We start from the raw sequence: 258754 nt of genomic DNA, 5'->3' as shown, positions 1-258754 counted from the left end.
TCTGACACATTGTTAAATGATCATTTTAAGATAACTCACTACATATGTGTTTATGAGTTCACTGTTCATTTTAGATCACAAATAAAAAAGGCTGGGTGGCACGGAAAGTAGAACTGGGGTCTGAGGTTGGTACTCTGTCTTCTTCTCATCTCCCAAAAACAGGCAGTAGGTTAACTGGCTTTGGTAAATTGTCTCCTATGAGTGATTGGATGGGTGTATTGCCCTACAATGGACTGGCAACCAAGGGGCATTCCTGCTTGATTCCCAGAATGCTCCAGACCCATCATGGGCCAGACCAAAAATAAGCAGATTAGAAGAGAAATGAATAAAGAGGCTACATTTGTGTTGTAGGCGTTGTGATGCCTGGTTTCCATCACTGTGAAGAAATCAGTAATTCAGTAAAGAGTCAGTCATTTTCTGAACAATGCACAAACTCACATTAAACCACTGAATTACTGTGCTTACATCACAGTGGTTGAATTTTGGGTAGAAGTAGAAACTAAAAAAGGGTTATCACATTGTCGGATTGTCAGTCCTAGATAAGGGCCTATTTTGTGAGACTTGCTGGCTTTTATAGCTAAATTATTCATGGGCTGCATTTAATAGTAGGATGAAATTTTCCTTTCTCCTTTGCTTTATTTTGCCTAATCTGTTATCCATGTGGATCCACATACCAGACAGTCCTGTTCATATATTTAGTGAGTCCATGGGTTACAGATTAGGTAAAATCAAGGCAAAGGCTTGTCTCTCTTTTTACCTCTTACATCATTTATCTATTGTATCTATCTTATTACACACTAAGGCATATTACTCTGTAACCACAGGGACTTATATACAAACTGGTGGGGGCTATTCATTGGTAATAGACATTTTGTAATAACACTTGGTTAATAGGTTATTTAAGGGGTTAATGGTGATTGAATATTTAAGACTTAGTAATCATGTGCCTTGTAAATCCTTTTCAGCACTGAGTTCACTTGATTTAAATGTAGTGTGCATTGTTTCCACATGAATAAAACACCACATCGACTCACTTGCGAACTGGAAGGCATAGCTGTGTTGATGTAATGTACTGTACACGTGGAAATGATGCACACCTTAAATGCATCCCTTTTTTCAGTGCAAAGCATCACCTGACCAGCTACCTAGAGGAATCTACGTTCCCAGCGGGTCACCATGGATACCGGTGGAGGTTCAAGGAGCATCTCCAGGGTGTTGGGGTGGGAGAGCCAACACTCTTGAGGCTGGCAGTACAGAATATCATGTGTTAGCAGGCCTGCCATGGGACTACTCAGGATCCCTCAGGTCAATCATCTCCAGGAGCAGTAACCAAGAGAGCTCCTGCAAAGACTTCCTCTCAGTGCATGCTCAAGGTGCTCCAAATCTTATTCACTGTTTAACCTCATCTCCTAACTGTCATTAATATACCTCTGCCTTGCTCTTAAAGACCTTTCCCACATTTTCTTATACATCATTTGTGATAGTATTTCAATGTCTTGATGAGTTTGTATCCGTAGTGAATGCATGAATGGGCTTTGACTGTGTGTGTGGGAAGTAAAAATCCACAGTTTTAAAAATAAAACTACCAGATGGGGTTATGAGTTATGCCATAGAAGAATGAAGTAAGAAACTTTTATTTGTCCCTAAAGAACCACATTGGTCAATCAGACATACAAGTTTAAAGAACCTCTGAATAAAGTAAAGCTTCTATACGGATGTTTATGCCTATAGGGTTCTCTATTGTACCAAAAAAGGTTTACTGACTTGTAACAATAGTGAACTATATAGATTCTTTAAGGAACCGCATACAAGAATATGTCCATCACAGAGAAGAACCACTTAACCAGATTAAAAAAAACATGGTTCTTCAAACATTTATTTATTTTATTTTATTTTTTTGAGTTATGGTGGTTTTAGATACAGTCAAATCCATTAATATTTGGACAGCGACACATGTTTGGTACATTTGCACCTGTACATCAACACAGTGTGTTTATTTAAACGAAGCAATCAAAAAAGGGTTTATCAAAAATCTTACATTTTATTAAATAATTGCAGTCATTGTTTTACATAGTCCCTCAAAGTCAAATGTAATTGGAGATAAACTGACATGTAGATCAGTGGCCAGGTGTGGCCGGTCCCCTCCTTATTTTATGAGAAATAAAGCAGATAAAATATCTTGAGATATCTAAGGATATGAATAAGCATTTGATATCTGTTCATGCCAGCTCTCAAAATGTGACCCAAAGAGGTGTCAATTCAAGTGAAAAACAAATCTCAGATTCTACTTTAGAGGTGGCTAAAATCAACAATTTGGTGCAATCAGAAAAAGAAGGGATGCACTGATGAGCTGCTGATCATAACCCCCTTCATAATCTCTAGTCAAGTCAGGAACACTCTGAAGAAGGTAGGCGTATCATTGTCTAGATCTACAATCAAGAGACAACTTTATGAATGTAAATACAGGAAGTTTACTTCAAGATGCAAACCGCTGGTAACACTCAAAACCAGAAAGGTCAGACAAGAAAACATTAAGAAAAGCTCTGGGACAAAATTCTTTGGATAAAGGAAACCAAGAGGAAAGGATGAGTTCATGATCTGAAGCCTACCACGTGTCCTGTCAAACATGGTGGAGTTGGTGCCATGGCATGAATGGCTGGCAGTAAACTGGATCACTGGTATTTACTGATAATGTGATCAAAGTATCAGGGTGAATTCTGATGTGTATAGAGTAACAATTTCTGCTCATATTGAGTCAAATGCAGCAAAGTGAAAGCAACCCAAAGCAACCTCTTTGGGTTCTTTGGGTTGTCTCTAGTGCAAAAAACTTCTGCACTAAAGGCCTGGCAAAGCATCTCAACCTTCATTTAATGATGTCAGTGGGTTCCAGACTGCAGGCTGTCATTGACTGCAAAGGATTTGCTTCCAAGGATTGAAAATAATCCTTATATTTATCATTGCTAGTTTGTCCAATTACTTTTGAACCTGTAAAATGGAGGGATTATGATAAAAATGGCTGCCCTAAAGTCGCAAATGGTCAATGAGAATTTTGGTTAAACCCCTTAACTCTGTAAATTCATTGTCTTTAATAAGGAACTACTAAAGAGCCCATCATAGAAGATCCACTCAGGATACAAAAACGGCTTCTGATTCAAACGTGTGAAAGACTGAACATGTTACATCAACACAAACACTGTCTTTCTGTTTGCTCCTTTTGTCAAAGACTGTGTGTTGAAAACACATTTGTAACACATTTGATTGATGTGCAACCGCTTGACACATTTTAATCAAGTATTATTTTTTCCAGTTCTTGTAACAACCTTCATTTTCGAGACTGTAGTCCTTTGCTTGTGTGATATAATGCAGTGCGTGTGTGTGTATGGTCATTTGTAAAAAGCCACTGAGAGGGTGTGAGCATTGTTATTGATTTTTAGCACTACTTTATGACTGCTCCTCTCTCCTGATTTATCATAATGCAGTCAGCATGTGCTCTACTTCTGCACCCTCATGTGTAGGAGATCTAATAATACCATAACTCAGAATCACCAACTGACTTCCATAAACAAATACACTTATAAACCTGCATGCACCATTAAACACAACACTAACACAGCGACAGGGGCTTGATGTAGTCTCTCTGGTGTGAATGTGTCACCCTGCAAACTCGCTTTGCATTCAAATAAGCTTCTTTACTCGCGTTGCAACACTATTTGGATATTCTTATGGTCTCTCTGAGAGCATTCTCTCTCTCTCTCTCTCTCTTTCTCTCTCGTTCTTACTCCCCTCCTTCTCTCTCTGTTTTTATCTCCAATCAGTCTTGACCACAGTTTCTTAGTTTCGGTATGTGATTATTTTTTCCCCAGGTGTAGTCCCCCCCACCGTTCAGTAGCATAAGTAGTGCCTGAGAGGTCAAAAACAGCACATGCTCTATTTGAACGGATGTTTCAATTATGAAACCCTGACAAATAAAGTGGAGGATGCAAAGACTAGCTTTACATCTGTGCAAATAGTTTGGAGAAGGACTTGGCCACTTGTGTGAGCAAGCCTACAGTCTCTTAGTCAATAGAAAGCATTAAACCTCCCAGAATTTCATAATTATGACCTAAAATGTGGCTTTATAGAATGTTTTTAAATAAGGATTTAATGATTTGATTATTGATACTGTTGTATTTTCATTAAATACTTTACATATTATTTTTACATATTTGTAATAAATCTGGGCAGTAAAGGAATAGCTGCAGTACTGATTAAGCACACCTTTTACTTCTTCTTCTTCGTATTATTATCATTAGTGTTTACATGTACACAGATCAGCCATAACATTAGCACAGGTGAAGTAAAATAAAACCATTAATTATTTTCATGTACAATGGCATCCGTCAAAGGGGTTGATATGTTAGGCAGTAAGTAAACAGACAGACTGGGTCAGAAGATCTTCCAAACATGAGGCAAGTCATGCAAGTGTTTTTTCTGGTATGCAGTGGTCAGTACCCCAAACGTGGTCCAACAAAGGACAGCCAGTGAACTGGCGACGGGGTTATGGGCACCTAATGCTCATTATTGCAATTCATGGAGGCCCCACCCACAATTTACAGGACTTAAAGGATCTGCTGTTAATGTCTTGGTGCCAAACATGGGCTCTGCCAGGGATTTAGGGCCCCATAAAGAAAATATTACATTAGGTCTCACAACTCTAACAATTCTGCCAAAATACTCACCTAATAACTTGGGCTCTGGGCGGTCATAGGCCCTTAGAATGATTCTACCTCCCCTCACACACATGCCACCTTCAGTGGTCTTACAGAGTCAAATGCTCAGATCTGGGAGCGATAATGTTATGGCTGATGAGTGTATTTCTAATGGTGAATCATCAGCATAAACAGGTCAATACACCAGGGCTTGTTCCAATGGTCAATAATCAAGATCATCAATAGCAATAATTATGCAAACCGAACCTTTTGCTAATAGCTTGGAGATGCTAAAGTGGAGACAAGTTTAGCAGAAAGGGTACATTTAGGATCAGTTGTTCATTTTGAAATCCTGAGAGTTGTTATACTGACATGTTTCCCAACCCTCCCAGAAACCCACTGATCTCACACTGTCCCGCTGCTCCTACAGCTTCACTGTGAGTCAGTGGAAAATCAATAAGCAGACAAGCAAGTTGTGTCTCAGACAGTATCTCTGTAAATCTTCTCCTGCTCCACCTGACGCATTTATGTGCTCCAGGCATTAGTATTCTGTCCGCTGCTCATTTGTCTTTTTCATTTGGCTTACAGCATATATAAAGTATTAATGTCCAACAACATCCCCTAGATCAGAAGACTTTACAAGTACTTTATTAATAAACATCATATATCCTAATATTTGTGGACACCTGGTATTAATAGAGAGTTTGGCCCTCTTTGCTATAGAGTAACAGTCTACTTCTTCGGAAAAGCTCTACAGTAGATGTTGGAACATTGCTGTGAGGATTTGATGGTATTTAGCCATAAGAGCATTTTTTAACTCAGATACTGATGATGGATGTTTAGTTCTGGATTACAAAATCCACTCAAATGCATCCTAAAGATTGCATGATGCTCCAGAGAAAGCTGATCAATGCAAAAGACTTTATACCCCTAACGCTGATACTTGACTTTGGGCATTGTGACCTTAGGCTTATGTGTGGTTCCTACCAGCACAGTTTCTAAGCAATGTTTGATAATCTAAATAGCTTTCTAAATGCCCCCTGACTTCACTGACGTCTTGTATGTAGTTCTTCATAAGCTTGTCTTTACTTACTTTTATTATCGGACACTCTTCTCTTATTTATGATGAGAGTTGAGGGGTGAAAGGGGGGTTTAAATGGATTCTGTGGCAAGAAGAACCCCTTTTGGTTTCATAAGGAATCATACCTGTAATAGAGATGTGTAAAGAAACTCTTACAGGTGTAAATGTCTTCTTTACCAATTTGGAGGTTCTTCACACACACATCTTTACTACAAACATGGATCTTCATGGAACCAAAAGTGGTTCTTCTAAAGCATCGCCCATTTTATCAATGACTTTTATTTTTAAGAGTGAACATTTTATTCATATTAAAATTCTGATAAATTAAATGCTTTATTGTCAACTTATTCTTATTAGAACATATTTCTAGACTTGTGCAAATACACTATATGGACAAAAGTATTGGGACATCTTCTCATTCAATGGTGTTAAAAAGGAGTTCATCCTGCTTTTGTTGGAATAACTATTTCTACTTGCAAGGGAAAGCTTTCTGCTGGATTTTGGAGCATTGCTGTGGGGGTTTGATTGCATTCAGTGACAAGAGCGTTAGTGAAGTCAGGGTGTTGGATGATCACCGCACCACCTCATCCCCAACTTCCCAACTCATCCCAAAACTGCTACCGTCATTCCAGAGAACACAGTTCCACTGCTCCACAGCTTAAAGCTGGGGGTTTTATACCCCTCTAGCCCACGACTGTACAGGAACGTTGTGTGTGTTTGTGCATTTGCACATCAGTTTTAGCAATGGGTGCTTTTACATTCATGAGATAAGGTGTTCACAAATATTTGGACATATAGTGTGAGTGTAAATATTCCCTCTGGCTAAGACACTATAAGAACCATATTCAGTGCTGATTCCTCAGACACAACACCACTGAAGGTTCTTCTTCTCTGTGCTTATGTCATCATGCTTATGTGCTCCATTATAGTATCTACGCATCATACGTAGATATTGGCTCCACTGCTTGTACTTTGTCTTGGTCTTAATAAAAACATGGGGGAGGGGGGGGGGGTCTTGCCCAGATCCCAGTGACTCGCCCTTGCCTCCTCCCCTTCAGCCTCATTTGCTAGAGGCATGAAGCTCTGACAGTGAAGAGTGGAGAGCATTTCTCTCAGGGCTGGAGATAGGAGGAGCTGATAGAGGCTGTGGGAAGTGAGGAGCAAACGGGAGGTGGCTGGAGTTGATTGGAGTTAATAGGAGGTGCCCCCGCCCGCCTCTCGTGCGCCCGTGCTCTCGTGCGCTCTTGTGCTGCTCTTTCCCCTGCAAAGCCCTGGAGTGGAGCTTGTTAACGCATCGTGATGGAGAAGTAAACAGACAAACAGGCGACCACAGCATCATGCCTGCTGCTCCTGGAAGAAAGGGAAAAGCTCTTGGCACCGTTTTCCATGTTTTTAGGCGCAAACCAGGTAAGAGCAGAACTTATGTGACTTGACTTTAGGTCGTTAAGCTTTTTTTTGGCTAATGTCTTCTGTGTCTTATAAGAAGTGGTCTTAAGGTCATTGCTTGATCTTGTACTGTTTAGATTTAGCGTTAAATAGTGCTGACAGCTGAATACTGATGTAACACGCACTCCCTCTGCAGTTGCTGCGGTTGCTTCGTTTTGGAACTTGCGTAAAGTCCGCCGGCAGCGCTTCAGGTCCTTCAGTTTTTAAATTGCCTGACTGCCGAGAGTTGAATGGGCTGTGTGTGAGTGGTTGAGGGCTGCTGGTTTTGTCAGTTGAACCGTTTTCCGGTCCCAGCAGCCTCGATCTTTTCGGTTTTGCTTTTGTGGCCATGCGCAACGCTCGCTGCGCCATATATTCAAATCACAATATTCAAACTGCGACTTCCTCTGCTGTGCTGTGCTGTGCTGTGCGCAGGGCTGCTTCAGTGTGCGCCGTTATGAGCCCCAGCTCGAGGGGTTACATCATGAGCAGCAGAACATCTCTCTAGCGGCCAGGCCAGGGCCCAGTCTGGACCTTCCCATACAGAGCCCGGACTGCAGAGCAGAACTTTCAGCACTGAGAGCAGAGAGAAGTTTGCTCAGGCTGATGTGGACAGCTGGACATGCAGGCAGGCTCTGGCTGGAGTGAGAAGAACCTGAGGAAGAGTGGAAAAGGTCCTGAATCACATCATCCACGCTGAGGAGGACCTGCTTGAATGAGTAAGTGGTCTGCAGGCTAATGCAGCGAACTTGTTTGATTGAAGTCTGCATTATTTCTACAGGAGTGTCTTCTATTACAGCCTCTCTCTCTCTCTCTTAATTCTCACACTCTCTTTCTCTCCCAGACGCACGCATACACACACATGCACTGTTCTAGTAACAGCACAGCACAACACAGATGAGTCATTCTTTCAGACAGGAAAAGAGACAGTGAGAAGGATAAAGACAGCTGTTGGAGGTGTGTTAGAAAGAGGGAATGGGATGAGTGTGTGTCACATAGACAGTTGGTGGTGGTGAGATGCGGCAAGAGACACTGCTATGACTGAAAATGTTATGAATAACTTCCTCATTGTGAGCTTCATCATCTGTTGTTATTGCTTGAATAGCAGTCAGCGTGCTCGCTTGAAACCCACTCCCGCAGCTCCACTGTGTGTGATTTACTGAAGCATGTTTGTAGTAGATAAGCACAGATTGCCCGAATGAACAGATGATTGTGGTAGATATGGGCTATTTATACAGTGTAGCAAGACATCGTAGTCTTCGTGCTTTTAGAGTTAAAAGTGAGGACATCAGGTCAAACTTAAACATGGAACAGTACCAAAGTACCAGATCATCACAAACATCTATTTATTTACAGTAGCTGATCTTGACAGACACTTGAGACCTGAGTGAGAGACTTGAGTGTTTCATGCTGAATTTACTTCAGCAGTGTCTTCAGAAATAGTAGAGGGCGGCGTGTTTGTTAAATGATGAGTGACAGTCACTAAATTTCTCACTTATCGAAGTTGTCTGCCAGTGCATATTGATAGTTATGCAAATGCTAAGGCTGTAGTTCATCAAATCAGTGCTAGATTTGCAAGCAGGGTTGCACCACTCAGGGAACTGTGGCCCAGTGCCAGTGTCTGATATTTAAATGCGCAAATCTCCTAATACCAATATCGGTACATGAACATGTAGAAATTGGAGCTGCGGGCTGTGTGTCTAAATTAGCAGTACAGATAAATGTAACAATCTTTAACACAAAGGGACAGCACCATATCCCAGATTCACTTAGACATTCTGCTCTTCTGGAGTACAATAAATACGTCATCAAATATCAGTTTGAAACATCAACAATATCTAACCATGGTCTGATGCTGGTATCTGTCAATGAAGGCTAATACATGCATCGCGGAAATGTGACAGTAGCTGCATTTCCATCCAAAGGATTTTCACACGCCCTAGTAAAAAAGGGGGAATTCCTGTCTCGCGGTCAGCGGTTCCAGGAAGGCTCCAGACCCACCATGATCCTGACCAAGAAAAAAATTATTTTTACAACAAATCAATGCTTTAAAAAGTTTATCTCACTCTTTAAAACATATCTCAGTGCCTCCCCCAGAGATTCCCCAAACCGCACACTAGCACACCAAATATGTATGTAAAAATAGTGCATTGCTTAGTGCAGTAAGTAAAGTGTAGAAGTGTGCAGTTTGGAATGTAGGGGAGAGGACAGGTGAAATTCTGAGGTACTGAGGAGGAGATGAAAGTTTTTTGTTTTTTTTTAAAGGAACACAGCCACTTTGCAGCTCCTACAGAGAAAGAAGTCTAGAAAGACCACAGCTGCACAAAATGGGAAGTTTCCAAAGAGCTCTATATGGCAGAGAAACAGGATCTAACTGTTCTGATGGAGAATAATAATATCTGTTCACAATAAGAAGAACAGAATGTCCTTATCTAAAGATTATGTGGACATTGTGAAAGCCAACTGTACAGAATTAATGATGTATGTGAAATTAGAGATTGAAACTTCATTGAAACTCTCATGTTAAACATTTTAACAATAAAATAAAAGTTACGCGACAACAGACTTTTGCAGGAAATTATGTCATGTAAAAAACTTATCTTACCATTTTAATTAAAATGGGCTTACAAATCACTGACTTTTTTAAACCCATTTTTATTGAATTGTTTGTAGTTAGCTCAGAATGCAAATGGAAACGCAGCTACTTGAGAACAGATGTTCTATTAATAGGATAAGTATCTAATGCAGTTGCATTGTTTGAAAAGTTTGCAAACAACCAACATCAATCAACAACCCACTCCAGCTCAGTCATGTCCTTCAACACTCTCCTCATATCTCTCAGTTTACGTCTCATTAGTAGATTATGTAACAACTTTTTTGCCAGTGTTGTTGTGTGTCGTTCAACTCTTAGTTAAATGTGTTTATATAGCCCACACATTTTGAGCTCTGGGTTAAAAAAACAAAACAAAAACACTTGCTCATAGAAATCAATGAATTTGACTGTGAAGTAATTAGAATCCAAGTCAACCATAAACAATGTATGAACATACACCAATTGTGGGACCTGTATACTCTTGTGTATGTCCTATTCTATATATCATATGTACTTATATATAAACGCTCCTAGTGTGTTTCAACAAGATAATTATGTCATCACTGTCACACCAAAACCTAATATCTCCAAAATTGCAACTTTACAGACTAAGAAAGAGACATTTTCTATGGAAGGGTTTATTTCTATTGGTCCATTCATTCTGATATTTGGCACAATGTAGAGAACAACAACAAGATTCACATTATCTAAAAAAAGTTAGAAGTGGCAAAATTAAAGATACAAGTCTGTGAGGACAGAGACGATATGCTTGTGTTTGTATTTATGAAGCAAAATAACCGTGGCATCATAACATATCTATTTCTATCTCTATATATAGACCATAATATATATATATATATATATATATATATATATATATGCTAACCCTCAGTGAGGACTGTGAATTTCAGCAGGGAAAACTCTCTCAGGCCTTTTAAGCTGAGAAAGAGAGAGAGTTGTGTGGTGGCAAGGTGCTGAGCTGTAAGTGTGCGGGATGTGGTTCAGGTTGCGTGGGTGCTGCAGTGGTACTGTATACAAATGCTTATCACCTCTCTCAAACACTCAACACACACACACACACACACTCACACACACACTTTGCTACAGCTAACCGGCACTCACCTTGCACACACAAAGCCATGCCTTTTTCATGTGCATGTTGCGCTGTGGTTTTTGTTCAAATTTTGTGTATCTGTTTGTGTGTGTGTGTGTGTGTGTCAGTGTTTTCTAAATAAGGCTCTACTCTGTTGTTCCCTCCCTCACAGGTAAAGCAAGAACATTTCCTCTCTGCTCAAAATATTCTGGGGGTAAGAGCAAAACTTATTTCATGGTGAGTGTGTGTGTGAGTTTGTGTGTGTGAGTGTGTGTGTTAGGTAAGTTGAGTGATATTATATTGGGGTTTTTTTTAAAGCACCTTCATTTTTTTAAAGAGTTTAAGTGGTTAAGCATGGTGGGTTACAACATCACATTCGACATGGTAGACTTGATTCCCAAGAACAGATTTTGCCTGCAGTGTAGTACCCAAAAGCCAGATTCTGTTCATTCTGGGGGAAAGGAGGATATAATTGAAGTATAAATAAATAAAGTATAAATAATAATCATTTTGTTTATATTATGAAACAATATAAAATTACATAAGTAAGAATATCAATAATAATAATAATAATAATAATAATTATTATTATTATTATTATTATGATTTCTATTATATTCTAATATATTAACTATATTATTTATATCTGTTAAATACATTGCACATGAGTCACGTTACTTTTGTGGAGTGATTTTACAGAAGGCTCTTTGTCAAATTGATGGTTCAGGTTTCGACTGCTGATGCTTTTTCCCACGCTGGTGCCGGGATGGAGTCCACAAAGATGTTCTTTGAACTTATTCGTTAACACTCGAAGAACTGACTGCTTTTTCTCACGCTCTTAATGACTTTGTTTCTTACCAAGAGTGATAGTTTTCAGGAACCTCACCCCTGTTTGTTTAACCATTTCCTAAGCTCTGAAAGCCAAATCATCCAAATCAGTTAACAGTAAATTTAAGATGTGCTGCTGGAGGAACTGAACAGATCTAGTTAGTGGCTGGGCTCAGTTGTGTCTAGAGGATTTTTGTCATTGCACTGTAACTTTATTAATGGGGAAGATATTTACACTGATACCGTGATATTGATTTTTGATCCGTATCCATCAGTACCTTGCACTGTGCTGCAGTTTTCTAATCCTACCGTGTCCAGTAGGGGTGTGACAATACACTCAGCCCACAATGTTCACAATTCACAATACATGGATTTAGGATTCAGTATTCTTATGATATTTTGATCATTTAATGAAAATTGGTTGCGTTTTCCATGGTGCTGAATTTTCGACATAATATGGTTGTGCTGGTTTGGGTTGTTTTTTGGCACTGATCACTTTGATGTTCAAACAATGCAGTTGCATTTGATATTATAGTTAATAAAAGGGTCACACACTGAATTTTTATGTCCACGATGCAAATTAGCAGGTTTTCTATCCACCAAGTTTTTGCAAAGTTAGAAAATGTGTAAAAACTGATTGAAAAAAGCATAAACAAACACCAAATATCACAAGAAAATGTTTTATGCTGTCGTCTGCTGGCACAGAAATTGACTGCATTGAATCACAAAAAAATACGTTGGGGTGGCATGGAAATGTCTGCCTTAAGTTGACCACTGCTCAAGTCTGAACTGAAAACATCTCCAACATGGGTAGATTGTAGACGGCTGTAAAGATGATTCTGCTAAAAGCAAAGACAGAGTTAAATCTCTCCATTTTGCTTGTTTTAATGTCACTCCTATTCACAGGTTACCATCTTTATAATCTAAAGTTTCTTCCATATGTAGTGGATGGAAACACGACTTATTTCACATTTTCCATGATTTCATAAATGTTCATAATATTTGTGAAAGGTTTTAATGGAAACCCAGCAATTGTCACATTTTTGAATGGCAAAATCTCTATGTTCTATGCTTTACACCCCAATTATCACATACAAATGTAGCTACTGGACTATTAAATTTTGTTTATTTAATAGAGAGATGTACATGACCATAGAAGATGACAGAGACTAAACTAAGGATGTATGTTGTAACATTTATATCTATACACTAATTTGCAGACTCATCCCCTGGTTTAAATCACTGAAATATATTAGGTGAGTGTGAAAGGATGGACAATAACTAGGTCATGCAGATGGGCTAGGCTGTGAAGTGTTGTTTGTGTAAGCAAGGCAGAGAGAGCTGTGAAGAATGAGAGAGAGAGATAGAGAGAGAGAAGAAGAGAGAGTATTAGACACAGCAGATAGCAGCAGGCTCACCTGGGAAGCCTTGTTGTTGGAGGAGAGGGTTGAGCCCAAGTCCTTAGTGACTGTGAAGGGAGAGAGATATAATGAAGCTAGAGGACAAGTGGAAAGAGGGAAGCTTACACTCCATAGGGAGAAGTGTGTTTGTATGAGAAATCGATGGCCGGAGGATACTGAGAGATGAAGGTGGAGGGTATAAGCCAGAGATTGTGAAAGGGGTGAAATGAATTGTCGTAACTATGAGTAACGTTGAAAGAGGTGTTTATTGTCTATCTATCCTGGGAGGGATCATCCAACTCCTCATCTCTTGATGCTGATTCTGATAAAGATCTAAATCTTTGCCAAAAAACATATTAGCTTTAGAAACTTATTGAAAATAAAACCTATCAGTATATAAAATCAACCAATGTTATAGATGGCCATGTTTTTTCTGACATTTCAGCTAATTTAAGTTGCACCCATTCCTGACAAAGATGTGCAAATGCACACAACAAGCTTGTCTAGTCCCTGTAGAGAAGTATTGGCAATAAAATAGGACTCTCTGGAACAGATAAATACGAACCTATTGGCACCATGCCTAATCCAGGCGTGGGTTAGAGGGGTATAAAGCCCCCCTAGAATTGAGCTGTGGAGCAGTGGAACTGTGTTCTCTGGAATGATGCTGCTTATTGAGTTAAGTTTGATGAGTTAGAGAGTTGGGGATGAGGTAGAGTGGTGATTATTCAACATTCTGACCTCTTTTAACTTGCCATGGCCTTCTAACTTCCTGATGGTGATCATGATTGACTACAGCTGGTAGTGCAGAGCTGAGAAGAATGGTTCTGTTTAAACATCTGTATGTCAGTACAAGTCACCTGGGAGGTGTAGCTACCTTGCCTGGAAGTCTGGAAGAAGATCCAAATTGACCTGTTCTGCTGAGAGGAAAGTGGTTTAAATGGTCAGAAAAAAGCTAAGAACAACCCAGGAACCACAAAGGCGTAGGCATGCTATTACTGGGAAGCTAAAACACCAGTGTCAGGAAACTTTTGCATCAGCATGGACTGAGAGGCTGCGAAACAACACCTTCAAGCTTGACTAGTTTTCAGCTGACCGCATTAACATCGAAAGACATTTGTATTTCTGAAGGATCAACAAACAGAACAATGCATATATGCTTATGTGTGCATGAGCGTTGGATTTACGTGTATGCCTGTAGCGTTGCGCTGGCCTGCTGCTCGTCATAGTGCCTGTCCCTTGTGTACTTGGTGATTAGATTTCAGGCATGTGCCACAGCCAGAATTCCATCCCAGTCTGCCCTATCACACATCCTCATCTGTTCCTCTGACAGCCTACAACCGTCACAGCAGATAACATGTGACCTTTACTGCAGACTGCTTCCTGTTCATTACACACACACACACATATATATATACACATGCACCCACAGAGCATCAGTCACAGATGACACAGTAAACTCTTTTAGGCTAATCTGCTTAGACACATAATCACACGCATACCGGAACACACAGACACACACTTCCATACAATACCTGGTAAGCCTCTCGTAATGAGTCTCTCCTGTTATTATTCTACTTATTGTGTTAATGTCATTGCCAGGCATAAGGCAGAGCATGACACGGATGTCTATGTCAGAGCTGGAAATGATGCCACAACCAAGTTGACCGTGTTTGAGAAACATTTTGATAATTGTACAGTTAGTTATTCAGAATTTACCACAACTAGTTTCATAATCTTTTATAGTGAATCTGAAAAAACCAAAATATGTCACCCTTTCAGTGTCCCAGGTTAGCATTGTTAGCATACCATACCACAACATACCAGTTGATAATTATACAGAATTTTGCGCATCCAAACACCACAGAAACACCTCCACACATAGAAGTTGGACAGTACTGCATGTACGACCGATTTAGTGAGAGACAAATAGATGTACAGAAGTGTGTATAGAATTATATAATACTACTGCCTGTAGTCCTGTTGATGTGTGGTGCGGCTATATTAGATTTTTAACTTGGGGTTGCTGAGGCCCGGGACTTTCTGAGTGGGGAATCCGACTTGCAGGCATTCCAGTTGGAACATCCTGCTTCCAATATCCCAGTTCAAATAGAACGCAGCATCAGTATATAAGCTTTATATTTATACAGCAGTTATCAATTTTATTAGAGCAATATTCATGAGCAATATTCAAATTGCCTGTAGCTGTAAATAATCTAATAGTCTAATATCATCACGATTGTAGTGGTCAAACGAAGTATCTATTAAAATCAACTTGATGTTGCTCTTTTCCAAAACCTTGCTCTTACTTTAACTTTAACCTCAAACCAAATCCTACCCTTAAACCAGGTCTTAACCTTAACCCCAGCCTTGCTTATAAACAACCGAGTTTCAGATTTATCATTACGTCAAGAGAAAACAGTGGATCGTTAAGGTTGGTAACATACACAAGAATCACTGGCTATTTTAGAAGAGCTGTTTCTGTGAATCCCAACACTACTGCTCTTTTCTGCATTTGCATTTGCCATTAACAATACATAAACATCTCGCAAACAAAATCAGCATGAATAAACCTGAAGCTAAATATCCCGCTATATACCAAAAGCCAAAGCATGCACAAACCTCACGACAGTGTGCAGGACCAGGGTTAACCAATGATGTTGGTCAACACTGCTCTGAGGCACTGATTAAGACAAGTATCCCTGTAATTTAAACCTCATCACGATCACTCTGCTCAGGACAAGCCTGTGAAAAACTCCGGACTATAATTCAAACCACCTGGTGTGGCCTCTAGCGGCCAACAACCACAATGGCACGGTGTGAGTGAACACGGCCTGAGACAAGCAAACCGTAAAAGAAACATGCAATGTCAGAGGGCATTTCTGTCCCTCGCCTTAAACAGTGAAACTCCTGCATTTCCACTCTGCGTGTATCCCAAACAGTGTCTTTAAATCTTTTTGACCTTCCACCCTTAACCTTCGACCTTTTCTCTCACTCCCTTCAGAACATGACCCACTCCTGGCCTTCCCAGCAGCCCCCAGGGGGAGGGGGCACTGAGCGATTCCTGTATTCGGATTCCAAGGTGAGTACAAGGGACAAGACGGCCTGTCACAAACACAACAAATGAGCCGGCACCAGAGGGTGCAAAACTCAGCTCGTTTTTTAGAGACCTGAAGAAATGGTGTTTATTTAGCTGCCTGGCGAGTGATTGATGGGTTTGATTCTGTGTGTCTGCTGCAGGAGGGGAAACGACACAGCTCTCAGCATAAACATGGTAATGCTGCACTCAGATTTGTGTAAGAATGTGTGCTTTCGGTTTGTTCTTGTGTTTGTGTGTCTCTGTGGGTGTGCATGCGCATGTTCCTGGAGAGAGTGGTGTTTTCAACGTGCCACTTGTGAGAAACCAATCGCTTCAGATGTTCCTTTCTGGTTCTAATTCTCTTGTTCTTTCTCTCTCTTTTTCTGGTTTTCAGTGAGAGATGATGCATCTATTAGGATGCCCCGTGTGGCCCCTCACAAATCGTAAGTGGAACACATGACCCCTGATCTGCTTGTGGTAACCAGGCACCAGCAGTACGTGCCTGAACTGCCTCTGGCTGTGAGCTTTATTACAGAGTAGCTTAGACAGATGCACATGGATGCACACACATATGCACATACACTCACACACACCGTTGCTTAGATCTGTGTTGGATTACCACTATTTGACAAAGAAATTTAGTCAAATTGACAATTGCATTGACAGTGCAGTTTTTTCACTTTTTGAGTAAACAGCGAAGCACTTTTGTAAGTCACTCTGGATAAGAGTGTCTGCTAAATGCTGTAAATGTAAATGTAAAAATGGAAATTTCAGTTTATTACAGTCTTCCAGTACATATTTAATTATGCAGGATTAAAGCAACATTATGTAACATTTTTTACCTTAAAATAACATCCTCATAATCATTTTAATGCACTACATGCCTTTGGTGAAGCAGACAGGACAATGCTCACAAGAACTGTATAAAGCTGTGAGTCATATTTGTAAAAGATGCGGTAAAGTAATATTACTTTATAAGCCATAAAGTATGTTATACTTATATAAGCCATATGCTGATTTAATAATTTAATGTCATGGTAGTTATAATAGTTTATAATAACATGATGTTGAATTTAAAAAAATAAAATTTAAAAGCCAAAATTTAGGCTATACAAGCAGTGCTCTGAATCTGTCTTTTTTAATAGCAAAAACATGTAAATGTTGATACGTTTTAGGGATGTTTATTTATGAAATCCTTTTCTTCACTTTGTGTAATGTGACAACAGCCTTTTTTGTGGCAAGGCTACTTTAAAATAATGTTGATGCTCGACTGGCACGTCTCTCTGGGGCCAGAACGTCAGCTACTGCACTATAAACCTTTAGTGGAGTGAGCGCAAGACCTCATGCATGGTCATATTTGTTCAAAACCCTATAAGATTATTCTACCTTACTCTACCTTATACTCTACCTACTCTATCTTAGTTCAGAGGGTTCTTTCACTTCAGACAGCCATTTTGTATTTCTCAGTTTGACAACCAACGCATGTGTAAACTGTCTATAAGACGAACTTATAGGGCAATTTGTATTTAAGGCAGTAAATGGTACTCCACAACTGTAGGGGGCTTTAATGTTCATCATGACCCAAGACCCTTTTCAGGAAAGGTAGTAGACCCTTGGTACTCTAACAAGCACATGAAGTATTAAAGACAAGCACTGCAAGCTTTACAGAGTACGCTAACACAGCTGTACAGACATCAAATAAAGCATGGGATCTCAATGCTACTGTGTAGTGGGAGATATTATATAGGTGTTTGACTAAAATGCAATGACATTATTTCACAGTGTCCATGATAACAACGCCATGTGTAACGATTTTGTGGTCCGTTAAATAAATACTAAATACTGCACTAATCTACTTTAAATATGCTTTTGATTTATTGTTTGAGAGTCACTTGTTGCTTAATTCAGCTCCATAGCATGCTGAACAGTCAAACCCACCGCTGTTACACCTAACCTTGGATATTTCTGGACAGAAAACAGTTGGAGTATAAAAGAACGAACTTGAGTAAGGAAGTGGAAGAGACATACATGGGAGGAGTGGGGAGGGGAGCTAGAATTTTACAGCTTCAGCCCTACTGCTGTTTTAAGGCTGGCTTGATGTGGAAGGTTGGGATATTCTCTCTGGCTCTGTCCTCCCACCCTCCATACACACTTCATTAAACTCATAAACTTCATGGAGTTACCATCCAATTAAAAAGGAAATTAACGCAGCCAGAGAGAGAGAGCCTGGCTCCGCACAACAATCAAACCACGGTGCCTTTACATATCTGAAGGGTGTGTTTATGAGTGTGTTTTGGTATGGAACTGACCAAGTGCACACTTTTGACTTCACCATCTCAGACTCGTACACACACACCAATATGATGATTGTGTGCTGTTTGAGTGAGCGTGACACAGTTTCATATTTAGAAGTTCTTACCTTTGCTTTCCATTTTGCTTTCCCAGCATGCTTGCTGATGACCTGAAGCTCAGCAGTGATGAGGACGACGGTGACAAGGTACAAACGCTGTTCAGAACCTCCTTCAGAACCTTCCAGTTCACCTTAGTATTAAGTTTCTGGCAAAATAGGGCCTTATAGTTGTTAATTGTAAATGATGGAGGGGCTAGTTTTACCAGTCTCTAAGTCTAAAATTAGTTTGAACTAAATGAGCTGTAACATCTTAAACTCTTTTTCCCCACTGTTATAACTTAGGAACAAGTCAGCAACAAGTTTGCATTGCTTTGCATGTAGTTACAGATTACTAATGCTTAAGGTGTTATAAAGGTGACAAAACATAAGGGATTAAAACTTAGATTAAACTAAACCATTAAATATATTCTAATGTATTCTTAACCACATTCTTAGTCCCTGTAGAGAAGTACTGCCAATAGAATAAGACTCTATGAAGCAAAAGACATGAACCAACTGGCACCATGCCTAATGCCAGGCATGGGGTAGGGGGTATAAATCCCCCCAGCATTGATGGTGATGGTGCTCCATCCAGTACTTTTGGGATGAGTTGGGGAGTTGGGGATGAGGTGGGGTGGTGAACATCCAACATCCTGACCTCACTAGCGCTCTTGTCGCTGAATGTAATCAAATCCTCAATCCTAAACTCTTTTTAATACCCTTAATTTTGGAAGAAAGAGGGAAGGTCCCAATCCTTTTGTCCATATAGAGTATATCATAGTTGTCTAATGAAAAACATGTATCACCAAAATGGTGACTTTACAGGAGACGGCAAAATGTTCTTAACTTTGAATGGACGTCAGGGTAAAATACGTTTAGTCCAAGTAATGTAGGGCATTTCTATTGGTCTATTCCTCCAGAATTATTTACACCGTGTACAGAGTAGCTTTCAAACAATGGAGAAAACTAAAAAAGACAAAAATGGAGATACGTTTTTCATTGGATAGCATGGACCCTTGTTTATTGAACACTGCGTTAAAACTAACCCAACCATGCAGAGACTGTCTTTTTGCTTGACTAACTTTCACTAGTTGTTTACGTGCTTCAAAATGACATATGACAACTGCTAAGACAGTGATTAAACTAACAGCAGTGTGAATTCAGTGAACTCAGTAATCAAAACTGGTTATGATTAAAATAGTTGACTAAAATAGTTTGTAGAATATCTGTTTTAATGTTTTATCCTGCGTTAGTTTATGCTCCACATTGTTGTACACAATATCAGAGTTCAGAGACTGGAATCAGTACTGATAAATAAAAAGTTGGTTGGCTTTCTTTTTTAGAAGCATTACATTAAAATATACAACAAAAGTGTTAACAAAACCTCCAAAAATCTCCAAAACGTCACAGGTGAGGGAAAAAAACTTTCTAAACTTTAATAAAGATTGTAGATAAATGATTGAGTAATTTTGGAGGAAGTCTATTGGTCACCTGATAATAAATATTTGACATACTGTAAAGCATTGTTGCTGTTTTCAAATAAGTAAAAAAAAAATACAAATGGCAAAAATTGAGCTACACAGCAACAATATACAGACAGAATCCACAGGGCCCAAGTCAAGTATTATTTATGTGTGTGGCTGGCCACCTCTTCTGTCCCGCTGTTTAGTGCACGGTTATTTGTGATAGCCCGCGCTTCAGTCAATCTTCTACTCGCAAAGGTTAACTGTGGCGTGTGCAAGTGTGTGAGTGAGAAAGACATGAACAGGGCATTCCTCCCCTCAGTCTCCGTGAGGTCAGTAGAAGTTCAGCTGCGGGACTGTGTGTGAGACACAAACGGCGTCTTTAGTGCAGACGTGCATATGATCTGGCTCACACGTGCAATTTGCACACACACGTTCATATCTCTTGTTTGACCCAGTTCTTGGAGAGTGCCTACATGGCTTCCTCTCATTTCTCATTAAAGGCTCTTTTCAGTTTGTACTGACAGCGCTGATTCGTCTTAAAGTAGAGCTATTACCTCCACTGCACTTCTCGGGTGTGTGATATTCATTATATGGGTGTGTGTGTATATGTGTGTGTCAACTGGCCATCTTGAGGTAATTAGACAAGTCTAATGGTTGAGTCAGCCTGCTGAAGCAGTAGGAAGAAAAACAGTTGTGGGTGAAGCATATGTGTGTGTGTGTGTGTCTGTGTTTTGTTTGTGTTTATGTGTATGTGGAGGCTATGTGTGTCTTTTACTGACCGTCTAGCTTTGTGTGAGTCATAGCAGGTTGACTCACTGCAGTATTATGCTTCATGCTCATGACCTTTCTGCATCACTGTTTCTGAACTCTTTGTGCTGCTGTGATCAGCACTCGTCTCATTTGGAGTTTTTCATGGACGTCTGGTTGAAAACCTGGGAAACTCACAGTTATTTATTTATATCTTCTCAAAAGGGGCATCAGCAAATTGCGTCCTGGGCTGATCATCACAAGTAAGTAGGCATTTTTATGTGTGTGTATGTGTTTGTGTGAATGTGATAGCATTGCACAGTATTACTATAGAGCCTATAGTGTGTTCTTTTGTGCGACTACTCCATTAGCTTAAGCAAACTCACCCACCTACACAGAGTATGTGCAACAGAGAAATTCCTGGTTTACATGTAGAACGGTAACTGGACTACAGGAAATTGTTTTGAGATGGAGATGCTGAAATACACATAATGTAAACAGTGACTACAGCAGTGGCTACAGTGCGGCCAGTAGGTGGTGAGGGAAGGGCTTTGGCTCACAGATAAACAAAAAAGCAGCATTGATATGAAACATGAGCTTAGTTACTAGAGCTTTTGAAAAAAATAAAAAACAAAATAGAAATGTGGTTCCACTTGAAACAAGGATGCTTGGGTCTTAATTAAAAAGTGTAATTTTAAATGTAAATAAAAATAATAATTTGAACTTTAGCAGTTTGATGTCACCAGTATCAAAACACTGAACCTAGTTTCTGTAGTTAGATGTGTAGAACACACACTTTCATTATTCTTACCATCACTACTATGATTATACTATAACTATTACTACACCTAAGTAGAGGAACAGTCTTATGTGGTGGTACAGTGACTGTGGTGATACAGTGACTTTTATTTTATTTATTATAAGACGTTTTGACCAGAGGAGGATGAGTGCCCCCTTGTAAGTCTTTTATTTTTTTTTTATTATTATTTATTTTGTCCTTTTACTGGATTCCTGTTAAGCTTCGTTACGTCAGTTGTAAAATGAGCTATACAAATTCATTTCATTTGAAATACATATTGGAAACATGAGTCCAATCTTTGCATATGAACGTTTTTCAGAATTTTCACATGAACTGGCTTGGCCTCCACCAGTTTGTTTAAAAGCCTCTCAATCCAATCAAATGAATAGATCCAGTACCGAAGTCTGTTCTTCCTTTTAATATGTCATACCTTTTCTTTTTTTTAAAAAAATCAGTTTTTCGAATTGTTTATTTTCAGCTTTAAAATAAAAAAAAGTAAAAAATAGGCTCAGACTTTTGGACCCCAGTTTATTGTAGTTTTGTACAGCCCTGTGTATCATTTAATGTGTGTGTGTGTGCATTTTCTTTACTTCACATCATGTTGTTTTTAGACACATTACTGCATATCCTTCACACATGTATGTATGAAGCTTGTATACATGCATCCTTGTGTATGTTGATCTATAACTAATGTGTGTATATGTTTCTGTATATGTGTGTGTGTGTATGCGGGCGTTGACTGACAGTCTGTCTGGGCAGCGCACACACACACATGGCGGGAGGGCGAGACATTCCAGCTCAGGCTCCTCAGGATCTGATTCTTCCAGTGAGTCGGAGAGCAGTAGCCAGCGGTCGCTCAGCCCGAGCCCACGAACGCACACCCAGCCTGGAGCAGTCAGCCAAGCACAGCCCGGCACCTGCAGCAAAGAGGTACATCTTCACCTGTACACATCGGTTTCTCCTCATCTCCTGCTCGCGCCTGTCTGTTTTCCTCTTGCTTGTTCTGGGAACTCCTCAGCAGTACTTCTTGTTGTTCAGGAGGAGGTGTAGAGGTTTGGTGGAGAGTGGTGGAGGAAGCACCAGGAGGAGGAGTGTGTGGGGGATGAGGAATGTGGGTGAAGGGGGGTGGGGAGCTGCAAGCCACTGAGAATTTAGAGTTTCAGTGTCACGTCAACATGCAGACTCCCTGCAGACCAAATAGATAGGAAACAGTAGTAGGCCTCATTGATTTCAATGCATAAAACAAGATGCTCTCAGGAAGATCAAACCTTTCAAAACCTTGAAATATTAGGATTGCCCCCTAATTCATCTGTCTCGTAACTATATACAATAGATCATGATTGTTTAGTTAATAATTAATAGTACTTACTTTTACGTTTAATATCGGATACGAATAGGGTGAAAGGGTTGCTTGTATGCTTAAAGGGGCCATATCCTACATTTGTTCTTGTATTTGATTTGCTTCCCTGACATACACTTGTTCTGATTGGCTGATCTGTATTGTGCTCATTCCAGGCTGAAACACTCCCTATACCTTCAGCATCAAAGAACTGGTTAAGCGTCTGCAGGCTGAATATGCAGATATATGCGAATGCAGTTTTTGTGACATTACAAAAAACAAATGTTAGTTTCCATAAATAAATGTATGAGCTGTGGAGTGATTTTTATGTTGAAACAACAATTATATAGTACATCAAATTCTTTTATTTCAGTTTAATTTTTTATTAATTTTGTATGGTATGGGCCCTTTAAGCTGTGTAGGGTTGTAATGTGGAATGTAATTGGAGGTAATTGTCAGGGAAAGTGGGATGTGGATGGGGGGGGCTTCCGCATGCTGTGGTTGCACAGACCTGCTCTACTGTATGAATGAAGGTGCCTTTGTGACATAGCAGGCTTTACTACTGAATGTGCAGTATATGGCAGCCTGTGGAGCAGGGAGGAGGGAACACCATGTGTTTTTCATCTGTGCAGCCGTGGAGTGTCTCTGAGGAGTAAGGCTTGGAAACGCACAGTTCCAGGTAGAGGGGGGGTGTTAGAGACGAGGGGAGGGAGCGAGAGAGGGCACAAGAGATGCAGTGTCTTCTCTGGAAAGGGAGAGAGGGATGAGGAAGAGGGGGGTGTGTTTGAGTAGAGGAGTAGGAGTTTAAATTAGCACCGGTCAGCTACCAGAGGGAAAGCAGGGAAAAGTAGACTGCCCTCATTCCTATGTATGCCTGAAAGTGAGTATTCTCTCATTATATTCTCCCATTATCTTCTGTTTAGTTCAGGTATTTGTGTTATTATTGTTTACAAAGTTTTAGATATAAAACCATTTAAAAAAGAAATATTATTTAATATTATTAAAGAGATGTTGTTTGTATAGTGTGTGTATAGACTCTGGAATCTGCTGGGCTGTTGTGTTAGTTTAAAGGCCTTGGTTTTGATGTGTTACTTAAAGAGGGGGATGAGTGATGTTTATGTCATGGTGGATTCCCAAGGCTCCTTCTTTTCCTCTCTCGCTCTCTCTACCATACCAACTGTTTACTCAGTTCTCTGGAATGCCTCACAATTATCACAATCTTTTCTGCGCTAGCTTATGACCATATTGCTGTCTTTAACTCTGCTTCTGTTGAGTTCCACAGTCTGTGGGGTTTTGTCAGTAGTCCCATCTAACAAATGTATTAATTTTATAAAATGTTTTGCAATTTTTATCACTATTATATATTTTAAAGACCCTGCAAAGACCCTATAAATACTCATGGTCCAGTTATTTGTAATCAACTTCATTATAGTCTCTGCTGAAAAAAAAATATTTGTGACACAAAGTCATGCCATATCTGAACTTTAACTAAAGACAATGTTAGGATGTGCCAGTTTCCTCATTTCTCTGCATCTCACTGGTTACAATATGTGTCACTCCACAACCAGGATCCATCCTTCACACACTGGCAGCTGGACACTTGGCTTGAGAAAGTTCGTAGGAACCGACACTCAGTTGACCACGACCTGGGAGGAGGTCAGAGCTCTGGTGTGACTTTTGACTCTGGCCGAGGACCGTCTCCAGGAAGATACTGGGAGAGAGATTCCAACCCTGTGACAAGACGGGACCGCAGCCCAAGCCAAAGCCCTGTCCCCAGCCCTAGGTTTGACTACAGCCCAAGGCACAGTCCTCGGTCCAGTCCTGGATATAGCCCTTGTCCAAGCCCAGGAATCAGTCCAGTGCCAAGCCCAGTTCCAAGTGTTTGCCCCAGCCCAGGTGCCAGCTTAAGAGTAAGCCGAAGCCCAAGCCCTTTACCTCCTCACCCACCGAAAAGCCCTAGCCCTACAGTTGCCCATGCTTCTGCCCCTCAAAGACTCACTTATCCTCAGGTTTCTGCTCACCACCAGGAAAGCCCCAGGCGTCCTCCACAACCGACGCATACCTCCAGTCCTGTGCGTCAGCCTAAAGTCAGGCCATGGGTGCCTCCAGACCATAACACTGAACGTATTACTGACTCTAGACAGCCTGGTCTCCAGCAACATTTTTCCAAACACAAAGAGACTCCACACAAGCCCAAAGCCCAGAGCACTGACTCTAGAACCAAATCCAGGTCCAGTCCCGCTCCAAACACAGATCCACGGCATCACTCTCAGGCCAGCTCCAGGTCAAACCTTAGTCCTAAAGTGAAACATAGACACTTATCTTCCACTGACCCCAGTACTGAGCGTAGCCACAGGCCTGGTGAACACAGGAGCAAATTCAACCAGAGTTTGAACTCCAAGCCAAAACACAGCCCCACATCCAAATCCAAGCACTTAGCCCACTCTGAGTCAAGCAGTGGCTCCATCCACAGTTCCAGCTCCAGGCCTCCACCTAGACCTGACCCACAGAATTCAGCTAGGCCACTCTCAAAGCCTAGCTCTAGGCTCAGCCCCAGTCCGAAGCCCAAACCAAAATCCAGAGATTTACCAGCACCCAGCACCAGGCCGTCTCAGAAGGAGCAGAAACCTAGAGAGAGAGAACAGGAGGGTCACAGTCACGGTAAGGCACAGGGAGGACCCCAGGTCCAGGCAGCAGAAGCTCAGAGACAGGGTAGGCTGGCGGAGGAGCAGTTGATCAGGCGCCGCTGGGTCCGCAGCTCTGAGGAAGAGGAGGAGGAAGAGGAAAGGAGAAGAAGGAGAGAAGGAGAGGAGAGAGAGAGGAAGAGGAGGAGGAGGAAGGAGCCAAATGCTGAATGGCAGGAGGTACAGCCCAAGCAGAGACCCCACACCAACAGCCAGCATCAGCAGCAAAGCGAACGCAACGGACCGCAGCGTGAGGAGCAGAGGAAAAAGAAGAGGAGGAGGAGCAGTGAGGAGTCCTCCCAGGCAGGGGTCATAGACTCCAACCCTTCTCCTCCACTTTCTCCACCCTCTCCCACGCAAGTCGTCCGCCCTGCACGGCCACCACCTTCCTCTTCGTCCTCTTCTTCTTCGTCCTCTTCTTCTTCATCCTCTTCGTCAGAATCAGACTCAGAGCCAAGTCCGCTCCAGAACGTTGCCAAAGTCCCTGCAGACTCTACATCCAACCAGCGGCCTGCAGGAAAACGGAGACATCATGAAAGACCCACAGAGTCAAAGTCCAGCGTAACAGACCCCAGTAGGGCAAGTGCGTCTCCAGACGAAGGGCAACAGCGTCGGAAAAAGCACAAACTCTACACCTTGGTGCCATTTGGCCGCACAGAGAAGTCCACTGCTGTCTCACACCGAGGACTGAGAAATCTAGTGGTGAAGATAGACCTCTCTCTTCTAGCCAGGGTCCCGAGCGCAAGTGAGGTCTCGGAAAGACGGTCTTCATCTTCATCCTCTTCTTCACTGCCAGCAAAAACGAAGGAAAAAACGTCCATGAGACATCAGTACCAGCAGGAGCAAGAGGCTGGAGATGGCAGGAGTAAACGGAAGGTGAGAATATACAAAATAAGAAGACGTTTGCACAGTAGCGAATTTGTATCAGCTCTCTGATGTGTGGAAGTGTGGACTTTGTGTTCCTTCAGGCTGAGAATGGCGAGGCTCAAAGAGACAGTAAGAGAAGCCATTTTCACACAGATAAACTCCCAGCTCACTCACACTCAGCCAGCAGTGAAAATCAAGAGAGCCGCTCCAGCAACAAGCAAAATGGGTATGATTAAACGCAAACCATGACTTTATGCGTGACACACATTATCATCATTTACTGTTGAAATTCCAGCATTTCAGCCAACATTTTTTATGTTTATGTGCTGCTATCAGTAAATACGAGGGCATGTTTTCTGTGTCTTGCTGTTTTTTCACCACACAGTTGTAAACACTGACTGTTTGAACTGTAAATCGGTGGCCTGGCCTGTTTACCGATCACCCCATATATCTCAATTAGAAAAGCAGCTGTTACTTTCGTTTAGCGTTTGCTGGCACATTCACTAGTTCTAGTTACAGTTCACCTGTCATTCTACACTAAATACATAAAACAATGTATTTAGCATAGATATCTGCACTGTGTTTATTGGCAGAGTTACTGTATTTGTGGTATCTGTTTGTAACGGGGTTGACAGATGTTTTTGGCATACTTTCTATACAGACATCATGAGGACTATTTTTACACCAAGAGGCCATTGTCGCCACTCTCCCCTCCATCTGCTGTGAAGATGCAGCATGCAGATCAGCAGCACACACACCCACAGAGAGACTCTGCAGTGAAAAAAACACAGGTACACAAAGCACCCTATACTATTAAGCACCACAACCCAAGAAACAGACAGGAATCTCTGTGTACATGGAAAACAGGACACAACATTCTAAGCTGAAACAATAAATGACCAGGCGTGAAGATGGACTTAGAAGGCCACTCTCAATGTAATAACCACACAGTCCACTAAAGTTTCATTTCATTAGTTTGAGGTTTTGGGTTTTACTGACTTGACCACTGTCCACCCTCTGAACTGGATTTATGTTTGTTTTAAAGTTGTCTCATAGCTGGTGTGGTTTTATAGACATAGAAATCATTGTTCCACACTCCGTTTTTTGTTCAGGTCGACATAATAGATAAAATAACAAGGAAGCAATGTTCTGTAGCTTGGACATGATGGTCAACCTGTGTGGTCAGCTAAACCATCAAATTTAAACAAAAAAAAAACATATCCTATCAACATTTAAGCTGCTCAACTATGTAGTACTTTAGTAGTAAGTACATAAGGTACATGGCAACTAGTAGTGTAACAGATCACAAAACTCAGATCATGGTTTTTCAATCAAGGATCAGATATTTTATTCTTTCAGTATAGAAGTATTTTGTGTTACTGTTTTGTTTGTATTAGTGACTTTTATTTTGACATGGTCTTGTTATTTTTTGTGACTTTTATGTTGACACGGTCTGTATTATGTTTGTATTATTATCGTTTGTATTAGTGACTCTTATTTTAATTTATTTTGCCGGTTTCTTTTTTTCCTGTCATTGTGTTTCACATGTGAAGTCTATCGTTCTAAGGTTGACTAACTTGAAGATTTCTCCTTTTTACAGCATATGAAACTCCCACGCCTCACATTAATAGAACTCAGCTCTCCACTCACACACCAGAGTGATGTAGCTGCAGAAGTGCTGGATGTGTTGCTATATTACTCTTGTTGCACAATGTTTACAAAGTGTACCAGTTTTATTCTTGTGTGCCATTCACGTGACAGACAGCTGCTCAGTCTGTATGTTTTCACTGCAGCTTTGCGTCCGGATTCAAGGAATTATTACTGTACAGCAGTAAAACTCTATTCTACACTGTTAACTTTTTTGGCAATCTGTACTGATCATTATATGTGATTATAAGTGATGTGTTACACCACTAATAGCATCTATATAAAGTACACAGCAACAATGGCATTCTTATTTAAGAATTTATTTATTTGATCAATTAATTATTTTTTACAAATTAATAGATTACAAATTTATTTTAATTTCTTTTAGACCTGCTAACATTGAATAAAAAAATGATTCTAGTTTTTTAAGTTTTCATTAATTTCCTGTGAGAGAAAAACAAAATATGCTACATTGCCAGAAGTATGTGGATACCTGACCTGTAGGAGATTGTTGGACACTGCATTCTAACTATGAATATAAATATAAAGACATTACACATTGTGATTTTAGGCTTGTGTGCCGCTGTATGGCCATGGAAACCAATTTCGTGAAGGTTTCTGACAGTGATGTTAACAGTTGTTGACATCAGGGGCAGGTTATTATATGCCTCAGCACTTTAAAAGCACTGACAATTGGGCAGATCTAGCAAGACATAAACTTCATAAATTGACTTGTGGCAAAGGTGGCATCCTACAGTGACAGTGCCTAATTTAAAGTCCCTAAATATGACCTATCTACTGCCTTATCTATGTTTGTCTATTGAGATGATATGGCTGTTTGTTTTACTTTATACACTTGGTAGAGAGGGGTGTGGCTGAAACACCTGAACTCAATCATTAGGAGGGGTGTCCACATATTTTTAGCCATATAATGTATTTTGTGAAAAAGTATCATGATATTATTTTCACCATATCGGCCACCCATATCTCTAATAGATGCAGAGAGCTCAGCCGAAGATAGAGGCGGAGTGTCCTGGAGCACTGGGGAACATGCAGCCTCCTTCTGGGTCTTGGGTGCCATCTACAAACCAGACAGCTTACTACAGAGGAACCGTGCCTTACACTGATGTGTGAGTTATCTGTGATAGCTTTTGTATTCACACTACTGTCTATATCTGTATTTATCTGAGTAGTAAATACTCAGGCTTTTAAATCACACATATGGAACAGCTAACCCACAGCCTCCTCCCTTTCTCACTTCAGTTCACACCATGCTGAATACTACATGCATGAGGCGAAGAGGCTGAAACATCGTGCAGATGCCATGGTATGTCAGCAGTGAAAATGCAGTCACAGTGATGTGAGGGTATATTTAAGGATTATAGTATATCTAAAATGTCTAATAAAATATCTAAATGAGTTAGGTGTGAAAAGCACCCAAAAGGGACTATTTAAAGGACCCATATTTATCTTGTCATTTTTATTTTTCCTTGAGGTCCACTTGCAATTTTTGTATAACCCTGCTGTACATTGAAAACCATATTGCTTTAAGTTGTCTCCATGGTTTGAACCCTGTAGCTGCTTTGTACACTATGTAATAATTATGGATGAATAGACCAATAGAAATGCTCTAAAATTGCGAATAAGTCTTATTCTAAATGATAAATTATTGTTTCTTCTCCTGTAAAATCATTATTTTGGAGATTCACATTTTGCTTGTATATTATTTATATTAATAGCTTTATTTAATACAAGATACTTCCTGGTGGTTAATGGTTAGTAGCATAAAGCACTAAAGACTGAGAAATGTTCATGACTCATGAACAAAAAAAAATTGCTTTCTTACTTCTTACCTTGGTCATGAATTCTCAGTGTACTCGAAGCACATCAGGGAGCGTTATCCAGCCGGAAGTAAGTTTGTTATTGTTGTGATGTAACATGAATTTGTAACGTACCTCATCCTACAAACACTAAACTGAAAAATATATATATTATAATATATTATAATATAATATATATAATATAATCACTCAAAAAACACTTGAACTCAAAGAAACTACAGTGGTTCCATACTTCCATTCCTGCATCTTATTACTAATAATATCATTATGCGTTGCTTTCCTTGTGGTTCCTGAATAATAAACCTTAGGGTTTGGACATTCCCAAGAGTTTTAAAATCCTTTTAAAATTGGTTCTATGTTTCCCTGAAAAAGGGTTCCACTAAGGATGCATATCATAGTAAATAAACCCTTTTTGTTAGGATTGTGGACGAGCATTTTAAGGAGAATATACAGCAAATAAACCTTCCAATTTACACCACACAGCTTCACACCACTCAGAGTTTGTGTTTTATCTCACTCTCCCTGCCTGGTCTCAGGTGGATAAACTAGGGAAAGCTGTGAATTACGTGGATGCTGCTCTGTCATTTATGGAGTGTGGCAAAGCCATGGAGGAAGGACCTCTGGAGGCCAAGTCCCCTTATACCATGTATGCAGAAACTGTGGAGCTAATAAGGTGTGTATGTGTTCTTGGTCTGTCTGTTATCTCTTTTGTAGTATATGTCGTTCAGACACACCCACCCACAATACACAGGACACACAATACACAGATACTGCTCTGTCATTGATATAGTCTTGTTTTTGATAGATACGCCATGAGGCTAAAGAGTCACACGGGCCCTGGAGCCAGGCTGGAGGACAAGCAGCTCGCTGTACTTTGGTAAATAGCACTTTTCAACCCTCTGTATTAATGAAAATTATTAGTTAACAGAAAGGTTCATTAATGTCTTTCACCAGTCGACTGATAAGACATGCCTCTTTAGTTTAGCCTATGTTGGCTGATCTACTATAATTGGGGTAACAGGGAAAATTAATCATTCCTTAAGCTAAATATCAATTATACACCTTTTTTAACTTTGTAGTTCATCATATGTCCCAGTGTTGTTAATCTGCTACACAACAGCACCACCTATCTAACAATAAAGACTCACACACTCCTTTGTCTGAAGTGCATGCTGCCTGCTGCTTGTTTTTTCATAGCCAACCATTATTGACCCCCCTGTCCCACTTACACTTGGAACCTAGCAACACCTAACTTCATTAGCTACTCAGGGCACATGTACATTAATCAAATGCCAATCCAGTTTATATGTAATAAATGTATTTGTGTCTGTGTCTGTATTGTAGTTTCCGTTGTCTTGCTCTTCTGTACTGGCAAATGTTCCGGCTGAAAAAAGACAATGCCCTGAAATACTCCAAAGCCTTGCTGGACTACTTCAAGGTATGGCCTTATATCTGAAAAGATTCAAAGTTGGGAGAGAAATTCATGAAAAGTAGCACATGGCTGTCACAGTTACATTACTAAACTAGATTTACTAATTTTCTTTTTATTTCATTGATTAAAAGGAATAAAAAATAACTTCTTTATGAATCATCAATGAAAGATTAGTTTGAAATTTGCATGGTGATGCATATTTTTTAATTCTCCTATTATTTCTGTTCAAAAAGGAACAGTCTAATGGACATGCCCATTCATAAGCATGTTTGTCCCATTTCCACATGGTGTTTTTTCTACACTTGGAATGGTTTCTAAAGCCTTCCATAATATATTCTGTACATTTTGAAAGACTGTACATAATATGGCTGCATAAGTCCGTTTTTATTTGTTGATCTAGTTTAAAGCTTTAATTACTTAATTAATTGTCAAAAGTGGTCAGCTAATTACCTCATTACTAATATTTAATTAAAGGATAATGACAGCTCCATTATTTGCCCTTTTTGTTGTGGCATCAAATGGGGGCTCTGTCTGTCATTTGCTGAGTAAGTAACTGCGAGCTAAATATCTTATTTATCATTTATGTCATTTAGCCTTTCCGCCTTTCACTAGAGTGCGCCATTAAAGAGAAAAAATCTGATGGTCTTCTTTTCTGCATCGCAGTGACCTACTGGAGATTTTGGTTATTTGGTACATTTTTACATAGAAAAGAAACATTTACAGTTCTAGATGTCATATTTTAATAGTATTAAACATGTACACTAATGTGGGACACACATCTTAACAATCACAAAAGAGGGATGTTCAATCGTATTTTAAATCCACAGCAACTAGCAATTGGGGCAAAACGCAGAAAATGGTCCTGCTATTTTTGCATTGTCATTTACTTTACTATGTGTTTCTGCAGAGTTCTCCCAAAGGGCCTCACGCAGCACCTTCTTGGAATGATGTCACAAAGTAAGGCCTAAATGCATCTGGACACTGTATAAGTGCTTATTTCATAGATCAAGCTGATGTTAAATACACTGTGTGTGTGTTTTGTGTGTATTTCTACAGGGGACTTGTGCCTCCTACTTGCAAATCCCCTATTGGTTTTTTGGGGTCCCAACCTGGCAGCTCCCCCACCTCCCCTTTTATTAACATCCCCCACCGTATCCACCAGATGGCAGCAAACCACCTTAATATTACCAACAGTGTGCTTTACAGTTACGAGTACTGGGAGGTGGCTGACACCTTGGCCAAAGAAAACAAAGGTGAGTCAATCAGGGGGGTCAAATCCAGGGTCCGAGTCTGCTCTCTCTAAAGACCAGAGCACAATGAGCCAGCATTCTCCAAACACAGGTCATATTTGATCCCATACCTGTGTGAGAATGTAGGGAAACCTGTTGATTAATCATTGATCATCATTTTCATGAAGGTTCATGCTCATTCACACTGTTCTATACGTTCCCCTCCTCCTCTAACTGGGGAGTGGTCAGTTTCTTTCACACTGTTCAGAAAGGTTCCTCTTCATGAACTGGTTGTGAACGGTCCATTTACACTACTCATGAATAGTCTCTGCATTCACATTGTTCTAGAACGTTTCCCAAATTCTTCTAGAATATTCTACCTATTAGCACTGTTGTGGAATTCCCATGCATTCACATCGTTCTAAAATGTTCTCCTTGAGAACACTGATTTGGAGTTTCTTCAGGTTTGTTTTACAGTGTTCAGTAAGTGTTCTAGAATGTTCTCCCTACCGGTACTGTAATAGAATCTTCACTTCCTTTTACACCTTTCTATTGGTTCATCTGTTTTCTCACATGTAGGAGAGCGTTCTCCTTGTTCCGTGTTCTAGAACGCTCTTCAGCTTCCAGCTCCTTTCACACTGTTCTCAGATATTTACCTTCTTTCAAATGTTCTAGAATGTTCTACATCACCCACTGTTCTAGAATGTTTTTCCATTCAAACTGTCACCCTCCCCTGTGTCCTGCGTTCACATCGGTTCTTCTGACTCGTCCGTTCTTCTTCTGGAACCGTATTAGGCTAACTGCCAGCTCGTGTTTGTTGGCTAAACTAAACCAAAAAGCATTATTTGACTCGTTACAGTAGTGGTTGCTTTATATAGTTGATTATGAAGAGATTTGTAATGGGTTCTGTACCTCTTTTCCCCACCAATCCAAAGAACCCCTTAGTTCTATATGGCACCAATGCCTGTACCAAAGAACTCTTTTAAAGAGTGTACTCAAGTGTGGTTGGTTGTGGAAGTTGGACCACTGGCTATATATGTTTGACTTTGTGCTTGATTACCACATTTGTACTGAATACATCAACTGAAACCTCCCTCTCTCTCTTTCTCTCTCTCTCTCTAGAGTTCTTTAACTACTTAAACACACTGACTGGACCATTGACTCTACACAGCAGCATGGCCCATATCGTCCAGTACACCAGGCAGGGACTGCAGTGGATAAGGATCAGTGCCAATTTGTCCTAACTTTCACATTCAGCCTCTGCCTCGACGTGGTTTCTCAGGACTCGACTATACTACATGCTGTAACCTGGATATTCCCCTGCGGTCAAATAACTCTTCCAGTCCCCACTGCAATGTCAGTTCAGTTTCCTATGCATCCCGTTGTAGGATCCACGCTGTCATCTGTTTTGACGAAACATGTTCACAGTATGATGGAGCAGTGCTTCCAAGCTCCAGTCCTGGAGGCCCATGAGCAAAGTTTTGTATTTTGCCTGCGTGAACTGATTCAGCCCACGAAGGACTTTCTAATTAACCATTAATGTGACGCAGATGCAGATAAAACACAAAGCTAATGGATGGATCTGGGAAACACTTGAGGAGTGGGTAAAAGAGCTGCTGGTCTTGCTAACTTTTCCTCACCACAGGTAGGAGGCATTAGGGAATCTTTTCACGTGTGCAAGCCCTTCCACAGATTTCATTCTCCGTATTTAATATGAGAAGGCATTAAGAAAGTAAAGGTGTCTGAATGTTTTTTTTTTCACACAGTTGTACTTCTGTACAAAAGGTACTTTGCCAAATGTGCCATATTGTTGTTCTAAATAATTCATCGTTTTATACTTCAAACAACACGGTATTGTACCGTGTGGACTGATGTGGCTTTAAATAGTGAAGCGTTTTATTCAAGTAGCTCTTAATAAATGACACCATTGTGACCAGGACACTTCTTTTACGTCTTCATATTTTTGTATGGTTTTATCAGTGCATTTGTATTGTATTTTATAGGCACTTTGAATGTGGTCAATGTGTGTGTTTTTTAAGACTGATTTTTTATAAAGGTTTTTGTGCAGCTGTGTCTCTTTGGTCATTTTTATGCACAGGCTCTTATGCAGTTGTGGTTAGATTTTTTTTTTTTAATGGATGGAATGAAACCTGTATTTAACAGATTTATGCTAATGGGTGTGACAAACAGCACTATACCTTCAGTTCAATCTGTGTGCCACTGCCAGGGGGCATTCCTTCATTACCCCTAAATAAATGGTATTAAATGTGTTAAAATGTTTAATTAAGTTTGCTACATTGCCACTTAAACAATAAAATAGTCATTCAAAATCAGTATCTGTTCAAAGGACCTACATATGCAATGGAAAACTTGCAGCTGTCTTGACCGGTATCCTTCAATCCGATTACTTATCACTGTTTTAGAGATACAGTCCCCAGCTGACAAAAACATTATGAGGACGTTGAGCAACGTTTTTAAAAGGTTCCGGAAGGTTAGCCAGTAGCGTTACAGATATTGTGTGATATAACGGTTTGCATCACAACATTATTAGAACGTTAAGTAACAAACACTATCCCAGTTAGACACACATTAACGTTATGCAAACGTTTACTGTAACATAAATAGAAAAGAATAAAACATATGTTTTCTACATTTACACTGATAAAAAAATATTTAAACTTTTATTACGTTTTGAAATGTGTCCACCAAGAGTGAAAAGCCCATATACAATATTAAGGATGAACGAATAAACGTTACCGAAATGTTTAAAAAAAAACGGTTCTATGAACCTCAAAGAGACTCAACGGACTGAACGTTCAAAAAACCTTAAACTAACCAAAAACCAGCTGAACCTGAAAAAACGGCTCTTAAAAGATTGATCAGTGACTACCTGCACTGCAAAATGCCCCACAGACGGACGAGCAGGCATGTGAAACTTAACGAAAATAAAAACTAAGCTTCAGACGGTGAATTTTTCAACACCTACTTAATTCAGTGATTATCCACAATGGCCTTTCTCCTCTTACCAAACCTGCCAGGAGAAGGTGGTGTTAGGTTGGGGTCGTCTCTCTGTAACCTTTGATTTATCAGTAGAGGCGCCTACACGTTTCTCCTCCCACTGTGACCCGCCCAGTGCTGCTCCACCTCAACCAGAACAGCCCGCCGCAGCTCCACACCACTTTTCAGTAGCGCCAAGGCCTTTCGTGTAATGGTAGAAATCTCTCGGAGTTAGGAAACAAAAGAGCTGCACGGTGTGAATTTACAGATGGCTTCGGCTACCGAGAGAGCGGAGCCCGGCGACAGCGAGCAGGATGAAGAAGAGGACGTGTACGAAGTGGAGAAGATTATTGACATGCGAGTGGAAGATGTGAGTGCGGTTGGAGAGAGGGGAGGGAGGAGGAGGAGAGGGGGGGGGGGTGCTGTTTGGCTTTTAGTATTGATACTAGCTAGGATGCCATCTTGTTAGCTAAGCTAACGTTAGCCACGTAGCTCGCTCCAAAACAACAGTGGATAACGTGTCGTCGACGTTTGTTTTTGCAAAGCAAGCTGTTTAAGTGACGTGTTTAGGTTATGAAGCCCACTTTCTTCCATGCACGGCACTCTGAGCTGGCTAACACTTGCCAGAGGGGTAGCTAGCTAGCTAACTAACTAACTAGCTAGCTAACTAACAAGGTAGCTGGAGCTCGGCTAGCTAGCTAACTTTCCCCTCGTTAGCTGCTGGCTAGCCGGGTCGCGTCTCTGCTGGGTTAGCGAACAAGCTCCCGCTGCTGTTATGGAGCCAGTTGTGTCGCTGTTGCTTACATGACTTTCAGCATGCGCGGTTCTCGGAGAGTTTGTATTTATAGCTGCTCTTTTTTATGCTTTTAAAAAGCCCCACTCGTTCGTGCTCAGTCTGCACGGACTACACTGATATAGCGCTAGGTGACAAGGACACAGTCGGGCAGATCTCTACTCAGACAGGCGCCACAGTCAGAGTCTGCTGTTAACGGAGGGAGGGAGGGGGGAGGGGGGGGGTTGTAGTAGTAACCAGGAGCTACTCTGACAAAAACGTGTGCAGCGTCCATCCTGAGACTCACTGACGTGTGTAAACACACCCGTCCCCCTTAAAGGTTCCCAAAGTGGCCTGGTCATGTTTGCTTGTACGGAGCCCCTAAATCAGGCTAGGCGTCCACTTTAAACTGAGGTGGATGTGTAAAGTTTTGGGAATTCGTTGTTAAACCGAAGGAACGATTTATTAAATTGAGACATTTACAGTCACATGTTATTTTTCTACATTGCTGCTTTAGGCTCTCTGTAGAAGAGTGATGTGACTTTTCTGTTCGATGCAGCATTGATGAAGTGATCCTGCAAGCTGCAGATTCTCAGAAGACTATCTGAGTCAGACGTCAGATTATTTCTGATTATGTCTGATTGTTTAAGTCGACAAGTAAACTTTCTTTATCGCATCGGAGTGAATCAGCAGTTTAGGTAGTCACGGTGAAACAGACATTTGCATTTAAGCACGAACAGTGTGTGTGTGTGTGTGTGTTTGTTATTTTAGTGTTGAAGATTGTTGAACTAGAAATCGTTTTAGAAGCTCGTGCTGTAGCCTGTCGTTGTTTTGAGTGGGGAGTGTTGTCAATATTTCTCCTCCCTGCTGAGGAGCTGTATGAACTCTGTCCGGTTTGGAGGGCTATTGCATTACAGTTTGATGACATCATCAATCAGCTTGTGCTAAAATACAGGCTGATTGCTGAGGGTCTGTGTTCAGCTTTTGCCCTTGTCCGTCCGGACGCCACTGTTAACAGCATGTTCATGTACAGCTGCGTTTTTTTCAGTGCTGTCTGACTCCATTCCACTGTACTCTCCACTGTAGTAACAGAGTGCAGTCATAGAGTCCTGTGTGTGTGAGGAGCTGCTGTCTGAGATGTCATGGGTGTTGTAGTGGGTGCACTGTTTGAACCTGTGTCTGTGTGGAGGATTGCTGTACACAAGTGGTGTGTTGAATTGTGACTATGGAGGGTCGAGAGAGATGAAGTAGTAGTAGTGGTGGTGGTGGTAGTGGTGGTGGTGGTATAAGTAGTAAGATGAGTGATGGGAAAAGTGCAGAATGCGATCAGAGTACATCAAATGCTCAAGAGTGAATGGCAGTGCGAGCAAGAGGAAAGAGGAGTGCAAAGGAGAATGAAGCGTTTGCTGGAGATAAAAACGATACTCCCCCTTATCGTGTACAGGCTCAAGCTCCACTCTGCAGGAACACTCATGTTTTAGAGCTGTGTGTTGTGGAAGATAAGGCACAGTGGCAGCAAAATCCAATAGTCCATCCACAGATGTGCTGCTAGTCAATTAACTCTCATCCCCTTTGAACCACTGTCCATTCCCAAGCATCGAGTGTTAGTTGTTGGCTCTCTCTCTGTGTGTGTGTGTGTGTGTGTGTGTGTGTGTGTGTGTGTGTGTGTGTGTGTGTGTTCGTGTTCGTGTTCATGCATGCATGCTTGTGCATTGGTATATGTGCTTTAATTCTCTTGCTATGTTGTAAGTTCTTTACATAATTTAACTATAATTACAGTTGCATATTACTTTAATTTGTAAGCTTTTACCAAGTGTCCTCAATAAATGGCTATACAGGGTTTTTTTTTAATGCTCGCTTGAGCAGGGCTATAATGTGTTAACCTCCTAGATTTGAGTGTGTTTACATAAATTCTGGTTGCACCTATCGTTTGAACAACTTTGCTCCGGGCCTGTAGTATCACTGACAAAACAAGGCTAGATCTAAAATGTTACTGAAAATCCCTTAACATAATAGAAGATGAGCTGCTTTTAGCATATTATCATTTGGTTGGTTAGGGAGTATTGAAATGCTTGTGATTTGCCTGGTGCATCATGAGAGCATATAAAGCTCCCCTGTCTTTGTTACAGTGGTATTGGTGGCTTGGTGAAGGCCTTGCATGGGAGAATAACAGTATATATCCTATGTAACACATCTGCTTTACTCTGTGTATGCTTATGTGTGTGTGTAGAGTGATGAAACAGGAGACAGCCAGTGAGGGCTGTGAGCCAGTTCAGTCACTCTGAGTTCAACAGACTGCCTGTGCATAGTACTTAACTTTGGCACACACTGAGAGAGAGAGCTTGATGTGCACGCACACTCGTCCTTTGCTTGCCGTGCTTACAAAAACGTAGTCACTCACTGGCTCTCAGTCGTTCCCATGCTGAGCTGTTTGTGTTTTGGGTGAATTAACTCACACCTGCAGATGCACTATTCTCAAGCAGGGACCTGATCTGTAGGCTTATATTGGTTTCAGTTGATGGCAGATGCTGGGGCTTACCTTTCATAGTCAAGGGCAAGATTATGAAGGATATTATAAAAGCGAAGATTGAATCACCATTTGAGCAGACAGGACGTGAGCGATAAGCAGAAAGAGGAAACAGCGGTGCGACTGACAGGGAAGAAGGCCCGCCCACTCTGATCCAGATGAATGCTGATCATTGTGCAGAGCCTGTGATTATTCAAGTGCTGCCAAGAAACACAGGCAGTACCATTGGTTACTGTTACTTAGCAACATGGTGAATAATGAACATCCGCGAAATTCACCTGTGCCTCTCCAAAACTGTCTGCTGAGTTTTAATTCCTCTAATGCACACAGTGCGGATCAAGGATGCAGCGTTTTAGTACCCTTTGATGATTGTTTTACCTTAGATGAGCCACAGCTGTCTTCTCACTTGGATGTCACTCGGAGCTTAGAAGTCAAGCAGTGTCTTTTGCTGCTACTCCGTTCTCATCATATCTCTCACTACAGGATTGGGCTGCAGTAAATGCTGGATTGAATACTAGAGAAATACAGTGAATCCACCCGTAACAAATCTAGCCTGAAACAGCACACCCTCACACTCTGAGCAGTCATGTGTTTTTTTCTTGTGGGATAGAAGAGTTTTTGGGTAGTCTGAGAATGATAACCCAGATTTAGATTTTCATCCTTAGTGAAGTGCTTCAATAAAAATTTCATTCGTTCATTTTAAAGCTTAGTAGATTTAAAAAATGTCATTGTTTTTGGCGTTTCCTAGGGTTGTGGTATCAGATGAGGGAAAATAAGGATCTTTCCAGTGGGGTGGAGAATCTGGACGCATGCTTATCAGTAAAGTGATCCTGTTGTTTAATCTCTAGGGAGAGATTCTGTACCGTGTTCGGTGGAAGAACTATTCATCGGACGATGACACCTGGGAACCCAAGGCCCACCTGGAGGACTGTAGTGAGGTTCTGCTGGCCTATGAGAGGGCCCTAGCAGAGAGAAAATCTAAGAAGGATTCTGGCATGGTAAGACACTTAAATATGTCATGAGGTGTTAAAGTTGGCTACTTTGAGTCAGCAGAAGCCAGTCAAGAGATTAAGTTTTACAGAGAAAGCACCAAGTTTACTTTTTAGTGTGTGATCAGTATCACATTAATTGCCATTGTTGTTTACACCCAGATGCTGCCTATGAAAAGTGACCTGTTTGATGCGAATTCTGAGAGCGACAGCGATAAAGACAGGTCAAGGGAGTCACCTGTAAAGAAGAAGAAAAAGAAGAAGAAGCATGCAGAAGATGCTTCAGAGGACGAGAAGTCAGTAAAAGAAAAGAAGAAGAAGAAGGAGAAGAAATGGAAAGAGGACAAGCCACTGCCTGCTCCTGAATCTGATGAAGAGGATGACAAGGTTTCAACACCACCACCTTCAAAGAAGGAGAAGACAACGGATGTTAAGAAGAGAGCTATTGAAACAGATGGCGAAGACGACGACGACGACGACGGTCCAGCTGCAGCCAAGAAACACAAGAAGGACAAGGCTAAAGATGGAGGAAAACAAAGAAAGGACAGTGTTGAGGAGCGGAAAAAAAAGAAGGTTAAGTCAAAAAAGGAGATTGAGTCCTCAGAGGATGAGACGGACAAGAGCGACGCACCATCAGAGTCACACACTGATGACACAACGACTACAGACAACCTCAGCAACACTGCTGCAAAATCTGTGTCTCCCAAATCAACAGAGAAGTCCTCTGGGGGTGATCATTCCAAGGCAAAGCAAAAGAAAAACAAATCAGAACTGAAGTTGCAGGGTTTTAAAGATCTCGTTCAGGACAAGAAGCCTAGAAAATCAGAGAGCCTGGCTCCTGCACTTAAAGAGAGTGGCCTAAACAAGCTGAAGAGTTTGACCAGCAGTAAGAGCAGTAGCAAGTCATCCCGCAGTGAGGATGACCTTGACTCTGGTGATACAGGGGCCACAGCAAAACCAAAAAGTAAAAACAGAGGTCCGGAATCAAATGTTCATCTTCAGAAGGATTCTCTACCGTCCTCTTCGTCCTCTTCAGCTTCAGCTCCCTGCAACAAGTCCAGAGAGGAAGAACCCAAGGAAGAAGCTGGGGAGAAAGGGGGCACCCCTAATAATCTGTTTGAAAAGTTCTTGCTGACCTGTGAGGCCAAGGATCGTGTGCCCAGGAAGCAAGCTGTTCATACAACACCAAAGGTACAGATTGCTGTGCATCCGTACTTGATCTGATTGTTAGGTCATATTTTGAAATGTGCTTAGAATAATTTATGGTGTTAATGTTTCAGAATTTGGGCAAGACTGAGAAAAAGGTGAAGTCAACCAAGGAGTCACCTGTGCAGTCAGAAAAAGCCAAGGAGGGTGAGCATATCATGGATTCCTGAAATATTGCTTTTGTTTATTTTTGGTCAGTAGAGACATTTTTATATATGTCTTGTGCCCGAAAGCTGCACATGTGCCTCAAGGTCACCATGCCCAATGGCAAGCATCTGCAAGAGGGGTATAAAGCCCCTAGCGTTTGGCTGTGGAGCAGTTAAACTGCGTTCTCTGAAGTGATGGCACTCTATCAGAGTGGTGCTTTCAGAACTATTCATCCAACATCAGTACCTGATCTCACTAATGCTCTTGTGGCTTAACACTAAAACTGCCAAGTGCCAGTCATTTGACCACTGTGACGTCTTACTAAAAGCGCAGCGTCTATTTAAAAAACAAACAAAAAAAACTTCCACCCTCGTTGAATTCCCAGAAACCTCCTTTCGTCGCTTTTACTAGAATTTTACATTTTGTCACTAAGCAGTCTTTCAGAGTACAGAGGTATTCCAAATATATTGTGCTACTCTTTTTATGACATTGCTTGCGTTGCGTTCAGACATGCGATTTCATGGCTTTCAAGTCTGCTGTTCTCTTTTCTATCAGCAGGTGTTGGAAAATGGTACTGGTTAAAACACACTTTCAGACAAATACAAATAAAATAATATAAATAAATATTTTTCAAGATTTTTTTATGGTTTTAGTACGCTATTTAAAAAATAAAATAAATTGTGGCATTACTTTTATTTTAGAGCTGCTACCGTAACGTACAATATTAAAATGCATTATTATTTTTTTATTTTTTTTATTTTTTTTGCAGAGCGGATAAATGTTACAAAGACTCGGAAAATGCGATGTACCCCACAGCAAGTGCTGGACTTGCTGTGGAATATTGATGAGATGGAATCGGAGGGCGAACAATGTGAGGTGTCGGATGACAATGATGAAAGAGAGGACGGTAGTGATTCGAATTTTGAATCTGATTCGGGTTCAGACTCTGAAATTGAGTGTGCTGTGGACTCATTTCAAGAGGCAAGAGATGGCACAGTATGGGTTGAACAAACTGCTGGCAACTCTTGGGGTAGAGCACGAGAGTGTAAAACACTGACAGAAACCCCGGGGCCCACAAGTTACGCCAAGGACAACGTTACAAGTCCATTAAGCAGCTTGCTTTGTTTGATTGATGCAGAAATGTGGGAAATGATTAACAAATACACTCAAGCTGAGGCTGATCGAAATAAGGCTGAGAAGTTCAAACTCACAGCTGACGAACTAAAAGCATTTGTGGGTCTCGTTTATCTGAGAGGTATTATGGGTGGTAAAAACATGAAACTTTGTGACTTTTGGTCTGCTGACTTTGGAAATCCTATTTTCATGAAGACAATGTCTCGACAGAAATTTCGAGATATCATGCGCTTTCTGCGCTTTGATGACAAACACACAAGGGCTGCCCGCCTTGTGACAGATAAATTTGCCATGATTTCTGAGATATTTGATAAATTTATGCAAAACAGTATTGCTTCTTACACACCCAGTGAGAACATAACTATTGGTGAACAGCTGTTCCCGACCAAGTCGCGCTGTCGTTTCACACAGTACATGGCCAATAAACCAGACAGATTTGGTATTAAATTCTGGGTGGCAGCTGATGTTGAATCAAAGTACATGTTGCACGCTTTTCCTCATCTGGGGAAAGATGACGCAAAGATGCCCGGTCAACGGTTATCGGACAATGTGGTGATGCGTCTGGTGGAGCCTTTCCTGGGCAAAGGAAGAAATGTTACGACAGTCGGGTTCTTCACTTCGCTGACACTGGCAAGCAATCTTTTGGAGAACAAAACCGCTGTTGTTGGCACGATCAGTAAAAACAAACGTGAGGTGCCCCGTTGTACACGGGTGCAGTCTGAAAGATTTTCTACCAAGGTTCTCAAGGCTGGAAAAGTCACACTCACAATATACCAGGCAAAACCGAAAGGAAATGTGTGCATCCTTAGCACAAAGCATCAGACAGTTTGTACTGATAAAAGCGCGAAGAAACTGCCTGACACAGTTTTCCATTACAACAACACTAAAGTCAGCGTTGATATTATGGATCAAATGGCACGACTGTATTCGGTAAAGGCTGGCACCCGTCGTTGGCCTGTGGCTGTGTTTTACAACATGCTAAACCTGGCTGCCATTAATGCACACATTCTGTACAAACAGTGCATGAACGTTGCCATAAGCAGAAGGAAATTTCTCCTTGAGCTGGTGAAGGAGCTCTGTGAACCCCAAAAAATAGCAAAGGCGGCAGAGGAAATGGCACGTAAGCAACTCGTACCTGAATTTCTTTCCCTGCCTGTGAAAAGGAAACAGTGTCAAATTGGCAGATGTTCAAGGAACAAGACTTATGACGTGTGTGAAAGATGTAAGCGATTTGTCTGTGGCAAATGCTCCAAACCTACACCAAAATTGTGCTTGGAGTGTTGATTGAGCACTGAACGCATGAGAACCCTGCTATAAGGGAGCTTCGGTCATCAGATGTTCAAGAAACCTAACTTATGGTTTTTGCCAGAAAATTAAGCCAGATGAAATGTAAGAGTTTTAATGGTGATGAAGCTTCTTGTAAAAACATTAGCCAGGGTTGAGTTAGAAGGGAACTTCTAAATTGGTCTGTTGACCAAATAATTAATGATGCCATTGTGAGTATGTGGTTGGATGTGGCGAATGTTCTAGGCTATCAGTCTCTCCACTTCAAACAGAAACACTTATGAGAAATTTGGTCTTTTTATTGATATTTATGTACATTAATCATATGTACGTTGTCAGACACTTTAATATATCAAAATATATAAACGAAAAACAAACATAACTGTTTTCTTAATTGTAGATTTTTACAGTTTTTGTGGCAAGCAATGTGTAAAAAGAATGTGGTCTGTTTGTTTTTGCTATAATCGATTCTTCTTTTAGCAAAAGTTAAGGATAATAGCTCTAGCAGTGTTTGACTTTTTTCAAACGTTTTTTTAATTTTTGATGAATATTCTATGTTAATATTTTGTTGACTGTTTTTTTATGAATTTAAATAAAAATATTTTTTTATACATGTGTTCATGTGCAAATACATTGCATTGATCACCCTCCAACACTAATTTATTTTTAAGCTGTGTCTGCAGTATTACTCTGAATTAGCTGAGACTAATGAGGTGGTGTTGGAATGGTATGAATTTGTTTCAGCTAAACCATTCAAATGCAAGCTGATGATAGACAATGGCTTATTGGTAGAGGGTTGGGTAAGTGTTAATAGTTTGGCTACTTAAAAGAATTCTGGTTGGTTCTGGGGAAGGATGGGCCACCCTTAACAAACACCATGTAAAAGTTCTAAAGAATGTTTTGAGGTGCGTGAACATATGATGGTTGGTGTGTAATAAATGACCGGTACAGTTATTTTCTTATTTAGAACTGGAAGAGGTTTTGTGAAAGCGTGAGGAATGGTGAGGTGTTTGGAGAAACAATTGTTAGTTTCACAAGATGCTGTTATTTTGTCATTTCCCCTGACTTAAATGGCAAATGGAAGCCTTGGTTGATAACATCCTGTTTAATTAAATGATTTGACTAAAATAATACAAATAAAATAAATACATTTTTTATGTAAATTAATTATAGGAAACCTGGCAATGCTCCAAATACATAAATGACAAAAGTACAACAAATGAAGAGCTAAATAAATAAACAAAATAAATAGATTCACTTGTTGATGTTGTAGCTTCATTGTAATATTAAGGGGCATTGGTATCTATCTTTTTTTTTTTATTTTTGTTGGTTTTTTTACAGTATTTCTTTTATTATACTGAAAATTCATCAGGTCCAGTGTATGGCTTATACTGCGTCACACAACAATTAATAGTTCCAAATAGTGAATGTGCCAATCTTTAGACCGTCCAAATGAAATAATCACCTACACATAATTGAATGACACATGAAAGAAGTGCCATCTAGTGGTTATTATATGTCAATAACTGCTTCGAATAAAGAGTGGTCTTTTGACTGCTTCACCTCAATAGTAAGTATTGCACTTCTAGGCATAAGTAGAGTTAGACTGGCATGGCACTTCTAATATTAAAGCAATCCATTCCTCATTCCAATGATTCTGCGTCTACTTCAAAGCCTTTTCTAAAGAATAGAGGCTGTTACTGCAACAAAGTAATTACAACTTCGTAATAATACCCTTGAATTCATGTTGCGTTTGCTTGTTAGTTTGACATTAAGTTTGAAATTTCTGATCATTTACAGGAACAAGACCTGGTCAGAGTCCTGCTTCCATGGATGCAGAGGAGAAAACAGAGTCAGAGAAGAGTGACCGGTCGGATGAACCTGCCCTGAAGACAAAGGAGGAGATACAGCGGGAACAGAAAGAAGAGGAGCAACGTAGAAGGAAAGAGAGAATGGAGGAGGAGGAGAGAAAGAGGAAGGAGAGGGTTGAGGAAGCCCAAAGGGAGAGAAAGGCGAGGATGGAGGAGGCTCAGAGAGAGAGACAGAGATTGGCGGAGGAGGCACGGTTAGATCGTGTGGATCGGAGGTCTGTGGTGGAGGTTTTGGCTTCTCCTGAGTCGACAGAGGACTCAAGGTGGAAGGACAGGAGAAGGAGAAGGCGAGAGGACAGTGAGTCACGCCTCCTTGTTGCCTGCGATGACAATCAGGACTCTCAGGACCCTCTGGAACGCTCTGACAAAACGCCTGGTTTGTATTGTTTTTAGGAGATATATTTACCGCCTTTTCTTTCCATTAAGTTTGGTGTTCCAAATGTGGCATTCACGATAATGCAGACGGTGCTATTTTTAGTCATACCTTGCTATTCTGTAAATGTGGTCAAATAATGCTTTTAAATACAATCACAGTGGAAACCCCAAATCAGAAAGGCAGTGTGTTTACTACTGAATCATCTAGTGCACAGTCTGAAATAATCTCATGTAGTCACGTATATTATTCTGGTACGACTATTCCAAATTGTGCTTTGCACTATGCATATTGTCAGGCCACAGAAATGTCAAATAGGATCAATGCAGAACATTGGCATGAAGCATAAACACTGTGGCTGTGTATCTAACAGACAGGGGGCCTCCTTCTTTAAATCTTGGCGTGGAGCTGAAACTGGACTGGATGACACTGGAGGACTTCCAAAAACACTTGAATGGAGAGGATGAGAATCTCTCTCCCCTAGCCTTAACTCCCGGTGAGTTTTAGATACATACCCCAACCACATGCCAGTAATAACGCATCATCCAACGTAACATCTGATAACAATTAAAACTATTTTCTCCTCCTTGTGTAATGCTAACATGTAGGTGAGCTGCGGGAAGCTGTAAAAAATGGCAATTATGTGGCTGTAAAACGTGCACTCAGTTCCAAAGAAGACTACAATCTGGATCAAGAGGTATGCATCACCTCTCTTCGGTTGCTTAAGTACTTTATAATGAGGGTTACGTTTTCCACTGCTGAAACAAATCATGGCTGCTTCAGAACTAGTGTAGTGTACAGATGTGTATACAATATTTAAGGCGATTTCTGTAAGTGGTGGAAACAAGCCATTGAGTTACAAGTAACAGGAAAGTCTCAAATCTTGACTAAATCTGTGGCAAAAGAATTATATGCACATGTTTGTGTATATTCAAAGACTAGTGCAACTACACATTCAATAAAAAGTGAACTTTGATCCCAAAGATACATCTTGTATATCATATATCACGCTAAAGTCCGATTTTTATAGATGAAAAAAAAACATGTCAAGTTTTGCAACACATTAATGCTGTTTTTCATATAGTCAGAAACTGACTCTGCAACTAAAAATGCCAAAATTGAAGATTATACATTACAGGTACTGTATATAGACATTTTTATTTAGTTTATCTAGCTGCAGTCCAGTCTATTTATGCCCACAAAGAACCATCAACTATTGCTTCTCTCGCAGATTTAAGAGCTTGTGTTGGTTTTTCCTGTAGTGGTAATGGTAAAAAAAAAAAAACATCTCTGCAACACGTTTATCAGAAAGAGATGGGGAGTTAAAGAAAACAAAAGTGGACAGTTAACAGAGAAAAAGGGAAAATTTGGAGTTCATCAAATGAGCATCTTTCATGCTGTCTGTGTGTGTCGCAACGCTCTGCCCCTGCAGGACTCCAGCGGTATGTCTCTCTCCATGCTGGCTGCTGCAAGCGGACAGGATGACATCCTCCGGCTGCTGATTAAGAAAGGAGTGAAGGTGAACGGGCGGCAGAAGAATGGCACCACTGCTCTTATGCACGCTGCTGAGAAGGTAATTAGGGTCACAGTGCTGAAACGCTGCATCTGCAGCTGCTCTGTTTCTTTAGACTCTCCTTCCAAAAGACATCCAGTTATCTTTCACTAAGTATTACTGTGATTTGGTTGAAAAGGGATGCGCTGCATCAAGCTTTTTCTTTACTCTCCCTGTCCAGAATTTCCTCACCACTGTGGCCATTCTGCTTGAAGCAGGGTCATGCCTGAATGCACAGACACTGGGTGGGGAGACCGCGCTTATGAAGGTGAGGAGGAAAAAAAGGAATTTTTTTTTTTTTTTTTTTTTTTTTTTTTTTTTTTTTTGTAGTCAAGACTTATTTTCTTGAATACACAATCTCTTCTGTGTTAGGCATGTAAAAGGGGAAATGCTGATGTAGTTCGCCTCCTGCTGGAGTATGGAGCTGACTGCAACATCCTCTCCAAGCACAAAAACACAGCCTTGCACTTTGCCAAGCTCAGCAACAACCTCATGGTATATGACCTCATCAAAGACCATATCCAGACGTGAGTGTTTTTGAACAATTCACCAACTCCACAACATGTTATTTTTCAATTTCAGTATTGCTCAAAACCATGCCTTTGGTTAACCAAATGCAGTTTAACCAGTCAAGCCGTTTTCAATTGCATGTGAACGCAATTATGAATTGTCCACAGGTTATCAACAGTAGCGGAGGAGACTATCAGAGCATATTTTGAGTCACGGTTGGCCCTGCTGGAGCCGGTGTTTCCACTGGCTTGCCATCGTCTGTGTGAGGGACCAGACTTCTCACTGGAATTCAATTACAAACCTCAACAACACACACCTGGAGAGGGTAAGACATCTAACAGTGTTCAAAGAAAAAGCAGTACTATGAACAGCTAGAGACAGCTGATGCAAGTAGGAATGCACTGAATGTAAATTCAAGGCTGTAAACAATAACATAACTTTTTGTGGCTGAGGATTTATTATTATTTTTATTTAAAACAGTTACATTATATAGACAAAAGTATTTGGACACCTGCACATTCATTGTTTCTTCTGAAATAATTAAGTATGCTGATTTTGTGTTTATTGGAGTAGCTGTCTGCCCAGGGAAGGTTTTCTACTGGATTTAAGAGCATTGTTGAGAGGATTTGATTTCCTTCAGTGACAAGAGCGTTAGTGAGCTCAGGATGATCACCACCCCACCTCATCCCCTAACTCCTCAACTCATCCCAAATATGTTGGATGGAGCACCATCATTCCAGAGACCACAGTTCCACTGCACCACAGCTCAATACTGGCTTTATATCCCTCTAGCCTACACCTGGTATTAGACATAGCACCACTAGGTTCATGTTTATCTCATGCAGAGAGTCCTATTCTATTGCCTCTACTTCTAAGACAGGGGCTAGACAAGCTGTGTGTGCACATTTGCACATCTGTGTCAACAGTGTTTAACTTAAAGTAACTGAATGCATTAATTAGGGTGCCCACAAACACTTGAATAATACATTTAAAAATCATGTTTTTTGGTTTTGTGTGGGGTAGTGGTGGTGTTTTCCACCATGTTCTTCGTTTTAGCTAGGTTATAAAATGATGAATTTTATTTATTATTTATTATATATTTTTTTGTTTGTTTGTATGATTTGTAATCTATGCATCCAGTACCTGTGCAGTCACATATATGGTAATTACAGTATAATTGTATAAATGATAATTTGATTTGTCAGGGAACAGTATATCAGTCCCTTATTCATTGTGCACCCCTAAGTGTGAGTATTGTGTGTTTTATGTCCCAGGATCAGGAATCCTGCTCTTCATCTTCCATGCTAACTTCATGAGTGAGATCACAGCCAGACTCTGCGGGCCATGTAGTGTCCACGCCGTCATCCTTAATGACAAGTTCCAGCTGCCCATCTTCCTTGTAAGACCCTAACCACATTCATTTAGCATCTGTTCATAAAAGGGTGCTCTTTTACATTGCTCCCTTCTGTGCTTGCACTGGCAAACATTGTAGTAATTGTTGTGAGCTGCTCATACATCTTCAGTCATTTCTGTCTGTGCTCTTCTCTAAACAGGATAGCCACTTTATTTATTCCTTCAGTCCTGTTCCAGGAGCCAACAAACTGTTTATCCGCCTGGCTGAGTCGCCCACAGCTAAGGTGAGTGAGCTAGACTGGTATAGATTCTCCTGTCATGCAAAACAGGCCCCACTCTGGGCCTGAAAAAAATATGATCTTTTAGGTTTATTTTAAAGCTATATTCACATACATGTATATGCTGAAAGAAAGCTGTAGGCCTATAAGCGTGGCTTATGTGCACTACCCCTAAGAAATGCCAATTGCAATGTCTTGGCACTTTGCATCTAAATCAGATTGTATCATAAGGTGCCTAGAGATTTCTATCCTTGCTGTAGATGCATTATCTATTTTAAAATCAGGGGGTTTTAATAATGTGTCTTTCTGTATCTCCACAGGTTAAACTTCTCATCTGTGCATATAGAGTCCAACAACAGTGATGCCCAGACCTCCTTTACAGGTTCAGCCACTCTAAGAACTAAGGGTGTCATAACCCAAACCTGTACTTTCTGTGTCACCAGGCATGCAAAGCAGAAGAGGCGGTTTATGTTCAGTGATTGTTCTGTTTAAATTGCCTGCCTGGAAATGAAGGCCCAAAGGGCAGTACCTGGTCTTTTACAGCAAACCTTGTCAGAGGTGGTTTGATTAGTCTTTCAAGGGAGGCGTTGATATTGATCATTGATTAAATGATTACATTTGTAAATTATGTTTGTAAAGGCTTTTTCTTCTTTTTAAATAGAATAATTTATCACTCCAGATTTACCCATAGTTCTTTGTTATTGGCGCTTATCACTATGAGCTTGCCTATTGTGCTAAGTGTATGTCTGTGAGAGGAGGAGCGCAGGAGAGAGGGTGACTAGTTCATGTCCCTCTGTTGATTTGTACTTGCAGGACCAGAAGGATACAGGACCCAACCTTCATAGTTCATTGTTTAGTCCTGCCCATTGGTTTGCCTTTCCTGGATTTATCTGACATTTTACACTAAACCTAATAGAGCTCTTGGACAGTCTAATTGTGTAGATTTGTTTATGTAGAATATAACTATATCTATGAATTCTGGATTTGTTCAACATTACAGGAATAGTACGGGTGATGTGTATGTGTGTTTGAGAAATCTATTTTAAGGGCTAGGATCTGCTCAGAGGCTCACTATGTCTGACAATGCAAATTTAAAAAAAAAAAACTTGCCTTCACCTCCTGTCATAATATCCATTGGTAATGATTTCTAAAGTCATATTCTTTTTTCTTTTCTTTTTTTACTCTCCTTCATGCACATTTTCTCAATGTGCCAGCCACTGAACATTGCCTTGTATTTGTTTGAGTTGTGCAAGTGCACCTTTAACCTTTAAAAAAAGTTGTTTAACTTTTTGTTTTTCCTTCCTCCTCCACCTACCCCCTTTCCATATTTTCATGTCTAGCCATCATAATCAGTTAAGAATTGACAGAGAGTCAGATTTGGGATCAAGTTACCAGAAATTCACCTGGAAACAGTCCACTAGGCAGCATGGGTTTAACTTATTTCTCTCCACCTTTCTGTACAGTAACTTCATTCCACTGTGGTTATTGTTCACCCCTTTTTCTCTTAGTCTTTACAATATGGTCTACATGTGATAGTGAAGGGGCGGGAGAATGCACATAGCTTGACTTCCTCTTCAAATAAACTGTACATATGTTTCCATAACATTGAGATTTTGTTGCTTAATTTATTTATACCATAAAAAATGAAACCTGTCATAAAACTTGATTTATCTCCAGTTACTACTTGAGTAGAACAGACCTGTATTTCATTTCTCAGTTACTAAATTGAGACTTGTGTTCCAGAGGTCAGATCCTCTAAATGTTAAGACATTGTATATTTGGGTTTGTATTAAAAGCTAGTTTTAAAATGAAGCTGATGTTGGAATGTAAAGTTTATGACTAGTGCTTACCACTTGGATGAATCTAATGCTGATACCAGAGCTGGAATTCTATGGAATTCTACTCCATAATTATTTATTTAATTTATGGATGTTTCGTGTGGCGTGCATTTTAAATGTCTTACCAGAACTTAATGTAAATGTTTAGTGGGTTTTGAACCAATGTTAACAGATTTTTTCAGTTTGGTAGGACTGCAGTAGTTCGGATTATTATTACTATTATAAAATAATTGAAACCTGATAAAATGTAGAGTAAAGACATGAAGGAAAATGAGTACTTAAACATTCGAGGCTTTTGCACTGCATTGATGACATTCTCCTTCTATTATAAATGTAATTGATCAGCCAAGACAGGTTTGGCTTCATGTATGGTTTGGTAAGTTCTTTTATAGTGCAACAAATTAGATTTTTTATGTATTTATTTATTTATTTATTTTAAATGACCATTGTCATATGATCCGTGCTGTTTACTTCAAAAGTACCCGAGAAGGATGAAAGATGTCTGTGAATATAATCTTCATCTTTGACAGGTCTATTATTCTTAAGATCTTTCCGACTTTTTACAAATCTTTGATAGCTCACATCTTCAAGTAGTGATGAAACAATGACAGTAAAATAAAAGGTATATATTTTAATTTTTACAGTTAGTAAATAATTTAGTAGTAGTGAATTATTATTCCTAACATTTATCAACTCATTTGTGCAACTGGAAAAATTTAATCTATTATTTATTAGAAATAAATCATGAGTATAAATAATAATCAGTCAATATTCATCAATTTTATAACGGAGTATTAATTGCATATGTAACAATTACATATAGGATGACTGATTGTTGAAGTTTTTTTTTAATTATTATTATTATTAGAGCTAGGAATTGTTTATTGGGGCTTTTAATTATGAGGTTTTACAGAAATATTTATTTTATTTTATTAATTTTACTTGGTGTTTAATAGGTGTAACTGATTAACTGAGGAAACCTTATGCTTTTTCCCGCTGGTCACAACTGTCTTTTTATAAAATACTGCTTATAATTTTTCATTTTAAACAGACAGTCATACAGTCAGATGGCTGTCCGTGGAGTAAAATGCACACTCACTGGAAAGCTGGGGAACTGTGATTAAATGGGTCAAGAATGAAACTAAATTAATAAACAAATATGCAAACGAAGTGGCAGCAGTCTCGGGGAGAAGCGGTTTCATCAAAATGGTGGTCGCAGGCCTTTGCTCATATAGGCCACTATCAGTAGTAAGGCCCTGTCTGGTACAATTCGGCAAACACAGCCTCTCTTTCTCCAACAGATTGGTGTCACCACTTTCTCACTCGCCAGTTATGAGGCCGTTGGACAATGTCTGCAACCCTATAGTGAGTTCTCTTCATCACTGCTTTGTATAAGAGGCTGTAAAGGCTTTGCCTCGTGTTAGATCAGTGTGTGGTTGATCGGTAGGTCCTGTAGGTGGCAGCAGTATCACTCACTGCGCTCATTCTGCCATAGAGAAGAAGAGAAGATTGCGCTACTCCGTGCAGTAGTGAATGGTATTAATGGAGGAGTCGGTTCTTTTCACCCGCTCACTTAGAAGATTCGGTTACTTCGGATGTGATTCGAATCTTTGAATCAGTTTACTTCATACACATGTCTAAAATTACTGTACATGTTTCTTTAATCTCACCTTTCTTGTCTACCGTATAAAGAGCACATATTTACATCTACTTATGAAGCATTAATATAGTCTATATAAATATACAAGATCATATAAATAGGTGCTGACATTTGCCTGTTTCCCAAAATGCTGAATGACATGGAAAGTGATTGTATTGTAATTGTTATAATCTTTATATCCAAAATATGCTTTAAGAATTACACAAATCTTGCATACTGAGTTAATATGAAATTCAAGTTGTACTTCTTTTTCCTCTTTCTTTTTTGCCCATGATTAAATCTTTTAATTATATATTTAAACCTTTACGTTTTTTCATATTTTTAGGGTTCACAAAACAAGAGTCTCATAGTGTTCGTAGGTGTCATTTCCTTTGTGTGACATTTCCTTTGTGTGAAGACATACAAAGACAATACCATCTAAAGAGAGAGCTCTCATATACTCATTTGCATATAAAAATTATTATTTTCTTTTAATATTTTTCCTAGTATTACATAATTTAAAAGTGTTTTGTTCAGTATTATATTCTTAACCTTCATCCACCAGTGTAAGTCATAGTAATACTGTCAGAATAATACTGAATAAGTGCAGTAGTTTAAAAAAGGGGTCTGTAGTTTAAGTGTAATTATTACAAAGAAATAATAAAAACAAGTGTTCAAAACCAAATCTAAGTGTGAGAAACTCACTTGATGGGTAAATATCACATCATTAATCACCTTACAGTGACCTTCTTTAGCTTTGGGGGGTCAACGTACAGTAACATGAATAAGTAATGTGTAGTTTAGTAACTGAACCTTTACTATAGGATCATAACAAGACAATTCTGGACCTGTAGTGGACATGTCTTAGAGAGATTATAATAAAAAAATTATAATAACCACTTAGATGCCAATGAATATTTTATCACATTACGCTCCAACTCGTGTATAGATAAGGGAATGCTTTCATGGGCAAGTTACATTGCTTTCTAAAACAAATAAAACCATATGTTTCGCAAAGATATTCATGGATATAATCTAGTATATTACCCCTCCATCTAAGTGAGCTATGCATTAAAGCTATGTTTCCATTCATGAAATTAGGACAGTGTGACTGGCAATGTCTTCAAATCAAAATCACACCTTATTAGAAACTGAACTGAAGAAAGGCCGAGGCACACGATACCAAAACATTTACCATTCTTTAAAACTGTTTGAACCTGCAAGTTGTGCTTCTATTACTTTGAGTTTCGTAAAGGTAAATGCAGAAGAAAATTAGTGGCATGAATCACCACAAAAAAAAAGAGCTGGTGAACCGACTCCCATCATTCACATCAAGGAGCCGTTCAATAGCGACATTAACACACCCTGTGAAAAGCAGTTGCGTTGTCAAAATAAAAGTCCGACGTTTTTTATATATATATATATATATGATCAAATGATCCTGATGTTGAGTTGGCGTATTAACCTAGCCTATATACGCACATTGTCCTATAAATAGATCATTTAGCCTAATTAAGTAATAAGGCATAGCACATGACTAAGCTCGTGGTTTAACAGGAAAGGGACGAGAGCACTATGTAGCATTTAAATAATATTCTACACAGACGGTAGGTTACTCTTATTTCCATCAAAAACACGGCATTGGGCCCTTTGAATGGTCCTATAGCCACAAAGTGAGTACCTCGTTATTTCTCGGTACTGCTCGTTAGGCTTAATGAATTTAGCGATAGTTCAGTGTGGAGTGAAAGTCCTACAGCCTGTTGAACGCACACACTTAAGGAACTCCCATCTGTTTTGGAGCAAACGATAAGGTATGCGTGTAAATAACACAAACGAGTCGTTGAATCAATTTACTTTCACAGTTTGGCTCTTTAGTCGCCATGTTCTGACTCCCCCTTACAGTTTGGTGGTTCACTGCACGTGCACGTTGGTTTTCCTCTCTGTATTATTCAGGAGATTAAAATCTTCTTGATACGTGTGTCGTTAGTCAGGCTGGGTGTAGACTATTGGTGCCTTTATGATTGCTCGGCGTTCGTGCATTTCAAAGAAATATGTTTTCAGCATTTCCTGAGTTAGAGGTAGTGCATTTCAGCAGTAGACTACTGTAAAACATTCAACTGATGCCTCAGGGCTTTATGTTACATATGTCCAATAGCTTGCTGATCATGGGCTGTTTAAAAACACCAAAGTAGCTACAGTTTAAAGGTAGTCTTTTTTTTCAGTCATCTTGGAGATTTAATTTTTGTTTAATCTGCAATTATGTAATTATGCTACAACAAACCGGAGCTGTAGGGTAAAATTCTAACTTGGGCATGTGGTGGTGATCAAGTAATAATAACACCGGTACTGATCTATCTGTTACTGTAACGCAGCTGAATGCAGTATGAAAGCTACTCCAGCGTCCAGTTGTGGGATTTCAATTTTTGAGTTTATCGGACGGAGTGCGCATGCGCGATAGTGAGGGCCCTCGCGGGCACGGTCCTCCTCCCACGCGCCTGGAACGTCTGTACGTTTTCGCGCATGCGCCTCTGAATTTATGTCAAGGCACAAAACTGGCGCTCTACCGTTTCCAGCTCTACTCCGGTAAGAAATTCACAGGCGTTTTGATGCTGTTCAGAGCTTAATTGGCCAAAGTTTCCACAACTGCCTCTACTCTATAGCTCAACCTGAAGGAATGATTTGAGTCACCTGCGTTGTTGGGGGGTCTAATTTAACCGGGGGAGAGAGGCAGTCAATTTTACCCCGCCTGAGATTTCTCCCCCTCTCCGCCGTGGCAGGGTGCTGTTGCCTCTGCTTTCGCGTATTGTTTCGCTCGCTCTAATGGCGGACGTGAGGCAGTGCTACTCACTAATGGGCAAATTTATTCTCCGTTATCTCTCCTTATTTTCCTTTGCTGTTGACCTGTGCGTGCTTCCCTATGCCCGTTCGACTCAATATTGCTCTGAATGGTTTAGTCGTTTGGTAAATTTATGTAGCTAGGCGTTATAGTTGATGCTCTGAACTGTATAGCGCCCCTGCAGGTAGCCACGTGTATGTCCTTTTGATTGCCTGGGGTAAAAGCTCTGGGGTAACTTCCCAATTAAACGTTCACTGGAGTGTAAGAACCCCGGGAACTTCATGTGAAGTTGTAAACTGCTAAATAGGAGGAAAGTCAGTGCTGTAGTGGGTTTGTAGTATTGATTAGTGGCTTACCGGCGTGCTCTTGGAGCCCTGGCAAAAGAGTTTAAATGGGTCATGGTTTATGAAAATTGAAGTCTTTGGTCTTGCTGTTTCGTGGGGATTTTTATGGACTTAATCAGCTATATTGTCGCGGCGATTATTTGTGAATAACTTGCGACATTTTTGCCTGTAATAACAATGGCGCAGTCTCGCAGGCTCTCCTCCCTCCAGTTCGACGCTAATCCAATGGCTGCATGCGCAAGAGAGGCCAGGGGTGGGAACAGGGAGCACCCTGAACTGAAACACGTTCACAGTTTCTGCCTTTAAATTGCGCTCTGTTTCAGTCTGTAGACTTGTGTTGATTGTATGCGTGTGTCGCAGTCTGTGCGTTTTGTGCGCAGTAAGTTAGCCCCAAGTTTTCAGAATGAAGTTAAATATGGAAGCCTGTGTTGACGTCGTCCTCCGGTTGCCTGCACGGCAATAAGAGGAGCCTATGGTCCAGTTTGAAATTGAGCAAGTTTTATTCGCGTGTAGAGTCAAGGACACAGCCCTGGGCTGCCTTTGAGTCCGAATAGCACCCCGTTAGACGGTTCTAGGTGGTAGCAGTTCTAGGATTGCTCGACCTCCTCCCGAATGGCCCTGAATGAAGGTCCTCTGTGCAACTTGAGAACATGTGCGTTTTTTTATGATGGCCATACTACCATACTCTGATGATTGTGTGAGCCTAATGCATTTCTCGGTGTGGTAGGCTCATTCTGGGTTGCCTGCCAGTCACTTCCATTAGCACATGCATCGAGGCTGCGAGCGCATGGCGCATGTGCTTATAGAGCCTTTATGAGGCTGTGGTTGCTTGCTAGCAGTGCCGGTAGTTTGATCTCCCCTTCAGGCCGTGGATGTGTGAAAGGCCAAGGACTGCAGAGCTTGTTTTTAAGGTTTTTTTTTGTTTGTTTGTTTGTTTGTTTGTGGGGTTTTTCTTTTTTAAAGTGGGGCCTGTGTGTACAAGGCAGCACATTTGCCACGAGGAGTCGTTGCTTATGCTGCATCAAGATGTAGCCAAAGGAACTTTGGGTAATTGAGTCAAAGTTAGGAAAGAATGGGCTTTAAGATCGTAGTAATTCAGTTTGGTTTGTTTTCAGGAGGAATATGTTGACGGCCATAATATCTTCATTGCTCTTGGCTCCTACTATCAGTCTTGATGCACAACCTACTGAATAGACCCTTCATCAGTGGGCAGTGATGAGGTATTGCATTGCTGTGTGAATGCATGATGGATGGACTGTGATGAGATGTTATTTTGAGGTACATTAGACTTTTTTTTATTGTATTGGGGGAAGGCATCAATTTTTAGTCATTCTTAGCTAAACGGACCCCAGAGGGAAGCACAGTGTGTAGTTATTTGTTTGGCATTAGGAAGTGAATTTTAACATTTGGTTTAGAGAACATTATTTATTTATTTATTTATTTATTTTTTAGAACTCCATGATATGGACCAAATTTAAGATGCAATGGTGAAGTAAGTGTGTGTGTGTGTGTGTGTGTGCTTCTTTAATTGTAACTAATCAAAAATGCCGTCTTTTTGTCTTTACTTTGGTTACTGAGTTTATTTGAAAGCAAAGTCATGCAATATATTGTCAATACTGATTGTATTGATTTTGCGCTCATTTTATTTAATGATGTGATAACATTGTACTTAATATAGCAGCTTGTTTTAACTACAGTCATCAGTTCCTTTGTTTCAAACAAAAGATTGTAGTTACAGTATTATAGTAGTGGCAACACATTACACAACAGTTACATATGAAAAACAGTTACACCAGCAGAAATTTATGCAGCAATGAAATGTCATTGAGAGGTCAAGAGAGAATGACCAGGCTGATTTGAGCTGGTAGAAAGACTGTGGCAACTCTGATATTCACTATGTACAATTGTCTTGGGGAAACGGTAGAAGACCATGTTGGGTTTCATTTCTATCTGCCAAGAACAGAAAGCTGAGGCTGCAGTGGGCACAGGCTCAGCAAAACTGGTCTGAGACCATAATTGACCCATCTTGTAGTGTCTGTGCCAAAGCATACCAATGCAAGTAATCTTAAACCAGTGAGGATGAGTTCATTGTTCTTCAGTGACTTTTCCGGTCACTGGATCCGTGGTAAAACAGGGCGGCATGAAGGTGCTCTACCCAGCAGCAGTTAAGTATTGCTATCAAATTGGTTGGTGAGAGTGTATTTCTATGACTGGTACCTCATAGGGAGCACACACTATTGGTCATTGGCCTTTTGAGTAATGCTCTCTTTGTGCTCTTATTACCACGGTAACCAGAGGTGCCAAGAAACTGAGATGGATCATCGCTGTCGCAATGGAGGAATGATGTTTAACCCTAGTGTGTTGTAAAATAAATGGGCGTAGAATCAGAATATGAATGAATACGGGATTTATGAACTTCCAGTTATATGCCAGTAATATGATTAGCCTGAATGCAGATGAAAATGACTGCTATTGAATGTGAACTCAAATTCTCCCCACAAGGTGTTGATAAGCTTTGTTATGGAAGATAGATTTTTGTATGGCTGTTATTTCTAGGGTTCAAATTTGGATTTACTAATAAGCATATGTGAGTGTTTTTTGTTTTTTTTTTTGTCTGTGCCAACAGGTGGTTACCTAAGTGATGGATGGAGAGTTGGAGCCCAGGGCAGATGCAGAGGAGGCCTCAAGTCAGGAGGAGGAGCCCATGGAAACCACACCCTCAACAGATCTCTCCTCAGATGGGCAGCATCAAGGTGAAACTGGTGCCATGACAACAGACCTACCCAAAGCTCCAGAGGATAATGATGATGATGTTGTGCTAGTAGAGGGGCCTCCTGCACACTCTCAGGGGGGAACACAGCCGCCAACCCCCTCCGACTCCCCCACACCTGTCGAGGCCCTCAATGCTGCCAAAACCACAGACTGTGTGGAGTCAGCTACCACAGCAACAGCATCCTCCAAAGCGCCCACTCCTCCCTCCTCTGCAGCTGCTGCTGCCTCTGCGGCAGCCGTAACCACGGCGCTCAAAAGCCAGAGTGAACCCATTGTTATAGACGATGAGGAAGATTCTGAGCACAGAGGATCTTCCTCACTGGTGGTCGGTCAGACCAGGGGTGCCTTGAGTAGCACAGAACCTGACTCTGAAATCAAAATTGCCAGTGTTACCACATTAGGAGGGACATGTTCATCAGAGGTTGCCATGTCAACGGCAACGGAAACACCCGAAGCCCCGGGTGCCCAAGAGGATATGAACCTTAAGATCACAAGTGTGACATCGTTGAAAGGGGATAGTGAAGCAGGTTCTGGCATGGAAGAGGTGGAAGCAGCAGAAAACGGGTTACAGATCAGCAGTGCATTCAGCCTGAACCCAGAGGCCCAGCAGAGCCAAGGATCAGCCAGTAGACCTTCACCCACTTTCAACCCAGGACGTGTAAGCTCAGCTGTCCAGCCAGTTCAGAACGGAGAGACGGGGACCCACCAGAGATCTGGTAATGCACGTGCACATTTTCTCATTCTCTCTGTGCTGCACATGTACTGTAGGTCTGCCTATAACATTCCAATATATTGGGCATCTTGATGAGGACATTGTAAATCATTTTGCATTAATTACTTGTGATTTCTGGTGCATGTTTATTAGCTTTTTAGCTTAAATTTGAACACATTTAAACAAGCATTTTGGTTATGAGCTGCTATATGTTCATGAGCATATGTTTCCAATCAGAGTTTAAAATGCAATTTTTGTTTATTTTGTATGAAATATATTGATCCTGTTTTGTTTGAGCTGAACTTGTCTACCCCTGTTTGCAGTTCTGATGCACTAGTTTAACTACTTTTTCATACAGTTTCAATTTGGTCTTTCTCACTGTTATTTGCTTCCCTATTTATTGACTTTGTAAGTAGTTGGGATGTCTTTTAGGTAATCTCTGGTAAACACCATTTAAATGTTTTGGGGTTTTTTGTTCCCCCCCCCCCACTCAGACTCCTGGATTTCTCAATCAGCATCTTTTCCCCGCAACCAGAAACAGCCAGGAGTGGACTCTCCCTCTCCAGCAGCCTCGCTTCCCAAACCTCCTGGTCAGTCCTCCTCAGGGTCCCAACAACCCACACGCACCATGAAGGTCACCTGCGCCAACTGTAAAAAGCCCTTAAAAAAAGGCCAGACAGCCTATCAGCGCAAAGGCTCCTCCCACCTGTTCTGCTCCACAACCTGCCTTTCTGCCTTCTCCCACAAGCCCACGCCCAAGAAGAGTTGCACCATGTGCAAAAAGTAAGACTTTTTAATGTTTGTGTTTGGGTGTATTATTTTGAAAGACTGATGTGATAAGCATGCTTAGTATAATGTGTTTTTTGGATTTTTTTTTTCTTCTTCTTTAAACCAGGGACATTACTAGTATGAAAGGTACAATTGTGGCTCAAGTAGACTCGAGTGAATTGTTTCAGGAGTTTTGTAGCACTGGCTGTCTGGCTGCATATGAAAACAAGCAGAATCCCCCGAAGAACGCTCTTAAAACCAAGTGCACTGTTTGCGGAAAACTCACAGAGGTCAGTTCTTTTGTTTTGTGGGATGCTTGGCAGGCCGTTCTACAATTCATTTGAATTTTTCAAAACCTCATTTACGAGGGGGGTGGCATTAAAAGAAGTAAAGTTTATTTTTGTGTCATTTTGTGTCTTCCTTAGATTCGGCATGAGGTTAGCTTCAAGAATGTCACCCATAAGATCTGCAGTGATGCCTGCTTTAACCGTTATCGTATGGCTAATGGGCTCATCATGAACTGCTGTGAGCAGTGTGGGAACTACTTGCCCAGTCGTGCCACAGCAAATCACTTTTTACTTGTTGACGGGCAGCAGAAGCGTTTCTGCTGTCAGAACTGTGTCAGGGAATACAAGCAGGTAAGTAAGCCAACTTAAAGGTACCTGTTCAATAGTGCTTTTTGCTGCCCCTTCTTTACCAATGATGTGAAACCTGCTTTTTAGCCTTATTGTTCTATTGATGTTCTTGTGGTGCCCAGTTATTTCTTCTTATTTCCTCAATGTAAGATATATAGTGACTTTAACAGGGCTTAAGATTGAACTCCTTAAATTTAAATAACTAAACTGAATTATTTGTTTTTACCCCAGACTCATGGAAAGATGACGCAATGTAGTGGTTGTAAGGTGATGTGCAGATCGTTTGATGTCACTCACGGCATCGGACCTAATGGTGTCATGGAGCCTTACTGTTCTACGTCATGTCTGACTAAAAGCAAAGTATCTGCTGTTGCACAGAGTAAGTACTTGATGCTAGACTTATCTCCAACACTTCAGTATCTTGGTACACAGCAATGTCAATATGTAAAGCTGCCCTTTATGCATATATGTGTGTATAAAGTTGATCTGTATTGTAATCTCACCTGTCTCAGATGAGATACCATAGGTACATATAGTGATCCATATGGCAATAGAGGTGTACTGTAAGCAAGGCTTGCCTTTTTATTGGTTAGTTTCCACTGATGCTAATCTAGCAATTCTGCTAGCAAGAATTTATATAAAGGAAAAGTTACACCATCCGTTACACCAGCATGTATAGATGGATGTGAAACTTTGTTTATAAAGTTTCCTAAGAAGGCTTATTTAGTACTTTCCATTATTACACCCAGTGTTCCCTCGACCAAAAGAACAAGAATTTAAGCCTAGTTGTGGACTATGCAGCATTTTGAACTGAAATATTTGTCATTTATCTGAAAGGAAAACATTAATCCACATCCAGCACTCCACCCCCAGTGTCCATACCTCTCTTTAAATACATGTATAACTTTTAAATAGCAGTCCCCATTTTAGTAAATGTGAAATTGTGTACAGTTTTATGCTGTTGCAGTTGATGAAATTGAAGTGCTATAAACAATTTCATTATAGTAAGGTTTTGTTTGATTAGATGCTCTTTGTGATGGATGGCCATATTTTTCTGGTGCTCAGTAAGACTAATGTGATTTTCATAATTAATTAAGGTTCATTTTATTTCTTATGTTACTATTTCAAAATTTGTGTGATGTTCGTGTTTATTTTATGTGATGTTCTTAGGGCCCCCCTGTGAATGAGACATTGGTCTCAGTTGAGTGTCCCTGACTATTAAATTTAACAAATAATAATGTGTCTGGAGATCAGTCCCGGCAGATCTAAGGTTGGTCCAATATGAATAATGGTTATGGAATTATTGTTAATGAAGAAACACACACCAATACATCCAAATTATGGCTTATTATTCGAAACAATCATTCCCCCCCTTAAAAACATTATAAACAAAAACATTATTTTTCATTCCTTCTGATACAGTGGAGTGATCCATAAACTGCTACGCTGACTCACTATTTGAACATGACCTAAAAACAGCAGCTTGTGCTTTAAGCCTTCAACTGCAGCTTTTTACCCATGATATACAGTAGCATATCATGCCAGACGCTACACTGCTTGTTTTTGTTTTAGGCAAAGAGTACAGAAGGTGTATACCACATAAAGTATCCATGGCTGCACAACTGATGTGTTTGAAATCTTATTGTAAACACTTTTTACCTCTGTTTTTGTAGTTGCTGAGCCCTCCTGTCATTTCTGTAAGAGAAATTCATTACCTCAGTATCAGGCGACACTGCCTGAAGGGAAAGTCTTAAACTTTTGCAGCTCTCAGTGTGTCACAAAGTTCCAGGTACATGCACTGCATCACTGTTAATATTTTATATATATGTGTGTGTGTGTGTGTGTGTATATATATATATATATATATATATATATATATATATATATATATATATATATATATATATGACTGAGAACGTAGTAGGAGTTCTGTGCATAAAGTGAGTTTCTGATCACTTTCCACACAATTTGTCTTAGAGTGCCACCATTCAAACTTCAGCAAATGGTCAGCTTCCTGCCTCAGCTTCCAGTAACGTCCAGTTGAAATGCAACTACTGCCGAGGCTCCTTCAGTCTAAAACCAGAGATTCTGGAGTGGGAGGTGAGGATTAAAGGACAGTGATCAGGATAGTGATCATTATTTTGTGCATTGTATAGTTTATAGTTACTGTGGTGCTTTTATAGACTCTCATTCAACTTAAACTAAGTACGACTGTCTTCATTCTTTTCAGGAAAAAGTGTATCAGTTTTGCAGTAAGACATGTTGTGAAGATTATAAGAAACTCCACTGTATTGTCACCTTCTGCGAGTTTTGCCAGGAGGAGAAGACGCTTCATGAAACTGTCAAATTTTCAGGGGTCAAGAGACCCTTCTGTAGTGAAGGTACTTTTTTTTAATTGAGAAGATATTTATCAGTATTAAATTGTATAATTTGCTGTAACAAAACACCTACCCAAATATAAGTGTAGTGACCGAATGATCAGTTGAGGTTTGCAGAATAATAATCTAACCCAGACCTACCCACTACCTTCTTTGCACAGGTTGCAAGTTATTGTTCAAGCAGGACTTTGCACGCCGTCTGGGCCTGAAATGTGTTACCTGCAACCACTGTACCCAGATGTGCAAGAAGTCTGTTACAAAACAGATAGACAGTGTCAGCAGAGACTTCTGCAGTGAGACTTGTGCAAAGAAGTTTCACGACTGGTACTACAAGGTCTGCAGTTAATCTTCTTATGTTGTAGTAGTGGTAACATTTTCTTTTGATTGCTAAGTGTCCAGTGATTATAACTTTTTTGCTGTTCACATTCTGAACCACAGTGTTGACCCCTTTTTATATGAGGACACAATCTTGAAATACATGTATCACATTATTATACATTAGTGAAGGCTCGTTAGTTTTACTATGCTTGCTTTTTGAGAACGGAGCCCAGTTTCCCAAAAGCATATTGGTGTTAAGTTCATTATACTGTTGCTTATTTTGGTAAAACCTGTGTTTGTCCTGTCATGTCATGTTTGTCCACTAGGCGGCGCGTTGTGACTGTTGTAAGGTGCAGGGAAACCTGACTGAGTCTGTGCAGTGGCGTGCAGAGACGAAACAGTTTTGTGATCAGCAATGTCTACTCCGCTTCTATTGCCAACAAAATCAACCTAATATGGCAACACAGAAAGGCCCAGAAAACACAGTTTTAGGTAACATCCTCGCAAAGCCAGCGAATGTATGCAAACTCAATTTGCATGTCGCCTTATTTTTATGTATAATGAACATTTTGTCTTCTAATAGGAATTGGGGGACAGGCCCAGGCGTCTAAACTTGCAGTGAGTTTTGTTTTGTTTTTTTTTTTTTTGTATTTTTGTTTTGTTTTTGTCCCCTCATTTTCTTATTTATTAAGAGTACCATGCACAACTAAAATGATCTAACACCTCATGCTGTCTTTTCCATACAGTTGATAAACCAGGGTCCTGTGTCATATGCTGGAGGAGGAATTCTTAAGGATGTAAAGAACAAAGCTGTGCTTTGTAAACCCCTCACCATGACCAAGGCGACCTATTGCAAACCTCATATGCAGAGCAAACTGCTGCAGACAGGTTGGAGCATTATTTTTCTATACTACAACTGGGCTGAGCATGACATTTGGGGACCAGTAAGGTATTAATGACGGACTGGTACTACATTCTTTTTACAGAAGAAGATGGCTTGGAGGGCTTGGTCAAGGAATATGTCCCTGTCCCAATACCTGTTCCTGTTTATGTCCCAGTGCCCATGAACCTCTATGCTCAGGCCACACCCACACCTGTTGCAATACCTGTACCGGTAAGAGGTTCTCTCTCAACCTGTTTCAGGTGATACTCCCCCTGCTGCTGAAACATCTACTTTTTTTTTTGTTTTTTGGTACTGACGATGGTACTACTGATGGTACCTGTTTAAGATGGATGATGAAAGGAAGCTGACTTGTCGAAATCCCTATGCGGTTCTCAGGTACCTGTGCCAGTGTTCCTGCCTACCACGCTACAGAGTGCTGAGCAGATTGTAAAGACCATCAATGATCTCAAAGCCAAGATTCCTGATCCTCTGGAGGCTGACCTGTTTGCTATGGCTGAAATGATCTCTGAGGATGAGAAGAAACCTGACTGCCCTGGTACCTTTTTTTTCCAACAATTTATTTATCTTGCAAGATGCTTGCCTAAAGATTTCTTCTTAAACTAAATGTGGCTAAAGGATTTCGTACCTTTGTGCTTGTTAATATTAGGGCTGCACAATGTTGGAAAAACTGACATTGATGGATTATTAATGACATTCACTTCTGGTGAAATCTTCTGTATTGCAGAAAAAATATTGCAATCAGTGTATCCAAGATTGGAGTCAAATAAACAATATTGTTTGTTTAAACAACAATATAATCTGCATCTGGTAGCTATGTCCGGGAAAATGACAACTGTGTATTTTTATTTTTTATAAGCAGCACAAAAGTAACAAGACCTGTTTTAATATAATTTGACATTGCATGTTCTGCATGGCATGTGACTATTATGCATGCAAACACTACACAACGTTGTTTCAGCATTACAATTGCAGTGTTCTGTTTTACACTTAAAATGGCCTATGCAGACTTTTCTTTCTCATCTTTGCAGTCTGTCAGTTTTTACAATGATTATTGTTGGCACAAATCGACTAATCAGGGTTTTCATTTCTAAAGCTCTAAAAAGTGACTGAGGTGATCAATGTTTCCCCCAGCATTGAAGCTGATCATGTGTTGCTACTAAGCTCTTGGGCCTTGTTAACATTTTCCTTTTGATATAGAATGCATGAAACACGCCACTGGGAATGTGACTCATTTTAAAGGGAAGATTTACAGATCCTACGGAGGAGAAATCTGTTATAATGCGAAGACTAAAAATGTAATTCCTATACCTTTGCCTGTTGGGTAATAGTCACTTGATCTTAAAACCCAAAATACTAATAAGAAACAATCATGTCTTGCATCTTAATTTAATTAATCTTGTTACCCTTTAAAACATTGTGCTATGGGTTCAAATCTGTTCAACTTTTGATAAACCTTGTTGTTGTCTTTTTTTCTCTCAGATATCAAATGTGAAAAGAGTGATGTGGTGAAAAGTGAGAGAGTAAAGAGTGAGAGTGGTGGTAGCAGCTCTGAAGAGGAAGAGGAGGAAGATAAATATGAGCCAGAACTGGACCTGGAAAACGACTTTCCTCTAGGTACAGAAGCCCCCTGTGAGCAGTCCAAACGTTGGGCATATGCAGTACACATGATCTCAATGTTCGTTGGCAGTACAAACTTGGTTATAAAGGATTATCGCTGAGTTTAGAGGCTGTTTCCATTCCATTTTGGATTGGTGTCCTTACTTGTGAAGCTCCTGTTACTATCTTTTCCTGCTCATAACTAAATGTGTTGCATAATAGTTTGATCACGTGTGTGTGTGTTGAGAACTACAGAGTATACAGCCTTGGATTAAAATTCTTCCTTGGCTATTTCCGGTTGTTAGTTTTGTCAGCCAAGCAGAGGAAAGTGATTGTGTGGGAGATTGGAATACATGTATAAGCAGGGTATTCTTATGTAGTTTAGTTTTTCAAACAAGCTTATATAAGAATCATTAATACCCTTTGAGGAACTGGTGAGCAATTACTGCTTAATTAATATGTTAAACAGCAAGACGGGGAGTGCATTCTCTTTTTAAGTATGGTCTGCATTTTGTGTTGCATGTGTCTCTGCAGCCTCTGAGCCTGTGCCTGTGTTGGAGGGGCTAGATGCAGAGATGGGGTTCACGTTACCCCCGGTCCTAGCGGACGAGAGAGAGGAGTCCCCCCGGCCTAGAACCAGAAGAAGGGTACTCCAAATATGTCCTTATTCTTTTAAACATCAACCTAAGAAGCTGTCCAGTGATTAAAAACATCATGCTGTTCACATTCTGATGTGACATGATTGTTATGGTTCTGTATGAGGACACTACATGAGTAGTTATGGTTAATGCCCTTTTAACAAAGTAAAATGTGTTTTTTCAAAAGAAACAGGTTGGCAATTTTATATGCTCTTTATGTTGTCTCCCATTGTCTGTAGCTTGATGTTTTTTGTTTTTTTATTTTAATGATTGCTTAGGGTAACAAGAGACGGGCAGTGGAAGAGGAGTCCTCTCCAGCTTCCTCCTCAGCAGACCCCACTGCAGCAGATGGCTCTTTCCCCCTTACTTCCAGGTATGGCCTAAATGCCTGGAGGAGGTGGACAACATCATCAGCTGCACAGCCCACTGGCTTGGAAGAGAAAGATTTGCTAAAACAAGGTAAGAGGCCTCACTAGTCCTGTTGGATCCTGTTTGAACTTTCTGCTGTTTTTGGTGTGAGGATCTGTTTACTGAAATACCTAAGTTTGTGTGTCCAATGATTATAACTTAACTGCTGTTCACATCCTGAAACAAGTGTTGTTGACCACAAAGTTATGAGGACACTTTTTTTTTTCCATTTCGATCAGTGAGTTATTGAAATGTTGTTGTTCTGGTGACTGTGGGTTGAAGTAGCAACATTCTGCTTTAGATCATGTTTTTTAAGGGCATTCTTCACACCTGCAGTTTGTTTGCTCTGGTCTGAATCAGTTTACAAGTTTGTAAACATGGAGCATTTTCCCATTGAATTTAGATTTTCACACTGGGGAAATAAAATCACAAATGCATCACAATAAACATTCTCTCTGGAGCACAGAAGTATATGCAGGAAGGAGGTCCTGTGTTCTGGACTATTGCATATTTCTATGTGATTTAACATGAAGCAATGGCAGAGATCTCATTTGTTTATAGCTGTAGTAATTATCTGTGCAGTATACCAGGTTAAACAAGAATTTTGCAGAGCACACCTGATGGTTTGGTCTGATCAAGGTCTGAGTGTGTTCTCCCCACAAACAAACCACTCCAGAGTTTGGTTGAGACCAGGCGAAGACCACCTCCTCTCAAGGATCTGTGCAATTGTTTTGGTCCACATCAAAGTGTGATGACCTTGTTTCAATTTACTAAAAAGTGACTAAAAAGTGCAGGTGTGAAAGCTCTTAATTGTCTTAAAAACCCTTTGTCTTTTTGCTATAGTAAGTTTACAGGTGCATGTACATGCTCAAATAAATGGGTCCTAAAGTATAGTATGAAATTCCTCTTCTCCTGCGCCTACTGCTCCATCAGTGTTTTGTCGCTTTCTTCCAGTGGGGGGTGCCAATGTGTGGTGTTGCAAAAGGTTGACTACAGACTAGCATCTGGCTCTGACTCAATTTGCTGTGTAATTCCTGCTTTTCATAAGCCATTTGAATCCTGATAGATGAAATCCCAGCCTAAAACTGCTTTCTCAACCGCATGTCCTGTTGCAATTGTTTTTTTACTTGCTGTTGTTTTGTGGCCATTTCTGCTTAATTTGTGGAATCGGAAATGAAGTCAATTGATTTTAATGCTTACGCTTGTCAACTACCAGTATAATTGCCATTTTTAATTTGTTGCCGTGTGTGTGTGTGTGTGTGTGTGTGTGTGTGTGTGTAGTAACTCCGGCTCGCTTGAAAGGCAGTCTTCTCTCCCTGAGCTCAGCAGAGCTTAACCAGACTTTGGCTAGATTCGTCAAAGAAGTGCGACGGCCCAATGGGGAGCGCTATGCTCCGGACAGCATTCTCTACCTATGCCTTGGCATTCAGAAGGTTAGTCAGTTAGTTTTCAGAACTTGTGTATTTGCACGTTTTTAATGTTCACATCTGTTTTGTATGGTATGTTGTGAGCTTACCCTTGCTGTTTGTTACAATGATTTTTATTCTCGTGATAGAGGTTGCAGGTGTATCTTTTTTATTATTTTTTTCCCAATTTGTAATTATTTCCAATTCCCACCCAGCTAGGACACCCCCTAGCTGACCCTCCTCACATGAGGAGGGTCAAGGCTACCATGTGCCTTGTAAGAGGGACTAAAGCCCTTTCCTTACAGTACTTTTGGTTTTGCTAATATATTTAAGTGAGTTTATCTGATTGAAGTTGGGCTCCATGCCAATAGTTTAAATTCCTGGGAAGGGGTCTCCTGAGTTCTCAAAAAGCTGAAGTGTAAGGAGAGGTTTTCAGACAAACCTAAGCTCCTGTGTCCAATGATTATAACTTAACTGCTGTTCACATCCTGAAACAAGTGTTGTTGACCACATGAAGTTATGAGGACACATGCATATTAAAAAAAGAAGTGTATATTATTTATTTTTTTCCAGTTTAGGTCAGTAAATTATTTTACTTTAAGTTGTAGTTGACCCATCCCCTCACATTTGGTCATTTGTAATATTTTTCTGGTTTGCTTAAAGCATTTGCAGGATAAAGGAAGACCAGATGACCTCTTCAATGACTCCTGCTACCAAATGTTTGGAGAAGAGCTTAACAAAGTTCTGAAAGACTGGCAACCCAGTGTTCTTCCTGATGGTAAAAAGCTTTCTGTTTCGGTAGTTGCGGTGTTGCAGTTAATGTAACTCTTTGAAAGTGTCCAATGATTATAATTATTGCTGTTCACATCCTGAATAAAAGGTGATGACTCAATCAAATTATGAGGACATTTTCAAGTAATGGCCCGAGAGCAATCTGCTTTAATTTTTTGCTGAGAATCTTTAATGTCTATTACACCATGGTGATCATTTTAGTTTTATAGCTTACCTGAAAGTTGCATGTCTGTAGTGTGGATATGTGTTGTCAAGATGGTCATGTTCTTGGCTGCGGATTCTGTGTGTAGGTTCTCTTTGGGGGCGTGTGGAGGAGCTGTGTCTGTGGAGTAGCAAGCAACTGGGAGAGCACTCCCCTTCAGTTCTTCTGCGCTCCCTCGTCTATCTCAACACTAAATACTTTGGGTTGCGCACTGTCGAGCAGCACTTGCGCCTTTCTTTTGGCAATGTCTATGGCCCCAGCACTTCCAAACCTCACAACCATGAGACCACCGTCTGTATACGCATCCCTTCCATCTCGCAGGATCAACACGGTATGCTATACTTCACCCCTGGCTTAAACCTGCGTTAAGAATACCTGGATCTCTTTAGGTCACTAAATGTGTGAACGAACTAAATTTAGATCAGCTCCAGATATTTCTAGATTAAGTATATTTGCATCTCTATATTCTGTGGCATTATATAGGTAAAGGAAATTTTAAACAAATGAGCATTCTGTATTTCTCACTTGGAGCCCCCTTTTTCTCAACAGAGCCAACAGCAAGTAAAAGGAGACGTAAAGACGGTGGTGGCTCAAACTTTGAGCTGGATGAGGGTTCGGGAGGCTCTGATCGTTGTCCTGTTAAGAAACGCGAGTGTCGCTTGTATGAATTATACCTGTCTAAGTGGTGAGTTTCCTAAAACCAGCTCTATCTTAAAAAAAATTTCTGGAAACCGTGCCATCTCTTTGGATAAAAACACATCCTTATTTGTACTGCATAATGGGAAAACAAATATTAAAAATGAAATATAATCAGCATTATTGAGTAACTTCCTGCTCCTTATTTCTTCAGCCCGGAGTCTGTAAAGCAGAGGACAGATTTTTTCTATGTAAAGCCAGAGATCTCAACGTCAGATGGTCCGCTATGGTTCAGCTCAACTCCTCTTGAAAAGCACGTCCTGGAGAGCCTCCTAACTCAAGTCCTCCTAGTGAAAGACATCTACAGAGAAAGCGGTCGTGAGGAGGAAGGCATTTAAGGCTAGATAAACTGAGGACTCCTTCACCACCATAGCACCCTCTGCATTGCATAATATCACTGTCCCTTTAAACACACTGATCCCAGTACAGCTATAAGCAAAGAGAATACGGTCTACGCCAGGACTTGAGAGGTTGACTGCCTAATGCTGGTTTCTACAATCAGTTTTTTCAGAAGTCATAGGGTGATGAAAGTGGTGCTTTATGTGAAAAGCGTCCCACAGACTGCTGCTTTCTTTTTTTTTTTTTTTTCTTTTTTTTTTTCTTTTTTTTTTTTTTTTTTCCCCTCCTTTTCACTTGTTAGAAATTGCGTGTATGTGATGTAGCATTACTTATGATGCCCAGATTGGGCTGCTGTGGTCTGTAAATATTTCTGAAAGTAGTGGGTTAGAGAGTGGCTGTGTGTGTGTGCGTGCGTGTGTGCGTGTGTGTGTGCGTTAAAAACAAGCTGAAATACTATAAATAAACATTAAAAAAAACCTGCTCACCATGAACCCAAGAAAGCCTTCTTAAGATAAAATATTTATTTATTGCGGTTTGTGATTGTGTCAGAGTTCCTTTTATGACAGGACAATGGATGGATGTGTGTGCGTGGACCTTGTGCCATTTCTCTCACCTTCTTGAAGAGCATTAAAACCTGCTGCAGCCCTGGATCACCCATTTGTGTCTGTTTCTCTCACTCTCTTGGACTTGTGAAGTTTGGGTGCTGGGTGACTGGCAGTGGAGGCGTATATATGAAGCAGGTTTATTGTTCGTATTGAACTTCCTAGTGTTAAGCTATTCTATTGAACAATCAGTTAAGAAAACTTGATTTTTACTCCCAGTGTGGTTTTATTTTACCCTCCTACCTTTTTTGACTTTTTGTTTTCTTTATTTCATTTGAAATAAACCAAGCACTTTTCGTGCATTGTTGATTCCACGGTCACGTTTATGTTGGAGCACATCAAATTTGAAATGATTTAAAGAATGTGGCTGTGAAAAGCAGTCTGACAACTGAGTATAAATAGCATTATGCAAGGTAGGAGTGACTTTATTTATGACAAATGTTCTGTTTTCTTGGTTGTTTTTATCTTATTTGTCTTTTTGTACCAATAAATGCAAAGCTAATTTCATCATCTCACAAAGCCCCCCTTTTGGGATGTCGCTGATGTTTTGGTCAGTATTTTGCATGAACCAAAGTTGGGACTTGTTTATATTCTGAGTGCAAATGTTTTACCCTGGATTCAAGATGTGATTGTGATCTTAGATCTTTATGGTCGCTTGTCTTGTCAGGACTTTAGCTCCATAATTCATTGTTATGGGTAGTGTTAGCAGCACCTCATTGGTTTACATGTGCACTGTGATATTTGAGTTATTTATAGATCCTCGTGTTCTGCTGAAGTGTGTGAGGAAAAAGGAGCAGGAGGTGTGCAAGTCCTTGTGCCGGTATGTGACCTTGATGTGGTGTGAGCGACTTTTGAGACTTCATGGTAAGAGTTTGTCTTCACTGATGGAACAGTTTGGCCAGCAAGGCAAGAGGTTATTCTTTGTTAAAACCTTCATGAACTCTGAAGCTGTTTGTTATATGAGAGCAGTTCTTTTATGGTAAACTCCACAACACTAATCCCTAATTTGGCTGTGTTGCCTTTCCAACAGCTCTTCTTTAGTTCACAGGAGTTTGCCTTCGCCTGTAACCTTAGTATCCTTCTTGACCTTGCCTCTTCAGAAAGTAGAAGACAAACATGAGTCTCTTGACATCTGGAATGCACACTGCAGAGAAACTAGTGATCTCTGAAGTTGAGTGTGGTACAATTGCTGGTTTGAGTGTTTCTTTGACTGCTGATCTCCTGGTATTTTCAGCACCGGTGTCTTGAGTTCACTTAGGGTGGTGCACAGAGGTGAACAGGTGATGTTCAGACTGGTTCGAGCTAATTGAAAGGCTACAGTAACTCTGATCACCATTTGTGCACAATTGTGTTGAGCAGACAAACATTTTAGGATTAAAGTTAGACCTTGAGGTGGAGGGGGATCTGAGAGAACCAGCAGCATAGAACCATGTCTGGTTCTACATTTATCAGCCAGGTGCAGAACTGAGGCTGCAGTGGGTACAGTTGAAGACTGGAAAATGATTCATTTTCTAATGACTACATCCAGCATGAACATGCACCATTGGTACAGTGTTCCTAATTAAGTGCCCAGTAATGGTATACAAATATTTTTCTATCATTTGGGGAGCCACAAGTAGTTGGGCAGTGTTGATGTTTAGCACTTGGTTGCATGTTTCTTTGTAGCTGCTTGGAAGTCTGAGATTTATTGATCTCACTAGATGCTGGATCCCTACAGTAAGTTCCTTAGGTTCCTGCTTGTTTTGGGGACTTGGGGACTACGTTATTTGTATTTATCCTCTTGCTTTAATAGAGCATCACAAAATGATCCTGTTTCCTTGGCAGCTGGATATGCCTATGCAACCACCTCAACGCTTACCAGTGAGAAATTTTTGCCCTTTTAATTTCCCATCACTCTGGTACAAAGTAATCTTCCATTCTTAGATTTGAATTGAATATTCTTCATTACTACTATGCTCATCTATGGTGTATCAAATTATTTTTTAATGACCAGTACAATCCTGATTTTAATGCACAGGGTTGGTTCCTGGGACAGGGATAAAGTTTAGTTCTGGACGACACAGCATTCTGAATTGAGGTTGTCCATGAAATTGGAAATGTAGTTTAGGACCTGATTAATACCTGTCTGGCCCCTTATGTTTTAGTCTCGGATTGAGGTGTTCAGAATTGATTCACGGCACACAAGTGTACCGCTAACTGTCCACATTCTAGATCAAAGTGCTGGAGTACAGAGCCACAGCAACTGATATTGTGTTCCTATCCAGTTACTTATCTATTCCTAGAACCTGGATTGTAACCTGGATCTCATATCTGAGTTTAGAATTATAGTTCTCTTTGTCTTGAATAAGGATGCACAACAATATCTAAATAAAGAAAAAAGTAAAACTTGGCATGGCATTAAACAGATGTTTAGTTTGATGGTCCATTTATTGTACTCTTGAAGAGCTGTAGTCCTGTTTTGTCATGTTAAGAGTTTATGCATTAGGATGATTATTAAATTATAGGATGATTCCAGGTTACAGATTCTTTATTGAATAACGTAATTACATAATAAATATCTTGGGTAATTAATGTTTTTTTATTGTACCAAAAATGCACCAAAATCAAGACACGTAGGTTTATATCTAAAATCAATGACGTAGGTTTGTATCTTACCAGCTTTTGCATATTTTAAGCAATGTAGTACCCACCCCAACAGAACCTGATAGCCTATGATTTCTGTAAGGAATTTTTAAAGGTAACACTGTAAGTCAATCATGTCAGCCATGAGAGAAGATGGTGATGGTAATGACAGATCTTCAGTTTCAACATCTGCATCTTTTTATCTGTTACCGAATGAAAACTAACATTTGTACACTTCTCTTTATTCATTCATCCATTCATTTATGTATGTATTTATTTATTTATATAGTTGTCTGCTGTTTTTCTTGTTTGTGTGTTACCGGGTTTTATCATTGGGGGGGTATTGAGTGGGTGACATAATAAAACCTCAGCATACTTTTTAATTGGGTTAGTGGGTGCTGTTCATAATTTTATTAATTGTTCTTCTTACATTCTGACATTTTACAAAAAAAAATAATTAATAATTGAAAGAAAAAACAAATTCAAATAAGACTGTTTTTCAGTCACAATTTCCGTAAGCAACAGTAGAGTGCTCTAGATAATACAGACTTGTTCACATGGAGTCAGAAAGGCATTAGTTGAAAATACAGCATCTGTATTGCACAGTGTGTCCGTAGGAGGGCGCTCTTTGATGGGTGTGGATGTGGGCACTGTGATTATCTAGGGGTGGGACTGAGGTTGTACAGTGGTATTAAATGCATTAACATTTATTGCCTGCTTGTCTGTCTTATGATAACTACCCATCATTCTCACCGCGGCTGGGCTGCACACTGCAGGTGTGAAGAGCAGGGTAGCGGCTAGTATGTTTTTCCTCCGTGTGTGTGTGTGTGTGTGTGTGTGTGTATGACTGACATACGTACATGCACACAGAGCTGAGCCCACCAATGTGTCAAGAGTGCCAATGGACCTCACTGTGTGTGTTGTGTGTAATTGTCTTGCTGTAGTTTACAGTAGAAAAGGTGAATTTGCCGTTGGGAGGGGAGAAGTCTCGGGTTGTTTTATGGGCATTAGTGCAAAGTGTGACAAACTCTAGTTTTTGTGAGTGGTGTTTTTTTTTTTTTTTTTTTTTTGAAGAGGCAGCTTTTTTCTTTCTTTCCTATCTGTTAAAGTTGGCCAGACTCCAATAACTTGCCCCATTGATCTAAAGCTAAAATGACCCTGAGCACACACACAGCCGGCCTAGCGAGAGGGGCGGGCGGACGTAAAAACATTTTTTCACCCTCGTGGGGTTTTTTTTTGTTTGGGCTCAATCCCCAGGTCTTTCAGAGCACATAAAGAAAGTGCTGCCCTCAGCAGGGTCATCTGGGATGGAGCCGTGGCACAGGCGAGGGGCAGACTATAGGTGGCGATTAGGCTCTCTAATGTCTGATGAATCCCTTCAGAATCACATGATATGAACTAATGTCACCATTTAATTATAAAACAACAGTGAGGTGGGTGAGGGAGGGGGAGGGGGAGTGGCAGTGCCAGTCTGTGTGTTTGAGGGGGAGCAGTGTGTCCAGCTGCACAGCAGAGATAGCGACTAGAATGGATGACAACTGCATTTCTCACATTTTTTTTGGTTTGTTTCAACACACATTTGGGCCCCTTTTTGGGATCTCCTCTATGGCAGTGTTTTAAATAAAAATATTTACTTTATGTAGTGTGATACCGTATGTGATTTTTGCCCAAGGGCCAAGAAAATAATTGTCTGTTGTCATATTATATTAGATTTAAGTTTTATTCATGTTAAAGTCTGAAAGCAGTACTGTATAAGTAAAACCTTGAAGCCATGCGTCCAACATAACTGACTGCTGGGTGTTTTAATCTTGAATCAAACAACATTACTGTATATACATACACTGATTCCACTTAATCCAATAAATGGCCGTGTCTGTAAGTATACATATATAGAAGTGACCATGACCCAATGGAACGCTGTCCACCAAACCTACTGGTGTCACTGTGGTGCCCACCCATTTCACTCACATGACTCCTTTTGTCACAGACACTGGCCTTAGTGGTTCACCACAGTGCCTCAGTAAAGATAAGCTGGACTTGTGGCAAACACAGGATTATGTTTAGGGTTTTTTTTAATCCACCTTTTTATGTGCTATTTTTACCATAATAAAATATTACCACCTTCATCTAATGTAAGATGCAATAATCATCAGGCCATCTCCTTCATAAAACAAGGATGAGACTATAATAAGCTGTCCATATTTGATTAGAATTGACCATAGGTAGCCGATATACATTAGGAAATGGGTTGAATATGCTGAAACACTTCCCTGCACTATACGCTGGGAGACAGAGGTATTCAGGGGCCAGAGTGAATTTGCTAGGTGATTAAAGGCTATAAATAACTGCCTGTGTGTTTTCCTCTCTAAGGCTGGTGGTGCTGGCCCCACACAGACCCTGCCCTTCACAGCTAGCACTGGAACCCTGTGCCAAACGACAGGCCATCTCACGACACACTGCAGCCAGTGGATCCAACACCAACTACCTATCATCTCCTATCACTTCCTATCATCTCCTCTCCACAGCTCTGCTCCTCACCCCCACCCTCCACACTTCCTGCTCCTCTACTCTGACCTCTTTTGTTTCAGTGATGTCCATTTTCCTCCTTCCTTGCTTCTTTACTTTTCCTTTCTTCTCTGTTCTCTTTTTTTTTGTTTAAAATGCTGGAATTCAAAACACGAAGAGCTATTAGGAGAGCAAACCTTCAGAAGTATAACAGGAAGTTTGTCCGTTTCACACAGACATTGTTCGCCTAATCCCTCACTCCGAAAATAACCCTTGTCCTTTCCTAAATGTCTAGACACAGGCCATAATGACACATGGATATGTCTTTTAGCTGCTAGTTTGCTACCAAGAAACCTTGTTTTTAAGGGTGAAGACTATAGTGGTCTAGATTAGGAGATTTATAGATTACGCCAATTTATTTCAGTCAGTGTAGCATCAGTAGAAGTAAGTGTTATGGGTAAGTAAAACAGAGGATATGATTGGTCTATATAGTATACACAGTTTAAACCATATTTTAACATAGGTTACATCAATAAGAGTTTATTCAGATAATACCCAGTCCTCTGTATACTGATAATTTCTTAAACATGGACATTTAAGAAACATGGATGCAATGTTGCAATGGTTACTTTAAAATGACTAATTACTAATTACCTGTTCAAACGTTTATTAGTATACCAGAAGATTACTATATTAAAGGAAAGGATCTGATTCCTCTCCAGTACCAGTGGAAAGAAAGACTTAACGTTTAAGTTCACTTAAAATCGTCATGTGTGTCTACACCACATATCAACCCAATTCAATTCAACTTTATTGTCATTATACTAATACAGGGTTGTACAGTACAACCAAACACTGTTAAGCTAAAGACATGGGACAATAGTGCAAGGTCCATAAATAGACAATAAGTGCAAAATAAACAAGTATGTGCATGTACATGTGCAAACGTGTGCATTAAGGCTGGATGACTAAACAAGATGTAAAGATTGATTCATATCAAACAATTTTGTGTTCTAATGAAACAAATCCCCTGTCTACTACATTATACTATCTCCATATGGGAATTTTCACAGGGAAAGGAAAAGTCTTTTATTTTCAAAGTTAATGTAAAAAGATTGTAAAAAATAAAATGATTTATAATCATGGTCTATCATTAAACGATCAAACACTCAGCTAAAACAATGCATTTAGACCAGCATCACATAGAACAGCTGGCTAGCAGGACAGTAAAGGGCAGGATGTCTGCTTGCAGGTCTAGCTTCCTCATGCGGCAGGACACTTTTGAGCTCAACTTCTGATGCTTGGTTAGCTGCAGTCTGAGGCAGTTCGGTCCGAGACATTAGAAAAGAGGACACCATCTCTTGGTTGAAACATGAATGGGAGTTCTCTTAAGGTGTTAGATGTGGCTGACTGTTAGTAGTTACTCTTTTTAGCGCTAAGCACAATCATTTTTCTATGAAGAACCATTTAATGAGGCAAAGAACTATTTAAGCATTCAAATGGTTGCTTTTACTAAAGAACTCTTTAAGAACCTCATTTTCAAAATGTGTTTTCTTAAGTTCTGTTGATTATTTCACACTCAAATACAGTCTTTTGCAAAAGTCTGGGGACACGTGGCCAAATACCGCTTCTTGTGTTTTTTTATTGGGAAGTAATACACACAGCCTCGGTACCTTACCAAATACAGCACACAATATTTTGATCTAAATCATCAATGCTGCCTGTTCAAAAGTTTGGGCACCTTACAAAGTGAGGTCTTCCTGCTTTGGCAGAAATCCCAGCTTGCAAATTGTGAATGATTTTTTTCTCCTTGATTCCTCTTTTAAGATCACTACTCTTTGGAATGGCGCACCATGACTCCCAACGTCCATGGAGTCACTTGCCCTCTACAGTTCTCCTGAACAGCCATTTCTTAATAACATTCAGCACTGTAGAAACTGCCAGTGGAAAACGCTTGGCTATCTTCAGACTTAGTTACTTAGAGAAGCCTATGTTTGAGGAGTGTTAGTAGGTTTGAAGAGTAGGATAATGAAGTATAAAGCTTCATCATAACATGGAGCCTTTCATGAGGGTGTTGATTAAAATGAGCATTACATTAGCAATGGTAAATCAAAACAAAGTGAATGCATACACTGCTGTTTAATAACTGATGCTGTGAGTTTGGGTTCCTCATTGGAGAATGAAAATATCGCTGTTTGGTTTCATTTGAATTTTTTCGCTGATGTTTGTATGAGCAGCGTGAAAGTGATGTGTCATATTTGCCTCCTCCCTATCTGTACTCACTATCACATCCTCACAACTCCTTGTGGAATTTGGTGTCAGGGAGTGATAAGTTTAAAGGTGATAGGTCAATAAGTGTATGTTGTTCTGAGAAATATTCTGACAATGTCTGTTCTTGTTCACGGCCGTTGCTTCTGTTAGCATGTACTGCAGTGAGAAAATGGAAAATATCTGAGGATTATGTAGCTCTCACACCGTCTGTGTGGTTGTCCACTCTAAGTGCTTTTTGGACTCTTCTGGCTTGGTTCATCTCACACTTTGTATGCACTGAAATGTTAGCTGATAGGTTCTATCTCCTCGTGACAGTGGGTTTGTAGCGGGCCTGAACTTCTGAGCTCTGCACTAAAAAAGCACATCTCTGAAATGATCATTCAGTACTGGGTAGTAACGCTCCTTTAACCTACAGAAACCTCACAGGCCGAACCTTTTTATGGTACAAAAAGTTTATTTAGTAACAGTTTTGTAAACATTTGAGGTAAATGAACATTTACATCAACGTGTTCTTACAAAATTTAATACACAAGGCACTTCTCTTAAGACAGCATTGAAACAGGCTGCTGTTCTGAGCATATGTAGATGGTTCGTTTCCCTGATTGGTCAGAGTAGTCTTGCTCTGCGTGAGATAAATCAGTAGTTCAAGAGATGAGTGTTATAGTAAAGTAAAAGGCTGCAACTAAGAACATTACTTACAGGTCTAGAAGTAAAATTCTTTCAACAATGATGAAATATTTTTGTACATGTCCAACCTTTCAGCATTCCTTTCAGGCTTAAAAGTTAACAGTCTTAAAATCCAAACATGGGAAGCCTACTGATGTACCCCTACAAGGTGGGTTTACAAATCACATTTGATGCCATTTTCTTTGAATAATACTGTTTTTCAACACAAAGAGTCAGTATTGTATCATTAAGACATTTTCCTTTAAGGATCAACAATATCAAAGCAGAGTCTTTTTTTTCCTCTTTTTTTTTTACCAATATGTAATTAGAACTGAACAGCATGGTCTGCCTAAATGTGCAAATCTTCATCTATTTACTAAAATGTAAACTTTAAGAACCAAAAATGACAACACACTTTTGTTTTGAGTACATTAAAATAGCAGAAAATAAATAACATACATTTGTAAATACTGTGTTTTGATAAAAGTAAAATACTGTCAGTGCTGTCACAAGCAAAAGTCTGCTCAGCCTCGGGGGTAAAAGCATGTGTTTTCTGCTCTTTGGTTTGGTCTGTGCGTTGATATATGGGCAGGGGCTGTTTAAGGTATTTAGATGTTTAGCATGGATTCATACAGTAAAAGTCATCTCTGCTGAATTTATAACAGAGGACTGAGCATTCTCGTGCTTATTACAGCTGTTGTAGTCAGCAATGTTGAGGGCCTCAATAGTAACCTGAAAGTGGACAAAAAGGAAAGTTGGAATAGACCTTGTATTGGCATAACGGCACTTGTAGCATCTGTGATGTATTTAAAGCAAATCACAAACTGTCACAAACTGAATACATTAAAGCAATGTTTTTTTTTGTCATCAACCAATTATCCTTAAAAAACAAATAGCCCTTTTAGGAATAAAACCAATAGAAATTTCCAATAGCACGTGTATGGAGAGTCAGTACTTTCCTTTACACATTACTGTCTACATTAAATTGATTAAAAAGTGTTTATGTGTATCTGATGGCAAAATGAAACATAGTCATATATTAAAAACTCTCAAATCTAATCTAGGAGTGTAAAGTTGAAATCAAGGGGCCCTTGGGAACAGGTTCAGATTATGAACCAAACTCTCTACATCAGCCAAGCTGCGAGATTAGAAAAATAATAATAATAATAACAATAATAATAATAATAATACCTTTTTGTGTTTAGATGACTCTACAATCAACTGATGAGCTTTTTTTTCTTTCTTTCTAAGGTTTCTCCATGTCTGGGAATTCCATGTACGTCATGTTGACAGGGGTGCTGTGGTAATGTGCTTTTTAACTTGAGTAGAAAAACCCTTTCACTGTTCTTCCTCTTCCCATTTTTACTCTGGGTTACTCAAACGTAGAGGCAGGATCTGGAATCATGGCAATTGTTGGTACGTTTAAAATCACCAGGCTACTTTACTACTTCACTACTTAAAAATGAAATGCTTCTTGTTCCATTTTCTCACTCCAAATAGCCATTTATTACAATTTCATTTTTCACAATCCATGACTGACTGAAATGCTTTAGCGGTTCTAGCAGTGCGTAAAGAAAACTGAAGAACATAAACTGTGAATCAGTGAGTTGTAGTTCCAGTAATTTCCCATTAACTAAAAGGTACAACCCTACCATATGTTTTGATACTAATCTCAATAATTATTGAAATTTAAATAACACAACATGATTCACAGTATGATAGAGTTTCTCTTCCATCTGAGGAAAATGTGCATCAGTGCCTTTTTTGTGTTTTCTGTAGTATTGTCGTGAACACAGTAAACAATGCACCTTTTATAGACAGTTTAGTACCACAACTTACCCTGATAAAAACTACTGACGATGAGCAGTAGTAGCTTTCTACCTATACATAAGCATTTCAATGCTCAGATCATCCTGTCAACAGATTCTCCCCAATAACATTGGGAACAACCCTGATTCGTATTAGTTCATTCAAAGGTGAATTTCTTCTATTTCGTCAGACACTTAATATGTTAATATTTAAAATATTAAGTTCCGCTATCATGTGAAATACATTTAAACATGTAATATCTTAACTGGTTTGGGTTTTTTATCCATCCAATCAGCTACGACATACCATAAGTCAAGTGCTGTACTTTTACACTACAACTCACCAATTGCACAGCTGTCATTGTATTGCTTTCTTTGTTTGTTTTAATTCCGCAATTACATCCAGAAACCTGCCTCTCATTTCCTCCCTTATAAACTCTCTTATTATTTTTGGTATTTTTTTATATATATATATAAAAATCTGAGCTGTGAGTAGGGTCACTAGACAGCCAGATCGTTGTGCCTTGCTCTTACGCTGCTTGCTTTGCTAGCCCTGCTCAGCCGCCGGAGGTCAGTGAGCGTGTTAGGCGGCTCGTGCATCTCCACAGTGGTGACGTTCCCTTCCTCCAGCTCACTCTTTCCGCCATTCAAGCTGACGCCACTCGAGCTGGGAACGCTGGTGGGGGGAGCAGCATCTCTGGGCTGCTGCTCGTTATCTGAGGAGGAAGAGGAGGAGGAGGAGGAGGAGGAGGAGGAAGAGGAGGGAGTGGGAGCGGTGGCCTTCATCTCGCGAGTCTGCTGCTCGGTGGCCAGGTTGGCCCAGTTCTGTTCTGTAGCCAGCCTGTGGTTGTTGTTGTTGCTAATGTAGAAAGGGGAGGGCTCCTGAAGCTCCTGGTGCAGGGGATCCATCTTGAACTCGGCCGTGGCCTCGCTGTAGTTGGGTGGGTAGCTAAGGGTGGGAGGGGCAGTTCTGGGGGCAGTAGTCATGGACTCTGCCTCCACCTCCTCAGTGCGGTCTAGCGACTCTTGGTCAGGGACATATTCGTTGGTCATGCCCTGCTTGACCTTCTTCCAGCCAAGGTGATAGATCTCTAACAGATTCAGCAAAAGGGACACGCAAGCCACCACAAGCATAAATATGATGAAGATGGTCTTTTCCGTGGGCCTGGAGATGAAGCAGTCCACTGTGTTGGGGCAGGGCCATCTCGCGCACTTGTACAGCGGCCTGAGCTGGAAGCCATAGAGAAAATACTGACCTAAAATGAAGCCCACCTCAAAGATGGTCTTGAAAATGATGTTGAACACGTAGGTGCGCAGCAGGGCTCCCCTGATGCGGATTTTACCATGCTCATCTCTGATTGGCGGTTTCTCCTTTTTGCCGCTGCCGCCACCCCCACCCCCACCTCCTCCTCTTCCTCCGCCACCTGCTTCCCCTCCCCCTCCATTTCTATACAGGAGTTCTTTCTCCTCCTGAAGTCTGCTGGTCTTTCGCAGCTCCTCCTCCCTCTCTTTGCGCTTCTCCTCCATGCGGACAATGTGCAGTACGTGACCCAGGTAAATGAGGGTGGGTGTGGACACAAAAATGATCTGCAGGACCCAGAAGCGGATATGCGAGATGGGGAAAGCCTCGTCATAGCAGACGTTCTCGCAACCAGGCTGCTGTGTGTTGCAGGTAAAGTCCGACTGCTCATCGCCCCACACTTCCTCCGCCGCCGCTCCCAACACCAAGATCCTAAAGATGAAGAGGACAGTCAGCCAGACTTTGCCGATCACTGTCGAGTGTTCTTGTGCATTCTCCAACAGCCGCCCAAGAAAGCTCCAGTCACCCATGCTTCACGATTTCTAGCCTAGGGAGAAAGTACAGTCTGGACGTGCACACAGCCAGGGGGGTTTGAGGAAGGAGGAGAAAAAGGACATGATAAGAGGTCTTGTGATAAAATAACTGCTAGAAACATGAACAGGATACCAACAGGACACAGTGAACAACAGGTGTTTGGAGCATCACCAGCACAGCAGTCCGAACGGTTGTGCCTGCCTTGACCCGCAGATCGGAGGCACCGGTTATGACAAAACAGCTAAAATACGCTCATCCCACGCCAACTCACACAGCATTTCACGGCTCTGAGGAAAATCCAGTTAGCAAGCTCTGATCAAGCAGTCGTCGTTTAGAAGACTAAACGAACAAATTATGAAAACAAGAAAAGGACCGAACAAATACAGATATATTCGCTTCTTAGGTCATCGGCCTAAACTATAAAAACCTTATAGAGATGAATCAAAGCTCAGTTAATTTACCAGCCCTTTCTATTTAGCCATCTAACTGGCTGCTATGAACCTGGCATGCACAGTGTAAGCAAACTCTCTCACTCTCTTTCTCTCACTCCCCTCACACTCACGCATACACTCATACACACACTATATCACCACACTCATACACACAGTCTCTTTCTCTCTCACCTGTTCGCTCCACTGCCCAGCAGGCATGTGCTGAGATCAACATTATAATGTTCAAAAACAGCCGAGAGCATTGAGTGGACACTGATGTGGAGGGCCCTGATGTACCCTGTCCCCAGAGTTAGGCCTACTAATGGAGCCTAATTAACTACATTTAAGAGAGGAATATGGAGATTTTCTATTCAATACTGATAAAGTCCACTTTCACTAAAGACCACTAGTATGTTCCAGAACTTAGCTAATGAATTCAATATTTAAGCCTAGTTCTCTACTCTTCTTTTAAGAATATTTTCACACCATCCTTTATTTTCCCAGTAAAACAGGGATCTGATTGTGTCAAAAGTCCCCAAATAAATGGATCTATAGACCTAATTCTCCAAAATCAGTTTACATTCATTTACATAATACATTTTTACCTTCTTCTGGAGTTAAAGTTGCCATTTCTTTTTTATCTTGACAGTGATGATATATAACCATTCCCATCTTTGCCATTAATGACTGATTAGACATAGCTTTGCAAATTTTCAGAACATTGCATATATAATTTATTTCTAAGCACTGAACTTAACACGGAACATATTTGTCAGTATTTAATAGAATTTTAGCACAACAGAAAAACTACAGGACAGAAAAAAAGTTACTTACTAAAATGTTCTTGTGTTGAGAGTGGTAAATCCATCGACTAAGGCTCGCTATTTATGACACCTGAAGGGAGAAATTTTCATTAGAAGCATTGTAGTTCCATTAAAGTTTATTGATCAAACACTGTGATTATCTTTTCAATAATCTAATTAACTGAATAAAAGTCAAACCCAAAAAAGTGTTTTGTCTTGCTTAGCTTTTATTCAAACAGGTAAAACAAATAGTTCCTCTAGCCTCTATTTAATAGTTTAAGCAGATACATAATAGGCAGTTGATTGTGTGTGCACTGTAATTGTTGAATATACCTAGAAAAAATGATTACATCACTTTTAAGTACATTCATTAATTAAACTGGACAAATGGATTAAAATAAAGTGGAGTTTACAGTAGTTTAGGTTCAGTAATCGCTGAATAGGGTCTCCTAAATTATCAGTACTACTGAACAGAACCTGCATAAAGCTCGTTACTACTGGCACCAAATGACAAACAGAAAGTCAGCATGTCAACGTGAGTTCAGAGAAAGTCTTGCCTCGGTTTAGGTGCGACTACAGACTGTGTGACAATAGGGAAGCTGCCAGATTTCCTTTTGTACCTGTGCTGGCTGTCCTGTCCTTTATGGACCTAACAGACATTAAGTGTGAAAGATGTCTGCAGTGTTAGTCAGCTGTCCATACTAACCAGTGATATCCCAACACACCAGAGTGGGGAAACCGGTAGGCCTTCCCAGTAAAGGCACCACACCTTAAGGGAAATGAGTTAAAGATGGTACCTGTGCGAGCCTAGCTTTTAAGCATACCTTAGACTGGAGATGCCAAACATAGTTACAAAAAGTAATGTCCAGCGGCCATTGCTGCCATAATTTGAGTGCGCTGGATACAGACCTCCCAAGGCAGCAGGAGCCCTCCCCTCTCCCCCCGTCCCCAAATCCTGGCAGCTCTGCCAGCTTACCAAAACTCTTTAAAAGGCAGCCAGGAAACTTATTCATGCACAAAAAAAAACCTTCTTCACACGTGGACCCGAGGGCGACCTTTTGCCTTTTTTTGCGGGAAAAAAATCTAGTTTTTCGAAGCGGTTCGGACGTGGAGACAGGCTGTGGCAAGGCGAAGCTCTCTCCCGATCCCAGCCATCGCCACTCTCCCACTGTCAGGCCATGCAGGAGCGGATTTAGCACGCTGCTCGCCACGCCCCTCGCTGCCCATCACTTAGCGCTACACAGGCCTTCACACACTCGCTGCGGTGCACATGGGCTAACGTACATTCAGTTAGCCTTCAGAAAACACTCTCACACTAAAACCTAACCAATATTCACTCGTTTATTGACTTGGTTTTAGGCGTGTTTGGTTAATCAGTCATATAAAAGTCAACTGCATCCGAGCTTTCCCAGTTTCCAGCGGGCTAACGTTGATCAAATCCTTCGACAAGAATAGCATGGAAACGCACCGCCCTCCTTCGGTTTTCCACTGGCAGAACACCATCACTCTCAAAGAGTCCAAAATAAACGCACCCACAAATTATGTAAGAATTTATTAATATATTTATCAGACTACAGAAACACAACTGTGCAATTTTGACTTTTGCAAAGTGGGCTATAAATATATGCTACACCTAAAAACGCCCCACCCCAAATCAAACTGTACCAAAATATGCAAAACACACAAATACTTAACAAATTCTAACATTAACTGACCCCTCAAACGGTGGAGAGGAAGGAGTGACAGAAGAGGCAATGCCCTATTGACCGAAACACCCACCTGTCCACAGGTAGGCTTACCTTCAGGGCCCTGTAATGTGACTGTCAGAACTCCTGAAAGGAGCACGAGTGCATATGATCATTTCCCCCCACATATTACATGTATCCACATTAATATAGTACAGCATGGCAAGTTTAGAAACTATAATAAGGCATAGTTGTAAACTGATAGCTATGACAGCTTCTGAAGGGGTCGAAGCAAGGGCAATCACTAAAACTAGATAGTGGAGGAGCAGTCAGTAACTTTTGGATAACTAATGAAGAGAAGTTACAGTTTATGACCGTGAGCACAGGTTTTGTGAAAAATGCATCCTTGCTAGACAACTGTAGGCTGCAGCATAACATTCAATTTGTTGAAGGCACTGTATAAGCTAGAGTGGACTGACATAAGACATTTAGTGAGCAATTTGATAAGGTCCCAACATGGATCCACCATGCACAGAATATTACTACATTATTCATGTTATACATTTTAATCAAAAATTAGGTGCTAAAAATGAAGGGTTTATTAATAAAAGTATTGGAAAAAAAATTTGCCCTCTAAAACAGCAGGGGCCACGGCTGGTATTTCATCATCACATTCTTTGTAGGCTACAGTTTGAGATAGGCTAGGCTTTACACTTAACACATTCATTAGGCCTCAGTCTTATGTGACAATACACAATGAATGTCAGCCAGTGGCCCCAGAAACTGGACAGATCAGCAACCTTCACCTCAAAAACAGTAAACATGTGAATCATTTATATGTTCTGACCACTAGGTGTCATCATTGGTCTTTTCATTTCCAAAATCTAAAGTTCAAACTTCTAAACCAAGTGACGAGGGTGTTAGGAAGTTTTAGGTCATCCTCATTTTTACCATTAGTGTATAGGCATTAAGGTCAATAACAGTGCCATGTATGTTTCATGAGGGGACAAGAATACTACTTTGGTATGTTGATCTTTCATTCAAGGCAATACGAAACAAGCCAATTGAACACAAACTACCCTCGGTGGTCCTTACTGAAGCTCTAGCACTGCGCGTCCTACACAGACTTGCTGGCAGAGCAATCAGAGGCTGACGATAGCAACATCTCATTCTTTTTGTTCTGCAAGTAAGCCTTGTCTTTAGACATGTTGTCTGGGTGGCCATATGAGCGCCTTCTCTTTGTTCTGGCTGAACATCTCATCAGTGCTTTAATGATCAGGTAGGTCAGCTCTGCTACATTGAGCACAATACAGATGGCAGAAGACGCCACCATGAAAATGGTGAAAACAGTCTTCTCTGTTGGTCGCGAGATGAAGCAGTCCACTTTGTTTGGACAGGGCCACTCTTCACACTTGACGAGACGTGGCATCTGGAAGCCATCGTAGACGTAGTAGAGGGCGTACATGAAGCCGCCCTCGAAAATGAGACGGAAGAACAGGCTACAGGTGTAGGTCCACCATAATGGGCCTGTGATGGGCAAGCGCCTCTTCTTCAGATTCTCCAGGTCCTCCTCCTTGGCTTTGTCGCCACTGCAGGCAATGAGGTCCCTCTTGACCCCACGCTTGCGATATGCCACATGCATGGCCACCAGCAGAGCTGGGGTGGACACAAAGATGAGCTGCAGGCACCAGAAGCGGATGTGCGAGACAGGGAAGAAGTGGTCATAACACACATTCTTGCAGCCTGGCTGTTGCGTGTTGCAGGTGAAGTCTGACTGCTCGTCCCCCCAGACGCTTTCTGCAGCCAGCACCAGGATGGTGATTCGGAAGATGAAGAGAACAGACAGCCAGATCTTTCCCAGGCTGGTGGAGTGTTTGTTCACTCCTCCCAGCTGGCTGTAAAGTGCTCCCCAACTCATGCTGCCTACTGCTTATCACAGCACCTGCAAACCAGAGAGAAAACACATTAAACCAGGGAGCACTGGATGGCATTCCCACTACAGTATAGGCGGACCACAAATTTTAACCTAGTAACCAAGTAACACCAAGGCTAATGTCTTATGCCAATATGGATCTACTGAACAGTATTTTGTGTATTTAAACAAGGGAAAATGAGAAATCTAGTCTTCTGTAAAGAGTGAATGGGATTAGTCTGGAAAGGCCCATTTTCATCCGAGGATCGATTCTCAAAGACAAATGGCAGGATTGGGAAAGTCAAAACTGCAGTATAGATCCACCTACCTTACACCACCATTCCTGTCCTTATCCTGAAGTCTTCCTGCACTGCACTAAAGATTACAGGTGGGTAGTCAACTTTAGTAACTGTGCAGTCACCCAAAACAGAATTTTCTTAATGGCTGTGTGTCCCAGGTTCCTGGAAAAGAAGCCAAGAGTAAATCAGAGTCACATTTGAGCTGATATGTAGCCTAGCTTCCAGTTCTTCTTGTGAAGTCCCCCTGTTTCCACTCCAATACTCGAACTGGTTTATCAGTCTTTATTAAAACCTCGTAAAGTTGACCTGAGAGCGCTGGGCATAAGACTGTAAAGGCAAGAGGGTCCAGGATCATAACTGAGAACAAACTAATTTAGAAAATGAAATAAAAAACCTTTAAAAATAACACTTAACGGAAACTTGTTAACGGAAGTCAATGTGAAAAAGATGTAATGCATTTTGGACCGTATCGGTTCATGGTAACTTCGTAGGTTTAAACAATGTAAAGAACAATTGCCAGTTTTAAACGACGTCAAAAAAGCGGAAAAACAGCAAAAATGGAGAATAAAAAAAAAACACTTTTTAAATTACCAAAAAGCACGAAAATTATTATTTGAACTACATTTACTAACCAAAAATAAATTACAAATTCTTAACTAAGACTTTTACCTGAACGGCCTGGAGCCGTGGCTAGTTTACCGAAGGAGCACCAATTAACTTCACCAAAGAAATCCAATGGACTCGGTAAACAGCCAATGAGGCTAATAAAAAACTTCAGCTCTAATTTTATGAAATGAAGGAAAATCAGAGCTTTCTAAAAGAGCTACAAAAAAACCCAAGAAGTCTTCTTCTGCCAGTGCGATCAGGTCAAACTATCTAATATCAGCCACACGGTAAAATTAGAGCTCAAAGTTTTTATTAGCCTCTGGAGAAAACTAGACACACGTGCGAATCGTCAAGAGAGAGTTCCGATTCAGATTCAGAGTGCTTTAAAAAGCTCAGCTTACCTCTTATTACAGGATGAGGCAGCGTGAATCCATAATCAGACTTTAAAGATAGACTAGTTCATATTAATCATCATATTAAGCCGGACTGAAGCCTGTAGTCTGTGTCGCCTGTCTCTGCAGTGTGGAGGGTAGAAGTGAGCTGAGAGGCTGGAGGAGAGACACTGTGCTTTAGTGGCTCTGTAAAGGCTGTACCTGCTCTTTAGGGTGGAGCCACGACAGCTCTCACACCTTCCTCTGACAGGTATGTCCTCGCTTCCAGCCATCCACGTTGTCTAAAGCCCCTTTTAAAAACTAGTCTCAGGAGGATAAGCACGGCATCTCCTCTTCTTTAAAGTTGGTGCTTTAATGTGCTTTCTTTTATCTGCTTTTGTGGAGTGCTCCTACAGGCTTTAAGTGCTTAAACAAAGGCAAGATTTGGACTTTGTGATTACTTTGCACTACTTCCAACATTTTGTTGAACATCTGCTCGGTTTTATCTTGACAAAGGTCACCATAAATTATACTGAAGCCACCTGCACGGTCACTCTAATTCAACCAGCTTCTCCACTCAAATTTTATTAGTTTGACCTCAGTATATTAGCTGCTATATTAGGTTTTGGCTATAGGCCTGTCACAATACCTTTTTATACAATATATAATATTTCAGTAAGCAATTCTATTGTAAATTTAAGACCATTTTATGAATAATAATGCAATTACAATTACACCCTTTAAACTTTTCAGTATTAAGAACATTCAGACATTGCACTTTACATAAAAATATATCCTAAATAAAACAAATAAAATATAACCTCTGATTTTAAACAAAGTAAGCATTTTAGCAGATTCACGTTAATGGGCTCTTCTCTGTAAGTAAACAAGATGGGCAATATCAGCGTCAGCAAAAATGAATGAGGTCAGGTGTATATTGTATGATAAGCTGATAACATAATTATTGTGACAGGCCTAGCTATAACCTTTAGTCTACAGGGTGTTCAGCTTCTTTCCATGGAGCCACCTTTAAAAATCCTCTTGACATGTTTAAGGCTACCTTGAGGATTTACTGGCTTTTTCTGAAAACTGCCCCAAAACACATTCTATTGAGGCTATTAGATACTTGGTAATATTGCACCCTGTGAACAGTCCTTTTTGATTATCTACCATGTTTACAATTATCTATCAGGATGTGCTGGTAATCCAGTTCTTGTCTGTAACCCATGAATGAATCATGTGACAGTCACAAGTGAAAAGAGATAAACTAAAGCAAACCTTGACATTCCATTAGGCTGAGTATAACACGCCATGGAGTGTGGAGGAGAACAAAAAAACACTGATACTAACAAAATCCTATTTTCATTTATTTTCCCTTTAAATTGTGCATTCAATCTGTTAGGCTTGCCATGTATGTCATCAATTAAAAAAAAGTTTAATTTCATAGTTCAAGTTATGAAACAATTTAAGTTTGTGAAGAAAAGCAGTGGCTAATTGTTTCAGAAAGCAGTGACTAATTAATTCATTAAGCATATAGAAAGTGGAAAGTTCCTGTCATTTTCGAGAGCACAGATATTCCAGTGTCAAAAACACTCTTCCTGAGCAGGCCTGTGCTTTTAACCGCTGCTTCAGCTTAGAGTATGTGCGTGCGTGTGTGTGTGAGGGCACATTTATTCATTTCTTCAGTTTAGCCAGCCCCATCAGCAGCTGATCCCTTCTCTCTCTTCTAGCAGAGAGATGCTCCTGGTCATTAGGGATGAGCTCGCAGATCTCCTAAAGGGATAAGAAGAGTAACCTTTTACCACCTATATTTCATAAGGGGAAATACTGTTGTTTAAATGCTCTTAGTGTGTGTGTATATATATATATATACACACACACACACACACACACACACACACACACACACACACACACACACACCCCAAGAGGTACCACCTTTCCCGCTCTGGCGTACAATTAAAAATGTCTGTAATTATTGTCATAACTAAAAATAGATTGGCAAAATAAGAAGGTTATGATGGAAATCTGCATCAATAAAATACTGTAGGCCCTGCTTTTCACTCTTGGCTTGTTAGAGTACAGATGGCACAGTCTAGATTTTAACACAGACAACCCATAAACTTGCACATACTTTATTGATTCTAGTTGCAGCCTCTCCATCAAACTCAGGAACAGGCCCGAAACTGGAGAGCACTCTTTTCATGCCCTCTCGGTAGCGTTTTAGGTAGTCTTCTAGACCTGAGGAGACAGAAGACACAAGTTATAGACATTTGAGACATATAGGTGCCTGTATGCCACCCCAAGTATGTTCTAGTTCTTGAACATATACACAATATAAACATATACTACAAAAGCCAAAAAAAAGATCACTTTTAAGAATATCGCTTTTCATTGAACTGTGATTTTCTTTTTTTAATTCCTTACACATTACCCCAAAACTGGTACAACAGAAAGGCATTGGCCTGTCGATTGATTTGCGAGCTACAATGACTCAGCTTCTCAAAGTAAAACTTCTAGTGCCTTGTTTTCTTCAACCTCACTGTGCTGAGCTTTGAAGTGTAGCAGATAGGCATGAGTGCATACTGGAGCCGCTTGCAGACGGACGATGAGAACCTCAGCCCAGTTTTTACCTTACAAAACAGCACACAGCACTGTACTGTGTGGCATAAACATGAATTCAACTGGTATTCAATTGGTAATATTTAGCTTCACACTGACAAATTGATAACTAATGTGTATTAAAAGCTTTCAGAATTAGGGCTGGTGGAACAGGGCAAGAGGAGTGAAAACAGTAGCTCATCTGTACACATCAAAAGAGAGCCTTGTTTTCACATGGCCTTGCAGGGTAGGACAATCCTGCAGATTTCACACAGTCTTCTGATATTCACCATGAACATGAGGCCTCCTTGACACACACACACACACATTCTGTCTTTCTCTTTCACACATAGACATTTATTAACATGCACAGGGCATGTGAGGCACACAATGATAACGGTCATATGTCAAAAAGCAGGTCCTCTGTACTGAACAGAGGCTAGCTGATCCAAACCAATCTTGTTGCAAAATCTAAAGTGATGATCTAAACATTTTAATGATTTTGAGAACCTGAGATCCACATTTGAGTCTAGCTATTTCAGTTTCCATTGATAAAAAGTGACTTGCCTTCTGGTGCATTGAGATGCATGGTTTCAAAGGGTCCAATGAAAGCGTAGCGCATTCCCAGACCCTCTGACATCACCAGATCAATATCCTTCACTGAGATCACTCCATCCTGAAGAACAAGCATACCACAAGCATTTGAAGCAACATTATGTAGCAATCTTACCTTAAAACAACAGCTTCCATATCTTTCATCTCTCACTTTGTCAACTAAGGCACGTTTATAACTTTCCACAAGGGGATGCTCATAATGTGAATTGTATTTACGGCAGTGGTGTAAAAGTGAAATGCAATTCCCAACTGTAGGGGGATAATGCTGTTTTAAGTCAGTGGTTAAAATATTACCCTTGACTATTTTTGAATGATACACTATATGTCCAAAAGTATTGGGCCATCTGCTTGTTCATTGTGAGTGTTAATAAAGGCAGGATGTTAGATGATCACCATTTACATTTACATTTACGACATTTAGCAGTCGCTCTTATTCAGAGCAACTTACATCACCAACCATCCTCATCCCCAACTCCACAACTCATCCCAAAAGTACTGGACGGAGCACTATCATTTTAGAAAACAAAGCAAACACAGCTCCACAGCTCAGGGCTAGAGGGCTTTACACCCCTGTAGCCCACATCTGGCATTAGGCATGTTGCCAACAGGTTCAGGATTATCTGCTCAAGAAAGTTCTATGCTATTAGCAGTACTTTTCCACAAGGACTAGATAAACATGTGTGTGCACATCGATGTCAGCAATGGATGCAACTTAAAGTAGCTAAAAACATTCATTAGATAAGGTGTCCACAAACATTTGGACATATAGCGTAAACCATTTTTAAATGTGCTGCTGTGTGTGCTATTAAATTGCTAATGTTTACATGTGTTCTGTTCATATCAGCGATTTTTTTTTTTACTTTCCAGTTAACTGAGACACCCCAACACCTATCTCCTAAAGGCTACATCCTAAATGAAAAGCTTCCTGCTAATTTCTCTGGCTGGCGCATTTGGTTGCGTTCGTCCCTGAGCCTGAGCGGAAAACAGTGACCGTCTTTCCCTCTCATCCCAGGAGAAGAGCACTAAAACTGCTCCCACTGTATTGGATTTCTCTCATCATCTAATACTGTGCCCTGGGAACAATGGGACGGTATAGGGGGGTAGGGGTGGTAGTGCCAGGCTTTGGGCCCACTCCGCACTCACATTACCTCAGGCTACAGATACCTACTGCCTGACCGACCTGAAATCAAAGCTTGGACACAGACCTGGTAAGACGGGGGGGAGACAGGGAGGGGGACAGGGTGGTCTTTGTTCGTTTCCCGTGGGCAACAACGAGGCCGTTATCTGGCTGTGGCTGGGCGGCGTACTGGCTGCGGGAGTTTTGAAAAGAGGCCTTTCCTCTGCGGTAATCACCGGAGGCAAGCAGCCGCTTTCTCAGCTGCTCCGCTTTCCAGCACTGGCTCTCTCTCTCAATGGCCCTACCTGAACTTTTGAGTGTGACTGTGTGTGTATTTTGAGCTGTAAGCCCAGCATGTGTGCACTTGAGTTTGTTGTGCATCTTGTGGCAAAAAAAACAAGACTGTTACATATCTGTGTATTCCTTTCCTGACATCACAAAGGCCAATCACGCTTCATTTAATCAATGTTCAAATAAAAATCAGCCAATTACACCAGTCCACACCTTAATGCTAACCGTCAATGTGCAGTTATTATTGTGGCTTAGTAATAATAGCCAATGCAGTGGCTAAACTGATGAGTTACTATGCTCAAGCAATCTTATATTTAGTAGTTCAGTAGATTTAGTATGATAGAATTTGCTGAGGTACTGTAAACACAAGTGAATTTTAATTTGGTGAAGAAAAAGGTATTTTGTTAAGCTTTTATTGTTTGCATTAAAATGAAAAGCCAAAACCTGACCTTTATATGCAGCCAGATAATTTGCTTTTACATAGGGGGGATAAAATGAACCTATCTATACAATAAATTAAAGGCTCACATACTATACATGTGAAAACTGAATTTCCTGACCTCACATTTAACATGTACTCAACATTACACCAATATTTCAACCAATACTTCTTGTGCTGCCAGCCTCTCTCTTTTTCAAACAAAAGAACATAATTTTCCTCCACACCACCAGGTTGAACCACATTCTTAACACAGACTGCATCTAATTTGGCTTTGGCCTGCAAGCATCTGTGAAGACAATAGGTCAAACATCAGCAATATTGCAAGGTCAGTATGAGATAATGGTTTGCTCATTTGATCCTTAAGCAGTTCAAGCCATTATTTTTTTGTGACTTTACTGATGATTTGAATAAATAAGCTGGTAGGCCTTTGAAGACTGGGCGTTCCTCAAGCAATATCTGTTTTTTGTCACACTGAGAAAATCAACAGCTTATTCTAAAACTGGCTGATTTCATTTCTTCACTACACACAATCCAAATGTTTGGAAAATATTTTTTGAGTAACAGGTACCGCATAGTTTTCCTAGCTTCTCCAAAGCTTGCAATTTGTGGGCAAAACTAATGCATCAATATGAAGACTATAGATCTGTTTGAAACATTTTGGACAAGCAACAGAAACAGCATTTAAATACAGTCTGCACAAACTCACGTACTTAAATCTCAGTCCACTTCAGTCATGCACCCAGACTAAGCACTTCCGAGGACGTCAGGGTGCCAATACAAAGAGTAACATGAGGAAATTAGTCCACGATCTCATAAATAAGCCCAGGAACACACTTCATCTTTCCTGGCCAAATCTTTCCAAATCTGAACTTCTAAATGGAGCTACTGGCATTTGGACACATTCTCGTGTTCCATCAAGGTTGTGCTAAATGATCTTCGTTTGTCCCGTAGAAAAACAAGTGGCTCTACTAATTCCTGAACAGGAAAATTACTTTTAGACTTTTTAAGGGGGTTAAAACGAGGACAACTACAGAACATCTAGCTGAGATTATTTACTTGTGTTAAGCAGAGAGATGTGGGAGCTAGCAGAAACAAAGCAAAAAAAAACAGAAACAAAACAGGAGTCCTCCACTGATAAAGAACACCTGCAGCAAACCAGGCCAGGAGTCAGGGCCCTTTAAAAATGGAGGCTCTGGCTAGAGAGACCAAAAACATTAAAAAGATCTGAATGTGTTAAGGTAGGCTATACATTTCAGTCTATCTTTACTTTATACTATCTGTTCATGTATGGTTTCTCTTGGTGTGTCACATGGGTTCTCCTTTGCTTCCCAGACAGTGTGCTTCGGCCCCTCTCCAAAGAGTTTTCCCCCCATGATATTTGAGTATTTTCATAAATAAAACAGGTCTCCTTAGTGATTGCTCTTGACTTTGAATCTGGGCTGTATTAACTTGATTTTAGGGAGCTGTATTTTCTATAAACCCAGTACGCACACCTCACAAAATAAAAGTTGACAATAATTATCTGCTAATCCTCTCCTGTGCAGAGATAATGCAAATGAAAGTTCTACCACCCAGGTCCAGTTAATGGTTGAGAATCTCTCCCAAAGCCTTTTTAGCCATTTAGAAAGTGTATAGTATGGAAACACATGTAAAGAGTGGGGAGTCTTGAAAACCTCACAACTTGTGGCAACATGTACCCAAATCAAGGATATGTGTAACAAATAAAACAGTCTCATGGACAACAAAATGTCTCAAGGGACTGTTTGCATCTGATACAGATATACTATACAGGCAAGGACAAAATGTCCTGTGTGAGAAGAGAAAAGCTGACTGCTTGGCAAATCTAACAAGAGAAACAGTGTAAAGACATTGTGGTATCTATCATCTCTAGGTGTAGTATGATACACTTGTGTTCTTTGCAACAAATACTGGCGACTCTGCACTCCTTCTCTATGTTGTCTCATTCTGTCTGTCTTTTCTCTTTTTTTTTTCATTGAGATAGTGGAGCACACTGATGGACATAAGCCCAAAATTGCAGCCATTAGCTTTTCTTTGTAAGTCCAGGAACCAATGAAAGGATCTTTCATGCATAACTAAGCTCATCATTTGTGATATGCACAGCAGACGGGCAAAATGGGGCTTATACTAAAAGATTGGGAAATGTTTGAGGGTTTATTTTATTATGTGACAAAACTGTCAATGACAATCATTATGGATATAATCCAGAAAGCTATGGCTATATATAAAACAAAACCCATACAGAGATAGTACAACCTTTTAAAATAATTTACTTTGGGGGTGGGGGGGTAATTGTAAGTGTATAATCCTAAAATTCTGTAGAATACTGCATAAGTAACGTAATGGTCATACCAGTTCTAAATGAACTTACCTTAACCAATCTCCAGCACTCAGCTATGATAGCGTACTGGACTCGGTTCAGTGCAAAGCCATCAATTTCCTTCCTGATGCGCACAGGCGCCTGCCCCACCTCACTCATCAGCTCATACGCCTTGTCCATAACCACAGGAAGGGTCTCTGGGTGAGGAACCAGCTCCACCAAACGCACATAGTAGGGCGGGTTCACCTGTGAAGGAGGATGCACAGGGGTGAAGAGACGCATTGATCACATGATCACAAACTCGCCCATGACTTCACTCAAGGAAAAGACTGTGCTCTATACAGTCTTGTGTTTATCTGCTGCACCAAAGATAAGATGATGATGTCTGTCCCCTCTCTCCATGTGAAGGTCTTGCTGGTCTCTAATATTTGGCAGTAACGATTAAACATTTACTCAGTACAGTGAACCATTCAGCTCTGAAGGCCAGTGCAAATGGGTTTAAAAAAAAACAACAAAAAAAAACCCTTGCTGCTCATGTGATGGGACAATAATTGCTACTCTAAGAGGTAAAAGATGGAGTCAAAGTCCAATCTGCAACTTCCTTCCATTCTCCTACCCTGCATTTTTCTAATACATATAGTAGGCACCCTTGGTCAAAATATCAGTTACTGTAAATACTTAATGGATTCAAAGATTTCCAAACTGATTTCCAAAAGGCATAAAGTGAAAGATGAAATATCTTTTTAAACATTTTAGGCAAGATTAGTGTGTTATTTGGGCACGCAGGAGATCTGAACTCTCAGATAACCTCAACCAAGGTCTCAGACAGCTATGACTTTATAAATCTTCTGACTCCTCAAAAATTGTCTTAATAATCTAAGCATCTGTCTAGCACTCTAAGCTTAAATGTGTAATGCCCAAGAAGCAGGAAATGACTTTTAATAAAAATGGCATTTTTAGGGAGCCTCAGTTTGTAATGTAACCAGATGGACGTCAAGCTGAGTTCTGGAAGATCAAGAAAACTTTTAAAGAAAGTCTTTTTTGAAAGAATTTTCAGAAAGGTTTAGCAGACTCTGAAGTGGTGGTGCACTGTTCTACTGTGCAGCGACACCTGCAAAAACAGGTGCGTCTGAGAAATAGTTCAGAACTGACTCCACTAAGAACCAAAAAAAAAAAAATCAAGCAAACTGCACACCATTTGTAAAAAAAAAAAATAATAATAATAAAAAAAATTATATATATATATATATATATATATATATATATATATATATATATATATATATATATATATATATATATATATATAATAAATATAAAGATAAAAAGATGATGACTTCTAAACACACAATAGACTACCTTAAGCTGCCATTGCCCTTTTATGCCTCCCCTCTGACCTAAACATCATAAAAAAAAATTTTTAATCAGTGGACAGACTTCAACAGAGCAGGGCACTCAAGACGGCCCAAGAATCTCACGGAATATTAGAAATATTGTAAAAGGAAAAATGGGAAAAATTCACTAAACACAAATTGAGACTCTTAGCTGGCTACAAAAGGCATTTACAAGCTGTGATACTTGCCAAAGAGGGTTTTACTAAGAACTGACCATGCAGGATGCCCAACCCTTTGCGCCAGGCCCTTTTTAGTTAGTTTAAAAGTGTAAAAGATTTAAATATTTACGCTTATAATATTTAAAAAATTTATTGTCTCTATGCCTTTTGGTAATCATGTCATCTTTTACTTGCTTAACTATCAGTAACAAAAAGTTAAACATCTGCATGCCACTGTATATTCATCTTGAACTCATAGCTGAGCTAAGAAGTCCAAACAATCAATAATACAGAATGCACTTTGTATTAATCTTTTAGAAATGATTCCCATCTCAGTAGTAAACTCTGGATTACAATATAATACCAATATATACATTAGGCTAGAATCCATATCCATACCATTACAGTACATTTGTGCACTCTGATATGTACATCATAAAATGTTATCATTTGACTATTTACCTGGATAACAGCTGTATGTGCATGCTCTTATTCTGCACATTCAACTTCAAATTAATAAAAACATTTTTATCATTTTCAAGAAAATCAGGAAATATCCATACTTAAGTATTGTTCTGCTCATTCTTGAGCTCAAGAACAGGCCTTGAATTTCATATATACTGAGATTTTACACAAAGCAGGTAAAATGAGTGTGGAACACACACTTTTTTTACTGACCGGGTGAGATATAATACAGCGTGTGCGTTTCTGGACCAGAGAGAAGACGTTGCTTGGCATTAGACAGGAGGTGGAGCTACTCAGGATGACGTCCTCACCCACATGATTTTCCACTGCCTGGAACACACTCTTCTTGGCCTCCAGTTCCTCAAACACACACTCCTGTCAACCAAAATAATACAAAGATGAATAAAATAAGGTTTCTAAATAGAACTGTGAACAAATACACTACATGTCCCCATGTTTGTAGACACCTCTTCTAACAAACACATTCAGCTAAGCTGCACCCACTGACAGATATGCAGATGCACACAGACACAGCTTGTCTAGTCCTTGCAGAGTCCTGCCAATAGAAAACATACATACATTTGTTCTTACAGCGTAACATTGAGAGATAAATCAATCCATCAATAAATAAATAAATGACAGGACATGACAAAAGCAGCTGGCCAAAGCAAAAGTCTTACTATAAAAATAAACTAATAAACTATGGGAATGTTTAGTTTGACAAAATACAAAACTGTAACAACTCTCATACTTTTATTCTTACGATGTTTTGACTGATCCATGCCTTTGTTGGCTTACATACTTTAGCAAGGAACTAAACAATATTTTATAAACAATAACATTTATCCAGTATATTATTTTTATATTAACATCAGGGGTCAGTAATTCTGAACAATAATGTAAATTTCTGCCCTTGCTTTACACCAGTGCTATTAAGATTAAATGTACAGTATGTTTATGGAATTCATCCAAAAAGGCACTTCATTTATTTAGTATCTCAGGCACTAATTTTCACACTTTACTAAGAACTGTCACAAACTCAAAACCAAATAATCTTAACTGTCTTGTCCATTTTTTGTATGTTCAGGATGTTTCTTATTACACAAATTATTCCTTACTACACAAACCAGAGAGGGGGCATACCACTGCAAACACAGGACACACACAGTCATCTGAAACTGATGCTCCTCTAAGGACAGGAAAGTACAAGGTAAGGTTTCACAATACAACCAACAGAGTTAACTTATCTTACTAAAGGAAAACACAAAGGCATTTACAGAAAGGCCAACAGACTATAAAAATGTATTAACACATATTTTGAACACAAAGGTAACCTTATCTACGCACAGAACTAGTGTCTAATGAAAAGGTTGTGTGTGCTCATATTCAGATAGTAATTCTCATTAAAGCAGAGTGGCGATACTGAACAACAACAGGAATGATGCCACAAAACATTGCTTCACTACTATAAAACTCTACATTTCCTCAACAGAGGGAGACGCTGTGCTGTTTCAGCAAACATGTGCTAATTAATGTAGAATGTAATGACCTGATGTTTCTAATCACACTGATGCTTGTTTGAGAATGCTATGCTTTTTCTTGTCTAAGCGAACCTGAAGTATTTAGGAAAGCTCAGGGGAAAAATCTAATGTTTCCTTGTTCTATCCTCAAGCACACTGTAAAGCAAGAGCAGAAGCTTAGCTGTAGTTGTCATATTGCGCTCTTCCTTGTCATTCTGATTGTCATCCTAAACCTCTTCTTCATATGAAAACATATAAAATGTTTTTAACAGCAGGTTGTAATCATGAAACAACTGTTTTCTCTGTATTGTCTTCTTCTGAATGACAAATTAAACTCTGCTGAATCTGCTGTTAAAGAATATAAACAGTGAATAAAACATACGCAATACTGTTCCTTTAAAGACATCTGCTTCAGTAGGAGCATACATCTGAGAAATGTTGTTCATAAAAAGTTTAAGTCAAATTTTATTTTTTGCTGACTACAAGTTTAGAAATCCCAAAATTAGTCCAGCAAAACTGTACCTCTGCCACTGTGTGCTATTTTGGGTCAGTACTGTACCTGAACAAAAAATGCGCCCTCTAGTGCCTCTGAAAGGTCATCATGACTGCTTAGCAGACTCAGCTGATTTGAAGCATTGAGATTTCCTCTGAGCATTCCGGCTTCCTGAAGTTCCTCAACTTGCTTCCTGCTCAAACAAAGACACAGTTTTCAAATCCAAACACAAACAACATGAGCTACGCTTAATCCATTTTGCACACTATGCACATGACACCGTAAGGCGAATTTTAATGCGAATAGCATTCAAATCTTACTGCAGTCAATATCTTTCATTGTCCTTTCTCATTCACATTATAACTCATTTTTTATTTATTTGTTTTATTTTTAGCCAGAGTAAAAGGAATGCAGAATAAGAATTTCATTGTAAAGTGTAACTGACTTAAATAAAACCATTTTGGTCTTAAACCAGTAAATGCAGAAAACAATTCGCTTTTAAGTATGTAAACCCTTTACAATTTTTGCTTTTCTGCATATATTTGACCTGCATATATTTGATCAGATCAATTAAGATCTGATTGATGTAAATTAAGCGCTTAGACTAGATAAATAGAACCCAATTAAACAAATGCCACAAAAACATTATAGTTTTAACACTGTTTATTAAAGAAAATTACCCAAAAATATTATCTTTTCCTTTCAGAAACTGTTGACCCCCTTCATCAGCAGCAATTACTTCAACCAAACATTTACGTTGACTGGTGATCAATACTGCAATTGATTAGAGGAAATTGGGCCCATTGGTGCTTTAACTTTAGAGGCATGAACTGCTCTTTTCTTTTTTTTGTAATGGTTTAAGTTGGTTAATTGATGAATGTTGATGTTGAATTTATACTGCTCCAACCATTTTTGTAGACCTTCTCTTTTTAGTGTCATTGTCTCATGTTATGATAAGGGGTGGCTTGATAATACTTTTCCAATGTCCTGTACGTTACCAAAACCAATCTGATACCCTTAGACCCCTAGGGCAATTGTGCATGATTTTCTGACAGTTTGGCATAACTGTATTCGTCTAAATATTCCCCAATAAAATGTTGAGACAGTCACACATCCCATGTTATTTTCAGGAGATATTATAATATTAAATATTAATAAAACATAGATATTTGTACAAATTATATAATGTTTTGATCATATTATTAAAGACTATAATAATAGACTATAACATAGTATAACATAGTCAAATGATACTTTTCTTCTTTCTTCTGATATCCGATCCCTACTTCATAACTCACTTATGGTGAAGCTTTCATTTATGGACAGATACCCTGACATGGTCATGAGGAATTTGCTGGTACAATTCAGAATTGATATTCATTTTTGGATTTTAGCTTAGTAAATGAATTAAAAATAAAAACTATATTGTTTTGCATCATGTGTTTAAATGGGCTCTCTGTCTAGTTTTAAGAATTAGATGAAGATCTGATCACATTTCAGGTCATATTTTCCCAGAAATCGAGGAAATTGTAAAGGGTTCTCAAACTTTGTAATAGCAATGTGTAGTGTACATAACCATCTTATTTTAAGACACTGGGTTACTGTATATCAACCAGTAGTACAATATCTACCCAGACTAACAGTGGATATGATACATCTCAAACAAGTGAGAAAATGTTGTGCTGCCCCCTCTACTGACAGAAAGGTGAAATTCAGCACATAGAAGAGTGTCCCACTCAGCTACACATGATGAGCAAGTGCACCACTGCACAAATAGTTGTTTGTAAATATGCTGTTTACAAGTTAGGATAAGGATGATTGGGCGGCTGAGAACATGGCAGTTCAGGTATGAAGCAAGCGGACCTCAGATGTTATTATTTTGGAGTGAATAGAAGTAATTTTACAACAAGGTTGCAAACTGACACATTTTACATACAAGCAGGTACTAAGCGGAACAATCTGGACAGTCTGTAATATTCTGGACGTGAAGCTTGTAAAAGCCACATGCACTAATAAGTAAAACATTAATTCAGATCGCCCTCTGTTAAGCTGTTAGTCTGTTACTGTTTTAACTAAAAACCTTTTTCACAAGCTAGCATTTAGGCAAGAACACAAGACCTAATAGCAGTGATTTAACAGGAGCAACAGCTTTCGAATTTGCCTGGTTAGTTACATTTTTCACACACTTGATTTCTGCGATGGCCCTGGATGCTTGTCCTGGCTGGTTGTCATAGATCTTAACTTTGTATCCTCCACTCAAGAAGACCATGGCCCAGGAACGACCAATCAGTCCACTGAAAGAGAAAAACATTAATGAAGCATTATGTTATGAAAACAACATTTTCAGACTAATAACTGAGTTACCTAGAGAGATCTGTCCACAGTCTGTACACAGTAATACACATGAACCTACACATAAGAGCTGCTTGTTTATCTCAGAGTAGTAGCTATATGGTTTTCTTACTTTCAAAAACTCTATAAAATGCTGAGGTCAGAAATGCTGTCTTTTGTGATTATACACTGGCTAGCTAATATGTCTAGTTGCATATCAAAGGTCGTAGTAGGAGCCAGGCAGAAAAGTGCAGCTGGATCTGAGTCCGACAGTTTCCGTCTCTACCTCCACCGTTAGCTTAACCGTTAGCTTAACGCAATTGAACGAAACAACACAAATCTGCTCACCTTCCTACAATTGTAATTATTTTTCCTTTAGATGAAGCCATTACGATGTGCTGCTATCACGAACCAAAACAACTAGCACTAACAATTCATTACAAGCCAAAGTATCCCAAACCCACAAGCTGAACTTCGGAAATCATGCGCAGCGAAGGCGGGACTTACGCACCTACGGTAGCCTGCACATACCAAACTAGCAGATTTTAGACTTACTGTTCGTGTCCAAGTGGAAAATACGACGTCCTTTCGGATAACTAGTCGACTCTGGCTGGTATATATGTGTAAATATTCGTATAAAGTGTCTTTTTGATCGTAAACGTGAAGGCAAAACATAGCGGAACAAACAGAAAATCGCCAGAGGACTGAAATCCCACACACTCTGTATCCTAGCAACGCTGCTGTTGGCGACGCAGCCTTGATGCTTTAGCCAGCTAGCATCGGATTTAGGATTACCACAGGGTCGTTTAGCGAGGTACATAAGTGGGTAAAACTGCATTTACTTAATAAAATATGTTCTAAATATGTTATACTGACAGCTAATGGAATAATTTAGCTAACATGTTGATTTGTTTAGTCTTAAATGTGACCGTGCTAGCTGACAAGCTCATTTGTTATTAGTGAGCTCAGTTAGCAAGAGTGTTCACTGTCGTTAAGTGGCTAGCGCTACATAGCAGAGTTATAACACGTTAGCTACCAATGTTAGCTTTTTTACTTAAAACTGATTTGACAAAAACTTAGACACTGACTTGCTAAACTATAATTTATGTTTTATTATGTAACAACATGACTAAATAAGTAGCACTAGCTAGCTAGCTACATTACGTCCACAAGATTATCGCTAGCTAACTTTCATGTTTTAACACCTGTCGAATTTCATGCATGTTTTGACTTTTTGTCTTCATTCATTAATCGTGTTGTTGTAAAAGTAAAGGATGGAGAATGTTCATCTTGCCGCAGAGGACGAAGATGACCTGTACTCAGGGTACAATGACTACAATCCAACGTTTGACTCAGAGGTAGCTAGATAACTTGCCTTCAACTCATGCATTGCCAGCAGAAACAGCAGCCAGATAGTTAACTAGCTCATGTGTCATTTTCCTCTTTTGCAGGAGCTGGACAATGATGTTGGCTTTCAGCAAGCTGTCAGGACCAGTCACGGCAGACGACCTCCAGTAAGATTTGCCACATTAACAGCACAGATTCAGTACAGATATACAGTATACTGTCCCCTACCCCTGATCTAGAGACCTCACAGCATTTGAGAGGGTCCTCTCCTTTTCACATTAGAACAGACGCACATGAACAAAAATACAGTGAAAATAAACAAGAATTATTTTCATTTTGAAGAAAGTAGTTGAGAACACATGATCTAGTTTAAATAACAAAGGTGGGTTCCAGATTTCCAGTATGTCTTCAATACCATTACCAAAACGCTACTTTTTATATTCATTTTATTTGTATTTATTCTAATATTATTGTTTTACTGAGTAATTGAGCACTTACTGCTCAGATAATTAAACATTCACTGCTTCAGTCCAATCTTTTTTTTTTTTTTTGAACATTTGTTGAACATCACTATGTGAACATTGTGTATCTTTTCTTTCTTAGATGACTGCAAAGTTTCCTGGCACTGCCATTGGTGGAAGACCCATAGGAACCTCATTTGGTGTAAGTAGTGGTGTAATATATAGTGCCTATATATTAGTGCCTAATAAAATTTATATCTTAAGCTGCCAATGATGATGTGTATCTCTCGAAAAGAGAGAGAAGAAAGAGAGTGGACTTTTTTCTGTCTCACAAATACAATGCAAGAACAGTCAGGGCTCTTAAAGGTGAGAAAGTGCAGTGAGTGTGAAGATGTTTAATAGCAGACAGACAAGGACAAACATACACATCTAGTTTATTCCACTAAACATAAATTGACGAATACCTGAGACTAGGTCACAACAGCACTCAGTGAAACGATGATGTTCTTCATATATTGTTCCTTTAGGCACGAATGCCTATAGGCTCTTCAATGGGAAGGCCTGCAACTGGAGCAGTACAGGTAAGAGTAGCACACAGCAGGGCTTTTTCTTTTTTCTCAGAAATGTTTAAAGGGTAATAAATCAATTGTGATGTTTGCTTTTTACTTTTCTAAACATACACTTAGAAATATAAATGTTGCAACAAAACCTCCTGCTAAATAAAAAATAACATCTTAATTTGATAACAAGATTTTATTCTAAGTATATTCTGAGCATCCCTACTAGTCAGTTTGTCATGAAAAGCTGACATAGTCTAAAGGGAACTAAGCATTAAAGAAATAAGGCTGATGCTCTTAAGTGGTGCAACCTTCCTGATTATTGGGAGATCAAAAGTCCAATCTTCAGTGATGCCACAGCTGAAGATCTGTGACGGGTGTGAGAGGATATTTGCATAACAGCATGATGCTAGATGTTGTTCCTCTGTGTTTTAAAGGATAGTGGGACTGCTCGTCCTATGACTGCAGTGCGGGCAGCAGGTTATTCCTCTTCTTTGGCCAGAGGTAAGTATGCTAAGACACCCTTTATTGATATATTAATGAGCATGTCCATTTGAAATATCCTATGATATGGAGTGCATTAACTGCTTACTATTCAAAGCATGTAAATAAAAAATATTTTAGGTTCAACCTTTGATCCACTTGGACAATCAAAAGGACCAGCTCCTCCATTAGAAGCAAAAAGCGAAGACACGTGCGTTCTCTATTTTGTTTTTGCACTGAAATGCTTTCATACTCGTTGCATTTTACAGATCACACATAGAGTTTGTAGTTCTTTAGCTTTCATAACCATGAAGTGTTCTTTTTTTGTTTCAGCCCTGAAGAGAAAATTAAGATCCTGGAAAAGAAAGTAAATGACTTGATCGAAGAGAGTTGCATGGCTCAAGCAAATGGAGATCTGCAGCTGGTGAGTCAAATGTTGCTGCTCTCTCTAAATGTAAAAGAGATGAAATTGACTTGCTGACAAACACTGTTATAAGTTCTGAATGCATTATGATTACAATAATTTCATCTTGATCTATGTTTGTGATGTGTTGCTCACTAAGGCTCTAGAGAAGGCCAAAGAAGCAGGTAGAAAAGAAAGGGCATTGGTGAGACAAAGGGAACAAACTGGCACTGCAGACCATATCACTTTGGACCTGACCTACTCAGTGAGTCAATTTTGTTCCAATTAGTGGTGGTCCTTAATTTTTTTTCTTTTTAATCATTTAAATTACACAACAAATCGACTACTTGCTGTTTATCTGATATTCAGGTGCTGTTTAATCTGGCAAACCAATATGCCAATAATGACATGAACACAGAAGCCCTAAACACTTACCAGGTCATTGTGAAGAACAAGATGTTCAATAATGCAGGTAATGTTATTTTAGAGATAGGCTAGTGTAGCAGGCAACCACTGAGGCTTCCAGTTAAAATACAGTGAGCATTCTAGGATTTTATAGTATGTATTTAACTTAATTTACTTTGTGAAGGAATATTTAGAATTTTTGAGAATACTACATAATGAGTCTCTGGTAACATCCTTCTGTTCCTAGTTCTTATAGTTAGTCTCACGTGTGAAAAAGTGCAGATGGAATATAATTGTTTAATTCAATCTCTAATCATATATTTTTGTCTTTATGCTTTCTGAAAAAGGACGGTTGAAAGTGAACATGGCAAACATCTACTTTAAACAAAAAAACTATCCCAAGGCTATAAAATTTTATCGCATGGCTTTAGACCAGATCTCCAATGCACACACAGAAATGAGGTAATTTTTTTCAAATATATAGTGCATTTATCAAAATTCTGCTTTGTGGCTGCTTGATGACATTTTGTTCTCTCTCATAGGATCAAGATCATGCAAAACATTGGTGTTGCTTTTATACGCATGGGCCAGTACTCGGATGCCATTACTTCCTTTGAGCATATTATGAGTGAGAGCCCCAACATTAAGACAGGCTTCAACTTAATCCTCTGCTACTATGCCACAGGAGACCGTGAGAAGATGAAGAAGTCTTTCCAGAAACTCATTTGTGTGCCTCTTGGTATTGATGAGGAAGACAAGTATATCCCTCCAAATGTAAGAGCAAAGTAAATATCTAGTTAAGCCTGGTACTTGAAAGTAGAGTATTTTGCCAACTTCATTAAGGCATACGGTATATTTCCAAATTTTTGTGGACACACCTTTAAACAAATGCATTCAGCTACTTTAGGTTGCACCCATTGCTGACAGATGTGCAAATTTACACACTCAGCTTGTGTGTGAAGTATTGTTAAAAGATTAGGACTCTGGTGCAGATAAACATGAACCTTTTGGCTACATGTCTAATGCCAGACTTGAGGGGTATAAAGCCCATCAGCATTGAGCTGTGGAGCAGTCCTACTGCATTCTCAGGAAAATGGTGTAAGGATAAACCTGCTTTTTTACCCTTGATTTCAGAAGCAACAGTGAAAAAGCAGGTGTCCCAGTACTTTTGTCCATATAGTGTATCAGAATGTGTAGTTAATGGTGTGGTTGAATGCATTTTTCAGGATGATCCTCATGTAAACCTAGTGATTGAAGCCATCAAGAATGACCAGCTTCACCAAATGGAACGAGAAAGGTATTATCAAATTATAAAGCTGCTGAGGATTTTAATTTATTATCTTGAGGATGATTATTTAAATAAATATATTGCTCTATACTGTAGAAAAGAATTAGCTGAGAAGTATATCATGACCTCTGCAAAGCTTATTGCCCCAGCCATCGAAACCACCTTTGCAGCTGGATTTGATTGGTGAGTTTTTATTGCACGTAACATGAAAACAATTGGTTTGTGCTTGTTATTTTACAAGGTATTTTAATAATGCTTAATGCAAAAAGACAAAGAGAGGTTTTGAGTGAACTAGAACAAATTTGGGGATTAATGCTGAATGTAATGCCATGGTTGTTTTTGTAGGTGTGTAGATATGGTTAAAAGTTCACAGTATGTGGAGCTGGCAAATGATCTAGAGATCAACAAAGCTATCACCTACCTGAGACAGAAGGAATTCAACCAGGTGAGACGGGTTGTAATACACTTCTGTCACATTGCTTTACTTTGCATGCTGCCTCTAATGCAAGGATGAATGTAGATGTTTTGTCATTGCCCCTTTGTGTTTTGTGTTTTCATATTCCCCTTTTTATCTGTCTCCTCAATTTGTCACAAATTCATTCCTTGTTTTTCTTTTCCCATATTTTCTTCTGCTTGCCTCTTGAGACTGAGGTATGTGTGTCCTGTCACAGCTTATGTCTTTGAATGAGTGATTGTTCAAAGCTAATAAAAAAAAAGAATCAGGAACAGTGGAAAAAAGGAGCAACAACACCATCAAGGTGTTGGAGTACTGATTGTGGCATTTGTTCTTTTGCCACTTTTTAGTTCTCATCAGTAGCTTTCTTCATGGTATTTAAAATGTATTTTTTAACATTGGTTCCTAAAACACACTAAATATGTAAGCATAATGCATTTGCTATGCTAATATTGTTGAATAGTCAGCACAAAGAGGCTCTAGATTGAGTAGACTTCAGGAATACATCAAATGTCTGCTACAGGCAGTGGAGACACTGAAGACATTTGAGAAGAAAGACAGCAGGGTGAAGAGTGCAGCTGCTACTAACCTTTCCTTCCTCTACTTCTTGGTGAGTATGAGTAAAGCAGAAAGTGAACAATAATGCTAGAAATCCCTCTTTTATTGCATGTTGTAGTTTGAAAACTTGTATTTTGAATGATTGAATGGATTTAAAATTATATTTGCACTCAGGAGCATATGAATAGTACAGGTCCTCCTATACAAAATTATTATGATACTTGAGCTGTGATACCGTTCTGTTGCAATACTTAAAGATCTGTTAAAGCATCATTTTGTAGCATTTTTGCCTTTAAATATGTCAGTCCACATGCTTCTTTTATATTATGTTTTTACTTTATTCAGAATTGCATGTGTTAAGCGTGTCCTTTACTGGTGGCTAAACTTCTGAATTACACTTGCATTACACTACTGTAGGGGGAGCCTAGGAGCAAGAATTATAAATTCGCACATTCACAAAATGCAGCTTTAATGTACTGCAATATGACATATTGTAATATATCAAAATGTATTGCTTTTGACTGCAAATTAAGGGAAAATAAAAAATAAGTGAAACTACTGGCACTTCACAAAACAGATGGACAATGCCCAAAACATAGCATTAAAAGCATAATTTAATGTTCTTTAATGGCTCTGTCTGTTAGCTGACTCCAATCCAAGTGAGCACTTGCTGAAGACAAAAATGAAGGCAATTACTTGTGAATGGCTGTAATCCCAAAACGGTTAATGCAGTAGCATTGTTTTTCCTTTTGTTTTTGTTAAACCTGTTGAATTAAATCTACTCTTCAATCATATCCTGATTGTGGTAAAATTAGAAAATTGCTTATTGTGCAGATGACTTGGACATTTTTTAAATGGCAGATTGTGGTATTTTTGTTTATATGACTGTGATCATTGTTTTGTTTTCTTTTAGGAGAAGGATTACGACCAAGCTGACCGCTATGCAGATCTGGCAATGAACGCTGACCGTTACAACCCAGCTGCACTCATTAACAAAGGCAACACAGTATTTGTGAAGCAAGACTATGAGAAAGCAGCTGAGTTCTATAAAGAAGCTTTGCGTAACGACTCATCCTGCACAGAGGCTCTGTATAATTTAGGTCAGAGTTTAATTGTTTATTTCTTTCTGTTTTTCAGATTTTTGTTTACACATCACAGTCCTCAATATCAGATACCACTACAGACAGGGGAAATATACGATAGACACATATTTCAGACATCCTCCTCAGATGCATACATCCTTTTTCTGTATATCAGTATCTGTTTGGTGGGTTGCATTTTGTTGATCAGTGCGCTGATGTGTTTCGATAGGGTTGACACACAAGAGGCTGGGCCGACTGGAAGAAGCCCTCGACAGTTTCCTAAAGCTTCATGCCATTCTCAGGAACAGCGCTCAAGTCATATATCAGCTGGCTAATCTGTATCCTTTCTCACAATTACCAAGTTTACAGAGGAATTATTTAGAGTTTTATGTTAAGTAAGAATAGGATGCAGTAATGAACAAACAAACTGTAGATTTATATTAGATTTATATTTAGTAATTAATAAAGCTCCTTAATCAGACTTCAGATATGAAATGTTGGAGGACCCTCATCAGGCTATTGAATGGCTCATGCAGCTGATCAGTGTCACTCCAACTGATCCTTGGGCATTGGCCAAACTGGGAGAGTTGTATGACAACGAGGGTGACAAGTCGCAAGCTTTTCAGTACTATTATGAGGCAAGAGCTTTGTGCTACCATTACAAATTTAGTAAATAGTGAATATCTTTATTTGTACCATTTATATTTATTCTATTTAATGTTCCTGTAAGTTTTGTGTACCAGTCCATAACAGTAACATTTATTGAAGTCATGTTTTCTTCTTAGTCTTTTAGATATTTCCCCTCAAACATTGGGGTCATTGAATGGTTGGGAGCGTATTATATTGACACACAGTTCTGTGAAAAAGCAATTCAGTACTTTGAGAGAGCAACACTTATTCAGTAAGTTGTCTACTTATCTGTCCTTTTTGAACTTGGTCTTGGATACACCTGTGGAAATAGTAACGTGAACGATGATGTATTGTATTTTATTAATTAATTCATTCATTAATTTATTTATTAATTAATTAATTTATTTATTTATTTATTTATTCATTCATTCCAGGCCCAATCAGGTTGTATGGCAGTTAATGGTGGCTAGCTGCTACAGGAGGAGTGGTATGAAAATAAATGTTTTTATTTAGCCAACATTTTCTCCAATATTGCCGCTTGAATTATACATTATTGCATTATTTATTGCCACATTTAGGAAATTATCAGAAAGCACTTGAGACCTATAAGGACATTCATCGGAAGTTTCCTGAAAATGTGGAATGTAAAGTACACAATTTGGATGATTTCTCTCTTTTCTCTTCACTTTTGTGAGCAGTTGTTTAATGGCTTTAATTATTTTTTATGTTTAGGTCTACGATTCCTTGTGAGATTGTGCACAGATATGGGCTTAAAGGAGGTGCAAGAGTATGCCACCAAACTGAAGAAAGTGGAAAAGATGAAGGAAATCAGAGAGCAGGTACTATATCCCTGCTGTCATCAGTGAAGCTTAGCTGCTTTGATTGCACTTTAGCTTTATGAGGGAGTTCTACTGCATGTCAGTGCTGTCTGGCTAGTGAGAGAAAGCAGGCAAGTGCGATGCAGTCTGTATTTCAATAAGAAACAGCTGTTTCTAAATCAAGAAATGCTTTTGGAACAGTAACTAGATTCAGAAAAGGGAATTATTCTGTATCAGACCATTTCCTGTTGAGCATTCAGATTTCCTTGCTGCATTGCTTTTATGCACTTTTTGCTATGAAACATTCTTTTATCTACAATTACAGTGTTAACTATCAGATCTTTTATTAAGACTAGAATGAATGTCTTTCAGTAAATGAATAGACTAATAAGATATATTAGTTTATTAATGTCATGTTCTTCTGACTGTGGTACCATTTCTGCATCATGCTTTACTTATTCTTTCTTGTTACAAATTATCTGTTAGGAACCTCTTACTTTTTCTTCTGCTTCTTTTCCACATTGTAGAGGGTGAAGTCGGGGAGGGATAGCAGCGCTCGAGGCCGAAGAGAAGGCAGTGCAAGCAGTGGTGAGTGGACCATTCTTTTTTACACACTTGTCAATGTTTGTATGCAGTTTTAGCAGTGTCTAAATTTGCTCTTTGATTTCTCCTATTTGCTGGCCGTGGCATTGTATTCAAAAGGTGGTAGCCAAAACTTCATTCACACTTCCCCTAAAAAACCCAGTGGTATGATAATTACCTCTTAGTACAGCTGCTTTAGTGGTCTGTAACATATCATTGGTCATCCAGTATGAGGTCAGCTGTAATGCAGTGGCAGTAGCCCTCATGTAGCACATTTTCAACTTTCAACAATATGGTTCACTAAACATTATTGAGTAATTATTGAGATATTCTTCTGCCACAGTCATTAAGATGGCTCTGGGACACTTTCACCTGTGGCCCAAACAAAGCTGGCACTTTAGTTAATCCCCATTCAGTCCATATCTTTAGATGCTGAAGCAACATAATAAACATTCTCTATGATATTACTGTATTTGTCTTTAAGGAAGAACATATCTTGGCCAATAACCAAGTTGATATGTAGGGTAATGAAAATGTATCAATTTGTACTGCTCTTCCCCTAGTGAGAAAAATTAATTAGAATCACTCCTAACGATATTAATATGTAGTACCAGTGTATCTTCAGTTATCATAGCTATTTAGGTATTATACTTTTTCTCATACTCTGTGCCTGTACATTAGGAAACAGCTCAAGCCCTGTCCAAACACCACCAAAGAAACCAAATGGTATGACTTTAAAAGAATAGAACACAAATAGACTGAAGCTCCTGGAGGTCAATTTACATTTCACCCCTTAGCCTATTCACTGGATAGATAAAGATGTGAAATCAAGAAGTGAAATCAAATTGATTTGATTGATTCTAAATTATCAGCATATTAAAATCAACAAAAACCCTCCAGCAGCACAGCAAACAAGCAATAGTATATCCTTAATGTAGCTTTGGTGTATGTAGTATGTAGATGATGTACAAATTTGATTTGACCAAAACATTTTATTTCCTATTATTGAACAGTTAGCAGGTCTTTGTAGTAGAGTAGTGTGTTTTGTATACATGTAATACATGTAGCTCCACACTGCACATTAGTTCTTTTAGTAATTATCTAAGAGGGACAAATGAAAGAATCCCTGTTATAAATGTCTGATAAATTTGATTACATGTAAGATTACAATCTAGATTAGATGAACAACTTTAAAATGCAATCTCATATTATTAAAGAAATATCTCTTAATTGATTACTTACAACAAATACATATACATTCATGTTTGGTATCTCATGTTTCTACTTGTTTAGAATGGGAGATGCAAGACTAATATTGCTAAGACCCACTAAATTTAGTCTGTCACTAATCTTATCAAAAAACATGCATATGCTTGCAAAATGCACCCAGATCATTTATGTTTAGTGCAGACAAATTATTGTGGTTTAGAACATGTTATGACTTACTTTTGTCTATAAAACAAAACAATTAAACGTATTTGCATAACTGAATGGAGTTTTAGTTTAATTATTTAAGGTCTATCCATTCTGTTTTACTAAATTATTTAAAAAGGACAGTTTTTGAAAGATAGGAAATTGGTGACAGACTAAAAGTCCAGTGTTTATTAGCAGTGTAAGCCTAGCATCTTCCATTGTGAACTAAAGAAGTACACATCAGAAATGTCTTGACTGATTGACTGCACCTGGGGAAAGTGATAAATCATTTATGTGGATTTTTCACCTGTATTTCAACTGTTCCTTTAAGAAAGAGATCATATGTTCTTTAACTTGCCACCACCTGTGCATTTGTCCATACCTGCTATTACTTCCTTTTAATCCTGCAGTATTTATTGATTTATTTCTTCATTCTCTTTGCTCTCCATAACCTTCCAGGGAGCAACTCAAGCCCAATTCATGCTCCTATGAAAACCAGTGGTATGCATGCCCCTGTATCAAACACAATTGGGTTTCAGTGAGTAACGGATAATTTAGGGGCATTTAAAAATGCATGGTATTTGTTCAGTTGCAATGTTGCCAGACTTGAAGCTTGATGCACTTGCAGTCTCTCCCTCTGAGATGAATGCAGCCCTGTTCTGGGGTTGGATAGAGGTATATGCTGTGTTGCACATAGGCTTGTGCAATGAGCTTGGATGGTAGCAGTCTATGACAGTGCATACAAAAAAGCAAGGCTTCTTAGCCCACTCTTTCAAAATCCTGCAGTGAAAAGCTTGACCTGAAATAAAACATAAACATCATCTCAGAGGCATGGCCTAGTTTATGTCTTATTATGTTATGACAGTCTCCAAGTACCCGTAACCTCAATCACATCTAAATGAGATGCAGACATGATGTGCAGCAGTTGCCAAAATAAGCGAGTTCTGAAACACTCTTGTTTGCTGAAGATCCCCTCAGTGTCTGACCTTTAGCTAACCTTTTTGCACATACCTGAGTGCAGATACAACCTGTATAACATAATTCTGTATATTCTATACATTTCTATAAACTCTAAAGGTAATATATTGTCAATAAAATTCAAATAATTGGTTAATGGATTTGCAGAGTTATCTGTAATAGAAAGACGAATAGTGATAAACACATCATTGCTGTCAGTTGCACTTCAGATTGTATTAATAAAAAAACTAGAGAATTACTTGAAGGTGCTATCAAATGCATGTATTCAGTATTTTTAAATTGTTCTCAGATTTCTACATAGAAAGTATGTGACTTTGTATAGGTATGGTTTTACACGCTCATTCGCAACCTTATGACTTGGCCCTGAATGAGAATGAGCAGTGAGGCATTGTGACAACTCAAACTGAATTAACAAGTCTATCTACAACATTAGCATAGTCATAACTTTGTTTTTAGTTCCGTAACACAAACAGTGTAATTATGGTTTATGTTACATAAAAATACATTTCCAAATGGTTTTAATGGAAATTCTGTTTCTAATAGTAGAATATTATATAAAGCTCTGAGGGGTGAACTGGACAAATAAAGATTTTAGATTTTTACTACTCTCCCTGTTTTTATTGTTTTGGGGACTTTTGAAGGTTTCCATGGTTACTTGGCTAGTAGATGTTGGGTTTACTCACATCTGTCCCACTGTGATCTGGTGGTGTCATTACATTATAGTGAAGCCAAGAGGTGAAATACAGCTGCATGGCAAACTTTATGATGGTGCCTCATAAATTCCATTCAAAAACACAGAAGCTACAGATTACATTGTTCAGTTATGCCATATTACTTTTAACGGAATATCTCTTAACAACAACTTAATTATTAATAATATGAGCCAAAACATGATTTGAGCCAAGGAGTTTTGCTTAAAAAATGCTTATTTCTTTTTTTTTTTCATTGCAAATGGAATATTGTCTTGTGTTTGAGTGAAAACTGGACTGTCTCATGAATATAGTTTTATACTTTCTATGTTTGTTTTCTTCTTCCTTGCTTCTCAGACAGTGGACAGAGCAGCCACGGTGCCAGTGCCAAGGGTGAGCGACTAAGTGTGAAGCTGAGAACACTTCCAGGATCCAATGAACCATATGAGGCAAGCACCCAAAGAGACATAGGTGAGCAGCAGCACTTTTCAGAGCATCTAACCATGTAAATCGCTCTATAGAGATTTGAATCCAATGATTTTGGAGGCTTTTTATGTCTAAAATTGAGATGAAAGGTTTTGCACTAACATTCAGGTGATAACAGTCCAGTGGGCTCAGAGTGTCTCACAGACTAAGACGCTGACACCTAACCACAAGGATTGCGAATGAAATATACTAACACATACATATTTTATCAATTTCATTTTAATGGCTTCTTTAATGCGTGTTTCAGGAGTGTCTCTCTCACATCTCCTCTTTCTGTTTCATTTTCTGGGAATGCTGAATATGACACTCCTGTGTTCAAAACGCCTGTTGGTGATTTCAATCACAGTCACAGCTTTGTTGTAGTATGCGCCAGTATATTTTTTCAGACTGTCAAAGATCTGATTGCCACATTCTTTTCCACAATGGAATTTTCCTTTTTACAGAATAATTCTTACAGATCATGTTATTGGGTTACCATTTGTCTGCAAGCTTTTGACAGGTTCAGTGTGGAATGGAAAAACAACTCACTGCGGAGAATAACTGCTGTTTGTTAAAGGACTCCTCTGTCATTGTATTTTCAGATGCTTCTTATGTTGATCCGTTGGGACCACAAATAGAGAGACCAAAGACCTCAGCCAAGAAGCGCACAGAGGAAGATGACTTTGCAGACGAAGAGCTGGGGGACGACTTGCTGCCAGAGTGATTGCTTATTTTTCTGCTTTTCTATTGTCCCAGCTCTGTGTACACTTTTTAAATGTGATGTCAATGTATTTCTGAAGCCAGATTCTTAAAGGGAGCACTTGTGCTTTTAGCAGACTCAAAGGTTGGAATACAGATACAAATGTTCCAAAATGACTTGAAATACAATATTTTGTCAAATAAGTTTGAAAGTTAAGTATGTGCAATGTATGTACTCATCCTTGTCCTGTTTGTATTTATTTTTCTTTGCACTATAAGCATTTAAAACCTCCAGCCCAAGATTAAAGTAGAGTTTGACTGAGTGTGTTTGTGAATAGACAGTCACCACCAGTCCAGGATTCATCGAGTCTCTCTAAACCTCCCCTTAAATACTTGGCCTGATCATCGCATGTAACGCCACCCACACAAACTCACAGCAGAGTGGGGAATTTTCCCACAGCCAGACGAGGAAAGCCTGTGGAGGAAGACTCCAGACAGCACTGATTCGGTAATTAACGAGATAACTTAGGCAGGCGTAGTTCTTCTGGAAGCACGGCGTTCTCTGGCCACGATTACGCATCGGAATATCTGGGCAGAAACAGCCAAGTGAAGTGAAAGCTTTCTGCAACACCTGGAGAAGAAGAGTGAGTTGCGTCCCAACAGATCGGTTTCTGGACTCGGGAGTGAAAATGCGTGCAAACCGCCTTGTCCTGGTCGTGCTGCTCGTGGTGGTGCTGGCGTTGTGGAGCGCGGAGGGGCTGAAGGCGCTGAAGGTGATGAAGGTGAGGAGAAGAGCGTGGAGGACGCGGCCGTGCGCTGACCTGCCTGAGGAGCTCCTGGAGCAGATGTTCGGGCGCCTGTCGGTGGGGGTCCTGAGCGCTTTCAGTCACACGCTGCAGCTAGTCCCGGGACCACAGAACCTGACTTGCCCTTCAGGGACGCGCCTCGGCACTAAGGGAGCCCCGCGCACCCCCGTCAACTTCCTCAGCCTTTCACCGTGGGCGTACAGGTAGCAACAGCGCAGACATCAACTATCACTGTCCGAAAGTATCCGGACACCCTTCTAATAAGTGAACTTATGTACTTTAAGGTGCCGCTAGTAGAATGGGACACCACGGTGACGCTAAGCCGACCATAGCCAATGCCAGTCGTCGAGTAGAGGGCTAATAAGAATAGCTTGTGGCGTTAGAGGTCCAGCACTATAATCATCCAACACCAGTACCTGACCTCATCACTTACTTTTGAGGCTGAATGCAATCAGATACTCACACCAATGTTCCAACGTCTAGTGTAAAGCCCTCCCAGCCAACATGCTTACATGGGTGCGTTTTTTTTTTTTACTGGGACCCAGTTGGGCTTTCCAAATGGCCCAATCATTACAGCCTGATTAAATTTACAACCCATGTTTAACCCCTCCTGGTCCCATCATTGACCCTGGTGGGCATCCCTGTGTGGGGCCAAATTTTCTGGTTCCCAGTTGAGCCACACACACAGGCCCCACAAGAGTAGACAGTTAGTGCGCCTGACTTTGGTGTCCTCAACTGTTTGGATACAGTGTGCCAGCCTACATTTCTGTGTTCTGATCACTGTTGTGTAGTGGGGTGGATTGTGTACATTTACACAGTCCTCATTTCAGGGCATCATGTTTGCAACATTTGGGTTTACGGGTGTTCATGACTAGTCAGGTGTTCCATTGCTTCTTTAGTGCAGGAATAAGAGACCTAGGCTTGCTTTTAAGCTTTCAAACACTTTATGTAGTGTAAAAAAACCTACAACTGTGAAATATCATTAAAAAGAGAGAACGCACTGGTGAGCTCATTTATTACAAAGGACTGCTAGGCCAAGGGAGATCTCTACTACTGATGGCAATCCTCAGTTTTCTGTCTGACATATAAAAAACAGATAATTCAGATAATTCTATTCCCTGAAGACTTAATGAATTGAAATTCAAAGGCTAAAAATATGCATAAGTTAATATGCATATAATATAATATGCATATAAGTTCTTGCCTGTCACCCAATTTAATTTCAACTAAGCATGCACTCCTTATACCAAGAAAACTTAAGGGAACCAAGCAGCGAAACAGACAAGCACTGAAAATGGCTGCATTAGATCACTGGCGGATCAAATGATTCTGATACTCCTATAACACTGTCCCAGATCACCTAATGTCCCATTATCCCTGAATCCACTACAGGCACAAAACCGCAATTGTTAGAAGCTACATAAATGTCTATTTCTTTCTGATTTTGATTGGAGGATCAGCCACGATCCAGCAAGATACCCACGCTTTCTCCCAGAGGCCTACTGTCTGTGTAGGGGCTGCCTGATGGGTCCGAACAGAGAGGAGAGTGAGCAGTACCGCAGCACGCCAGTCTACATCCCCACAGCAGTGCTGAGACGAACAGGCTCCTGTGTGGGGGGGCGCCACTCCTACGTTGAGAGCTATGTGTCCGTGCCGGTGGGCTGCACGTGTGTGCCAGCAGTGCAGGACGCACACCGCCTCAGCAATAAACAAAGCAAAGCTCAAAAGCGAACAAACTGAGAGGATTACATAAGGTAGTATTTCACAACTCCAGTCTGCAAGTCCCACAGTGGTTCACTAATCTAAACACACCCAATTCAGCCTGAGAAGAACTGGATCACAAGCAAATGATGTGACTTCCCATTCCAAATGGAGCTTTTTGAGCTTTTTACTAGTATTGAGCTGCTGAGGAATCTATCTGCTTTTGTCATGTGCTTGTGCAGCAGAGTAGGCTTCTCAAGCATGTACATGATGTGTTTTATTTAAACATTTCCAAATAAGCTACAATGCAGATGCCATTTTTCATGTTTTTCTTCCACATTAACCAAGATAATATTTCTGTATTACATACGACATTTTTATTTGCTTGCATCTAGTATACACTGTATACTAGAGCCGAGGTGCAAATCTTTATTTTAAATATGTACAAATTATGAATAAACATAAAAATAAAAAAGTTTAAACGTTACATTGTCAAGATATGATAATCCTGACAATATGATCCATCATGAAGAAGTAAATGACCAACCACTGAACAGCCTGCAGTTAGAGTTAGTAAGCTGGAGTTTGTAATCATGTCTCAGAGGGTTGCTGCTTAGGAAAGGAGGCTCGACTCATAGTTAACATAACACCGGAATTCATTGGCAAGGTTGTGACTGTGTTTTGGTAGATAACTGCAGATCTTTAAGCCCATAAGTTTCCCTGCATGCTCCTCCATGATAGCCCCTGAAATCAGACAAAGCAAAAGGCACAGATCAGATTTAAATGGTCTGACTCCTTTGAAAAATGTAACACATTCAACAGAAGTGTCTTTACATAACTGCGAGATACTTTCACTTGCCTACACCCACCTGTACAAAGAAGTATTTTGCTCTTGGTCAGGTATTTTACCGTCAGTGCCACTTTGCTGAGGCACTCCTCTGCCAGGTATGGAGGATCTGCAACCACAATGTCAAAGCTCTGTGGAAGGATGTGTTCAGGTAAACACAGAGGGTTGTTGTAGTCATAGAAGTTAAACTCCTCGCCATACACAGCGAATCGACGGTCAAACTCAAACAACATGGAAGACACACTGGGTGACCCGTCTTCTCTCTGGGACTCCAACTGCTTCAGCTTCTGATACACACTGGGTGCACTGACACAGGCTATCCTGGAACCCAGAACAAACAGGAGGGAGTTACCCAAAAGCTTCACAACAATAAGTACTTTGTTAATTAGTTCTTAGGAATGTTAATTATATTATTGTTATTATTGTATTTCCCAAAACATCTGTAACTAAAGTACTACACGACTTGCTTACAAATTACCATCTTACACGACCTACTAATTATTCACAAAGTGCTTCTTTAGGTGGGTTTTTGTCTGTAGTACAGCTAATTCTCGAGAGAAGGAATCCACATGAAACTGAAAAATAATAAAATATAATAATAATAATAATAATAATAATAATAACAATAATAATAATAATAATAATAAGAAGAAGAAGAAGCAGAAGAAAAATAAATAATGCTTTTTTATCATTTTGGCATCAATACAGATTTATGTTGATAGATTTATGAGGTCATGCATGTATGAGTATATTACAAAAGCTGTGAACATATTTCAGTATATGTGTAATGATATTCATTCAACACATTTTATTGTTTTTAGGTTGTAATTTGTGAATAAATACTGTATATTTGAGTTGAATCGATGGTTGATGGTTGATGTGTTGTTTCATGGGCAGAGTCAATAAAGACATTCTTTAAATTCAAAGTTTCAGTTTGTGAAGCTCTTTGGGAAACCCTTAAAAAAAAAAAGAATACTAACAGCACCCCCTTGTGGAGAATGTTTGCTAAGTATGAAGGACTGAGTTACAAAATAGGTTCGTGAGATGCTTTGCATCTAAATGTTAAGACTTAAAGGTGTCTCAGAATGCATGAATATAGTGTTTAATTTTTCTTTGACGTATAAAGTATGTAACTTTGGTTGGGGCAAAAATGTCCAGGCGTAGTTCTGCTTTTCTCTCTAGCTCTGCCTCGTCACATGACGGGTTTGAGCTCCCCTATGGAGGACACTGGCACAGAAAAAAATCTGGTTTGTTTAGCAACCCGTTTAGATTTAACTAGCAGAGTCTGGCAATGGTATGCTGCTCTCCAGCATTACACATATCAGCACTGCCACACTTTCCTGAAGTGGTTGATGCGTTTTAACGTGTTGCAGCTCTTGTTGTCGAAAGGCTTTTGCTAGTGGGCTGGGTGTATGTAAAATTTTGGGAAGTCTATAGAGGGTATGTACTGATCCACTGGAACACGCTCCCTTTAATCAGACTGAGTGGCAAAACATGCAAAACGTGTAAACCGGGAATGAAACAAGCGGTTATCTGCTTAAGTTAAAGACACACGGACTTGATAGTGATCCATCCAAATTTCTAAAGAACCAATGGTCCTTGGACAGCGCTCTGTAGGCTTGTTAGCTTTCTCTCTTACTTTCAGTGCATGACACCACTCGAGCTCCCACTCGTTTCGGTGCCTGGATTCCAGTTGTTTCTGCAAAATGCAGCATCCATTACTTTCTCATCTTTGTAAAGGTCTGTATAAGGATAGCTCTGAATCCTTGCTGACTCTGAACAGTTAATGACCCAAAAGCTCATTCCTGTGTTTGTGTTTTAGCAGCATTCACACTGAACTTTAATGCTGTCACTCAGTGGGCGTGGCCAGTGATTCCCACCACCTGTGATGTCACGTGCATACCCTCTATTCAACGTGTCAAGATTGTTCCTTAACTTCTTGGGGTTTTACAGCTTTTTTATGTGGGTCTTGCATTTGAAAAAGGACACCAGAGTGTTTGAGGTTTCTGGCTTGTCAGTTCCATTATTCCACCATGCCAAGAAAAATACACTTTCCCATTCTGGGCCACCTTCAAGTGAAAATTGTGTAAAGGTGTGTGAATCAATGATGTATGGTCCTAATTAGCATCATATATTCATATACTAACCTCCCATGTTTCCCTGCTTGCTGGATGGCTTCCTCAGCTAACCGGGTAGCAGTCTCATCACTGTACCAAAACTGGCTCATATGCTGGTCATGGTCAGAACAGAAAGCTGGTTCAGTTAGCGAGAAGGAGTAAACTCATTTAGGCACTATTTCACATGATTGAATTATTCAGTGCCGTTTATCTGTTCCACGCTGTGCAAAAAGACATGATCGTACCCAGTCCTCCTTGACGGCGCCAACAGTGTAGTTGTCTGTCAGTACTGGTTGTTCTTCCCCAGTTTCATTCATCCTTTCAGCATAAAACTCCTGCAGAGCTGCAAGAGCAGAAGCCGAAAGCTGAGGGACGTCGTCATCGCTGTCACTCATGTTGAGAAGAAACTCTGTAAGTGACAAACAGCAGAAACACATTAGATTCAGCATAGCAAGTACAAGGCCAGCTTCACAGGCATGTATCAAGCCTAGTCCTGACACAATTTTAAAAAGGCCTGCACAGTCTATGACTAGGCTTAATCCATGTCAGTGAGCCCAGATCTAAATATCCAAAAGGAAATATCTAAAGACACTGAAATGTGCAGGGCTAAACGCAGGGAACAACCACTTTAATAGACCTGAAATAAATTAGTATGCATGAACTACAAGTTTATTACTTAAGGTCATCAAGGGTACAAACTGTGCTCCAAATATGAGGGGATTGGCTAGTGCTCCATCTTTACGGAGAACGCCGTTCTGCTGCTTTCAGCATTATCATTCAGTAGCTGGATGATCTAATTAGATGGGGTGTCTGAATACTTTTAGACTCACAGTGTGAGATCAGATCAGTGGACTTTAACTGAGAATTCAGCGCAGGATCAGACTTAGCTAGACTGGCTAAAGCAACACGCGCCAACAGGGCAAGAAGTCGGTCCATTAAGTTCAGATAATTACTCAAATAAATGTAAATCTACTAAAATACATCAAAGGACTTCTCACCGTACTTTATGAATATATCCGCTGTACACAACTGTCACAGCCCAGTGCTCAGCACGCCATTTAGCTAGCGCTCAGTCCTGCACGTTTTGCCAACTACGGCACACGACATGGGACAAACTCACATAGTCAAAACGACCACGTGCGCTCTCAGCAGCCAGTAAGCTCCGGAGACCGGATCCCAAAAAGCTGCGACTCTTCAGGAGACTGTAGGTAAACTGGAATTCACGTGGCCGTATTGCGTGCTTTCCTTTTTTACACAGACATTATGTTTAAAATAAAAACTAATACACACACAACTTTTTTGCTAACCTTAAAAGTGAGAAAATCTGAAAAATTTGTAATTAAACTAAAAGTAAATAAATACAATAATGGAACGACATTTCTTAAAAAATATAAATGCTGCAATATCTCATAACTAGGCGTTTTAAGTGGAATCCTTTTAAAATATAAGTTGAAATTATTCTTAATGGTATTTTATTATGTAGTATGAAAATAGCTTGGAAAGTGAAAAGTAAAAATAATTTAATTTAGAAAAAATGAATCTTGAATGTTTTTGTAATTTAAATATAAAGTAGGTGAATATTTTTGCATTTTATTCTTACTTGAATATTTTAAGGTATTCTAATCTTTTAAAAGTGCTATTCGTATCTTTTGGGCAAGTGATATGAATCGTTGACTAGGGATTTGAATCGTGTGATTCGATTATTTTTGAAAAGTGATTTGAATTTTTGCTTGCAATCTTAAAATGAGCCAAATCCCACCCCCCCAACCCCCCTCGAACTAAGTAGAAATTAGATAGTGGTACAACAACAGACATTGATTCAAATTGTTGGCATGAAGAAAAGCATGCCCTCAAATACACTGTACTACTTTGAAACACTTCGTAGATCAGATTCACCCAAGGAACAGCCTGAAGGAGGAGGGGAGGGGAGGGGAGAAACACACAGGACTAGACTCATGTTTTATATAATAAGTTTATGTACATTTTACATTACAGTTTAGGCATTCAAAAACAAAAGAACAACCAAAAAACCCATTCGGATTAGTGCTCTAAACAATGGAACCAAAATAAAGGAGTCCTTAAAAAACTGAACTTTTTGGTATTTTATTGCTACAGCAACGTTGGCCCACTTGGCTGCTCAACAATTCTGTTTTGAGTGTGTGCGCTAGTTTGTGTTGCACCAATAGAATATAAGAGTAGAAAAATAAAAGCAAGGGGGGGCTTATCTTCCAGTGCCCCCAAGTGTTTGTTGGAAACGTCCATCAAAATTTGATCAGACCCGAATGTTTATTTGTAATGGCTTCCAGAACAACTGTGATGGGGAGAAATGATGGCAGAAAGTAAAACTACAAATTGATCATAAAGAACCAACTGCCCCCTTTACCTTCAGGTGAAGTCATAAAAAAGCTGTCATGTCCATAATCTACAATCTTATAAAATTTCAGTCCTTTGTTTTTAAACATACATTTTTCCATTTTTTTCTTTTTTGAAAATATATGTACACCCTTAAAGAACACAAAGTGATTTGGTTTCTTTCTAGAACAGCTTTCCCACGCTTTGAGGAGTGAGAAAGGCTTCTGTCATGGCCTCTGACAATCAAGCACTCCGATCAAAGTATTTTCTAGTCTAGATCTCCTATGGCTTCTCTTGCTGCACACTCTAGATAATGTCACCCACTTGCTAAAGGGATTGCATCTCAACTGCCTTCACCTCTAAAGATGCTTTTTACCAAATGGTCAAACATTTAACTGAACAAACAAGCTGGGCTGGGGCAGATTACATTGGTCATTGGATCATGATGTTATTAAAATTGCATGCTGAAAGGCCATCTCCTCACATTGGCCCTGTGTTCAGGCTGTGAATTTGTGTACAAAACTGGCCATCAATGTTTCAAACCTTTTGATCAGACTTCCAACATCATTACAACTGTTGCTGCCCAGGTTCCTTGCTGCTAGCCACCTGTATTTGAGCATTTAATTAAAATGAAGGAACTACTTCTCTGTAAGTGAGTAAATTTATCTAGAGTCTTTTAGCAGAGGCAGTGATCGACCGATGGATTCTCCTGGAGCCATCACTGATGATGATGATGCGAGTATAGGCTTTGCAGTTAAGACAGTTCTACTCATTGCCGTGGAGACTGCTGGATCGGAGTCAGGACAAACAAAATACAAAAGGCACTCAAAGAGGCATTTAAGTGAGTGTGTTTGTCTAGAGAGGGGTGGACAATGTCAGAAAGGTTACCACTCCTCTCTCAACCTATAGAAGTTCATCTGAACACCTCTCACTGGCAAAGCAGACGTTGATCAGCTTAGACTGAGATGAATATGACGATTCATGTCCTCTCTCTCTCTCCCTCCCCAATGTTCCCTCCCTCTGCTTCCACAGGCATGTGTGCTCAGAGGCCCAGGACAGGGGGAGAATGAGAGCAGTGTCTCAAACAACCTGATCTCAGTGCTCTGCTCCAACAGCAGAGTTCTGCTGGGCTTCTCCAAAAGCAGAGAGCTTTTATTTCAGTGGTAAGAGAGGTGGGTGAGACTGATGGGGCAAGTGATAAAAGAAAGCTGGAGGCAGTGGTTATTTGACGCATAGCAATCCTCCAACGTTCGCCACAAACTCCTCTAAGCTCTTTAGAAAGGCCACCTTCTGTTTGCGGTCCATTGTTGGAGGTGTGCTGCTGGCGGTGAGGGTGTTAAAGGCATCGGCAAGGCGCTGGTAGATCACAGCATCTCTCTGACTGGAGAGCAGAGTCTCCACCAGCTCAGAGTACTCCGCCTGACAAACAGAACAGGATACTCAGTACTTTAATAATGTGCACAAATACATTAGATTTACAAAAGTATCCAGATTCTCCTTCTAATGACTAAAAACCTAAATACTTTATATTTGCATGCATTGCTGACCCAGGCATTCAGTTGCACAAACAGTTATAAGTACGACGAGACAACCATACTGACTATTTGTGATGGACACAGATGGAATTTGGCTTCCGCTTTTATCCCATCCGTGCAGTGAACACACATACACACCAGTGAAACACACACAGTGGACAGGGAGCACATATGCCTAGAGTGGTGGGCAGCCAGGGGAGTGGCACCCGGGGAGCAGAGAGGGTGAAGGGCCTTGCTCAAGGGCCCAACAGTGGCAGCTTGCGTAGCGAGCTCGGGTATCGAACCCACAACCCGGTCACCGATAGCCTGGAGCTCTAACTGCCGAGCCACCACTGCCCTATAATCTACGGAAAGGCCCTTAGAATGGGACACGCTGCAAACATTAGCCTAAGGTCACCATGTCACAAGAGCCCCCATAGCATTGGGCTGTGGTACTATTCTCTGGAATGTTATACCACCACTGAATCCCTTCAGTATTTGACCTCATTAATGCTCCTGCAGCACAATCAAATCCTCACAACAAGATCTAGCATGAAGCCGGGATAAGCAGGTGTTTACAAGCTTTTGGACATATTGCGTCTCTAAACTGATTCTGTTTCTGCAATGAAAATAAATACATACTTGATGCAGGCACACAAGGGTGTAGAGGGCTTCTCCAGCTGCCACAGTCATTTCAGTGTTATGCTTCTGCAGTACCAGCATATCAAACACCAGCTGGAGATGAAGCGGTAGAGAGGAAGTAGCATTAGATTGTGACAAGATCCGAATACGAAGAGTTCGCAAGATTTCAAGAGTGATAATGAAAATACACTCACCTTGAGGAAATGTCGAGTAGCAATAAATAATGGGGTATCCTTCTCCTGTGTCTTGGCACACTGCTCAGCCAATGGGGACAGAGCTTCTAGACACAACTGACTAATTTCTGAGCTCATCCTGCACAGTGGATGTTAAGGTAAACACCAGAACAATATCACAATCTTCTGACAGCATTATCACCAATTGTAATTAAGGCACCACTGACTACTGTAGCTAAACAGTCCTGCTAGACTACTGAAATACCAGAAACATCACTGTTGACAGAGAGAGAGGAAGGAAAAAGTGTATAAAAATATGATCACATATGTGAAACAGGTGTGTGCGCACACGCTCTATGAGAGGATACGAGGTCATGCCTAATTCCAGAGAGAACATTAGGCTCTTGAAGAGCTCCTCTGGCAGCTGAGGGATCTTCTCAGGAAAAATCTCACAGATGAATGTGATGAGCTTATAGTACTGGTTACACAGAGAAGGGAACTGCAAGAGAAAGAGAGGTTGTAATACAGTTAAACATCATTAGAGCACAAGAATTTCTAAACTGACAGAAAAAAAGACCACTGGTTAACCACAGATTCAAATGCACCACCATTATGAGGACGCAACCTTACCTTTAGAAGGTCCTGAGACATGAGGGGCAGCACAATGTTGACCCCAAATAACACTACATCAGCAGCTGACACTGTGCGACCAGCTCCAGAACTCTGCTCCTGCCCCCGAAACACTTCATCTAGGTCACAAATACAACATATCAGTTCAGAAACATACAGGTCAGTAAGAAGAAAGGCCTGTTTCACAGATGTGTTTCCTGAGAGTTGAGTCATGTGGCAGAGTGACAGCTACAGCTCACCCAATGTTGGCCAGTTATACATACAGCATATGCTCTGAACAATGAACTGTGTTCTCTATAATCTTTCATATTACTATGAAACACGCATGCACCCCCCCCGTGTGACCGGCCGCGAAGGTACCCATGGCTCTACTCCTGGCAGATAACTGACAGCCCAGTCAGTTTAGCAGTCAGGACAACCGTTTTAAGCTATTACCAGAAATATGTACTGTATGTACTAATGTTTCATTCATTGTTTGACATTTTAACATGATTTTTACATGGGAAGTAAACAAAATAAGAAAAACATCACCTATTCAGAAGATGCTGCTTCTGAATGGCTCTGCTTGCACAGTAAGTGCAAGTGCTGTAATCTGTTAAAAAAAAAAAAGCCCAAAAAAAAAAAAAGCCAAAAAATCTAGAACGCTGATGCCATGCAACAAAAACATGTGTGAAACAGGCCTGGGGGGGAGATGGGGGAGTCAATCCTATCTGAGTGTGTTCTATACCGTTCCTAAGCGCTCTTACCTGTGTCACTAAAGTCAATGAACTCTTTAGAGAGTAGGTTTGTGAGGAGCTCCATGATGAGCAGCAGGTCCTGGTACTGGTCCTCCTCTGCCGCTACGTCCAGTCTCTTACGGCCCAGGTTATTCTTAGAGTAGACTTGCAGCAGGGTTAGACATACCTCATACAGCTTCATAGACTTGGTCTGCAGGGAAAGGAAAAAAAAAAAGGAACATCTCGGTCACATACTATATCAAGACAGCATATACAGTCATATAGAAATGATTAAAATATATTTATTTTTTCGGCAAATGCTAATGGACTGCAAAAATTAGAAGGGTGTTCAAACTTTAGAATTCAATATTTAGTAACCTCTTTTTTGGGATACAAAGTTTTTCAAAATCTATTATTATTATTATTATTATTTTTAAATATAAACACAATGCTCCCGTCCCCAGTGAAGGCGAAAGGTGTGTCGCTCATCTGTCGAACTGCCATTGCAGCAACACTGGGCAGCCAACGTGCCTAGAGGAAAGTGCCGCATACCCGGCTCCAGCGCACCAACCTGCAGACGCCAGTGACTGTCAGCACCGCAATGAAGCGATGTGGGGGGAGAGCGCCCACCCACCCTGGAGAGAGCAAGGCCAATTGTTCTTTCCCAGGGCCTCGGCTGCCGATGGATAGCAGCATGACCGGGATTCGAACCAGCGATCCTCTGATCATGGTGACTGTGCCATTTTTTAAATTTATTTTCTATACACTTCTATGATATTCTTGGTCCGTCTTTCTGCACAGCATGTTTAATTAACCCACAGATTTATAAATTAAGTCCAATTCAAACGACTGCCAGTCCAAAAGCAAGTGGACTTATGTTTTAGTTCATTGTCCTACTGTAGAAACCTGCATCTTGTCAGCTTCAGTGTCTTAACTCGGTCACATTTGCTTCCAGAATTTGCTGATATTTGGTGGAACCCACTGTTCCATCTATCTGTACAATGTTTCCAGTGCCACTGGCTGCCACACAACCCCAAAGCATAAATGATCCTCGCTCATAACAGGCATGTTGGCCAGCCAAGTGACTTTACACTTTTGTCTGTCCCATTTGTTAAAAGGGTGAAGCTGAGAAGAGGATGGCATCTACAACAGGATAACATATCAGATGTTAACACTTTGTCAAGGTTGCCTATACACCTGCATACTATTGTATCTATAATCTTCTATAATTTACCTCTCCCAGGTAACAAATCTGCTTATGGGCCACCTCCACAAACACTTCAATGATGAGGTTGACTGTCTCTGGAGAGTTCTGGTAGACCTCCATAAGGCCGATGCAGCTGGACAGGAAGTCCATGAGGAAACTGAAGAGAGAGCCTACGTTGTCTATCTGAGTTGCCTCTGCAATGCCACAAAGTGCTTCCAGAGTGGCTACAATCTCCTGCTTCACTGCCTCCTCCTGACAGATCTGAGCAAAGTTCTCCTGGTTTATAAGGTTTAAGAATCGCTGCTGGAGTGGATGCAGCACCTGGTACAGAAAAAAGAGAAAGATCCAGAAACTGTATGAGAGGGTATGTATTTGATTGGCTTACATATCATATCTTGGAACAATTAAAGACATACGTAGAACACCAGATAGTTAGTATGCAGACCTCTGCCCAGTACTGCTGCTTAGTATCAGAGTCCATGTGTGCGAAACCTCCAAGGACCAGGGCCTTCATCAGGGTGCGCTGTATAGGGCTAGACAGTAGATGCAGGGGGGGACTTCGGCTTGCAAACTGCTTGGCCAGATTCCACCAGTTCTCACATTGGACTACAATGTTGGCTCTGATTGACAGAAAGGGACAGTTAAGTTGTGATAAGACTGAGTAACTAACCAGAGGATTTGCTTTGTCAAAAGAAAGATTTTTATAAACGACTCATTCTTTTTAAATTCCTCAATTCTTTTATGTTTATTAGGCACAGACTTGAACTAGGCACATATGAACAAACAACAGTATACATTGTGGAAAAGCGACAATGCATCATGGAGCTTTGGGGTTCTATTTATAAGGATATTTATTGCAGCTGCATTGTTTGAACATCACTCTTTGAACAACCAGCACCAATCAACACCCCCCTCCATGGTCTACACAACTGCACACCGAGTTGGTACTACACAGCGGATATTCACAACACAAAAATGTACTGTTAAAAGGGCCAATAAATCACCTCTTGCAATTTGACACCTCAAGATACAACATTTAAGAGGCATGTAAGGGGCATGTACAGGCTAAGCATAGGCCTAGGAGAAATCTAAAAATAACCATGACAATTGGGATTATCGATGTGACCTTCACTGACCCTCTGAAGAGGAGGTGACAAGTTCACGCAACACAGTCTACTTGTAAATATACAAAAAATGGAAATATACAGAAATAAACAATGTCCAGGAAGTGACAACAGAGGAGTTTGTGGAAATTAAATGAGACATTACTGAAGCAGAAACATGCTGCTTGTGTGAACAGAAACTGAACTGCATAGCTTTCATGAATGAAAACACCTATCGTATGATTGCTGAAGCTTGAAACTTGTTTAAATGCATTAAATAAAATCATTCCATTTTCTCAACCTCTCAAAACTTAAAGAAAATAAATTGAAGTGACTAAAACCACTAAAGATGAGGTAAACATTTTATAATTGGTTTAGGTTAATGATCTAAAGCACAGTACCATCAATTCACCAACAGGTGGTGCAAACAGAAAACGACACTCCTCAACTGAAGTCAACAGATACACACACCAGTTATCCACAATCATCCCCCCATTCCTTCCTCACTCAAGCATTCACACTTACCTCTCTCGCTTTTCCACCAAAGTGACCAGCAATTCCACAGTGTCATTGGCAAGTTCAGGCTCAGAGCTCCATACTGAGAGATTATTGATGACCTTCTCTAGTAGATACCCCACAATCCACTGTGCCCCCTCAGTGTCAGCACCAAATGCTGTGCTTAGTGGCATACTGATCTGAAGGCATCAAGTGAAAGGGGTCGGAGGATAAAAAAAGGAGCATAAAAAGGAAAAAGTTTAGCGTCGGTGTGGAGTTATTACGCATCATATATGCATCCTCATAGAATATGTCTCTTTGTTTTATATAGTATATTGAGCTCACCTGGCCATACAGTTTCTCATCCACCAGCAGGTAGGTTTTGGCCCAGCGTCGCAGAAACCACATAATGTCTTTACCCATCTGAGGACTCAACAGCTCCGTTAGACTTGCCCGCGTCGCCCGAGACTCCACCTCAGACGTCCTCAACACTGCTGATAACAATCTGAGAGCGAGAGAGAAACGATAAGACACTGCACAGATTTGACTACTCAGCTAGTCAGCAGTCTCTCATATTGTCCCTCTATATCCACATTGTCCCAACAGTGCTGTTGAATGCACAGCCTCTTCATGCAGCACTGTTGTATAATTAGAACCCAATCTGCTTCATTCCTCATAATTGTCAGAAGCAGTAAAGGGTGTCATTCTCTGACCTTCCAAATTAAAATAGTGTTATTTCAAGATTGTCAATTTAACCAGGAATGTAGTGTTTAACATTTTTCCATAGGCAGTTCAGAGCTTCAGCAGAGTTAGGATGGGTTACTACCCTCAGCATAGTAGAATACTGGAAGGTCTGTCAATTTACGTCCAATGTGTGTCCAATATCCCATAACTTGAAATCTGTGATTCACACCACATAATTGAGACTTGGACATGTCAGAGACATAGCTGTCAGAGACTGTGGTTTTGAGTTTGCTAGCCAGTCACAGTTAGTACTACACATCGGATAATAAAGGCTCAGCTAAAAATGGATTGTTAACAAGGAGAAATGAGGGAGGTGTTGACTTAATGAAGTTGGGTTTTTCATCTCTCCCCCCCCCCTGCAGTGAAAGACACATTCTGGTCCGACAGCTAGAAAAGAGCAGAGAGAACGATATGGAACAGAGTCCGCAGCAGTTCTCTCTGTATGCTCAGAGACTCAACAAAAAACCCACACTAACAAACTCTCAATCTTCCACACCTCCAGTGGAAAGAACAGAAGGATACATAAGAAAGGGATTACTGCAGCTTACTGGACTGCAAGACAGATATCCCTCCAGTGTGGGGCCAGCACAGCACAGCTGAATGTTTCACATTGTTTGCAAAAACAAAACCCCACTGACATTTCAGAGCTGCGGGTTCGGACATTGTTATTAGGAAACTCAATCCCTCAGTCCACTGTCTTTCCAAATCCTCTAACCTCCATCCAACCCCAAGCCCAGCCCCCCTTACACCAACCTACTGTCTCTCCAAATCCTTTACCCCTCTACTGTCTCTAAAAGCTCTCCTATTCCCTAACCCATCATGAACTTATCAACACGGCATCCTCTCAATGCCTCGGCTCTAACCTCCATATCCTTTCTCCAATAACAGAATGCAGTGTTCTGCTCCCCAGTTCAGAACGCTGTCAGAAAGGGCAAATGAAGCCAAGAGACCTGTGTGAAACCCTACCAGACTGTAGCTAACACAATTAAGACTTCACGTCCACTGGCCACTTGAAACCAATTCTAAAGCTATAGATATAATGGCATTAAACAAAACTAATCACAGTGATATTTAAACAGACCTTGAAGGTGAACGTCATGGTCACGCAAAAGTCTTGTATCTGTTGCAATTTTTCACTTTTTGATCATTTGAATCTGGCAGTTGTTCTTTACACGGTGTCGTAAATTAATGAGGAATTGACCAAAAGAAATACTCCAATGTTCCATATTCCTGCAGTGACGTCTATTTAAAGGTGAGCTGTTTTTTTTTCCCCTGTAAAGTTTTTTGTACAATATACTACACATAGTACAATGCTGGCAGAATATGGTCCTGTCGTTTTATGGCATCAGCCATTATTCTATTACATATTTCAGTTGGATCATTTAACCCTTTGCTTAAGTCATCATTGCTTAATTAATGACAAGATTTAAATTTGAGGTTATTGCGGTGTCATGTCTTTTGGTTTGTGCTCCCCCCACCCCCCCAAAAAAACAAAAAACAAAAAAAAAACTACAATTTACCATGTTTTGACATCAAAACAAAAAGGTTTGAAATGCAGACTCCACAAAACAGAGGTAACACCTCATTTAAATGTAACTTGAGCAGAGTGGAACAGCACAGAACTGCCAAAAGTACAGACATGTTTTGGCTCACAGATCTTCCTCAGAACGCTTATGGGAAAGTTACCACATACCCCAAATTTGTTTGCATTCAACACCAACCATTTTCAACACTGGCAAATCTTCTCTGCCCTCCATTCACAAACTTCTTCCTGTCCCTCTGTGTGTGGGTCTGAGCAGCACCTGGCTTGGCTCTAATTGAATAATGTGTGGGGTGTGGCATTAAAGCCTTGGCTGGCGCCAGGCTCGGGCTGCTGTTCGCGTGGCCACGCTGGCTGGGACAGGGCCAGGACATTCCCCACTGGGCAAAGGAGCTGTGGCTACCAGGGAGGATCACACAGTCCGCGCTGCACCACGCCTGCTCAAACAGGACCCGTTTCCCGCTGCAGCACTTTGAAAGCGGCAAATCTCAAGTAACCAGAAGCTTACAGCCTACTTTACTGGCCGCTTCTGTGGACCACAAAGGCAAGCGAAGAGCCAGCCGTACAATCCCACTGCACAACAGCTGATCACTAGAGACTCTGTCTGGCATGGAAATAGCAATCATCTGACATTACACAGATAGTTAGGCTGCTGACAGCTACACACCGGTTGCACTTAAGTCAGGTCACACTATGTGCATTTAAGCTCTATGCACATATACATACCATGAAAGACATCATGCTGGTCTACACACCATCATTCTGTGCATCTGAAACACCCTGAAAGACACGAGTGCCTGAGGTAAAGATGCCACTATCTAGACCACTGACCCCAGGTGTTTTCCAAAAAAGTAGAGCTACACAAAATATGCTTACAGAAATATCCAGACTATAATGTTCATTTTCAATATAGAAGTAAGATATTTTAGGTCTGTGTTAGTCAGCCATCACCTTTTTGATTGAAAAATTTGTGTATTTTTAGGCATACTGTATACATTCATTTATTATAATTTATTCAGACTAAGAGAGCAAATACCAGTTCATGCAGCCAGACTACTCAATTCTGCATACAAGCAATTTCCACCACATAATTCTGGTTATTCTGCCAAACAATACATCACAAATCAGTAGTTTACACAAAGTATCTTGATTGATAATTAGTAATGTGATGTAATTTCATATACATAAACAATATTTAAGAGATTTGTCATATTTAAATCAGCAGGAAGTTATAAGCATTAGTTTTATTGATGGATTAATTCAAAAGAACAGAATCTACACCATGTATTGTTCCCCATGTCCTCTTAACACCTTCAGTACATGTTACAGTCACACTATAATGCATCATGCCTGCAGTCTTCTCACCTGATGACAGAGTCGGTCCTGTTGCAGCCCGGGATAGAAGTAGCTTTTTCACCAGGTGAGCCAAGAATCTGCAGGGTGGTGTTGATGTCCACTTCGGTGGAGTGGTTTATCGAGTACTCCATTACCTCAGAGGGGATCAGTGGCGTCTCACCCTGAGGGTCATCTGCCAAGAGGTAGCCTATCCAATCACCCAAAGCAAACAACAAACTGTACTGTCAGTTATATAACATTTATAATCCAAACCACATATTAAAACATTAAGCCCAAAGATAGATAACACATGAGTTGTGATCAAAACTGACCTGAGACTAATATGAGCCAATGAATGTCCTCGTAGAGGTCATCTAGCACTTTCCGGTCCACTGACTCAGGATCCGAAGAGGCCATGAGATGCTGCTGGTGTCTCTGGAGCTGCCCATGAAGCCGTGTGACCCTGTCTTCCAGTAAACTAACACCACACACACACACACACACACACACACACACACTTTAAAACAGATTCCTTTATACCATATACTTTAATGCAGGGGTGGCAAACCCATTAAAGGTAACTTGCCACATCACACATTCTTTTGAAAAGAGGCATGAACTTCTTAATTTGCTATTAAAGAATTAAATATTAAAGATTTGGCAAAAATGTACAAGTGGAACAGTGCCAAACTATGACCAAGTCTCCAGGGGAACCAGAGCGCATGAAAACTGGGGGACCATCTAAAAGGTCGAACAGAGAATGGCTGACCAGGAGCTAGGCTAAAAGCTAACCCAGCCAACCTGAATATAATCTCTTCAGCTAGCTAACAACACCCTGCTCTAAAAAGACACTGGATAGACACCAACATCATCCACCAATACTCAGGAGTAATTGCAAAAATTATTTTGTTCTGTTACAGCGCTAGGCTAGGGTACGTGGCTACTGTGATCTGTCGCGGTAACACAAACCAGCCAATAAAAGCACTGCTTTTTCTTCCCACAAGCCCACAATAAAAGGAAAATCAGTGTTTCATTCTGAGGCAAAATAACAGGGCTGTAAATTGGGTTGTAAAACTGATTTCACCACAATCAAAGTCACATATACTTACTATTTATAAATCATCAAAGAACAACTTAAAATACTCAATAAATGTGTTCTACGGCACCTTTATAAAGTTGCCATTAATGGGAAAGATTTGAATCTGCCCAGTTCCGGCCGCAGGCTGTTTGTTTGCCATCCCTGCTATAAGACCTGTTTCATCAAATTTTACTTTGGTGTCCATTTAACAAAATACTGCAGTCACATAGCCTGCTTGAGCAGCAGAGGCTTGCTCCAGACAAATAAAATAAATAAAATAATTTATGAAATCTTTACTAAATGAAAATGAAAAAAGGGGAAAACCTACTTGACCATATACTAGTTGTAACATCATGTATCATTTTCCTATACAAAAAAAGGACCATCTAAGATGCTTTTATCATGCGTATGCTGCATATGTGAAACAGGGCTGCAAGTGTGGATAAGATAAGAATCCTTTATTAGTCCCACAGCAAGACACTCAGATGCAAAAACATAGATAAATTACCAATATATACACAAAATAAATAATCAAGCAGTTCTTACCTTGTGAGCAGAGGAATACAGTGTTCAGCAGCAATGCGTCCCAACATGCCAATACTGGCTAACTGATCAGAAAAGAGTTCCCGGTCATCTTCCTGTAATTCATTTATTTCTTCATCGTCATGAGACGCCACACCATTTGCTGTCTACAGAAGGAGGAAATACGTTAAAATGGTCACTGCTAGAAGCTGCTTTGAATGAAACGGTCACTGACAACTGACAGATCTGTAAGCGCTAACAGAACAGTTTTACAAATCTACTTTGTGAACAGACGGACAGATGTTTGAAATTGTACTGACCAGGTTTCTGGTGCCGTCGGGTGCTGCAAGGTGACACTGAATGTAGGAGTTGAAGACCTGCACAGCAGGCTGGACGAAGCAGCCACGGGGAAAGTGCTCATCCTCCTGCACCAGCGTCAGCCAGGATTCCAGCAGCTTGTCATAAGCCTCCATGTACACCATGTCATCTTTATCCAGCTATATGAAATAAAGCTTAGTTATGGAGGATGGTACACTGCTCAGTGCACTTTTTCTTCCCCAGCCCAAAATAAATAAATAAATTCTAGAAACCCATATTATTTATATAATTTAATCATAATTATTACCACACACACACACACACACACACACACACACACACAATGCTATGCTTGTCTACTCACCACCTCCTCAAGGGCAGCACTGCGTCCAAAGGAACAGGTGAGCAGCGTTAGGCAGTTTATAAAGGAAGAGAAGAGTTCATTGGGCAGAGCAGTAAGAGTGCTCCTCGGAAACGTGGTGATCATATTACTGATGATATTAGAGATGCCCACTGCCTCAGAGTCTTCAATCTCAATCCTGTTGAAGAGCGCACAAAAATAAACTGTTATACAGGGACAATCACTGACAGCAGCAAGGGCATCCAGTCAGACAGAATCTCGCAAAAATAAACAAACAAAAAAAAGATCACTCAGCTACATGATTACAGCCTGCCTGAAGTTTCCTCATCACTTTCCAAAAATTAGACTGAAGAGATATCAACTGGTTTCCAACACACTTGGAAGTGTCCATGAAGTTGGTGGTGATTGATCAAGTGTTTGGAGCATGATCCTCCAGAATAAAAATTAATAACAATCTTGGCTTTCCTAAAGGTTACAGCTAATAATAGTTGAGTGGAACAATACGTTCAGATGATATGCTTACACACAAGTCAAGGCTAGTGGTGTAATTTTCAAAAGACTAAGCCTGGTTATAGTCCTTCTAAAACCTGAGCAACAGGCTGCAAACCTAAAGTAAAATGGTAGTAAACGAGCAGAAAAAGCTTTTAATCAGGAGAAATCCAATCCATATTTTCATTTAAATTCCAGTGATTTCAAAACGGTATGAAAATGATCACAGACTCCAGGAAAGATATGGAAGAATTAACACTTTAAACACACGCACAGTGCAGTGCTGGAACACCACCTGGATTCTCGGAATGCTTCCCCTTAGGAGCGCTGGAGGAGCACTCGAGGTCTGCTTCCCTTATGCTCCCTACTGAGGCTCTAACCCATATCAGATGGATTTAAATTGCAAGCAGAACCGTTCAATCACAGCAGATTGGCGGACCTGCAGCATGGTTTTCCGATGATGCAACTGGAAAAAGCCTCCAAGAATAGGTGATTACGGAGTGCTGAGAGAGGCAGAGGGGGGAGAGGCAGGGATAAAAAAAAAAGGAGAAAGACCCTGATCACCTACATAATTTCCGAAGAGGGTCTGAATGGGTTATTTAAAATAATAAAGACATCCACAGAAATCCCCACGGCTGAGATCACCACAAAACTTCCGACACCTAAATGTATTAGTATTAAAAGTGGTTCTCTGTTCCTGAGTTGTGAATTATAGAACTGAACTGTGAAATACCTTAAGTGCACAAATTAGATTTACAAATGACTTAAAAAGGTGCAAAAAATGCATTTACTGGGTATTTTAATTTGTTTTTTGATGTATAAACAGTAAGTATGTGTCTGGGGCGCAAAATGTGGTTTTACACGCCTGTTTAAGACGTTATAAAATACGCTACTTTTTCTTTAATGCTGGACTTCTGGAGAAGGAAAAAGAAAGGGTGGGTTTGCAGCACTATGACAGGCTCACACAAGCTGCATATCACAGTTTTTAACACCAGCAAGAACACTGCAAAATTATGTAATTATTCCTGAGTTCTTCCTGGATTGCGTTGCTGTCCTCTCAGTGCAGCGTGCAGTAAGCTAGCTAAAGAGATTGTTGCTGGGTTACCTTTTAGCCTAGCAAACGCTCACTTCCCTAGGGTTGGCTTTCTCGAGTCTAACTGGGGGGGATAAAAGTGGTACTTTCTATTCTGATGTGGGTTTTACTCTAGTTTGGTCAGCTGGCAGTCCAGTTTGTTTTCGAAAGGGTGAATGTTTGAGGGACTAGATAGCAAAAGATGGTCAGAAAAGCTACAGTTAAATGCCTGGTTTGTGTAGCAACCCGTATACGGGCAGAGTTTGGCAGGGACATGCTGCTCTCTAGTGTTACAAATTAACACCACCATACTCGCCCAAAGCAGACATTGTGTTTGACTGCACTGCAGCTTTACTTGTGTAAAGGCCTTCACTAGTAGGCTGGGTGGGTGTACATTTTTGGGGGTGTATATAAGGAGTCAAAACGTAAGAAACAGTTTTCTTATTTCTTATGAATGAGGACGACAGTGTTTAAGAGTTCGGTATATGGAAGTGACCTCCCACAAACCTCAATTATTTAACCCTGCCAAGGTACACACAGTTTTCCATCCATTGGCCGGGGGAACATATGGCAGATTAGAACAGCTTCACACTAAAAGGTTTAGTAAAAGCATGAGGTGCATGATTCTTGAGATTCTTCCTCACTGACCCATTGATCATGGTGAGCAGCCCTTCCACCAGGTGGGCCAAGTAGGTGACCTGAGCACTCTCGTCGGGAAAGATGGGTCCATGCATGGAGGCCAGCTGAGCCAGGCACTGTAGGGAGTCCTGGGCCATGTCGGAGTCCTCCCGAATCTTCCTGTGTACCTGAGGGAGCCAGAAAAAGTCAGTCAATCAAAACACAAACAACTCTTCAAAAACAACAAAATCTTCTTGGTCACTATTCTAGGTGTATAAAAATAATATAAATAAGTAAATTAAATTAATAAAAAAATACCATTCACAATATTAAAATAATCTGTACAAATGGCTAAAACACCCACAAACCTAATCCACATACGTAAGAACTTCCAAAAATTTTTGCCTCACCAACAGGCTGAAACCCTCTAGCTCAGGAGGCATGATATTCAAGAATGTGCAAAAAAGCAAGAGAACATGACACAAGACGAGAATGACAGACAAAGTAAAAGAATGTGTGAGGCTATATAGCCCCCTGTAGGTCTTCTCTGTTGCAATACAGCCAAACTGGCCCCCTCAAAGAGTCCAGCAGGAACTGTAGACTGGCTCACTGGCAGCTGACCAAACACACGGCTGGGGAGCTCACACACAGTCTTTCTGAATTACGCAGAGAATCCTTTCTGTCTGCCCGGCTCACTCACACACAAACACGCGCTCTTCTACACAATCCTCTCTCTCCTCCTCTCCTACTTACTGGCACAGACTTCTCAGTCTTTGATTTTGCAGCTCACAACGGAATGAACAGCGTTCCCATGCAGCAAGAATTACAGTTAGGAGTGCTCACCTTCAGCTGGAGCCTCAGGAAAAGCAAAACGGACACTCTTAACTCTTCAACAAGCTGAAGACCTGTGCCACCACCAGTGCGTTTCGAAGCATAGATTAGGTGCCAATCACAGGTCCAGTCTCAAGTAAACACTTGCAGAAGCCAAGTCTTCATGAAGTTGGGCGACACAAGGGATGCCTGACCTTAGCGAGACGGCAGCATGGTTAACAGCATGTGCATCTAGTCCAGACTAGTCTTCTGCTCTCCTCTACCAAAAGCACATGTGGTTCCACTGCATAGCGGATGTTTGGCACACAGTCCTCTTCCCTTCTCACTGACTCGCTCGCTCACTCGCGCTTTCTCAGCTCAATCCTTCTCCCTCTCTCGCTCACATATTGTGTGTCCAAGCCTTCTAGAGAGATGCATCAAGAAAAGGATAAACGCTGGTTGAACAAAGACTGGATCTAAAGTCTCAACCCAGCCACCGCTTTCCATCTCCACCAGCTGGACTGATGATCCACAGCCATTGGAGTACTCGCTGTAGCATTGGACCTGACTACTGGAGGACTGGGCTCTCTTTCCACAGTGTGAAATCATTCACTGGGCGAGGGAGAAGGGAGGGAGGACAAGAAAGGGAGGAGGGGAATGAGAGGTAGATGAGACACAGACAGAATAAGATAGAGCTAGAGAGTGTGACAGAGAGAGAGAAGAGCAAGGCCAAAATTACGTGAGCAGCACGCTCTGTGAAAACAGCTGCGCCGAAGAACATCCACGCGACGCAAACTATTCCAAATGCCTCGAGTCCAACTATAGTTAGAGGCTGGCAGGAGGACATCTAAGTGAAAATATATGAGGGAGCGATCAAGAGCGAGCGGCAATATATTTTTAGAAAGAAGACAAAGCCTCTTATGTATCTCCTGGGAGGATCGGATCTTCTCCTGCCTTTTGTTCTTGGACACTTCATCTCACCATCAGATCCAGTTACTAAAGCAAAAGGCAATCATGACCATCACCACAACATCAGGCTAAATCCGCCATAACAACGGCTAAATCTGTTTAGATCGTAAACATACAACACATGCTTTATGGGACAGGACACCCACTGATTTGCATTTTAGTCAAACGATCTAACCTTGCTAACTGCAAGTATATGGCTGCCCATTTGTATGAGGAACAGAGGGAGGAAGGGAAGGAGGGAGGAGGGGTTGTCCGTACTTGTGTATGTAAAAATAAACCTAAACCACAAACAAAAACAGTCCTCAGCAGAGCTGGGTTTGGGTAGGAAAATGTTAGCATAGCCATGGCTTTATTAGGTGTGAAGAGAAGAGTGTGGATTTATTTTCGGCTGAGCTCCGTTCTCTGACTCTCTTGTCTCTTTCCAAGCCCCCAGAGCACTCAGAGCCCCATCACGAGACAGAGGCCTCAGATGGAAGAGTCTCCTGTCTGCCGTCTCGAGACCCTGACCGACAGGCCGAGGGATCAGAGGCTGTTAACAGGGGCTCCTAATCCAGGACCAGGGTCTAATCCAGCCACTCGACCACAGTCACCTCTGACCCCTGCAGCGCGTGTCTGTATGCTCCACCTGCCCCCCCATCACAGCTGAGGAGTGAGCGCTAGCAGCTGATGGATCCACACACACACACACGGGAACACACCACACACCAAGATATGGAGAAAGACAGCTGACTACACTTCAACCCAATAAAAACAACCCCTCCACCCTCCGCAAATTCCACAAAGACAAAGCTACATGCCCAAAGAGACAAACCTGGAGCGGCAGCCTCTGCTTTGACTCATCTTCAGCCAGCCAGGCAGGCTACTATACTTACACTTCTCATTCAGATCTCATGTGCTCTTTCTCTGGTGTCACCATATGTTTTACATACACTCATGGAGGAACACACCCGCTCATTCATGCAATTATCTAATTAGCCAATCTGTGGCAGTGGTATACTACATACAATCATGCAGATCTAGGCCAGCAGCTTAAGGGAATGTTCCACATGGCCTGGTTTGATTACCTCTATAACTGCTGATCTCCTGGCATTGTCATTTAACCACTCTGTAGAATTGTGTTGAGCAGAAAAACATTTCAATACACAACAAACTGAACCTTAAGGTGGATAGGCTCCAATGGCAGAAGGTTCCACATCGGTCAGCCAAGAGCAGAAAGCAGAGGCATAAGTGGGCACAGGCTTCCAGATCATCAATGTATGCTAGATGGTAGGGTCAGAATTTGATGCCAACAGCATGAATCTGAGGCAGAGCCCAACAGGTCTTGTATCAACAGTCCAGGCTGGTGGAGGTGGTGCAATGATGTGGGGATTGTTTTCTTACCAATCATTGTCGCTGGTTGCTGACGGCTACTTTCAGCAGCACACTGCACCGTGTCACAAAGCAAAAGTAGTCTCTAACTGGTTTCATGAACATGACCATGAGTTTAACGGTGGCCATCCCAGTCACCGGATCTGAATTCAACACAACACTTTAGAAATTTAATAAAACATGAGATTCACAGAATTAAAGTGCACTTGGTAAAATCTGCAGGAACAGCATCAGGAATGTTTTCAAAATCTTGTGGGATCCACAGAGAACTGAAAACAAAGCATTAATGTAGTGTTCCTAATGAAGTGCTTGGTGAGTGTGTAAATACATAAGAGATAAAAGCAGATAATGGCAAGCACCAAAATATGCCACGTCTCTACAGCACATCACACAACAAGACAAAACAGGGACCCTACTGCCTCATCACCCCACTGAAAAAACAAAAGTGTGTCCAGTTGGGCTCTCAATGATACTGTTGACCCACTCTGACCCTGGGGTCAGGCAGTATGACCCTCAACAATCCCACATAAAAGACAGGAGCAGTGTTAATCAGGAGCCACCAGTTAACAGCTGCTCCTCAAGAGGTGATGCACAATAACACAGTAACACCCTGGCAGCTCGTAGCCACAATTCCTCAGGAGAACACAAGGAAAGTAAGGCACTGTCCACTGGTAGTGATGGAGGAAATGGAGCAGTATCTGGCGGCAAAGGGAGACTATGCATATGTAATGGAAGAAAGCAAAGCAGTATTTGGCAGCCATGCTCTGGACGGTGAAGGAAAGTTGACCGATTTGTTCCACACATCAGGATCTCTCTGATCAGCCAAGGCTGCATATGGTTTGTACCCCAAAACAGCCATCCACAAACTCTCAAGCTTTCACTTTGTCTCATTTAGTTTGATTGGTGTGGTATCTTCATCACCGGGAGTGGTTTCCTCATTACACTTTTTATTCAGAGCAATCAGCATTCTCTGTTGAACTCATCTATCTCCTACTACATCTAATTTTTCATCCGGCTTAAAAGGAGCAATAATTTTTTCCCCCTTCAAAAATATTTGTCCCAGTTTTTCATCCTCTTCTTAGATTATTGCATGAATCAAGAAATGAGCATTTGAATTCATTTATAAAAATATTTCAAATATAAAACAGAAACACCTAATAACACTGAAGGAAATATTGTATAATTAATAAAACTCTAATAATCCATTAGCTAACATGACTTTCTTCAGCTTCAGATGAAAGCAGAAAGTTAGTAAGTTGTGCAGAAACACAAACCAGTGAAAAACAAAGACACAGTAAATTGCTAGCCTATTCAGTTGCCGTCTTTAACATACTTAGAAAAACACTGCATTTTAATTATGACTCGCAGCCAGTCTGAAGACACCTACAAAAAAATCTCCCATGCTTCCTCCACATGTCAATCAACTAAAGCACAACAAAAACAGCATCCTTCTTAAAGGAAGCAGGACTGAAAGAAAGAAAAAGGCCAAAGGAAAGTGTGTACACAGTAGTATAATGTTAAGGACTTCAGTAAGACATCAAGAAATACAATTGGAGGACATGCATAAACAAACAGGGATGCTGTACTCACTGTAAAGAAAAGGTCCATGACTCTGTGGTCTAGAAGGGCTTCCCTCCACGTCTCTGTAGGCTTCAGCATGACGTTCTGTGTGGCTTCAAACATGGCAATGTAATGTCTGCCCAGTGACGTCTCAGTTAAGGTCAACAGCAGCATCATACAGACAGGCACCGGGGCTACAATGTGAACTTTCCTCTCCTCTACCTCAAGCTTTGCTCTCTACGCCTCTTAAATGTTTGTTCTGTCTGTCGCAATTCCTCCCTCTCTTCAGTGGAAAGTTGCTATAATTCACTCCCACTTTCTTCCGTCTCTGCCTCCTTCTGTCTCTCCCAGACAGCGTTACTACAGTTAAACCCAACTGTCCCCTCCCACCTCATCTGAACCTCAAGGTCACTGACTCAATAACCCACTGGGAAGAAGAAGGTGGAGAGAGCAGAGAGAGAGTGTGAGAGAAAGGGAGGAGGAGAGGGAGAGAGAGAGAAAGAGAGAGATAGAGAGAGAAAGAGAAAAGAAAGAGAGAGACTCCCACAGGAATGTGTGATCAAGGCCAGTTACCGGCAAAGGCCAGGCATTCCTCTGGGCTGGACCTACAGTCACTCCCTGCAGAGAGACACATGCAAGTACACACAGACACACACACACAGTCTCTCATCTTAACTGCTATAAAAGTAAGGGTGGGTGCCTCATGATTCAATTTGACTTCAATTTAGGATGCAAAGATGTGTTTTTTTTTTTTTTTTACATTTACATAATTTTGAAGTTTCAGCCACTCTGTCCACTGTATATAAATGTAATGAAGGTATAAAAAAATAAATAAGCCCAAAATCACTTGAAATCTTTACATTAACTAGCCCCCTCTTGAAGTTACTATTTTGGAGATACAGGGCTTTGTGGTGAAAGTGTAGACAAGTTCTGCTTCATGGTTTGTATACATATTTTCTGCAAGCCCCATTAGCTTGGTTAAATTTGACCACAGCATCTTTAAAAAGAGAAACATGATAATTACTTTTAGCATATCAGCCATAACATTAGCACCACTAGCTACTAGGTCCCCCTTGTGCTGCCACAACAGATCTGATCATTTGAGGCATTCCACAAGACCTCAGAAAGGGTTCTGTGGTATCTGGCACCAAGATGATAGCAGCAGGTTCTGTAAGTTGTGAGATAGGGCCTCAATCAGTTGTTTAATGCGCCACCTTTGGTGGGCACTGACCACTGCATACAAGAAAACCCCCATAAAACCTGCCTAATGTTTTGGAGATGCTCTGACCCAGTCGCCTAGCTATCACAGTTTGGCTTGTCAATGTAGCTCAGATCTTAGGTTTGCCCATTTGTCCTGGTTTAAACACATCACCTTTAAGAACTGACTGCTGCCTAATATATAAACCAGACAGATGTAGATGAAAGTAATCATTGCCTTTTACTTCAACAAGATATGGCTGAGCAGTGTATTACAGTTACCCTTAGAATGGGTGACAATGCTGTACAGTATCACAACATTAGCACTCCTGCATACACGAAGACAGGTGCCAGTTTAGGAAACGTGCGTGCATGTCCATGTGTGTGAGAGATTAAGTGCGAGAGAGAGAGAGAGCGAGAGAGAGAGGATGGTGATAAGTGATGGTGAGTCTGAGTAAGTGATGTGCGTGAGCGCATGCACACAGACAGACACACACCCCTCTTCCCCAGCTCCCTCCCCCTTAAACAGGGCTGACTTTATAGCCTTTTAAAAATAGCTCTGGTGCAGCAGAACTCTGTTTGACCTGAGTCAAGGAGGGAAAGGAGAGCAGAGGCCACTTTGGGAGGAGAACAGAGTCTGGAGCCGGACTGCCAGCAGCAGCCGCCTGAATACACACACAAACACACCCACACCACAGCATCCTGTAATGGCACAGGGGAGACGGCGACATGACTGAAATGCAAACAAACCACTCAGGGGTTCGCTGTGCTGGGACACAGAGGGGTAGTTTTAAACAGGAAGAGAAAGAGGAGATGATCACATGCTTAGACTGGAAAAGCATCTACGTGTTTGAGAGGTATAGAGAGGAGTAGTAATAGAAACTAGTATGAATAGATGGCAGATTCATCAATATCAACTACATCCGTATCAGACATGCTCCCTGCTCACTCAGCAAGTTGACACACTCTCTCCTAACCAATATGCTGCGGTTAAGCATGTAATGATACACTCATAGAAAGTACATTATACCGAAACAACCTTCTAAATCCTATTGGTTCAGAAATAAGCTGTACTATCTGAATAAACAAAGGCTACCTTCAAAAACAAAAACAGTTTCTGTATGCAACAATGCAATGTGATGCTCACTCAGGCTAGTGTGTTTAACTCTAATTGTAAGAAGTTACAAACCACTGTTGCTGCCACTGTGACAAGTTTTTGATCCCTCAATTTTGCATCTATAGCAAAAGATGTAAAGAGGTTTTGGTTACTGCACATTTTAGAGTGATAAGATAAAGGAGGGCTGTTCTGATTGGCTGCCGTTATTACTGTGCCTCATTCAAAAAAAGCACTCAAAGCAGAAATGGGCTGTGGTTTCATTTCCTTTAGGTCTACAGAAATGAAGCCAAAATTGTCTGCCATGTTGTCAAATTTGCTACCAGATTGTGCGCAGTAGAGGCTCATCTATTCATATGGTTGACCCACCCCCTTCTCATAGACCAAGCATGTCTCAGACCACCATCACTGAGCACAGAAGCAGAGCAGATTCCCCCGGTTTGTACAGTAAGTGTAATGTTTCAACAAGATGTCAATTACTTAATTCCTATCTATAAACCCACCTTCTTATGACAACAGAATAACATTTTAAAAACTGATTTCTGAGGGAAAATAAAAATGTGCAAATATAAGTAAAATAAACTGTTGGAATTTGACACCAGAAATGGAAAGACTGTTTTGTCATTGAAATGTATGGGGATGGGCAGAGCTACTGAAACCTCTGCTGGACCTATGGTTATTTCACTTGAGAGACATTGTGCTGTCCATTTCTACAGTCACTGTCACACGAAACCTCTTTATTCCAATAATTTAGGAGGGGGCATCTCTGCAGGACTGTTTTTTGGGAACACAAACAACAAATGTCTCTTAGGGGGTAATCCAAATTCAAAATAAGATAAAAGGATAAAAATGTTCTTTAATAAAGGCCAATACTTTCAAAACTTTTTTTAAAGAAATCTGACTGTTACAAGTGAATGAACCCTTTATCATATATGTCCCTTTTCGTTAAGAGAAAAGCTGAATGACGAGCGTTACTGAAGAGATACAGCAGAGCATCATGCAAAAAAATATATATATTCCATAGAGGTCAAGAATAGACTTTGCTATGTCTCATCATGTCAAAAGTGGCTTAAAGATTCATGAGCTTCTTTTGTGTAGCAGGAAATGAAAATGCTGACAATAAGCATGGGCATACAGAGTCCCATCTCAGGTCCTCTAGCTGCTGAATAGACAGTTTGTTTGAATGAAAGGAGAGGGGAAAGGGTGTGGCGCTACACTCAAGATCTATATACAGAAGACGACGCTTAAGATGGATTTATGCCTTACAAAAACAAGCTGGCCAACAGGGGCATGAAGGGGCAAGTGCAGATGAGGTGACAATTTAGACACTGAAGATTTTGCCTGAGAATCTGGGAAAAGTGTGCTGAAAGTAGATGGAGAGAAAGGTCCTGATGTATATGGAGGCAAGATGTATGAAGATGTATGCAATGGGTGTAGACAACAGCATATACTCTTAAAATCAAAAGAGATACAAAGACTTCATTGTGCGATGCCACAGAGGAACCACTTTTTAATTAATTTTTAAATTGGTAAACCTTTACAGATACTTTAAAACCTTCTTTAAAAGGTTATTCACACACATCTCTTATAAAAATGTTTTGTTCTATACCATGGTTCAAAGAACCCTCAGTGGCGCCTTTATTTTATAGACTGCATGAGCAGAAAGAGGATAGGAATGTGACAGGAATGTGATGGTTAGAAGAAAATCGTCTGAATTCATTAAGGAATTCAGGGATTCCAACATTACCAAACAGAGCAAGCCATTACAGAATTTGTGAGCATTATGATTGAGGTGAAAGTGGGTGGAAACAGAGGGAGGATGTCTTATAAGTTATAAATAAGTTAAATATAAAGTGTCTTATCTAGCAGTAGGAGTGGTGTGAGACTGTGCTGAAGAGGAAGTATGTGGTTGCGTTGGTGGGTAATTAGGTTCACGCTGAATGTGGGCTTTAGAAACCAAGTGTGGCAAACATTGAGGGAGCATTCAGTTAGCATAACAGTTATAAGAGTGCTGAGTGGGGCTCAATGCCAGATAGTCAAGATATATGTGCCGGCTATTAGAGGGTTTAAGCATCGCATCCTTCCCTCTTGAACTCCCTCACTGCTCCAGCGCAAGCACTTGAACAGTTCAAGAATGCTACACACTTGCCTCTGGCTCTCTGAACCAAGGACACACGTCCTGGTTTAAAAAACTGGGGTGCGTGTTTGAGTCATCTATCAATTCCCTCAAGCGTTCAGAACACCTGATCAGTTCAAGGCCCCGTTTGATCTGCTTTAGGGTTGCTGAAGCTGTGGATAAATTTGGGATAAATCCCAAATGGCTCCCCACTGGACATACAATTCATCAATTTGTGTGGAGAGGTAATCATTTGACAACACATGCAGGGCCTTACATAGAAGGCCTGAAAGTCAAACAGGGGTCCTGATTTGCATTTCTAGCAATCCTAAGAGTAGTTCTCTCAAAGGTGTCTTGGTCTTGCAGACCTCAACATGACCCCCACCATTTCTTAATTATGTTATGAACTGAGCAAATGGCTACCGGCATCAGTTTTAATTTTCAGAGTGCTAGCAAACCACTTTCAAAGTAAAGCTGAAATTTGCATTGCCCGGCCTTTTCTAACGTTGACTGAACAAGCCATAGCACTGACAATTTAGCACTGGCTAATTAAGGTCAGAGAGCTTGGTAAACGTTAATTGAAATCTGTTTATCTGTTGTTTTTGCTTTCCTTTCTTTTCACTCTAAAACTTTACAAAAAAAAAAAAGAAACATAACACAAACGCTTAAAACGTTAAAAACAATCTTAACATGTACGCCTTTTGAAAACTTTGCAGATAAAATGTATTCCGTTTATCTTCTAAAAACTTTTACATGCCACGGCATAATGCAATAGAGATTGGGGGAGCAACAAGGTTCGGTCACGGTGTGGTAATGGAGCAGGAAGAGGGCATGTTTGGCCTTGCACACATGACACACACACCAGGAGGTTGGGGGTGAAGGGGGGGTGCGGACAGATGATCTGCATGCCAAAGCAGAGGGTACAGACACACAGCGGCACTTTGACAGAAGTAAAACAGAAGCGGCTGTCAAAAACGCAATTTAAAGCACAGACCTTAGGTCAACATATGTGCGTGCACACGCACAGACACACAAAACGCACACAACCCCCTCCTCCCTCCCTCAAGACTGTCCTTAATAAATATGCCTTGTCCCAAAGGAGAATCTCCTCTACATACCACCCAGCCAGCAATTACTGTGATCTCGGTCTGTCTACACAAACACACCGACACACATGCGCCTGCTCAACATTCTCGGCAGACACTCAATGACTTGGGTGTTTGAAGGCACACTTATTGGGAGTGATAAGGGTGCAGGCGTAGGCCTTCTTTGAAAGTGATATGTGACCCTGGTTGGCACCGACGCCATCTCAGATCCCTGTAAACAGACAGAAAGGCACACGGCCAGCCTGAGTGGGATTAGCACCTCAAAGAGCTAACACACTCACTTGCACACACAACCATGGACATGCAGCTCATTCCCTCACACAAGACAGAAGTAACAGAAAACATAATTGCAACCTCATCTGTGCATTAACGCTTACCAGTTGATGAAGGAAAGCAAATGGAGTTACTACAGAAATCTCCATGCCATAAAGACGAGGAGTTAATTCACCGTTTGCTGAATACTGATTGACCAATCACAGATTGTCAACTGTTTTAAAGCACTGATTCACTTACTTTGTGAAGCGAAAAAACGATGCCAAAACTAATACAGATATTGAAAATGCTTTGCTAGTTTTGCTAATCATGCACAGGGTGGTGGCCTTTGAGTTCTGGAAGATAAACTGTGTGAAACACCCACAAGAAGTTACTAGCAGTTGCTATTTTCACCACAACCTGTGCTGAAACTAGTAAAGAAGAAACAGGTAAACCACATTTGGGTCATGGATGTAAAAGTTTATATTATACAGATGCTTAAATCTGTTTGTCTATACTCACATACATATTATACTCATACCTGAACATTATTTCTTTATTTACTTATTATTTATTGCCACTGTAACACCCTGATAAACCTGAGCAAGGCCTTAAGCCTCTTATTCCAGTTTTCTAAGCTGGTCCTCCAACTGGTCTGAAGTACAACATGAAACATCGTCAGTACCCCTTGCTCTTGGTGCAGACCAAAGCCAACTTGGTGCTGGTTGGCTTTGGTCTGTTGGATTTTATCTAACCGGATGTCAACTCTGACTGCCTAAATTCCGACAGACCAAAGCCAACCAGCACCAAGTTGGCAAGGCTGAGATTCAAAGAGAAAACTGCAGTGTAAACCACAGCTCAAAGCTCACATACGCACAAGGGGGGTGTGGGTTGTCCAAGCCACACAGATTTAACAAAGCTTCTCTTTTTAAGTCTGTGCAACTTAGTGAGTGCTAGCTGGTTCATCTGTCTGCTGGCTGTCCGTTCGTCCAACTGGCTATGCCACTGTTCCAAATGCGCACATGAACACAGTATTCTGAATCAGATTACAAACCAGATCATCTTTAAGATATTACCACATACAAGCAGGTTAATGTTTTTAGCGAACCTCATACACAGCAGAGTTTACACACTACCTGCAAATGTAGTGCAAGTCCCCTTGCTTGTACTATTGTGTTTACCTCAGCAGGATTATAGCAGGCTGAGAGTTTTGGATAGAGGAAATTCAATCAAGATGCATTAGAAGAAACACTAGATCATTTGGACCACTTCCAAGCAGTTCTCAGATGAGCCTGATCTGTGTTCTATCACATTTCTATCTGGAATTGTCCCACGCTAGAGATGCAAACAGATGTTAAGCTAACATTCTGACTGACAGAACAACAGTAACGTAGGAGGGACTTATCTAAATGATTGCAAAAGGTCAGTTTAGGTCTAAATTAAAAATTATAAGCAGCAGGTTCTCCCTTAAAACAAAAAAGGATATGATTGGGTGGGAGAAAGTTCCAGCTGAGCACTTGATTGGCCAGTGCTAGATAACGCTGGAACACTGAGGACATCTGGGCATTGAGGTTTTCTCTTCGACTGAACTCCTGCAAAACCTCCATGGTGAGCACAAATATCTGCCTGAGGTCATCCTCCTACAAAAATCGCACATATACACAAACTGAATCCAAACACAATCACCGCAAAATATCAATGAAGATAATTAATAAATACCAAGACATTTCTGACCTGAAAGACACGTTTGCAGCTGCCATGGAACTCCATACTGAGGCCAATGTTACTGGTCTTATTGGAGCTGGAGAACTCACTTAATAGAGCTGTCAAGATGGAACAGGCCAGTGTTTGCTACAGGGACATACAGATAGAGAATCCAACAGATTAAAAGCAATCAATCAACATACACATTTACAAAGTATAATTTACACAAATTCTTAGTAGAACCAGTGATTAATAACAGCATCCTGAAACAAGCAGCCTATGCATTCTATACTTAAACTAAAAATATATACTTAAAGCATAAACAAAAATATTGAAACTGCTTTGCACAAATGAGCTTCACCCTTCTTTGGCACATCCACATTCAAGAGTTTGTTTCCTCTGCCCTTGTTTTAGAATTTCTGACAATTTCATATCAAATGGTTTATGGCCGGATCATATTCAAAGTGAACGCAGTCTGCAGTAGGCTACTGCTGTGGACACTGACCATAAAGTAGCTAGCTATGCTAACCCAACATTCCACAGGCTATTTAACGTTATTTAGAGCTATTTAGAGCAGAGCTAACTGGAGGTCACATAAGACATTAACAAGAGCTAACTTAAGAGCCTCAAGCACCCAATGCATCTGATTTACAAGAGCTTCATAACCAAGCCGTTCCTCTGGTTAAGGAGGTCCTAGTTGTTGGTTTCCCAACAAAATGTTAAGAGCAGAGGTTTGGGTAGATGTTTTAACATCTTCAAACAGACACAGGTGTAAACTACATATGGTGCCACACAACACTTGAGTAATATTTTTGTGATAACACTGTTGTTCAAGTGAAATTCTGCTCTTCTTCCAATTTTGGACACCCTTGAACTGCACATATTGTATGTTTATTATTACTGTGGCTGTAATCTAGACCAACAATTGAATCGGAGGGGTTCTTTCACAACCTGTTTATAGTGAGCCTGGCTACTTCCCATTCCCCCTGTTTTATCAATAAAATTACTGCAAAAACCCAATCCAACAAGACAACGTAACTGTACATTTCCTTTTCCCTACAGCAAACAGGTTTGGGCAATAGACTGCTGACTGGCTGACGAGCTGACGCTTTACCACTGCAATGCTAAACATGTAAATTATCATAACGAAATAAAGATTTAGACACTTACAACTACAAATGAGGCACTTTTATAAAGTCTGATGAAATTTTTTTGGTCAAATGCTCTATATTAACTCATTCACTTTGACTCACTCGGGAACGCCCTCTAGTGTCTGAAACCCCAGAAAACATTTCCAATTGGTAATTTTCCTCTCTATACATCCTCTGGTTCTACCACAAAGTAAACAAAACCCCCTTCACCTTGTTGTCATAGAAAATAATGTAAATAAGAAGCAAGCTTCAAAGAACTGTGCTTCTGTGAAGACAAACGTCTACTTAAACAATTAAGCAAACACCCATCCCCCTCTAGTGGACAGAATAGCTCACTACACATTTAACCATTCCTACTCTCAGTCTAACCTCTTTTACACTACTTTTAGACTATGTAAATACAGTGGCTGAAATGTCTCTTACCACGGTAGGATTGCCACTGCTGATGAGCTGGCTGACCTCATGGAAGATGCTCTTGCAGTTGATGGATTTATCTAGGGATCCACGCTTCACTATGACTGCAACTGCTAACAAGATCTGCTCTCGGACGTATTTCTGTAGACTGCACATCCGAAAAGCACATGAACAGATTTTTTCAGATTTTTCATGAACAGGTCAGGAGAAAAGCAAGCTATACAATGAGAATGAAAATAATTAGTTGTCATGCTCATCAGTTCACTTACTTGGGCCTCTGTAAGACATAGGTGAGGAGGAATGTTCGGAGAGACTCAATACTATTTTTCTCCAGCAGAACCCACTCTCTAACCACAGCCTCCATAATGGCCGTGGCAGCCTGAAACAGCACATAGTCCACCTTACTGGTCTCTGTGAGAGAGAGAGAGAGAGAGAGAGAGAGAGAGAGAGAGAGAGAGAGAGAGAGAGAGAGAGAGAGAGAGAGAGAGAGAGAGAGAGAGAAGAGAAAGAGAGAGAGAGAACAGTTCAATCAAACACTTCTGAGATGCGTTTAGATTAGTTTGAAGCTCAATTACAATACACATTTTTTTTTTTTTTGGACAGGGCTGCACCACCATTTTAGGCATTTTCACATTTGTCCTGAATACACAAGTACACACCCTGGACCAATTCTAGGCTCATTATTATTATAATTTTTTTAATAAAAGTAAAGGAGGTTAGTTTAGAGGTTTGTAAAGCACTTACAGTGGCAAGCAAAAGTTTGAAAAAAATCAAAAAGCTACAAAAAGCGCTTACAAGCATTTTGAAAATCGGATCCTTCTTTACTTACTTAGCTATTCACAGTTTATGTAATTTGGGTAAGCCAACAGGTAATATTCCCGTGATTCTCAGGCGAAACTATAAGAAAAATCCCTTAGGTAGCTACAAATCTGCCTGTCTACCAACAAAATGTGAGAATGTGCTTATTCATTTTATTTGTCACCAATACATGAACACATAGGACCTTTGTTATAGATTAAGCTACATGGGTTTAGTAAATCCAGCACTACAAGAAAACATGGCTATGTTTGATTTGCTTTTGCAGTAAATCCTTCTGGCCTTCTTGAAAAGGTAAACACTTTAATCAGACATGAGTGATTTCAAGCTGACAGGCAACACTTACCAAGAATGTGCTTACAGACACCAAAAGGTGATTTGGACTTGCGGAAGGAGAGGAATATGTGCTCCGCGTGTTGCCTCTGTTCTGTACTGACCATGGACGGCGGTGCCTGAAACACACACAACACAGTGTAAATACAGAGAACATTCCAAATGAATACAAAGAAATATGCTCTTTTATGACAGTAATGAATGACCGTGTACAGTGTATGACACTGAGAGAAAAAAATAAATAAAATCACAGAAACAAAAAGGTACTGTATTAGGGAAATATACCTACATATTCGTGCAAGTATCTAATCAGCCAATCGTGTGCAAGCAGTGCAATTAATAAAATTATTCCGATATGAGCCAGTGCCTTCAGGTAATGTTCACGTCAACTATTAAAATGGTAAATGTGATCTTGAGTGTTGGTGTCAGGTGGACTGGTATGAGCATTTTTAGAACAGCCCATCATGTGTGATTTTCAGCACAACAGTCTCTAGAATTTACTCAGAATGGCATTATAAAGAAAAAACATCCAGTGAGCAGCAGTTCTGCTGGGGGGGGTGGGGGGGGAGATGTAGTGCCAACAGCATCAATCCAAGGACCCAACCTGACTAGTAATCACAGTCTGAGCTGGTGGAGGTGGTAATGTTGCTGGGAATCACATAAATGCCAAAGCCTTTATGATAACACATTCACCCCTTCATGACTACAAATTTACCCAGCTTCTAACTCCCAGCATAATAATGATAATAAAAAGTTGTCTCAAACTGGTTTCAAGAACATGACAAGGACATTCAGCTAAGTTAACCTATCCAAACACTAAACGTTCAATGGCGATACACATTTTATAAATATAAGACTATTTAAAAGTATAGACCAATGCAGCATTACATAAACCATCAATGTGAAATCAAAATCTTCACAACTTCAATATTTTAAACAGAACTTAATTTAAGAAAAAATAATCCCGTTTACACATGCACCATTTCATCAACTCTTCGTCAACATTTATGCTGACAATGACAGTTATGTTACACATATCTATGCATTATATATAGCGTAGCAGCACTATAATAAAATGCTTAGACACATTTTTTACACCCCTATGAAATGACACATCAAGTAGAAACCCTATTCGGATAATCTTGCATGTTTGCTCCTGGATGATATGGGCACAATAACCCCATATCTGACTAAATCAAACCCTAGCCACACATGGTCTACCCTAACCTACCTTTATTTACTGGTCCATCACACAAAGCTAATTTTATTTACAGACCTAACATACAAAGATTACTTATTTTATGCCTTGTTTGGTTAGTTAGAACAGTCTAAAAAAAAAAAAAAAAAGGAAAAAAACTATTAATACCATTTGACATTTCACACACAGCTGAAATTAAACCAACTAAGCAGGACATATTATGCAGTCTTTGTAATAAAACATGCAGTTAGTGAATGGGCTATAGAGGTGGGGATTTCCTGTTATTTAAACTCACACAAATGGAGAAGACCCCCGAGATGCAATCCTCCCTCCAGGCAAGCCCACCACTGTTACACCAAAAAGAGTAAGCCACGGTAAAAGTCCTTGAGCAGGACTGCAAGTATTAAGTTGCTGTTGTAACTGGCTGAGAAAGAGCACCTTCTAAACTGTAAAATATCTACAACAATTATTCCAAGAAATGAAAGAACAAAAACAGTACTGTCAGTTACTGACATCAGCCAAAATGTTTTATCTGCTCTCTGGGGGGTCAAATTGGCTTGGGCATTGCACAAATATTCTTGAAAAGATTGAAAATAATCATGCGATGACCAGTAATCTAAAATGTATTTGATGCAGAAGTGGCAAAACAAAGATTACTGAATTTTCACAAATTCAGTCATATGATTAAAACGCACACATTCTATTTGCGGCCCAGCATTACCTGGCTCTGGTCTTCTGGTGTACAAAAAATATATATATAAGCAAACACTGACATACAATTTCAGTCTAATTAAAACAAATGGGGTGTTCCTGAGTGGCGTACCCATCTTTGCATTGAAAACATCATTGGGAGTCCCAGAGAGCAGAGTAGGATGGCCATCCCACATTCCCATATTCTACATTTCGTAAATGTGAAATACTTTAGATGGCCTCACGATGCTTGCGCTTGCCGTTTACATCACATGACTAAACAAGGGAAAATATAGACTGGCAGACAGCAATAAAGTTCAGAAGAACTTTTTTTGGTCTTCACTTTAACATCACTTAACACTTGCTGAAAGATGTGAAAGTCTGTCCTGTATGAGCAATTAGAGAACACCCTCAGCAGCAACTAGACGCAACATCAAAAACAGTAAGAAAACGCTAAAATGACGTGTCGCTGCCAGCTTTTTAGCTCTGCACTACTTTAGTAAATACAATAAACACTGGTGGCTGAAGGGATGAGCTGTACTTTCGTCTAAACTGCGTGGCTTAACGCTACTTATCAGTTCTCACAACTGCTGATCCACATGGATATAAATGCACATAAAAAAACACCAGACCCCACAAAAACTATATTTTATAAGGTGGGCTTTTAAAACACATGATCTTTATTTCTGAGACCATTTATTTATTTATTTTTTTAACTGTGGCCGTTTCTCATGTGATGATGCTTTAGGACAGTATGCAAGAGAGACTTAAGGCATTAGGATTGACGTGAACATTACTTTACTAACTTTGTAAAACAAACTATAACAAATGAAACACCAATAGAAATAAACAGAATGATTTCTCTCTAAAATAAATAATAGTGCTGGACCATGGCACAGTGGTGTCTTGGCTCAGGACTTTTATTCTGAAATTCGAAGTTGATTTTTGATACTTCTGGGTCTCAAAACAGTGTTCGGTCGTGTCTGCCTGCATGTCTGCTTATGTGCACGAGAGATCCCCTGCTCAACCCTCCTCCCTGCCCTGCTCTTGAGTAAACAGGGCAGGTTGCTGTAGGCGATGTGTGACCCGCTGATTAGACAGAGAAAGAGTCTTACTGTTTCCAATGATCTGTTTATTATTTCTGTATGTTACTCTGATCCTGAGTTATGAAGCCTAGAATACCGGTGGTATGGGAATCGGTTTCAGTGAATGGATCGGCCCTGTGTATCGGTTTAATTATCAGATACACAATCAAGGGACCGATATTCAACCCCAGTATCGGATCGGTGCAAATGCAGAAATGCTAATTTCCTCGGATTTGTATTTGTTAATTTAGCACAATTAAAAAGTTCATTTCACACCAAGTAAATAATAGCATAACTGTTTACTGTGCTTTGGTAAAGGAGCAAATCCTAAACACTGAGTATTGCTGACTATTAAAGTTATTCAAATGATCAGTCAGTCAGTGTCACACTAAAGTTTACGTTGCCACATACTTTAGCTTAGGACTGAGGACCTAGACACAGTTGCAACACTGCAACATTAAAAAGACCATAATTCCCAATTACACAAAGTAAAAGTCTTATGCAATATAAAATCTACAACAATTACACTAGTCTAGTGGATCTTAAGGCCTCATTGGAGCTCTATGTATTCCAGTCATGGCTGCGGGTCAGACGGCATGTTTGGCTTTGTCTGTATTACTCATACTTTGACATATTTACAGTAATTTTATGGGTAGTGCTGTTAAGGAGCAGACTGTAATTTTATACATATTAAAAAAAAAAAATCATTCAGCAACACTGCATTGTCCTACATGTGCTATAATGAAAGGAAAACCATTAAGAGCAATCTGACAGAGAGGACACTGCACGTTTTATTTAACCCCTTCAACAAGCAAAATAAAACGCTTTATAAATAAATGAAATGAAACTGTTTAGCACACCTATCTGCTGATGTGGAAACCTTTTAATTTGAATATGTTGGGCCTAATTTGGTATGGACTGTGACTCGATCATGAGGAGAGCTAACTCAATCACACTGCAGGGCTTAAGTTTATTAAAACTATAGGCTAGCTAATAACTATACTCAGATTTATAGCTTCATAAACGACGTACAGGCAGTTTAGCGTGAATCGATGAGGATCACACGAGGAGAGAAACCTGCCCTGTGCCTCAGCACCAGGCTAACGGCTCATGTCAGTGGTTTTGTTAGCTAAGCTACAGCTCCACACTCTCCACGCTGCTCGGCTCTCAACTTTTCAGCTAACTTAGCTGTAGCTTTTCAGTGCTGCCGAGAATATTTCAGAGCACACGACAAAGTTTATCGGTCAAAATTCGGCAGTTATCCTTTTTCTTTCGCTCGCTAGTTTGAGCGGAGATACACTTTGCAGTAAAAACATGCGCAATCACGGATGAGCCAGGGCTGAATCAACAGCGTGCCTCTGCGTTAGCCGACCTGGGATGGATGCGCCTAAACCGCCGCACACACTTTAAACACGGAGGGAAAGCAGTCCCTCGACTCCATATCGAGTTCAGCTGGGGGTAAACGTGGACCACAGAAGCTCATAAACTGAGTTTTTAAGTCAGACCAGACAGCGTCCCCTCCATTAAGGCTCTCGGTGGAGGGACCGCGGGCGGCTGTGCTGTTTCTGCGGGCTGAGGAGCACAGAGCAGTCCGCCACGCATCGCTCTCCAGCCGCCAGTCTGCCTCCCAAAACAGCCCCTCGCCCTCAGAGCTCATTACAAAGATAACGACAGACAACGTTAAAGTACCACGGAGGAAAAACAGCGCCATTATTTCTCACCATTAAAACTTTGGCAGCGCTTTCCAGCTGTGAAATCACTTCTGGTGCACCGACCGCCGCCATCATGGTCTCTCTTCAATGACGCGCCATGCGCTGCATGCTGGGATGAAGCGGTAACGCAGGCCAGCGGGTTCAGCTGCTCTCCGTTAAACAGAGGAGCAGAGGAGAGCCTGCAGACAGGACAGGGTCCAGAGTCACACACTTTCCACCAAACATCAGAATAACGCACCAACATCAGTCAAGTGACATTAGCTTCATTTAAACCGGTGCTAACCTACATTTCAACACTCAAACACGATGCTATTTTCTGATCATTTCCTCATCATTTAAAAGGGCCTGTATCATGGAAAAACTATTTTTCATCTAGTATAGAAGTCGGTTTAAAAACATACCATTAAATATGCTCTAGAATCGGAAACTGTTTATCTTTGTGTAGATAATAATAAGTAAGTTTGATAGCTATTCAGTCATGTGGAAAAAGTTAGGACACCCCATGAAAACCTTTGTCTTTTTTATTATAGTTTACCATCTGGACATTTGATCTTCACTTGACCGATATTGGGAGATGAGGTAATATGCCTAAAAAAACAAAACTGAAAAAATGTCTTTAAACATAATTTGTAAAATGTAATTAATAAAATATATTATATTTCTATGAGGAAAATAGGAACATTTATTACCACTTCAGATGCCTACAATGAATTCATTAGGAATTAGTGTGCAGCACATCAGCAGAACATCATTAGAGAGAGGCTTTTGGAGGTTGTAGATGCAGATGAGTCTGAGAAGAGATTTAAAAAGATCTCAGCCCTCCACTGTTCCACTGTCTGCAAAATAATTGACAAGTGCAACAACTGCCAACACGGCCAGATGAAATATTTGGACACAGTAACATAGGACTTGTTTTTGGCGTAAGCATTTAAGCACAAAAACCCCATATCAACCATGAAGCATGGAGGTCACTTACCATTTCCAAATTAATCTATTCAGCCCACAGCAGTTTAGCTCCAGCTATTCCCACTGAAGTTACAACAAGGGTTTCAGCCTATAGTGCTTTTTAAATGAAGCACAATAGAGGGCAACCCATCAGAAAAGAGGTCTAACCTATTAAGCAGAGGCTGTGATATAGATTATACCAATAATATATATATATATATATATATATATATATATATATATATATATATATATATAATTAATCTTATGTGTTATGTTACAAAATCACTGTAACATCTGTAACACTGGAGATTGATAGTTTAATCCCATTTAACACCAAAGAACTATACAGTTCATGTTCAACTGCTTTATGATGTTGCATTCGCAGCAGGTCAAAAAAATGTGCTGTGGAGGCACAATTGTCCTCCCCCTCCCAGCTTAGTGGTATTGTGTGATGGTGAGACCTAGCTAGCAGGTGTCACGACTACATTGACTTATATAATAACTATATCATGATATTTAAATACTTTTTTTTGCAATACATGCAATATCTGCTGCACTTCATCTACTTAAACTGTTTGTAATGAAAACTGCAGCTGATCAGTGCTTATTAAGCACTAACAGTATCCTTGATATGTTTAGAAAAGCATACTATCATGATAACAAAATGTATCACAGTCCGATGAAATATCGTCATAATGCCCAGCTCTCTCTCATTATATATATATATATATATATATATATATATATATATATATCTACACACACACACACACACACACACACCACAATAACATTACACTTTCTGCTTTCTGCTTTAGGTATTATTTAAGGTTCTTTGATCACATTTTATTAAGCATATAGTGCTCCATTTCTGGATGTGTACAGAATGTGTCATATCAGTAATCTCCCTCTCTTTATAGTTATAAATATCTTTATAACTATCTTTAATAAAGGGTCTTTATTTGGATCATTTTTAATTTGCAGATCGTTCCAGAAGTCCAGAGGTCCTTATTTAGCAGTAATGAAAAGAACTGGATGATTTATTTAATTTAATTTAGACATATACATTTACACATGTGAGAACAGTGAAAGCATTTTAACAAATTCTTGGTTCATACATTATATATATGTAAAAAAAAAAAAAAAAAAAAGATATGAATCCAAATGTTTACTGTCTGTAATACTGTAGACATAGAGGTTCAAAAGTTAGCTCAGAAAAATGAAAAATAATAAAGATACAAAAAATATGTATATCTGTATAAATATATATCCAATAGTAACTGTATTATATAATACATTGAGGAAGATCACAGAAGTCAAAAAGTCCCACCCCACTCAAGATCTGAAATACAAAAAAAGGCACACAAAAAAGTCCCATCATCGGATTACATTATAGTCAATCGAAGATTGTCAGTCAGCACTTTCAAAAGTAAAATACAGAAAGTCCATCCAAAACATCACACAAACACTCACACATGACCTCTATGAGGACTGTCTCCTACTTCGCTAATTCTTCACTGAGTGGTCCATCCTGATGAACATGGGCAAGCAGAACATCTGCCACACTTGCTGTCGAGTTCTACTGAGAACTTCAGCTTTCAAAGTCCATAAATGGGTCTCATTGGGACACAATGGGATAGCAATGTTAAATTACATAGAAAACAATGTGTTGTAAATTGGCACTGTAATTTTAATTACATATACGCAAATGCAGGTTGTGGTCGGCGTGGTTTAAAGATATGGGTTCATTCAGTGTAGCAATTGTTGTGCAGGATGGGTCAATAATATCTGAATGAATGAAACAGTCAAGTATGTCAATGATTGTCAATTAGCATTAATGTTAATGTTGGTATATAGTATGTGTTGTACACGTACTGATTGAAAATTGGTTCATCACCAAAAATATATAAATGATTAAATAAAATGGACTTACAATATTAATTTTATTCAATCCGGCCACCAGCGTATCATTTTATGTGCTTTTCAAAATAAGCACATGAAATCTGGTAATCATCAACCCTGCCTCCCCCTCCTTCAAACATTTTAATAACTCATTTCAGAACTCATTTGCATTCCAATCTAATTTCTCTTTTCTTTCATTTCCTCACACTCCTCTTAATGCCCTCTGCCAACCCTGCAGGACCAGCCTGAGTGAGGGCAGAAGGCACAATTCCATCTCATCCTCAATACTGATCAGCATATGGTGGACACACCCACACATTCATTAGAAGGCACACAGTTCGTCACATCCCGCATCAATTACACTGTCAACCAATACCACACTTTTTTTTTTTTTTTTTACAAAAATAGAAAAAATGAAAAAAAAAAAAAAAAAAAAAACGCATATATGAAAGTATGGTGATAATGTACTTTGTAACATCATTAACAATGAGCAGCATTGGGTCAGGTAACTATACTGAAAATACATAAACCAATATATATTTACTTTTACATAGTGTATCTCAGTATTAAAGTGGAAAAGGCTATTTGTGTGATTAGAAAACTATATCATGTATTTTCCGTATTGCACATAGTCATACCATCACATACATTTCCTTTTTTTTTTTCTTCTGCCACCTTGTTTCTCCGTCCTCTTAAGTCTTTCTGTTACTGCCTGATAAGATACTGTTCGTACTTCAGTCGAAGACTGCCTGTTTATAATACTGTATAGTGTATGCGTGTGGACATGTGTTCTGAAGGTGCGGTAACTTCAAATTTGGCCAACTTCGCCAACAATGCATTTTATACGTTGAACAGGTAAGAAGTGTTGCCAGTGGATCTACATGAAGGTAAAACAAGAAATCCCCTGATTAAGACCTCCTAATTCCTTATTCAACTGAATACATTAAATGCATGAACAACAAAGTAATAACTTGATGAAAAGCATTTAAGCTGGTATGTAGAATATGCCCAGGTGCTGATATTAAGCAACGTGACAGGCACAGATTCTTTGATTCTTAGAAAGTAAGTGGACGCTCAACATGATGTGGTGACAGAACCAGCTCAAAGGCACAAAGTTCATATCTGAGAAAAGTGTGAGGTACAGATAAAAGCATCCATATTTGAATATAAAGCACATACATAAAGCAGACAGCTGAAAACATATCTGAAAACATCTTAGGTCACTGGCGGACACTTTATGACCTATTATGGTATTTGTATATTAATGTACACATTGCTAACTTTAGGATTTCAGGTTTGGAAAAACAGCCAAAGGCACCAAAATGTTGCTGACATAAGTATACAACCACCAGTCAGTGAAGTCTTTTACTGTAACTGTGTTTTTTAAACCATTTGGAAGCAAAATCAAACATTCTGTCCTTGATACACAATTTTCCTCACAGCAAAGAGGGAAATAACCTGAGCCATATTATGTCTTACTGTATGTTTATCGTTTCTTCTGTGAGAAGTTTGATCTCCTATGCTTTTTTGTTGCTAAATTACTAGCTGACGAACATTGGCGACAGGCGCTATACATCTGTAAGTACGTGGGCTCGTATGCTTTTAGGTGAAGCAGGGTAGAAGCATTTTGATGAAACTGTCTGGTCAAATAAGGGATAGGCGCAGTCAAACAATTAACCACTGAACAACACCACCACCGCAGGTTGCAGTGAACATGATCACAGTTCCTCTGGAAAAGGGAATGGCTGTGTCGGCATCACCAGGCTGAGAGGCATGGAGGAAGCGGCAGCATCCTGCATCACACTGGCGCCGTCTCAGCCCACACACACAATCCAACTGGAGAATCAAGGAATGGGACACAGTAGTCCGTAAGAAAGGAGTGCTTTGACTGAGGTCCACAGTTGGCATGTCTGGAGAATCAGACTCATCAATCCATGTCCCTAGACTATGCGACGTGTTTTCTTGGTCCCAGATTGCAGTTTCAGGTAGAAGCATATATCCTTGAACAAGTAAAAGATCCTGCAGGATTGTGTTAGAATAATAAGATGCATTTCGCATGGCATTATTTTTCTCTCTTGCTGTTATCTTATCTCCCTTTCCAGCCATACCATAAACACACACACACACACACACTATAGAGACATAACCTGTGGCATGTGTGTTATTTAATTAAGTCTACACTGGGTAATGCTAAAGCAGCGTGTGGACCCTCTTTCCACATCTCACACATATACAGGCTCACAGCCCTCTCCTTGTTCTTCCTCTTCCTCCTCCTCGTCTTCCTCTTCCTCCTCCTCAGGACTGATGCTGCTCACTCCACTACTGCTAGGGGGTCCGTGTATCTCTTCAGGGGCTTTAGGATAGCGGAACGGACAGCCGTTGTCATCGAAGAACCTGCGGAAGGTGAACTCGTAGAAGGCGTGTTCAGGGTGTTTGCCATTCGGAGAGCAGAGGGTGTCCCATGCACGAGTGCTGTCTCCACTGTCACTCCACGCCCCCGGAGACCCCTCTTCTTCCACAGGATCAAAGTTGGAAGTATCCATCGGGTGGGCGATTTTCGGCCGGTATGGAGCAGGCTGAGTGCGAAGGTTGCTGGAGAAGTCTACCTGGGCAAAGAAAGGGTGGGCCTTAATCTCTCCAGCACCGTTGCCCCCAAGGCGCTCCTCCGCCGAGCAGCAGAGACGTCCGATGATGTCGATGGCCTCAGGGCTCAGCTTCACTTGCGGGGGTACCTGCAGCGTGCTCTCCCAGTTTATCACCTGAGGATCACAAGATCAGATGAGAAAAAGGTCATGTTAAAGCGCAGTAACAGAACATCATCTAATCCCTAAACTCCAGGCTTTGAGTAAGCAAAGTCTGCAATCCTCTTCTACAATCCTCATCCAAGATTCATTGGGACAGCAGGCAAATTAATGTGCTGTTGTTGTGTAAGCCCCACTGCAGAGAACTGCTGAAGCAGCACTGCAGCAGCCCCAGGAATAGTTATGAGTTTATAAACTGAAAGCAAGGTTAGGAATCATACTAAGGAATCATACGTTACATGGGAAGTGTTTCCAGCCATTCAGGCTACCAATCAAGGTATGAGCACAATAAAATAAGAATGAACAACGTCAAAATAGCTTGATGACATTGCCTTGTGTTTTCAGAATTTAAATATTACAGAAGACCACTACAGACTGACTGTGCATAAACACTGCACATATCATACAGTGGGGTCTGAAAGTCTGAGACTTAGTGAAAATGCATCTGTTTTGAACTCTTTTCAATTTCAATGAACAGGAGAATCTTTAAAACAGTATCAGGATTCCCTAGTTTTTGTCAGAAATCAGAAGCTTCAATGGAAAAGAAACAATACAAAAGTATTGGGACACCTACTTATTTATTGTTTCATCTGACATTAAAAAGCTGGTATTAAAAAGCTTTAATTCTTCTTCTGTTGGAGCAACTTTCTTTACTGTCCAGGCAAGGCTTTCTAGTATATACTGATGACATTGCCATGATAAAATTGCATTCAGCAACAAGAGTGTCAGTGAGGTCAGGATGTTGGATGATCAACACCCCACCTCATCCTCAACTCCTCAACTCATTCCAAAAGAACTGGAATGTTGCACCATCATTTCACAGAACACAGTTCCACTGCTTCACAGCGTAGTGCTGGGGGCTTTATACCTACATAGTCCAGGCCTGGCATTAGGCATGGTGCCAATGGGTTCATGTTAATCTGCTCTAGAGAGTTCTGTTCAATTGGCAGTACTTTTCTAAAGGGACAAGACAAGCTGTGTGTGTGTGCATTTGCGTATGTGTCAGCAATGGGTGCAACTTAAAGCAGCTGAATGCATTCATTAGAAGGAGTGTCAACATTTGGAAATGTAGTGGAAGACTCCAAAAAACACATTAACATCACATATTTGCTTACATTGAAATATTTTCATACAGCATCTTAATTTAATGTTCTGTTAGGTTCTCTATATTTAAGTAAAAATTAGGTATCAGACACTTAGACCCCACTGTAGCTTAGCAGGATCTTTGTAACATCTGTTGTACTCTGCTGACCATCATTACACGATTAATTGCCAAACTTACACAACATAAAGGCCTAATATCCAGCATTACAGTGTTGAAATATAGGCCACAGCAATACAGTGCACTGTAAAACATTAAGACATGCTGAGTTTCTTTTACAACATATTTTCATATGGCGAAATGTTCCTGACCTTGATTTGTGTCTCTGTAGGGGTTGGAGCAAGGAAAGGAGGCTGGCCCACCAGCATCTCAAACAGAATCACTCCCACACTCCACCAGTCACAAAGCTGAGTGTATCCTGCATACAAGTAGCATTATGTTCAATGTATTACTCCAAGAAGAGACAGTGGACGCAACAAACACAGTCATTTTAAACAGCAACGCAGAAAACATCAATAGTTTGTACCTTTCCGCAGCAGCACTTCAGGGGCAATGTAGTTGGGAGTGCCCACCAGGGAGTGTGCAAGGCAACGCTGGTGCTGACGATTCGCCCGCTGTTCCAGTGTTATCAACCGATCCCCGCAGCGACAGTTAGACACATCATCCCAGAAGTCACTTGGTTCCATGCTGTCCTGCCGGATATGGTTCCCTGTGGAAGCAGCATAAGAAAAAGGAAAAAAGTCAAGTGAAAGAAAGAGTTTAGTCTAGGGTACATGACAGGTTCACGACCATCTCTCAGGCTTACCTTTCTGGTAATACTTTGAGTTGTGTGTCCAACGGAACCCTGTGCACAAGCCAAAATCAGTCAGCTTGATGTGTCCATCCAGGTCAATGAGGATGTTATCAGGCTTGATGTCTCTATGGATGAAGCCCATCTTATGCACGCTCTCAATGGCTAGCGTGAGCTCGGCCACATAAAACCTGGCCAGTTGCTCAGGAAAAACTCCCATACGGATCAGTAGGCTCATCATGTCTCCTCCAGGAATGTAGTCCATGACAAAATACAGACTGTCCCGGTCCTGAAACGAGTAGTACAGCCGGACCACCCACTCGTTATCAGCCTCCGCTAAAATATCTCGTTCTGCTTTAACATGAGCCACCTGGTTGCGGTTCAGGACGTCCTTCTTTCGAAGAGTCTTCATGGCATACAGAGCCCCCGTGTCCACCTTACGGGTCAGGCACACTTCGCCAAAGGCCCCTATTCCAAGTGTTTTGATTTTCACAAACATGGACTTGTCCATCTTGGCACGGCGCAGTCGGTTGTAGTTGGACTCCTTCTGGTTCAGCATTTTTCTCATCTGCTCCTGCTCTCCTTCTGACAGACCAGCCTAAAGGAAAAAGAGAAAAATTATGAAGAGTTTGAGAGAATGTTGGAAAATAAGAGTAGAAGGAAAAGGGAGGCAATTCATTACATGACCTGACAAAGGTCTAACGATACATTATAGAGCATTAGTTTAAACTGGCTCACCTTGGACATCTCCTGCTCCAGCTGCAGTCTGCGATTAAGCTTCTGCTGGTAGGTCTTCATGATATTTTCTACATGCTGCTCCATGTAAAACTTGAAGGCAAAGGGAGAATAGCTCTTGATTCGCGACTCCCTCTTCTCCTCATCACGGGCATTCTTCCGCACGGGTACTGGTGAGGTTTGAATCTGCTTCTTATCTTTCACAGTCTTCTCTCCTTTCCCTGGCTTAGATTTGTCTTTGGTGACAGGCTCTTCTTGCTTTACTGCTGCAACACTTGGGGCCGGCCTGCCTGCAGCACTGTGGTCTGAAGCTCCAGCTATGGCGCCGCCTTCTAAAGGTGCTGTTTCTGGTCCTGCTGTGACTCCAGGCAGGAGCAGTGTTTTGGGGTAAGGTGGTGGTGGACACCGGGGCTCCTGGGTGGGTTCCAAAGCAAAGCTTTCATCAGGCAAGTACCCATGAGTCTCAGAAGCATCCTGGGCTTGTGCAGTTAGCCAGCCTGGGTGACACGGCCCGACTGCAGTTTTGGGCTCTGGCCTCATGACCCTCATGCTCTTAACAGGCTGCTGGATCGGAGGAGATGTCACTGCAGTGATGGTGTTTGGTGGGCCCATGTTAGCCTCCTGTTTGCCAGCTACACTGGTTGCAGCGGGCATTGCTTGCCTTACGCTGACCTTTTGGTGATTGTTGAAAGAGTTGGTCCTACTGGGGACACGTACCTCACCCCTGAACGGCCCCTGTGGCTGCCTGGCTGGAGGCGCTGCCTCTGGGCCTTGAGCTCCTGCCCAGTGGTGGTCGTATAGGTCAAGGTTGAGGCTGGCCCTGGAAGGTGTAAGAAGACCTTGGGGGATATCTGAGAACTCGGCACCCATAGCCGCTGCTCCTCCAGGGGAGCGTGACATCATGTGCACCTGGTGTGAGGTTGGGCTGGCCTGACGGGGGTGTGAGTGGGGAGGCAAGTAAAGGTTCGGAGGGTAGCCGCCACCGTTTTGGCCCATTGCCCCTTTTCCTTGCATGTTGACGTAGTTGTCCGGTGCCAGAGGGGGCATCTTGTTCTGGAAGGAGGCACTCCGTTTGACACTATAGCTGGTTGGCTCCATCATATGAGGTCTGTAGTCATAATGGGGATTGGGCCCCCCTGGTGCCTGCGACTGGAGTTGCATGGGTGGACCAGGCACACTGTAGGCCATCATGGCCTGATCCATACCCCCTGCATATCCCTTCTGCTGTGCAGGGCCAGAAGGGTACATGGGTGTCCCTTGGCCATTTTGAGGAGCCATGCCTGAAGGATAGGCACCCATGCTGGGGGGACGACCCATGGGGTTCCCAATTGCAGAACCCTGCGCTGAGCTGGTAGGCGGTATCATGTAGTTCATGACTGGTGGGCCGCCCATGTAGGGACGTGCCATCTCTCCCTCTGCCCCATAGCCAGCTCCGTCATACAGTGGCGTTCCCATCTGATGGTAAGGTGGCATTGGACCCTCACTGGATGCCTCCATCGCTGGTCTATGGTCCATTGAATTTGGCATGCCACCTTTACCTACAAAGGTGGAAAGTATACATATAATTAAGCTCTAGGTTTTATTTTTAAAAACGTCTTACATGTCTAGACTGTGCTGGACTAACCTGGGGAAGTCTGCTTGATGACACGTACAATCTGCTCGTTCCGGGGGTCCAGGTAGCCCATCTTACTGATATACTCCAATGCTGCCTCTATGTTACGACTGCCAGTTTGTTTCAATGCACGTACTGCCATTTCCTGGATAAATCAAATAAAACATGAATACAGAGCTTCATTAGAATTTTTTTTTTATTTTGTCAGGAATTTGGACCTTAAGCAGGATAGTCTTAGGGGCAACAATACTTTCCAGTACTACACCTCCTACTTAACCAAACTGGAATACACACACACACACACACACACACACACACACACACACACACACACACAGCAGGTAGTGGTAAAGATAACATTCCATGCACCTGCTTCCTCTGCAGGTCATGGACCAGCTCCTTCCTGTGCCAGCACACAAACAAAAGCTAGCTCCTCCTAGAACACACTGTGACTTCAGCCCGGCATGCAACACTACAGGCAACGCATTTAATAGTACTGCATTGCATTGGTGGATGCCTTGAAGCGTGGGTTAAAACACACATATATGAACACACATCTCATTCCTCATTTACTTCCAGGCAGACATCCATCAAAAACCAAGCAAGCTTTATTTAGATCCGAGACAGCCAGCCTCCAGAATGGAGTCTACCCGGTCATAATCTGTAACTTAAGTGTTCTAAATAAAAAACAACTCCGCAACCCACACCTATATGAGGAAAACCCCCCAAACAGCATATGATCTCAGTCAGAAGACATTCTGCCTAAACCTCACTCTACCAAGACACATCAAGTCCTCAATCTCACACAGCCTCTTGTGGCCATAAATGGTACTGCACATGGAATTTCATGAAAAAAGGTTCTTAACTACTTGTTGCTTGTCATATTTTGCATTAAAAGTCCATTTTTTAAGTTCTTGGACAACATGCATCTCTATAACTGTAAATAGCTCCAGAGTTCCAGCAGTTGTCATGTTGGGGCTGCAACAAGAAGGGCAGCCAGAGCAACTGTGGGCACACTGGGCGCACAGTTAGGACTGAAACATGTGCCACAGCCACAAGAATTCCACACATTCCCTGAGTGTGACTGAGTTACTGATCAAGAACACCTCTTGTTTGTGTGTGTGCGCGCATGTGTGTGTGTGTGTACACGTGTGTGATTCACACATGTGGTTCTTTTTTCCAGGCACACATGCAGTCATTCATGGACATGGAGCATGCACACACACACACACACACACACACACACGCGCACACACACACACGCACACACGCACACGCGCACACACACACACGCGCACGCGCACACACACACACAGAGAGAGAGACAGAGGAAATAATAAACAAAGACTGTATCTCTATTCAGGGGTTATGTGTTAAATTCCAGTGTTGCCTACTCATAGGCAGAGTAAATTCTAGTCCCCCTTGAGATTTAAAGGCGCCATTCACACACACACACACACACACACACACACACACACACACACACACTTACACACTTACACACTTACACACTTACACACTTAAAGGGGTTGGGTCTGGTCTGACTGAGATTGTTACAGTCATGACCTTGGCTGTCATGGCGACAGATGTTCAGGACATTCCATGAAGCCAAGAAGGAAAAATTTCAGCTATGTGCAAATCTGTCCTATCTGTGAATCCAACCCGCCTTGTTTATTCTTGCTTTATCCCACCCTGTACCACCTACTTTCATATGGGATGTACCCAAAATATCGGCATTCACATACACATCTTAGTCCCTAGTCATCATGGTCCCCACCGCCACTCTCACTACAGCAACAGACATTTAGCCAGCTGTCTCGTACTGCAGCAACAGTCACTCTTTCTCTCTCTCTCTCACACACACACACACACACACACACACACACACGACTGGGGCGAGCAAACCTCCAACTTTAGGGAATATTTATGAAAAACAAACTGTCTCCATGGCTGGAGTGACATAACTCTAGATCGCTGTACGGCTGTTAGTCAGTGTTAAAGGTTGTTTTCTCATAAGAGCTTCCACCTTGACCCCATACTTATTCGCATTCCTCCATAGCATGTGGAAATGAAAGCCATATGGAGGACACTCAAAGATGTGCATGGACGGATGCGCAGAAAGACTGACAAAGTCAAAGGGGGAAAAAACAAATCGCACCAAAACATCTCAACGTCACACTGCACTTCACAGTAAACAGCAATTATGTGAAAGTGATTATTTACAAGTGTTTGGAAGCTTTTGCCACCCATCTGCTCGGTTTACGCTCCTGAACACCCAAACCTTACTGAAAACAGCATGAGAAAACACAACTACAGCTTGTATCAAAACACGCAATTAAAATCTTCAGCACATACAATCTGACATGGCCCACAGTGTTTTTCACACTATTACTGGATAATGTGCCACAAATATAGTGCTCTGCTGAAATCCTAGACAGTCAAGAGGGCAGTAAGAGTGACAAAAGTATATAACGTTATAATAAATACAAATCCACATAAATGTAGTAAAACATAGCTGGAATGTTTTGTTAGCTCAGCGGTTAGAGCTCCAGGCTATTGAGTTCGATACCCGGGCTCAGCAAGCTGCCTCTGTTGGGTTCTTTAGCAAGGCCCTTCACCCTCTCTGCTCACTGCTTTGGGTGTGTGTGTGCTCACTGCGCCTAGTTTACTAATTATAATCATCTTAACATGAGTGTTCACCAGCATTAGAATTGCTGCCCTGATTTCATAGCTTTACATAGCATTTTCTCTGATTCTTAAATTCCCCCACCATTGCAAAACTGAATACTGAAACAAAGAAACTTGAAGTTATATGTAAATATTGTCAAAGTTTCAAAAAGTGCTGTTCAATCCTTAGTCAGTCCAGTCCACACATCCCATTTTGAAAACATGAATGTCCAACGGATTTACAGGCACCATATGGGCAACTATTGGGACACCTGCTCAATCATTGTGTCTCCCAAAGTCAATGGCATTAAAAGTTTGAGTGTATCCTGCTTTTGTTGGAGTAAATGTCTCTAATGTCCAGGAAAGTCTTTCCTTGATTTTGGAGCATTGCTGTGAGGATTTGACTGATTCAGTGACAAGAAAGTTCATGAGGTCAGGATGTTGAATGATGACCACCCCACCTCATTCCCAACTCAACTCCCCAATCTCCCCACTCATCCCAGAACTTTTGGAAGGGGCACAACAATTCCAAAAAATAAAACAACACTGTTCCACTACTCTACATCTTAATTCTTATAAAAGGTGTCCACAAACATTTGGACATATAGTACATCTCCCCCTATTCAGCCTACCACAGTTTAGCCCTGCCCAGTGTCTTTCAGCTGTAAGGGCACAATACAAAGCGGGCTAATCAGAACAGAGCTCATTTGTCTTTTCCTTTTGTCTGCATGAAAAAGGTAAAATATAACACTACTGGAAAGGATCTTTATACTGGACACATTTTAAAGGTTTACTCAAAAAAAATATAGTAAACCAACATAGTAAATAAACTATCACAAACACACACACAGACAGCGCAGCTGCTCACTGAACCCCCCAAAAACACACCCATAAACAGAACAAACATGTTGTAACTCATCTGCATTTGGCAGACAGAAGAAGGATGGGATTTTAAGTGCTCTTCATCTCCTCCCTTAGCCCCCCTCCTCCTCCCACAGCAAAACATTTCCTCCTTAAAGGTGATTATGTAACCCAGCGCGGCATCACTGTGTAACTCGTGGAGTGAGGAGCTGCGATAAAATCTGACCAGAGGAGCCCAGGAAAGCACCCAGAGCAGAGCGAGCAGCCATTACTTGCCCAGAAAAAAAGGAGCAGTCAAAGAGACAGCTAAAAATACCACGTCACACACCATGACTGATTCATTGCATAATAATAATAATATTAATAATAATAATAATGATTAAGATAAGATAAGATAATCCTTTATTAGTCCCACAGTGGGGAAATTCAGTGTCACAGCAGAAAGGGATAGCAAGACACTCAGTTACAAAAAAAATGTAGATAAATAATTTACACTATAATTTACACTTATTATCACTAATAATCATAACAAGGTATCAATACTGAATGAGGGCAAGTCATTCACAGACACTAAATCCATCCCTCACTTTCTCACTATTGCAAACTACAGAACATACAAATTAGGTTCATAGTAGTTATACAATAATGTATACCAGTCACTGAATAAAAGGTCTTATGATTAATAACTGAATCATAAGTCGGGTGTTAAAGGGGTTAATATAAAAAACAACAGAATGAGTTCTGTGCTAACTTGGTACATGGCATGCATTATGGAAATATTACATAAAAAAGAGGGAACAAATGTAGTGAGAAAAGAGAGACACATACAGTCACAGTATGAGTGTGTGTGTGTTGTCCCAGGCGGCTGTGTGCGTCACGCCCACTGGGGAAACTGTTCCACCCAGCTGCTATTGAATGGAGACACTTCCTGTGTGTGTCCAAACTGTCCCAATTCATCTTTAGCCACAAGCAGGGAGGACACTTGAGCTAGGCTTTCTCCAGTATGAGGAATTCTCCAGACCCCACAATGAAGAAAACGCAGCCCTGAATACACAGAGCTGTCTGAGTGTCTGCAGGTCAGTGTCTAAAATCCTAAATGACATGGAGAAAGACATGAACAAAGCTCACACACGTCAGGCCCAGTGGGCTCAAGGTTTCAAATGAACGCCTTAATCTTCATGAAAATATTATCCATGCTTTGATACATAATCCAAATATTAGTAACTATGTAATCCACATATTTAAAAGGTGGCACAGAATGCACTTACTGAGTATTTTAAATTGCTCTTCGATTAATTAATAATAATGCTCAAACGTGGATTTACACAGCTTTTTATAACCCTGCTATTTTATGTAAGTATGTAACACAAATTTTCCCTTTCCAGTGAGCTATACACCAGCCATAACATTAGCACTACTGACAGGTAAAGTGAACACTGATCATTTTCATCTACAGTGGCATCTGTCAAGGGGTGGATATGTTAGGCAACAAGCATAAGAATCTGAGACACTTTGACAAGAGCCTAAAAGGGCACTAAAGCCACATTGATGAAGGCCCCACCTCACAACTTACAGGACTTAAAGATCTGCTGCTAATGCCTTGGTGCTAAATATCACAGGACGCCTTCAGGGGCGGTGGTGCAAATGTTACTATTGGCTGGTTCACGGCACTATGGCGGCCCACAGACTCAAAGCAAAGCATGGCCTAGCCTTAACATTGTAACATGTACAGTGAGTCCAAGAAGTATTTGATCCCTTGCTGATTTTCTTCGTTGGCCCACTAATAAAGACATGATCATTCTATACTTTTAATGGTAGATGTATTCTTACATGGAGAGACAGAATATTAAAAAGAAAATCCAGAAAATAAATCTAAGGAATATATATTAATTGATTTGTATTTCATGGAGTGAAATAAGTATTTGATCCCTTAGTATTCATTAGCAGTTCTGGCTTTTACAGACCAGTTAGACACTCCCAATCAACTTGTTACCTGACCTGAAGCCACCTGTTCTCACTAATCACTTGTGTGAAAAACACCTGTCCACAGAATCAGACAGATCACACAGATTTCAAGTCTCCAACATGGGTAAAACCAAAGAGCTGTCACAGGACCTCAGAGTCAGAATTGTTGACCTTCACAAAGCTGGAATGGGCTACAAAAAGATTAGTAAGGTGTTGGATGTGAAAGTAACAACTATTGGTGCAATTATCAGAAAGTTTAAAGAGTATAACATGACAATCAACAGACCTCGGCCCGGTGCTCCAAAGAAGATTTCGCCTCGTGGGGTGGCAATGATGCTGAGAACAGTCAGAAATCGTCCTGCAACCACTCGGCAGGAGTTAGCAAATGACCTGAAGGCAGCTGGGACCACAGTTTGCAAGGAAACAATTGGCAACACTTTGCGCAACAATGGATTCACATCCTGCAGTGCCCGAAAGGTACCCCTGCTGAAGAGAGCACATGTGGAGGCGCGCCTCAAGTATGCCAATGATCATTTGAAAGATGAACCAAGTTATTGGGAGAAGGTTTTGTGGTCAGACGAGACCAAAATTGAACTTTTTGGCCTCAACTCCACCCGCCATGTGTGGAGGAAGAAAAATGCTGCCTATGACCCCAAGAACATTGTGCCCACCGTCAAGCATGGAGGTGGAAGCATAATGTTTTGGGGGTGTTTCTCTGCCAAGGGTACAGGGCTACTTCACCGCATCACTGGGAAGATGGATGGAGCCATGTACCGCACAATCCTGAGGGACAACCTCCTCCCCTCTGCCAGGGATCTGAAAATGGGCCGTGGTTGGGTCTTCCAACATGATAACGACCCTAAACATACAGCAAAGGCAACAAAGGATTGGCTCAAGAAAAATCACATTAAGGTCATGGAGTGGCCCAGCCAGTCGCCAGACCTCAATCCGATCGAAAATCTATGGAGGGAGCTGAAGGTCAGAGTTGCCAAGCGACAGCCCACCAACCTTCATGATTTAGAGAGGATCTGCAAAGAAGAGTGGGCCAAAATTCCCCCTGGTGTGTGTGCTAAACTTGTGGTTAACTACAACAAACGTCTCACCGCTGTGCTTGCAAACAAAGGCTTTGCCACTAAGTATTGAGTGTGTTTGGCAAGAGGGATCAAATACTTATTTTCCTCATTGAAATACAAATTAATTAAAATATATTCTTTAAAATTATATTCTGGATTTTTGTCTTGATATTCTGTCTCTCCATGTTAGAATATATCTACCATTAAAAGTGCAGAAGGATAGTGTCTTTATTAGTGGGCAAACAAAGAAAATCAGCAAGGGATCAAATACTTCTTGGACTCACTGTACATAATATATATATATATATATATATATATATATATATATATATATATATATATATATAAGAAGAGATTGTAGTAGGATCTGAATAGGTTAGCTTTAAGCCTAGTAGCTGGAAAGCACCTGATTGCATCAGTCATGCTCCTCCAGGCAGTTTCTCCAGGCTTCACCATTAGCTTTTAGCCTTTTAGTCTCGCCTTCATATTCTTTCCAAGCAGCTGTTGTATTTAGGCACAAAAGGTGTTCAGCAGTGTCAGCAGGGTGTATGTAATTTTTGTATATATTCAAATGTATTGTATATATTCAAATGTATTACATTAGAGTTTTTTGCTTGCGGAATTCACTTGTGAAGGAGGACACAACAGTGTTTGAGGTAATAACAATGTAAATTGAGTTTTATATTCTATGGCACCTATAAAATCAGCATAGAACTAATAGTAGCTATAGAAAAACAAGCCATAGATAACTTGAGCCCAGAGTGAAAGATATTCAAGAAAATCCTAAATCCAAAATCCAATGTGTACAGATATCAAACAAACCCTCCAACAGACTGGAGCAAATAATATACCCATTTAATATGGATTATATTGTGCATATGGTGTAATAAAAATGAAGTAAGTAAGCCCACAACGAGAGCACTTTATCTCAAAGTTGAGTACAGGTAGGAAAAGCAGACTCCTCTTAAGACACATATTGGGACTGATATATTATCTAGGGGTAGTACAAAACTATAAAGTGTGGAATAGCACATCAGCACATTTTATAATGTGAAATTCTGTAATGAACCTAAAATGTAAACACTAACATATTAAAATAAGGCACATCTAAAGCCAGCCTTTCTTTTTTGCTGTATCAAAATCAAATAATGAATTTTGTGAATCATCACACCCCTAATCCAGACTAGTTCATCCAAAAAAAGGCTGTGTCCAGAGTATAACCCATCTGATAACATGTTTTAACTGCCGAGGAGCAAAAAAAGGCCCATTCCAGTCTCCATTTAGCCATGTCATAAAGCCTGCCACAGAGGCAGCTCAGCTCCCTCAGGCTAGGCCTCATAATTCCACTGTGCGGTGGTGGATTTCTCAGTGGTGTTGTGCATGGGCTTGAGCATAGCATTCCTCACATGCCTCACAATCGCAGGGCCGCTCTCAGGCCCATAGCGCCACTTTAGACACACGGCCTTAGTGCGGAGCAATGTCATAACGATCCGCTCGCGGGCCTGTTTCAGAAATTCTGCTATACTGCATGAAGAGCAAATGTGAACCTGAACCTCTCATCAAATCTACAGCTTTTTCTAACGTACAAGAATCATACCATTGTGCCTATGCATACAAAACACAAGCACCACTATACTCGTACCATATGTGCAAAAAAATGTGTTCTATGTGTTGGCGCTTCAGTATTTTGTCAGATACATCTGAATACTTTATTTTTTCAGGGGGAAAGGTGATTGGCCTCACATCCTGTCGGAAACACCCCCATCCTCTTCTTCTCTCTGGGTGGAGATGTTGCACAGGACTCCCAAAGAAAAGCCATGTCCAATAGGTTGGGAAATCTAACTGCCATTTTGACATTTCTGTGTTCAATATTATGTAATTGCTTCAGACTTGGCAAGCAGCAGAATCATTATGCTGGTGTCCACTGTATGTTACAAATTACACAGTGAAAAGTTCACAGCACTGTAATAGTGTATGATCAGAGGCCGTTTTTTAAAAGGCTGCAATTTCTTTATACAACAAAGTGTATTAAGAATGCGAATGCCTTGTAATGTAAAAGAATACATCCCTGATAAGAAAGTGTTAATGCTCTTTCCAGGAAAGCCACAACTATACACACACATTCTACTGAACAGCTGGGAACAGACAACATAGGTTACAAGTCTCCTCCTGCCTTACGGTGAGGTAGATCATGACTGTCATGCAAAAAAAATTGCATCTCCAAACTGACAGCTTTACAGGAGATGGAGAACAACATCTTAAACTTTAATGGAAATATAGAAAGAGTTCATTTTGTACTCTTTTTGAGCGTTTCTGTTGGTCCATTCATCATAAAATATTGATACAATGTAAAGGACAGTGGCCAGATTCATATTATGTCAGTGGTGAAAATTGGCAAACATGGTTATAAGCAATAACACTAATGAGAATGAAGATGTGGGAAGATTTGAAGGTTTGTATCTTAGGGTGATATTATTTCAATACAATGTTGTTTTACCCAGAACTGTAGTACTCTGCGTATTAGTATGTACAGCTTTTTATTCTGGTTTCTATTAAAATGCCTTCTATAGCAGACACACCCAATTTTATTAGCAATAAAAAAATACTTATTTAATTGTCATTTGTAGACTAAAACCTATCTACCTTCTCTTCTCTCAAAGAACAGTATGCTATGGCTATGTTGTGTCTATATGTGTGTGCTGCTGTAGCACATACTGTACATACTTGAAACGGTCCACAGGCTTCACCTGTTGACACCACCAGTTTTCAGCTCACATACATTTAACAGAACATTCAAAACTAAAAGCACACACATAGCAACTGGAATGTCATGAATGTCAATTTTTCTCTCTATGACATCCAAGAAGCAAACACACACACACACACACACACACACACACACACACACACACACACACACACACACACAAGTTTGTACACCAATCAGCCAAAACATTAGATTCTAATACTGACTAGGTCCCCCTTGTGCCACAGATCTGACCATTTTGGGCATGGATTCCAAAAGACCTCCAATGGCGTCCTGTGGTATCTGGCACCAAGACGTTAACAGCAGATCCTTTAAGTAAGTTGTGAGGTGGGACTTTCATGGATCGAATCAATGACCCTTTCATATTATCGCTGGTTGTTCTTTCTTGGACCACCTTTGGTACTGACCACTGCATACCAGAAAAAACCCACAAGACCTGCCTGATGTTTAGGAGACTGTCTGAACTAGTCGTCTGGCCATCACAATTTGACTCTTGTCAAAGTGGCTCAGATCCTCATTCTTGCCCATTTTCCCTGTTTATAACACATCATCTTTAAGAACTGACTGTTCACCTGCTGCCTAATATATCACCCCTCGACAGACGCCACTGTAGATGAGGATAATCAATGTTTTTCACTTGACTTGTCAGTGGTACTAATCTTATGGCTGATTGGTGTGTATCTTGTCAGGACAGTTATATATCTAAAAATGAAAAGATTAAGTGGTTAAAACGCTGTCAAATTTAAAACGGTGTTAGAGGTTTTGCTCCCAAAGCTCCGTTCAATTTATCTGTCTTAACATCTAACATAAAAGTCAGCCCCAGCTGAACATTGATAATTGTGCACTATTTCACAAACACTTCCAAAAATGAACAGTTAGCTCATGACTTCAAGTTTAAAGCCAAAATATTTTTTTACTCAGGGAGTAAAAAATCTGACTTGTGGAAGTGTTCCAGTTGAAATGTCCTACTTGAAACTTGGAAAATCCGACATCCTGGTTTAAATTCAATGCAGCATTAGTCTTTCTTTTCATAGAAATGAATTAAAACTAGCCACTGTGTTCCATCTTAGTGAAGTACTGTGACTTTTTAGGACTTATTTGTGTACTGTTGTTTGAGAACTCGAATCAAAAGATTTTCAGCACACAAAATACTAAAATTCTAAAAACTTCCAAACAACTCATTCCAACCTTAAAATTCGGGAACTAACAATACACTCCTGTGCATAGTTTGCATAAGAATTTAAAATGTGTGTATATCATCCCTGAATATCAGCTCTAGCCCTAAGACCTAAGTAACCCTAAAGGACAAGTATTTCCCTTATAAGAATGCAGTTACTGTAATAAGGGCTTTACAAATTCAGGATCTTACCTGATCACATCCAGCTTTGACCAGCTCCTGCAGCATCTGCCGGTTGACATCTCCGTTGGGGTGAGCGGAGCTGGACGCTGGACCCGACTCGTTGGCAAAGGGCATTAAAGACCTGCGGATCTCTCGCAGGGCGTTCTGGTAGTTGTTGAACTTCTGCGGCTGCCGGAGCTGCTGCTGTCTGCCGGCTTGGTCTTTACCCTTACAGTCCCCACCTCTGCCCCCTTCTCCTCGAGAACTGCCCCCATGCAGCGCCTGGCTCACCAGCTTAGCAGGCTGCTTCAGTCCCTCCTTGATCTCCTGCAGGCGCTGGCGCGTGTTGCCCACATACGGGGCAGCGGGGAACGTTTTCGGCCTCATGGGTGGATCTGACTTGGTCTAACACTGACTCACAAGCAATCCCCGGTACTCCACAAAGGCAAATCCACTCACACTCACTCACTCACTCATTTACACATCCCAAGTGCTTGAACAGAACTAGAGCATATGAAGAATAAAATTACAGACCACAAACAAAACACACACAGACACACACACACAAGGCTCAGCTATGAATGGGTCTGACCTAAATAGATAAGGACCTGCAGTGGGGCAGATTTGAGTAGAGATTGGGATTCTTTTGGAAAGCTTTAGCAGATCTTTTCTCTCTCCAGTTTCAGGCTAATAGATCACATCGCCCCCTTTTAGGGGTCACACTCCCCTTCCTCCCACAACATGAAAGGAGTCACACTCGTGGGTTGGTTCCATTCTGGCCGGGTTTGCATCTTTGCCTGTAGAGAGAGAGCAGTGAAATGTGAGATGTGTATGTACAGGTCTATCCCCTGCATCCCTACATTCTGTATTAAAAGCCTACAGCACTAAATTGACTAAATTACATTTTCATATGAACAAAATGAATTAATTCTTTAATAAAAAGACAGAATTATGATGCTGATATTTTGTTCGTGTGCACATTTGAGTCCCGTAAATTCGATGCATCTCTCTTTTCAATGTGTGCGAAATACCCGAGGCTGATCAGAAATTAGCACCTCTGCACTGGTTTATTCCGAAGAACATTGTGTGCATTCCAGCACAGCGCTGCTACTCTCTCGAGGCGGAGGACCGGAGGATGAGGGGGAAAAGGCACATGTCTTTCTGACGCAAGCAGAGATTCATGCCGAAAGAGATAATCTCTTATCATGATTCATAATCAAATAGTTTCTGTAAAACACCAGCAGCCCTAATGTGACACAAAACAAGTACACTATCCAAACTGACCTAGAGTCAGATGCAAAAAAAACATCTAAGCAAATTACATACTCTATATGTCCAAATATTTGTGGACACCGCTTCTAATGAATGCATTCAGCTCCTTTATTCCGTTATGTTGCACCCATTACAGACACGTGTGCAAATGCACACACAAGCCGTTTGTCTAGTCCTTGTAGAGATTATTATTTTATTTTATTATTATTATTGTATTACCAATAGAATAAGACAGAACCCCATTAGTGCCTTGTCTAATGCCAGGTGTGGAAGAGAGGGGTATAAAGCCCCCCAGCATTGAGCTGTGGAGCAGTGAAACTGCGTTCTGCGAAATTTTTCTGCTCCACCCGATACTTCTGGGATGAGTTTGGGGAGTTAGGGATGAGTTGGGGTGGTGATGATCCAAAATCCTGACCCCGCTAATGCTCTTGCTGCTGAACGCAATCAAATCCTCACAGCAATTCTCCAAAATCTAGTAGAAAGCCTTCCCTAGACAGTAGACACACTCCAACAAAAGCAAAACAACAACAAAGTCTTTTTTTAACAGCAATGGTTTAGCATCTGGGGAAATAGCATTTAGGGGCTTTTAGCCTGGCCATTGTGAGTCTGCTTATGTCATGATGCTTGATGGCGTGATGCCGGAATCAGTCAAATTTCATGTACTACTGCAGTTTTATAGGCCTATCCTGAATCTAATGCTCATTACTAATTAAGTACAGCACTACCAATATCATCAAAGCTGAAAAGCAGCATCACTGTGCATCAATATTATGGCATACCAAAAAATAAATATTCTCATATCTGCTTTGCTTCAGATGTCTGGTGAAAAGTGTGGTTAAGTGATCACAAAACTGGGTAAAACAGAGCACAAACAGGCATTGACACAAGCATGATGGTGGTGCCTCGCTCCAGGATGCAAGCACATTGCTCAATCTCCAGGATCTTTACCCTAAGCCTCCATTCTTGTGATGCTTCCAGCACCGGGTCCGAGCACAAAGCATTCCATTCCACAAGTAACAACATGAAAAGCCATACCGTTTCTTCGCACGACCAGCATCCCCAAATAAACCCAATAAATAAATACACTTCCAAGATGTCTCAAAGGTCTCACACACAAGGATGTGAACAGCTACAACAGCCAGTTAAGATCCCAGACATTTATCTGCATCAGCCTCATCTGCATCATATCTCACCACAACGCTGCAACTGAAGTCGACTTGTAAGCAAAGCACTCTTTCAAGATATACTTGGATCAGTTTCATAAGGCTTTGCTTATTCTGGCCACATTCATTCTGATATGACAATTCCAAAGAGATTACTCAAGTACTCAATGAAAAGAGGGAGTCCTGTATACTGCTGAAAATGGGCTAAAATGTGGTTAGCAAGGCTGGGCCCAGCCATGTAGCTGTCTGTTTGGCTGACACTTGCGGTACTCCTGTACATTTCAATCAAGATTGCTGGGTGCCTCCCATGAAGCTTTGGCCAGTCCCTTCAAGTCCTTGTAAGCTATGTATGGATGTAGCAATGAACCTAATATTGTCGAAAAAGTCCAAAATGATTGGAAATGTAATTTTTAAAGAGCTTTATGACATTTAGAAAATACAGCTTTCAGAGTATATAAGACCTCAATTACAGTTACAAATCGCAGGCTGCATAATATATCGTTTCAGCATCGACACTGCATTGTGCAGTAGTCACACTGCAGGATGTGCAAGGTCACATAAGGCTAATTCAATCATATGTTACGCTACAAGTTGCATGATACAAAAGGACATTTTGCACTGTTCTCTTTTTCCACAGCAGGTCTACCAGAGGCAGATCACAAAACAACAAAATATTTTTCCAATATCGTTCAGCCCTGGTTTGAGTCCAGTAATTTATGTTAAATTATGACAGAGATCTTTAAAAAGTATTTGAGATTTTTTTGAGTGTCATACCTTTTATTCAGTGCTGGTTAGTACTGAAATTATTCAAAAGCACTAGCAATATTTCCTATGGATGCAGGATTATCTCAGAATCAAATGCCATGGAATTGTCAAATTATTGGTTAAAACAGCAGCACTGGGCAGATGTTTCAATTGGTCAGATATTTGGTGATGTCATTTACTCTAGAAAAGAAGTGTGTTAAGGTGATACAGGGTTGCTTTCATTAATGTAACGCTCTACAAAAATGCTCTGCTCCTCTCCAATGCTAGATCTGATCTCAATTTCAATGTTTATATAGCTGCCTCTGCACACGCACGTGAAAATGATTGGATATCAGCACTGACCCAGATTCAGTCCCATGTCAGTGCTTCAACCCCAATATTTATGTTGATGAATTCATAAGTGCTACTGATGTTTACAAAGCTGACTGTTTTAATACTTTCGTCTCTTACAAATCTCTCATTCTTCTTTTCTAACATCAAATGAAGGCTTTCACACACCACATTTAAAAAATGTTTATTTAAATATTTAGCTTTTTGGACAGATTGCTTAAAACAATCCGAAGCACACTGAATATGACGTATACTGCAGAAACCACCGTGTCCTGAATAACCTTCTGTGCACTAAACAGAACAAACAACCCACTAAAACTGAGAGGCAACATCACAGTTGGTCAGTATCAGGTGTGCTGGTATGGACATTATGTCACTGCATACTATTAAAAGTGGTTGCTGAATGGATGTCACAGATACCAGTCCCAAAACGTCACAGCTCTGGCTTCAGCCGTCTTTCATCATCGTCCCCATCATCACCTCAGGTGCCAGCAGAAACTTACACAACAAGAACTCATCATGATATAACAATGTAAAAAAAGTCCAGGATTACCTAGGAGCTTTTTTGTGAAAACTTTTAATAGATAAAAAGCTGAACCCCATAGAATCAGACAGACTATTTGATAAGACAAGCTCGGTTCATTCAAAACAAGCCAGAGCTGAGGTTGGAATTTAATCTAAGCACAAGGAGTACCGTCAATTGAGTAAAACGTTTCCACAAAACAAAAAGAATAAAAATGTGACTTAATGTGGACGGTCACTTGCGGTGTGCTTGGAATAACACAAACATGTCTCTGCATCCTAACAGCCATTTCTCTTGGGCACTGGCACAGATCAAATCTAATCTAATCTAATTTATTTTATTTGCGCAGCGCTTTTTACAACTGTCACAAAGCAAAAGCAGCTTTACATGATCAATAATTAGTAAAAGACCAAAAAACAAACAAACCCCACAATAACATCTGAGACAGGGAGACTCACTCCGCACAACAACTGCTATTCCCAGTGTTAACATCAGTCAACACCCATAACCATAACTGAAATAAACAGCATGTGTTTATGCTGAATCTAAACTAATATGGAAAACAAATGCCTGAAACTACAGCCTGCACAAACAACTCCAACACCACGATCAGCAGCTAATCCAAACCTGCTTACCCGCCGACCCTACTCAGTCTCACCTGATCCATATAATTACTGTCTTCAGACGTCCCTGATTAGCTGAAAGAGGTGTGTTAGATGTGGTTTGGAGGTGAAATGTGGAGAACAGTAGATCTCCAGGAGAAGGGCTAGTGTCCACTGAGCTACAGGATTAACTGACTGGAACCTTTTTCATCTGAAACCCTGAATACATGTTATAATGCCTGCTCTCCAATGCCTGTTAAAGAACAACACAGTGTGTATGCCCAATTTCCCCCAGCACTACTTACTACTACAGGTGTCTGTGTGTAATCAAATGAAGCAGCACACCTTAGACCCTCTACACAGGAAACACTCTCTGTGAAGCAGCCCATTCACAGAAAACACACTACAATAATAGTAATACTGCTACTACTAGTACTATAATAACACATGGTATGTCTATTTTCACATCTGAATTAGTTTATAATAATACATTAATAAATAATAATAATAAAAAGAAGTATTAGTCAATATGTTATTATTATTAACAATATTAGCTAGTAATAGCAGCATCAGCAGAAATAGTAGCAGTAGTAGCAGCATTAGTAGATGTGATCATTAATAATTATCATCATAATAAATAAACATTCATTAAATAAAACTTATAACAACAACAACAACAGCTAATACTACCTCTTAAACAATTTGCTTCTGGTATTAATGTCTATTGTATGTCAAATAGGTCTTTAAGGCTCATCTCATTTGCAATTCCCTTGGATGAGTACAGGAAACACAAGTATTCAATAAAAATAACCCCTCCAAAAGCTTCACCTCAGACATTCATCATCCATATGAAATACACTAACATAACTAACCCAGTTTCACTCAACTAAGCCTTTTATTAGGATTAAAAAAGAAGAGGGGATCCCAGTTCACACACTGGCAGTGAGCTAGCTAGTTCTAAAGGCAGTGAATCCGAAACTCACTAAAGTCACAAACTAAACCAGCAAGCTGCTGCTGCTCTGAACCAATCCATTAAAACAGTACAAGTGTTTTAATGGTCCGAGTCCAGAGGAGAGCGACAGTTAAAGGCCTTTTCCCAGAGCCTGGAGTTTCAGCTCTCTGGCCGAAAGGAGCGAGAGGAACGCAGATCCGACATTCCAGCTGAGGGAGAAACTACAGCCTGCTGCTCTCTCTCTCTCTCTCTCTCTCTCTCTCTCACCAAGCAAACACAGCTTTAACGACAATTCTACACAAACCACGACGGGAAAAGAAACCACGAACAGTTGGTCCTCACACGCTTTTCCTTCCCCAGACCCCTGAAAAGTGATCAAGCTTGCGGGCTACTTACCATGTGATAGAAATGTAAATCCTGTATAGGGAGTAACGTTGTGGACTTTTAACATCGGCTACTTGGCGAGCGATGGTCTGACTTCGTCTCATAAAAAGCAGATTTTAAATATGCTGAGCTCGTCCTCCATTTTCTTGCTCCTCTCGGCAGATTTAGAAATGCAGTACAAAGTTGGACACTTACTGCATTGTTAACATTCCTCAGGAGTCACGTGAGGCACCGACGCACGTCAGCACTGCACATAGTCTAGGCGGGGCTTCCTCCATTTACAACACTATTCACCGACCCCGCAGTGGACGGGCCAGGCAGGGTGGACACTGCTGCTGCTGCTGCTGCTGCTGCTGCTGCCCGTGCTGAGACCCAGTAAAGAAAACAAAACTGACCAACTTCATTCACTGACCAATCTTCCAATCATGTATCATCTATCGTTTACTACAGTATAGAGAACCCCAACCACCCCTTTCCTGAATATGCTAGTGTTTCCTGCCCTAACACACCCACTTCAGCTAGATTGAACTGGGTGCGAAGTAAGCAACTTAGGTACACGTGTGTGTTTTTTTCTGTTTATCATATTGTATTGTTCTTATCCTGCATTAATTCTTGTATCTACATCAGATGATAATCTGAATCATAAAGACATATACAGAGCACAAATTGACTACCTTAAAAGGCACAAGCTGAGGGTTTTTTTGCATTAGCCCTCACATTCTCCTGACCTGAACATAAATACAAATCTGCAAATAGACCTCAAATGATAGGTGCACGCAAGACAGGTCCAAGTATCTCATAGAACTAGAAGCATGGAAGAATGGGCACTTATGGAAAACTCTGGCCTCAAAGAGTACTATTGGCCATGCAGGGTGCCCAAACTTTTGCTTAGGCCCCTCTCTTTTGTTGTTAGTTTTAAACTGCACAAGATGGAAATAATAAAAGTATTTTTGTTTAAAATATTTAAAAGAATTAAAGATGTTTAATGTTTTTCCTTAATTTTATGCCCTTCTGGAAATCTGGTCATCTTTTACACGCTTTGCTACTCACAGTAACAGAAGAGACTTATTAAGACTTAAATATTAGTAATAGCATGTTATTGCATTTTCTAGAAATATATTTAATAGAAAAGGCCATAAAACTAAGCCTATCAATGCAATTTGTATTTTATGAAGAAATTCAGCAAAGTTAAGCATCATGACCTACAGGTGTAATAATAGGCCTCTTTTTATTTGCTTAAAGTTTTCTATATAATTCTAATTGAAATACACAGATGTGACTTTAATTGGGATTTTGAGGGAAAAAAGTTGGAAAAGTTGGCTTCACAATTTAAAATTGCACTGAAGAAGCAGAAAATTAGACAGTAATCGTTTTGTGGGTAGGTATATCCATAGGGTATATTTAATAGACAGGATGCTACATTAGAGAATAGCAGTATCTCCATACAAGCACACATCTGTAAAGCAGCTTAACAAAAAAGACTAAATACGTCTTTGAATAATGCAGATTTTGTGCAAATCCTACAATTTACACATTACATGCGCAGCAAATCTGCACATGTCTGTGTAAAACCGGTCATCCTAATGCACCATATAGAGTTTTCCAGCAGTCATGTACAAACACACAGCCAAATGCAGCAAAAAGTATTATATCAGAAGAGTGGGAAACACCAACAGTGTGAAAAGGTGGACGATCATACAGCTTATTTGCACTTAATGCCCAAGCTCAGCGTATGCTGAGGCACAAACATATAAAAATACAATCTACAGCTAGAAGGAAATACCGCATGCAGTAGGTTATTAGTGTTGACATAGAAAATAACGATAAAAATAATAACTTATTATACCTTTAGCTTATCAGTAACTTTATGACACCAATACAAAATGGAAACTTGAAACGAACATTAGAACAGATAGTAAAAAGACTGTCAGCTTAATGGAAAAATGGACCATGTATAAATACATAAACAACAGCTGTTCTGACACCACTGTATTGCCAGTATATTAGGCTAAGGCACTAAGACATGAGGACAGCTTACACTGTCTCCTGGCTAAAGGGGACTGTTCAGACTGTTCAAAACACTGGCTATAAGATCTGTCCACTGATACATTAAAAACTAATGATACATGGAATGTTTCAGTTCAAACTGAAGTATTGACACATTTTGTTGAATTGGCCTGAAATTAACCCAGGGATGACACAATAAACTACACTCAGAAACACCCTCTGCTCTAGGCTTTCCACTAGATGCTGGAACACTGCTGTGAAGATTTGATTGAGCAGGCATGAGCAAGGTCAGCTACTAAAGAAAGATGAACAATACTGGGGCTGGCATGTATTGTGCCTGGTTTAGAAAGCATTCTGGGATATATGCAAACGGATTAGCATTATCAGAAATAATGAATTGAAAATGTTCTTTTTCTGTAGTGTATTGGCCATATATGGACTGTATGGACTGGAAAGTGACAATTTTACAACCTGACAATTTGGTTTCATCCAGTATCCCTGCACTCCCTTAAACATCCTGCATGCACATATCCAGATCAATAGCATGCTCCCTAGTGCACTATTCGAGTCATAAAACTATGGCTTTTACAGACAGACAGACAGTCCAGTAGGGTACTGTTTGGGTGCAGCAGCAAAAGCGGTCATTGCAGATGGCAGACTTACTTGGACCATTTCTCATCTATCGATTATTAATGTGAGTTTAAGGTGAAAAGTATCTGATGCATTGCTTTTACAGTTATTAGGTACTGCTGAATGAGGGAGCAGCAGGCATGCAGCATAAAGGTTCAGATGTGGTCTGCAAAGATCAGGGTTGTGTGTTCACACACCTCCAAAAACATCAAATCTGTGTCACATTAAGGCAAACTTCTGGATTTGTGCGACCATAACCAAGTCATGTGAATTCTGCCTAAATGCAGCTCATCCCAAATGTATCTGAGGATGCTTCATTAGATGAGAGGACACTATTCTACTGCTTCGCAGCCCAATGTTGGGAGAGTTTTGTAGTTCTCTAGTTGATGCTTGGGATACTTTTGGATATAAAGAGTATATCTGACAAGTGATTAAAAGTTTTGCACATTCCCGGTAATAAATAAAAGAGCTAAGAGTGAGTGCCGTATGAATAAAGTCACTAGAAATAAATTGGACCTCTGGATCTAGCTACACTTGTGGTCCAGATGATGAAACATGTAGTTCACCATGTTCCAATCAGAAAACACATATCTCAGCTTCATGCTTTACACTGCCTCATTAAGCTGAGTATTAGCATTCTCATTTGTTTTAATGACCAGTCATCCTTTTTTGATTAATGTTCCAAACAATTAAGTGCATTAAAAAAACATAAGCAGCCTTCATTTTCCAAAACTCGCTGATGTCAACAAATAGTGAGGGAGAGGCAATTAAAGTTGGGGGAAAGGAGGAGTGCTAATGCGAGCCCAAAAAGACCAATTAAAGTGTGATGCCTTCAGTAAAAGAGAGGTAATCTACTCCAGTGGGACAGCAGATATACACAGGTTGTTTAAGGCACAGGCAACCTGTACTATCTTGTCAAAAGTGGTCACGTCTGAGCTGCGGTCTATAACTGTAAAAGGGCTCTCTACTGGTCCGGTCAGCATAGAATATCTTTTCTTGACCATTTGTATGACCCTCCCCACATGCTTATACACATTCAAGCTTTCTGCAGTGACTACTGAAGCCCGTTCTCTTGTGTTCTGGTCACTATGATCACTATTAGTGATTTTGAGCTCAGCTCTACAGGCCCCGACCAAGTCCCTAATGTCAAAATCTCGCTCAGCCAGTACGACGTCCCCAGGCAGGAGCTTACAAAGGAGACCACAACTCTGTACTATAGTTTTATCACTGACATTGCCAGGTGACCCCCTGGAAACAAACATAACTACACCCTGGGGGGCAACACCAATCACGTATTTGAGCTCACTGACAAAAGCCTGGTGGGGTGACTGAGCAACCGTGTTCGCTGTTGATGTGGCGCCTCGAGGGTTTACGTCTACACTGACAGCTTTTTCGAGGGACACCGTGAAGCAGTCTATAATCACGGCACAATCTGGATGCGAGCACTTCACAGCTGCGGGAAGGTTTTTCCGGAGCTCCAACCTTGATGGCCAATACACAGCCGTGGGTACCAGAGTGGTAAACATTATGTTGATGATCCGATGAACAGTTCTGGTTACTGTTGCAACTTTAACTCCAAAACGATAGGCTAAGTCCTGATTCCTAAGATCAAGCCTAAGTCTCATTAATGTGAGAAGTAACTGCTGGAACTTTGACAGCTTTGCATTTTTGTCCCCCTTCATATGTGGCACAAGCAGCCACATTACAGTCTCAAACACAAAATAGTTCGGCAATCCTGTGTAGAACTGAACTTTTTCGGGATCGCTCCGGAACGAGGCTTCAGTGAGGGACATCTTCTCTAAGGATTCTCTCAGTTCCATGTTCTCCTTCTTTAGGGCATTGAGACTGGCCTCATAGTTGACTGACTGTGTACAGAGGTTTCTGAGCTGTATTTCTTCCTTGATCTGGTCCTCACTTTCTGATACACTTTCTTCTTCCCTTTCATTGTCGTCATCGTCATCCTCCTCCTCCTCCTCCTCTTCCTCTTCATCATAACTATTTAGTGAAGAAGCTGCACTTTCAGGATCCCCATGACAGTGGTTATGGCTGTGGTCCTCCTTCAGACGTCCCTGCCCTTGCAGGAAAAGCAAGGCATTGGCAGCCTCCACTTGTGCCTCTTGTTTGTCATAGGGTTCAAAGGTGCTGGCTTCTTTTATATTTGGGGACAGGGGAGCTGAGGTGAAAACAGAGGGAACATAGTCTGGAGACCGTGGGTTCTTTACTTGTCTACCTGTGACATGGACAAGGAGATGATCACAGTTAAAGGACCACAGTTGGGGGGAGTATCAATGCTAGAAAACACAAAACCACATAGCCTGTTAGTTGTCGTCCCTTACAATAGGGGATAATATACAGATTTTATACAACTTTCTGGATATAACGAACCGCTACCTGATATGAAGTGAGTGCTGCAGAGTCTGCTGCCCTCGTTTGGCACCCAGCCCTCACGATTCACAGCAGCGATCCACCGCTGCTTCCTCTCAGGGTCTCTCGGGAACCTGTAGAAGGATAACGCGGTGCCGGGGGTCCTCCTGTTCCGACAGCCGGACACCACGCACGTGTGAACCATATTAAAGGGCACCAGCAGTTAGGCACGTCTCCAGCCTTGCACAGCCACTACTAATATTCTGACTCCCAAAATGGCGGTGGGGGAAACTGCCATACAAATGCACAGACGACTCCAGACTACGTCATCCGCAGGGCTCTGTGCGAGCGCTGTGATTGGCCGAGGTTCTCGAGCGCTACTGGGGACGTCATCCTAAAGCGCCTGGTGGGGAGGCATCTTTAAATCGGGAACAGCGGAGTTTTGTAGAGACTAAATCCGCGTTTCTGATCCGATAAAAAGGATCGCGATGGCCGTGGAATCGAGGGTTACCCAGGAGGAAATCAAGAAAGAGCCAGAGAAGCCAGTTGATCGAGAAAAGGTATCTAGCTATTAGCTTGCTCGCACTAGCTGCTAGTTAACGCCGCTCGTTTATTTAGCTAGCTAGCCCTAGTTTGCTTGCGAAGCTAGCGCTAGCTACCATGATTTTGCTGACTGAAAGAAACAACCAGTTGACTACTAGATTAATATTTAACGCTTCTGAGTGAAATTATTCCATCTGTCATTATTTCTAAAGCTTTATCGAAATTTTGCAGCAGAAATTGTGCAGATATGTGCTCTGTACACGCGGTGAAATCGACATGCTAACGTTGCTAACGACTATGGTCAGCTGCACAACCAGTTAGCTGGCATTGACTGTGTGTGTGTGTGTGTGTGTGTGTGTGTGTGTGTGTGTGTGTGTGTTCTGTACAGACGTGTCCGCTGCTGCTTAGAGTTTTCACCACAAATAATGGGAGACATCACAGAATGGACGAGTTTGCCCGGGGAAATGTACCATCAAGCGAACTGCAGATTTACACTTGGTAAGTGAATGCAGGTGTTTATCAATCTGTACTCGAACCAAGTCTTACCACCCAACCATCAACTCCTCCGAGTTTCAAGCGCGTCTGATGTCTTTGTCTGTTGAACAGGATGGACGCCACACTGAAAGAGCTGACCAGCCTAGTGAAGGAGGTTTATCCTGAGGCTCGAAAGAAAGGCACACACTTCGGCTTTGCCATCGTGTATCCAGATCCTAAACGACAAGGCTACAGGTAGTGTAGAGCAGTTGTTTACTCTGTCCAATAGATGTGTGCTAAAGGGGGAATTCACCTTATTACACATCTGAGCTTTTCTAAGTATGTATTTAGTTATTTTCATAGGCACCTGAGTTAATATATTAAAAGTAGTACAACTACATCTCCCCAACTCTCCTTCCCTTAAAACTGCAAGGGCAGAATCATTTATAACAGTGTGCATACACAAACACACATGTTTCTAGTAATTGGTGACCTTGTCCTCTTGATTAATTGCATTCCTGGAGTTTAAAGTGTGTAGTTGTTTTAACTGCCTTTTCACACTAAAATCACACATGTATTTATCTGCTGTTGCCACTGTAAGTTCTTGGTTATTTGGACATTTGGTACCTATTAATTGAAACCTTGGTGTGCTAATTAAGGAAGCTAGATCAACAAAATAGCAGAGTGTACTAGAAATTCTGCCACAAGCTTGACAGACTGAGGAAAGTTAATTAAATAATTTAATATTATGCAAAAACACCCATAGCTCCAAATAGTACAGCTGTTCCCTGCATTGCTCCAGTTCATGAGAACTAAGGAAACAGAAGGTACAAGTCCCAGTTTCAGTTGAGCCCCAGGTAATCCTGGGCTACGAAGTTCACTGCAGATTCTCTTAATTCTTTTCATATTACTATGATCATTGACCACCAAAATGAAACGGTATGCATTGACTAACTGTTGGTTCACCAAGAAAACATCCAAAGCCTATCAAACAGGGATCAGATGTGGTTTTGGGTGAACTCTCCCTTGAATTAATAATTTAATCTTCTTTTCCTGTCTACTTTTCTTGATTTGTAGCGTATGGATTCAAGAAATATTGGCAGAACCTCGATTGTTCCCTGATTTTTGCTTTGCTTTTTTTTTTGTTTTTTATAGAGTCAAAGACATCGGTAACACGGTATCAGGTCGCAAGGGTGCAGATGACTCCATGACACTGCAGTCTCAGCGCTTTCAGATAGGAGACTACCTCGACATTGCCATTACTCCTCCCAACCGGGCTCCTCCTATGCCAGGCCGTATGAGACCCTACTGATCTTTTCCACGCTAAAACCGGATGCCTGAATGATCTCATCTACGTGATTTTTCCTTTTGTCTCACTTTACAGCATTTTTATATCAGATTTGTTGGCTTTGAGTTTTTAAGACTAACCATTACCACAGTGTACCTTACTGGTGAATAAATGTTTTCCCTAGTAAATGTTGTCTGTTTGGACTGTCTAGAAAAGGCACAATTCCAAGTTCTTTATACCAAGCTCTTTGACGCTGCTTATTTTGCCACTGCTTTAGACACGTTACAAAACACTTTAAATTCTTGTGCTTTAGTTTAGTTTTTATAGGGAGATTTAAGTCTTCTGCTTTAAATTCATCAGAGTTTTGGAAGCATTTGAAGGATTCGATTAGAAAAACAATCACTAGTGACTTCAGCGGTGGATGTATTAAAAGCAATTGCCTTCTAGTAGCAATTGGTAGTGTAGAAGTCTTGCGTGCGTTGTCACATGCTGTCTACATGCATAGTAATTGCTAGATGTGAAAAAGCTTTACTTCTAAATTCAGTAGCAGGCACCAATCAATACATAACATTGTTTGAAAATGAAACTGCTTTTTTTAAGATAAAAATTATAGAAGTGAACTCAATTGAGACCTGCTGATTGTTGTCATTTATTATGCTAACAAAATGAGTACCTGGGCAGGGACTTTATTTATGAAAATCACAAGTCCTGTTTCCAGATTTAGTGCATTAGTGTGTTAAATCTGTTTTATCCCCTATTTTAGTTTCGTTTCCATTCACTAGTTTGGGAGAGTGCAAGTTTGAACCTACCTCTGACAAGACCAGCTTGCAGAAGACTGCCCCATGTCTGATTCATAAAGTATTCTTAAAGCCATTTTTCTCCAAAGCCCAGCTCAAATTCCTTTCCACCATTAAAAGTCGTATACCTTTCTTGGTTATTATTGATTCTGGTTGCATCTGGAGAGCTGTCTCCAAAGAAAAGGGGGCTGGGTGCCATGTTCTGTTAGATTATATGGTCACAATATGTAGATGTGTAATAGCCTTGTTGGTCTATATGTGCTAGTAAGTTGTACACTTTCTACATCAAGTATTTTATTCTCAAATTAATGTTTGTTTTACTTATAAGGCAGAGACAAGCAAAAGTAATACACAGATGAAAGTAATAGGACAATACATATTTACCCATAAACAAAAGACAACATACTTTAAAAAAAAAAAAAAAAAAAGCCTCCTGCTTTCATGTCTTTGTGATGATCCTAAACGTTGCTGTTCGGCCTTGCACACTTTCTAACCTTTTCAACTCAACAAAAGCCAAGATATACATTGGAGACTGAGGTCCCACCTCTAATATCTTCCGCAAATCTTCCATGTGAAATGCTTCAGAGTTGAGGTCACCATCTGTTACAGAGGGCAGCGTTAAATATTTAATGCATTGTACTACTATTAGAAAAAAAACATCACAATAAAGATTGACCACAACAGGCCCTGGTTAATTGTTAATGTGAACTGTGAATGCAGAGTTTCCACTGACCTCTACGCCGCTCCTCAACGACCTGGTTGATTTTATTGATTGCTAGGTTCAGGCTGGCCAGAGGTATTTGTTTCATGTAAGAGGCCAGTCCATTAAACTCCCTCTCAGACACATGATCAAGGCGCTGGGCTCTGTCATGAAATGCAACAGAAGTTTATTTAAAAGAATGAAAAACTAATGGTTATTTGAATGAGTGACATTAGCTAATCTTGCTTCACCATGCAATTTACATTACCCAAAGGAAATGTCTAAAGCATGCTTTATAATTGGTGAGTAAGGAGAGGTTTAATAGACAGCATCATGACTGTGGCCAACTGCCCTTACCTGTTCTCTTTCCCAAGTGCTGAAGTTTGCAGACTAGCTTTTGAGCTCTGCTGTACTGATGAAGTGGAGTGTGGTTTGCTTTTTGCCTGAGACACAAGCTTCAAGAAAAAAGGAAAACAAAAAATTTATTAATCTGTGTGTAAAAGAGTTACTTAAAGGTGCTCTAGAAACCCCCCCCCAAAAAACAGTATTTATCCTGGTGGAGCGTAATAATGAGTGTTTGGTACGTGGACAATAATATTGGGACACCTGCTCGTTCATTGTTTCTTCTGAAATTAGATTTTTTGGTAGGAGTAACTGTCTCTACTGTCCAGGAAATGCTTTCTACTAAACTGTAATCTGCTTTTCTGTAAGGATTTGATTGCATTCAGCAAAAGAACATTAGTGAGGTCAAGATGTTGGATGATTATCACCACCCCACCTTTGTAGTGTCTACAAACATTTGGACATATAGTGTACCATGAACCTCAAACACTGCTCCTTTACTAAAAAGAAATTCATGTGCTTTCGGCTTCACCGAAACAGAGCTGGAAAACAGACCAACCTCTTGACTGTTGCGTAACTGTCTTGTAATTTACGCTCTTAAAATATATCAACTTAATGAACACTGTGTGGTTTGTATAGAAGAAAACATGATACACTTTTATGCTGTAAAAGGATGGTCTTCCACTGAAATGGTCAGTTGCAGCAGAAATGGATAGTGTGCTCTGTAGCACTCTCTAGAACTGCATCAGAGGGAGTATAAAGATCACATCTTACTTTAAGGATATCCTGCGTGATGGAACTCATATCAGGCATCTCTGGCGTGCGTGGCTCTACTTGGAAGTCCATCCGAACACGTGGGGTGGCCAGACACCAGTCCTCTGTGTGGTCATCATTGGCATGTAGCACGGGGGGTTGAGGCTCAGTTATGCCTGACCGGGTACCTCCCCCCATCTACATTCCATGGAATCAATCACAGGGTTGGTACTGGCTTTAATGTACACTTTAATGCTTCTAATTAAGTGTTTTTCAGGAAGATTGGATATACTTACACAAGGTAAAGAGAGGCTGAAAGACTGTAGTTTTGGCATTTCGGGAGTGGTCTCCTCTTTCGGACAAAGTCTGACTGGCATCTGTGGCATGTCTGATGACGAACCTCTGACAGCTGGGCATTCCAAAGGGTTGGGCATGCTATTTAGTGATCCTCCAAGACCATCCTGCTCATTTTGTCTGGTCTCCTGAGGAATGTACAGTGGATCAATGGAGGGATCATAATCATCATCACACTGTTCAGAAAGGTTTGCTGCTAATGTGGATGAAAAAAAAGATTAAAAAAGAAGCAGGGTTTGCAACTACTGGTTTAAGATACATATCAAACATTTAGCTCACCTTTCTTGCACTGATGAGCTTACTGATGAAAGGCGTCTCAAACGTAGGGAGTGGTGGAGTACAAGCAGTATTGCTGGTGTGTGTTGGGGAGCTAGGACTGCTTGGTAGAGCAGATGATGAAGGCAACGGTTTATTCATCTTAAGCTCCAGAGAACAAAATGCAGGCAGTTCTGGGGATTCCATGCTCTCTGCGCAAACAAGAGAAACCAAAGCGCTGCAGGTGATTTCTATGACAACTTTGTACTGTATGAATAACCATGCTCAGACCTGAGAGTAACTTAGATTTACAGTAGAAAAACAAATACATAATAAACAGATACTAATGTGATGATAACTGCAGAATTATAAGTAACATTACATTTTTAAACACAGTTCCATTTAAAAGATACATCAGTTTAGTTCAGATTTGTCCACTAGAGGGAGACTCTGGTAGGGGTGCTCTGGGTGAAGAACAGCACAGCTGTGTAAAGCTCATCAGCAAGCAGGTGGAGCATGTTTACATGATGTAGAAATTACACGGCTCTGCACACCTGGCTACAAATAATAACAGCAGGAAATATGTCTGACACATAGATTTAAAGCTCTATGGAGGAACACAAATGCACCAAATGCCTTCAGCCTGGATTCTACAGTTAGCTCAGGGGCAACAAATTTAATAAGGACTTAGGTCCTGCTTTAATTCATTATAAAAGGTTATATAAACAAAAAAAAAAAAGAAAAGAAAAAGTTTGTAACCATTTGTATTACCATTAGAAATCTTCTCATGCGGCATAAAAGATGGTGGAGTAGGAAGATTCTGAGGTCCCTGGGCCGTCTCTTCAGTTGCGCTTTAAGAAATGCAAAACATGCAATTTATACTCAAAACTCACATTTTGTAATAGATGATTAAGAGGTGCAGTGTTCCCATATCAGACCGGACAGGATTTTGTGGGCGTTTTAGTAAGCGTTGCTAACTACATTGCTTGATTTTGCAGCTGCATAGCTTAACACTTGAAGACATTTTAATTTCAGTAGTATTTTAAATGTTTCATGGCAAATTATGCTGAATCAAGATCAATGTACTAAGACTTCTTCATGCCAATTTTTAAATGTGGCGTTACTGTTGCAATGTCTATTCACGATACAGGACATATCTTGACAAAGACAATGCAACAGTAAAAGTACATTCAAAAACACTATTAAAACTCTTGTACATTGATCTTGATTCAACAGTTCTACATCCAAAAAGGACCAACAAAGCTCAGCCATGGCCTAAAGAAGGGGGAGGGGGTGTGGCGAAGTGAACATCATTCAAAATTTCTGGCTAAGTTGCCCTTGAGCAAGGCACCTAACCCCCAATTGTTCCTCAGGTGGTGAGGTGGCTGCCACCGCTCCGGGTGTGTGCTTTTACTGCCACCCCCATGGTAAATAGTATGTACATATGATACACCACAACTTGTAGCACATTTTTCACACTTAGTACAGTAGCATGTGGTTTTGGGCACAGTCCGTTCACATGCAAGTCCTTTACTAGTTTACACATTTCATGTGAAAATAATGCAATGATTGGACTACTGATTGGAAAATTGCAATGCGTGGTAAATACTGTAATAATTGTTTGATGTGTGAATTCCCACAATCACAAATTCCTGGAAGGACTTCCATGTATTCACATACACTTCTACAGCACACATTTCATACTAGAGTAATAATATACGTCTACCTGTGAGTCGGCCTTCCTCTTGGCGGTTTCTTGCGGAACAAGTCCATGGTGAAATCATTATTCAAACACATTGTGTGCTCAGTAATTCCAAAGTCTTCTAATCGAGGGGTAGGAGCGTCCTCATCCATAATTAGAGAGCACCTAGGTGTCTTTGGCTGGGATGGCTCCATGGGCATTATAAATGGTGGTGGTGTGAGAGCCACAGCTGGGACAGGAGCTACTTCCCTTGACTGTTCTACATTGCAAAGAACCATCTGCAGGTGAAGTGCAGACAGGCCAAAATCTGCGAGCTGTGGAGTGCGCATTTGGTCAACAGCTGGAGGGGGCATCTTCTCAGGCGTTTCAGGTTCCTCAGCCGATTCCTGAACTTGCACCTCCTCATTTCCATCTCCTGACACCTCCCCGGCTGGCTCTCTTTCTGGTTGTTCCTCTAAAATAAGTTTGATCTGTGCCTCGCAGTGACCATTAACTTCTAGAAAAACAAGGTAAACCATAAGGGAGGTTTAATTAACAAAGCTCAGCAATAATAATAATAAATAAACAAAAACTTGTATAGAGTAACCTTTGGAGGTAATGTGTAATGTGCCTCTTAATATAAAATAAACCAATTTTTAAAAAAGGGTCTCACTTCATGATAGAATTCTTGCAAATAAATACCTGAATTCTTCTGGAAGGCTTTTCTTGGTTTGTACCCATATTTTTCATAATGATTCTTTATTCTTTCAATGTCTTCTGTGGTTCGCTGTTTCAGAACCATGCAAGTTTTGATGAAGCTCCTCAGCTCCCCACACCCATCATCTTGAGATGCCACCTGGCCTTGAACCAGTTTCTGCAAACATGAAACACTTGTAAGTCACTGAAGAATCAGCAGATGCATCATTCATCTCAGACAGCATCAAGCCAGAGGATTCCAAGATGCTCCCTGTGCAAAGTGAGATAATCAGAGAGCTTCTACTTACCTTAAACCCTCTAACCTCAGAATGTAGTTCATGTAGTGCTCGGACTGCCCCACTCTCTGTGTCTTCTAAAATAAATAAATAAATAATAATAATAATTAGAAGAAAAAAAAACATAGCACGGTATACTAAAACACCATCCTAGAACAACTCTCACATTACTATTCATAAACAGTCAGCCGGACAAAAAGGATAGCCATAACTACAGGGAACAGCATTCACATTCACAACAGGCTTTTCTTAAAACTTAAGATATTGTAAGCTTAGTGTTTTAATACACTACAATATTAAAAAAGCATGCAAAGATTTATGAAAGTGATAATCAGCAGACATGAGGAGAGATACTTTAATTAATTTGAATTGTTTTTTTTTTGCTTTGCAGTTTTAGACTTTCAGTAAGGAGGGCAGTACTTGTCAGGGTCATATCGTGCTCTGTAGAATGTAACAGTAAGCACATTAAGCCAAGTCAGGATCCACCTACCAATGATTATTTAAATAAATCGTGAAATACAGAATCTAAGTGTATGTACCGTCCTCCTCGTCCAGTTTCTGGCTGGCCGTGTGCTCCAGGTTTGCTCTCTCTGTCTCTAAGCGCACAGCCAGACTCCGCAGCTTTGCGAAGAATCGTATTGATGTATCCATTGAAGCCATTTATTTGCAGCCAACACTCAGAAGAGAAAGAGGGCAGCCTTCAACACACAACAGATAACAGTGTAAAACAACCCCATCAGCCGAACTCACAGTCACACAGCTAGCACTAACCAGCTGTGTATGTTTACCACCATTTAGCACTAGCAGCAATGGCTACGCAACGTTAGCAAAGGTTCCGCTGTATTTTAGAAACCAGGCCTGTGTTGGTTAAACATGATTAGACCTATGAGATCTGCGCAATGTATAAATGCATGTCAAAACAAAGCTCCAACATCATTAAAAAGGGAGTTAAGGGAAGATCTCCATCGCCGTACCGTTCAGACGTCAGGGGAGACTTTTCAAATCTGGCGCTTCCGCGGTTTTGCGGAAATGTCGGTGTGTAAACTCAGCCAATCAGCTTCGAGCTAGTTTGTGACTAATCGACTATCAGTGTGACACAAGCGTGTGAGCATAGACCGGAACCTCACAGCGACGTTAGCAGCATCCGCTAACACTGAACTAGTAGCACGTTTTAGTAGTGTTTCTACAAAAGTGCCCGATGAGTGTGTAAAAAGAAAAATCCTAATCTTTTGAGAAAAAAAAACTCAAATTTTAAAGTAGTTTTCTTTTTTTAATTATATACAAACTCTTGTAAAATTACTGAAATTCTCTGTAAATAACAACCCAATTATACAAATTTCTTAATTTTGTGTATGTGTGTAAAATTACAATAACGATCTGTGATGTTATTGCAGGTAATATGCAGGTAATAACAGGTAATAAATAAATATATCGTTTTTTTTAATACAACTAAAAATGTAAAAATATATTTTTTGTATTTATGTGTACACTATTAATTCAGTGGAACAAGACATTGATTCATTAAAGTTTCTGCAGAGAAACACCGTTATTTTACAGATTCTTCCTGAATGATTACAATAAAAATTTTAAAATAGTAACATTAAAAATTGTGCTGCCATCAAATTCATCTTTTCCACTGGCTCCTGGCACCAACTATTTGCATACAAGGCGTGTCCTCCTGTCACTGACACTCACCGTCAATGTGTTGTCATTTCCAAAGGGCTACCTTCTCTTAGGTGTAGTTGTATGTTGTATGTAATGGTTGACTGTCAGAAGCTGTTGTAGACTGTAAGAGCCAGTTATGCTTTTCTGTGTTGCTGAGTGTGAATCTGTGCTGCCTGCGTGTCTGTGTTCACTCTCATGCTTCCCCAGAATTATTCTGAGAGCGTTTTACAGATGGTTATTTTGCTGCAGAGCGTTAAGCACTGTCACTTTATTGAAGGTGTTCATAATCATAATATTTGAGATAAAATCTGTAAAAAAAACAAAACAGCAACAACAACAACAACAACGTTTTGCTGTAGAAACTTTCTGTAAACGTATTATTTTTTCCAGGGATTTTCATTAGGATTTTGGACTCTAATTGTGTGTGTGTGTGTGTGTGTGTGTGTGTGTGTTTTTACAGCTTACATATGAATATAAAACTGATTCAATTTATCCTACAATTACAAAGGAAAAAATGTTAGTGCAGACAACATTTTTTATATTTTATATTTTCTTTATACATACATTTTATATATGTATGTATAATACTTACAATAATAATTAATACATAATACTTAAAAAAACAGTTGGGTTGTTTGCATTTAATTTGGCACTTTTTGTTTGGCAGCCATTGTTTTACAGTGTACAAGTTGAATGTCTGAAGCAACTTGATAAAATATATGTTACATACATATGTTTTAATGTAACCCACTAGTACGTACAGGCTCCATATGAGCTACTCCAGCATTTGTTCTAGTAAAGCTGTCACATAATTTATAGAATTGAATGGCCAAGCATGTGAACATGCTATGTTAGTTCATTTAATCTCCCAGCAAACACCACTAGGCTTTTGTTCATGCTGTAAATGTTATTTCAAGGGCAAGTAAGGAAAAGTGTTATCAACCCCTTATTTGTTCTGGTGTGTGAGTATAAATTCTGGACCCAGTGAAGGTCACATCAAACCTACTACTTCTCTACTTTGGTGAGTCTCTAACATGCATTGCACCCAGACATATACCTGTTCTATCTTCCTCTGTGTCTCTCCCTCTTCCCTATATATTAAAACATAAAACGATTTTTTTTAAATCTTGTGCTCGCTTATCTGTAGGTCTATTCATCTTTTGATTGAAACCATGGTACTCTTTGGGAAAGTTCTGGAACCTGTTGGCTTCATGCAGTCCATGCGTGTGCTAGTAGAAGGAATCTGCTCTTATCTGAGTGGCAATGCCACCTCTGATGACATGGACCTGGTGAAGAAGAACTTAGACCACATTGATCATGAACTTAGCTCCTTTGGACCAGGTCTGCTGACTGACAAGGATGTCCAATGTCTTGAAGATGACTTGGCTGTGGTATACAATCAGCTAGGAGCATCAGTGAGAGCCCAGCCAGAGTTTACAAAGCGGGAAAAAGAAGTGTTTCTGCGCTATGTCCAAGAGTATCGACTGGAGAGGCAGCTGACAGCACTGTACAGTCGTATGATGGGCATCTCTGTCCTGACTGATCAGCCTACACTGCTCGAGGAGCTTGTTCAAAACCGCAAGCCTAGACGCTGGCAAATTAAGGAGTTCTGTGTGAAGGTCAGTGTTTATACAGTGCGTATTGTACATCTGTGTCTAAGTAAATGAACAGAATGAATGAATACATTGGCAGCCAAAACAGTATTGCTCAAATGTTTATTGGAACAATAAATTATAAAAACCATCATTAAATGACAAAGAAAAAAGTCAGACAATTAAAAGTGTCTATCAGTATTTTTGAAGGACTAGGTCTCATATTTTCCTACTGTTCTTATTTCTTAATTTCTTCCCACATATTCTTCACTGCTGTCCACACACCTCCTGTAATGCTAAGAGTATTCTTCATCACATATTTCCCCAACATAGTCCCACAGGTTCTGTATAATGGCCAATGCATGACATACAGCTGAGCAATTATTTTTGATTGCCATTGGATTTCTAATTAGGCTCATAATTAGAAAGGCAAGGTTATTCCCGAGGTGTTGGATTACTTTGCTATGCACACACACAAAGTACATTTCAATGGTTAAAGACCAAGGACAAACCAATGACAGCTGATAACTCCTGGCTGTTTATTCAAGTACTGCATTGCCCTTTACCTCTTCAATGTCAATACATAAGCTCTGCTTGTAGACATACAATGAAATAATTGTGTGACAATAATATCAATTTCTATGTTGACAAATAAATTACAACCACTATTTTCATTTCATTCATTCTTATAAATCTTCTACATTTGTTTGTGTATTACAGGTAAATTTTGTGCTTGGGACAGGCCTGCTGTGTCTTTTTATTGAGGCCTCTTTGACAGGCAGAGATCAGGCCCTTCTCATGAAGAGCTGGTCCGATCGGATGGCCACCTTGTACAGGAAGATAAAAACCACCGGAGGGCTCTGTTCTAGTTACTTCAGAGAACAGGCTGAAGAGGATGTCAAGAAGCAGATCTTGGAGCTTCGGTGGAACACACACACCCCAGACGAGCAGGCAGCTGAAATTCTAAAGAGCTTGGAGCGAAATTACGACTGGCTGCGCTGGGCTGTGATGGTACACCCCCCTGTGGGTTCCTGGCAGGAGGTAGCAGTTGAAGTCAAGGAGGGAGCTGAAGAGCAGAGCAATCAGCCCAGCCTGAGCTCTGAGCACTTCATCTCGGTTTGCTCAGAGGTACCTAATTCCAATATAGTCGCCTGCTTCAGGGACACCCCCTCCTCCCTGGATAAAGCCCGCATCCATCAACTGATAGTGGACCTGGAATGGAAGATCCCAAACCCACCGCCTGAAATCTATGCAGCTATTGAAGAAGACCCTGTCAAAGCTAGACTCTATCTGGCCAATCGGATGTTAAAAAAGCTGCAGGAAGGGCTTGGCACAGGCGTTGCTATCCATGTTGTACCAGGTAAAATGGAAATGAAGTGCAACTTTCCTCAGGCCTCATACTACCAATATGAATACAAGCACAGGCTGGCTTCTGGAACAGTTTGTGTATTTGGATAGGATTTCATGTTACATTTAAGCAAGAATTTACATTAATACTGTAAGTGTTGGTATTTCTCAATGAAATTAGCATTAGGCCCCTATCAGTAGACGTTGACCTATGTATGAGTCTGGAGTGTAATTTTATGCAGAAATTAGTAATGCAATCAATAAAACTGAACCGTGCCTAACACCTAAAAGACTGTTGCACATTTGTTTAAACCAAGGACTTTTTTAAACCAAATCTTTGGGAGTGTTCTGGCTGTTTTGCCATTTGCAATACACTCCACTACAAATTGTCACAGTAAAAGTCATATGCCACTGGGGGCAGCCGTGGCCTACAGTTTTAGAGAAACCAACCTGGATGTGAAAGGTCAAATCCCTTTGTGCCCACTGCCCCTAGTCACTAGTGTGTGTGTGTGTGTGTGTGTGTGTGTGTGTGTGTGTGTGTGTGTGTGTGTGTGTGTGTGTTTTCACTGCCGTGAATGGGTTAAATGCAGGGCTAAAGTCCATTGTATTGCTGTGAAATGGCTATAGAAGAATGAGTGTAATCTTAAAAGTCCCTGAGGAATCGGTGTGAAAATCTCAATTGTTATGCATCTAAAAATAAACTGTTAATGTTAATATTGAGACCTTTGGCCTGTGGCCCTGGACTGATGGTTGGGAACCTTTAGTATAAAGGTTATATGATTTTAGAGGTCATCAAATCAAGCTTATGTCCAGATGACTTGTTCTCTGCAGATATTTCATAACCTCTGGGTAATCTTCAAGGACTCGATGAAAACTATTCACAGACAGAAAGAAGAGTTGACAAATAGTCTGAGCTCTAACTGTAGCCAAACGCCTTCCACCGGTCAGGAGACATGTTTCTGGGAGGGGCAAGAAACAACATTTATGAAGCATGAAAAACATTTTTGTCAGCCATAAATAAAAATATCTGTGTAAATATTTTTTGACTTATTTCACAGATCTGAGAAAGCCCTCATCATAGTAACATTAACCCCACAACCTGCAGGCTTATTTTTTATTAATGTGATTATGAGGTATTATTTTAATTTATGTAACTTAAATAAAGGGTAAGGGGCTTAATTATGGGCCTTCCGCAAGGCTATTGCAGTTTAAAGGGTTAATACCAGTGACCTGCTATACAAACAATATATCCCAGCATTTCAATTTATTATACCTATAGCAATGTATCTCAAACCAGTTGTCAGGAATCCCCAGACGTTCCAGTTTTCTTTTTTTTTTAGTTTTAAAATCTAACTTGCAAAACATAAGGATAGTGCTAAAATGTGCACTTTCTGGAGGTCCCTGGGGACCTATTTGAGAGGCACTGTCCTACACTACATCCAATAGAGCGAATTTAGAAATCTGTCAAGGTTTCCAAGGTTATACCTCCAAAATAGTCTCCATCACACAGCTCCTGCTGAAAACAGTCCGTCTCCACAACTAACTGTCCGTGCTCAATGAAGAACATGCGGTCAGCTGGAGTATTGTGACGCATGATGACATCGCCCTCCTGGAAAACCTCATACTGGAGTTCTGAGGCGATGGCGTTGATGAAGCTTAAATCACACTTCTGGAACATCGGAACTTTTCTCACGAGCCCCGAACACATGACCGTCAAAATTTCCTTTAAAAATTCAAAGTAATTGAGAATTTGCACAACTTAAAATGAACAATATTCAAAAATGTCACTTTTGAATATATGGTATCAGTAAATGGTACCTCTCTAAGTGATGAAGACACCCAATTCAGAACATCCTTCTCATCATACCACTTCCCCTGATGGCGAGTCTGAAAGTAATTGCTGATGCGAATACGCAAGGCTTTGGGAAGCTTCAAGAAGATCATATAGTCTTCCAGATCATTCATCTGTGAGAGGATTGTTGAAAAGAAAAAAAAAAAAAAAAAAAAAAAAAAAAAAAAAAAAAATCAATGCTATTCTAGGACACCAGTACACCTACCCTATATGTAGCCCAAGGATAGACTTGGTTTTCCTGTACCTTGCTTTTATATATTCTTGCTGGGATATCTGCATCTGTCATCAGGGCAACAGTGTTGGCAACCAGGACTGTATACATCAGAGCTCCTGACACAATGCTGGTCATGACAATCCACAGCTCTACCTCATCTATAGTAACAAGAATGGGGAAAATAACACACACACATACTTTTCCCACAGCTGGCAAATTAGAATGTCATATTTATTTAGAACTGATTAGATTTATATACTTTACTTGTTGGTGTCTCAGATGAACCGTATGATATTGCAGTCATATGTGAGAGTGCACGAAAGACACCAAATGAATACTTCTCTCCCACTGTAGCATTCTGGGGAAAAAAAGTAGATGTACATATTTTTTCAATAAACAAATAAATAAAATATCAACAGCATTCTAAGTAAAGAATTAAAGTATGGAAGCCTGTTTCAGCCACTTCAAATATAAGCTAACTAAATGAGATGCTATCATAAATAAACAAAATATCAGGACATATATGTACTTGGATAAAAGTACTGGGACACCTACTCAATAAACCTACAGGAACGTTCACAATATCCCATTCTAAATCCATAGGCATTAATATGGCGTTGGCCCCTCTTTGCAGCTCTAACAGCAGGTTTGGAGCTCTGCAGTTACTGAGTCAGCAGAGCACTATGCACTATGCTACTCAGCAACTGAGGAGACCGGCAAAATCAGAAATTCGGTAACCTGCCTCTGTGACTTTACGTGGTCTGACACTTCATGGCTATGTTGCTGTGGTTTGCTTCCACTTTTCAATAATACCTCTCACAGCTGATGGTGGAATATCTAAGAGGGAAACAAATTCAATAACAGGCTTGCTGCAGTGGTGGCATCCTATTACAGCCCACACTGGAATTCAGTGAGCCACCAATTCTTTTACTAATGTGTGTAAAGGCAGACTGCATGGCTAGGTGCTAGTTATATGCTTATGACCATAGGCCTGAATGAAATACATGGATTCAATGATAAGAAGCGTGTCCCAATACTTTTGTCCACATAGCGTATCTCAGAAAAACAGATTCTCTCATGACCGTATCTCATAAGTATGTCACAGTATCATAATGGAGAGACACTAAGGCATGATTATGAGATACTATTTCCTAATTATGAAATTGTACGTAGTAATTCTGAGTAAGACTCTCATTACTATGTAAGCATGATTATGATATTATATCTTATTAATATAACATCATAAGGTAAATTAAATTAGATACCATATTATTATTATTATTATTATTAAATCATAAGTGACCATTTGGAGATGCAAATTCATTATCATGAGCTCAAATGTGATAATTATTGAGATAAGTGATATGATCTCCATCTCATTATTATGATATTATTTCATTTCTATGAAAACATAAAGATTTATTTTGAGATACTCTCATTATTATTATTACGGTCATAAGTAACCATTTTGACACATAATGATTCATAGTGCCTCAATTATGAGACGTTTCCTCATTACTAGGATATTCAGATCTAAATATAAAAAACTTTATGACCTACTAAATTATATTTATCTATTGTAACGTGATAAGAAATCAAGTGTGAATTAAAGGAGCCCTTAAGATGTTTTAAATACTTGATGTAAACACATCTTTAGTTCCAGCAGTGCTGACACATTAGACATGCTGTGTGTAACTGTGTTATCAAGTACCATAAGATTTTCACGGCGGACCCAGCAGTCCGATGGGAACTCCTCCAGCATTGGAACAAAATACTGCACACAGCCGTTCCAGTGACACAGGAGAAAAATCATCATGAACAAAGACAAGATTCTAAAGAACACCCGGACCACCTCCAGGTTTGCATTTGAAACCTATCAAGCAAAATAAATGAATAAATAACATGTAAACATGTAAAGAGTGTAAAAATGTACAATGACAGTACAGCTCAAAATCTGCCAGCCTGGAAGGCACTTACTTTCTCAACTTCATTAAAAAACCGAACCAGTCGGGATACACGCAGCAGACGGACAAGGCTGATGATCCTCACAAACATGAGAATTCGTACCATTTTACTGGCTTTGGAAGAGGGAGTGTCACTGTGATACTGTAAATCCTGTAATACATCAAACACTTAAAACCTAGCAAAAAGATTCAATGTCTCTTTAGCTATTTGTCATAGTTCAAGAAATAGGAGCTTACCGCAATTAGTATTATGTAACCCACTGGAAATGCTGCAATCATATCTGGCACAAACCAACTCTTCAAATAGTTCTGTCGAATGCATTTCAGATCAAGAATGGCCGCCTGTGTGACGGACAAGTCGTGTTAATTGACATTAAACAGGCACATATCAAGCGGAATATTTCTGCAGCTGCCAGTGACGTTCTTGAGTCTTGCTGAAACTGTTACCTCACTGTCCTCTGGAATGATGCCCATGCGAAAGTTGAGCCCTACATCAATCAGGAACAGTGTGTCTGAGAACACATTGAAACCCTCCCAGCCAACGCCGGACTGGCCGTCTAAAAAGGCGATCTCTATCGGGATCCCAATCAGGTTCAGAAACGTGATGGTCACCATGCACATTATGTAGTAACTCCTAAACAAACAAGAATAAGAGCTTTTCCTGCAGCTTCGTCTCATTACAGCATCAGTAATCCAAAAGAGTTTAGAACAAGCACACAAACACAGTACCTTAAAGGACTGAAGGGATGGATGACGAACACTCCCCTCTCTCTTTGCCTGATGCACTCCTTCTCCACAGCCACTTCACTGCCATACACGTAAAGAGACTGCCTGTTTAACTGGGGCAGCAGCAGATTTCTCCAGCCGTCCCAGCTGAAGCGTCCCCTGCCTCCAGGTGCTGGCCTCTCCATCTCTGCTCCCTGACTAAGCACTGAGATCACGGAGCCACTTTTAACATCACTGCGCCTCTGTGACAACTTTATTTCTGGACTTCTTTTATGCTGATCTTCTTTTTCTTTCTCCCTTACTTACTCGCTCACTGTCTCGCTCTCTCCTTTTCCCTCCTGCGCTCGCTTGCTTGCTCGCTCGCTTGCTTGCTCGCTCTCTCTCTCTCTCTCTCTCCCTTGCTCTCGCTCTCTCTCTCACACACACACAGTAATTTTCCACCATTGTTCTCCGGCTCTGTTCAAGCAGGGTGGCAAAGACAGAGCAAGTGCCAGACTTTCCATTCTCTCCTTCGCCTCATCACCGCCAGTCTCTCTCGACAGCCTCATCAACTATTCAGCCTCTCCGCTTCATGCACACATGAACTAGGCACATCTGAAATGTAAACTGGCTCAGCATCTCAGTGGGTGGTTTTGAATGTCATGATTACACGCCATCTGAACCAGACAGATGGTTCTGACAGGACTGAACACCTAGAGTCAGTGTGATACTGATCCTCTGTGCCATTGTTTTTTTTTACATTTTCTATCTAAACTTACAGTGGATTTAAACTTAATTTAAAAAGGATTTTGCACTTTATTTCTGTAAAGTAAAACACAAAAGAACACACTGTGGTTACTACACACTACTGATGCAGATCATTTGCTCTTTAGCATGCATTTTACAGGGTTAAATTACAGACTCAATGTTGCTGAGAGATTAGAGGGGTAAATACTCTGGGTGTCATGACACCGGGTTAGGTTTCAGCAGAACGTAATGGGTAATTGCTCTTCAATTCCCGGAGTTACAGTATAAGTGCATCATTTAGTGCTAAGAAAAGTAACAAGATCCTTTGAAAGAATAGTATTTATAACTTGACAGCATGAATCATATGTCATTATGAATTAATTTCAACATGTAAAAAAATATACTTATCATCTTACAAGAGTATAGATTAGATCACTAGCACTACATATTTTGATATCACAATGCCACAATGTGATGGTGTGCATCTGGTAATGCATCTGGTAATGCATAATGCATTATTATAAAAAAAAAATAAAATAAATAATAATAATAATAAAAAAATATATATTATGATATCCAATGCAGCTGCATTGTGTGAACGCCCAGCACAGTCATGCCATCTGTCATGGGCAGCCCTGTCTTTCCCTTGTTTCTGCGTATGTGCCTGTCCTCATTCCTGTGTTCACATTTATCATGTGTCCCCGGGGGGCGTTTTATAAAGCGAGCCAACTCAGATAAGCATTGCTTTTATAAGCTCACTTCCTGTAACAGCCTCCTGATTTATGCACTCTCATTTTGGTTAGGTTTTGTCTCCGCCTTCGCCCAGTAGTTCCTTAGTGCTTACACAAACATCTGCTTTCTTCATAGCCCCGCCCTCTACATTATCCCCAAGTGTTTCTATGTTCACCTTCAGTGTATTTACACCCCTCTTTCCTTTTGCTCGACTGCCTGTGTTGTTTTGGTGTTTCTGTTTGTCATTTAATTTTTTGGTTGCTTTTGCTTAGTTTTTTTTTTTTTTTTTTTTAATCTTTTTTGGATCTGGTTTGTGCAATTTTCCTTAATCTCATGAGCCGTATCTGATCCCTATTCACTGGGAAAATCCTGAGTAGCTCAGCTCAGCTGCATCCAGAGCTGTGCCCTGTGCACTACGTAGGGTTCCATCAGTTTGAAGTGGTGTCTGAAAACAAAGTGCAGAATTTGCAGTGAACTGTAACAATCCCACAATGCTTACCTAAAGCAGCAGACACATCTTAAAGCTGACTGCCCACCAACTGTCAAATCGTACAGCAGCCAGCACCAAGTAAAGCATTCAGCAAACAACCCGGCACATCTTAAAGCTGCCAGCACACCCAACCAATACATTTTACAGCAGAGAGAACACCAAATGGCAAATCTTAAAGCAGTCGGCACACCAACAGGCACATCCTAAAGAAGCTGGCATGCCAACTGATGAATCCTAAATTAGCCAGCACAATAACCCACCATCACACCAACCGGCATATGTTAAAAGTTGCTGGGATGCAAACCGGCATCTTTTACACTAGCCGACACGCCAACTAGCACATCCTAAGGCAGCCGGCACGCCAACTAGCACATCTTAGGGCAGCCGGCACGCCAACTAGCACATCTTAGGGCAGCCGGCACGCCAACTAGCACATCTTAGGGCAGCCGTCAAGCCAACTAGCACATCTTAGGGCAGCCGTCAAGCCAACTAGCACATCTTAGGGCAGCCGTCAAGCCAACTAGCACATCTTAGGGCAGCCGTCAAGCCAACTAGCACATCTTAAAGCAGCCGTCAAGCCAACTAGCACATCCTAAGGCAGCTGACACACCAACTAGCATATCCTAAGGCAGCCGGCACGCCAACTAGCACATCTTAGGGCAGCCAGCACGCCAACTAGCACATCTTAGGGCAGCCAGCACGCCAACTAGCACATCTTAGGGCAGCCGGCACGCAAACTAACACATCTTAGGGCAGCCGGCACACCAACTGGCATTTCCAAAGACAACTGACACCTGGCTTAGCTATATCAGCTGTAAATCGTGTACCAACGATGTACCTTAGCAGCATCTTTGAGGAAGACCAACCTTCAGATTGCTCATGTGACGCAATCTGCTGTCACACAGAAATGAGCTCATACTCATAACGAAGTGCCTGAAATTCTGTTCCCTATATTTGGATTTTCTCATGTAGGGGATAGTGAACAGGGAACAGTTTTGGACGCAGCTCAAATCACAATTGTCCTCAATAAAGCTGTGTGCGAACCAAACAACACAATCAATTATGGACATTAGATGTCCGCTAGGGTACACTGTTTGTACGCTACTTATTATGGTGCATTGTGGATTGTCAAAGTGCACTGGAAATTCTGCCCTGTGTTTTTGAACACCACAACAAAATGACAGAACCCCAAAGTACAAAATAGTGAATAGGACACAGTTTCTGACACAGCCATGGACTCCAATAAAAACTACTTTACCTTCCGAACATCCGAACTCCAAAACAGCCGATTGGTGACCTCATCCTATACACTCATTCCACCTCATTAGTAGCTTAAATGATCAAATTACAGAATGAGTGGAAGGGGGAGGAGGTCCGCGTGATCACGGACAACACAATAACTAGATTTAAAAAGCCTGTAGTGGAACTGTGGAACAGTGATGGGAAAGAAGAACAGAACTCCAACCAGCATAGGATGTCTGAACACAGTGAGGCATATTCAAGGACCATTCATTTATATCATTTAAAGGAAACAGTGGTCAGTCATCCAGGCCAGAGAAGAACCTACAAAATACTGAAATTATCCCTTGTTGTCTATTTAGCGCAGCAAAGCAATTTTTTTGCAAATCTATTTAAAAATAAAATCAGAAAGTGGATTGATTGTTGCCTAATGTACTTCCCCAGTCTCACTTAGAGGCCACTACAGTGCACTGCCTTCTAGTAGCAGCAGTCTAAATATTTGTGTCGCTTACAAAATCGAATGTCTGCTGCATGCAGCAGTCTTGAGGCTATTTCAGACCACATACAGAAAATGCTCTGCTTCTGCACTTTCTAACAACCCCACAGGACAGTGTCAAAATACCTGTGATTTCAGCAGCCTCAGGGAGCCGATTCCAGTTTGTCAGTGTATCTTACAGTCAACAGCCTAAAGTGTTATCTGTATGATCATAGTTCATTCAGAAAGCTCATATTAGAGCAACATCTCAAATACTGGCATTTCTAACCAAAAGTAAAACACAAAAGAGATCTCGACTGCTGCGATAAACAGTAACCTGCTCTGTATTTTCATGATTTTATGCAATGCACTACTGCCACATGGTTTGCTGATTAGATAATAAATATTGTGGTCGACTTATTGTACAGGTCGTCTTCTTATTCTTACCAATACCCCGATGACCAAATCAATGGAGACAGCAGATAGTGTATCTGGTGCAAACCATGTCTTCAAGTATTCATTTCTTATTACTGTCAGTTATATAACTGCCACCTACTGAGAGTACATTTCATGTAAACTGGTCCCAGAAATAGCTGCAGCAGCAACTTACAGAGCTAAATACAATATGCTGTGACCTTGCAATATTACAAATACTGTAAATAACGAATCTGGATGACGGGACTTTCGCAATGTTTGGACCTTTGGGTACTGACTGCACCTAGTGAGCAAAATTCTTTCTGTGGCTGAATCAGCTAGTGGTGTTGTTTTGGAATTTGGCACTTAACTTTAGCCACCTGAACTAACCAAAGTTTTGAGACCGTATTCTCAAAACTGCCTTGTAGACATGCATTCACTGAGCACTTTATACTACACTATTGCTTTATTTCAAACACCAACTGACACATCTTAAAGCAGCCGGCACATTAACAGGCACATCTAAAAAAAAACAGCAGGCACTATCTAACAACAGCTTAAAGTTGGCATAAACCAACAGGCACATCTAACACATCCTAAATCAGCCGGCACACCATCCGGCACAGCTGAAAGCAGCCAGCACACCAACTGACACATCCTAAAGCAGCCGGCACATTCTGAAGCTGCCAGCACACCATCCGGCCCAGCTGAAAGCAGCCGGCACGCCATCCGGCACAGCTGAAAGCAGCCAGTACACCAACTGACACATCCTAAAGCAGCCGGCACATTCTGAAGCTGCCAGCACACCATCTGGCACAGCTGAAAGCAGCCGGCACACCAGCCGGCACAGCTGAAAGCAGCCAGTACACCAACTGACACATCCTAAAGCAGCCGGCACATTCTTAAGTTGCCAGCACACCATCCGGCACAGCTGAAAGCAGCCGGCACGCCATCCGGCCAAACTGAAAGCAGCCGGCACGCCATCCGGCACAACTGAAAGCAGCCAGCACACCATCCGGCACAACTGAAAGCAGCCAGCACACCAACTGACACATCCAAAAGCAGCCAGCACATTCTGAAGCTGCCAGCACACCATCCGGCACAACTGAAAGCAGCCAGCACACCAACTGACACATCCCAAAGCAGCCAGCACATTCTGAAGCTGCCAGCACACCATCTGGCACAGCTGAAAGCAGCCAGCACACCAACTGACACATCCTAAAGCAGCCGGCACATTCTGAAGCTGCCAGCACACCACCTGGCACAGCTGAAAGCAGCTGGCACACCAGCCGGCACAGCTGAAAGCAGCCAGCACACCAACTGACACATCCTAAAGCAGCCGGCACATTCTTAAGTTGCCAGCACACCATCCGGCACAGCTGAAAGCAGCCGGCACGCCATCCGGCACAACTGAAAGCAGCCAGCACACCAACTGACACATCCCAAATCAGCCAGCACATTCTGAAGCTGCCAGCACACCATCCGGCACATTCTAAAGCAGCCGGCACACCAACCAGAAAATAATCTTGCACTTCTTAAAGCAGCTGGCACACTAACTGACACATCTGGCACACCATCCAACACATTTTAAAGCAGACAGCACACCAACACATCCCACAGCAGCCAGCACACCATTCGGCACATCTTAAAGCAGACAGAACACTACTGAGCTACTCAGCATGTTAATACAGCAACCGGCACACAAAGAGGAGCATCTCCCAGTACAATCTAAAACAGCCAGCACACCAGACTTCACCTCGTTAAATGGTTCTCTCTCGGTTGTAGGAGGAACATAAAAATAGCGGCTAAAGTAACGTTAATAATTTGCACTGTGCAAGTTTGCTATCGATAGAATTATAAATAGCATTGTTTAAATGCACGTAGATTAGAAATGAAAATAACAGCCATTAACAGCAGCCGGACTGCTGAAAAAATAAAGAACTGTACCATCCAATACTGCCCCTGGCTACTTCTCCGCCATGTTGAAAAGGTGAAGGTCATCTCAACTTGAAAATTTGGGAATCAAAAATCATCTTAGAATTTCTGACTAGAAATTACGACTTGAGGGGGTGTTCATGTCCTACTTCCATGTGGGGAATTCGTATTTACCATAATTGCGATAGCACACGAAGGCAGCGTAATTCCAGCCTCACGTGTGCAGGCGTTAGTTTGGAGTGTCAGAAATCACCGCACTCTGAAGTTCAGGGGAAAGATGTCATGCTGAGGTTTTGTGATGAGAGGGTTCAATTTCCTGAAACACGACTGACTAATCACAACATCCCCACGCTGTTTAGCGAATAACGAGGGAAAGGCTTAATCTAGCAAATCCCACAGGCGAGCCCGTTCTCGAGAAAAAGTTAAAAACATGGCTGTTATGAGCCAAATATCTATTTTTTTTTGCAGCTGGGTCGGAGACTGGATGACCTCTTAGATGAATCTCCACCTGATGGCAGGTGTTCTAGGAGGCTCCTTAAATTGGTGTAGATCCACTTTCTTCAGGTGAAGTTCAGAACACACACAGGTTGGTTATTTAGCATTACTGACAGGCGCATTTTGGGTTTGAGATCAATGGTAGATTAGATGAACTTTTCTTTATTAGTGGAGATAGCTACATAAAAAACTACAAAATTACATTGTTTCTCTGACTCAACTAATTTATTTATTAAGATAGATAGTGAATATAATAGACAGACAATACAATTCATGGCTGTCACGAAAAAAAAAAGAAAAACACTTTATAGACGTTTAAAATGGCAACTTTACAAGAGAAGGGGAACCCCTCTTTAATTTTCTATGTAAGTCAGCGTAAAAAAGAATTAAGTCATTTTGTTAAGTATTTCTGTTCCTCCATTAATCATTAAAACTGACACAATACTAGAAACAACTGCCAGATCCAAATTGTGTCAACAAATGAAAAACGGCAAAAAATGGAGATGCGAGGTCTGGATATGAGGAATTTACTCATTTTTGAGTTGCATGTAAAACAAAAGGTTAAAAAAAAATAAACAAGCAGCTTTTTCTATAAACGGTACCGTAGGTCTGCACCAACGCCGCCTGAACAGTAAAAAGCGCGCGTGTGTGTATAATATATATATATATATATATATAAAATTTATTTATTTATTTATAGGGTGTGAAGGTTAGTGTGCCCTCTACTGTAAGATGTGTCAGGTGACGGTATGCCAGCTGCTTTAAAATGTGATGGTTGGTTTGCTTTTTTTTTTTTTTTTAATAAATGCAATATATGAAAGACAAGTATCTAATTAAGCAATGTGCAATTTATTCACGATAGAAATATTCTGTCTCATGTTTTGTCTAAAGTCCATTGTATCATGTCTTACCTATTCTCCACCGGAGATTTAATCTAACTAAATTTTAAATGTTACAGTTTTATTCTAATTATTATTTTATTTATTATTATTATTAAAACAATATGTAAATGCTTAAATCCCTTCCATTGCTGCAAACTGAAATTTTAAATAAAATATTTAGTCTGAATAAAACTCCCCAGGAAGTAAAAGTCCTCAGGACTTCTTTCCTGACAAATGGGTTTCCCCGCAATGCCCCGGATGTTTTACCGGCTGCACCACGCTGTTTGAGGAAGGACGCACGTAAGGTCTGCTGCTCCTTATGTAAGTGTGGTCTTTATCTCTCACTCCTGATGGAGTTTGTCTTATATCTGTTATAATCGCAGGGCACAAACGTTATAAACACATTTGCTCAAGGCTCCCAGAAGCCAGAAACGGAGTTAGTGTTAGTGGCCTGCGTAGGAGCTCGGCTTATGTGAACAGCAGCTGAGTTGCATCAGTCGGTTCTGTTAGAGGTTAACTTGCTAATGAGCGAAAACTTTCTGATCACAAATCTGGTAACGATTATTATTTTTTAATAAATGTAAAAAATGTAGCTAGATATATTTCGGTGAACATAGACGGCACTTTGGTGGTAAATGCACTTGTTGTCTGCTGTTTGTGTATTAAAATATAGCTATATAATATATTAACATAAGTTTTGTGACAGGTAAAGGTAAAAGTTAGAAACCTTACTTTCTTTTTTATTTCAGTTCCATATTGTTATTTAATTAATATTGCATTATTCTTTTAAATAATATCTGACTTAATCTCTGATTATGTTTGTTGCTTTTACATCTTACTTTTATCATTTATTGAACTATTTTAACCTCTTGTTTTGGTTTTGCTTATTTTAGTTTTCTTCTTCTCTAAATCGTGTTTATGTTGCCAGTTTTTTGCATCTATAATTTTGTTAGTGCAGTCTACCCCTTTTTGTTTTCAAGCACTCTGTGAAGCACCTTGAGCTTCATTTATGTAGGATTTAACCATACAAACACACATGGGTATCCTTGGATGCTACAACACTTGATAGAACTGAGGTTCAGTTAATCGTCATTGTCGCCACTTTAGAACCAGGCTACATATTTCGTTGCTGTCACTGATATTTTACTGTCACTAACTTTGCTAAACTTAAGAAAGACCTCTGGTCACAGTGCAAATTACTCTTTTGATTATAAATGCCATTGTCACCTATGGGAACATGTACTCAGTTGTTAAATCGGTGGTGTTGTAGTCTTTGATTTCTGCCTGTAAGCATTGATCAGAATCAGGAAGGGTGGAGACAACTTTTTTTGTGAGCAGAGGGATTTCTAATCTGTTATTGTGTGACTGACAGATGAATCTGTACAGATATCCTTTGTTGACATCAGTAGATAAGCCCAGATCTCTCTGGGTCTGTCATGGACAAACCACACGCCATGCCAGTGGCACTGCTGTGCTAAGATTTGTTCTCCACTCCAACAGTGTGATAAGTTGTCCTATGGTTGATCATTTCAGTTGATGAATGGTGAGAGATGGGAGATGATAAACTAACTAGTCAGTAATTGTAAACCTACAAAGTTGGCAATTTCTTTTTTTCTGTATTTATTTATGTATTTATTTTTAAACACATCTTTCTGTAAATGGCTGAGTTTAACCGAAGACTGTTATGCTCTGTTTTTACAGCTGCTTTTGGAACATAATGTCGACCGTATCTGCTGCCAGTGTTGAGCCCACCCCTGCAGTTGAGGGGGCACAAGAGAAGAAGCCTTTGAAACCCTGCTGTGCATGCCCCGAAACCAAAAAAGCCAGGGACGCCTGGTACGAACAATTTCTTTTTTTATTGCGCCTCCATCTGAAGTGTGTGTATTGACATCCAAAGCTGTTGACGTTTTACATCAGCTTTAGGCGAGACGTGTACTGGGGACTAAAGACAAACAGGGAGTTTACTTTTTGGCACACCTGTTTGAAGGTTGAAAAATAGTACACACTGCTTCACAACAATCCACCGTTTGTGCAAAGTGGGTGTGTTTAATTCCCCTCAGGCTGTTGCAGAGTTCTGCTCTTACACAAGTAAGGGCAAACTGCAGGAAGGTATTTTATGCAAGAGGTGCCACAACGATGAGGGAAGAGGCTGGAGGCAAATAAATAATAATAAAAACAATAATAATAATAATTGTTATTATTATTTTATGCCCACAGCTAAAAGGCTGTTACTCAGTAGGCATAAAATGTCTTTTTCTCTCCGTCTCTCTCTTTTGAACAGTGTATTAGTTTCTGTCTGCATATTGTTTGCTGGATTCCTTGTGGGCATATATGACTTTATCCCTTTAATTGTCTTATATGGTTTATATGTGGTCTTTTTCTTTGGCAGCATCATTGAGAAGGGTGAAGAAAGTTGCACAAATCTCATCGAGGCCCACAAGGAGTGTATGAGGGCACTTGGTTTTAAGATATAAAACCTTAGGTGTGAAATTGAAGGGTAAGTGAAACTGTGCTAAAACTGAAACAGCTTAAAGCAGTAGATTGAAAAAATCTGTAATCCCTGCAGTTTTAATTATCTTAAGTTGTTGATACCATCAAACTAATTTAACTAATTACAATAATAAAAAATAATGTATAAAAAAAATAATATAAATGTTTATTGTCTGCCATTAAATGATTCACATTTCACACTTATTTTCACATAAATACTTTGCACATCATTTGTACATCAGTAATATATACATGAAATGAAAAAATAAAAATGACTCAATAACTAAACTGCTACAAAAAAAAAAAAATCCAAAACCCTGCTGTATAACTGTGTCTGGTCTGCTTTGCAACCCACTGTCATCCAGTCGCTCATTAGAATTATGTTAGTCATTAGCACAGACTAAAAAAATACTGTGCCTCATTTTTGTCCATTTATTTTTTATTTTAGTACCTTTTTTTTTTTATCAATATTTCATTTTGATGGATTTAGTCTATAAAACATCAGTATTTAGAAACCAAAGTCATTTACTCTAGCATTATCCCACTGATTAGCCGTACTTAAGGGAAGTGGAACAGTGTGTAAATCTGTGTTTTTGCTGAACTGTTCCTCTAGCTCCCTAAGGGTTTCCAGTCAGCTTAGGAAATTGTTTTCACAAAATATGTGCTTCTGTAGTGTAGATTGCAAATAAAAATGCCTGTAAATGGGTTTAAAAGTAGAACTACTCTGAGTACCTGCTAAACTCTCTTCTTTTGCCCCGTAATCAGTTTTGTGCGTATTCATCACTGTAGTGCCCGCTGCAGTTTAAGGATGCAGTGTCAGCTTATTTGCTGTCACATGTCCGTGCTGCCGTTTGTTTTGTGTAGTTCGTAAGTGCGTCATATTCAAACAGCTGTTGGGCTTCCTTTAATAAACATTCTGGCTCTTGCAGGGCAGGGCTCACTGTGGAACAGGATCTGGAATATTTTTATTTATTCTGCCGAGGGAAGATTTCTCTTTTCTTTCTTTCTGTTTCTTGAAAATGTGATTTTTCTTTTTCTACGTCTTAAGTATTGCTGTAAATGATATTGAATAAACATCCTATGCAATCTCATGCAGTTTTGTCCTCTGTTTTCACGGTTTGGTTTTAAGAAATTTTGATTGGATGTTTCCATATAACACTTGACAATTTTTTTGCACATTAAAATATGTAAAAATGATCCAGATGAACACCTATGTGTGTGCATATGATTGATTATTATGATGTTCAGGTTAAGACATGACTAAAAAGATAGCTTTTACTCATAGACACCATGTGTGACCTTTGTTACGGTAAGTGAGAGCTGGTGGTTGGCATAGCGGAGTCTTAAAAAAGTGAATAAATAAAAATGCTGTTTTAAGGACTTTAAGAAATTTCTTATTTTCTCCACCAATGCTTGTGAAAATGCTTGACCGCTTAGTTTGATTCTGGTTTTCTTCAAAAAGCTTCTGTTAATCTGGCTTGTGGACGTTCTTTTCATATAGCCCACAGGGACCGTATGAAAAAGTCTGGTTTGCAGCTCTTTTACATGCTTTTCCTCAGGGTTTGTCTGGTGACAGCTGTTCCTCTTAACTATGCACATGTGCCTAAAATAGAGTTGCAGCACCCAGAACTGCTCTCTGTTTATCTGAACTCCACACAACCACGTTCTGCTATTTTGTATGAGGATCTGGGCTGAAACTAACGAAGTGTCTCATTAAAGGTGTGCTGGAGTGTGGTCTGTTTTAGTGACTAAGACCATAATGAATGGGGTGTCACAGAGCAGCACTCCTGAGCGGATGTGTTGTGAATACTGTGTAGAAATGCTGTATCAGCATGGGTGTGGAACACGCCACTGCAGGGAGGAACTGCGAGTTGAAGGTTTTGTTCTCCTATAGTTTAATTTTATCTTGCTTTAGTGTGCATCACTTGGAATGCAAATAATATTTTTTTTTAAGGAAGCTGGATGTAGTTTTACACAGAACCTGAGTTAAGTCAGTCCTGATTCACATTGTAAGACAACTCCAATACAAGAGTGTTGAATGTTGGTGGGAAATGTAAAGGTTTATTTAGGATTAGTGGGTCGAGAGATTTAGCTGAACACCATTATTTGCCATATTAAACAGCAGGGTTGACTCATGCATGTGCTCTAACCTTTCTCTGGCTCAGTGCCTTGTATGGATGAGGCGCTCGCCTGCTGTGAAGTGGAGCCTTTGCTGTTTATCTCTGCCACAGGAGAAACTCACACACATAGTACTGCTCTGTATCTGAACGTAGAGGAAGAGTGTGACGTGTTCGTGTGAAAAAAGTAAGAGACAGACAGATTATTGGTAGGTGAAGAGATGAGAAGTACAGATAGACCATTCTGTTGTAAATGTATGCAGAGTGAATATTCAGTGATAGGTTTTACTTAAGTATGGTGTATTATGCATTCAGAAGTTATCCAATGTTGCACTACATGTTTATTTCCTCCCCCAATAATATAAGCTATAATTGATCATTTAATAATTTCATTATTAAATCATTTTATCATTTTAACTCTTTCATTTCAACTCAATTCTTCTACAGCTGTGGTCGGACATTTACATACAGTCATTATGGACATTAATGGCGTGGTAGTTTTGGGCTTTTGGTGAGCTTGTTGAACTGATCTTTTTCAGTGGCAGATTAAGAGTGTGATTTTTCAATTATGGGAACTTTTTTTGCTCTCAGGTTACAGATTCATATTAGAAACACTTTATTAGAAAATAAATAGTTATAGAGGTATTAAATGCTGTTATTATTATTATTATTATTATTATTTGTATTCCCCAAATTCATTATGATTTCTATTTATAAAAATGATTGAAACCTGGAAAAGAGCACTTACTGTCTAAAGGATAAAGGATAAATCTCTCTGAGAACATGTGTGCCATTTTTGGGCCTCTGACTGCCTGCCCAGCCTGTAGCATCTGCTTTGACTGTGTATAAGGAAAATACATACGGTCCTTTTTTTGCTATTTTATTATTTGATTTGATTCTTTTTGTTTGTCATATCTATCCAGCTTTAGCATATTTTTGAACAACATTACTGTCATTATTACAACAACCTGTGATTTCTAAAAATAACCCTGGAGATAAAGATGAGAGAAGCTTAACATTTTGATTTTGGGAAAAGTGAGTAGTTTTATCATGTCTTCCTCCTGATCAAAAAATTATATGTTTAAAACAAGCCCTCAACTTAAAAAAATAACCTGTGTACATGCAGTTGGTTTACACATTTCATTCTGGTCAAATTAATGTGGAAAATATTCACTAAAGGAAGAAAAAAAATTGTCATTTTATATTATAAATAAACAATATATATAATATTAAAAAACACTGTATTCCCTAAAACATCAACAATTCATTACAAACTTAAGTTTCTGTAATAGTATATATTAGAGTTGTAGTATGTAGTAATACAAAAAATGCAGATAAGTTATAAATTATCCTTAAAGCTAAGATACCAAGTGATCACAGATACACAGATGCAAATCATTTAAAGATGCACATTCTGTATCCTAAGACACTACACACTTGTCTCACATGTGTCTCACAGTACTACCAAGACTGCATGGCTAACCACTTAACTCTTGCACCCCTTCTGAGGGGTAAAATGGTGCGACCTTCAGGTAGTGGCAGTTGGGCCAAGATATGAGGAGGGACAGTCAGGGAGAGGGCAGTAAACAGTGTAACATGACCTCTGTAATTCTATCCATATCAAAGCCTTCATGCCAAAGTCCTTGCCAAAGCCTTAGGCTATCCAGCTCTGCTGAGAAGGAAATGTATTCCTTTTTGTGCATGAAAAACTTGGAAGTGGTAAAATCTGACGAGACTGGAAAATCTATGTGGCACTTTTGGAAACTTTCCCCCCTCTAACACTTGTTATCGTCTCTCGTCTCACTCTCTGCTCTGGTGTGTTATGTTAAGTAGCTGGTCTGCTTTCTGTCTCTGCCTCTTTCCTCCTTGGGTTTCAATTCCAAACATGGTTATCCTACTAGGGGTATCTCACCCCCCATTCACCCCCCCCCCCCCCTCCACCCCTCTGCTCTCTTGCTCTGTGTTGCTAGCAGTGCTGTGTCCAGAAGAGAGACAGAGGAGGGACAGTAAAGTTGGTGATATCGTGAAAATTCAGAAGGTAGAGAGGGTGAAAAAGACATGGAGAAGCTCGTGAAATGAAGGCAGCCTCGTTCCGGTTGTGTTTTTGATTGAAGGGAGCGGGAACAAGGAGTATTAAGTATCCTCCACACTTTGGCTTAACCCTAAGGGGGATTTTTCTATGACGCAGAAAACAAGAACTTTCGCCTGAGGACGCACCTTGGAGACAGGCCAGATAAAGCTCATTTGACTGGATGTTCTGAAAGCACCACTAGTGCAAGATGAGCAACGACAACTTCACCTTTTTTGATGACATAATCTATGGTCACCCGCTTTGTGATGGATGGTCCAACAGCACCGAAGGTGCCATCTACCACCTGGGTAACACTATCCTCTTTTTGGGGTACATGGGTGGAAGTGGAGCTTATGGAGCACTTTATATCTTTAGTTTCCTGGTTCCTGCTTTTATCTGCCTAGCTGTATGGGGCTGGCTGTCAGTGTGTGGCCTTGATGTCTTTATCTGGAACCTGGTGCTGATGCTGCAGTGCCTTGTCCAGGTGTGCCACCTGATATTCCGGCTGCTGCAGGATGGGCTGGCAAGCGAGGAGCTTTCTGCCCTCTACTCTGCAATCTATCTGCCACTGGATGTACCTGTGCAGGTGTTCAAGGAAATCACTTCTGCCTGTGAGAATAAAGTGCTCTCTCTTGAGGCTGAGGAGACCTATGCGGTAGAGGGAAAAACACCTATTGACCAGCTCTCTTTTCTGCTCTCTGGAAGGTTTGTGAGACTGTTTAAGATTAGCTGTTGTACTGTTTGGTAAACCTCAGGAATATATTACAAAGTCTTTTACTGAATGCTACTTTCTATACTCTCTATGCGTGCACATCTCAAGGTTCAACCAATTGTATTTGTATAAGAACTCATTTTGCAGCTGAGTTGTTGATCTGAGCACAACGTCAGAGCTATGTAGTTCTTCCATAACTCACAACATTTTATAAAGCTGTATAAAGACTGTGATTTTCTTTCACTCATTTGTAGGATTCGGGTGTCTTTAGAAGGACAGTTCCTTCATTACATCTTCCCTCACCAGTTCCTTGATTCTCCTGAATGGGAATCCCTCAGACCGACCGAGGAGGGGAATTTCCAGGTGCCTCTAATAATGCTCTAATATTAGCACAGTCATATCTTTGCTCTGTAAAATAACCAAATACTTTTATCCCTTCCTGCTATTAAATCTTAAATTTCCTAAACAGTTTTTGCCTTGGATGAACGGTTCTAGGACAGATCTTTAATTGGAATAGAACTTTTGCACTATGCAGCTTTTCATCTCATTTATGATGGTGCGAGAAGTGTGTTTAGAAACCAAAAGTGGTTCCTCTATTGCAGGGGTATCTGCAAAGGGCCGGTGTGTCTGCAAATTAGCCCTTTGCAGATAAGATTGGACACCCCTGCTCTACTACTGCATCACACCAGAGAACTCTTTTAATGGCACCCTTATTATGTACAGCAGCTTAACTTTCACCACCTCGGCTCTCCCCTTTCCTTAGGTGACCCTGACAGCAGAGACGAACTGCCGTTACATCTCCTGGCGTCGGCGACGCCTTTATCTCCTCCTGTCCAAGGATCGCTTCATCGCTCGTCTGTTCTCTGTAATGCTGGGTAGTGACATTGCGGACAAATTGTACTCACTTAATGACAAACTCTTTGCCAAGAGTGGGGTACGCCTTGACATCCGCTTGCCGAGCCTCTACCATGTTCTTGCACCCTCCCCGCCAAGCAGCGAGAGGGACAGTGCCAGTTCCCCACCCAGGGGGAGCCAAGGGGATCAGATGGCAGGGGCTGTGGAGCCAGCGCATGCCAACCAGCATGTAGATGCACCATCCTCCCAGCAACACCAGGGGAAGGACCCATTGCCCAACCCTCAGGCCTCCCAGCGACAGCCCTGGCCCTCGGACAGTGAGATGCCCTCTGGTGAGGACTCAACCAGCCTAGTCCTGGAGGACTTTGTTGATATGATAGGCTCTCTAGTGGACTATGGGAGTGAGAGGGATTATTTGAAGTAGAGAGTGGGGCGCAGAAGCTAACACACTGGGCCACTTCTTAAGCTACATGTAAGTACACATAACTGAGTGGGTGGGAGTGGTAAAGCGGGGCAAGGGTATGTGTTCTGCTTAAAGTGGCACATTTGCACTAATTTGGCATTGAGCACTTGACTAACAGAGGGAATGCAGAAAATGGAATGTGCTTTGCAACATGTTTCTTCTGAGGACCTACAGCTATTATATTATATATTCTGCATGGGGGAACTGAATGCTATGCTAACTGTACAGTCTGTCACTATTTATTTGAAAAACAAAACAGAAACTAGTGGACCATACCCACCACACCCAGAGATCCAAAACTGCATTCATCCAGTGCTGCCTTCTTTCCAAAGGCATTTCTACACCAGCTGCGTGTGGAATTGCATTTCATGAAGAGGAGGAAAGGGTGGTGTTAGATAGCAGGACAGCTGCAGGGAAAAGGAGGGCTCCACTGTCATTGAAATGCTGACCTTGACACATAGTCCATAGAGGAATGAGAAATATGGGTTTGGGTGGAGTCATAGCAAGCACCATGGTAGAGAAACGGATCATTTTATCAGTCAGAAACTTGAATTTAATGAATAAGATAATGTACAGTATATGTAGCTCACAGTTGTCTATGTGACAGTTTTGCTGATTTAGCTGATAAATAGGCACCTACTCAATTGTAAGCTGTCATGATAAGAAGGTAAATGACCACTTATGTTGTTGATTCTCTTCATAAATCTAACAGAAGGTGATACTCCTGGAAGGTTTCCACATCGATACCAAAGAGGACGGGCTCCACTGGCTCCCACGGACACCCCAAGGCTCTAAAAATAGTCTAATCCATAAACAAAGCATACCATGGTCTACAGCAGAACTAGAGCCTCACTAAAGCCACTACCAGTGCCTCATTTCCTCTGTTGTCATAGGTTATGTTTAACTGGTGACAAGTACAAGCGTACTGAATGGACAACGCAGGAAGGTTTTAAAAGGATTGAAATAGTTGACGATACTAGAAAAGCACACATAATCCCTTCCCCTGGCCTCACTCCACAAAGTCAAAAAGCACTTTTGCCTGTGTGTAGATACTATTACATACAATTCCTCATAGATACTATTACAGTTGTACTATTTTTGTCACTGTTGTTTGGTCTTTAGACACCAAAGCTTTGTCATTTTAAAGGAAGTAAGGGAGGATGTTTCACTTCACATTTGATCTCAGCACATCCCACTCCAGGATCAGAAGTCACTCTCTTCACATAATGTTGTGTGCTTTTACAGATGTTTGCACATGATCCTTACGAATATGAAAAAACACTACGACAGCATACTGAGTTACAACAGTTTTTATTCACTGTATTAAATCAATGTATTTTTTGGGGCCATCTTTATATAATAAATACTGATCCCAGTCTGCAGTTTCTCTGTCTGCAGTAGATTAGACAATAAGTACATATCCCAGTCTGCAATTTCCAGTCTACCAGCCCAATTATCGGAATCCTTGATAAAGATAAGCAAGAAAGGCTATGTAAAAATATCTTTGTTGCTTAACAGCTTAAACTTAAACTAGGAATACCAGTGAACTCTAACCACAAAGTGACCTAATAAGATTCAAAGGAACCTTTTTTTAAAAGCATGTTATAATTACTGACACATTTAAAAATATATGCCTCCTCAAACCCAACATACTAATTACTAACACCACTGGAACTGAGGCAATATGACAATATGGACCCATCAAATTCCAGGCAGATTTTTGGGTGGATCTTCCAACAGTGAATGGTCAAAGGCATACTTTAAAAAAAATGTTTTCAAGAATCAAGCTTTTGATTTATTTAGACAGCCCGCCAACCTAACTCATACTGAAAACCTGCAGAGTGAGCTTAAGAGGAAATATTAAAAATATAAAAAATTCACAATATTACTTTACAGATTGGTGCGATTTTTCACATCTTTCCACAGTGTTTTCACTCACCAAGGGGGCCACCCAAGGGGCCCTGTGTTCTACTTTAGAATGACACAATATCCAACAGTGTATGTTGAAGCACACCAGATTAATTAAATGTGTAAGTGCAGCGTTACTAACACAGGCAATGTAGTGAATCTAATCTTCAACATGTCGCATTATTTGAGATAGAAACCAAACATGTGTAACTACTACTGCTCTGAAATATCTAAGGATGTTTAATAACGAATGCATTTGTATATGGTATTTTACACATTATATATGAAAAATGTGTGACTTTAGTAAATACTATTGACTTTACATGTTCGCAACATGCTAGTCCTGCAGTGAGCTGTTTCCGTCCTTTTTTCCAACTTACAGAACTGCTGCATACTGTGCTTATATATTTTTGCTCAGGTGTGAAGCAAATAGAGATACATAATCAATTGCAAATACACTAATCAGCCATTACATTAAAATCACTGACAGGTGACATGATTAACATTGATTATAAGGAAGTGGGTGTTCCTGGTATGCAGTGGTCAGTATCCACCAAAAGTGGATCCAGGAAGGACAAGGCTCATTGATTTGATCCTTGAAGGCCCCATTTTACAAATTACATGACTTAAAGGACCTGCTGCTAATGTCTTGGTGTCAATTGCCAAAGAACACTTTTAGAGGTTTTGCTTTTGGGAGTTCATGCCTAGATAGGTCAGATGACTACCTGTTTTGGTGGGGGACCTACACAATATTAGACAGGCAGTTTCAATGTAATGTTTTTTTTTTGGTGTACATTTACACACATTCCACTTCGCTAGCAGTGAGTTTCATGCCTTCCTTCTGTAGAGCCTGTCCAGTTTATAAGAGATCTTAGCTCTATCAAGTAAGTTCAGCACACTTGGATAAAGTCGTGTGACCATGGAGCTCCCCTTCCAATGTTAATGTTCTCCACACACAGTGAACTCCTCCTATAAATGCAAAAAAGGGACAGAAACAGAAAACCCTTCACACGAGCACACTGACACTGTGCTGTAAACGAATCACTATCATACACTGTATAATTTGCTTTGCATACAGAAGTCAGAGGCAAAGGTAGAGATAACAAGATTGATCATTACCTCATTTTAGGAATCTCAGAGATGCAGATGTATTCAAAGTGAATGTTCCCTTGTCTGTAAAATCGGGCTCCAGTATTCTTCAGCTGGATGGAGTCGATCTTACAGAGGCACTCTGGATGTCCTATCACTTTTTTATGAATCATTTCATCGGTCTGCCTGCAGTGGGCAAATGGAAAACAGTTATGAGCAGATGATAAAAAACAGTATCACTCACCTCACCCACACCAACTGACAGTATTTTCTAGAATAAAAATGGACAGAAAACAAGTTGAACAAGAAGTACGAGTACTAGTAGATGGATAAATAGGAGCTGTTGAAAAGCAGGTGGTACACACAGCCTGAGTTTCTGCTCTGTCTCAGCACCACTCATGGAGATCAGGGTAACCTGCACCTCAGCACTCTTCTCCAGACGACTGACCTTCAGCTCAATTAGGATGTGGTGAGCTAAGTGAAAAAGACAAAAAAAGGTGATCAACAGAACTGCTTATCGAACATAAGCCTTAAAGTTAAAAGAGTTTAGGCTGGGTCAGGGCCGTAGTGGGTCTGGGGCCTACCAGGATTCGATGGGTGCAGGACAGGAATCCAACCCGTGCTAAAATCAGCAAATGGCTTTATTTGCGTAATTAACACTTAATATTTGGTTGCATTTTCCTTACTTGCAATAACTGCATCAAACTGTCCCCCTGACTTCCCTTAAGTGTTGAATTCAATAAAGGTTAGTGAGCCAGTTTTAGAGCCAGCCATGCAAGCCCAAGCCATGACAAGGCCTTACCATCACTCTGGTGGAGGCTAATCTTAGTCTCATCTGTCTGTTGCAATCTGGCCATCCAGTTTCTATTGCTGATGAGTGATTTGTATTTTGTGGTACAGCCTAAATATTTTTGCTCTTGAAGTCTTGAATGGTGGCTTGTAATACGCTATATATACGCTATATACTTGGACAAGTATTTGGACACCTGCTCCTTCATTGTTTTTTCCAAAATCAAAGTGATAAAAAAGAGTTAATCTTGCTTTTAATGGAGTAACTCTCGAAGCCATTCTACTAGATTTCGGAGCACTGCTGTGAGGCTCTGATTGCATTCAGTGACAAAAGCATTAGTGAGGTCAGGATGTTGAACGATCACCACCCCACCATCCAAAAAGTCTTGGATGGAACACCACCGCCATTCCAGAGAACACACTTCCACTGCTCCACAGCTCAATGATGGGGGCTTTATACCCCTCTAGCCCACATCTGGCATTAGATATGGTGCCAACAGGTTCATGTTTATCTGTTCCAGAGAGACCCAATTTATTGGCAATATGTCTCTATGGGGACTAGACAGTCTGTGTATGTGCATTTGCATATCTATGTCAGCAATGGGGGCAATGTAAATTAGCTAAATGAACTCATTAGAAGAGGTGTCCACAAATATTTGGACATATAGCATTCCTTATTTGCATTCCTTTAATGGCTGGTTGCTAGTATGTCTTTTTCAAGACATTCTATATTGTTGTATTGGCTATGCCCATGGTTTGCTCAGATTGATTTTTCCTCTTTTCTCAGCTTGACAATCACTTGAACTTTTCAACAATGCAGTCTGCATATCTTTTGATATTTATTCTTTGATCTTAAACCCAAATATCATTAATGTACAGCAATATTAGTATTTAGATTGTAATTTTCTTTGGATGCAGATTAGAACATTTCCACTGCTCCTTATAGACTATTCATTCTGTTAAGCACATGAATCTGAGATCAGTTTCTCCATTGTGATACCCACCACAGAAAGGAGCTTCAGATGTTGTCAGGAGGAAGACTTTCTCATGTTTCGGCAGAGGTGATACTGTTATGCCACTGTTCTTTAGCAAACCTAGCACACAAACACACACCTACATTACCTTACACTCTGTTTAACACACTGCAATGTAAAATACAGTTAGTTTTTTTTACTAACATAAGAACACACCAAAAGCAGCAAAGTAAAATGGGCCAAAAGGACAAGTAAATGTCTTTGTATGCACATTTGCAAACTCATGCGAGCACATTAGTGAGCTGTAAATGGTGAAGAACCACCCTTACCCATCTGAGGACAGGTACCGTTGAAGGTTTCATCACAGCTTATGCATTGCCCTGCCAGAAACTTTTCATAATTGGAGCAGGGGAATCCAGTCAGGGCACAGGATCCATTCAGTGCACTCATGTACACATGCAACGCCCTCATGTGGTCACAGATCACATAGCCGTACACTGGAAAGTAAATAAGAACTGACAACAAACAGGGATTCTGAGCTAATCACGGCTGCTCATGCGTTTATCCTTTAATTCTGCAGACAGAATTCCCTTTCATCCAAATACACGGATTTGAACTTAAATAGACCTTCTCTTATAGTCAAGCACTACTGAAAGGGTGGTAGTTTTTACATTAACTCTATAGAACAGGGCTGTTCAGTCATTGTTCACCCATTACTCTGCGCAGTAAACCTGGTCACTAACCGCTGAGTTGAATCTGGTGTGTTCAAGAACAGAATTCATGGAACTGGGCTGGACTGTGGTCCTCAGGGACCAGAGGTTAACAGGGCATTTTTAGTCAGGTTTTAGCTACCGTCTTAGCTTTCAATAATTAGTCCACATACTTGAGGCGAACTTAGAGCGTGCACATCCTGTTTGGTCCATGCCACCATTTAAGAAAAAATCCACGTGTCCAACAGGAATAGAGATGCCGAAATCTGCCAAATGGGCAAAACATTAAAACAAGCTCTGAGCATACAGATAACAAGAAGCACAATATGAAGCTGGTTGGTTGCTGTACAAAAGCCTTACAGCAAGGGAGGTCTATATCAGTCCATTCTAATGGCAGAGATTATACAAGCATGAAAAGCTGCACCCATTTGTACTACAAGTATACATTAGGTCAGGAAAGAGAAAGTTTCTTTCTCACAGTCAGAGTCAGTGTGTATGGCCTCAACAAACATGGCGTCTGAAGGATCGAGGCGATCAAATGGATCAGCATTCTTGAACATGGGGCCTGCTGGGTCCAGACCTGTGGAAACATGTTGGGAAGGAGGGTTTAGAGAAGCCCTAGAAGCGAGCTTACAGCCTAGAGTGACTAGAGTAAGCACTGTAGAGTAAGACTTATGTTTTCCTGAGCTTTAAATGATCATTCTGGAAAAAGAAGGTTCACAGATCCTAAATGTGTGGTATAGAGCCATTGTTCTGAAAGAGGGTCCATTATGTATAGCCAGAGGGTCGGTCATTTTATACATTCTGAGTCAATATACTATATAAAATAAAATATATACTTTGACTTTGAAGTCTGTAGTAAAGGAGGGACAAACTCTCTATTAGTTCCCCTGATTTTGAAAGGAATTTATAAGCCAATTAAATTAGTAAATATCAACAAACCTGTACAAGTAGTGTATTTAGCTTTTTCAGGGTCCGTATTCAACTATTTGACTTCATTAAGCTGATGAAAGATAGCGGGGCAGACATGTGTTCCTCACCTGTAATTCGGCCCAGTTTGCCTTCGAACAGAGTCCCCACAAACCCTGCTACATGAGCGCCAAGGCTTACTCCAATGAAATGAAATGATTCCAGGGTACTACCGTAGGTCTGCACGGACAAAATGGCACTGTTAAAACTCTCCAGTGATTCAGTGCTGGTCTGCTCTATTGGAAGACATAATATAGTATATAAGACTCTTACCGTCAGCTGATTAATAAGAACAGATATCTGCACAGACACCTCCTTGTAGTTCTTCACCACCAGGTTGTAGGCAAAGGATGCCCCATAGATCCAGTCAACTACCAATACATTCACGTCCTCCTTCTGTAAGAAAGCTTGGGCTAAGCCACTCACCCAGGAGGGCTTACTGCCTATAGCCCTGAAAGAGGTGGCAGCCAATTAAGGGGAGAGAAGAGAGATTTATCTGTAAAGAAGAGACTTAATGAACATCAGAAGTGACCAGAAAGACAAATTACCTGTACCCATGAATTATGACTATAGTGTTAAGTGTAGAGTTGAAGTATGCAGTGTGTTGCTGGGTGTGGTTGAGGCATTCTTGGGTGAAGAGGCTAGCACAGTCTGCATTCTTTCGGGTTAGAAGCAGGTACTGGACCTGCACCTTGGTTCCTTGCTTGTATTCTATCCAGATGGTGTTGTTGAAATCTGCACACTTTCCTTTGGACGCTTCATCACTAACTGTAAGGATAGTGAAAAGTGCAGTAGATACAGGCATGTGAATAAATTAGGACACCCTTTATTTAAACATTTGATCTTCATTTAAACAATAATGAATGATGGAGGCAATACAACTCATACAAGAAATGTCTTTTAAAAATTATTTGTCAAATATAACTTAAACAGTATAACTTCTTGGAAGAAACAAAGTTAAGACATCCACATTTGTTACTTAAAATGTCTAAAATTTTAACCAGCTGCAAATGATTAGAACATGGTTAGAGAGGATTTTGCAGGAGCTTCGTTAAACCTCATACATTTACTTTGGTTTGCTATAGATAGGTGAAGTGAGTGGCATCACCATGGTGAGATTCAAAGAGCACAGTACTAAGTACCTTCTTTTTCACTTCTTGTAGTTCAGCTCTAATTTGCAGAAGTTCTCTATTTCTGAGACATTGTTGGGTTGTTTTGCATGCACAGCTTGTTTTACAGCACGATTACAATGATGTTTAGATCAGGGGGACTGTAAGGGGAAATCCTCAAGCTTTCAGTATGGGACTTTTCAAGTAGTCTGGGGCGGATTTTGAGGTACATTTTCCTGCTGTAGAAAATGTAGAAGCTTCATTTTTGGTTTGACATTTGCAATGCCGTTTTTGAAATTCATTCTTCCCTATACCAGTGTTTTGTTGTCAATGCCACCGGTGGCAATATAACCCAACAGCACGATAGATTCACACTCAAGCATCGCAGTTCCTTTTTTGTTTTGCCTAAAGAGTTCTATTTTGACTTCTTCCTGTCACTGCACTTAAACTAAGGCAAATGTAACCCAAATCCTATTTTTTTCAAAACTTACCAGGTGTCCCTAGATCTTTAGACAGTTGCTTAGAGGATCCTATATTTGCTGAATGTCGTACAAAGTTTGGAGAGTCATAGAATTTATAAAACTGATTCATCTGGAAGTTCCTAAATTAAATTAATGACATGCATTAGGCCTGATTTGCATATCCTTGGCACAGGATATAGAGACATGATTCTTTATCTTTCATTAACTTTGTTATGAAAGACAGAGTAACTATGCAGATGTGTAATTTGGTCAAGCCCTGTAGTTGTAAATTGCAGTATCACTGCTCTAACCAAACAACTGAGCACTTTGAACTAATATACTGATAGTAAAATACATTTACATTTCAGTAAAAAAAAAAAAGAAAACCAATGTCTGCTAGAACTGTAAAAGAAATATCACAAGCATGTATGTATGAGTTGTTGTCTGCATAATTTTAAGTGCTGAATGACAAAATCTAAGTAAATCTAAGATAAGATGGTACATTTCCAGTGTGTTTGCTATTTTTGTAAATTAATGGTCATTATCCTAAACTCAAACTAAATAGTAAAGCTGATAAATCACTTTAATCAGGTCACTTCATTATCACACCACATTCAGCAGGACCCTTAATGAAAGCTTAAAAAACCTATGATATGATAAGCGCACAAAGAGCATTGACACAGTTCACCAGAGCTACAAGACTAATATAAGACTAAAATATATCTATGTGTCTAGACAGCTAGTGTATTAATCTCTTAGCTCCCCTGCAAATGTAAACAAGCCAACAAACATGTCTTAGCTGATTGCATTTGGGATAAGAAGGAAAAACAGTGTAAATATTCATTTAATTATCCATTTAAATTGCATCACAACATTGAAATGTCTTGCCATAAATATATAGAAGGTCCAAATAATGCAAATAAGCACAATATATTTTTAATCAGTATTATGGTATACTTATTCTGTAAATGATGAAAGTGAAAGTACCAGTCATTTATTCACACTTTTCCACAGTTTAGTTTGCATTTGTTTGTAATGTATACACAACAGTTTACACTTACCAATCACTGCAGTGGCACCGATTGACAAAAGTGTGAGTATCTTGATCCATTTCAAAGCCATTTTTCCTTAGGATGAATCTGTACCTTTCAGACAGTTTACTATATAGTCCTTTTCGCTTTGACTTACTCCAGTGGGTCAATAGACTTTTCACTGTCTAACTTCTGCCAAACCCCATTCTCTCCTTTTCCTGAAGCCAACACTCCAAGGCAGGTCTGGAATTCACTTAATAGCAGAATTTACAGCAAAGAACAATCTGCTTCACAGTGCTTGGCACTGAAAAAAAGTAACAATATCCGATTAAGTGAGATGAGGGAGCTTTTGGCAAGCCCTCCCTTCCAGCCCTGCTGTGCTTTTATAACCTACAACAGCACAACAGCACTTGTGTGGTATTAACTGCCTGCATCCATCTTGTGCTTCAGAGACGACGAAGCTGTAGCCTACACAGAGAAGGCTCTAACTCATGCAATGTGAAACAAATGATCTGTGTTCATTGTGCTGCAGCTGGCTGTGAATCCATGACCTCACTGGGCTTAAATGTTTGTTTTTGTCCAGCCGCTGGACTCTGGTCTTTGGCAGTATTCACCCAGTCTCTGAGAATTGTTTTAGCTGGGGGTTGGAGTTTCGGTAAGTTTGACTGACCTTCTGACCCACGGTTCAAATACCTACACATTTACACTACATTGTAAGTTACAGAGGGATACAGAGGGTTATTCTATGTTCCTATTCAACTGTGCTGATGTACTCTAGTCTGAAAACAACAACAGTGGCAACAAACACATGTCTCACAATGTTAAGAAGAATAGCTTTTATTGCAAACCCTCATTGACAGCTTAATTCATGCATGTTTATTAATTTTTTCAGATTGTTTCCCTCATTTTATCCCCTGTTAACCAATTACACAACTCATACATATTCTCCCCATATCACACACAATGCGGAGGGTGGGTGAGTACACACATACTACATACGAGGGAGGGTGAGTACACACATACGCCTCCTCCAACACATGCACAACCAGCCACCGCCTCTTTTTCTGAACTGCTGTTCCGTGTACCTGGCCCTGTTGTGGCAGCCAGCAGACACACTGGATGGAAAGAAGATGGCCACTTGTGCTGTCTGGGGGGGGGGCATGGGCTTGATTGGCTTGATGGAATTCACACACTACAAAAAAAGAGAACTACTAAGGGTTGTTAGAGCGAAGTCATTGAGAAAACACCTTTGGTTTCATTGAGAACTAAGTTTGTAAAAGATATGTGAAAAACCTTTTTAAGGATTTAAAGAAACTTCACTTGATGTAAAGTTTAGAATTTTTGTTTCTGAAGTTTTATTTTTACAAACACGGTTCTTTATCAAGCCAAAAGTGCTTCTTATATGGCAGCCCTCAAAGAATCATTTGTAGCACCTTAATTTGGTTTTATTTGGTTGAAAACCATCAAAATAAAACCACCAAAAAATAAGCCAATGCAAGCTATCACACTGCTGGTCTCTGGATGGAGTTCACCATTGAGAACCAGGGAACCTTATGTCGAAAAGAAATCCAACCACAGTGGGAGGTCTGTGGACAGCAGTCTAGAATGTGTGGGAGGCAATTCATCTAGATCACTTCCAGAAAACTGTATGAAACTATAGTAAAGAACAAAAGTACACAGACATATTCATTTAAACCTAGATTTCAGAAACAGAAAAAAATAAAATTTCCAAGGTAAATATTACAGTTAAAGCAAATGTGTGCCATTGATCATGTTATAGACTTTTTAAAATCACATTTGTGGAGTCCATGAAGCTCAAGTGCACACATTAAAGCAAAAGGCGGACCAACCAAATAGTAAGACATTCTTGTCATCAAAACCTTTCTACAAATGTTTTACAAATTGTTATTCTGGTGATATAATTTTAATGAATAAGTAGGAGCATTTCTAGACTTATTTGAATTAAAAGCATTATTTAAAGAATATTACTTAAATATTTGAATGAATTTTCCCTTTCATCTGCTTTCCACTCTTATTTTGCCTGATCTACAGCTCATAGACATGCACATATATTGGCAGATCTGATTAGCACACAGATCCACTTGGCCCTCAGATAAGCCAAAATCAAGGAAAGCTGAGTGGAACGGAGGTTTCAGACAACTATTCAGATACAGCCTGAACAATCTGTCAGTAGAACATAAAGAACAATATGGCTGGCTTTTACTTCAGGCTGATTTGTTCTCTTTCTCTGGCTAAAACAGATGCTAACCAATCAGTAGTTCGCTTGCGTGCTTCTGCCCATTCGTAACGAGGTGCGTATCCCAAATCTCTGCGGGCCTTTTGATAGGAGAAGCTAAAGGGTGTGTTCAGCATGACCAGAAGCTGCCTGTTGAAGGGTAGGGTAAAGCGCAAGAAGGGGCGGAGCAGTGCTTGGAACATTTCCATGAGGAAGGACATAAGGTAGAGGATACAGAAAGGTAGGACAGGCCTCTCCTGAATGCCAAAGCCTAAAGGAGACAGAACAGCATGGTTGAAGTCAGAATAGCTGATGGGTGGCGTGTTGTCTGAGATGTAGTAAAAGTTTCCACCAACCACAGCTCTCTTCTGTGGCTCCTTCAGAGCTCGAGCAGCCTGCAGATGAGCCACAGCAACATTTCCCACATACACAGGGTTCACTTTAGCCTCACGCCTTGAAATCCGCCGTAACACATCACCGTTCCGGATGCCATCTCGCATATGGCTTAAAGTAAAACGGCAGCCTTCTCCATAGATGTACATTGGTCTCAGAATACAGGTGGCAAGACAACCCCCATTGCAAAGCTGCTCTCCTTGGGCGTTAAGGCAAAGCTGTTCAGCTTCCTTTTTGGTTAGGCTGTAGGGAAACCTTTGGGTGCAGGTGTACACAGTGTCCTCATTGCCATTGATGATGGGCTCACCACGAGGATTTGGACCAGCAACCTCAATGCTGCTGGTATATATGAACGAAGCCACACTCTCCTGGATGCATGTCTCTAGGAGAAACTGGGTACCTGGAAAAATAGAGAAATTAGGTGTTTGTTTTATGTCAGTGCAGTACAGACCTCAATACAGAGCACTCAGTTCAGTCAGTTGATTATGTTGTTTTTTACAACAATTAAAATAATAATAATTTTCAAAATATGTGTATTATAATGATATGAATATAATTATAATGAATTACAGAAGTCTGGACACCCCTGTTCAAATTACTTGTTTGTGATGTGTTAAGAAGTAACCAAATACTTAGCATGAAAAAATAACAAGAATGGCATTTTCTGCACATTGTAGACCTAATTTTATTTGATTTTTACTGAATGTAACATATTGAAAAAAAAAACAAAAAAAACATAATATAAAAATGAGCCACATGCTTTACACATGCCTCAATTTTAAATTCAGTAAATAAACAGTAATTATGTATTTACTATACCAACTAAACTATATAATTTGAATACAGGTGCTTGCCAAACATTTGATAATAAATAGGACATTAGAAATGCTAAAACACTTTATATAAATATATAAATAACTCTAATACTTAAGCCTTCTCTGGACAGTAGAGACTCCAGTTACTCCAACAAAAGCAAAACTCCAACAAAATGATAAACTCATTTTCTATACCCTTGATTTCAGAAGAAACAATGAGTGAGTGGACATCCCAATAGTTTTGTCCCTGCATTACAGTTCATCCATTTTTATATTCATGATTAATTTATGAGCAGGCTGTAGAAAGCATAGTACAGTTGAAAGAGCTGATCTCTAACCTTTGACATTGACCTCATATAGCTCCCTGTAGTCGATAGCTCCAGTGACGTCTATGAGAGAGGCAGTGTGAAAGATGAGTGTCGCTCCTCTACAGGCTCTTCTCAGCAGCTCACTGTCCCTGATGTCCCCCTCAAACACACTCAGTTTTGTCTCACCGCAGCAGTCTGGGAACCGTGCAATGAGTGTTAAAGTTTTAGACATGCAGGATCTACTAGTTGCTGTTTTTCTAAACATTTAACAGAAGACAGTTCTACAGTTACTATAGTTCTATTCATCAGAATTTTTTTTTTTATGCTGAAATGTGAGGTTATGGCACAAATATTTAATTAGTGTAGAACATTTTTATATTCTGCATCTACATTTTCCTACCTGTGTACCTGTGTACCATGATTCAAATTAAAGTCACTCTGGATAAGAGCATCAGCAAAAGTCCATAGCTGTAAATGTTGCTCTTTAAACTTCTTTAAAATGGTTTCACATGAAGAAGGGTTTTCATATCTGTTACTAAAGCAGTTCCACTGAACTGTCTTTAAGAAACCCAATGATGTTGTACTAAAATGTACTAAAATGGAATCCATTAGGACAGGTTATATGATATATTATGAATGGCAGTACTTCATATGATGCTTTTAAGTTTGAGAAGATGACAGACTAAGAATGGATGGACAATTTAACTGAGAATAAATCCGAGACAAAAGGCAGAAGCGCTGCGGTCAGTGTTTACCTTCTAGAGACTGTATGAAGTCAGGTCGGATGTTTCTGTCCAGCAGTCTAATTTCTGCAAGCTTCTCCTCCTCCAGCAGCAGCCTGACCAGCTTCTCCCCAAGAAAGCCGCAAGCACCCGTTAGCACGCACACATCTCCAGTGAGAGACATCTCCACAGCTTCTGCCACTCTGCCTCTGCACCACCCAGAATATTCCAGAGACACTCAGACGTGAGAGGGCAAGGGACAAGATCTGAAGGCTGGGAGGCAGGGAGATTAGGAGCGAGGCATGTTTTTAAGCTTGCTGCCAAGGACAAGCCCAGTGTTGCCTCAGGGATACAAATCACAATCAGTGAGGACAAAAACGTCAAGGTCAAAGGTATCGGAGCACTTCATTTGTTTTTGAGACGAGATGGCCATCATGATAAATTCTATGACTGTATCCCTAATGTCCTTTCCATACCCTCATGTTGATCGCATAGATAATCTACAATACTTCTACTACTACTAATAATAATAATTATACAACTTTATTTATATAACTTTTCAAACGTAAAATGCAACAAGGGGATTAAAAAGAACAATATAATTAATAGAAAGATACAAGAACAAAAAAATCATTCACAGCTTTACAGACTAATCTCTGTACCAGTTAAAATAAACTTAAGATGAAACAAAAAGTGTTGATAAATCCTTTGCATAGAATTTCACTCTTCCTAGGTGATAAATTGCCTAGTTGTGCAATAAACCCTCCAAAACACTGTTTATTAAACAAACACTCAGGACCCCCATCCCCCAATGGTCCACTTTTTTCTCTCTTCCTGTACTGTAAACTGGACTGAAGCAAAAATCTGGAGTCAGGGGGAAGACTAATATAAGAACCACTGCTCTGTAACACTTCATAATAACACATCAGAATTTGTGACAGCATGTTCATGTTTATTCAGTAGGTGTGCACAGACCTTGGTTGTAGCACTTTAGGTCTCTAACATCTTATCTAATCAGTAATGTGGTCTCAAGGTTTGAGGAAAGAATGTGGTGGTATAGTACACAATGGTCACTTCTGCTTTATACTAAACTGGGTAGTTTACTGAATATTCCTGAGATACATCTGAACTGTAGTTTCAGAGGAGACATTGTGAACAAACGGTATAAAGTTTTTGTCTTGACAGGTGAAATGTATTTACATTTACACCATTTAAATCATGTAACACAGATAGGTGAATATAGCATTATGAGTCTTTCCCAAGGACTCCTACTAGTGCAGCGTAGTGGGCTTGCCCAGACAGGGAATTGAACCCTAGTCTGCCATGGGGAAGTTGGTGTTGTTAACCACTATGCTGCACCGACCATTAAATATAATTCAAGACGGTGTCAAAACCAAACTGCTGTGGGGGCTCCAAGTGGTTCAGCAGTCTAATGCACTGCCACTATGGCCCAGCTTTGCCATGAGCAGACAGTGTCTGAGAGAGCAATTGTGCTCTCTCCAGGTGGGTAGCTGGCCACTAAGTTATTTGGCAGATTGGGAGAAAAAGGGGGAAATTTGACAATAAAAGAAAACTAAACTACTGTCATTAATGCAATGCAAATCAAAAGTAAACAAAGATAATAGATCATATTATTCTGTGTAACCTATCCTGTTACTAAGCATATTATATATGTATGAGCATTAAAAAAACAACGCACTTCATGAATCACATTAAGAAGGACTGGTTTTACAACAAGGATTTGCAAAGAGACACCTAGTCCAGCTAAAATGCTAATTTGCAATTCAAAAAAACTTATATATATATACTTATAAAACTTATATATATAAAAAAAAAAAAAAAAAAAAAAAAAAAATATATATATATATAAATATATATATATATTCAAAATATACAAACAATCGAAAGAATAGCCCAGTTTTTCAGGAGTGTTAATAGCTCTGATGACATGTTATAGGTCTATTGCCAGTGCCCTCCTTCTGTGCCATGCACAGGCACCAAAACGATCTGTCCTCTGTAGATCAGTTCTTTGCTGTTGGGAGGGGACATTCTTGCATCTGAGCTTCATCCACAGAAGCCTCTGGACAGTGGACAGTCATGGTGCAAGCTCGTATGCCTCCAAGAGGCTCCAGAACATTAAACACCCTCTCCCACTCATCCTTTTCAGGGTCGTAACACTGCACAATGTCCACCATACACCGACTGTTCCAAGAATAACCCCCCACAACATAAATTTTCCCCTTATACACGGCAACACCGACATCGCTCTGACCCCTGGGCATCGGAGCCACCAGTGTCCACTGGTCAGTTGAAGGATTGTAGAACTCGCAACTGAGCACATCATCATAGTCATTGGTTCCACGGAAGTGGTTTCCACCCATGACATAGAGGCGGTCGCCCACAGTGCACATGCAGTGTAGACCACGGAGCTCCATCATGTCTGCTCGACGACTCCACGAGTCTGTGTCTGGGTTGTAACACGACAACTCTTTCTGGAAGGCATCTCTTGTTATTCCACCTGAGGAATGAAGAAAAAAAAGTTTTTAATTGATGGCAATATTGGTGCTACATGCCTGGCACTGAAACCATGTTGCACATGGGCACTGAGGGCATGCACAATGACTGTAGAAAACATAGACGCTGCGGTTCCATTCCCTTCAGTTCTATAGAAATGAAGCCAAAATTGCCTGCCATGTTGTCAAATTAACCAGAGCCAGACTAGCCAACTCATTGAGTTGACCGGCCACCTTTATTGAGGCAACCAACTGTTGGAATCAGACACTGGTGATGGAAAGACAGTTTAAAGGAGAAATGAGATGGTATTGTAGAAACATATGGGGATGGGTGAAGCTACAGATTGTACTGCAACCAAGGCAGTAGAGGCGCTAGACCTGTGGTTGATTCACGGTTGAGAGACGTTGCACTGTCCACGTGTTCAACAGGCATTGGGCATGCATGACCATGCAATGTACCATGCTGGTGACTAAAAATATTCAATGCACTGATATGGTACCTCACTGGTTTACTGGTTTGCATGGTTGTTTTTGGTTGCACTGGCATTTTTGGTTGTTTGCATTTCCATTAACAACAAGCAAGGGGTCCCAGTGTTTTTGTCTGTGGTTATTCATTGTTTTACATTATATACGCTTACCCTGATGTGAGAAAATACAGCACAAGCTGGTAGTAACTGCAACCAGGAAGGATGTGGTAAGAAAAGGAACCTGCAGGACCTGACCTAATCTACAAAACAATAAGTGCCCCCACCCACTCAGGAGTCTGTGATAGTCATTATATGTTGCAACAAAGGTCAGTGCATTATAGAAGAAATGGTCTAAACATATGCCCCTGAAATTAAACTCAGTTCAGTTTCTAATGTTTGTCCTTTAGGTCTGTCACAGAACCTCATTTTTGTATTCTTGTAATGAAATTACATATTCCTGAAAAGTCCTGACTGTAGGCAGTGAAATGGATTTATAGCAATGCTCTTAGCATGTCTGCAACTTCTGTTAATTTTTGTCTATGGTACATGACTTTTGCTAGGAGATGTGTAAAAGACTGTAGTCACTACTGTTGAACTCCTGAATGACTCCTCTGTTAAACTGGTTAAAACGATGCAGAGTGAAACATTTTTAAAAAAGTAACCGTATACTTCTGTTTATTTCTCCTAGGACTGGGAGTTACAAAATGTTTTGATTTCTATCCAATGGTGCATATTAGAAAGAAAAAAAAAAGTATTCAATAAATAATTCATTATGGAAAGGGCGATCTTACCTGACACATACATAAGCCCTCCATGCACGGTACCAGCATGGCCGTAATGAGGTTCACTCATGGGCGACACAAAGGTCCACTCGTTCTTGTTCAGGTTGTAACACTCCACTGTATCTGTAGGTAGACAATACAAACCCTTTTTATGATATGACCTTGATGAATTATTGTTACCTCTGACATCTTACTGTAAAACAGGATAAGTAATATTTTAATATGTGGTCATTTTTATTAAATTTTTCATATGGTTAGGTTGAAAGTAAAAAAAAAAGATCCTCTGAACACAATAGTAGATGCTGTTTATGCTTCTTATGAGGCATGTTAGGTCTGGTCAGATGACTAAAAGCCACTGAATGTGTGCCAACTACTTGGCTGACAAATCAGTCTACCACTCTGTGACACACACAGTGATGTCTAGGCATGTTTCTTTTTTTTTTTTTTAGACATTCTTGGAACTTACCGATCTCGCCTGTGGCGTTCCTCCCCCCAACAGCATAGAGCTTCCCCTTCAGAGCACTCAGATGAAAGAACGTCCTCTTCTCATTTAGAGAGGCCACTTGCAGCCAGCGGTCGAAACGAGGGTCGTACCTGTAAGCGCTGTCCACTGCCGTCTTACCCTTTGTGTCGTAAGTGCTCTGTCCCCCAACGATGTAGAGGAACCCTCCCAGCAGGGCCACTCCATGCTGGTACCGAGGAACCTCCATGGGCTGGAGAGCCCTCCACGTACCTCCTCCCTCCTCGTCGTAGAGCCTCAACTCCCTACTGACCACCAGCTGCTGTCTCATCACCCCGCCCAGAGCCAGCAGGTGCGTGGCGTCTGACCTAATGCGGGTCCGCTCGGTCTGCAGTGCCGGCTGAAGGAAGGGCAGCATCTGGTAGTTGCTGGCCTCCAAGAGGAGGTTCACACAGGCGGTGTCGGAACGCATGAAAGGCTCCTCTCTTTTCTTCTCCCCCTCATTGCTCTCATCTGTCTGATCTTCCTGAGATATCTGCAGGAGTTCAGCGGGGGTCATTAGGGGGAAGCGGATGTGCCGCATCAGGGAATATGCAGCAGGCCGACGTTCGCTGGGATTGTGTGCCAGCCAAACCCGGGCAGCACGGTAGAGCTCCATCTCTGAGAAGCCTTTCAGCGAATCACTGGACAGGGCAAACATTACAGTGGCCTCTGACAACTCCAGGAAGCGTCCGCTCTGCACCAGAGCAGCAAAGTTCTGGCACACAAAGTTGTTAACATGGGCCTGAACATCCTCCAGGAGAAGATCACTTGCAATGCGCTCAACTTCTGCACAGTTTTCTATGGTGACCTGTAGCATGGAAGAGACATAGAGAATAGCTTCTTTTAAAAACCCATACGCTCTATTTCCTTTAAGCATGAACAGCACTGTTTGAAATCAAGTATCAATAGCATACAAACAGGTTTTCTGCAGACAACTAATATTATTATATTTTATGATTCATACTCTGTGCAAATTCATATTCAGCCTTTATTTTAATTTGTAATGCAGCAGTCAACAAATATTAAAATAAATAGTAAATAATATTTTAGATGTGTTCAGATAAACAGAAGTGTTGACGATTGTATAGTGATTGAGAGAGCGATATAAGAGAATTATCAATCATTCAAAAATTCTTAAAAAATTTTTTTTTAATTTTTTTTTTAGAAAAGTCATAAGAAATTACTATTAAAAAATGTCTCAAACAATGATTTAAAAACTCAAGATTGTACTATTGCTTTGGTATTTTAGCATGTAATAGCATTATCTTGCTCTAAGAAATGAATTAAAACGACTAAAAATTATCACATTGTGTCAAGTTGTCTATACCTGATCTAATTGATGTAAGCTATTAGTAAATAGAATAATTTCTACAATCCTTTAACATGACAAGTGATTCTGATCATTTGAACAGTAGTGAATCATTTGAATCAGTTCATTCAGAAGGTGTATTAATTCTCATGTACCTCGCTGCTTAGGAGCTGGTTGCAGAAGTTGAGGACTGGAAGGACCTGGAGGAAACTGGCAGCCTCTAAAGTGTCCTGGAGGGAGCTTAGGCTCAGACTCAGGCGAGATGTATAAATAAATTCAATAATGTTCTTTAAGCCTGTGCTGCTCACACCATGCAGTTTAATTTCCTCCAGCGCCTGTTCTTTCATCCCTCCTGCAGAGATCAGATTTGAAGCTGATTGAGTGACCAGTGATTAAGTTTGGCATTTATATCATCACTGTAATGATCAATCAATGGACTTTGTTTTTTTTTTTACAAAATACAGGCAAGTAATGCATTCTTAGCATGCAGAAGTGCCAAGCATTTGGCCCCACAGTTGAAGACTCACCTGTGAACATGGCCTTGAAGTAATCGCTGGCTGATGCCATTATCACTCTGTGAACGGGAAACGTTTCACTGCTGTCTCCAGCCACCAGAGTGACATCACACAGTGTCTTATCAGATCGAAAATGATCCAGCCCCTGAAAATAGCATAGCCACTATCATTAACTGACACTACATGGTTTGGCTAAATGATATAAAGTGAAAACATCTGTAGGTGCCCACACCAATTCAACTCCTCACTCGTATAACTACATAACTGGACATATTCATTCAAAAAGAAGTTATTTGAGGTTTCTTTAGTTAAGGCAGTGGCTCTATGTAGACCCATGGTAACTCCAAGAACTATTAGATGCTTACATGTGGCTTTCTCGGGTGGTTAAATGACTCTTCAGGTGCAAGGACACCATCTTTATAAAACCTTTTAAAAATATGCTACACAACTTCTGGTATGGTACTATTAGTAGTCTCATAACCAACTGTCAGTACTATACAGGTCTCTTTTTACACTACTTTTTACTTGTACTCAAACAATATAATAATATTAGTTGATTAATATAGGAATTTGTGTTAAATGTGTGTTTTTAAATGCTTGCATTAATATAAACAGAGTTCTTTACCTGGAGTATGGCATTTCCATGCCCAGTGCTGTTGAACACCTGTATTTGTGGTTTGGGAGGAATACTGGGCTTTGGTGCAACCTCAGGGTTCTTTGGAGTGACTGGCTGGGGTTTGGGAGCAGGCTCTGAAGGTTTAACATTTGCCTCTGGAGGCTTTGGAGCAGGTTCAGGTGGTCTCGCTGAGGCAGCTGGAGGGGCAGGGGTTGGGGGTTTATCTGCTTGGGGTGGGGGTCTTGGTGGTTCTCTCTGTCCCCTGCTTCCTATACGGGACAGTCTGCGGGATAGATGCATTTTCCCCTCCTCTCCACTGTTTCTGAAAAGAAGCAGATTAAGATTAGTTTCTGTGATATTTGTGTTTTTCCATTCTAATATACCTTGGTTGACTTTTTATTTATCAATTAGGAATTGCCAGCTCTCTTTAAGCTGGGGCATGTGCATCAGAATAAGAGGAACACTGGAATATGCAGCACATGGCAGCATATTTAGCAATAAATTTAACAAATGTCAAAATAAATTTAACAAATGTCAAAAATTAAAACTATTAAAACTACGGTAACACTTCAGGTTTTATATCGTTTAGTAATTTTACAACTTACGCATTACAGTGCTGTAACTTACAAAAATAGTATGCTACTGTAAATTTATAGGAAATGTCTGTCAGTAAAGTTGAATGATAAATTATATGCTGTAATTATGTATTTCTAGTTTTTGAGGGTGTTGTCTCTTATCCGCCTTAATAAATCACCAAACAATGATAACAATGATCAGTTTTCAAGTATAAGGCATTCAATTTATTTTTACTTAATTCTTACTGTTAAACAGATTCCCTTCCCTGTTGAAATACAGATTCTACATTTTCTAAACCACATTTCTCTGGGCTAAGTGTCACTGTAATAGATTATGGTTTAGTAACAGGTCAATTCCTACTAACATCAGTTCCTTCAAAGCTGTCCTGTAAATACAGAATGAAGAGAACTCTTACCCCATGACTAGCTGTGAATAAAAGTAAATAAGTTCAATGTTGTTCTCTTGCGATCACAAAGGCATCACATAGAAAACACACTGTTACAGCGGAGTGTCTGAAAAAGGAAATGAAAGGGGGTTAGCATGAGCACCCCACACAAAAAAGCCACAGCAACAGGTGTTTTTTTTTTTTTTTTTTTTTTTTTTGACACACATGCACACAAGATATAGGCCTTTCCCCAAAACTATACCAGGCTGAGACAGAAAGTAGATGAACAGATCCACCTTTTCTACAGAACTACACAAACACGTGTTGCAAGATGCTCAAATTCCTTTACATACTAATAAATACTTAGAAGCTACTTCACAGAGAGACATGTATGCAACGGTCATTGTTCAGAAAGTGTTTTGACAGAATTGCATTAAAAAAGAAGGGTTTCCCATTAAAGAGTGCTTACCAAAACTGAAGCGTTCTGTGGAGCTTCAAAGCGTTCCTCTCATCACAGCACTGAGCATTGCACTGCAAACCGTTTCTTTAAATTGGGGCATATGAGCTGTACACCACAAGCCTCTTTTGACTTCCTGTGTCACTTCTCCTTCTCACTCTGTGTCTCTTTCACACAAACACACAAACTCTAAACCTCACAGCCTTACATACAGCTGTCACACACATCATTACATAAAGGTCTTCACATTTCTGATGAAGGTAGAAATGTCTAAGCAGTGTACACACAGACACAGTCTTAAACCTTCAGCACTGGCAAATAAAGTAGCGTGTTCCTCTTCTGCCATGAAGGACCATTAAAAAAAGCTAATTTATATTTAGATATACATCAGATATGTGTGTGTGTGTGTGTGTGTGTGAGAGAGAGAGAGAGAGAGTGTGTGTGAATGAGTGTGGGACAAAGACTTCCTATGTGTCTTCTCTTATAGAGGTGTTTCCCTACTTTTTGATCTTTTGCTTTCAGTGCTGCTCTAAGAGAAACACTTTAAACTGTGCAGAGTGCTAGACCACACCAAAAGCTGACTCCAGATCGCTGCAAACTCAAGCTGTCTTTTAACATTTATATTTAGAACAGTTTTTGGTTTTAAAATGATGTGACTGAAAAACATTACTCAAAACAGTGTCAGTTTTGAAAGACTGTTTATAATCCTATTCAAGTTAAACCTTGAAACCTTGAACCTTGACACAACTAGCTAGCTTTGCTGCTAAACCACCTAAAGCAGTATTATGTATAGTTGGTATTAGTATAATTGGTATTTTTTATGCTCCTTGCAAGTTTGGTTCACCTTTACACCACTGCAGTCAATACAAATCTCACTGTGAGTACCCCCTTATGGACAGCTGTACACATGTGCTTTTGTCGACAAGCTGAGAGCTACAGAAGTAGCATCTGAAGGGAAAGAAGCATATGGACCGTCACGGTAGAGCAATATTGAAGGATTTTACACAATTATGACTTGCGTTATGCAGCGTTTTACTAAAGTCACGTAGTGCAGTAGCAGCATTTAATGCTCATGATAACGCAGGACACTGACAAGAGGCAGATTATTGTATGGTATTAGTTTTATTTTATCCCAGGTATTAAATTACAACACATTAGCATGTATATGTACTGGTTCCCCACAAACCAACATTTGATCCTTCTCTGTAATGTCCTGAATAAAACCCCTTTTTTCCCATCCTCTCCCTCTAGTCACAGAACACAACACAACTAGAGAAAAAATGATAAAAAATAACTGTCAGATGCAACACTGTGTATTAACCCAAAAGTTTGTCGTCTGCACTCTCAATCAACTTTCACCAGTCACGCACTTTGACATCCCCCTGCCGTGAAACAAACCAGCCCCTCAGTCTTAAAACATTACCATGCATAGATTAGGAAATTACTAGATCTCACAGAAAGCAAGTTGCTAATCTGCGGTCAGCAAGGAAATTCTATTTCTCTATTTTTATATCTGTGTTTATATCAAGTTGCCATTACAGTACATTATGCTTTCAATATTAAATCATTAGATATTATATATAGTGTTTCTGCTGCCTTTGTACATGATTCATTTGTGATATTAATATTCAGTGAATCATTCCTAACCATGCTCTTCTTCTGATCTGCATGTTGATCTGTGTGATCTGTGTACCATAGCCATGAATACATATTTGTGTAATGGAGCTCATGCTGGTAAGTAAAGCTCATCTCCAGCTGCTATTTTTTTCCTTTGGTCAAAGTTTAGATAACTGGATGAGGTTCTTGTTAATCTCGGCCACATTTCTGCAACCTGATAAAATAAGACACAGGAAAAAGGTATGATGTGATCAAGAGTAGATATTCTCATGAGTGAGACTGTACATGCACAGTCTACACAAGCTCTGCTGTAAAGTGATACATACCCGATAAGGCCATGGACAAACGAAACTCGTCATTTAGAATTTGGAGGACTTCCCTCACTCCTTCCTCACCCTGGCCGAATGAGAAATGTGTCACACATTATGCGCCAAAGGCCTTCAACCAAATCACAAACAGCTTAAAACAACACAATCAAAAACTGAAGTTACTATGTGAAGCACGTGATGGGTCACTGCAAGCTATACCCGTGTCATCCACAGTGACAAATTATCATCCTCACTCCCCCACAGTTACCTTGTAAGCAAGGCCCCAGATTGCTGGTCTTCCAATAAACACACATTTAGCTCCTAGAGCCACGGCCTTCAGCACATCACTGCCTGTGCGGATCCCGCCGTCCATGTACACCTCAATACGGCCTTGTACTGTGTCCGCGATCTCAGACAGACAGTCTATCTGTGTTCAGGAGCAGGGGACAAGGACACAGCGAGGAAAGGGAGGGGAAGGGAGGGAGGGAAGGGAAGAGAAAGAAGCAGTTGAAAAGCTGAACAGCAAAAGAAAAGCAGGTGATCATTGTTTCTCACCGTAGCTGGTCCTCCATCCAATTGTCGTCCCCCATGGTTGGACACAATGATCCCCTGGACTCCGTGCTCCACAGCCAGCTCTGCATCCTCTTTAGTCAGGATGCCTTTGATAATAATGGGCAAGCGGGTGAGAGACTGCAGCCAGCTCACATCTTTCCAACTGATGGACGGGTCCAAAGTGTTTGCAGGAATGCCGTACTCTTCAGGACCTGCAGTGTCCTGTAAGAGGAGGCAGAGTGTTTGATAATGTATTGATTTTTCATAAGTTTCATAAGGGACATAAGTTATTATACAGGATTGTGTGAGCTCATCTACTCTATTTTCTCTATAAACAAACAAGTGTGAGATTAAACTACCATGTAACTACACATTGAGGTGCGCCGATAAATTAAGCCTGGAACACTCTGACTTCCATTCTGAAATACAGCATGTGGACAGTAATGAAGTACATGTGCTGGTGGTTGGTGTAGCACATTAGATAACACTACTATCTGCCAGTGAACTACCACACCATGTGGAAGACCTGGGATTTAGTTCTTGGTCAGGGTAACTATGCTGTGCTACACCAAAGTCTTTGGGCAAGTTTACTAACACAACATTGGTCCACCTCTGTAATAAGTAACCTTGTAAGTCTGTCTGCATAAGAGCATCAGCTAAATGCCATGTTAAAGTACTTTAACTGTACTTAATCAGAAGTATTCATGCATGCAAGTATGCATTTCCAGAATTGTTTCTGATTAACACCAATTTTATTAACAGATTTTCAAACCACCTAGGTCTTAGAAATTAAAATAAACATTACAATAGCAACATCTAGAATCACTCACGCACTGAAAGTACTTTGTACTTTTACTTATGAAATGTCAGGAAAACAGGCATAATGGTTTTTGATCCATGGGTCTTAGATGAGCATACATAATACAGTGCTGTGAGTATACATTATAGAGGTCTGCACAGGGCTACGCACAGCTGTAAACATTTGACCTGATCTGGGTTTTTTTTTTTTGTATCTCTGTAGCCTCCGCATGTGCATGTACTGTGTTGTGTTGTCTGTCCGCACTTGTTTGTTTGTGTTGCACTTGTGTCTTGTATGCACTGTCTATGTTGCACCATGGTCCTGGAGGAACGTTGTTTCGTTTTACTGTGTACTCTGTATGTAGTTGAAATGACAATAAAACCCACTTGACCCACTTGACTTATTTTGCATTATTTTGTACATAGTATGTATTGTGGTAGTATGCAGTTTAGGACACAACAATGTCATTTAAGAGTTGTACACATCATTGGTTGCTTCTCAACTATTCAGTTCTCCTTTTTGTATTTTTTTATTTTTAGTATTAAGTGATTCATTTTATCACAGCTGTTTGTTAGATTTCATTACATGTGCTGTTCTGCTTCTGCCCACACTGGGCTGGTTAACAGCTCGCTCCTGCGTTGAAAATTTACACTGAAAGATATGTGGGTCCCATAGGACTCTTGCTGGAGTACAGACCTCTACTGTGGTGGGCCATTAATCAGGTCTACTCTTAAAAATACCTGTGCATACATGCTGGTAACACGTTCACCTGGAAAGCACATGCTGATAGTCTATGCTTCAAGTTACAGGCTACACTTTTTATTTTTTTTTTTGCAATGACTAAAGAGTATACAGGGATTGGCCAAACACCTTTCTGTTTTATTGGGAGGATAGGGCAACCTTTGAGTGAATGAATGGTCTATGCTCAGAATAGTGGCTGACCCATCCCTTTTACTTTCAGTATTAGTTCCTACTCTCTGCTTAAAAGGTATTGAATACCAAGGTACAAACTCAAATTATTCAAACATGAGAGCCTCACCCACAGAAAATGATGTGTCAGATGAGTCAGCAGTGAGTGAGTGACATTTTTAGCATAATTCAACATGAGAGATTCGCTCCGTGTGACACTGGCTTCTTAACAACAACTTAACAAACATTGCATGAACATATATAACATTTGATTAATTTTATGTTATATTAAAATGACAAAAATCATTGCCTGAATGTCAAGAATAATTCTGTTTATACATTCCTATTGACTAAGTGTAGCACCTCTACAAAACCCTGCTAGTACACTGAACATATAATTTTTGTGTAAATGTGAATATTTCATTATATATGTATTTAAAAACACAACTGTGAAGCCTTACATGAATATACTTGAATATGAATATACCATTTGGCAAGTATTTTTGTAAGAAATACAAAAATATACACACAAGTCTGTACACACATTAGGGTCTGTAAACTTACCTGAAAGATCCCATCAAAGTTCTTCACTTTGAGGTGCGGTGGGAGTTTAAACTGGTTGCGGATGTCATCACGGCGTTTGCCCGTGTACGGCACATCCACAGTGAGCACCAGAGCTTTGTAGCCTAGTGCTTCCACTCTGTGTACAATCTGCTCAGACAGCTTACGGTCACGATACACATACAGTTGGAACCACCGGTAACCATTCGGTGCTGCAGCACTAATCTCCTCCACAGAGCATGTAGAGTAGGTGCTGGTAATGTAACAGGTGTTCACCGCCTCTGTGGCTGGAGGAAATTGACAGAGAGCAGAATGGAGATACAGAATCAGGAAAGAATCTAAAATCTAACACTGTTCCCCTTATTTGCAAGGAACCGAACTGTGTTGCTTTCATTTGTTTAGTTGCTAAAGTTTGTTGCTTTAGTTTCATCCTGGAGCTGTGAGGCTTATGTCGTGCTGTGCAAACTGCATACTGGGACAAATGTACATATGAAAGCTGAAAACAGCAGCATTAGCCTGATTTGTTTTCACGGAGCAATATGTCATAATGTCAGAAAACATAACAGCAAGCGTATCTGAGAATAATTTACACCACAGGTTAGGGGATAAGGATTTAGGCCTGCAGTTTGCATAGTGCTAAGAAGTAGTCATAAATTACATTGCTAGTTAGCTACACTACATGGACAAAAGTATTGGGACACCTACACAAGCTTTTTTGACATCCCATTCTAAATCCATAGTGATTAATATGGGGTTGGTCCCTGTTTGCAGCTCTACCAGCAGGTTTGGAACTCTGCAGTTATTGAGTCAGAAGATCGTTGGTGACTTTTATGCAATATGTGCCACAATATGTGCCTTCGGCAACCCCACTATGTTACGTTACATGGTCTACCATCTCGTGGCTCAGCTGCTGTGGTTCCTAAACGCTTCCACTTTTTAATAATATCACTCACAGTTGATGGTGGAATCTTGAGGTCTTGAGGAAAGAAATTTCACCAACAGGCTTGCTGTAGTGGTGGCATCCTATTACAGCACCACGCTGGAATTCAGTGAGCCACCCATTCTTTCACTAATGTGTGTAAAGGCAGACTGCATGGCTTGGTGCTTTTATTTCTGCCTGTGACAATAGGACTGAACGAAACACCTGAATTCAATAAATACGAGGTGTGTCCCAATACCTTTGTCCATACTGCATACATTAACCTCACAGTTCCAGTATAAAACTAAAGATGTCTGAACACCAAACATGTCTTGAATTACTGCCACCACACCCCCATCTAGTGGCTAAAGGTCACTGTCAGAAGGACAGTCTTGCATATAAGAAAAATAGCAAAGACATACATCTCTATTCCGGTCTAATAAAACCGTCAAGCCTCTTAAAGCATGAAATCAGAAGATCAATGAGCATATCCTGGTGTACACTGTTAAGTTTTTAACTAACACTGCACTGTAAAGAGCTTATGAATGTGCCCCTGATTCCACACTTACCTCTGGCAGTGGCCAGCTCTCCCTCATGCCAGGCAAGGCAGTGGAAAGCTGTGGGTGCAATACCCACAGGGAAGCTGATCTCTGTGCCCAGCACGGTAGTCCGAGTATCACTCACTGACACATCCCGTAAGACCCGTGGCCTCAGACGAATCCTGGTCGTGGCAGGTAATTATGAAGGGTTTACGTTTTTTCTGTTGTGTAACTGATTTTACTTAATTATTTATTAGCATTGTATTAGCAATTTTTACTTTTACATTTTCATTACATTCCATTACAATTGACTGCCCAGATTCTACACAGTTAGAAATCCCTTTATCTGACCATTTTCCAACCTCTCTGTGTCCCATAGAATTAAACAGTCTTTTAGTTAAATTGTTTTAGTTACTGTGCCTTTAAGAGTAATGTGCTCTAGGCTGAAGCACTCCTTCTATTTGTATTTTTTTAAATAATGTTCATAGACTGCATTACACTGTTTTATATATAAAAAAGCAAACAAAAAAGGAAAAAGCTAAAATACCTTTTATAGGCCAGTAGATTATCATCCCTGGTACAGCACTCATCTGCTCCAGCTGCATAGTAGTCCCAGGTAGCTTTGGAGAGGTGCTGTTTGGCATACTCCTCAAAGTCGGTCAGACATACCATAGCCATCTCTCCACAGACGGCTCCCTCTCTACACAGTAAAACAGCCAAAATCATCATCACCTTCATCCCATCTTTCACTATGTCCTTAAGGCTACAGTAGAAATCTTTTAAGCACAACTAGAGCTCTGAGTATCTGTTCTACCCATCATAAAACACTATATAGCATCAGGTCGATTTCTCACAGGTTTTCAATAACAGTTTCATTAATTCAAGAAGAAAGACCAGGATCACCACTCAATGGTTCTGACAACACACATGCACCCTGTATAGTAAAAACAGATCACTGCAAATTCAATTTAACGTTTTTCACAGTGAATTGTATGAGATTTACATTTAATTGCTTTGGTACAATCTCAACTGGTGCTGCAAAACATTGATAAAGTTCAGGATCACAGTAGCAGCAGAATATATCCTGGTGTACTGTTATTAGATGATATTTAAAGTGGCACTAAAGTTAATTTATTCAGAGTTCTGCTACAATGCTTCACACACTTGACAGAGCTTGTGTACCTTGGTCTGTTATGTTCTGTTTTCTTCTGTGGAAATTAAACCAAAGGGAATCTTGCACAGTATTGTAAACATTAACCAGACAGAGGGCAGGTTTCGACAAACATCAGATCCTGGATACCATAATTAAAACCTTTATGTAAACACTAAAAACTATTCAGCAGACAACAGTAACACTATATGATTTCATTTTGTGAGCATAATATAATGAGTGATATAATGAATGACCATGGATTATATCATGGATTATCTGTTAAATATAGGACTAAAATTGCTGAAAAAAAAGTAATACCGGCATAGACAATATTCTACCCAGCATTACCACACCCACCTACCACATACACTACACACTGGAAAATAAAAGTGGGTCTGCATCTGTATAATCATTAACCAGTTATTATAAAACATACTGCACGTAGATGAATGATGTTTACTTATATATTTTTATTATATTAATGTAGTGTAAATCAGTATTTACTATTTACCGGGGCCATTCACCATGGCTCAGTCATGTTTGGTACTTTAGACATTTATTAAAAGGGGAAAACTGCATGCTCTGCAAACTTTGCACTCTCAGATACTCTCAGAACGTTTTGATGAGTTTTGAAGAGTGAGTTTACTGAAGCCTTAACAGACCATTCGTTTGCACATTGTGTTAACTCGTTTATTCTGCAATAAAAACTAAATTATTTTATTACTTTAATGAATATATTATTTTATATTACTGAGATCAAATTCTTTATTTCACATTATAAACTCAGTTTTCCTGAGAGCTTGAGAAAACAAAATACTTTTTCATCAAGACAATGCCATAATTAACCTACAAATCTAAGCTTTACCCTGAGATGACACTTAAACATCTGGCTTGAACACACGGATACTCTGACCAAAGTTTACCCATGTTGGACCTGTGCTTTTCTCTTTGCTGTGGTCAGCGACCGTGAATGTAAATCGCAGGGCTTTTCACAGAACAAACAGGCTCAGAGTTTGTTTGACAGAGAGCTGCATGCTGGAGTGTTCAGCTCCTTACTGTCCCCTTGTTCTGATCTGTTCAGATTTCTCAAGGTCTCAGATTAATTAAGCCACTATCTCTAGACTTGAAAAATTGCCCGAGGTGATCTAACGCAGCAGAAAATAGATTGCAATTAACTCGTTATAACGGGGAAACAAACTACATAAATTTCATGGATCTTTAGGGCTGAACTTGCTTTTATATGTTTCATAAATAACTTATCTCCTTTGTGAGATGAAGCTTTTGTGTCAGATATAAACACAGCAGAGACGAACACAAGCAGTGAATGTGACCCCAGGGTGATTCCTGCTTGTGTTTTTAATTGTGTGGTTGTGTGTGTGTGTTTTTTTTTAATACATCGACTGCAAATGTGATGTAATGTGTATGTGATGTAATGTGTATGTGTGTGAGTTTGTGTAATATATATAATCTTATACATGACACATCTAGCATTATGGCCTAGTGCAAATATACTAATTAACCACATCAACACTGCATTCCCATATATATCATTAACTAGACAAAATAAAAGTATTAAAATATGTGTCTGAGATCCCATCCATGACCAAAATAAATTTAGTATCGTAAAATTCCACAAGGCCATGTTGGTATTTTGAGCAGTTATAGCTGGGATTAACAGCAAATAGCACACATTACATAACCTGGTCAATGCCATTATAACAAAACACTGTATCTACACGTTGGGCATTTTTTTTTTTACATTTTAAGATCATTTAAATAATCTAAAACTGATCATGTAAAAAGACCAGCTGCTCTTTACACCGTGTCAACATCTTATGATTAATGGACGAACAGAAATGGTCAAAACTTACACTGAAAGTTAACAGTGTAATTTTGCCCAGCTGTTTTTAAGGGCCAGCTGGTCCCAAAACTGTGATCCACGCTGGCTGCTGATCATAACACGGTTTCCCACTCTGGCCGCCAGGTCCATGAAGTCCCCCACGCCATTCAGACTCCGTACAGTCTGACCAATCGTACAGGTCAGTACACTAAAAAGCCACCAGAAACACCGTCTGGAAACCCAGAAGTAACACAAGGTGGATGAGGTTAAATATGAAGCATTACTTCTTACCTACTTAGAAGTGATTGGTGTAATGGACTCTGCTCTTTTACTAGACTGTCATGCTACGTGCTGTCCTGTAAAACCACGGTTTCTGCTTTTTGACAACTTCAGCGTTGTTTTCAGCGTTGATCCAGAAAGCTGGCTAACTCTGCTAGCTGAGTCCACTCTTCCTGCTCACTGCGAGTCCGGTGTGATCCAGCAGCTACTGGACCACAACCACTACTACTACTACTACTGAACACAAGGGGGGGCTCACCATGGAGCAAAAACACAGCAAAAACACATTGTGGCGCAGTTTACATTTATTTAACATTAGTGTGTACTACGGGTGTGCGATATGTGCCGTCTACAATAATATCGTGATTGTTGTTTTTACGACGTGCGAGCAGACACTGCGGAGTGTGTCGCTCACCGGCGCAGTGAAGAGCTCACATGTTCACTGTGCCGTTGTGTCTGATAGGATAGACTACTGCGCATGTGCACCGCAACACAAGCTGGAGCTCAGCCTGGGAATGACTGGAGTTAAAAACGAGTGAACAAACCGCGCGAGGGGCCAAAACACAAGCGCCAGCACCTGCCAGTCTGCGGCGTTAGATTTAGTTGCTAGACCTGGCTCGTCCTCACTACCTTGGAGGTAGTTTTGCTCTGCTTTCTGCAAACCATGTCGAAAATCGGTTGCAATTGAAGACAACTCGGCAACGAACTTATTTTACCATCTGCAAACTAACCTCCGTGCTGAATTTGAAGATTACAGACCTGATCAGATTATGTGACTGCACTTCTGTTTCTTCTGGAAGTGTAGAGGGGTGACAAAATGTGCCGCCGCCAGAAAGTGTGACCCCTGTATACTGCTATAAGAAACAGTGCAGTCACGTCATTTACAGTGAAGTAAAATAGATCTTGAATTTGTTAAGATGTAAAGTAATACAACCTAAAAACTTTAAATAGTGACAGTAAATAACATGAAATGAATATAATGCAATATAAATATAGTACATTAATATTTAATTACAACTGAATAAATAGAAAAGAGACAGGTTTGTAATGTCAGTAACTCTTGCACTGTTTTTGTATTATTTTTACTTGAATGCTTCAGTTTTAAGTAATTTTTCAAAGTACAACAAGCGAGTGCAATGCAAATATCGTCTAATTAACGTTACCGGCAGAACGTATTAGACGTTTTAATTAAAAAAATTCCACACACGACTATGTACTGTGTGTGTCTGTGTTTTTACCACCACAGTGTGTTTGAGATCAGGGAAGTTGGAAACCAGGAGAAAGGAAAACGGCAGGGTCTTTTATTCTGCTCGTCTGTTCATGAGTGATTGGTAACAGTAGGTGGCAGCAGATGATATAAAATAATGGACCCAGGAAAAGACTCGGTTCTTTTGGGTCTTCTGGAGATGTGAAGTGCAACACACTCCAGTGTAAACACGGCAGTGGTAATGTGTTGAAATGTAGCCTACACTGTTGTATTTACTTGATTTAAATAAATTAAATAACCTAAGGAGAACGAAGACATAGTATGTAATTAATTGTTTTGGATGTGCAAAACTATGTAGCTAAGATCTACGTGAAGTTTTATAGGATCATATTAAATGAAATAATTGTCGTATGGGGTTCACAGCAACACTTTGTCAGTGTGGAATCAGCATGTGTCAGTACAACACACTGTTGATGTAACTGGATGTACTAGTTAGCTAACACTGGCAGGGTTGCTGCGTGCATACATTTATATGCAACACTATGATTTTATGGTACAAATGTTTCTCGTTAAACCAATCTTTCCTTCCTGCTGAAAAAATCTTACAGTTTCATGCTGGTCTAAGTAAATTTATGCTGGTCTGGGGCTGGTTTAGCTGGTCACCCATTATGGTCTTTCAGGTCGTGCAGTGTGCAGTGTGCACACCATATGCTAGTTTTGTTGTTGATCAGCATGCGACCTACAAAACTGGTGACAGACTGGTGACGAGCATTGAAATAAACTACATATATTGGATTTGTTGGTGGGGAAATGTCACACAGTCAGACTGATCTGTTTGTCCAGATCGTCGGTAGAGCCTGTCTAGATTGCAAGGTTGATATATTGTTGATATCAATTGTATCAATGAAAGTTGCTGGTTTCTAACGTTGGCAGCGCTGACATTATAAATACACTTTGCGTTATCGTTGACCGGGAGATCACGTGACCAAGCAGGCACGAGCTGACGGTTCCAACAGGCCCAAACGGACGCGCGCAGCTAACGGTTGCCTCTGAGGTAAAGAGAAATGTCATAAGAGAATATCGCTTAGTTCATGAGTAATTATTGATCATATATATCCGCTTTAACTTAATATTGATTATTTTAAAGCATTAACTAAATTATCTTTACATTACACAAAGGTAAAATGCGTGGTTGTGACTGAAGAGTTTAGCTAGCGCTAGCTAACTAACTAGCTATGTCTTCAGGACCTTCCGATTTGGAGCATAAACATTGGGCATGGACATTAATACAGGGCAGAGTGAGAAACATCATCGTGCAGAGTAGCAAAATACATAGAAATTTAATTTAGTTTCGTTTAGTTTAGTAATTGTGATCATATTACATCCCTTTAGCACTGGTTCTCTAGGTTTACATTTTACCATAAAAGTAGCTAACTTTTAGAAAGTAGTACAAATTGTAGCGAGAGAAGTTCAGAGCCTCGTTTTATTCTGGCACAGGTGTGAATGCATAAATGTATGTATTTGTTTATGCAAATGTTTTAAGCAAATATATTATTATTTTACTACGCTGATGTTTACTTCTATTTCTGAAAAATAAAGTCCCTTGCTGTACATAAAGGTACACAAAGTTGATTTAAGTTAAGTTGTTTTGGTTTTGAATTTGGTAAAAATTTCTGTTTTAATTCAGGCTGTCATTAATCAGATTGGATTAATGATTCAGTAAAGTTAGTGCTAGTGTTTAACGTCGATTTAACATCTATTCAATGACTGATTGCTGTCTGGGATAGCTGAGGGACATTCTCATTGGACAGTTAGTATTTTTTGGGTTTAATTTATCCTGCTAAATGAGAAATCAGCATTGTGAAATGAAGAAAATTCAAACAACCAACCTGTCACAAAAAAATACAGTTGGCTTGTATGTCCTCATAATGGTCTAATTGGCTCAACAATCTATAGTGTGACCTTAAATACATGGAGTATAACAGTCAAAAAACCCCATTTACATCAGCTCCGTTACAGCCCTACTGTATAAACAAACATTTCAGTTAGCTTCTCAGTGTATCTGGCAGTGCGACCTCCAACATTCATCTGAGACCGGATGCTTTAACTTCAGATTTAACAAAATAGGTTAGGATTAGGATTTGTTGTTTGATTTGTTCATTAAGGTGTGTACACTGTACAGCGAAATGTGTCCTCCGCATTTAACCCATCTGGTAGTGAACACACACTCCCACACACACACACACGTGTTAGGGGCAGTGAGTACACACACACACCCAGAGCAGTGGGCAGCCAACTCCAGCGCCTGGGGGGCAGAGAGGGTAAAAGGCCTTGCTCAAGGGCCCAACAGTGGCAGCTTGCCGAGCCCGGGAATCAAACCCACTACCCTGTTAACGATATCCCGGCGCTCTAACCGCTGAGCCACCACTGCCCCCGGTGCACCTGCATAAAAACACGCACCCAAGCATCCAAATGTTAGCAAATCTGAAGCTTCAGATCTGTCATGGAAATAACCCTTTTTATTTCCATGACAGATCTGAAGCTCCAGATTTGCTAACATTTGGGTGCTTGATTAGGTGATAAGAAGTGGTCTGATCAAAAACAGGAATTTAAAGTAACAATCTTGTTATGAGTAGAAGTAAAAAAAATTAAATTAAAAATAAAAATAAAAATAATACTGGGTATTAAGTGACCAACATACTCAAGTGAACTACAGATACTTAAGTCTTTGTTGGAAACATTTCTGCCTGTTATTGTTCAGTTACTGTAGACTTGTTGCTTAATCACAAAAAAATTAGAGTTGCTAAGAAGGTTGGATTTTTCCCTGTTTCCATACACTTAAACATGTACCAGAAGCCAAAATTAAAAAAATATCTTTTTTGCTTTAGATTTGTGGTCAACATCAACCTTTTCTTCACTGACAAATATTCAGATGTCAAAGT

General features: G+C 40.4%; 21 protein-coding genes across 36 annotated transcripts; 8 read left to right on the top strand and 13 right to left on the bottom strand.

Moving 5' to 3' along the window:
* Positions 1–7686: 7686 nt before the first annotated feature.
* On the top strand, positions 7687–34751 carry aff3 (AF4/FMR2 family, member 3). Its single transcript, XM_072685170.1, has 19 exons — positions 7687–7913; positions 11053–11117; positions 16110–16187; positions 16346–16379; positions 16579–16627; positions 18630–18681; positions 21012–21049; positions 22332–22515; positions 24493–26484; positions 26577–26701; positions 27137–27266; positions 29119–29252; positions 29386–29449; positions 30500–30636; positions 30769–30840; positions 31308–31401; positions 32303–32352; positions 32452–32648; positions 33747–34751. The coding sequence occupies exons 1-19, from the start codon at positions 7910–7912 to the stop codon at positions 33866–33868; spliced, it is 3621 nt and encodes a 1206-aa protein (XP_072541271.1). The 5' UTR covers positions 7687–7909; the 3' UTR covers positions 33869–34751.
* A 1022-nt stretch (positions 34752–35773) lies between these two features.
* Positions 35774–51226, top strand: mphosph8 (M-phase phosphoprotein 8). 2 transcript variants are annotated; one of them, XM_072686050.1, is made up of 15 exons: positions 35774–35991; positions 39769–39918; positions 40072–41100; positions 41190–41262; positions 45481–45927; positions 46298–46420; positions 46533–46621; positions 47357–47497; positions 47658–47744; positions 47849–48003; positions 48154–48311; positions 49261–49385; positions 49540–49623; positions 49938–49999; positions 50431–51226. In XM_072686050.1, the coding sequence occupies exons 1-14, from the start codon at positions 35890–35892 to the stop codon at positions 49977–49979; spliced, it is 2805 nt and encodes a 934-aa protein (XP_072542151.1). In that variant the 5' UTR covers positions 35774–35889; the 3' UTR covers positions 49980–49999; positions 50431–51226. The 2 variants fall into 2 exon arrangements, with proteins under 2 accessions (XP_072542151.1, XP_072542150.1); XM_072686049.1 differs by having other exon boundaries at positions 49938–51226.
* A 4381-nt stretch (positions 51227–55607) lies between these two features.
* On the top strand, positions 55608–71959 carry zmym2 (zinc finger, MYM-type 2). 3 transcript variants are annotated; one of them, XM_072686045.1, is made up of 24 exons: positions 55615–55677; positions 57390–57494; positions 58901–59762; positions 60253–60541; positions 60654–60816; positions 60952–61164; positions 61393–61540; positions 62835–62950; positions 63139–63261; positions 63392–63542; positions 63701–63873; positions 64184–64349; positions 64441–64475; positions 64604–64745; positions 64844–64971; positions 65137–65296; positions 66241–66375; positions 66892–67004; positions 67274–67454; positions 68685–68836; positions 69473–69587; positions 69892–70134; positions 70353–70488; positions 70654–71959. In XM_072686045.1, exons 3-24 carry the CDS (start codon positions 58916–58918, stop codon positions 70835–70837), a joined length of 4113 nt encoding a protein of 1370 aa, XP_072542146.1. In that variant the 5' UTR covers positions 55615–55677; positions 57390–57494; positions 58901–58915; the 3' UTR covers positions 70838–71959. The 3 variants fall into 3 exon arrangements, with proteins under 3 accessions (XP_072542148.1, XP_072542146.1, XP_072542149.1); XM_072686047.1 differs by lacking the exon at positions 57390–57494 and having other exon boundaries at positions 55608–55677; XM_072686048.1 differs by lacking the exons at positions 55615–55677; positions 57390–57494 and adding an exon at positions 57543–57766.
* Positions 71960–81813: 9854 nt separating this feature from the next.
* gja3 (gap junction protein, alpha 3) lies at positions 81814–83142 on the bottom strand. The gene has a single exon (XM_072685169.1). The coding sequence runs from the start codon at positions 83140–83142 to the stop codon at positions 81814–81816; it is 1329 nt and encodes a 442-aa protein (XP_072541270.1).
* Positions 83143–86013: 2871 nt separating this feature from the next.
* gjb8 (gap junction protein beta 8) lies at positions 86014–88770 on the bottom strand. Its single transcript, XM_072685168.1, has 2 exons — positions 88306–88770; positions 86014–88007 (listed from the first exon to the last, which is right to left on the bottom strand). The coding sequence occupies exon 2, from the start codon at positions 87981–87983 to the stop codon at positions 87183–87185; it is 801 nt and encodes a 266-aa protein (XP_072541269.1). The 5' UTR covers positions 87984–88007; positions 88306–88770; the 3' UTR covers positions 86014–87182.
* Positions 88771–90598: 1828 nt separating this feature from the next.
* On the bottom strand, positions 90599–103642 carry cryl1 (crystallin, lambda 1). 2 transcript variants are annotated; one of them, XM_072686040.1, is made up of 8 exons: positions 103574–103642; positions 102874–102981; positions 100754–100880; positions 98888–99049; positions 96709–96903; positions 92422–92530; positions 91388–91494; positions 90599–91026 (listed from the first exon to the last, which is right to left on the bottom strand). In XM_072686040.1, the coding sequence occupies exons 2-8, from the start codon at positions 102954–102956 to the stop codon at positions 90928–90930; spliced, it is 882 nt and encodes a 293-aa protein (XP_072542141.1). In that variant the 5' UTR covers positions 102957–102981; positions 103574–103642; the 3' UTR covers positions 90599–90927. The 2 variants fall into 2 exon arrangements, with proteins under 2 accessions (XP_072542141.1, XP_072542140.1); XM_072686039.1 differs by lacking the exon at positions 103574–103642 and adding an exon at positions 103367–103515.
* On the top strand, positions 103548–116653 carry ift88 (intraflagellar transport 88 homolog). Of its 4 annotated transcripts, none has more exons than XM_072686036.1 (26): positions 103548–103631; positions 104287–104376; positions 104470–104532; positions 104969–105028; positions 105354–105407; positions 105821–105887; positions 106008–106077; positions 106200–106290; positions 106430–106534; positions 106639–106741; positions 107022–107136; positions 107217–107448; positions 107901–107971; positions 108059–108145; positions 108308–108407; positions 108940–109026; positions 109888–110074; positions 110286–110394; positions 110544–110694; positions 110842–110957; positions 111121–111173; positions 111265–111330; positions 111419–111525; positions 112032–112092; positions 115524–115637; positions 116234–116653. In XM_072686036.1, exons 2-26 carry the CDS (start codon positions 104293–104295, stop codon positions 116353–116355), a joined length of 2475 nt encoding a protein of 824 aa, XP_072542137.1. In that variant the 5' UTR covers positions 103548–103631; positions 104287–104292; the 3' UTR covers positions 116356–116653. The 4 variants fall into 4 exon arrangements, with proteins under 4 accessions (XP_072542137.1, XP_072542136.1, XP_072542134.1 ...); XM_072686035.1 differs by having other exon boundaries at positions 103548–103832; positions 104292–104376; XM_072686033.1 differs by having other exon boundaries at positions 103548–103832.
* Positions 116654–116739: 86 nt separating this feature from the next.
* il17d (interleukin 17d) lies at positions 116740–120570 on the top strand. The gene is made up of 2 exons (XM_072686043.1): positions 116740–117339; positions 118591–120570. The coding sequence occupies exons 1-2, from the start codon at positions 117020–117022 to the stop codon at positions 118874–118876; spliced, it is 606 nt and encodes a 201-aa protein (XP_072542144.1). The 5' UTR covers positions 116740–117019; the 3' UTR covers positions 118877–120570.
* eef1akmt1 (EEF1A lysine methyltransferase 1) lies at positions 118353–122890 on the bottom strand. 2 transcript variants are annotated; one of them, XM_072686041.1, is made up of 5 exons: positions 122805–122890; positions 122047–122210; positions 121832–121914; positions 119707–120005; positions 118353–119581 (listed from the first exon to the last, which is right to left on the bottom strand). In XM_072686041.1, the coding sequence occupies exons 2-5, from the start codon at positions 122194–122196 to the stop codon at positions 119451–119453; spliced, it is 663 nt and encodes a 220-aa protein (XP_072542142.1). In that variant the 5' UTR covers positions 122197–122210; positions 122805–122890; the 3' UTR covers positions 118353–119450. The 2 variants fall into 2 exon arrangements, with proteins under 2 accessions (XP_072542142.1, XP_072542143.1); XM_072686042.1 differs by having other exon boundaries at positions 122800–122878.
* Positions 122891–123757: 867 nt separating this feature from the next.
* Positions 123758–158400, bottom strand: xpo4 (exportin 4). The gene is made up of 23 exons (XM_072686032.1): positions 158315–158400; positions 153634–153739; positions 152741–152882; positions 152481–152619; positions 150937–151053; positions 150689–150842; positions 143448–143560; positions 138741–138898; positions 136535–136709; positions 136173–136349; positions 135877–136019; positions 134585–134730; positions 134283–134460; positions 130979–131138; positions 130664–130833; positions 129481–129655; positions 129063–129356; positions 127859–128039; positions 127113–127231; positions 126851–126981; positions 126504–126621; positions 126310–126402; positions 123758–125572 (listed from the first exon to the last, which is right to left on the bottom strand). Exons 1-23 carry the CDS (start codon positions 158378–158380, stop codon positions 125375–125377), a joined length of 3453 nt encoding a protein of 1150 aa, XP_072542133.1. The 5' UTR covers positions 158381–158400; the 3' UTR covers positions 123758–125374.
* A 1874-nt stretch (positions 158401–160274) lies between these two features.
* Positions 160275–185049, bottom strand: lats2 (large tumor suppressor kinase 2). The gene is made up of 8 exons (XM_072686031.1): positions 184871–185049; positions 178898–179664; positions 168208–168340; positions 166587–168121; positions 165864–166446; positions 165585–165767; positions 165370–165476; positions 160275–163914 (listed from the first exon to the last, which is right to left on the bottom strand). The coding sequence occupies exons 2-8, from the start codon at positions 179252–179254 to the stop codon at positions 163378–163380; spliced, it is 3435 nt and encodes a 1144-aa protein (XP_072542132.1). The 5' UTR covers positions 179255–179664; positions 184871–185049; the 3' UTR covers positions 160275–163377.
* Positions 185050–186240: 1191 nt separating this feature from the next.
* Positions 186241–190115, bottom strand: LOC140560658 (uncharacterized). Its single transcript, XM_072685167.1, has 2 exons — positions 189887–190115; positions 186241–189725 (listed from the first exon to the last, which is right to left on the bottom strand). Exons 1-2 carry the CDS (start codon positions 190062–190064, stop codon positions 188347–188349), a joined length of 1557 nt encoding a protein of 518 aa, XP_072541268.1. The 5' UTR covers positions 190065–190115; the 3' UTR covers positions 186241–188346.
* Positions 190116–190257: 142 nt separating this feature from the next.
* Positions 190258–192352, top strand: sap18 (Sin3A-associated protein). Its single transcript, XM_072685166.1, has 4 exons — positions 190258–190419; positions 190791–190900; positions 191009–191131; positions 192032–192352. Exons 1-4 carry the CDS (start codon positions 190348–190350, stop codon positions 192186–192188), a joined length of 462 nt encoding a protein of 153 aa, XP_072541267.1. The 5' UTR covers positions 190258–190347; the 3' UTR covers positions 192189–192352.
* Positions 192353–193294: 942 nt separating this feature from the next.
* On the bottom strand, positions 193295–199048 carry ska3 (spindle and kinetochore associated complex subunit 3). Its single transcript, XM_072685165.1, has 12 exons — positions 199013–199048; positions 198578–198736; positions 198051–198115; positions 197749–197920; positions 197092–197563; positions 196137–196216; positions 195390–195577; positions 195053–195238; positions 194778–194954; positions 194019–194116; positions 193695–193825; positions 193295–193561 (listed from the first exon to the last, which is right to left on the bottom strand). Exons 2-12 carry the CDS (start codon positions 198696–198698, stop codon positions 193401–193403), a joined length of 1851 nt encoding a protein of 616 aa, XP_072541266.1. The 5' UTR covers positions 198699–198736; positions 199013–199048; the 3' UTR covers positions 193295–193400.
* Positions 199049–201401: 2353 nt separating this feature from the next.
* hcn5 (hyperpolarization activated cyclic nucleotide-gated potassium channel 5) lies at positions 201402–213442 on the bottom strand. Of its 3 annotated transcripts, none has more exons than XM_072685161.1 (11): positions 213422–213442; positions 207402–208199; positions 207120–207306; positions 206910–207014; positions 206686–206823; positions 206420–206581; positions 204973–205066; positions 204739–204866; positions 204461–204607; positions 204128–204365; positions 201402–203601 (listed from the first exon to the last, which is right to left on the bottom strand). In XM_072685161.1, exons 2-11 carry the CDS (start codon positions 207581–207583, stop codon positions 203435–203437), a joined length of 1548 nt encoding a protein of 515 aa, XP_072541262.1. In that variant the 5' UTR covers positions 207584–208199; positions 213422–213442; the 3' UTR covers positions 201402–203434. The 3 variants fall into 3 exon arrangements, with proteins under 3 accessions (XP_072541262.1, XP_072541264.1, XP_072541263.1); XM_072685163.1 differs by having other exon boundaries at positions 206420–206482; XM_072685162.1 differs by lacking the exon at positions 213422–213442 and having other exon boundaries at positions 207402–208245.
* A 1602-nt stretch (positions 213443–215044) lies between these two features.
* On the top strand, positions 215045–218366 carry cox17 (cytochrome c oxidase copper chaperone COX17). 2 transcript variants are annotated; one of them, XM_072685159.1, is made up of 4 exons: positions 215045–215106; positions 216487–216621; positions 217175–217282; positions 218205–218366. In XM_072685159.1, the coding sequence occupies exons 2-3, from the start codon at positions 216503–216505 to the stop codon at positions 217257–217259; spliced, it is 204 nt and encodes a 67-aa protein (XP_072541260.1). In that variant the 5' UTR covers positions 215045–215106; positions 216487–216502; the 3' UTR covers positions 217260–217282; positions 218205–218366. The 2 variants fall into 2 exon arrangements, with proteins under 2 accessions (XP_072541260.1, XP_072541261.1); XM_072685160.1 differs by lacking the exon at positions 215045–215106 and adding an exon at positions 215179–215339.
* Positions 218367–221376: 3010 nt separating this feature from the next.
* Positions 221377–225643, top strand: popdc2 (popeye domain cAMP effector 2). Of its 2 annotated transcripts, XM_072686028.1 has the most exons (4): positions 221377–222168; positions 222430–222538; positions 222939–223362; positions 224206–225643. In XM_072686028.1, exons 1-4 carry the CDS (start codon positions 221672–221674, stop codon positions 224286–224288), a joined length of 1113 nt encoding a protein of 370 aa, XP_072542129.1. In that variant the 5' UTR covers positions 221377–221671; the 3' UTR covers positions 224289–225643. The 2 variants fall into 2 exon arrangements, with proteins under 2 accessions (XP_072542129.1, XP_072542128.1); XM_072686027.1 differs by having other exon boundaries at positions 222939–224285.
* pla1a (phospholipase A1 member A) lies at positions 225375–232995 on the bottom strand. Of its 2 annotated transcripts, none has more exons than XM_072686025.1 (11): positions 232564–232995; positions 230481–230700; positions 230206–230383; positions 230004–230112; positions 229442–229543; positions 229137–229229; positions 228583–228768; positions 228284–228373; positions 226856–226964; positions 226521–226676; positions 225375–226370 (listed from the first exon to the last, which is right to left on the bottom strand). In XM_072686025.1, the coding sequence occupies exons 1-11, from the start codon at positions 232622–232624 to the stop codon at positions 226292–226294; spliced, it is 1383 nt and encodes a 460-aa protein (XP_072542126.1). In that variant the 5' UTR covers positions 232625–232995; the 3' UTR covers positions 225375–226291. The 2 variants fall into 2 exon arrangements, with proteins under 2 accessions (XP_072542126.1, XP_072542127.1); XM_072686026.1 differs by having other exon boundaries at positions 228583–228750; positions 232564–232994.
* A 359-nt stretch (positions 232996–233354) lies between these two features.
* On the bottom strand, positions 233355–237853 carry hsd3b1 (hydroxy-delta-5-steroid dehydrogenase, 3 beta- and steroid delta-isomerase 1). The gene is made up of 3 exons (XM_072686020.1): positions 237041–237853; positions 236316–236480; positions 233355–235562 (listed from the first exon to the last, which is right to left on the bottom strand). Exons 1-3 carry the CDS (start codon positions 237189–237191, stop codon positions 234754–234756), a joined length of 1125 nt encoding a protein of 374 aa, XP_072542121.1. The 5' UTR covers positions 237192–237853; the 3' UTR covers positions 233355–234753.
* An 85-nt stretch (positions 237854–237938) lies between these two features.
* Positions 237939–245849, bottom strand: LOC140561095 (kelch-like protein 9). The gene is made up of 8 exons (XM_072686019.1): positions 245142–245849; positions 244703–244799; positions 243721–244033; positions 243108–243240; positions 242736–242932; positions 241236–242079; positions 240779–240892; positions 237939–239525 (listed from the first exon to the last, which is right to left on the bottom strand). Exons 2-8 carry the CDS (start codon positions 244705–244707, stop codon positions 239029–239031), a joined length of 2103 nt encoding a protein of 700 aa, XP_072542120.1. The 5' UTR covers positions 244708–244799; positions 245142–245849; the 3' UTR covers positions 237939–239028.
* A 383-nt stretch (positions 245850–246232) lies between these two features.
* Positions 246233–254815, bottom strand: hao2 (hydroxyacid oxidase 2 (long chain)). Of its 3 annotated transcripts, none has more exons than XM_072686022.1 (8): positions 254618–254815; positions 251881–252033; positions 251364–251515; positions 249879–250162; positions 247610–247828; positions 247323–247481; positions 247073–247142; positions 246233–246960 (listed from the first exon to the last, which is right to left on the bottom strand). In XM_072686022.1, exons 2-8 carry the CDS (start codon positions 252009–252011, stop codon positions 246905–246907), a joined length of 1071 nt encoding a protein of 356 aa, XP_072542123.1. In that variant the 5' UTR covers positions 252012–252033; positions 254618–254815; the 3' UTR covers positions 246233–246904. The 3 variants fall into 3 exon arrangements, with proteins under 3 accessions (XP_072542123.1, XP_072542124.1, XP_072542125.1); XM_072686023.1 differs by having other exon boundaries at positions 254622–254815; XM_072686024.1 differs by lacking the exon at positions 254618–254815 and adding an exon at positions 254358–254387.
* Positions 254816–258754: the final 3939 nt, after the last annotated feature.

Source organism: Salminus brasiliensis, chromosome 8, assembly GCF_030463535.1.
Source record: "Salminus brasiliensis chromosome 8, fSalBra1.hap2, whole genome shotgun sequence".
Taxonomy (NCBI): domain Eukaryota; kingdom Metazoa; phylum Chordata; class Actinopteri; order Characiformes; family Bryconidae; genus Salminus; species Salminus brasiliensis.
Note: the sequence above shows the minus strand (reverse complement) of the source record. Positions and strands in the feature narration are given on the sequence as shown.

Bases quoted from the DNA above. Each gene is read 5' to 3' on its own strand.
- aff3 (XM_072685170.1), top strand. The intron at 21,050-22,331 runs GTAAGTAGGCAT...GTTGACTGACAG, and splicing joins TCCTGGGCTGATCATCACAA to TCTGTCTGGGCAGCGCACAC. The intron at 31,402-32,302 runs GTATGGCCTTAT...GTGTTTCTGCAG, and splicing joins CCTTGCTGGACTACTTCAAG to AGTTCTCCCAAAGGGCCTCA.
- mphosph8 (XM_072686050.1), top strand. From the start codon at position 35,890: ATGGCTTCGGCTACCGAGAGAGCGGAGCCCGGCGACAGCGAGCAGGAT. The intron at 35,992-39,768 runs GTGAGTGCGGTT...TTTAATCTCTAG, and splicing joins TTGACATGCGAGTGGAAGAT to GGAGAGATTCTGTACCGTGT. The intron at 39,919-40,071 runs GTAAGACACTTA...GTTTACACCCAG, and splicing joins CTAAGAAGGATTCTGGCATG to ATGCTGCCTATGAAAAGTGA.
- zmym2 (XM_072686047.1), top strand. From the start codon at position 58,916: ATGGATGGAGAGTTGGAGCCCAGGGCAGATGCAGAGGAGGCCTCAAGT. The intron at 63,543-63,700 runs GTACTTTTTTTT...TTCTTTGCACAG, and splicing joins GAGACCCTTCTGTAGTGAAG to GTTGCAAGTTATTGTTCAAG. The intron at 64,972-65,136 runs GTAAGAGGTTCT...TGCGGTTCTCAG, and splicing joins CTGTTGCAATACCTGTACCG to GTACCTGTGCCAGTGTTCCT.
- gja3 (XM_072685169.1), bottom strand. From the start codon at position 83,142: ATGGGTGACTGGAGCTTTCTTGGGCGGCTGTTGGAGAATGCACAAGAA.
- gjb8 (XM_072685168.1), bottom strand. From the start codon at position 87,983: ATGAGTTGGGGAGCACTTTACAGCCAGCTGGGAGGAGTGAACAAACAC.
- cryl1 (XM_072686039.1), bottom strand. From the start codon at position 103,407: ATGGCTTCATCTAAAGGAAAAATAATTACAATTGTAGGAAG. The intron at 100,881-102,873 runs GTGTGTGAAAAA...TTGTTTGAGCAG, and splicing joins AGGGCCATCGCAGAAATCAA to GAAGCAAGTTGAGGAACTTC. The intron at 96,904-98,887 runs GTCAGTAAAAAA...CCTCCTTCACAG, and splicing joins GCTGTATTATATCTCACCCG to GTGAACCCGCCCTACTATGT.
- ift88 (XM_072686036.1), top strand. From the start codon at position 104,293: ATGGAGAATGTTCATCTTGCCGCAGAGGACGAAGATGACCTGTACTCA. The intron at 105,888-106,007 runs GTAAGTATGCTA...AAAATATTTTAG, and splicing joins TTCCTCTTCTTTGGCCAGAG to GTTCAACCTTTGATCCACTT. The intron at 110,075-110,285 runs GTCAGAGTTTAA...GTGTTTCGATAG, and splicing joins AGAGGCTCTGTATAATTTAG to GGTTGACACACAAGAGGCTG.
- il17d (XM_072686043.1), top strand. From the start codon at position 117,020: ATGCGTGCAAACCGCCTTGTCCTGGTCGTGCTGCTCGTGGTGGTGCTG. The intron at 117,340-118,590 runs GTAGCAACAGCG...TTTTGATTGGAG, and splicing joins CTTTCACCGTGGGCGTACAG to GATCAGCCACGATCCAGCAA.
- eef1akmt1 (XM_072686041.1), bottom strand. From the start codon at position 122,196: ATGAGTGACAGCGATGACGACGTCCCTCAGCTTTCGGCTTCTGCTCTT. The intron at 121,915-122,046 runs GTACGATCATGT...GACCATGACCAG, and splicing joins GCGCCGTCAAGGAGGACTGG to CATATGAGCCAGTTTTGGTA. The intron at 119,582-119,706 runs GTGGGTGTAGGC...GTCTGATTTCAG, and splicing joins CAAAATACTTCTTTGTACAG to GGGCTATCATGGAGGAGCAT.
- xpo4 (XM_072686032.1), bottom strand. From the start codon at position 158,380: ATGATGGCGGCGGTCGGTGCACCAGAAGTGATTTCACAGCTGGAAAGC. The intron at 143,561-150,688 runs ATATCCTTTTTT...CTGAGACGTCAC, and splicing joins GAACTTTCTCCCACCCAATC to TGGGCAGACATTACATTGCC. The intron at 134,731-135,876 runs GTAAGAACTGCT...GTGTGGTGTTAG, and splicing joins TGTATTCCTCTGCTCACAAG to TTTACTGGAAGACAGGGTCA.
- lats2 (XM_072686031.1), bottom strand. From the start codon at position 179,254: ATGAGGCCGAAAACGTTCCCCGCTGCCCCGTATGTGGGCAACACGCGC. The intron at 165,768-165,863 runs GTAAGCCTGAGA...CTGCTTCCACAG, and splicing joins CTCAAAGTATTACCAGAAAG to GGAACCATATCCGGCAGGAC. The intron at 163,915-165,369 runs GTCAGGAACATT...TGTGATCCTCAG, and splicing joins CTACAGAGACACAAATCAAG to GTGATAAACTGGGAGAGCAC.
- LOC140560658 (XM_072685167.1), bottom strand. From the start codon at position 190,064: ATGGTTCACACGTGCGTGGTGTCCGGCTGTCGGAACAGGAGGACCCCC. The intron at 189,726-189,886 runs GTAGCGGTTCGT...TCCATGTCACAG, and splicing joins CAGCACTCACTTCATATCAG to GTAGACAAGTAAAGAACCCA.
- sap18 (XM_072685166.1), top strand. From the start codon at position 190,348: ATGGCCGTGGAATCGAGGGTTACCCAGGAGGAAATCAAGAAAGAGCCA. The intron at 190,420-190,790 runs GTATCTAGCTAT...TGTTCTGTACAG, and splicing joins AGCCAGTTGATCGAGAAAAG to ACGTGTCCGCTGCTGCTTAG. The intron at 191,132-192,031 runs GTAGTGTAGAGC...TGTTTTTTATAG, and splicing joins CCTAAACGACAAGGCTACAG to AGTCAAAGACATCGGTAACA.
- ska3 (XM_072685165.1), bottom strand. From the start codon at position 198,698: ATGGCTTCAATGGATACATCAATACGATTCTTCGCAAAGCTGCGGAGT. The intron at 197,564-197,748 runs GTATTTATTTGC...TTGTTTTTCTAG, and splicing joins AGCCTTCCAGAAGAATTCAG to AAGTTAATGGTCACTGCGAG. The intron at 193,562-193,694 runs GTCAGTGGAAAC...CCTCTGTAACAG, and splicing joins CGTTGAGGAGCGGCGTAGAG to ATGGTGACCTCAACTCTGAA.
- hcn5 (XM_072685161.1), bottom strand. From the start codon at position 207,583: ATGGAGAGGCCAGCACCTGGAGGCAGGGGACGCTTCAGCTGGGACGGC. The intron at 207,015-207,119 runs GTAACAGTTTCA...TCCGTCACACAG, and splicing joins TCATTCCAGAGGACAGTGAG to GCGGCCATTCTTGATCTGAA. The intron at 204,867-204,972 runs GTAAAGTATATA...TTGTTACTATAG, and splicing joins TTCATCTGAGACACCAACAA to ATGAGGTAGAGCTGTGGATT.
- cox17 (XM_072685159.1), top strand. From the start codon at position 216,503: ATGTCGACCGTATCTGCTGCCAGTGTTGAGCCCACCCCTGCAGTTGAG. The intron at 216,622-217,174 runs GTACGAACAATT...TTTCTTTGGCAG, and splicing joins AAAAAAGCCAGGGACGCCTG to CATCATTGAGAAGGGTGAAG.
- popdc2 (XM_072686027.1), top strand. From the start codon at position 221,672: ATGAGCAACGACAACTTCACCTTTTTTGATGACATAATCTATGGTCAC. The intron at 222,169-222,429 runs GTTTGTGAGACT...ACTCATTTGTAG, and splicing joins TCTTTTCTGCTCTCTGGAAG to GATTCGGGTGTCTTTAGAAG. The intron at 222,539-222,938 runs GTGCCTCTAATA...CCCTTTCCTTAG, and splicing joins CCGAGGAGGGGAATTTCCAG to GTGACCCTGACAGCAGAGAC.
- pla1a (XM_072686025.1), bottom strand. From the start codon at position 232,624: ATGGCTTTGAAATGGATCAAGATACTCACACTTTTGTCAATCGGTGCC. The intron at 230,701-232,563 runs GTAAGTGTAAAC...CTATCCTTACAG, and splicing joins CGGTGCCACTGCAGTGATTG to TTAGTGATGAAGCGTCCAAA. The intron at 226,677-226,855 runs GTGTGTACCACC...TGCCCACTGCAG, and splicing joins ACAGAGCAGAAACTCAGGCT to GCAGACCGATGAAATGATTC.
- hsd3b1 (XM_072686020.1), bottom strand. From the start codon at position 237,191: ATGTCTCTCACTGGAGATGTGTGCGTGCTAACGGGTGCTTGCGGCTTT. The intron at 236,481-237,040 runs GTAAACACTGAC...CACGGTTCCCAG, and splicing joins CTTCATACAGTCTCTAGAAG to ACTGCTGCGGTGAGACAAAA. The intron at 235,563-236,315 runs GTTAGAGATCAG...CTATTTTTCCAG, and splicing joins ATATGAGGTCAATGTCAAAG to GTACCCAGTTTCTCCTAGAG.
- LOC140561095 (XM_072686019.1), bottom strand. The intron at 243,241-243,720 runs GTAAAGAACTCT...TGCTATTTTCAG, and splicing joins ATGGAAATGCCATACTCCAG to GGGCTGGATCATTTTCGATC. The intron at 240,893-241,235 runs GTAAGTTCCAAG...GTCTACCTACAG, and splicing joins GAACGCCACAGGCGAGATCG to ATACAGTGGAGTGTTACAAC.
- hao2 (XM_072686022.1), bottom strand. From the start codon at position 252,011: ATGGCTATGGTATGTCTGACCGACTTTGAGGAGTATGCCAAACAGCAC. The intron at 251,516-251,880 runs GTATTTTAGCTT...TGCCACGACCAG, and splicing joins AATCTACTGGCCTATAAAAG to GATTCGTCTGAGGCCACGGG. The intron at 247,482-247,609 runs GTGAGAAACAAT...TCCTGAACACAG, and splicing joins TGGATGGAGGACCAGCTACG to ATAGACTGTCTGTCTGAGAT.